Source organism: Pelobates fuscus, chromosome 10, assembly GCF_036172605.1.
Source record: "Pelobates fuscus isolate aPelFus1 chromosome 10, aPelFus1.pri, whole genome shotgun sequence".
NCBI lineage: Eukaryota > Metazoa > Chordata > Amphibia > Anura > Pelobatidae > Pelobates > Pelobates fuscus.
This window is the reverse complement of record NC_086326.1, coordinates 93,579,947-93,823,739: the sequence shown is the minus strand read 5'-3', so window position 1 is coordinate 93,823,739 and position 243,793 is coordinate 93,579,947. Positions and strand designations below refer to the sequence as shown.

At 42.3% G+C, this 243,793-nt stretch overlaps 3 protein-coding genes across 6 annotated transcripts; 2 read left to right on the top strand and 1 right to left on the bottom strand.

Moving 5' to 3' along the window:
• Positions 1-2,156: 2,156 nt before the first annotated feature.
• On the top strand, positions 2,157-98,924 carry LOC134575012 (L-threonine ammonia-lyase-like). Of its 4 annotated transcripts, none has more exons than XM_063434144.1 (12): positions 2,157-2,403; positions 4,834-4,860; positions 30,004-30,349; positions 38,139-38,255; positions 43,192-43,433; positions 45,826-45,991; positions 50,804-50,900; positions 55,954-56,029; positions 59,795-59,920; positions 61,294-61,461; positions 62,156-62,213; positions 98,397-98,924. In XM_063434144.1, the coding sequence occupies exons 1-12, from the start codon at positions 2,303-2,305 to the stop codon at positions 98,502-98,504; spliced, it is 1,632 nt and encodes a 543-aa protein (XP_063290214.1). In that variant the 5' UTR covers positions 2,157-2,302; the 3' UTR covers positions 98,505-98,924. The 4 variants fall into 4 exon arrangements, with proteins under 4 accessions (XP_063290214.1, XP_063290216.1, XP_063290213.1 ...); XM_063434143.1 differs by having other exon boundaries at positions 2,310-2,568; XM_063434146.1 differs by lacking the exon at positions 4,834-4,860.
• A 6,940-nt stretch (positions 98,925-105,864) lies between these two features.
• On the bottom strand, positions 105,865-141,951 carry TMEM254 (transmembrane protein 254). Its single transcript, XM_063434150.1, has 4 exons — positions 141,827-141,951; positions 118,734-118,837; positions 117,910-117,969; positions 105,865-106,589 (listed from the first exon to the last, which is right to left on the bottom strand). Exons 1-4 carry the CDS (start codon positions 141,911-141,913, stop codon positions 106,463-106,465), a joined length of 378 nt encoding a protein of 125 aa, XP_063290220.1. The 5' UTR covers positions 141,914-141,951; the 3' UTR covers positions 105,865-106,462.
• Positions 141,952-197,335: 55,384 nt separating this feature from the next.
• Positions 197,336-229,583, top strand: BMS1 (BMS1 ribosome biogenesis factor). The gene is made up of 23 exons (XM_063434107.1): positions 197,336-197,416; positions 201,337-201,546; positions 201,906-202,096; positions 202,385-202,464; positions 205,232-205,420; positions 205,588-205,730; positions 209,372-209,493; positions 210,166-210,362; positions 210,808-210,947; positions 211,063-211,838; positions 211,963-212,061; positions 212,360-212,514; positions 213,240-213,321; positions 213,968-214,047; positions 218,264-218,440; positions 219,499-219,687; positions 221,904-222,084; positions 225,144-225,202; positions 225,836-225,958; positions 226,060-226,207; positions 226,369-226,544; positions 227,718-227,879; positions 228,946-229,583. The coding sequence occupies exons 2-23, from the start codon at positions 201,374-201,376 to the stop codon at positions 229,171-229,173; spliced, it is 3,870 nt and encodes a 1,289-aa protein (XP_063290177.1). The 5' UTR covers positions 197,336-197,416; positions 201,337-201,373; the 3' UTR covers positions 229,174-229,583.
• The last annotated feature ends 14,210 nt before the right edge of the window (positions 229,584-243,793 follow it).

Here is a 243,793-nt window from a genome sequence, read left to right as displayed (position 1 = left end):
GTTTGGACCATGTCAGACTATTAGGTTATAATTATGATATCCAGTGGTGCATTCTGCAGGGGGAGCAGGCAGGGGACAAATCCTTTCTAGTCTTTTTTTTTTTTTAATTCTTTATTTTTGCACAAGACAGGAACAGCAAGAATATAGCAAAATTTGGCTTACGCAGAAGCCCTCTTTGAAAAGAAACTTACAATAACGTAGTGAACATAAGCATATGTATATAAGCCTCTCTTTGGTTTCCTTATTCCTTGCCACCTATCTAGGTTTTTTCTCTTTTTTTTCATAATTCTACATTTTTGTACAAGATAGGAAGAGCAAGAGTATATCAATATGTGGCTTACGCAGAAGCCCTCTTTGGACAGAAAACTACAATGATGTAGCGAACCCAAGCACATGTACATAAGCCTCACTTTGGTTTCCTTATTCCTTGCCACCTATCTAGGTTTTTCTTTTTTGCTCATAATTCTACATTTTTGTACAAGATAGGAAGTGCAAAAGTATAGCAATATATGGCTTACGCAGAAGCCCTCTTTGGAAAGAAAACTACAATGATGTAGCGAACCTAAGCACATGTACATAAGCCTCACTTTGGTTTCCTTATTCCTTGCCACCTGTCTAGGGTTTTATGTTTATTCAAGGCTACGTAGCTGAATGAGGAGCTCTAACTTTACGTCCGCGAGGTTCACCGTTCGGCATCCTCGTTTCTCCATTCGTTGAAACGTGCCCGGGAGACAACAAAAAGAAAAAACAAAAACAACAACAAATAAATAAAAGAGAGTAAAAGAGCACAAAATAAAAATAATGAATGAGACCCAAAAACAGAAGTTTACCCCTTTATACTAAGGGGGATATGTCCATACAGGCCAGATCGTGGCCTAAAATAGGACTAGACTAGAAGAAAAGAGTCAAGACTAGAAAGAGAAGATATGGGGAGAATGAGAAGAAGAGAAATAGTAGGTGGAGGTAGGAAAAGAAAAGCCTTTCTAGTCTTTTATAGAAGTGGGGCACAAAGTCACATGTTTGAAGGTCTTTCTTTCAATTCAGGATCCTATTCACTGCCAAATGTTATCTGATTGTCATAGAAGTGGCATGAAAAGCTAGATTGCCTATGAAGCGACATAGGCGGCCACCTACGGTTTGGAATTAGAGAGACCCGATGAATCATTGTCTGGACATGGATGAGAGGGGGGCCTTCCCTGAACCTCCCTGCTTGGCCATGTGACCAGTAGGGTATAGGCAGAGCATATTGAATCCAGTCAAAGATCAGTGCAGGCAGCATCAGTCATAAGCAGGAGATCAAGTCCAAAACCAATAAGCCAAGGAATCCAGTACTTATCAGATTTCTGGAACAAGTAGCTTTGTTGCTATCTGAGTAAACCTTTGTTGTACAATGTTACCTTGGTTATGTGCATCTCAAGCTGTTTATTCTGTAATTAATTGATTTACAATTCCAACCTGTGGTTACTCCCATATCCTTATAGATAGTTATAGACAGTTAAAGATTCTGTGGCATCTGCTTGTATATGAAAAGCTGTATTTTTTTATTTTTATTTATTTTTTACAAGAGTTGGCTATTGGAAACATGGTCTTTGCATCTATCTATCTATCTATATCTATCTATCATCGTCATCATCATAGTATTTAGTAATGTATGGCAATATGAACAAAAACAATATGTTCTTTTGACACAGAGAATGCTTTTTGAAATGCATGTGATGAGATCATGCAAGATGAACACAGTTTGTCAGAAAGTACTCACTGCATGATCGAGGCACAGGACTACACATGAGCTAAATCCACTTTTGCTCGACGTAGGATGACAACAGGTCAGATCTAATTAGCTTTTTAAAGACGTGTTAATATAGTGTATGATTGTATGTTAGTTTCCTTTTGCCAGACTTTCATCCGGAGTAGGAACAACTACAGGTATTTTCCATGTTATATTGTTGCATTTAAATCATTATATATCATTAGAGAGCTTGAAATGCCCTTACTATAAACTGGGGCAGTGTGCTGTAAAGAGGAGATGACCATAAGCTGCTAAAGAGTTTAGCCAAACTCTCCATCTTCAGAGTACATTGTAATCCGAAGAGTGAGTTAAATTGGCAGGGACAGGATGGCATGTGGTGTAATCTCTATATATAGCAGGAGCCAGCATTCAAAGTCATCCTGTTTTTGATTCCCAAGTGTGTTTTGTTGTCTGGAATTCTCGACTGGAAGATTTCCCCCCACAAGGGGTGTGTGACCTCTACTTTGAGACTGTGAAGATTTGGAAGTAGGATTAAAGTGGAGGGAAAAAAATATGAATTTTGCAGTACAGTTTCTATATTCCAAAGGATTAAGCAAAAAGGATCCCGACCAAGATACTAAACAGGACGACGACTCTGATCCCTTCTGGAACAGGTTGGAAAACAAGTACAAGTAATCCACTGTGTCCCTTGTAGGAGGCATGGACGGTAGCAGAGGCCTCAGTGTTCCCCCTTGTTCTTCCCCACTCCTCCCTCCATTGAAGGCAGTAGTTCGATGCCTGCTTCATCTCACTGTTGTTGTTATAGCTGTCCTTTTTAGGTAATTCCCTGTGTGTCTTAATATGGATTGTGTTTCCTTTTTTAATACATTTTACTCAATGTGTAGTTATTAATTTCCTGATGTAAACATTGTAATTTTAAGTTGCACAACCTTACATGCAGGCTGTTCAAGGTCATTCAAAGCAAATACTAAAAGCCATATCATCTCAACGGCCCTTTATATTCATTAATAAACCTAACTGAACAGAACGTTCTTCCTCTATATCTGTACGTGGCCCCGAGCCCACCAAATGGCATTTATACACCCTAGCATTTAAAAATATCGTCGCTGTCGAAATTGGTCAACTGTCTCTGTCTGTATACTTATTCTAAGCTTTGAAGTCCCATGCTGTAGCCTGGACCGGTTGATCACTTTATAAACTGCACTTTGTTATAAATTATGCTTTTGTAACTCTTTGTGCATGTGGCTCTTAAGACTAGACATTTTGAACTGAGCCCCACTTATTTGTGGACATAATGTCTCTTTCAGAGGGACTGGGTTAGATCATTTTGGCATTCCTGTACTTCATACAGTCTAGCCTTATGAAAATAAGCTTGTTCTTGGACGTAAATGTCCTTCTGTAGCCATGAAGTCTAGAACAAAGTGAACCTGCATAAAGAAATAAAATGCCATTTTTATTACATTTTGTCACATGGCTTTGCAGTTTCATCTACTTTGCCAAACTGCCACTATGAAATTATTTTGTAATTTTACTTAATTTTTTTTTTTTTTTTTTACAAATTTAGCACAGCAAAGCATACCCTTCATTTTAGTTTATTGATAGGGTATGAATATATGACCCCTTAAAATGTTTAATTAGGAAATGAACTAGAAAATCTACTTCCCATAAATAAGATAAATATGGAATAGAATAATTTGTGTATTCTTTCCTTCTCTGTGAAGGATTCCCTTAAGTTACATATTTCACATGCCCAGAGCAAAATTTGCTTTTTACGGGAGTTAATGGTATCCAGCCCCCATTGCTGAATGGTGGCCTCCTCTAATTCAACGTTAAAATTACAGTGACACTTTGCTCACTTTGGTTAGGAGTGTCAGTAATAATAATAATAGCCATTGCATGGTTCCAGGAAAAGCTGGAGGCCTAAGCCCAAAGCAAAATTCATGCCCCATACCCCAAGGTTTCATCTTAAGTAATCCTTTTATTTCCAAAATTCCAGTCCCTCAGTCTGCAATTTAATGTCCATAATCTCTTGGAATTGATTTAATACTTCTAGACAGGTAATTTTCCAAGTTCCTCCCCATATAATCATTTAATCACCTACAGTGAAAGTTACAAATTCCCTCATCCAAATATTATTACATTTCATTCATCCTGTGTGTGACCCATACCCCCCATTTAATGGATATCGTATGTCTCTCCATATCTAGTAATTTACACCCAACTTTCCACCCCTATATCCATTCACTCATAATATACCCCACTCTTCAATTTCCCATACCAACAGTTACATTATTCTCACAAACCTCAACTATTTAAAGTTCCTTGTCATCCCTGTGAAACAACTGATCCCCAACTTATTTGAGACACAGCTAACTGAAGTAAAAGAAAACAACAACAGCAAAAAAAAAAACCAAAAAACAAGAACAAAACAGTTGCATCCACCACTTGTAACAATCTAGGGATAAAGTGTCCCATGTCTGGTGTTTCGGTCTGGACTCCTTCCCCAGCAGTGCCTGTGATGATAATGATATAGCTGTGTATTTAACCTCAAGGTTTAGATTTAGCATTCACTGTAGCATTTCCATCCTAGGATCTTGATGCTATTATCACACATCTTAGAAGTAATCATTTTAACTACCGTACCTTGAAAGGTTGAAGGTCAAGCTGTGATGCTAATCTTTGACTCTGAGATGCTACAAATGAAAGTCACATCATTAAACTATCTCACCTGATTAATGTTTACTTTTTTGAGATGTCTTGGATTGTAGCAGTAGATGGGATCCATATATTATTATTTAGACCCTGAGATATAAATCCCAGGCAGTAATGTTTAGTGTGTTCAGTACCATATTTTATACATGACTTCATGCTTCTTGTGGCCATTGATCACATACTGGAATAACTTGAAATGTCACTTTTACAGAAACAAATTATTTGAAAACTCTTTGCTCCCTCCGGCAGTGAAGGAATTAAGTAAAACAGTACAGTCCAAGTTAGCATTTTTCTGCACTGAGTAATTGTATTATCAGTTTTGGCTCTCGTTATATGGTACAATGCCCATCTTCTGCTCATTTGTGTTCCAGCTGTGTCCAGAAGTTGTTCTCAGACAAGTAGGTTCATTATCTCATATTATCCCTCCTCATCTGGCTGGTCTCTCTAACACGCTCTGGGGGTCTGTGCTTCAAGCTCTTGAACGCTGGGTTTGGAATAAAAGAAAACATATAATTTTTCTGTTTCCATCTGTACTCAGTCAAGGATATTGTGGGACACATTTAAAATAATAGATAGATATATTTAAACTGAAGACTTATTTTGCAACTGAAATAAAACTTTCAATTGTAATTACATAAATTACAAATTGCAATTGTTATTGAAATCGTTTCCTGTTTATGATTTGTTTAAACATTTATACATCTTTTGTATCTGCTGTACAGATCGTATATCTATCTATCTGTCTATCTTTCTGTCTATATAAAATATAGATCTCTGCTGGCCATGCATTCTAAGAAGCCACAGGAAGCAGTTTTTAGTATTACCACGATCACTGGTAAGGATAGCCATCAACAGCACAGTATTAACCAGGTTGGAGCAGATGGCATTAGAGGCCAATCAAGTTACGTAACGTAAAAAGCCAGTTGCACTTCTCAAAGAGAAAGCAATTTTGCAGGCATCTCTACAAAAAAAGAAATATTGTGGAGAAAATGAAAAGTTGAAGAAGCAAGCAAGAGTCTCTGAAAGAGCATCTTGTTAAGGCAGAAATAAAAAAAATGGAGTTAAACAAGTTGGGGTTCCTCGACTGAATGCAATTCTACCACCTCTACCCTTCTGTCCAGCCAGCTTCTGTAAAACCTATCCCTTCAGCATCAACAAAACCTGTCCATTCAGCACTAAAAGCAGTAGGAAAAGAAGAAAAAAAACAAAGGCCAGAAAAAAAGGTGAAAAGAAAACTGTATTTGCTGATGACAATCCAAGAGAAGTGAATGTCTTTTGTTTGGATCTCCAAGTTGCCTGTATCATCTCTTCTAAAAACATCCAGATGCTGACTCTTTATATGTGGAAGAGGTGGATGTAGTAGGACCTACACCATGCACTGTTGTCAGTTGCCTTGTGAAGCATATGCCATTTGACCAGATGCAAAGTTCTATGACAGGCCATGGTCATATGTGGCAGTTCTCCCAAGTGCAAATTATGGAACCTATCGGTGAAGCTGTTCGTGGAGACAGGATCACCTTGCAGGGTTTCCTAGGAGAATCTGATAACGATCTATCCTAAACTCTAAGAAAACATGGGAGAATATCCAACCAGACCTCTTTATTGATGATCAATGTGTGGCAACATAAAAATGAGTAGCATTTAAAGTCTGTGGAAAATGCGTATGCAAGCCCAACTCGTTGGCAAAAGCAATATTAAATAAACAATGTGATTCCAGAGAAGAATTGTAAAATATAGTTTTCAGATGCTTTAAGATGAGAACAAGCTAAAATAAAGACTAACCATTTTGTTAAAATATATATATATATATATATATATATATAAACAATATTAAAATAATTCAGTTTTTTACCCCTCCGGGTGGTATTTCTTTGTGTGTATTTCTCATTCTCACGGCCTCTACCAGAGGCCTGGAAGTATAAGGTTTCTGCATACTATCTTAGATGTTCCTAGAACTGCACTGTTCTGGACAGCGTTCTAAAATGTTCCATCTGGAATCTGCTGAAGCCACAGCCCCGATGCTCCTATCACAACTGGGACTACTACTGCCTTTATTTTCCACATCCTTTCAAGCTCCTCTTTCGGAACTTGGTGTTTGTCCACCTTCTCATGTTCCTTCTTCTTGATGTTATGGTCACTGGGTATTGCCACTTCCATCACCACTGCAGTCTTTCACTCATTGTCTACTACCTCGATGCGGGGTTGGTTCGCCAGTCTTTGCTTGTCTGGCTGGTTCTGGAAGTCGCACAGGATCTTAGCCCTGTCTTTCTCAACTACTCTTTGTTATATCTCCCATCTGGACTTAGACAGGTCCAGCCCATATCCTGTGCAAATTGTGTGAACATTGCCAAGCAGAAGCTAGTTTCAGAAGGATATATATATATATATATATATATATATATATATATATATATATATATTATTTTATTTCTGCCATATATAGAAAGATACAATTTAAGAAATTATAAAATCATAACATATTTATAATGCTATATTGGCTTTAAGTTCATTTTACATTAAGGTAATATCTATTTGAATCTTTAAGTAATGATTCCTTTAAACGGAGGGAAAATGTAGATTTTGTATAGGTAATTAAATACCATATCAAGAAATAAAAATGTTAGAATAACCTAATAACCCACTCAGTAGATAATACAGGGATATAACACAGCAGATGAAGGTGCTTTTTGTATACTTTTTTTTAACCATTATTTTCAGTATTGCTATTTTCTTTATACAAAATATACCATTATTCTCAGTATTGTTACTGAGTCTCTAGGTAGCCAAACACAACACTATCCAATGGGGGAGGCTGGTTCCATCCCTTCCTACTTGTTCTCTTCAAAAAACTAGCTTTACACCAGTCTTCAAGAGCTTGATGCACAGGTCTTTATCAACATCGGTAATGATGGCATGTTCATGGCTTAATTCTTTCTGGCAAGTCATTAACTCCTTTTACTCTTGGAAATTCATTTCATTGTGAACTGCAACTCATCTGAATTTGGGCCATTCGGTTGATAGTTCAAATTCTCAAATTCTAAGCAAAAATGTAGCCATATCACAAACCCGCGTAAAGTATGATCATGTTCATTTTGATGTGTAATTGTCCATTCCATGAGTGATGCCAAAAAAAAAAAAAAAAAAGATGAGAAAAATGGTGATTGATGGCTAAGGGACAGTCACTAAATCTCAATTTTATTCACAGATCAAGTGAGAAGTGACAAACAGAGGGAAATATTGGGGAGGGTTTACCGCTCTTCCTTTATTTCCTTTCTTGGTTACTTAAAATATATACATACTACAGTCAGGTCCATAAATATTGGGACATCGACACAATTCTAATCTTTTTGCCTCTATACACCACCACAATGGATTTGAAATGAAATGAACAAGATGTGCTTTAACTGCAGACTTTCAGCTTTAATTTGAGGGTATTTACATCCAAATCAGGTGAACAGTGTAGGAATTATAACAGTTTGTATATGTGCCTCCCACTTTTCAAGGGACCAAAAGTACTGGGACAGATTAACAGTCATTAATCAAACTTTCACTTTTTAATACATGGTTGCAAATCCTTTGCAGTCAATTACAGCCTGAAGTCTGGAACGCATAGACATCACCAGATGCTGGGTTTCATCCCTGGTGATGCTCTGCCAGGCCTCTGGATGTAAATACCCTCAAATTAAAGCTGAAAGTCTGCAGTTAAAGCACATCTTGTTCATTTCATTTCAAATCCATTGTGGTGGTGTATAGAGGCAAAACGATTAGAATTGTGTCGATGTCCCAATATTTATGGACCTGACTGTATTTATATTATGTATATTGTTTCACTCCTTTTGGTTTGTCTGATTTTTTTTCCCAAATCTTTTTTTATTAAGCAAATTCAGCCAAAGATTCAGCTGTCCCGGATTTCTTTTTGTGGGTGAATTGATTTAGCCAAAATGTATTTTTCTCCCATAAGTCTATCTGCTTGTAGTGTGCTAAATTATGATTGCAGATTATTTGGTTTTGTGTTTTATTTTCTGTGTGTTGCCCTGCATGCCTATATTTAACTATGCTTGCTTCAATCTTTTTTATTATTTTTTTTTATTTATGATATTTTTATTTGTATCAGGAAATTGGGGCTTTAATCTATTTACGCATGTGTATTTGCATTGTTCAATTAAAAGTTAAGGTATTTTAGTAACTGAAACAAAAAAGAAAAATTCATTTAAAAAAAATACACAAGAAATAAATATAGAATGTAAAATGAAGGAGATGGTGGATATAATGAATCCATTTAATGTAAGTAGGGTATAATAACTATAGTTATTCCAACCATTATTTTATTAGCCTCCCTATATTATGTGCAATATACACAAAAATATGTTTCTTTTATATTTCATGGTTCTCTAATTCTAAAATGATATGGGAAGCCCAACATCCACAAGGAAGCCTCCCAGATTTCTATCTTGACCTTGATTTCCAAAAAGGAATGTGTGGATTCTAGTTCTGATGACCTTTCCTTTGTCAGAACTGCAGCTATGTAGTGGTTTGTGCAGCATATGTAGTGGTTTGTGCAACAGGTGTCTGAACTTGAAGTATCTTCTTTAAAAAGAGTTTAGATCATTCAGTTATGTCATTAGGTGGCTAGCCCAACTAAAAGCATTAGCTCTTTAATCAAGTGTCAATTATTATTTCTTTTTTTATGGTGTGAGTATTAGATACATGGTTCATAATTACATAATAATAGCGGCTCAAACTCTAACTGTGATGGATTGACCTGGTTACGTAAATAACTGTCAATGGACTCTGGACCAACTCCTCCAGAAGAGTAATTGTATCACTATGTTTTGCAGCCCCAGCCCTTCCGCATATAGAGGGATCCATCGGGTGACCCATGCTGTTAGGGCCACCCGATGGAGATGGATTGTAAGGGGGCCCGGTCTGCGCTGGGCACTTTAACAGCGCGACCGGGCCCCTGTGATTACATCAGAGCTGGGAGAAAGTGACTACACGTCACTCCTCCCAGCTATCAGAGCCCGCGCGGGAGGAAGGATGAGGAGGGAGTCAGAGTGGGAACTCTGACTCCCATCAGGATGAGCCCCCACTGGACCCCAGGGAAAGTAACAAGGTAGAAAACATTTTCCATATGTCTGTATGTGTGTGTGTCTGTGTCTCTGTATGTGTCTCTCTGTATGTGTGTGTGTGTGTCTGTGTCTCTGTATGTGTGTGTGTCTCTGTATGTGTGTGTGTGTCTGTATGTGTATGTGTGTCTCTGTATGTGTGTGTGTGTGTGTGTGTCTGTGTCTCTGTATGTGTGTGTGTGTGTCTCTGTATGTGTGTGTGTCTGTGTCTCTCTGTATATGTCTGTGTCTGTGTATTTATGTGTGTCTGTGTCTCTCTGTATGTGTGTCTGTGTCTCTCTGTATGTCTGTGTCTCTGTATGTGTGTGTGTCTCTGTATGTGTCTGTGTCTCTGTATGTGTGTCTGTGTCTCTGTATGTATGTGTGTGTCTGTCTCTGTATGTGTGTGTGTGTCTGTCTCTGTATGTGTTTGTGTGTCTGTCTCTGTATGTGTTTGTGTGTCTGTGTCTCTCTGTATGTGTGTGTGTGTCTGTGTGTCTCTGTATGTGTGTCTGTGTCTCTGTGTGTGTGTGTCTGTGTCTCTGTATGTGTGTCTGTGTCTCTGTATTTATGTCTGTGTCTCTGTATTTGTGTCTGTGACTCTCTGTATGTGTGTGTGTCTCTGTATGTGTGTGTGTCTCGGTATGCAGTGGCGGACACACAATCCATGGGGCCCCGTATGTATGTGTTTGTGCCTGTCTGTGTGGGTGTGTCTGTGTCTATGTGTGTGTCTGTATGTGTGTGTGTCTGTATGTATGTGTCTGTCAAGGGGTGTATGTATGTCTGTGTGTCTGTCTGTCTGTGTGTATGTTTGTGTGTGTGTCTGTATGTATGTGTCAGGGGGTATGGGGAGGGCACGGATCAGGGGAGGGAGGGAAGGCCCATGGATCAGTTTCGCACCGGGGCCCCATGGAATGTGTGTACGCCACTGCCTGAGTGCTATTTGGAGGGGAGGTCAGGGAGGTGATAAGGCATCCAGCAACACCCAATACTTGAAGGAGCCCCCTTCTATGGGTGTCTGAGAAGCCATTATTTGAAACCAGGACTTGGTACCAAACAGTCTGGAACGCTGCGTGGAATTGGAGGATGGTTGTAACGGACCGTTTTGCTCACCAGAGGTTAAAAACCGTTTAGGCGATATTCCCCTTTCCAGATACACCGACAGCTACTGTAAGCACCAATCTCCTGAACTGAAAACACATGAACCCTGGAAATATCTGAACAGGAAAACCATACGAAAGGGTTATACTCCTGGCAGTCAGCATACAATCCAATTCCCCCAATAACGAGACAACACTTCGTTTTGAGGGTTAAGCAGAATCTGGCTGTACTGGCACATACAATCTCTTTTATTCCCAATCCACAAACATAGTACAGCCCACATGGTTTTACAGAACAACCAATCAATCTGTACAACACACACAGACACTCCCACACAAAATCCTCCCCTCTGCCTGTGATATGATTACTGAACACAATGGGTAATCTCATTATCACAGGCAGAGGAATACAGTTTTTTACACAATATTCATAACTTTGAAAGTATGCATCACATTCACATAAAATACATTTTCTGAATCAGCATACTCCAAATACAAACATATGTCAAAATCATCCAAATTGGTCCATTGGTTCAAAAGATACATTGAAGTCCTTTGTGACCAAATTAAGCATGGCTTTTCTGCCCAAAACCAGTTCCACAGAGTCTTCTATCCTGGAGATAATTGAGAAGTAATCCAATTATCTCCAAGGACAGAGGCAAAACTCCATTAAACACATGGCAGTAAAAAGCCAGTAAAATACAATAAAATACACAAGGTTACATTTATTACATAAAATACAGACATTCTACCTATCCCCAGATAGCTTAGATCTGAGCGCACATTATTACCGGATGGCGCTCAGATCACATACATACAGTTCAATTGCCATGGAGCCAAAGTCTTTCATACAGTCTTTCAGTATACGGCTGGGCTCCATGGCATAGCTATCTGGGGTAGCATGGCTTTAGCAGTCCGCAGAAAGGCACAAACCAGCCTTTCTGCAGGGAAAAAGAACAGGGGCCATAGTCTAAAGGCAAGAGGCGGGCAAGCAGCCCCCTCCAAGGACACGTGGCGAGGTCGGTTTCGCCACAATGGTCACGACCAAGCCAAACTTCAACCGATTGGGAATTCTCTGTTTTTGGGAAACTGTTGTAAGGCGCCCTGGTGTCTAGTAGTTAAATTATCCTGCCTTTAATTGAATTATGTCCACAATACCAAGGTGCCAGAGTGGAAATGTATTGTTTTGTTGATGACCCCCTGTTGAGAATACCTGTATAAGTGTATGTGTGAGTTGTTGAACAAAGTGTGTTTTACCCTTTATTAAGCCTCTGGTGATGCTTGGGCACTGAGCTATAATCACTCTTGCTGATCTATTCCAGAGGAGAGGGGATAGTTGGCAGAGATACTCAGTCTGAGTATAGAAGTTCTGTCACAGTCACAGGTTCAGCCCTTCAGATATCTCCTTGTGTACTGTTGATACCAAAGATGACCAAAAAAAGCAATATGAAGCACTTTAAAAGTTTTTCACAAAATGGAAATAATATCCTTCTAGCTTTTAAAATGAATGACCGTCAGATTTCTCCTTGGATCAACAGCTATTACACTAAATATCAACTCTTGTATTCTTAATCCTATTTTAATAATAGCATCTGTACATTGTTTAAAAATGTGTACAGGTACTGATCAAATGGTTTCTTTAAGCATATAATCCCCTGACTTTATTGTTATTACTGTGAATAACTATTTTCCCCTGCTGTAAGTGAAATCTCCTCTCATCAAGTGTCTATATATTATTTTTTTTTTGGTCAATCTGTTTTTTATTGAGGTAATTTGCACAAGACAGAGTAAAACATGTAAAAAGCGTATGCATAGTAAAGTGGTTCAGTATATTGCAGTACATAGAGTAATATTCAACTCATTTTTATATATAAGAATACAAGAGAGGAAGTGAGAATAGGGTAGGCAGAGGTGGGCGAGGCAGTATAGTGCTAGATCTGGTAATTAGCTTGAGCTTACAAAGGTAGGCATCACTTTATAGGGATCTCTATCTATTTTTCGGGTCCTTAGCGGCATGCATCAGCACCCTATTACCCTGGGGTGTCGGGGGGGGGGGGGGCAGGGGGAATTGTATTACGGGTGCACGTGGCCATCGTGGGTTGCTAAGGGGGTAGACATTGGTGAGTGATCCTCACTAGTGGAGGTTATGCCTTTAAAAATGCTAAAATAGGAACGGATAAGTAAAAAAGCTAAAGAACAACATGTAACATGGGGAACTGTACAAGCTGTTCAACGTCCTGGATTAACACAGGGCTATCAGGATACTCTTCACCCAATGCCTGGGGTGTTACTGGGTGTGATTGGTACCACGTTGTCAATGTCCCATTGTGGAGATGAGGCGGGGGTGGCTGCTGGAGCTGGTTGGTTGGACAGACCGAGTGCTTGGAAGAAGCCGGGTGCATCTCTGCCCTCTCAGGTGGAGCACAGCACGCGTGGCAGGCCCCATCGGTAGTGAACTGAGGCAGTTCTGCAGTGCCAGTGTTGCTGCACACCCCCCTGAACTTCTGGCGCAGAGTGTCTTCCAGGCTTGCTACCCGGCGTGTGAGCGCTGCATGTTGCTGTGTGAGCTGCTGAGTGATTATGGCAGTATCATGTTGAGTCTGACAAGCCACCACAGCTTCTTCCTCCATTGATTTTACGTGGCTGGTAAGGGTTTGTATATCCTCATGTATCTTTGGACAGTCAGCTTGGAACATTGTACGGAGTTCATTCAGGAGATGTTTCAGGTTACCCTTGGTAGTTGAGGCACTGTCTTTATCTATCTTAGGAGCTCTGTTATCCATCCTAGCAGATGTGGCCCTGGCTTCTGGGATTGGGTCCGGAGTGTCGTACCCCAGATCTTCCGAGGAGCAGGAAGGCGATCTTCGCGGCGGGGCCGCCATCTTGGGTTGCCACCTGATATCGCGGGATCCCTCGCTTCGTCTGTCCGGGACTTGCACGTCTTTTTCCCCATGGAATCCGGAGTCAGTTGGTATTGACCGGGCTCTGGTATGGGCTCTCTGTGCGGCTAAAAATGGGCTTAATGCAGCTGATCTCCCTGAGCTCTCAGGGAGTGTGACTTAGCACGATGGCCGCTAGCTCCCCCCACCAATTCTCTATATTTATGATTGATAACACTGGGAATCAGAAGTTCTGGTGAAGCGAGTTTATTGTAATATGATTGACATCAAAATAATGTTAGTATGTATAATAGAACTAGATATAGATTGGAATAGAAAAGTGTAGATAAACAATACTGCTAGGGCTAAATGTCCCTCCTATAATTTAAGCAACTCTTTTTATGGTGCCATTCCTAGGACTTCAAGGGCTGATCTATTCCAGAGGAGAGGGGATAAAAATGTCAATGTACTGTATAGAACCATACATTTAGATGACATGGTTACAGGAATCCCTGACTGAACTGGTCAATGACACAATCAAACTTAGGGCTTGGATATAGCTCCTAGGGAGCCACCTTTTAGAAACAGGCTTTATTTTTCTCTTTACAGAACCTGAATAGTTTTTAATATTATTTTAATTATTTTATTATTAAATGTTATAGAGCTTTAGCAATTTATATACAGCTGGGAGCATTGTACAATTAATTTAAAAAAAGCTAATTTCTTTGTAGTCTTCCAGAGAATTTGTTGAGAATGCAAGTAGAAAATCTTCATTGTATCAGGAGTAGAGCATCCCCACTGCTGAAATATATGTCAGAAGTAAAGGATAGAAACCTATGAAAGAGATTGTAAGATGTATTACCATTCATTAGAAATGGCTGGGCTTAATGTTATGCACAAAGTGGAACTAGAACTCAAATGCAGGTATATAGTAGGCCCTTGTGAATTACTATCCTGAAAAAGGTTGACAAGCTCCAAAGAAGAATACATTAGTACCGGGGGGTTAGGAATAAAAGAAACAGGAGTTTCCAGGGGAACTTGGATCAGAGTGTCAGACCCATGAAGGGAGCAAGAGAGAGCCAGAGTCAGTCCAAAGCCAAAGGTCATGGTGGGCAGCCAAAGTTGTAGATCTCAGAGAGAGGCCAAATGACAGCCATTGGGACTCCAATATAATGGGAGGTAGGTCAGGAAATGGAGACTGGAGCAGATCAAGGCAGCAAGAAGAGCAGGAACAGAATGCATGTTGCTTGTGAACTACAGAGAGCACTGGGTCAGGAGTGCTCTAGGAATTTATAGGCAGAGACCACCAAGGGACATGTGCCTGGCACAGGACATACCCCCAGGTGTGACACAGGTAGAGCCACCTCAGGTCCATTCGTGGCCATGAAACGTATTGGTGTTCCTCCTGCTCACGCCTAAGGAGCCTTCTTCTTAATGCAACCGTGGAATTTTCCTGGCCATACACCATGAATGATACTGATACCGGAGAAACTGACGGAAGCCAAGCACAGAGAGATGGACACAGGTTTCTTCAGGAAGGAAGAGATTCTTTATTGGATCACCGATCGGGACTCAGAGGGACTAACGTCACCAAAATACAGCAAGTTCTGAGCCCCGGACAATAGTGCAGGCTCCTTATATAGGCATATAACTCCTCCCATATTAAGCTCCACCCGCACATTCTCTTAACCAATCAACACAAATAAGAATTAACTTCCTGTTTGACCGCATGGCTTGTCCAGCACAATGGAGGAGGGGGAATACTACATCCTGTATTCTTGCACATGCTCCGTACACTACTGATCGTATCTTGCCACGTGCAACCAACTGATCGATACGTCAGCATATGCACGTACACATGCCACGTGGTAATCTCGGCCTACTAAATTTATTTTTACCGAGATTCCACCACATTCCCCCCTTTGATGCCTCTTGATATTTTACAATTACTTGAGGCATCACATAACCTTAGTTTTGCTTACACCGCAAGTTACCTTGAACCAGACCAGACTTATCTTATGATGTGAATCTTCAACATTCATCTTCCTGCATTGGTTCTCCCTGATCTAGAGCCTTATACTTATATATCGCCATTATCTGTGCAGCAGCCTTCCTCTCTGCTATATTTTCTATCAGGCTTTGCACAGACCTAACTACTAAGGGTATAAGACACGGCAGGAGTAGACACAACAGTAAAATCAGTAGGACTCCACCTACCACTGCCTTAAGCCCTCCAAACCACTCATACCAGCTACCAAACCAACTACTTGGATTATACCCTTTCCATACCTGAGTAGGCACATGCGCTAGTTTAACCATATGGCTAGTAAGCTCCGCTATTGCTTGCCCTTCGTCATCTATTTGAAGACAGCAATTGCTCAGGTTAAACTTCCCACATACACCTCCCTCTACTGCCAAAAGGTAATCCAAGGCTAATCTATTTTGGTAGACTGCTGTCCTCATCCTAGTATTATGTTTCACTAGGAGATTGAGCGCTTGTGATGTTTCATTAGTGATAATCTCAACCACCGCCTGTAATCTTATAATGCGGTTGAGCATATAAATAGGGGTTCTATAACCAAAGGTACCATCTTCTGCCCACGTGGCTGGTCCATAATAATCTATGATACGCTGGGGAGGCCATTCATTATCTTCCCAGGTGCCTATCTCTATGGGTCCCCTTTTCTTCCTATGATTCACATCATACACTTTAACACCTAAAGTCTCACCTGTTTCAATTGGTAACAAGAAGAAGGATGGTTTGAGCATACCCAACACACATGCCCCTTCCCAGTCCTGTGGCAGCTCCGAATAGGCTTTCTTACCACAGATCCAGTACAAATTTGCTGGGGCTCTCCAGGTAGATGTGATAGATAGATCAAACCACACATCCTTTAAATTGGCGTATCTAGCAAACGGGTTAGATGGTTCTGAGACATTTGAAGCCGACCACCAAGTTGTATTTTTAGTATCATCATCATAAGCTTTTTGCCCTAGACAAGTTAATTCTCCTACAGAAGTATTATACATTATTCCTTTCCTTGCTATGCAAACATAACCTATGATGGAGGTCTTTAATCTCCACTCAGATTTACCTCTAACACTCATATGATAATCAGCTTGTGTAGATATTAATTGGTCAACTGCCTCAGAACCGGACATTACCTCCTTTGCTTCCCAAGGCCATTGGTCTCCCATGTTAGTACCTCCACACACATAGCAGTTGGTAACATTAAGACTACCGGCAATACTTTCGGCTAAATCTATGAACAGGTTCTTAGCATTATGGGGGATCTTATTATCTATACTCATCTCTTCATAAAAGGAATGGTATACTTGATGAGTCTGGGAGGATACCGTATCAGTCTCTATCCCTATAAACAATATTGTCCCAGGGTCTAAACCCGTCCCGTATATCTGAAACCCAAATAAATTGCCATACTTATCTAAGAACTTGTCGGGGTTATTTATAAGTATATGGACTGGGTTGCATTCCATAGACTTACAATATGGGCTAGTCGGCAACTTAGTCACTATCATGTCTTTATCTACTGTCTGTCCCCAAGTCGCCCACCCCACACAAGACCAATATGGGCAAAAGTTATAGTCTTTATTTGGGCATCTAGGACTCACATATTTATTTTTACTACTGGGACAAATATATTTATCATTAGACCCATACGTCCTCTCCCATCTAAGATCCCCACATACATTCCACGGCTTTCTACCACTCGATATCGCTTTACAAGCATCAAATAGTAGGACACCCGAAGAATGTACGGATTCTAACACCGTCTTATTAATTAGGGTCCCCTGAGGATCTCCATTCCTGAGAGTCAACCAAATTGTACGAGGTTGATACTCCGGACTGAAGCACTTAGGTTCTCCTACTCCTAAATGGCACACACTATAGTCTATATTTAAGTATCTACATCTCGATACATCTCCTTTACACTCGTATTGTGAATGCCAGATTAGGGTTTGGGAAATATGGTTACCTGTTCTCGTAGTCTTAATGCATACCTCACAGCTAGGAGTGTCGGTACCTCTACCTTCCTGAATATAAAAACACACACAAATAAACACAATCAAAAGCACATCTTTTGCCGTCATCCTCAGTCTTCGTCCGTGCGAAGGCGCCTCAGCTTCCAGGATGTGAGGGCTGCAGGGAATGGAGTTCTGCTCGTCTTCACAGGTGTCCCTTCGAGACTTTCCTGGCTTATATACTATGTGTTGGTAAGCGGACAGGCTTTATTATGGCCTTCTCACTCACGCACCAAATCCCAAAAATAATAAAATTTGTAATCCACAATAGTTCCTCGTTACTCCGACTGAGTAGTGCGTTTCAACCGGATCTTGCAGGGATTCTCTGGATCTGCTGTAACTTGCCAAGAATCGACTGCTGCTGGTTTAACCCTGGAGTGATGTATCCACGGAGTCACTTCGGCCACTTTAATCGCTGTAGGGGTAGACAAAAGAACAACATAAGAACCTCTCCACTTGGGCCCTAACGGCACATTATTCCACTCTTTAATCCACACTTGATCTCCTGGATGATAACTATGAACAGGGGGATAAATATTCACAGGTAATCTATCTTGTACCCATTTCTGTACCTCCTCCATAGTCTTACCCAACTCTACAACCTGCTGCCGGGTAATTCCTTCTCCCAACTGACTCAAATCCCCCCTTAAGTTACCAAGTACGAGAGGTGGTCGCCCATACATAATTTCAAAAGGAGAGAGGCCCATCCTTCTGGTAGGGGTACTGCGGATTCGCAATAGAGCTATGGGTAAGAGAACGTTCCACTTAAGTTGGGTTTCCTGACACATTTTAGCCAACTGGTTCTTAATAGTTCTATTCATTCTCTCTACCTTACCAGAACTCTGGGGTCTATATGCGGTATGAAGCCTCCACTTTATACCAAGCATATGAGTCAGTTGTTGTAGGCACTGGTGAACAAAAGCTGGACCATTGTCCGATCCTATAGAACAGGGTAGTCCATATCGGGGTATTATTTCTCGTAGCAGGAATCTCACAACTTCTCCTGCTTTCTCTGTACGAGTAGGACATGCTTCTACCCAGCCTGAATAGGTGCACACAATTACCAGCAGGTAACGATGTCCACCCGATTTAGGCATCACTGTAAAGTCTATTTGTAGATCGGACATGGGGAGTCCCCCCATAAACTGGACTCCTGGTGGCTTTACTGGTCCTTGTCTTGCATTATTTCTAGCACACGTTACACATCTACGTACAATGGCCTGAGTCAAGTTGGACAATCTTGGTATGTAGAAATGTTTTCTGAGAGATTCTTCTGTACTGTCTCTCCCAGAATGTGTCCCGTTATGATAGTTCTGGACAATTTCTACTGCTAGTGATGCTGGTATGACTATTCTTCCATCTTCTAGCTGATACCACTTGTTCTCCAAATACTTTCCCGGTTCAGTCTTTAACCACTCCTCTTCTTGAGCTGTATAAACTGGAGTCCATTGAGACAGTGGGGTTGGTATTAGAGCAGCTATATGCCCCACATACTCCTGTCTTCCTGATTCAGCAGCACGCTTAGCTGCACTATCTGCCATCCGATTTCCCTTGGTTACATCACCATCTCCTCTCAGATGCGCTCGACAATGTATAATACCGACTTCTTTCGGCTCCCACACTGCTTCTAATAGTTGTAGGATTTCAGCTGCGTACTTGATTTCTTTGCCTTCTGAATTCAGTAGTCCTCTTTCTTTATACAAAGCTCCGTGGGCATGAGTGGTTAAAAACGCATACTTGGAGTCCGTATAGATGTTCACTCTTAAACCTTCAGCCAATTGTAACGCTCGTGTCAGTGCTATCAATTCTGCCTTTTGTGCTGATGTTCCTTTCGCCAGTGGCCGAGCTTCTATCACCTTGTCTATTGTTGTTACTGCATATCCTGCATAGCGGATCCCTTCTTTCACATAACTACTGCCGTCGGTGTAATATTGAACATCGGGGTTCTGGATGGGAAAATCACGAAGATCTGGTCTACTTGAAAATACTTCATCCATTACTTCCAAACAATCATGTTGACTTTCAGTAGGTTGTGGCAAAAGGGTAGCTGGATTTAAGGTGTTTACAGTCTCTAAATGCACTCTTGGGTTTTCACACAACATTGCTTGATACTTGGTCATACGGCTATTACTAAACCAATGATTTCCTTTGTAATCCAACAACGTCTGTACTGCATGTGGGACTCGTACATAAAGTTCTTGACCCAGAGTGAGTTTATCGGCTTCAGCTACTAGCAGGGCGGCTGCAGCTACGGCTCTTAGACAAGGTGGAAGTCCGCTGGCCACTGCATCCAATTGCTTAGACATGTATGCAACAGGTCTTTGCCATGATCCCAAGTACTGTGTCAATACTCCCACAGCCATTCTTCTTTGCTCATGTACATACAGGTAGAATGGTCGTGTGTGATCAGGTAGACCTAATGCTGGGGCACTCATCAAAGCCTTCTTCACATCTTCAAATGCCGTTTGCTGTTCTTGGGTCCATAAGAAGGGGTCGTGCTCTGTACCTTTGATAGCTGCGTACAGAGGTTTTGCCAGTATCGCGTAGCTGGGAATCCATATCCTACAGAAGCCTGCTGCCCCCAAGAATTCTCGCACTTGTCTTCTATTCTTGGGTATTGGTATTTGGCAGACAGCTTCTTTTCTCTCTGGCCCCATAATTCTTTGACCTTCAGAGATATGGAATCCCAGATATTTGACAGTTGGCAAACACAACTGAGCCTTCTTTCTAGACACCTTGTATCCTGCCTTCCAGAGAATGTGCAGTAGATCGTGCGTTGCTTGCTGACATTTTTCTTTTGTAACTGCTGCTATCAACAAGTCATCTACATACTGTAACAATACACACTCTCCTGGGATAGACTCGAAATCCAGTAGATCTTGACTTAGAGCTGAACCAAATAGGGTAGGTGAATTTTTAAACCCTTGGGGCAGTCTTGTCCAGGTCATTTGGCGTTTTGAGCCCGTTACAGCGTTCTCCCATTGGAAAGCGAAAATACATTGACTTTCTGCGGCAATTCGGAGGCAAAAGAAGGCATCTTTGAGATCTAAGACTGTGAAGTAAGTAGCCCCGCCCGGAATTAAAGCAAGCAGGTTATATGGATTGGGCACGACTGGATGTATACTAACAACCGCATCATTGACTGCTCTCAAGTCCTGCACAGGTCGATACTCATCTGTACCGGGCTTTTGAACAGGCAGCAATGGGGTGTTCCAGGGGGAAGTACAGAATTTTAGGATACCATACCGTATGAACTTATCCAGATAAGATTGGATGTTCTTCTTAGCCTTCTGCGGGATGTGGTATTGTCTTAGGCTTACTGGATAAACCCCAAGTTTTAGTTCGATTTTAATAGGTGGAATATTGCGGGCCAGTCCTGGTGGGTTGTTCTCTGCCCAAACTCCTGGTATGTTGAATAATGTCTCATCACTCCTAGGGTTTTGGCTAGTCAACACTGTATAAAGTCGCCACTCTTCTTCCTTTGGTACGGATAAAGTCATAATACCTGAAGGTCCATTAAACTTTAGAGATGTTGTTCCATTTGGTAGGAACGTAATCTGCGCTTGTAATTTTGATAGCATATCACGTCCCAGCAATTGGACTGGACATTCAGGCATATAAAGGAATTGGTGTTTTACTACGTGGCCTCCCAATGTACAGAGTCGACTTTTAAGAACCGGTTTTTCAGCACTTCTTCCAGTTGCTCCTATCACAGTAATAGTCCTTCCAGATGGAGGAGCAACTAGATTAGTCACCACTGAATGTTCAGCACCAGTGTCGATCATGAACGCACTCCTTTTTCCCCCTATTGATACATCGACCATAGGCTCCGCTCGACCAAGGGGGATGGAGCCCGGTCGGTATCCATAGTCCTCCATGACCGTGTCAGCCAATCCTACAAAGTCCCTACCTTCTCTATCGCGGGACCTTTGCGCTGCTGGAATATACCTGTCTTCCCTAACACTTCCTCTGTTCCCATTACTCCCTCTATAACCATTACTCCCTCCGGGGCCTCCTCTACCTCTCGCTCTGCCTCTAAAGTTTCCGTAGCCTGCCCTGGGTTGGTCTTTCTCGTACTGCTCTCTTTGCGGACATTCGTTCCTCCAATGCCCTTCTTCCTTGCAATACGCGCATTGATTCCTACTCAAGGGCTCCCTATTCCATCTACTATCGCCTCTATCTGGGCCCCGTCTATCTACGCCTGCGATCGCTACCGCTAGCATATCAGCCTTTTTACGCATCTTGCGCTCTTCCTCTTTCTTACTTTCTGTATCCCTATTCATATAAACCTTATTCGCTACCTCCATTAGTTGGGTGATGGACATACCTGCAAACCCTTCTAACTTTTGTAGCTTGCGCTTAATATCTCCGTAAGCTTGGCTGACAAAGGCGGAGTTCACCATTCGGGAATTATCTGCGTCTTCCGGATTAAAGGGGGTATACAAGCGGTATGCCTCCAATAATCGGTCATAAAAGACACTGGGCGCTTCATCGCTTTTCTGAATCACCTCAACTGTCTTCGACATGTTAATAGCTTTCTTTCCTCCGGCTTTCATGCCAGCAATTATAGCGTCTCTATAGGCTCTGAGTTGAGCCATATCAGCACCATTTACATTCCAATCGGGATCGGTGTTGGGATAATGTGTTGCGGCCCATGCTGATGGATTGGCTTGGTTTAAAGTACGGGCTTTATCCTCTAGTGCTTTAATGGCCGCTTGATTAATCCTTGTCCTTTCCTCATTGTTAAATAAAGTCATTAATAACTGCTGGCAATCAGCCCATGTCGGATTATGCGTCTGTACTATTGAGGTGAACAGATCAGTCATAGCTTGTGGTTTCTCAGTATACGAGGAATTATGGGTCTTCCAGTTTAAAAGATCGGTTGTGGTGAATGGGACATATACGAAGACTGGGTCAGCATGTGCCATTTGACCTGCGGCATCGATATAGGCTGACCCGGGATTCAGGCGAAGAGGCATCTGATAGTGCTTTAATTGTTGGGTACCAGTCAACTGTTGGGTCTGGATGGGGCTACGTAAAGGGGCGTCAGTCATGGGTTCCGGTCGGGGAGAGATAGGGTGTGGGGATGTAGGCAGTTGGTTTTGGGAAAAGGTTGTAAATAAAACACTTCGAGTCGAGCTAGATGAAGCTTGACCGGAAGTCTGAAGTGGCGCCAAATCAGGATATTCGTTTCTAATGGGGGTTGGTTCTGATTCCGGAAGGGGAGATTTAGTACGAGGGGGGGTGGATCCTGTACTGGAGGAGGAAGCGGAAGTGGATGAGGGTAATGAGGGGAGGGTTGCAGGACTTCCTGCGTTTGCGTCACTTCCTCTTAACGGAAAGTAAGGGGGCGGCAAAGGGATCTCGGACTCAGGGGGCGTGTCCAAAATGGGCCTAACACCAGTCCTAGTGGACGAACAAGTCCTAGCTACCATGAGGCGACATTGCTCCTCGTGGCATGTCCGGAGCCATTTTGGCGAGTCATTTACGGCCTGTCTCCAACAATCAATATAAGGAAACTGGCCGTAAAGTTCAGGCCTACCTGATACAGCCACGTGTAAGCGCTGTACCAAAGTTGGATCCAAACTGCCACGTGGCGGCCATGCCGCAACCAAAGTAGGCCACTCCCTAGTGCACAAAGTAACCAAACGTACAGGAGACATCTTAACCCCAAAATCACAAGTTTTGAATCCCTTTTTAAAATTCTTCACCATACAACCTAAGGGATCCGGAATCGTTGACTGCGACGCACCCATACTTAACAATGGAACGTCGTCGACAACGAATACTATACACGCGTACTATTCAACAGTCACACCCGTTTCCTCTAGCAACAGCACCACGTGGTACAGTTACCAAGTGAAACGTACACAATAACAATAAACACTCAGGGAATTCCCGTACACACACAGCTGTTACACCAGTCACTATATAATCAATATTATGCCCTTTGGCGTAACTATACAGTCACCCACGCTATAATTCTCTATATACGAATTACCCGTCTATAACACACCCCAGTAACATCGTCTTTTACAAATAGCGGTTACAGTACGGTTAGCATAGGTCAAAGCACAAGTTAAGGTCACAATACAATTATTAGTGGTTATGGTGTTAAAACATGCAATTGACGACAATGATTAGTACTTATATACAGTGTCAGTAAATATACAGGGTTATGGTACCGTGCACTATAATACAGCAACACACTATTAACACTCTCGCTAGACGGCTGAGCTCGCGCTATCTAACAAGATATACACTTTACTAAAACAATCGTTAACACATTTACAATTCCCAACTAAACTATTGGCCAGTACCTTGATGGACTACCTAAAACTATATACACCCGTTTTGGTTAGCCACACTGCCCAATCACCACATATAGCGAGCTAGAGAACCGAATTTACACAGGCGCCTCTTAGTCGCACTATCAAAAGTCTAGTGGGTTCCAAATTTACACGCCTTCCCACTTAGCCCAGATAGGTTGAGAGCTAGCGAACCGAATTTACACAGGCGCCGCTTAGTCTCCCGGTCCCTCCGACCTAGCGAACGTAATATACACCCTAGAACGCTAGTCTAGACAAGACACCGGTGTCCGGCTAGGGCTATTTACACCAGGACCCCGCCTGACTAACAAAATCAAACGGTCTGACTAAAGAGCGTTCGATCGAGCGGTGCGCCTTCGCTCCTTCCCTCCGACAGAGGGGGCAGATACACAGATTCAAAACCCCTTTGGGCCTACCGCACAATCGGTATACCCCTAGTGGGTCCTGCCGTCTAAAACAGCAGTTGTCTTACCTCCTCGTTCCTGAACCTGAGTTCACACTCATCGACGGGGACACCCCAGCACTTCTCACGTAGAGGCCGATGATCTCCTGGACAACAGACCAGTGGCGCCGAGACGAAGGGAGGTCCACGCAGAAGTTCAGGGGTGCAGCCGTAGAGAACGTGGGCAAAGATAGACCGTCTCACGCCTCTGCCTCTCAGCTACCGTTGAACGATGAGTTTCCCGGCCAATGCACCAAATGATACCGGAGAAACTGACGGAAGCCAAGCACAGAGAGATGGACACAGGTTTCTTCAGGAAGGAAGAGATTCTTTATTGGATCACCGATCGGGACTCAGAGGGACTAACGTCACCAAAATACAGCAAGTTCTGAGCCCCGGACAATAGTGCAGGCTCCTTATATAGGCATATAACTCCTCCCATATTAAGCTCCACCCGCACATTCTCTTAACCAATCAACACAAATAAGAATTAACTTCCTGTTTGACCGCATGGCTTGTCCAGCACAATGGAGGAGGGGGAATACTACATCCTGTATTCTTGCACATGCTCCGTACACTACTGATCGTATCTTGCCACGTGCAACCAACTGATCGATACGTCAGCATATGCACGTACACATGCCACGTGGTAATCTCGGCCTACTAAATTTATTTTTACCGAGATTCCACCACAATACAGCTATCGGGCCAGACGGCACCACCCCCAAGCGAAACTGATGACGCCATAAAACACAAGGAACCCGAGATGTAGGAGAGGGTAGGCCCTGGTGGCTGTGACACTTATAGGAAGTTTGCCTGCAAACAGTTTAACATCACAAGCAGTCAAATCACATGACAAGATCAGGGTCAAAACAACAGATTCATCCAACATAGTCATCCATGAAATATGGAAACCAGCAATGAAGACATGTTAAGTATCCAAACTAATATAATAAACAGACAAAATAAAACTAGGTTAAACATAATTAGGACCTGAATAAAACTTGGTTTGAGAAAAACAATAGTGGGAGTTTAGCAGGTTATTTACTAAACTTTGAATTTTTTGAATGGCAAAACTGAGGCAAAAATATGAAATTTTGACTATGGTTGAGGTGTGGGATTTTTCCAGATTAGCTATTTGTGCTCCAGTTTTGCCATTTGGATTTAAAGTGTTGGCACATTTAGGGCATTAAATATACTGATAGGTTCTTTTTTGTAGGTAATATATAACTAGCATACCGCATGTACCTGTGTCTAATTGAGACTAGGTGGTGCTGGGACATCACTCGGAATACATAGAAAAAGGCGTAAGACAGCCAGCGCATTAGTAAGGAACAGTTCTGGCTTGGGAAAACAGTCAACTTGCAGACATCTAAAGGTTTGTGACAGATTATTTTTAGAATGACTACACGCTGCATAGCACTACTAGACATTAAGGAATTAGGTATAAAAGCTGCCAAGCATTGTGTGACCCTATCAAAGGTTAAATATAAAGTTTTATGTCACAAAAAATTCCTTTATATTTAGTAAATTCATTTACCGTATATACTCGAGTATAAGCCGACCCGAATATAAGCCGAGGCCCCTAATTTTACCCCAAAAAACTGGGAAAACTTATTGACTCGAGTATAAGACTAGGGTGGGAAATGCAGCAGCTACTGGTAAATTTCTAAATAAAATTAGATCCTAAAAAAATTATATTAACTGAATATTTATTTACAGTGTGTGTATATAATTAATGCAGTGTGTGTGTGTGAGTGCTGTGTGTGTGTATGCAGTGTGTGTGTATGCAGTGTGTGTGTATGCAGTGTGTGTATGAGTGCAGTGTGTATGAGTGCAGTGTGTATATAATGAATGGAGTGCAGTGTGTGTGTATGAGTGCAGTGTGTGTATAATGAATGCAGTGCAGTGTGTATGTATGAGTGCAGTGTGTGTGCATGAGTGCAGTGTGTGTGCATGAGTGCAGTGTGTGTGCATGAGTGCAGTGTGTGTGTATGAGTGCAGTGTGTGTGTATGAGTGCAGTGTGTGTGTGTGTATGAGTGCAGTGTGTGTGTGTGTATGAGTGCAGTGTGTGTGTGTGTATGAGTGCAGTGTGTGTGTGTGTATGAGTGCAGTGTGTGTGTATGAGTGCAGTGTGTGTGTGTATGAGTGCAGTGTGTGTGTGTATGAGTGCAGTGTGTGTGTGTATGAGTGCAGTGTGTGTGTGTGTATGAGTGCAGTGTGTGTGTGTATGAGTGCAGTGTGTGTATAATGAATGCAGTGCAGTGTGTGTATAATGAGTGCAGTGCAGTGTGTGTATAATGAGTGCAGTGCAGTGTGTATATGAGTGCAGTGTGTATGTATGAGTGCAGTGTGTATGCAGTGTGTGTATAATGAATGCAGTGCAGTGTGTGTATATGAGTGCAGTGTGTATATAATGAATGCAGTGCAGTGTGTGTATGAGTGCAGTGTGTGTGTATGAGTGCAGTGTGTATGCAGTGTGTGTATAATGAATGCAGTGCAGTGTGTGTATATGAGTGCAGTGTGTGTGAGTGCAGTGTGTATGAATGCAGTGTGTTTATAATGAATGCAGTGCAGTGTGTGTATGTGCAGTGTGTGTGTATGAGTGCAGAGCATTGGTGGGGGGTGGGCATTTTATTAATTATTATTTAATTATTTTAATATTTTTTTAAATGTTATTTTTTTTAGGTAACTATTTTTTTTTTTTTTTATTATTATTTGTATTATTATTTTTATGTTATTATTTTAATTATTTTTTGTTTTATTATTAATATTTGTATTTTTTCGTCCCCCCTCCCTGCTTGTTAGCTGGCCAGGGAGGGGGGCTCTCACTCCCTGGTGGTCCAGTGGATGGGCTGTAGGAGGGGGCTGTCAGGAAGCTGTTACTTACCTTCACAGCAGCTCCTGTCAGCTCCCTTCTCTCTTCTCCGGTGCGTGCAGCTCCCAGGTCAGCTCCCTCTGCAACTCTCGCGGCCGCGCGGAGCGTTGCCACGGTAACCCGTGGCAACGCTCTGACCCCGCGGCTCTCGCGAGAGTTGCAGAGGGAGCTGACCTGGGAGCTGCACGCACCGGAGAAGAGAGAAGGGAGCTGACAGGAGCTGCTGTGAAGGTAAGTAACAGCTTCCTGACAGCCCCCGGTCCATGTCTGTATTATGGCAATGTAAATTGCCATAATACAGACAACTGACTCGAGTATAAGACGAGTTAGTGTTTTTCAGCACAAAAAATGTGCTGAAAAACTTGTCTTATACTCGAGTATATACGGTATTTCTTGTTTTAAGGCTTACACTACAAACAGTTTAGGGTAATCCATAAATACAAATAATAAGATACAGCAATACTAACAAAGGTAATACACAAAAGAGTACTGCGAAGTTTTTTTTTTTTTAATTCTTAATTTTTTCGTGCAAGAGTTAATATTACAAGCTTTCATGCTTTGCCACAACAGCAGTAGCATGTACCAGATTAACCCCTTAAGGACACATGACATGTGTGACATGTCATGATTCCCTTTTATTCCAGAAGTTTGGTCCTTAACGGGTTAAAACAAGATTTTACAATTGTGGCACAGGATATAGTTGCACATTTTTTGTTTTTTAAGCTAGTCAAGAAGAAATAAACGTTAGGGAAAGGTAGGAGTAGATAAACATGTTAAGACATCGCTTTATAGATTTGAGTCGAGGACAAATGAATCAGTGCTTAGTGTGTTGAGACACAGTAAGAAGGAAACAGAACAGGTCTGATATATTACCAATAGTTAATACACAGGATAGGAGCAGTAATTAAACTAATGGCGTGCTTAAACGACATCGCTTACATGTTAATGCTACTGCACGTTTACCTGCTTAATGTGTGCTTTTCATAATGGTCATGTTAAAACTTAAACAGAAAATGCAAGAAAAACAAAACATAACATTTGTGCATCTGACCACTCTGCACCGCCAGGGCCACTTCTAGGAATCAGCAGTGTCTTAGTCCTGATAGTAGACCCCCTCAATTTATCACGGCAAGCAGGGTTGTGATGTTCGCGGTCCGTGCCGGCTGCTATCCCGCTCCGTTTCGAGGCTGGGTTGAGTCTGACGCTGATCGGGAAAGAAGTCGGCAAAATAGCTGTGTCGGGTGAGCCCCTGTTTCTCCGTTGTGCTGGAGCGTTTTGCGGGCTGATAGGAGCTATGTCGCTGATCGGTTGTCTGCCTGTTGTTCGGCTTCTTCATTGCCGGTCGTAGTATGGTGTTTCGCCCGATAAGTGCAGGATGCAGCAGTAAGTATGGGAGGTCGGTCCTCCGATGTGTCAGGGTTTCTCGCTGTCTTGCCTTGGCGTGTGGCAGGCTCCTCTGCTGTGCGTGAGCTCGCTTGTTACAGCCCTGAGATGAGCACTGTGCTGGGCTTCCCTGTCGGGTGGTAGTCGGTGGAAGCTGTGGGTTTTGCTTGTGCCCAGTTGCTTTGCCAGGGATTGTGGGCGTCCGGGCACTGCATCTTCTCATGTTTGTGTTGATGCACGTGGCGTCCGCCATTTTAGGTAGGGTGCCCAGGCCTCGGATCAGGCTGTAGAAGCTGCTGGGCTCAGGTTGCCTTTCTGCCCTCGCGGTCACAGGGTGGGGGCCGGGATCACCCCCGCCGGCCCAAAGGGGGGAGGACAGGACCAGGACCTCGCCTGTTCGGTCCTCCGGCCGGGCACTGTCGGGCAGGATAGCGGGGCAGCGGCCGTCCGCCCCGCTCACCGCCGAAGAAAGCTCCATCTGGAGCGTTAATTTCTCCCCCAGGGGACTGGAACTCGGAGAGTCAGCCTCTCCCTGGACCCAGTCAGCCCAGCACACGGAGGGTCGGTGCTGTCGGCTCGTCATCTCCTCTTAAATCGTAATTTGAAGGCTTAGATCGGTAGAAGATGCAGGAGCTGAAGGGACTTGCAACCGTCCAGCTCGGCGGTCCGGCCCCGCCCCCCGAGTAGTGCGAAGTTAATAACATTTTTGATCCCTTTTATTTATTTTTTTGTGTCCCTTCAGCTTGGTGCCCTCTGTGACTTTATTTTTTGCTCCTAAGATAGTACAAACCCAACTAGAGATCTAGGTGATAGAGAAATGCAGAAAGGTGGTAAAAGAGGAAGTAGAGAAGAGATGGTATTAAAGGACCACTATTGGCACCCAGACCACTTCAGATCAATGAAGTTGTCTGGGTGCCAGGTCCATCTAGTGTTTACCCTGCAGCAGTTTACACTAGGGTTAATCCAGCCTCTAGTGGCTCTAGTGGCTATCTCATTGACAGGCGCTAGAGGTGCTTCCGCGCTTCTCACTGTGAAAATCACAGTGAGAAGACACTGGACGTCCATAGGAAAGCATTGAGGAATGCTTTCCTATGGACTGTTTAAATGTGTGCGCAGCTCTTGCCGCGCATGCGCATTCGGCGCTGACGTCGGCAGAGGGAGGAGAGTTCCCCAGCGCCCCGGCGCTGGAGAAAGGTAAGTGTTTAACCCCTTCAGCCCCCTTCAGTCCAGCGGGAGTGGGACCCTGAGGATGGGGGGGACCTAAAGACCCTATAATACCAGGAAAACAAGTTTATTTTCCTGACACTATAGTGGTCCTTTAAAGTTGTGAAATGGAGATGGACTGTCTTATTCACATGACCTATATGTTTGTGTTTCCAGTGTTGGGAAAAATACAATAAAAAGAAAAGATTCCTCTACTACAAGCAACGCCCAAGGTCCAAGGAATGGCCCTGTAACCTGTGAACAGAATGGACCACGGCCATTGACAATCCACCCTGAAAGGCTGAAAGACTTTGTGGAGGAAGAATATCTAAATGGAGATTTGACAACATGGGAAATGAAAGTAGTAGAACCTCCAGAGGAACAACTAAAAGAATCTGCTGAACCAGTTGCTCCAAAAACTCGTAAGCCCAGTGTGAAACCAAAAAATGAGTTCCTGCGATTTGAGGATATCAGTGCGGCTGCCTTCAAAACTCAGAATGGTGTCCAGAAAACACCCTGCATGGTAAGTTGAGATGCAGTTATCATGTAGGGTATAAATGTACTCCTAATTGTTCCTCTTGTGCTCTAGAGACCATGCAAGTCAAGGCAGAATCATGCTAAAGTAGAGGGTACAGTAACCTTTGCTGGCACAGTACCCCCTCAAAAAAAGGAAGAAAGAAAAGCAAATCATACCTGTTATCCAACGCCGAGGCAAATTTTCTCTGTAGCCCAGTCCTCATTCCGTAACATTACTCCCCCTTGTTGCTGGGGAGGAATGTCAGGGAGACAGGGCTGATGGAGGTCTTCGGGTGGCACTGTGGTACTGTGGGTGGACAAGTCACCATTGCTCATGCGTCGCCTATATGCTTTGTGTGCTGAGGGCGGATGCCTTTTATACAAAAACATTGTCAGCTGGAAACTCTAATTTTTATAGAAATGCTGCACATTCAGAATCCAAGGACTATGCCCATTTCAAATCATTGAAAGTGCCATGGTGCTTGGAAGAACCCTTTAAGTATATTTTCCTCTCTGATATGTTGTTTAATGTCCACCAGCTATACACCTGGTCAGTTGACTGAGTTTTGATTTGTGCTAGTCTCCTTCATTCACTGAACATTCTTACAAGATAAACAGCATCATAGAACTAATGGGGACAACAGCTTTCTTTCATTAACCATAAAGATAATATTTACCATTGTAAAGGTTAATTCAAATTCTGGTTTTGAAGTGCAGGCCGGATTTGAAGCATCTGGTTTTGGATTTTAACAAGTCAGGTCCAGATTTCAGATGTCCAGCAACTTCAGTCATATACCGGCTTATTTGGAGCTTTCTCTGCAAAATCCAGATATTGTTAAATAGCGTCAACATTGTCGGGATTTTGCACCCCTCCCATGGTTTAGTGAATAACCCTGTCTGTATGTATTCATTTGGATCACCATCAGAACAAATATTATTACCCAGTGAGATATAGGAATTGCAATCTTGTATATAAAATATAATTTAAAAAATACCTAAAATATAGGACCTGAATATACATGTTTAGTCCTGCTCTGATTGTTATGAAAGGTCCCTTTGATGTTATTTTAGGTAAATATGTATTTTCTATATCTATATAATATGTTAGAAATGTGTTAATCTTTTTAATACAATGAAACATAGAGATGTAAAAGACCATTGGAAAAGTACAGAATATGTATTTGATTGTATACAATATATATTAATATATTAATGCCACATGTAGACATATTAATCTGTTCCATCTCATTACAAGCCAAGCAATCAGAGCGCTCTTGCTAAATGGCATGTCCACCCCCCAGAGTTTAATTATTTAAAGCTCCCACCCACCATCTACGAATAAGGGCATGGGGGGTTCTATGGCATACTTATCCCGTGTAATGGGATCTTTGTAGCAACTGGGCAGTAACAGCAAATTGGGCACAAACAGGTTTTAAATCTCCTGTATAGTAATATGGGTCTTATTGACACAATAGGGTTTTTATTTTATTTTTTTAACTATTTAATGTGGTGGCTGGCTAGCAAGTATTGGTGAGCTGCCACATAATTAACCTCCACACCGCCAATGGTTATTTAACCATTTTTTAAGTGCTGCCAGAGGACAAATAGTTTGGGTGTTTTGTTTTTTAAGTATTTAGATTTCAACCATCTAACGGCGTTTCAGTCCAGGTGAAATTCATCCCAAATTCAAACCCATTCACAGCCTAAATAGCAAAATCTGTTGAACAGTGTGAACAGTGTCCAGATTTGCATTCCAAATGTCAGTTTATGCAGCTGAATGGTTTTACCCCATTCTGTAAGGGGCCATTTGGACTTTATTGAATAACCACGATAATAACTGCATGTTTTTCATGTCTGCCTCCACTGATACCAATCACTCATACAGTTAATGTTTATCACTTTTGGAAACTGAACAATAAAAACAGGTTGTCCAACAAATTGCTATATAAAACCCAAAAGACACTATAATACATTCTATCAACACATGCACATTTTACCTGCAATAGTCTGGGCAATTTCCACTTAGTTATTGCATTTATAATTTATGTGTTTTCTATTATTATTATTATTATTGCCATTTATATAGCGCCAACAGATTCCGTAGCGCTTTACAATATTATGAGAGGGGGGATTTAACTATAAATAGGATAATAACAAGAAAACTTACAGGAACGATAGATTGAAGAAGACCCTGCTCAAACGAGCTTACAGTCTATACAGGGCTGGCGCGTCCATAAGGCGGCACAGGTGGCCGCCTTAGGGCGCACCGGCTCCAGGGGCGCAAGATTTCAGTAACCAGCAGGAGGGAAGCTCTCCCTCCTGCCAGGCCACCTTCTGGACACCTTCTGACATCATATTCCGGCTCCCGCGGCATCAGTAGACAGTTCGCGAGGGAGCAGAGCAGGGAGTTCCCTGGCCGCGTCTGATCACATCACTGCCGCACGCCGCCCAGCAGTCCCACTGGACCCCAGGGAATGATTCATCATCCACACTAGCTCTCCAGGTAGGGAGGCTGGGTGGAAAATGTTTATTTATTAAAATAGTTAGTGAGTGTATGTGTGAGTGTGTGCCTGTGTGTGAGTGTATGTGTGTCTGTGTGTGAGTGTATGTGTGTCTGTGTGTGAGTGTATGTGTGTCTGTGTGTGAGTGTATGTGTGTCTGTGTGTGAGTGTATGTGTGTCTGTGAGTGAGTGTATGTGTGCCTGTGAGTGAGTGTATGTGTGTCTGTGAGTGAGTGTATGTGTGTCTGTGAGTGAGTGTATGTGTGTCTGTGTGTGAGTGAGTGTCTGTGAGTGAGTGTATGTGTGTCTGAGTGACTGTGAGTGACTGTCTGTGTGTCTGTGTGTGAGTGTGTGTGTCTGTGAGTGATTGTATGAGTGTGTGTGTCTGTGAGTGATTGTATGAGTGTTGCATGTGAGTGTATGAGTGTCAGTGTATGTGTGTGTCTGACAGTGTGTGTTTGTGAGTGTCTGTCAAATCAGTGAGTATCTTTTTCATTGAGTCTGTGTGTGACTATCAGTGTGTCTGTCAATGAGTGTCAATCAGTGTGTGTGTGTCAATGAATGAGTGTGTGTCAGATCAGTGTGTCTGTGTGTTTGTCATTGAGTGTGTGTGACTGTCAGTGTGTATACACCACTGATTGTAGTGTGGCGGAGCGCAGTACAGGAGCTTCTGTTTCCTGTACCCGGCCAGACTGACCAGAGGTGCTCACTGAGAGAGCACTCCCTGTCAGTCCGGCCAGGTACAGAACATTGATATCCTCCACTCGGCAACGCTACAAGAGAGGTAGGAGGCACACCAGGAAGGGGAGTGCGACCACTAAGGGGGTGCACCAAGGGACAGGGAGGGGAGGGGAGAGAAACACCAAGGGACAGGGAAAAGAGGGGATAGGTTAGAAGAACACTAAGGGACAGGGAAGGGAGGGGACCACTAATGGACGGGGAGAGGGGCTGGTTAAGAGGCACATAGGTGAAGATGTTATTTTGGGGTGGGGGGAAATACATCTTCGCCTATGTACCCAAAAATCCTTGCACCGGCCCTGAGTCTATATTGAAATCTAAATGCTTATAGATAGATTTCAATGCTTAACCCCTTAAGGACCAAACATCTGGAATAAAAGGGAATCATGACATGTCACACATGACATGTGTCCTTAAGGGGTTAAACTTACTAAGATAGAGAATAAACAGAGGTTTTTTTTATAGAGAATATATTAAGAGTTTGTAGGCTTTAATTAGTCTTTCTCTGGTAACACGGATGAGGCGAGTGTACTTTTTAGGCAGATAGTGACAGTCAGTAATTTTACCATTTAGCATTGAAACCAGGTGGTACTTTCCTTAAAGCGGCACTGTCATGCCGAATTCCGTTTTTTTTTTAACCCCCCTCCCGCCTCAACTACATCCAATCGACCCCCTAGTCATCCCCAAATGCCCCTATGCCCCCCACATTACCTATTTTTTATTCTTTATTTTCTGCCCCGATCTATATTCAGGGCGCCGCCATCTTTGTGTGGGTAGGTGAAGTCCCTGTGGGACACGTCATCTACCCACACTACACAGACTGTGAGATTCCCGCACATGCCCAGTGAAACATCTGGACATGCGAACGGGAATTTCACCTATTCATTCATTCATCAGACAGACGAATGAATGAATAGAAAAAATCAGACGAACAAACTAACACTGTGTATCAGTGTTCGTTTGTTCGGTTTATTACAAGGAGGGAGCTACCGGCGTGCAGCTCCCTCCTTGTAATATGTAAAGACAGAAGCGGCAGGGAGCAGCGCTCCCCACCACTTCATAAGCCCCCCAGGTCCCCCCTCACTCTATGGGGGGTCAATATGACCCCCATAATAGCACAAGGGAGATTCAAATCTCCCCAATGCCCCTACTCGCTATATCGCGAGTAGGGGCATGTCCACTAAACAGTGAGCAGCCTGTGGCTGCTCACTGTAAAAAAAAAAAAAAAAAAAAAGGGTAATAAGGGGGGGACGGGGGACCTACTGTCCTCCCCCGCCGGCCCCCACCCCTGGACGGCGGGTGGGGGCCATAATGGGAATGAGGGGGGACCTACTGTCCTCCTCTCAGGCCCCCACCCCTGGGCGGCGGGTGGGGGCCATAATAGTAATAAGGGGGGGGGACCTACTGTCCTCCACCCCCCGGCCCCCACCCCTGGGCGGCGGGTGGGGGCCATAATAGTAATAAGGGGGGGGGGGGAACCTACTGTCCTCCACCCCCCGGCCCCCACCCCTGGGCGGCGGGTGGGGGCCATAATAGTAATAGGGGGGGGACCTACTGTCCCCCGGCCAACCACCCCTGGGCGGCGGGTGGGGGCCATAATAGTAATAAGGGGGGGGGACGGGACCTACTGTCCTCCCCCCCCGGCCCCCACCCCTGGGCGGCGGGTGGGGGCCATAACAGTAACAAGGGGGGGGGACCTACTGTCCTCCCCCCCGGCCCCCACCCCTGGGCGGCGGGTGGGGGCCATAATAGTAATAAGGGGGGGGGGATCTACTGTCCTCCCCCCCCCCCCTGGCCCCCTGGGTGGCGGGTGGGGGCCATAACGATAATGGGGGGGGACCTACTGTCCTCCCCCCGCCCCCACCCCTGGGCGGCGGCACTAAGTAAATTCCCCCCCCCCCATCAAGGTGACTAGGGGTGCCCAAGCCCCTAGTCACCCACCCCCCACCCAAATAAAAAATGCCCCTACCTACCCCCCTCACCCTAAAAAATAGTGAGGGGGGAATAAAATTGCTAACCTGTAAAGTAAAATTAAACTTACCATTCGACGTCTTCTTTTTTCTAAAATCTTAATTTTTCAGCCCCAAAAAAGGCCGAATAAAAAACCATCATAGCCGTCGAACTAAAAATAAAATTTTACAAGCGTGGGAAAGAACTTTCCCACGCTTGTAAAATGACAAAGAGCACTCTGATTGGCTTAAACCCACCAATCAGAGTGTTCTTAGGCTAATTGCAGGGCGGGGCAAGGCTTTATAAGCCTTGCCCCGCCCTGCGGAGCTCAGTCTGCGCGGAGCCCTCCATGGGTGAAGATGGATTATTTTTTTGTGCGCTCGGGTTTTTTCTTTTTCGTCGGGTTTTTTTTTTTGCGCTCGGGTTTTTTATTTTATTTTTAGTTCGACGGCTATGATGTTTTTTTATTTGGCCTTTTTTGGGGCTGAAAAATGAAGATTTTAGAAAAAAGAAGACGTCGAATGGTAAGTTTAATTTTACTTTACAGGTTAGCAATTTTATTCCCTCCTCACTATTTTTTAGGGTGAGGGGGGTAGGTAGGGGCATTTTTTATTTGGGTGGGGGGTGGGTGACTAGGGGCTTGGGCACCCCTAGTCACCTTGATGGGGGGGGGGGATTTACTTAGTGCCCCCACCCGCCGCCCAGGGGTGGGGGACGGGGGGGGGGGCAGTAGGTCCCCCCCCCCCTTATTACTATGATGGCCCCCACCCGCCGCCCAGGGGTGGGGGCCGGGGGGGGGGGGCAGTAGGTCCCCCCCCCCCTTATTACTATGATGGCCCCCACCCGCCGCCCAGGGGTGGGGGCCGGGGGGGGGAGGACAGTAGGTCCCCCCCCCTATTACTATTATGGCCCCCACCCGCCGGCCAGGGGTGGGGGCCGGGGGGGGAGGACAGTAGGTCCCCCCTCCCCCTACTACTATTATGGCCCCCACCCGCCGCCCAGGGGTGGGGGCCTGGGGGGGGGGAGGACAGTAGGTCCCCCCCCCCTATTACTATTATGGCCCCCACCCGCCGGCCAGGGGTGGGGGCCGGGGGGGAGGACAGTAGGTCCCCCCCCCTACTACTATTATGGCCCCCACCCGCCGCCCAGGGGTGGGGGCCGGGGGGGGGAGGACAGTAGGTCCCCCCCCCTCTTATTACCATTATGGCCCCCACCCGCCGGCCAGGGGTGGGGGCCGGGGGGGAGGACAGTAGGTCCCCCCCCCTACTACTATTATGGCCCCCACCCGCCGCCCAGGGGTGGGGGCCGGGGGGGAGGACAGTAGGTCCCCCCCCCTACTACTATTATGGCCCCCACCCGCCGCCCAGGGGTGGGGGCCGGGGGGGAGGACAGTAGGTCCCCCCCCCCTTTATTAACATTATGGCCCCCACCCGCCGCCCAGGGGTGGGGGCCGGGGGGGGAGGACAGTAGGTCCCCCCCTCATTATCTTTATGGCCCCCACCCACCGCTCAGGGGTGGGGGCCGGGGGGGGGGGACAATAGGTCTCCCTCCCTTATTTTACTTAACGGCCCCCACCCGTCATTTAGGGGTGGGGGCAATATTTTTTATTTTTTTTCTACAGTGAGCAGCCACAGGCTGCTCACTGCTTACTAGACATGCCCCTACTCGCGGTATAGCGAGTAGGGGCATATTATTTACTAATACCAAGTCATTTTTACTTGGTGTTAGTAAATTTGGCTGAAAGACCAATTTAGGTCTTTCAGCCTTTTAGTAGATAGCTCCCTGATACCGTGGGAATTAGGGAGTTATCTACTAAGCGGCTGCAAGATGCAGCCACAGCAATGAATAGGATCGGAGTTTCATTCATTTGAATGAAATTCCGATCCGAACAAAGTACCGAATTGCATCCTAACACCAATGGAGAAACTCTTCTCATTCTGTTAGGATGCAATTCGGCAGTTTTGCCGGCGTTCTGTCTAAGTGACAGGACTTTCGGCAATACTGACAGGAAGCATTGTGGGAACAGGGAGGAAAGCTAGGGATCATGGGAAAATTGCTCTGACCAGCGGAAATGAAGCACACTTTGCTCCTCCGCTGGTCAGAGCTGGTCAAGCGGAGGAATCCTCCATAAGACAGAGTCCCTACTTTGTCTTTTGATTTTAAAGAAAACTAAAGAAGACAGGAAGAAAAGAATAACAGATCCCGAGAGAGGGGGAGAAGAGGAAGAGATTGAGGAAAGGTAAGTTCGGCATGACAGTGCCGCTTTAATGTTTATCATTTCTTGTTATTCTTTGTGGGAGACATTCAGCAGCCACTAATAATCTGTTGTTAACAGTTAAGTTTTGTTGCATCGAACAGACATTAACTGCGAATGTAAGCCACTGCCATTTTAGCAATTAGCAACTTGTTGGTAATTAATTGGGACAAGTATGTAAACCGTCCCGTGTGTTTTTGCTAAGAAGCAAAATGTGATGCATTACAGCAGTTTAATTGAAAACTTAAAGACAACATTGGATTAAGAAAACCAGGTGACCTCACATTTTGTCTTTATTGATGTGCTTTTGTATATTTTATCCCGGCAGCGTTGATTTTGTCTTTTTTTTTTAGTATTCAAGAATTTCAAAGCAGTATGGTGTGGATATTTACCTAAAGAAAGAATTTCTGCAGTACACGGGGTCTGTGAAGGAGAGGGGTGTGCTATATCTACTCACATCACTTAATCAGGTATATAACTCTTAATATTGCATTGTGGAAAACCAGTACACCTGGGGTTTTAAATAAATGTCACTTTTTAAGTACTTTTATTCACCATACAGTTATGTTACATAAACGTTTCAGTCTCTCCAGACTTTCGTCAGGATCCTGATAAAAGGATTCAGGGTTATAAGTTATATAGCCAACAAAGACAACTCAGTCTTTTGTCCTTCCTACTATGTTAAAATTATAACCATTTAGCCTTTTATCACAATCTATTGTTTGATACTTATTAACATGTTAACGGCTGCCAGTTACATTCATAAATCTCCGATGCTTTTTTTATTACTTTGTCAAAAATGGCCTAGATTTTACTTTAATCTGTCAAACTCAAGAGATCTCTCAGAAGAAGATTTATCGACAAAAAAATGACAGTTTTTCCTATGTCACATTTAAAAGCCTAGTTGTTTGCAAAAAAAGGAATGTGTAGGAATACTGTAGGGCAGGGCTTCCCAAACTTTTATGGCCCGAGACCCACTTTTCAAAATGGTAATTTTTCGAGACCCACTTGCTTTTTTTAATGCATATTTGAAAAAGTGAACACCAAGACAATCCGCTTTAGAGGCATACAATTGGCACACCATAGCAATCCGCTTTAGATGTACACCATGGCAATTGCTTTTAGAGGCATAAATCTGGCACACCATGGCAAACAGCTTAAGAGGCATACAATTGGCACACTATAGCAATCCGCTTTAGAGGCATACAGTTGGCATACCATGGCAATCAGCTTTAGAGGCTTACAATTGGCACACCATGGCAATCAGCTTTACAGGCATACAATTGGAACATTATGGCAGCTTTAGATGCATAAAATTGGTACATTATGGCAATCAGTTTTACATGTATAAACTTGGCACATCATGGCAACTTTAGGTGCATAAAATTGGCACACCCGTGCAATCCGTTTTAGAGGCTTACAAATGGAACACTATGGCAACCAGGTTTAGAGGCATACAATTGGAACATCAGGGCAGCTTTAAATACATAAACTTGGCACACCATGGCAATCAGCTTTAGATGCATAAACTTGGCACACCATGGCAATCAGCTTTAGATGCATAAACTTGGCACACCATGGCAATCAGCTTTAGATGCATACACTTGGCATATCATGGCAATCACTTTTAGATGCACAAACTTGGCACATCATGGCAATCCGCTTCAGAGGCATACAATTGGCAAACAGTCAGATGCATTAAATTGGCACTCCATGGCAATCAGCTTTAAAAGCATACAATTGGCACACCATGGCAATCAGCTTTAGATGCATAAAATTGGCATATCATGGCAGTTTTAGAGGCATAATTTGGCATATCATGGCAGTTTTAGATGCATAATGTTGATATATCATGGCAGTTTTAGAGGCAGAAACGTTGCATATCATGGCAACCAGTTTTAGAGGCATACAACTGCTTACTCACAGACTCAGTCAGAATCAGACGTTGTGTCCTGCTCATCCAGGCCCCTCACATTGATTATCCCAGTGGTGGAACTAATGTAGAGAGAGCCCTGGTGCAAGTATGCTTTCTGGGGCCCCCTCTAGTGCAATTGTGGCCAAAAGGTAGATCTCCACCTGTCGGAGAACTTCAACAATGCTATGCCTGCTGGGAATCTACCATTTGTCCATCGTTGCAGGGTTATATTTGTGAGCAGTGTTTGAGCATTTAAATGTAAGCATGTTTGTGTATTAAAGGACCACTATAGTGCCAGGAAAACAAACTCGTTTTCCTGGCACTAAAGTGCCCCGAGGGTGCCCCCACCCTCAGGGTCCCATTCCCGCCAGGCTGAAGGGAGAGAAAGGGGGTTAAAAACTCACCTTTCTCCAGCGCCGGGCTCCCTTGGCGCTGGGGACTCTCCTCCTTTAGCCGTCATCGGCTGAATGCGCATGCGCGGCAAGAGCCGTGCGCGCATATAGCCAGTCCATAGGAAAGCATTTTCAATGCTTTCCTATGGACGCTGGTGTCTTCTCACTGTGAAAATCACAGTAAGAAGCGCTGAAGCGCCTCTAGCAGCTGTCAATGAGTCAGCCACTAGAGGCTGGATTAACCCATTTGTAAACATAGCAATTTATCTGAAACTGCTATGTTTACAGCAGGCAGGGTTAATCCTAGATGGACCTGGCACCCAGACCACTTAATTAAGCTGAAGTGGTCCTTTAAGTATGTGTGTGCATGTATGGGAGTGTTTGTATGTACTGTTGCCATTGGAATGTAGTGGTGTACTTGTTTGTAATGTTTGCGTCTGAACGCAGGGGTGTTTGAATGTAGTGCTGGACTTTAAATGTAGGTGTGCTTTTTGTGTGTAGTGTCGGTGTTTGAATGAAGGGGTGTTCGTATATCATTTTGGTGTTTTAATACATGGGTGTGTTTGTATGTAATGTTTGCGTTTGATTGCAGTGCGTGTGTAGTGGATGCAGTGTGTGTATATTGTGTATATAAAATATACATATACACAATGTGTGTTTGGATGTAAGCATGTTTTTTGCATAGAGTATGTGTGCAGTGTATACACATACAGAGACACACAAATACACACATACAGAGACACACACATACACATACTGACACAGCGATACACACACAATGACACTTATTTTCCTACACACAGATACACATACACTCATGTAAACAGATACACACTGACACACAAATACACACACACTGACACAAAAGGAGACTCCTACACATACACGCAGAGACAGGTGAGGGTGACCGTGTGGTAGGGAGTGTGTGTGCAGGTAACAGTGTAGGGGGGCAGGGTGAAAAAGGGTTACAGTGGGCGGCGGGCAGGGGGAGAAAGTGTTACAGTGGGTGGGCAGGGGAGAGAAAGGGCTATAGTGTAGGGGGCAGGGGGAGAAAGGGCTACAGTGTAGGGGGCAGGGGGAGAAAGGGCTACAGTGTAGGGGCAGGGGGAGAAAGGGCTACAGTGTAGGGGCAGGGGGAGAAAGGGCTACAGTGGGGGCAGAGGGGGCTACAGTGGGGGGGCAGGGGGAGAGAGGGCTACAGTGGGGGGCAGGGGGAGAGAGGGCTACAGGGCGGGGCAGGGGGAGAGAGTGCTACAGGGCGGGGCAGGGGGAGAGAGGGCTACAGTGGGGGGGGTGGGGGGAGAGAAGGCTACAGTGGGGGGGGGGCAGGAAGAAAATGGGTTACAGTGGGGGAGCAGGGAGAGCAGGCGTTACAGTGTGGGGGGGCAGGGGTTACAGTGGGGAGAGGGGGGCAGGGAGTGAAGGGGTTACAGGGTGGGGAAGGGGCAGGGAGTGAAGGGGTTACAGGGTGGGGAGGGGAAGGGGCAGGGAGTGAAGGGGTTACAGGGTGGGGAGGGGGCAGGGAGTGAAGGGGTTACAGGGTGGGGAGGGGGGCAGTGAGTGAAGGGGTTACAGGGTGGGGAGGGGGCAGGGAGTGAAGGGGTTACAGGGTGGGGAGGGGGCAGAGAGTGAAGGGGTTACAGGGTGGGGAGGGGGCAGGGAGTGAAGGGGTTACAGTTGGGGGGCAGGGAGTGAAGGGGTTACAGGGTGGGGAGGGGGCAGGGAGTGAAGGGGTTACAGGGTGGGGAGGGGAAGGGGCAGGGAGTGAAGGGGTTACAGGGTGGGGAGGGGGGCAGTGAGTGAAGGGGTTACAGTTGGGGGGGCAGGGAGTGAAGGGGTTACAGGGTGGGGAGGGGGGCAGGGAGTGAAGGGGTTACAGTTGGGGGGGGCAGGGAGTGAAGGGGTTACAGGGTGGGGAGGGGGGCAGGGAGTGAAGGGGTTACAGGGTGGGGAGGGGGCAGTGAGTGAAGGGGCAGGGAGTGAAGGGGTTACAGGGTGGGGAGGGGGGCAGTGAGTGAAGGGGTTACAGTTGGGGGGGGCAGGGAGTGAAGGGGTTACAGGGTGGGGAGGGGGCAGTGAGTGAAGGGGCAGGGAGTGAAGGGGTTACAGGGTGGGGAGGGGGCAGGGAGTGAAGGGGTTACAGGGTGGGGAGGGGAAGGGGAAGGGGCAGGGAGTGAAGGGGTTACAGTTTGGGGGGGGGTAGGGAGAAAATTATTTACATTAGGGGTCAGGATTTGGGGGCTGTGTCCTACCTTAATTTAATTCCCTGGTGGTCCAGTGTCTCCCTGGTGGTCCAGTGGGGTAACTCTCCGGTCTGCAGCTCCGCCGGGTGCAGAGCTGCAGACAGTGTAATAAAAATCTCGCGTGTTGCCATGGTAACGCTCTGGGAGCTTGCGAGACTTCTATCACACAGTCTGCAGCTCTGCACCCGGCGGAGCTGCAGACCGGAGCTGCTGGGCAGATTGATTGGAGGGAGCCCGGCGGCATACAGGGCAGGCCGCCGGGCTCCCTCCTGGTGTCAGTCTGCCTGACTGCCGGCGGCCCTGGATGTGTGGGTCAGCGCGACCCACTGGGAATCGCCCTGCGACCCACCAGTGGGTCGCGACCCACACTTTGGGAACTGCTGCTGTAGGGGGAATACTTCCTGCAGGGGGCTCCAGAAAGGGGAGTCATCAAATGGAAGAAAAATAAATATCCAGGAACACCTGAGGTTTCTTCTAAAAGGCAGTCTTTTTTATTTGAAACAAGGAAGTGGGGACAATGTTTCGGCTCCTCTCTGAGCCTTTATCAAGCCTCAAGGCTCAGAGAGGAGCCGAAACGTTGTCTCCACTTCCTTGTTTCAAATAAAAAAAGACTGCCTTTTAGAAGAATCCTCAGGTGTGCCTGAATATTTATTTTTCTTCCATTTGAATTTAAAAGCCTAGTGATTTGATAAACCACAGTCAACCTTTCTGCACATGAGTATAACAAACACCACAAGTATACTTTTTTTTCTAGAAAAGAGTACTATGATCTTATACAATTATGCTTTGTATAGTTAAGGGGTTTATCTTTCCACCATGATATTGGCCAGTGACTTGTCCACATCTTTTCCCTCAGGAACAACAGCGAAAAGGAGTAATCGTGGCTTCTGACAGTAATTTTGCCATGGCTGCGGCATTCCATGCCTCTGAGTTACAGATTCCTGTGTTTGTCATCATGTCAGCAGGAACATCACCAAGCCGGGTCAGAATGTGCCGTGATTATGGTGCCATGGTTATATTATTTGGCCCAACAGCAAGAGATGCACAGAGTCATGCCAGGCAACTTGCGCAAGAGAATGGTTACCTCTATGTAGAGGAGTATGTATGGCAATTATCATCATTTGTCATATCTAATTACATATTTTTTTTAGGTTCCATGTGTTCTCTGACTCACCTTACTAGATGATTTGAAAACTGAATTGCAAATTATAAGCTAAAATAGCCAAGCTCTAACTACAGCGGAGAGGGAAAATTATTCCAGATCAGCACGTCTGGGCTGCTACGTGTCAACGGTGCCAGGGTTGCAACTAGACTTGTCCACATCTTGTCCACAGTCCAGGAGACTCCTACCACCATGACCAATTCTAAAAGCAGAATTGGTTGTGTTGGTTGGAGTAACCCTTTAAGGATAGCAAATTAGTGAGCAATTAATAAACAACCGAAACATCAAAATTAAGAAAAGCCATTTTCCGACTCCCTATTTTGCTATCCCTAGGAAAATGAGTGGATTCAAAACAATTTGTTTCAGTTCATAACGAAGACGTTTGTTTTAATTTTAGTTTCAGTTGATTTGGAAGTTCAGATACTTACAAATTGTTGAATTTAGCTCATTTCCAGTGAAATTCTAAATGAATTGCACATGTCTAAAGGAATGACCCACACAGCATCTTGTCTTTACAATGATTCACTACCTAGTGATTCAACAGTTCATTGTCATAACGGGAAGGGAGGGGTGTAAAATCCATGCACCAGCTGTGACAACTAAGTTTTATGTTATGATCAGTTGGAGATATATCAAGGATACGAGATGCTTTGTAACTGACTTATTATTTTGTTTAGATTTTTCAAGGTTGATATACTCCCTAATGATATATTGCTTTGCTCGATCATGTCCCACATCAAGAGTTATATATCATTCATCATAATTTAGGTGGATGTGAGTTTGATCTCGAACTGTCACAGTTCCTCTGGATCGAGTATTGCCTGGGGTACAAATACAATTATTTATGTGGCGCCAAAATATTCCACAGCGCTGTACAATAAGTAGACAAGACAAACATTTAACTCTAACAAAACATGTTTTACATACGGAAACAGTAGGTAAAGAGGTCCGTGCCCAAACGAGCTTACAGTTTAAATTCCTCTTTATGGGGATGGATAGTCTCTAAAAAGAAGGCAGATGACATTGATTACTGCCTTAGCCGCATCTGAGTTCAAAAATAAACTCTGCTGATGTTACTAAATACAGTTTATAAGCAGTCTGACCCATAATCATTTGTAATTCATGTAAGAATTTACAGATGTCCATCCAAATGGATACCACCTGAAACCCATCGTGTAAGGTGCATATATTTTTATATGCAAACATTGATCAAACATGATGATTGATGTAATGAACCATGGTAGTGAAATTTTATTGTAGACTTCTACAGATATGACTTTCGTAAAAATGTATGTTTGTTCAAAAGAATTCCCAAAAATAGCACAAGCCTTTGAAGAGATATGTGGATGAATCTTCCATGTCTGGAAGAAATTTAATATCTCAGAATATTACAGTGGATGTGTTTTTTTTTCTGGCCAGAGTCAAGGCTTTAGCAATAGATTAAAGCCAGCAATAGTGTGATGTTTTTAGTGCATGTTTTTAATTATTGTGGCTGTCTCAATGCGTTTGATATTTTCTTTGAAGCTAACATGATTATTCACTAAAGTGTGATTTGTCAGAAATTCTAAGTGATTGTCGAAGTTTATTTATTTATTTATTTTTGCAGCAAAAATAGAGGCTGTGGGGGGATTTAGGTTGGAGGCATCACACCACCTGCCCTTATGGACTAGCATTTATGGTTTTCTGGGCAGATTTGGGCATATTCAGAGCGAAGTAGGGGAGAAACTGACAAGGAGGGGAGATTGCAGTAGGTACAGTCTGGGTTAGTTAGAGGCAGGTATACACTTCGAAGAAATGATAGGGACACATACACACTGTGGAGGGGGTTTGTGCAGGCACAAACACATACATGAATTCTCAGATACTACACAAACTTTCGCACCTGAATGTTTTCACATCCAAATAGGATCCTGCATTTACATACAATGACACTACATACAAAATCATTGGCAGTTATTTATTAAAGTGTTGCTTGTCCGATATTTAAAGTAAATCAAAATAAATAAATAGATCACATAAATCTGATTCTCTTGCGCACATTTTATGTTCTTTACAAGTTTGTGTGTCTATCCCATTGGTTCACAACTTCACACCACAAGCAGGGACTCAAATAGTGGGCACAGCATTAGCTAGTAACTCGTTACTTAATTATGAAGTTAGCTTGCTGATACCATTGTAAAATAAACACAACTTCTTCCCATTATATACTATCTTCCCGCTGCCTGTCCTACGCTTACTTGTCTCTGTTTTTTCACCATATCTCCATATTTGTTTATTTTTATGCTTAACGTTACCTTTAACCTTTGACCATATATTCTCTTTCTCCAGGGAAGACAGTGCTGGATATCTTGCTGGCCTTGGCACGGTTGGCCTGGAGATTTACGAGCAGGTTCCTAATTTGGACGCAGTGATATTCCCAGCTGGTGGCCAGTGTGGCTTACTGGCTGGATCAGCAACTGCTCTCAAGCACCTGAACCCCAAAATTTCAGTCATCGTAAGATTTTCTTTGTTTGTTTGTTTTTTTTACTTGTTATCACTGTGCACAATGATACAAACTACTCAAAAAGGCATTTAGGGGCGGGGCCTGACTGCCATGGCGGAGAGTCGCATCTTGCTTGAGCTCCTCTCCTACTCTGGCAATACAAGCCGTTAATAGTAAGTTTAAGCTGAAAATATCAGTAACCCACCAACTTATCTGCACCCTGACCTGCTTGCAGCACGCAGCGGAGGTTGAAAACGGGACAGAGGCACACCGGCAGAAAAAAGCTAACGCATGTGGCCCAGAGCGCGACGGACGGGAGTGGCGGCCGATCTCCCAGACCGGAGCGGTTCAACAGCCCTGATCATGAAAGCGCCCCGCAATCCCCCCCCCCCTGGACCGGAGGGGGTTATCCCAGTCCACCCGTGGGAGACTCACCTGCTATACTGGACACGAAGAGCGAGACCACAGGGCCCGTGGGGAAACCAAGTATGGCGGACACCACGTCGCACCAAGACTCTGCTAACGAACAAAGCGACATAACAGCCAAACTCGACAGAATCTTTACTAAATTCTGGCAAGACCTGGAGAGAAGGAGGCATCAAACCACCTCTGAGCACTCGAAAGCACACTCTCCTGTACAGCGGGCCGTGCGCCCGCAGTAGACTCCCGTGGCCTTGGCAGCGGTCCCAAAATGGTGGCGAAACAAGCCTTCACATCGCCAGCGACAACAAGCACACAGACGAAACACAACCCGAACCAAGGTCGGGTCTCCAAACGCACCTAAGGACCGCATGCGGCTAGCAGCGGGAAAAGACACGGAGCGGCTGACCCGGAAAGCACCAACCTTACCCACTGAGAGATACAACTGGCCCGCGCTAAGCCCTGAGGCGTTGCACCGTCCGCAGTTGCACTGGGACTGGGCTCCCTCCGGGGCTCACCCAGCCGAGAGGCTACAGACGACACACCAACGTGACACCATTGATTTGACTTTGCGGGACTCTGTATTGACCCCAACATCAACGATCTGGAGTATCCAGTTCCAGAGGCTAGGCAGATCTGGCATCGGCTGATTCCAGAGTCCAATGGGTCATGGGGACGGATCCTGAACCTCCACACCATTACTGGGACTGGGTTTGTTACACGCAGACACCCCTCATAAGCACACGGACTTGCCTGGCTTATTTTGTTTAATTTCATTTTACATATGCACCCTTTGATCCCTCACAGCTAGCTAATCACTCACACAGGCTAGGACTCACGTTCCAAGCAAAAAACTAAATATTTACAACAAACTAGCACTGTATTCAGATGTTCACATATACCCTCCACATACCAGTTAACTGTTCTACCTGGCGTGATCGTAGAGTCTCCCGTCATCGTTACCTTACCTAGCATGCTTTCAAACACTTAAGCCGCTGAATCCAGCTTGCTAAACCATCTTGTTTATGTATTACAAAAATGTGCAATGTTGTCTCATGACATTTTCAACTATGCTGCGTCATAGACCGTTGAATATCCCTCATAAAATGTACAATTTAAAATGTACAATCTCACAAAGCACACAAAAAATAAAGAATTAAAAAAAAAAAAAAAAGGCGTTTTAAATTAACTTGTGTCTCTTATACTTTAATTGACTTGGCATAAGGTGATACAACAAGATTTGTTTTCTTAAATTTTCTTGAGTGTTGAAAGGAAATATATTTAAATGAGAACAAAGTGCTAAAAAAAAGATACTATAGCATAAGAGATATCAAAATTCTAAACTAAATAATTTAATGGAAACATTGAATAATTACAGGGTTATTCACTCAAGTGTGAATTGTCAAAAAAATCTGAGTGAATTTAAATTTAAGACAAAAATAGCTAAACTGAAAACAAAATGGATTAGGATTATTTTTCAGTTATTTGGCCTAATTTTGGAAATATACATAACTTCCTGGCAGTGCACAATTTAGTGAATATCCCTGCATCAGTGAAAATAAAGGGAATTATCATTTTGCACAGACTCACCATGTCTGCTGCAGTAACGTAATTTAACTCTGCTCACATGTCTCACATGTGCTCTGCAGCACGGTCAACAATAGAATCCTGCAAGGGCAGCTTCAACAACAGTGCAAAAATATTTGAAGCTACTCCAACTTTAATTAACAATGGGACTATTTCAAAGAATAAATAATTTTAAAAATATATATTCTACAGAACGAAATTAGTCCCAGTCTCGTATGCCAGATGACTATAGCAAAGTTGAGGCCTTATCAGAAGTGAAGTATTATTGGTACATCCCTGTATTCTAGTCACCCATGAATTGTGATTAGCTTAATATTAACTAAACCATCCTACATTATTATATGACAGCCTTTGGAAATTCGACTTGGCATTCCCATTATGATAGCGAAACAACTGCACCTCCCTCCTTGTATCACTATAAGTGTAATGATGTGTTGCTGGAGGCTAGTCCTTGTGATGAACAAAGTATTTGGGGTATTCTTGTCCCCCTGTGTGCTGAAAGCTTAATTGCTTGGGCATATGAGTCAAGAGCGTTTTTGTAAGGCGCTGTTGGCAGCACTCAAATGATTTGATTCCACCATGGAAGAAGAAGCAGCCAGATAAACTGATATTTACCTATTTAGTGGGTAGAGGACAATACCTTAACCAGAAAAATAATGGTAGTGGAGGAGAAGGAATCCACAAGAATCTAGATTCCAAACTAGGTACCATGTTCCCATTACAACTGGTGGCAGAATTGGGATAACCCTCTCCTTGGTTATCCAAACCACCAGTGGGACCTTGATTCAGCAGTAAATGACCAACCTGTCATGATACACGAGGATCCTCAGCAAGATACATGGCAATAATCCTACCAAAGGCAAAGTAAAGAGTGATAGATAGGTGTATTACTGGACCTTACAGTGGTTGGGCTTAACTCTAGGCAAAAAAAAAGTCTGGAAAACACAAAGTCAGGAACAAGCCAGGTTTGGTACCCTATACAGAAACAGGATATATTGTAGTGAAGCATAGCTGGGTCTGATACATAGGATGATACTGGATAAAGCAGGGTCGATAACAAATACTAAGATCAGGAACAGTAATAACACGCTTACGGGCTCTGAAACTACAAAAGGGCACTTCACCATGGAATAGCAAGTGTATACATAGGCCTATTCCCTTGCATCAATTTAGTGTCACTGATGCATGCTTCAGACAGGACACCAACCAATTAAAATATTAAAATATTAATAGATGGAAATTGCTTAACTCTGGGCTCAGCAATGAAGCTGTACCTTGTATAAAGCTTATCTTCTGACAACTAAAGCAAGCTATACTGAGGGATCTATTTGAATCACGCGAAGGTACAGTTTAGTACTCCTGTAACAATTATCAAGCTAAACCTCAGGGGGCTCCATAGCATTCAGGTTAATACCTTATGGACTATCTAATATATGTTTTTTCTGCTGATACTCTAGTTCAAGCATGTCAAACTGTCTGTGAGTATATGTGTGTGTCTGTCAGTGAGTATGTGTGTGTGTCTGTCAGTGAGTATATGTGTGTCTATGTCAGTGTGTCAGCAAGTATGTGTGTGTCTGTGTGTCAGTGTGTCTGTATGTGTGTCTGTCTGTCTGTCAGTGTGTGTCTGTCAGTGAGTATGTGTGTGTCTGTCAGTGAGTATGTTTGTGTCTGTGTCAGTGTGTGTGTGTGTGTCTGTCAGTGAGTATATGTGTGTGTCTGTCAGTGAGTATGTGTGTGTCTGTGTCAGTGTGTCAGTGAGTATGTGTGTCTGTCAGTGAGTGTGTGTGTGTCTGTCAGCAAATATGCGTCTGTCAGCGAGTATGTGTGTCTGTATGTGTGTGTGTCAGTGTGTCTGTTTGTGTGTCTGTCTGTCAGTGAGTGTGTGTCTGTCTGTGTGTCTATCTGTGTATGTGTGTGTCTGTCTGTTTGTGAGTATGTGTGTGTGTGTGTCTGTCAGTGAGTGTGTGTGTGTGTCTGTGTGTCTCTGTCTGTCTGTGAGTATGTGTGTGTGTCTGTGACTGTCTGTCAGTGTGTGTGTCTGTCTGTCAGTGTGTGTGTGTCTGTCTGTCTGTCAGTGTGTGTGTGTGTGTGTCTGGCAGTGAGTATGTGTGTGTGTGTGTGTGTGTTTGTCTGTCAGTGAGTATGTGTGTGTGTCTGTCTGTCAGTGAGTATGTGTGTGTGTGTGTGTGTGTGTGTGCGGCCCACGTAAACTTAAAACTTTGTTTATGTGGCCCGTGCCACACTTTCAGTTTGACATGCTTGCTCTAGCTTAACCAGTTACTTCTGTCACTATCCTCAATTGTACATTTTCTTTGCTAAATTTTGCATTTTTTCTAAGTAGTAACTACGAGATACATTTGTTGCTAACCTTTACCATTAGTTTGGCTGATTGACAACACAAGTAAACTAGAATCTTGTACATATATATATTTCTCTCTTTTTTTTCTTTTCTTTTTCCCATAGGGTCTATCAATTTATGTACAATTCGTACGATAGTACCTCTTTCTCACTGTGTGATACTTATAGATATATCTTTATTTTAAATATAATAATAAAAAAAAAGTTTTAGATTTCATTCTTTATTTTCATTGGTATATATCTGTAGGCAATGTTCTAAATTTAACCAAATAACATTCATATTTTCTAACACACCATTTTGTAGACAAAACAAGCATAATATTCACATAATACACAGCATCTATGTAAGATATTAAACCATTTTTTCTTGGTGTACAGTATTTCATTACTACAATTTTCTTGTAATTCTATATAATAATTCAACACAGCTGATTCTTGTGTTATGTACTTTCCCCCCAGGGAGTTGAATGTGAGAAGTTTCCTGTCGTGCAACAATCCTTAAAAACTGGACACTGTTTGACAGAACATGACTACGTCACCCACCCCTTGTATGGAGGTAAGTAGTCAAATATACCAACTTATTTCTATAGGGTTACATTTCCTATAAGTACTTCAAAGGGTCTGTCTAAGTACTATAACAATGTTGTATCATTGCAAAGGTTATGGTACAAAGAGTGTTGTGGTCCCTGTCTTACTGCCCAGAGTGGCTAGGTAAAACTACAGCAATAATAAAAAAAAAAAGCTATAAGACTGCTCCCTAGATTAATGATGTCAAAGGAAGAGGTTAACTCTGTTTCTTTTGCCATCCAAGATCCATCTAACTTGCATATTCCAAGACACTGTGACTTGGGGTTAAACTACATATTCCATACATAATGAGAACCTCTTGCTTGTTAAGTCTCCTTCCTTGGCCAATAGAGGTTTATTTCCTTTTTTTTTTTTTATGTTTTAATTTAAACATAGTGTTCCTTTTATCATTTTAACTTTTTTTGCATTCTATATAAAATCAATAAAAAGAGGGATCGCTTATTGGCTATTGTGTCCTTAAGTGTATGTGTGTATGTGTGTTCATCTGTAACAGACCTTCCAGGTCACTTGACCTCTTTGTGTGACACATCATTTTCACACAATTTCACACAATCTTCCTGATCACTCAATAGTCATCCTGTGTAGGACTGTTGTAAAGTGCAGCATTAATCACGCTCAGCAAATACACAGCCCTCATTGGCTGCTCTCCTGGGCAGCTTGTCAACAAAGTGTGCATGCGCACCAGGATGACATGCCCCCTTTATGGTCTGGTACATCTCCCTTGATTCTGATTACATCATGGGTATGCCCATCATTTCCTCCTGATTTCAGACAAAACAACTTTCCAGGTCTGCTCTATAAATGTACACACGTGTGCATTAAATGTGCACTGTTTAATCATGGTGTACATGCAGATCTGCATTTCACATAATATAAATTTATCCTGCTTTCTGGAGAAACAAGATTGGATAGTGGCAACGGGGTGTAAAATCCATCCCAGAACATACTGCCTAAAGATAAAAACAGAAACACTAGTTTATTAAATTTTGTGTTTTGTATTTGTACGTTGTAATACTTTTAGGACAAGTGGTGTAGCAAAATTTTGTTTTATTGTTTGCTCTTTAGAAAAACCTTTTTTTAAACATCTATGTCTTTTCTTAAAAAATAAATGCAATGTAGCTTTAAATAAAAGTAACAGCCATCTTTTTGGCTGCAGGGATGTTTTTAAAATATACAGAAACAATGCATTCTTTCATGGTTACATTGAATGTTTCTTATATAGTACAAATGCATTTTAATATTTCTTCAGGGAAAACAACCCTTATATGGTTCCAAAATGCAGAGGTCAAATTGGTCACATATGAGTATTTTTATCTGCAGTTTCTGATTACATAATCCTAAACTCACAAGGCAAAATTAAAGGCTAACATATTTATGTAGTGGAAGGACGTTAGGTCATTATTTAGAATGATTTATAGATGCTGTCATGCTAAGAAAAAACATTGATAATGTTATGCAAAAGACCCTCCAGTATTTCAATGTATACTTACATAAAACTGCAAATTTATGAATATACTAAAGTAACACTCTAAGGGTAAAAGATATAAAACAAAAAAAAGTAAAAAAAAACTCGCACCATTAAACATACCTGCAATCCAGCGCCAGGACATAGAGATGTCCCGAACGGTTCGCTGGCGAATAGTTCCTGGCGAACATAGCTTGCTCGCGTTCGCCACGGATGGCGAACATATGCGATGTTCGGTCTGCCCCTATTCGTCATCATTGAGTAAACTTTGACCCTGTACCTTACAGTCAGCAGACACATTCCAGCCAATCAGCAGCAGACCCTCCCACCTCCTAGACAGCATACAATTTAGATTAATTCTGAAGCTGCATTCTTTTTTTTTTTGTATTAATTGTTTTTTTTTTTTAGACAGAAGTGTGTTATATTTGAGCATGCTAGGCTGAACGTGCGTATATCATGGCTAGTTGCAATGAGGGTATGAGTATATAGCAGTACATTGTTGTGAAAGATGGCTGTCATGTTTAGGGTGTAGCTTGCACGCTATCAACTGTGTATTTATATCAGCAGCTCCACCACTAGTTATAAATCAAGTGTGAGTCGCCCCATGAGATGAGACTAGTGAATAACATAATACATGAACGGTTAAGGTAAAGGCATGTAAGGAACTACGACAATAAACTCTTTAGGAGGTAAAATAATGACATGTTTAAACGCTTGCTACTTTACGATTAGTTAATGTGCAGAGAGCAGTTCATGTGATCAAAGGCATGGTGTGGAGGATCGGCTATAGTGGGACATGCTTAGCAGGCTGCTGTTTACTGCTTGTGCTCATCCGATCCCTTCTGGGCACCAGGTGCAGACCCTGTGAGTCCCTGATACCTGGAACAACAAAGGCAAGTCTCTGGCTGAGTGCCGGGTTCGCGGCTTGAGGTGGTGGAAGCTTGTTTTGTCGGGTGGTCGGATCTGTCCCGGTGGTGCCTTACGTCCGGTGCGGGATTGTGGTGGCTTAAGGTGGAGGCGAGTGCTTGACGTGGGGAAGGCTCTGCATTTCTGTTTGTGCCTCCGGTCCCGTCTTCGACGCCGTTTGCGTTGGTGGATTTTAATGGGGACTGTTTCGCATAGCTGTGGTGGAGCTTGTTGGGGCTGTGGTGGAGCTTGTTGGGGCTTCCTGCTTGTTATTTGCTTCCAAAATTGATTAAAGAGTCTGTCCAGCTTAGACTCAATATCCTGCCATGCTTTGCTGGTACCAGGAGGACACGCGTCTGCCGCCATATTGGGAGAGTCGCAGATGAGTATGTCAGCCTGGGCGGCTGTGCTCTGTGCGTCCATTAGCTCCAGACAGCCTCTCAGGGGTGGACCGGGATAACCCCCACCGGTCCGAGGGGGGGGAGGGGTAACGGAGCTCCTGCCGGGAAGTAGCTGCTCCTAGGCATCCCAGGATCGGGAGATCGGCCGCCTCTCCCGCCCGGTGAGCACCAGGCCACACTTGCCACGCGGAGGTAAGTAAGACTCTGTCGAGTTGCTGACCGCTAATAAGCATTTCGGGTCGGTCAAGTAGGAGCAACATTGCTGGGTCATCCCCTTCTGGGGTGAAATTCGCTTGTTGATAGCTGCTTAAAGTGAGATATTGAGGGAGCTCACACGAAGTGCGTCTTTCCTCCATGATAGCTAGGCCCCGCCCCCCGGAAGCTGCATTCTTAGTGAGAGGAGGGACAGTGTAGCTGCTGCTGATTTAATAGGGTAATCGATAGCTGGGCTAGTGTATTCAGTGTCCACTACAGTCCTGAAGGACTAATCTGATCTCTGCTGTAAGGACAGCACCCCAAAAAGCCCTTTTTAGGGCTAGAACATCAGTCTGCTTTTTTTTTTTTCCTGTGTAATCTAATTGCAGTTGCCTGCCTGCCAGCGTGTGTGTCAGGCTCACAGCGTATACTGTGCCCACTTGCCCAGTGCCACCACTCATATCTGGTGTCACAATAGCTTGCATTTAAAAAAACAAAACTTTTTTCACTGTAATATAATAGCAGTCAGTTTCCTTCACATGTGTGCGTTTCAGGGCCTGCCAGGGCACAGTGTCACACCAGTGCAACTCATATCTGGTGTAACAGTAGTGTACATTAAAAAAAAAACGAGAAATTTGACTGTGAAATAATAGCAGTCAGTTTCCTTCACACGTGTGCGTTTCAGGGCCTGCCAAGGCACAGTGTCACACCAGTGCAACTCATATCTGGTGTAACAGTAGTGTACATTTAAAAAAAAAAATACAGGGGGCTTGTTGTCACCTTTTGGGGACCCTTGGTGTTGTACGTGGCTGGGTGGAGGAAGAGACCTTCAATGACATCAGTGAGGACAAGGAACGGGACATGGCTAGCTTGGTATCCAACCTTGTGCAAATGGGGAGTTTGCGGTTGTGCAAATGGACTGTTTGCGGTTGTTTGCGGTGCGTTAAAAGGGGAGTTTGGTCTGTCACTGTGAAGCGGGCGTAACCCTTACACTACCTGATCGATACAACATCATACTTGATGTTTTAAAGCACGTTATTCCAAACAATTTAGGAATGTTAGGTGATTTATGCCCTTTATGGATTAAAACCAGACTCTGCATCAACTATGTAATTTTCTATGGGAGTTTTGCCATGGATCCCCCTCCGGCATGCCACAGTCCAGGTGTTAGTCCCCTTGAAACAACTTTTCCATCACTATTGTGGCCAGAAAGAGTCCCTGTGGGTTTTAAAATTCGCTTGCCTATTGAAGTCTATGGCGGTTCGCCATTTCGCCCGTTCGCGAACATTTGCAGAAGTTCGTGTTCGCCGTTCACGAACGGAAAATTTTATGTTCGCGACATCTCTACCAGGACACTCTCCACTTGACAATTGCTCCATCTACTCTGTTGTTATCATACTTGATGATCTTGGTCCAAACTAATACTTCTCTTTGAGAAGCATAGATGACCTAATACAGATGTGTTGTAATCGCCACACTCCACTAACTAGGAAGCATTGACTGAATCCAATGCTTCTCTGTAAGACTGACAGCAGCGAGAGGCATTTCCTCATTGAAGATTGTCATTCCAAATAACTGCTGTGCATGTAACTGAGAAGGCCTTTGAAATGACAGTGTTTAATAATGAAGTGCCTTTAGCGGCCAGCAACAAGACAGCCACTAGATGTGTGGTTTAGCCTAGGCAAAAAGTACATATTGCTGTTTCTCAGGAATGGCAATGTTTTACATAGCCAGACTACAGGGACAGTGTCTATGCCCAAAATGGCATGACTAAGTAGTTTTAGTACTTAGAGTATAATTTTAATTAAACACTGCACACACATAAAGCACTATAGCTATATTTAACCCCTTAAGGACAAGACTTCCGGAATAAAAGGGAATCATGACGGAATATGTCCGTCATGTGTCTTTAAGGGGTTAAGAAACTAACAAAAAAATGTATGTGTCAGTTCTTATTTCATTAGGTCTGGAAAAAATGCAAAGTGAAAAATGTTTCCAATAGTTAGTTTGGAAAGTAAATATATGCAATGTATGTTTTTAATCTATTTTTCCAGAACTGGGTGGGCCTTCATTTGGTGCCAATACATTGAAGTTAGCAAAGAAACATGTAGATCAGGTGATCTCAGTAAGGTGGGTACATTGATATTTATTTTTGTGCTTTTCATACCTAAGCGCATGTATGTAATTAAAGGGTTACTCCAAACAAATACCATGTTTTGATGACAGCAGTCCTCCCTATCCTAGTCCTGGTCAAAGATTAAAAAAAACACTTTACTTTTTATAGATTTACTTTCAGTACAGAGATGAGTTCTCCCCACGGCCTAATCTTCCTGAGTTGACACCAACCCTTCTTGCTGCTGGCTAATGATGCTGCCGGAGAAGTAGATACACGTCCAGCAGCATTATATGTGCAGCGGTTTAATACAGACTACAGGCACCATGACCGCTTCAAATCACTGAAGTGGTAATGGTGCTTGGAGTAACCCTTTAAAGGACACAATGACTGCTTGGTACTTATGATTATGTGCAATGTGTTAGATTTGGTCTGTCCACATATATTGACCCCAATCGTTAGGTATACAATAAAGAGATTTTTGTAGTTCGATTTGAGGCTGCAGTTACTACTTTTTTTTTATATATATATATAAATGCTTTATTTTTGCTGTGCATTGCGTAACAAGCAAAATTATATAGGCACTTCTCATAATACAGGAACAACATCAATAGGTATAATAAGACTTTTAATGAGATGCGGAGTATACTGGACACTTCTTTTTTGTTTGTTGTGGAAAAGAAAAACGTCCAGAACACAGTTCCAGTGTAAGTAAGACATTACGAGAAACATGCATGCTAAATCAGAGAATTATGAATAAAATGCTAGGCATATAGATATGTAAACCACTGGGTAACGACAACAAGCAGATGCAGGTTAGTTGTAAAGTGTAGCCACGGGTGATATATCCAAGCCGTAGGCAAGAGATGTAGAGCAGACAGCCAATTCCTACCAAGCGCGAGTCCCAACCCCCGTCACTGCCAGTCACCTCAATGGATTCCTTCCACCGTGCCCAAGCACCCAGGCTGCACAAGAATCTCCTCAACAGGTTGGTATCTTGACCCGCAGATAGGGCTCGTGCCCGCCAACTGCAGATCCCTCCAAGGCCAGATGATTGTGTTGAGAGCTCACATGTTTTCTGACTCGGTATTGGGGCATGTTGTAGCATGTGGTAGCCAGTGTGAGGAGGTACAGGCCATTGCTGCCCTCTTGTGCCATCTCCTCCACAGCACCCATCCAGGAAGACTTGGGAGAGACCCATTCATGCTGCATCGGCCTTTGCGGCGGACCTCTAAGGGCTTGACTTGGTTCACATGAGTAGAGGTGAGTCCCCTTCCATAAAGCTTGGCCCAGAAAGCTGTACAGATGTGGTTGAAGTTCAAGAGGAGTGGGTCCTTGAGTAAGTGCGGCTGCGGGAAGGCGCTTCCGGCTGTGGGCCCCAGCAACCCATCCGTTAAGCTGTAAACTGGATTCCTTGTCAGCAGAACCCCTGCCAATACACCAGTGGAGACCGGCATATCCCCCACAAGTACAGGGGGGGGGGAACAGGCCCTTAGGCCAGTATATGCCAGATCAAGGCCGAGGAGCGTCCGCCTTCCCTTCCTCGCACGTGGCTGTAAGCCGCTGGACAATCAAGCACAGGCTGTAAGGACCAGCTGCAGTCAGACAGGTGACAGATAGTCTCTATGTGTCACGCCCCATATTGATGTTTATTCAAAGTATTTGTAATCTTCAATAAAATGTTAAAGGAACTGCAGCCTGCTCTTGTGGTTATGGTGCCAGGAATGCCCTGGTGACCTATCAGAGTAAGTAGTTCAACTGTTTGACAATTTGCCTGAGGTTACAGCCTTTGTGTAGAGAGAAGATCCTACCAAGAGCTTCCATTAGCTCCACTATGCTCAACTCTGCTGGGCCGACTCATTAGTGCAAGAAGTACACGGCTTAGCTCATGATATCTAACAGAAGCTCCTGATTACAAGTTTCAGGCTCTCTGTCAGAAGTAGTGGTAGCAGGGAGTGGTGCCCAGGAAACCCCATGTAAGAAGGCAAACCTTTCTAAAACAGTTTGACTACTTACAATACAGTGGCGCCCGGGCACTCTTGGCACCATAACCACTACAATGTGCTGTGGTAATTATGGAGCTTGGAGTGTTCCTTTAATAACATCCAAAATTACCACATAACATTATATATCTTAGATATCTATCTACCTAATATATATCTTAGATATAAGACACTCCAAATACTTGTCTACTATTAAACTAACAGATTTAAAGCACATGATGACTAGTCTCTTGCTGAAGTTTTTATCACTTTTTTTAAAGCGAGAGCATTGTGTTTTTTATACACACAGCTATGCTTTGTTGCTGTTAACTTTTTAGGCCTGATATGTACACTGTTGTGTAAAATAAAATTCTAAGTTTAATTCAGCTACATGCACAGAGTACAGCCATACACACTATGTATAGATCAGTACAGAATAACATGAAATGTTAAATACTAGTCGTGGAATTTTAAGATTCATGGCTACTTGGCTCTTAAAACATGTATTCATCCCTGGTCATTTACAGTCCATCAGGATTATTTATTTCATTGACATATATTTTACAAAGACTCCAAATCAAGATCTGTTTATGGTCTAATGGGTCAGTTACTGTCATAAGGAATAAGAATTTTAAATATCCTGATGAGGGATCATTTGATTTGTAAATGAGCTAGCAAAGCTCTTCCATTTAAACATAGAAACATAGAATGTGATGGCAGATAAGAACCATTCGGCCCATCTAATCTGCCCAATATTTTCTTTCCTCAGATGTTGAGGTTAGTAGGGTATAAAATATATTATACTCTGCCCTTGGGTTTTTACGTCCAAGATGCATTATCTTGCACTTATCCACATTAAATGTCAGTTGCCACACCTCTCATCATTTTTCTAGTTTACCTAAATCATTTGCCATTTGGCTTATCCCTCCTGGAACATCAACCCTGTTACATATCTTAGTAGCATCAGCAAAAAGACATACCTTACCATCAAGACCTTCTGCAATATCACTAATAAAAATATTAAAGAGAATCGGTCCAAGTACAGATCCCTGAGGTACCCCACTGGTAACTAGACCTTGCTTCGAATATACTCCGTTGACAACAACCCTCTGTTGCCTGTCACTCAGCCACTGCGTAACCCATTCAACAATATTGGAATCCAAATTTAGATTGTAATTTATTGATGAGCCTTCTATGTGGAACAGTGTCAAAAGCCTTACTGAAATCTGAAACTGCACCACCCTAATCTCTTATTTTAGTTACCCAATAAAAAAAAACAATAAGATTAGTTTGGCATGATCCCCATGAAGTAAACCCATGTGTTTTTAGATGTTCAACAATCCTATCCTTTAACATGGTTTCCATCACTTTCCCCACTACTGAAGTAAGGCTTACTGGCCTATAGTTGCCCGACTCCTCCCTACTACCTTCCTTGTGAATGGGCACAACATTTGCTAATTTCCAATCTTCTGGGACTACTCCTGTTAACAATGATTGATTAAATAAATCTGTTAATGGTTTTGCTAGTACACCACTAAGCTCTTTTAATAACTTTGGGTGCATTCCATCAGGACCCATCGACTTATTTGTCTTTACTTTTGACAGTAAAAATAGAACCTCTTCCTCTGTAAACTCACATGTAACAAATGACTCATGTATCCTTTTTCCTAACTGAGGCCCCTTTTTTAAATTTTCATCTGTAAATACTGAACAAAAATATTTATTGCCTGCTCACATTGTTATAGAAAGTAGACATGCATCTGTTGCGTCTATGTGACAAATTGAATGATTTTTGTCCAGGGAAGAGGATGTTTTACTGGCCATGCTAAGGCTGCTGGAGTATGAACGAGCGACTGCTGATGCAGAAGGCGCAATGGGACTGGCTGCAATAATTGCAGATGCAATACCAGATCTAAAAGGGAAGAGGTAAGAGTTTCCTATTGATTGCATCCAAACTTTTTGTTCTCTTTATGCTATCATTGGAAATCACATTTACAGTTTCTACAGCTCTACGGCAGATATTTTTCCTATAATATTTTTCGTACCCCTTAAATATTTGTTAGATCACAAAAGTTGTAATATATAATATGCAGAAATTTGCATGACAAGTAATTCCAGCATGATAAATCAGTTGCGGGTTCCATCACACCCTCAACTGGTATTTTGAGTTTTCTTAGCAATGAAATACAAGCTAGCGCAACTCTTTAGCTTTAGAACGTTGAATTACATTGTGAACATATAGATTAAACAAAAGAGCCATATGCAGGCAGCATGTTTGAAAGGTCCTCTGCCTACAGATCACAAGGATATTTAAAAACATGTTGCTTACAGCATGGGATTTATCTGTGACGTGGAAACACTGCTTGTACTTATTGCCAGGATCTGGACAGAAATTCAAACCACTAACAGGGCTATTTACTAAAGTTAAAATTAAAAGGGTATTTCACATTTAAGGCCAGAGTAGTCAAACTGAAAGCATTACTGACTTTTTCAGTTCGGCTATTTTGACCTTAAATTTGAAATTCACTTTGAATTCTCAATTTAGTGAATAACCCTGTATAAATCAGGCACTGAAGATGGATAATAACTAGATAGGATGTATCACTAATCATTAGAGAGGTCAGGCTTCATGCAACAGGTATCAATAAGGTGATATAGCTTTAAAAAATAGTCGGGAAAGGCCGAAGTCATGGACTCCATAGGTACAAGTCGAGGATACCAGAATTCAGACTTAGTGTTTTACTAGCCAGGTAACATAAAACAAGGGACACACTAGAACAGTGGTTTCCAAACCAGTCCACAAGGCACGTCCACCAGTCCAGGATTTAGGGATTACCCATTTGTGTCAAGATTTTTCTTTTTTTCTTTCTAAAAAACACCTTAGACACAACTGCGTAATGCCAAAACCCTTGACTGGCAGGCATGCCTTGAGGACTGGTTTGTAAACCACTGCACTAGAGGGCCATTAATATAAAGCAATGCTTTAATGGCCAAATGGTCTTTTATTGCAATTAAGCTTGTACACAATTGTCATTTGGTTGTGTTGAATTACTTGTTTGCACTTGCAACAAACAGATCATTGGCATTTGGTGCAGCCATTTTCCATCACCCACATGTGGCAATAAAGAGATACTATATATGTAACAGGGCTCCATATCCATATCAAATCCATATCAGATTTGCTCTACTGTGTCTAGTAGCTTCTGTACAGCTATATTACTTCACATTGGGTATTATCTACCATAGTCTGCGATGATAATGCAGAGTGTTTAACTGTGCTATCTCATCCTGTCTCTTAGAGTGGCTATTGTTGTGTGCAGTGGGAATCTGCCTTTGCCTTTACTGCGTCACTGCCTGGATCGTGCGCTGGTATTGGATCACAGAGTCTGCAAATTCTCTGTGGTGCTGACAGACTTTCCTGGGGAAATCTCAAAACTCCTGGAGACCATTGGACGAGAAGAAGCCAGGTATTTACACATTTTAATTTACATGAGAAACCTGCTGACAATAGGATGCTTGTAGCTTTATAGGTTCCTTTTGTTTTCCCTTTTAGTGTATATGTATGCACACATATATATACAGCTATGTACCAACAAGATGGTGGTGAGGCCAAACATGATAAAACTACCCACAGTGCAAATAGAAAATATTTTGTTATGCATCACTTATATATCTCAAGTTAGTTTTTGAAGGGTTCTTCTTGGGCACATAAACTTGAGAAATAATGTTTCCACAACAATCCCAGAGTTCCCAGCTTGACATGCAAATAAGCACAGACAGGCATTGTGCTTCAAACGTCATACTGCATACATATGCACACGTAAATGCATTTGTGTGTGAATGTGTGTCATGGTTTAGTATTTCAGTACTGTATCAGTCTGGACCATAGATCTTGTTAATCCAAAGATTTTAGCAGGCTATTTGAAGTTATGAATAGTCGGTGCATGATGGGGTCATATTAAAAAAACCGAGAAAATAGGTACTCAGGCTGCAGCTATCAATATAGCACCTTTGGTTCTCAGCCCTTAACCCTTCCTAAGTGCTATCTAGTTCGGTAATTTATATAAATACCCAAACCATACTTGAAAACCGGTAAAAAGCTAAATGTATATTACTTGGTAGACTAAATATTGTTTTACTTATAGCATTTTCTTATTTCAGGGTTCTGGACATGCAGAAAGAAAACATTTTTCTGAACACGCATCTGTTCACGTTAGAGGTAGGTGATTGAACTGCACGCACAAAGAAAAGGAACAGTCAATGTATTGTAACATTGTTTTCCCTTTGTATTAATTAGAATGCAGTATTCTTTGGATTGTTAGCTCTTGTTTCCAAAATGGAATTTGACCAGAAAAAAGTTTTTGTTTTTTCCAGCATGTAATGTTTAGAAAAGGTTTTTATCCTACAAACAGAAGCAAAAAAGGACAATGAAAATATCCGCATGGGGGGACACAAGGAAAATGTCAAACAGAAACACTTTTACTACTTACAGCTGGGTGGCGTGCTGTAGTGATTATAGTGTTTGGTGTGTTCCTTTAACCCCTTAAGGACACATGACATGTGTGACATGTCATGATTCCCTTTTATTCCAGAAGTTTGGTCCTTAAGGGGTTAAAGAATTGGAGAATTATGGTTTCTCACTGCTACTTCACAGACTGTCTTTCTTTGGAAATGGGGTCCAAGCTACGGCATCCTCTCAGTAAACCAAGTCCCATTATGAAATGGCAGTAAATAACATTCTGCAATCGGAGCATACATCTGTGACAAGCATTCATTTAGGCCCCTGCTTGTATATAATCAGTAAACTATCTCATACCTTGACTTTTAGCCATTCGATATAATCACATAATTGCCAGGACACCTGTTAAAAAAGCACATTACAGGCAGGTAAAAAAAAAAATATTTGTTTTGTTTAATTGACTATTTGTTTTAAAGAAGTTTAAGTTAAAATAGTTGTAGCCTGAATGTGCCATAATAGATATGCTACATTTATGAGCCTTGTTAGGCTGCCCTCTTGTGATTGCACGGAAACCTGAGTCTCTTAGTACATAGGTTATGTTATTCATTGATGTTGAGCATGAGCGTGATCCGTCAAAGCTTTTTAGATTTTACACAAAACACAGAAATAACAAGAATAGTAACTATAATCGACTCCAGTTGCGTTATTGATACGTTGCGGAGCAGTGCCACTCATAAGCCTCCCTGCCGAGCCTGACTTTTGGGTGCGTCTCTAATAAAGGATGGGGACATCTCCACCCCCCTCCCCCCCCTCCATCCAGAGAGCAGTTCCCCGCATCCCTCCCCCAAACATTCCCCAGGGGGCCCTCCTTTATAGGCTATGAGCCGTGAACCTGACCGATTGCGCCCCGAGCGAGCCCGAGGGGACAAGCGGCAGCAAGCCTCCTACAGTTCCATCCATATACTCTCTGTGACTTTATTTTTCTGAGGGATATATGTAGCGGTATCGGGACTAGCTCTGTAGGCCTAAGGGGTCTATGTTGCCGTCTGTGATGGTGGAGTCTCCGATTTTAGGGCGGTATCAGTCTGTTACTAAGCTCTATGCGCGTGATTAAATCTGCAGTCGGAGTCATCATTGAATAAGCACTGTCTTAGCCCAGTCATCTGTCTATGATTCCCTATGGCCTGTTCTTGGTAAGTATCATAGGTACCATCTCGCCTGTGTGTCTAGTAGGCTGAGCATTCCCTGGTCCCTTTGCCCTCTTGGTTCGTGAGTGTCCTTGTTAAGACAGGTCCGCCCCTCGGTGTCAGACAGTGGCGCGGCACTTTGCCTCTTGCTCCGTGATGCCGGTGGGATGGGGCCCCTCCCCATACACAGCTGTTATGAATTATATGTGTCCATTGGTGTAAGATGCTTGGGGAATGGGGGAGGACAAAGCTCCCCTGGCCAATCCAGAGGGCCGATGAGAGGGCTAAAAAAAAAACGACTCATGATGGTGAAGATTTAAAGAAAGATAAGAAAGCAAAATAGACTGTAAAGGGTTTGGTTATTTTATCCATATAGCTTTTTTTTTTTTTTTTTTTTTAATTCTTTATTTTTGTTGCGCAGAGGTGAACAAACAGTTATGTCATGCCACAGCAGCAGTTGACATAAGCAACTTAATACATGGTTGACATATGGTGTGGTTTTCAGATAAAACTTGCACATATTTTTAAAAGTGTAGCGTGAAACAAGGGGAAACATCGCACAGTTATATATTATGTAATTAGCAGAGTAACTTAGTGTCAGTCGCTGCTGTTTAGTACGCTCTGAACTCAATATAATAACAAATCCTTAGCTAAGTAGGCTGTTAGAGGGACTCATTACTGTATATCTATCTAAGTTTGCAAAAGTCGGTTATCAACGTTGTGGTGCCTGTGAAGCAAAATGTTAGGTTAACAGTGGTACTCATTTTCTTGTTTGTGATTTCTTGTTATCGTGCAGGCGTTAACAACCAGCTCATGTTGCCATGACAGTAGCTTCCGGCACATTATCATCCTACAGTTCTTACCATGGTAGGTAGAGGACCTGCACACTTTTACAGTAAGGAGCGTAGTAATCGCTTAGTCAGCATGAGTAAAGAAAAATAAGAATTAAATAAAAAATAGTAAATAACAAATAGTAACACTACTTAATAACAGCAGAGACTGAACCAAACATGTGTTAATAGAGGGCGCACACAGGACTAGTAGTGCTCCATTCGTGGTCTGAAACATAACTCGTTAAGATGTGCATCACCGTCTGACCTCTGCCAGGTAAATCTTCCTGGGTATTGATAAACAAAAGCTAATGTGTATGCCTTACCTCAACAGCATGTACCCGCCACAGAGCGGTAAATCAACATTGGCACAACAGTGAAGTATAATGTATATTTTGGATGTAGCGAAGGGAAAACAGTTTGTGTAAGCTAAGAAAGTAGCGGTATAGGTCTAGGATCAGTGTATGATTGTCTAGGTGAAGGATGATACTGGTGACTCGTGCAGGACAAATCTTATATCAGGCGGTTGTTAAGATTAGCAGTTGGGGGGGAGGAGGGGGTGAGCGAGCCAACTGCGCTCCTATAGTAGTTAGTTGCCGGGATTGTAATTATGGACACGTCAATGTGCTGTTTTTGTAAACCATTAGCAGATTATCTACTATGTGTCCCGATGTCGTGTGCGGTCTGGTTGTCTAGCTAGGTTAGCTAGCTCTGCTTAGGTACCTGGTCTAGGTGTGGAATCAGTCGCGGCATGATATAATTCGGGAGTATGCGAGTTTAAGCATTAACCATAATGGACATATGGTGTAAAACAAGTGGAGCTGAGGTGGTTTCGGTAATAGTAAATGGGGAGTGGATATATCTCGGCATCCGATTCCCCTTTTGCGTTCGTTATTTATGTCCTGGTGTGTGTCCCCCTCTCGCCCGCTATGGAGATAGCGTGGATTACGCTATCTAAAAAACTGGGATGTGCCTATCTATTGGTGGAGAGTCTTCGGGCCACCCTGGTAGTCAAGCAACCCTGTTCCGGACAAGCGCTGTGGTGTAAACTGTTGCCTGGCGGCTTGTTTGGCCTATATGTTAGCATGTAGTGTAAGGCAGAAATGGACGTCCTAGGGTGTGTCAATGCCTACTTGGATGGATATTAGAGTGTTGGGAGGCAAGTGTGGCGTTACCAATGTGTGATGCAGCATCTAATAAGGTAAGTGTAGGGAGAAAATCAAAACATATAAACAGACTTTTGAGTCCCGATATAAATGTGCAAAAGCACTATGACCTGAACAGGGAAGGTGGATCGCTCGTCGGCGGGATAGTCAAGGGTGTGGGGGGCCCACCGGTGGCCGCTTGGACTGAAGTCCTCCATGTCCGCATCAGGCTCTGTAACAGTTTGTGGTAAGGATATGTGGGCCTCGGTGTCAGGGTTTATGTCCCAATCAAGAGGACCCCATATGCTGGAGTGGATCTCCGGTGTGTCAAGCTGTGGTTGCGGTGTGCTCCAGATTAGTCGACGTCAGGGAGCAGTTGAGAAGTGTCCGTGGATTTGGGGTCCTCCGGTCGTCGAGTACGCTGCATCGCGGTTGGGTGAGTAAGGACCACAGCCAGGGGCATTTTGTGCGGTCCGTGAAACAAATATCCAGGAAACAACAGTTGGGTAATAGTCCAGCGGCATGTTGAGCCGTTCCCCGGGAGTTTCGAGTCTCTACGGGCGGATCATGGTGTCGTGAAGGTAAGTGGAAGTGCTTGTAGCCCCCATTTATGTGGTGATCGAGGCGTATGCGTCTGGCGTATTATTTCTAGGCACAAACGTGGCAACTCGTGTCGGGTCCCAGCTTCGAGTTGGGGAAGTATGGTCTTGGGATCTCTCTTGGGTGTGAGGGTCCTGTGGTAGGCCCATGATTCGCAGGAGATTTGCTGCGTCCTGGGTGTCGTGGATCTGGTGTGTTTTTCCTCCATGTTGTACGAGGAGTGTTTGGGAGGGTCACCAGCGGTAGGGTATATTGTGTCGCTGGAGTAAGGATGTGAGGTGCCGGAGCGACCTGCACCAGGCCAGGGTGCCTCCGGACAGGTCAGCGTAAAAGGTCAAGTGCATGTTCTCAAACTGCAGTGGGGTTCTATCGCGGAGGGCAGCTAGGATCACCGATTTGTCCTTCCCATTCCTGAAGGTGATTATGGTGTCCCTTGTGGCTGCGGCTGGGGCCCTGGGAGGTTTGGGGACCCGGAAAAAGTCCATGGGTGTGATGGACTTAGCCTGGCCGGGGGGTAGTATGGCCGTCAGCATTCGTTTTAGTGTCTGCGGCAGCTCCGTCTCCGGCATCTCTTCTGGGATCCCTCTGACCTTTAAATTATGTCTCCGTCTGGAGTCCTCTTGGGCAGCAAAGCGCCGTTCATATAGTAGGTTCTGCCGTTGCAGATCCTGCACAGCCGTCTGTAGTGAGGATATATGCTGTTGGTTATCTTGGGAGGAGACCTCCAGTGTCGATATGCGGCCTGTTAGGCCCTGCAGCTCACCTCTCAGAGCGGTGACGTCCGTGAGGATGTTTTTCTGCAGGTCTGCTAGTAATGTTTTCAATACCCCGGTGGTTACCAGGTCGGCATCTGTGTCAGCCCTTGGTTTGGTAGAATTCACCTTTTGCTTAGGGGCTGGAGCTGGTGGGTAATCATCCTCTGCATCCCCAGAGCAGTCATCCGAATAGAAGTCAGAACAGCCTCCGTGGAGAGCCGCCATGTTGGATTCGCCCGTACTGCGTGCTTGCCGCCACATGTCTCCAATTGTCAGCCCCGGAGCTGGTTTGTCCGTCGTCGGTTTTTTATTCTTCCAACCCATGATGCTAGGTGTATTCCCAAGTTTGTATTGTTGTCTTTGGGGGTGATATTTGTTGTATTTAGGTTTGATTTTTCGTTTTTCGCTTGGAGCTTGAGGATTGTGCGTCTGCTTGTCTCGGCAGTCAGACCCCGCCTACCCCATATATCTTTTAACCGCTTAGTGACTAGACCGTTTTTCAATTTTCTTACCGTTAAGGCCCAGGGCTCTTTTTACATTTCTGCGGTGTTTGTGTTTAGCTGTAATTTTCCTCTTACTCATTTACTGTACCCACACATATTATATACCGTTTTTCTTGCCATTAAATGTTCTTTCTAAAGTTTCCATTATTTTCATCATATCATATAATTTACTATAAAAAAAGATTATAAAATATGATGAAAACATTTAAAAAAAAACACACTTTTTCTAACTTTGACCCCCAAAATCTATTACGCATCCACAACCGCCAAAAAACACCCATGCTATATAGTTTCTAAATTGTGTCCTGAGTTTAGACATACCCAATGTTAACATGTTCTTTGTTTTGCAAGTTATAGGGTAATAAGTAGAAGTGGCACTGCTATTTCCAAACCATTTTTGTTTTTCAAAATTAGCTCAAGTTACATTGTAACACTGATATCTGTCAGGAATCCCTGCATAACCCTTCACATGTATATATTTTTTAAAAGAAGACAACCTAAGGTATTAAACATGGGGCATTTTGACTCTTTTCATGCAACCATTTTACCACCAATCTATGCCAAAGTAAAAAGAAAAAAAAATGTTGATTTTTTTGACACACGTAGCAATTTAAGAATACATGTACTGAGAACTTTAAGGGTTACTGACAAAGAACACTCCAATATGTGTTCAGCAACATCTCCTGAGTACAGTGATATCCCCCATGTATAGGTGTGTTAGGTCCTCTGGGGGCTAAAATAATTTTTTTGGAGGGTGGACCTTCCAGTTTTCCAACATGGAATTTTCACATCTGGTCATTATGCACCCATGTCCTATTTGGGACATTTTTGAAGCCGACCAATGTAATTTACCCCCATCAAACCATATATTTGTGAAAAGTAGACACCCTAGGGTATTTCAAATGGTGGTATTTTAACACTTTCCATGCACTAATTCTACCACTAGTCTTTGTCAAACGTTTGAGTAGTCCCAATTTATTTTCTTGCCATGAAAAAAAGTAGACCCCCTCGAGGTATTGTATATGGAGTGCTTTGATGCAACCATTTTAGCCCCCAAAAAATTGAGAAAGTGTGTGGTGGGAATTTTTCAATTTTCATTTTTACACACACATTGCTTTTTGACTGTGATTTAGGAGAGCCTGTTGTCGTTTATTGCAAGAATACACTCCAGGTTGTTTTCTGCATGGCCTCTTGAGTACACGCATGCCCCATGCATGGGTTGAACTTGATCATAAAAATAGTCTGGCGCAGTAAAAATAAAAAAACAAACTCAGGAAAAGTAAATGTAACCAAAAAAAAGTGAACGTCAAATTAAAAAAAAAGGGGAAAAAAAGGCCCAGGCCCTTGCCTTCCGTATAATTAGGTAGGGGTGCAGCAGCTGATCTGCCAGCTCAATCCCACCCATATGCCAGGTATAGGCCTTGATGCACACTGGCTTCCTTGTGTCAGTACAGAGACCTCCACGGTCCTCTCAGTGTGGATGGTGGTAAGAAGGTACACATCCTTATTTTCTCTGTATTTAACTGCCAACAGCTCCTCTTGGCGCAGAGCTGAGGTCTCCCCCCTTTGTAGCCGGGTTCGTGCAAGTTGTCCTGGGAAACCTGCGCAGTTCTTTTTGGTTGTACCGCAAGCTACTGTATCAAAACAATACAGTAGCTTAAACAAAGGGACACTTGTATAAAAATTGTCTGTATATAAGTGGTACCCTTTGTTCATCAGAGGGAATATCAGGTCCCAAACAATCTCGCCACTTGTTCCCATATGTTCTGGGCAACCTGGAGGGTCCAGGTGGCTATCCTTTCCCTCGTACATCTTGAAGGCCTGAGTATACCCAGTCTCACTCTCACAGAGCTTATACACCTTTACACCATACCTGGAGTGCTTGGAAGGAATATACTGCTTGAATCCCAGGCTTCCCTTATACTTCATCAGGGATTCATCAATGCACATTTTCCTTCCAGGTGTATAAGCCTCTGCAAACATGGCAGCGAAGTGGGTAACCAGGGGGTGAATTTTATACAGCCTGTCAAACTGGGGATGCTCCCTAGGTGAGCACAGGCTGTCACTGAAGTGCATGAAATGTAGAATCATTACATACCTCTTCCTCGACATACACTGGGAGTAAATGGGGGTAGAGCAGATGGGGCTACTGCTCCAGTAGGAGCGGGTGGAGGGCTTTTTTATGATGCCCATCAGCATAATCAATGCCCTGAATTATTTTACATTCTGGCACATCGATAGGGGCCCATTTCTGCTTTGCCAAATAAGAGTCAGGCTTTGCAGCATGGGACTGATGGGCATACAAATTGGTTTGGGTGACAACGTTCCCCAATACAGCATCGCCCAGAAACACCTCCATAAAATCTTGGGGGCTAAATCCTGCGACATCCACATTAATGCCAAGATTTGCGGTGAAGGGTGGGATATCTGGCCTCTGGCGATGAGGCGCTACCCACTCCTCAGCAGCACTGCCAGCTGGAGTAGCACGTCTCTTTCTGGCAAGGGGACTAGCAGCCACAGATACAACATCACTAGATACATCACTAGCAGCAGACACTGTATCTAGTGATGTATCTTAGCACCTGGCTAAAATCGGGGTCGGAGTCAGACATAGACGCGTCAGACTGTAATGCAAGGATAGCATACGCCTCCTCAGCACTACACAACCTCTGTGACATGATCACAATCACTTTATTTAGTAATCTGTCACACAAAAAACACAAAAAAAATTAACACCTAAAAAAATGCACAGACAGTAAAATAAGTGCAAGAACCAGCGATCTATACAGTGATCACTGGCAGGATAGGGGTTAATAGCTCTGAAAAGAGCTTTTGGGTGTCACAAAAAAAAAAAATCGCAAAAAAATGAACCCTTAAAAAAATGCACAGACAGCAAAAAAAGTGCTGCTGTACAAGAGCAAGTGTATAGTGGTCACTGGCAAGATAGGGGTTAATGGCTCTGAAAAGAGCCTTTGGGTCTCACAATTTTACAAATCCCTACCTAAAACTACCTAAATCTCTCTACCTAAAACACAGATCTCTCTCTCTCACTAAAACACAAGTGCAGAGAGGGAGGGAGATCCATACTGATCAGAGTCAATATTTACTAATATTGACCTGATCAGACAAAAGGGGATCATAGTTAGAATAAAATTGTTATAGGGGCAAGCTCTGATTGGATTACCCTAGCCTGCCTCTATGATGAGGCAGGCTAGGGACACCCCCAGAAGCCCCACGGTGCACTGCCTTTAGAAAGGCAGCTCCATATTGGGAGCCACATGGCAGGGGGGAGGGGTTAATAGATTTTAGTTGATTTTTATTAATTAATTAATTAATTTTTATTTATTTTATTGATTATTCACCGAGTGCCTCGACCCCTCGAGGCACTCAGCCCAGGCAGAGCATCGGAAGCCTGCCCGATGGCTTCTGATGCTCTGCCTCACTGCCGTGCGCCACGTGGAGCAACCCGGAAGTGATCGGCTGCACGGGAGCAATCACCCAGCAGGCCGGCAGTGAGGGAGGGTATTGCAGGAAGCCTCGACATCGAGGCATTGCTGCAATATCCTTAGAGCATCTGGAAGCAATCACGATTGCTTGCAGCGCTCCAATATTCACCGGACGTATCAGGTAAGTCCGAGATCGTTGATGACCGTTTTTTGTCGGACGTACCTGATACATCAGCGGTCACAAAGTGGTTAAAGCAATGGGCATTTTTATACTTTTATTGAAAATATAAATGACTTTTTGTAAAAAATTGCTTGTGAGCTATAAATACTGTATATATAGGAGTGCAGTATTGAGAAAACTGTATATATAGGGGTGCACAAGGCCGTCTTTAACGCTGGGCAAAAGGAGCAGCTGCCCCAGGCCCGCCGACCATCGTGGTGCATGTGGCCCACATGGAACTACCACCGCGGGCCTAAGAGCATGTGCCACCCGATGGAAATGAGTCTGCAGGGGCCCGGATCAGTGCTGCTGCGCTTTAACAGCGTGACTGGGACCCCTGTGATGCACTTCCTAGCTAACACAGAGAGTGCCGTGTGGGGGGAGTAAGAAAGGGAGGGGGAGCGTGGACTGGTTGAGAGCCCGACTCCCAACAGCCTCAACCAGCAACTGGACCCCAGGGCAGTCACCCGCCTGCAACCAAAAGGTAGGAAACAGGAGGATGACTAAAAATTTATATTTTCCATGTGTGTCTGTTTCTGTGTGTCTGTATGTGTGTGTATATCTGTCTGTATGTGTATATGCATGTGTCTGTTTATCTGTGTGTGCATCTGTCTGTATGTGTGTATCTGTCTGTATGTGTATATGCATGTGTTTGTGTATCTGTGTGTATCTGTCTACATGTGTACCTGTGTGTATATCTGTCTGTATGTATATCTGTGTGTCTGTATGTGTCTCTGTCTGTATGTGTATCTGTGTGTATCTGTATGTATGTGTCTGTGTGTGTATCTCTCTGTATGTGTATATGCATGTGTGTCTGTGTATATGTGTGTGTATCTGTCTATATGTGTATCTGTGTGTCTCAGACATTTCTGTCTGTCTGTATGTGTGTCTGTATGTGTATCTCTTGGTGTGTGTGTGTGTGTGTGTGTGTGTATCTGCATATGTGTCAGTGTGTGCCCCTGTGTATCTGTGTGTATCTATATGTGTGTCGGTGTGTGTGTATGTGCATCTGTATGTGTTACTGTGTATCTTTGTATAGCATGTGTGTCCGTGTATGTAACTGTATGTGTGTTATTGTGTGTATCTGCATATATGTCAGGGTACGTTTGTCTGTTTATCTGTATATGTGTTAGTGTGTATCTGCATGTTTGTCAGTGAGTGTATCTGTGTGTCTTTATGTGGGCCAGTGTGTATCTGTGTATGCACCTGTGTGTCTGGGTATATGTCTTTGTATGTCTGTGTATTTGGATGGCTGTACCTGTGTATGTCTAAGCCTGTGTATGTGTGTATCTGTATTTGTGTCAGTGTTTGCATCGGTATGTGTGTCAGTGTGTTTTTCTCCAGGTGAAAAATAAGTGTGGCTAAGTCTATGATCTATGTGTGTTTTTTGTGTGTTTTCTTTATGTGTGTATTTGGGTGGAAGGCGTGTTTGCATGATAGAAGGTGGAAGGGATGGGACCAGGGGGCCCAAGAAAATGCTTGCCCAGGGTCCAATCAACATTAAAAACGGCCCTGTGGGTGCATTGAGCAAACTGCCCTTGGGGCAGCATGGAGGGTAAATCCAGCCCTGCAGACAGTGCATGTGCTTCCTAGTGAGATATTGGGCATTGTTTTACTCAAAACAAAATCCCTTAGATCCCGCTAATTATGGTTTGTGACTCTTTCTAAGGGATTGGAGGAGTTAAAATCCTTATTTATTTTGATAATGTGAACCATTTGTGAATTACAACAGAAAATTCCATCTCTGGAGGGAAAACAAGAAAAAAAGCTAAAGTTTTGAAGGCTTGTTGCCAGGAATGTACATAGCCCTTGTTATTTGGCAGCAGTAGATAATGCGTAGAAACACATGTGGCGAGAGGGAATATAAATCCTAAAATATTGAATGCTGTGTTGTTTTGTGTCTCATACCTCACGGCATCCTGGAACTCATAGCTTGAGTAAGCCTAGATATCTAGAGATCCACATTAAAATTGGGTCTGTCATTTAGAAATGCAAGATTGCCCAGATTTTATTTATGTAAGATTTAATCTGTAAACTATTTATTGTTGACCGAAAATCATCAGCAAATATGTACATGAAATATTATTCTCACTTGAACTATTAATCAGTTGTGGAGTGTCTTTTATTATGGTGTGGGTTGTGATTTTATTTCCTACATACCTCCCAACTTGGAGGAAGGGAATAGGGGCGGGGGTGTGCCAGCTTAAATAGAAGTGCCAGTGACTCTACATGCATTACTGGTGATGTCCAAACTGAGCAAACTCACCTAAAATGTCAGCCAAAGTAGGGGCATGGCGTGAACACCTTGTGTGTCTCTTAACTATTTCACTCTCTTGCTGTCTCTTAAATTGAACTTGTTATGAGTAATTGTAGATTTGCTAACGTAGTGTACCTATAATCTTAATTTTAGTAATGACAGGAGGCGAATATTTTGCATAACTCTCTTTATTGTAAAATCCAGCAGCACAGATCATAACAGAAACAACCAATCAGAAAAAAGTATCCAACTTTATGAAAGGCCCTGCCAGTCTGATCACTTCCTCTTTCTTTGCAGTGAACAATATGCACAGTCTAGAACAAAACCAAGTCCTGAAGAATAAAGGAACAGCAAACAACACCCAGAAAACAAAAATAGATGACCGGCAACATAACGTAAACATATATATATATATATATATATATATAAAACCAATACTAACAACATATATATATATATATACATATATATATATGTGTGTGAAAAGTGAGAGAAATAAAGACCCAGGGTGAGAAGCAAAGGAGGGTGGGAAAATATTCGCCTCATAATATTCGCCACAGGGTGGGAAAATATTCGCCCTCGCGGACATTTCATAATGTCCGCGAGGGAGGCACCCGCTGAAAAGGACTGCGACGCAGCCCGCCACGAACCGAGTGGGCACCAAAACAGGATTCTACCCCGGCCATGGACAACAATAAATTAATCCATCTATCCAAAGTTGTGGTCGTGACAGGCTTGTGTGGTTTAACATAGGAAATAAGAAGTTGCCCTGATGGTGTAGACCGTAGTGAAGAAGCAACTGCTACATACTTTAACAGCGCATCTACAACGCATAACCGAGAAAAAGCCTGAAAAAATGGATAAAAAATAAAAAACGAAGTTAGAATCTGATTTAGTACGCCATGAAATAGAGAATGTGACCCCTTCCGGAGAGAAGGGAAAACCATCTATGTCAAACGCCCGAACGTCCAACACCCAACAGAACAAGATGAGACATAATAAAAGAGTCAGTTTAGATGATAGTTCTCGCAGGGACAAACTCGCATTGTCCGGCCAGTCTCGCAGGAAACATAGAACCAAATCCACGTCCCAGAGGCGAGAAAATTTGGGTGCCGGAGGTCTTGACAATTTAATGCCTATCAGAAGCCGACATACCAGAGGGTTTTGTCCCACCGGAATGCCGTGGATAGGAACGTGCGCCACCGATATAGCCCGAGCTTACCACATTAATAGATCGGTAAGACAAACTTATGGAAAATAGATGAGACAGGTAGCTCAGAATGAGTGGGATAGGTGTTGTAAAGGGATCTGAATCCCTCTCCAAACACCAACTACTCCAACCATCCCAGGTGGAGATATAGCTTCTCCTCATGCCAGAAGCCCAGGTGTCCGACCAGGATCCCCAGAAATCATCCAAGCCACTAGGTCCATCCTTTCCTCTACTATTAGAGGATGGGGATCCCCATTGGGCCCCGTGAGGAGAGCAGGAAAAGAGGGGAGCAGAAGTAGATGGTCGTATGAGAGTTCCAGAAGATCTGGCAACCACGGCTGACTGCTATAGAGGAGAGATGAGTAGTAGGGACACTCTGTGTAGCTTTGAGTAGTTGAGTACTCTTGCCAGCATGGAGAAAGGTGGGAAGGCAGAGGATCCCTGAATTGACCAAGGCTGGCGTCCACTGCCTCGCATTCCAGATCCGGGAGCCAACTGAAGTACCTCTGGAGTTGGCGGTTTTACCCTGGAGGCAAACAGATCCACCTTTAGCGGCCCTCTGAGGGACATTAGATCTCTAAATATCAAGCCGTCTAGTCACCAATCGCTGGTGTCCCGCCAGTGGCGAGAGAACCAATCCGGTGTGAGGTTCGAAGTCCCTTGCAGATATTCCACCTAAAGGGTGATGTTGCGGGAGAGGCAAAATTTGTAGATGTCCTTCGTCGCCTCTGTCAGGTCCTGGGAATGGGCTCCCCCGAGGTGGTTTATGTATTGCACTTCCGAAATATTATCCATGCGCAGTAGAATGCAGCAATCAGAAAGGCCCTTGGCGAGAATGCGGATAGCGTATGACTCTGCTATCAATTCTAGACAATTTATGTGTAATCCTGTTTTCCTCGTCTAACCAGGGGCCCCCCGTGAAGTGTTCTGAGCAGTGGGCTTCCTAGTCCCAAAGACTGGCGTCCGATTTTACCACGAAGTCCAAAGAGAGACCAAATATCGCCTTGCCATTCCAGGCATCCATGTGTTGTAACCACCAGCGAAGTTCTGACTGCACCTCCTCTGACAGGGGTATCCGATGGTCATATGACCTGATCGCAGGTAAGTGGCCTTTAACGGTTGCATGGCTAGGTAGTGTAGCGGGCCTGGAAAGATTGCTTGAATCGAGGAGGAGAGGGGGCCCACTATGCAGGTGAGGAGACATAGAGGAACAAAGTCTTTGCATAACACCTTGCTCAATTCCTTCCGTATCGAGGAAATCTTCGAGGTTGGCAAGCGTAGAACACAGTTCACCGAGTCTATCTCAAACCAGAGGAACTGCACAGTTTGTGATTAAATGAGTGCTGACTTTTGTCTGTTCACCACAAAGCCCAAGGACTCCAGAAATTGAACACTGCGTCGCAGAAGATCAGCAAATCGTCCAGGTAGATAAGGCAACGGATGCTTTGTGCTCTGAAATGGGGCATTACCGGCTTCAGCAGCTTCGTGAAGCACCACGGAGCTGAGTCCGAACGGCAGACACATGAACTGGCAAACCCGTCGCCTCCAAACGAACCATAGGAAACGTCTGCTCTCCCGTGCAATGGGAACCGAGAGATACGCTTCTTTGAGATTGAGTCATGTGAACCAGTCGTTTGCCAGTAGGAGGTCTCAAAGCATGTGAACTCCCTCCATCTTTAAGTGTCGGTATACCACGTAGACATTGAGTTGGCACAGGTTGATGACGGGTCGATAGTCTCCCGTCTTCTTTTGGACCAGGAAGATGTTGCTGAAGAACCTAGTCCAGAGCAAATTTGACAGCGTCCTTGACACGTGTATCGGAATTCGATGGTGCATTCCTGAAAGCACTCTAAGACCCATGTGTCCATGGTGATGGCCTCCTAGTTCTGAAAAAAGAAGGACAACCTGCCTGCAGTAACATTGGTAAAAGGAGCAGACAATGCAAGGCTCACCTGTCGAGAAGCAACCACGGCCTCGTCCTTGTCATCTAGCGCCTCTTGCCCTGTCCGAGCCTCTGGGGTATGAGGGTCTTGATGAGGAAGTTGGGAAGAATGAGAAAGTTTGCGGATAGGACCTGCGGCCTGTAGACCAGAAGCCTCTTTTGGCTCGGCCCAGTTGGCAACCAGCCCTCCCAAAAACACCCCTCGTGGGTGGGGAGCGGCATACTTGCTTGCACGAAGTTTGAGCCTTGCTCAAGGTGGTAAATAAGCCCACATGTTTCTTCAGCTATAAAGTGCTCTCCGAAGATGAGCCCATTTGCCAGAGGTCCAAGTATTTTAGAGCCAAGGTCTAGTAATTTGGAGTCGGTTCTCAGTAGAGCCGACTTGCGCTTCTCAACATGTATATGGCGCTGTGAGCCCACTCGTGCATGTCGTTAGGATCTGAGTGCCTTGCGTGAGTATGACATTTTCGCCAGTGGACCGAGTAGGTCCAGTAATTTATCCTGTGCCGACTTCAGGCCCTTCTTTATGCCCTTCCGTGGGTCTTGGCCTGATCTAGACATGAACACCACTACCGTGGTATCGAACTCGGGTGTGAGTGCGATTTTGTCAGACAGGAGCAGGTGAGGGCATTCTGCTCTGCTTGGCCCACACTTCTCTCTCCAATGGTTTTGCGAAGCCAAAAGTGCACAAACTGTCCTAGATGGTCGAGGAGGGACCACTCCGATGATCTTGGGGGTCTGATAGTACGTGGATCAAGCAAGGGTTCCCCTAGGTCATCCAAGAAGACTCCCTCTTCCATGCGCTTGGGCGGTTGGGAGTCCTGCTTTTGTAAGTTGTCCCCTAGCACCGTTTCCTTCACATAAAGTGAATCTGCCTGAGGCAAGTCCTGACAGTTGTCCTTTTCAGATGCGGATTTCTCCACCTGCCATTCATCCACCACCGCCAACAAAGGAAATGGGTAGGAATCCTCGTCCATGGAGTGGGTCAGGGGAGGAGATTAGAGCATTTGACCGGAGGTTTGCCCTTAATTCTGGTCGCTGGGGAAGTTGCCCCTTTCCAGTGGCATTTAGGACCCGCCAGTTCCCTGTCTGCTGACCCATCGTCTGTGGACTGGGGCAGCACCTTCATGAGGGCTCTTTCCACTGAGGCCGCCACCGCGGCATTGATCAATGCCTGGAGGTCTTGTGTTAGTGGGGGGGTGTCACTCATATTGATGGAGCAATCCTGTTGAAGAACAGTGACGGTTAGTGGGTTTGAGCCACTTGCAAGAAATACACCCCACGTGGTGCCATGCTCCTGGTACAACTTGGGCTCACCCAGAAATGGTTAACGCTGGGTGCCAGTATGAGAGCCTCACCCTCTAGTATACGGAAGGGGTTTTCCCTTGCGTGAAATGGGAGATGTGGAAACCTCATATACATATAAGATAATACTCTCGGTGCGGGAGGTGGTACCACTGAGGGTTTATCCTCCTTAGAGTTGCCAGGTGACGTGTATGACAAAAAGGGGGGTTCACCCCAGTTGTACGTCAGAGTTGTACCTCCATGGTCAACAAATCACCTTTCAGTAGACGGCGTTTGTGAATTGGGCTATATAGGTACCATGATAAGGGGGCTCACCCCTGCTGAGCAGAACCCAGCCCATATATAACTGGGTGCTCACCACAGGTGGTGTGCCATGTACAACAGAGGACACCCACAATTGGTAACTGTTATATAAATAATCTGGCATTTTAACATAGGTTTGTATCCTCAGTAACTGGAATCACAAAGCATTGCATCAGTGTAAGCAGTATTGACTGATACCTGCAGCAGTTACCTGTTAAGTGAGAAGGAACACTTCAGGGTTTCCTGTGTGTGAGGTGTGACAGGTAGGTAGTACAGCGTCCAGATCGCAGTAAAACTCGAAAAAAAAGATGGCCACCGTGATCCAAATGGTCGCCTCATGCAGGCGCAGCCTACAGCTGCAAGCCCGCCGTGGACTGTGAAACCAAGCGCCGGGGGAACTCAACACCCTCCAGAACCCCCCAGATATCGGGTGACCGCAAGCAAAGTAAGGGCGCGATCGCAGCACTCGCGGGCTGCGTCGTGCCACAGAGCTAGCTGGAAAATTAGGCAAACACACAACTCTGAGGTAGGAGACAGTACACAGAAGGGGGAACAAAAGGAAAAGTATAAAATCGGTCTCAAGAGGGGTAAATAGGTAGAAGTGAGGATGGGGAATAAAGCACAATAAGAATATACCACAATCCTAATGAATCTCAAACATATATAAGATACTAAAAGACATGTAACAAGTATAGAGACTCACTAGGTAAAAGTACTCTGACCTGTGCAGACTGGAACAGCAAAGAAAGAGGAAGTGATCAGACTGGCAGCAGGACCTTTTATAGAGTTGGATACTTTTTTCTGATTTGTTGTTTCTGTTCATGATCTGTGCTGCTGGATTTTACAGTAAAGAGAGTTATGCAAAATATAAAGCCTCCTGTCATGTGGTAAAATTTTACTTACCAATCGCTCCCTTATACATTGAATACACCATACACCCCGTTCCAAATTATTGTGCAAATGATATTTTTCTCATTTACCTAAATAATTGATGTAAAAAAAAACAGTCAGCATAATTCTCATGTTATCAACTATTAAGAGTACAATTCAAATGTTATTGAACAAACCTCCTAATGATAACAGTATTTTTTTTAAAACATAAAAAACTTACAATGCACTGTTCCAAATTATTACGCACAGTAAGTTTCAAAACACTTTATAGGTTGTAAAAGAACTGAAAATTGTCATTTGTTGTGTTTGCAGCATATTTACTGAAATCAAAAGCTATTTCAATCAATCTTATAACAACATTTTAACTTTTTAAACCAAAGTTTTTTTTTTTGCCCTGTTGCATCCCCAAGCAGGGCAAATCTTATCAGTGACGTCAGCACGCTAGCTTTGTTGCCTGTGTGCCAGCAACGTAACGGAGTGATGTCAAGTCACTCCATTCCTATACTCCCTTGCAATTGCCGAGTTTTGCAGAGTTTCCCTACCAATCTCAGAACATGTGCTGTGATTGCTATGGGAGGAGAGCAGAGGGCATTGACTGACAGCTGGGGGAAAAACTATTTGTAATAGGGTTTTCTCCTAATGTATACATTTGATAGCACAATACATAGATACAGTCTTATGGTCAATTGTTTGGTGTGTGACAAGTCCGCCTTTAATGCAAATGACTTCTGTATCTCTTCAGCCCCCACTTTCCTCTTGTATGTTTCTTGATCCTCTTATCTTTTTTTGTTCCCTCACATACATACACAGTGACATGCACACATACATAGACATGCTATCATATATGCTTTCACAAATAAATATGGACACACAAGAACAGTAATGTACACAGATTCACAATTACACACCATCACAACATACATATTCATCAATTATACACACATAGTCATTTACACATACATATACCTAGACACACAGTCGCATACATATACAGATACACACTGTCACATACAGTCACACGCACACAGTCACACACATACACTATGTCACATACAGTCACATATTATTATTATTGTTATTTATATAGAGCCAACTTATTCTGCAGTGCTTTACAATATTCTGAAAGAGGGGAAATTTTACAATAAACGAGACAAATACAAAATGATACAGGAAAAATAGGTAGATGAGGTCCCTGCTCTACCGAGCTTACAGTCTAGATGGCCTATAAACACCAACAATGTCCCTTCCTCCAGCTAAAGAGAATTTCATATCGGAGCTCCTCTGCAATATCCCCAATGAAAAAATGTTATAATTTAATGCATGCAAGTTTTCATTGGAGTATATCTTCCAAACTGTGATTTTATATATTTACTTTAGTTTATAATCATAAGCATATAGTCACACAGTCACACACAGAGACACTCACAGTCACACACAGTCAAAATCACACTCAGTTACAGGCAGACAGTCATCAAATATCCTTGTTACCTCTGTGGGCAGTGTGAGGGGAGAGGGGAGGAGGGCAAAAGCAAGGGCTCATTTCTGCTTCTCCCTTCGGTATGAGGCAGTTAAAGGGACTCTCCAGGCAACCAGACCACTTCTGCCCAATGGAGTGGTCTTGGTGCCAACTCCCACTACCCTTAACTCTGCAAGTGTAATTATTGCAGTTTTCATAAACTGCAATAATTACCTTGCAGGGTTAACTCCTCCTCTAGTGGATGTCTACTAGACAGCCACAAGAGGGCACTTCCTGCTTCATAGCACAGGTTTTCTGTGCTAGAGCGTCGCTGGACGTCCTCACGCTGTGTGAGGACCTCCAGTGTCGCTCAATTCCCCATAGGAAAGCAGTGAAAAGCATTTTCAATGCGTTCTTATGGAGAGCTCTAATGCGCATGCGCGGCATTGCCACGCATGCGCATTAGGTCTCCTCAGCTGGCGGGCGGGATCAGTCTCCCCTGCCGGCTGACGTAATGAAGAGGAGGAGTGGCGGCGACCCAAAACCACCGCCGAGGGACATCGGCGGGGGACTCAGATAAGTGACTGAAGGGGTTTTCACCCCTTCAGTAACCGGGGATGGGTGGTGGGAGGGAGAGGGGACTTGCCGGATTGTTTTCCTGGCACTGGAGAGTCCCTTTAACAGGCAGTGGGTGCTGGAGGTATAACACTCCTCCCCCACTGCCTCTGCCGGTGAGGCAGCTCCCTCATTGCTCGTCCTGAGCAGAAGATAATGAAATCATCCACCTGAGTCATGGGCGACCATACTACAAAGAGGGTCGGATGGGTGTGCTGTGTGCAGCCCTGACTGTCTGTCACCCAGGACAAATCACCAGTGGCCCCTAATTAGTGCTGCTTTCTATTACTAATATATGTAAAGTGGACCTTTAGTTTTTCCAAATTTCTAAATATGATAGATCATTTTATTAAAATACTTTTGCTTATTCTTTTAATTTTTTTAAACAGCTTCTTGCTTCTTTTTAAACAGCAGTCTTGCTTTGTTTGTTTGCTGGAACTTCAAAGCTAAATATGTTTTTGCACAGATCTTTAATGTATTAAAAAAATTTGTCCGCTTTAGCATGGAGTCGTTATCCCATCTAATGGTGTTTCCACTTTCTCAATATATTTGTTCTGTTTCTGTGCATATAGATTAATATGTCTGTGAGAGTAACACTGCTATTGAAAAATCAGTACAATACAGTGACGTTTACAATGAATTTCATTAAAAGCCTGTTGACACCCAAGTTGTTTGTGAACTGCATTTCTCAAAAGATGGATAAGCATAATGGAAAATGTACTTCGCAATCATTTAAAATGCCAGAATTAGTTAACTCTGCTATAGAACTCATGTCCACTGTCAAAACTCATGTCTGTCGAGGTAAATATTCTCTTCTCTATGATTTCTATATTCAAAATATTCTGTTTTTGTGTATAGATCATCCCCTTGCTGCATCACTGCTCAATTATCTGGTTCTTATGAAACTCAATCACTTTTTTTTAGCAGTCCTAGCCACACCTCCCCTGTCTGTAACACACACAAACTCCATGAAAAAAAAGTTTCATTTTACAGCACAGTGTGTTTACTTTAGAAGTTATTGTTGCCTGCTCTGTTAACCTTAAGCAAAGACAAGGGACTGCAATATGAGCTAGAAGGCAATTTCAGAGCAGGAGACATGAAATTCTAAATTATACACACTATGCAATAAGTAAAGTTACAACATGTGAGCTGTATTTTAGGACATACACTGCTCAAAAAAATAAAGGGAACACGTAAACAACACAATGTAACTCCAAGTCAATCACACTTCTGTGAAATCAAACTGTCCACTTAGGAAGCAACACTGAGTGACAATCAATTTCACATGCTGTTGTGCAAATGGGATAGACAACAGGTGGAAATTATAGGCAATTAGCAAGACACCCCCAATAAATGAGTGGTTCTGCAGGAGGTGACCACAGACCACTTCTCAGTTCCTATGCTTCCTGGCTGATGTTTTGGTCACTTTTGAATGCTGGCGGTGCTTTTACTCTAGTGGTAGCATGCAGTGGCGTCGCTATGGGGGGGGCCAGAGGGGGCCATGGCCCCCCCTACATCATGCTGTGCCCCCCCTTGGGCCCCCCCAAATGCCAGCAACCTGCTGGCCATGTTCTTCAATTATAATCCCTCGGGCTGTAACAGTCTGTGAAAGCCCGCGGGAATGCAGGGCAGTCTGGCCAGAGAGGAAATGGAGCGCTGGGTGCTGTCTGTGCAGAGATGCTGGGGCCGGAGACAGCACTGACAGGCTACCCGTCACAGGCCCCGCCCCCAAACCAAGCCCCGCCTCCCGCACATAAGCCCCACCCCCGCCGTAAAGCAGCAGGCCTTGCTGCTGCAGAAGATGGCTGTCTGACCCCCAGCAACAGCCTCCAGTGACAGGTAGGCTTGATGTGTGTGTGTGTATGGACATAGCAGTGTGTGTGTGTGTGTGTGTGGACATAGAAGTCTGTGTGTGTGTGTGTGTGTGTGTCTGTATGGACATAGCAGTCTGTGTGTGTGTGTGTGTGTGTGTGTGTGTATGGACTCAGCAGTGTGTGTGTGTGTGTGTCTGTGTGTGTATGGACATAGCAGTCTGTCTGTGTGTGTGTATGGACCCAGCAGTCTGTGTGTGTATGGACTCAGCAGTGTGTGTGTGTGTGTGTGTATGGACTCAGCAGTCTCTGTGTGTGTGTGTGTGTGTGTGTGTATGGACTCGGCAGTCTGTGTGTGTGTGTGTATGGACTCAGCAGTCTCTGTGTGTGTGTGTGTGTGTGTGTATGGACTCGGCAGTCTGTGTGTGTGTGTGTATGGACCCAGCAGTCTGTGTGTGTATGGACTCAGCAGTGTGTGTGTGTGTCTGTGTGTGTATGGACATAGCAGTCTGTGTGTGTGTATGGACCCAGCAGTCTGTGTGTGTGTGTATGGACTCAGCAGTCTGTGTGTGTGTGTGTATGGACTCAGCAGTCTCTGTGTGTGTGTGTGTGTGTGTGTGTATGTATGGACATAGCAGTCTGTGTGTGTGTGTGTGTGTCTGTGTGTGTGGACCCAGCAGTCTGTGTGTGTGTGTGTGTGTGTGTGTATGGACCCAGCAGTCTGTGTGTGTGTGTGTGTGTGTATGGACTCAGCAGTCTGTGTGTGTGTGTGTGTGTGTCTGTGCGTGTATGGATTCAGCAGTCTGTGTGTGTGTGTGTGTGTGTATGGACTCAGCAGTCTGTGTGTGTGTGTGTGTGTGTGTGTATGGACTCAGCAGTCTCTGTGTGTGTGTGTGTGTGTGTGGACATAGCAGTCTGTCTGTGTGTGTATGGACTCAGCAGTCTGTGTGTGTGTGTGTGTGTGTGTGTGGACTCAGCAGTATGTGTGTGTGTGTGTGTGTGTGTGTATGGATTCAGCAGTCTGTGTGTGTGTGTGTATGGACATGGCAGTCTGTCTGTGTGTGTATGGACTCAGCAGTCTGTGTGTGTGTATGGACTCAGCAGTCTGTGTGTGTATAGATTCAGCAGTCTATGTGTGTGTGTGTGTGTGTGTGTGTGTGTGGACATAGCAGTCTGTGTGTGTGTGTGTGTGTATGGATTCAGCAGTCTGTGTGTGTGTGTGTGTGTGTGTGTGTGTGTGGATTCAGCAGTCTGTGTGTGTGTGTGTGTGTATGTATGGACTTAGCAGTCTGTGTGTGTGTATGGACTCAGCAGTCTGTGTGTGTGTGTCCTTTACTGAGAGGGTAGTGGATGCATGGAATAGCCTTCCAGCTGAAGTGGTAGAGGTTAACACTGTAAAGGAGTTTAAGCATGCGTGGGATAGGCATAAGGCTATCCTAACTATAAGATAAGGCCAGGGACTAATGAAAGTATTTAGAAAACTGGGCAGACTAGATGGGCCGAATGGTTCTTATCTGCCGTCACATTCTATGTTTCTATGTTTCTATGTTTCTATGTGTGTGTATGGGCTCAGCAGTCTGTGTGTGTGTGTATGGACTCAGCAGTCTCTGTGAGTGTGTGTGTGTGTGTGTGTGTATGGACTCAGCATTCTGTGTGTGTGTGTGTGTGTGTGTGTGTGGACTCAGCAGTCTGTGTGTGTGTGTGTGTGTGTGTGTGTGTGTGTGGACTCAGCAGTATGTCTGTGTGTGTATGGACTCAGCAGTCTGTGTGTGTGTGTGTGTGTGTGTGTATGGACTCAGCAGTCTCTGTGTGTATGGATTCAGCAGTCTGTGTGTGTGTGTGTGTGTGTGTGTGTGTGTATGGACATGGCAGTCTGTCTGTGTGGGTATGGACTCAGCAGTCTGTGTGTGTGTGTGTGTGTATGGATTCAGCAGTCTGTGTGTGTCTGTGTGTGTATGGACTCAGCAGTCGGTGTGTGTGTGTATGGACTCAGCAGTCTGTGTGTGTGTATGGACTCAGCAGTCTGTGTGTGTGTGTGTGTGTATGGACTCAGCAGTCTGTGTGTGTGTGTGTGTGTGTGTGTGTGTGTATGGACTCAGCAGTCTCTGTGAGTGTGTGTGTGTGTGTGTGTGTATGGACTCAGCAGTCTCTGTGTGTGTGTATGGACTCAGCAGTCTCTGTGTGTGTGTATGGACTCAGCAGTCTCTGTGAGTGTGTGTGTGTGTGTGTGTATGGACTCAGCAGTCTGTGTGTGTGTGTGTGTGTGTGTGTGTGTGTATGGACTCAGCAGTCTGTGTGTGTGTGTGTGTGTATGGACTCAGCAGTCTGTGTGTGTGTGTGTGTGTATGGACTCAGCAGTCTGTGTGTGTGTGTGGACTCAGCAGTCTGTCTGTGTGTGTATGGATTCAGCAGTCTGTGTGTGTGTGTGTGTGTGTGTGTGGACTCAGCAGTCTGTGTGTGTGTGTGTGTGTGTGGACTCAGCAGTCTGTCTGTGTGTGTATGGATTCAGCAGTCTGTGTGTGTGTGTGTGTGTGTATGGACATGGCAGTCTGTCTGTGTGGGTATGGACTCAGCAGTCTGTGTGTGTGTGTGTGTGTGTGTGTGTATGGACTTAGCAGTCTGTGTGTGTATGGATTCAGCAGTCTATGTGTGTGTGTGTGTGTGTGTGTGGACATAGCAGTCTGTGTGTGTGTGTGTGTGTGTGTGTGTGTATGGATTCAGCAGTCTGTGTGTGTCTGTGTGTGTATGGACTCAGCAGTCGGTGTGTGTGTGTATGGACTCAGCAGTCTGTGTGTGTGTATGGATTCAGCAGTCTGTGTGTGTCTGTGTGTGTATGGACTCAGCAGTCGGTGTGTGTGTGTATGGACTCAGCAGTCTGTGTGTGTGTATGGACTCAGCAGTCTGTGTGTGTGTGTGTGTATGGACTCAGCAGTCTGTGTGTGTGTGTGTGTGTGTATGGACTCAGCAGTCTGTGTGTGTGTGTGTGTGTGTGTGTATGGACTCAGCAGTCTGTGTGTGTGTATGGACTCAGCAGTCTGTGTGTGTGTATGGACTCAGCAGTCTCTGTGTGTGTGTGTATGGACTCAGCAGTCTCTGTGAGTGTGTGTGTGTGTGTGTATGGACTCAGCAGTCTGTGTGTGTGTATGGACTCAGCAGTCTCTGTGTGTGTGTATGGACTCAGCAGTCTCTGTGAGTGTGTGTGTGTGTGTGTGTGTGTGTGTGTATGGACTCAGCAGTCTGTGCGTGTGTATGGACTCAGCAGTCTCTGTGTGTGTGTATGGACTCAGCAGTATGTCTGTCTGTGTGTGTATGGACCCAGCAGTATGTGTGTGTGTGTCTGTGTGTGTATGGACTCAGCAGTCTGTGTGTGTGTCTGTGTGTGTATGGATTCAGCAGTCTGTGTGTGTGTGTGTATGGATTCAGCAGTCTGTGTGTGTATGGACTCAGCAGTCTGTGTGTGTATGGACTCAGCAGTCTGTGTGTGTGTGTGTGTCTGTGTGTGTATGGATTCAACACTCTGTGTGTGTGTGTGTATGGACGTAGCAGTCTGTCTGTGTGTGTATGGACTCAGCAGTCTGTGTGTGTGTGTGTGTGTATGGACTCAGCAGTCTGCGTGTGTGTCTATGTGTGTGTATGGACTCAGCAGTCTGTGTGTATGGACATAGCAGTCTGTGTTTGTGTGTGTGTGTGTGTGTGTGTGTGTGTGTGTGTATGTGTATGGACATAGCAGTCTCTGTGTGTGTGTGTGTGTGTGTGTGTGTGTGTGTGTGCATGTGTGTATGGACTCAGCAGTCTGTGTGTGTGTGTGTGTATGGACTCAGCAGTCTGTGAGTGTGTGTATGGACTCAGCAGTCTGTGAGTGTGTGTATGGATTCAGCAGTCTGTGAGTGTGTGTATGGACTCAGCAGTCTGTGTGTGTGTATGGATTCAGCAGTCTGTGAGTGTGTGTATGGACTCAGCAGTCTGTGTATGTGTGTAAGGACTCAGCAGTGTGTGTATGGATTCAGCAGTCTGTGTGTGTGTGTGTGTGTGTGTGTGGACTCAGCAGTGTGTGTGTGTGTGTGTGTATGGACTCAGCAATTTGTGTTTGTGTGTGTATGGACTCAGCAGTCTGTGTGTGTGTATGGATTCAGCAGTCTGTGTGTGTGTGTGTGTGTGTGTATTCAGCAGTCTGTGTGTGTATGGACTCAGCAGTCTGTGTGTGTGTCTATGTGTGTGTATGGACTCAGCAGTCTATCAATAATTACATTTCCTGTGAGTTGTTGTGTAGGAAGGGCCCCAGTGCATTGCTTTGCCTGGGTGCCCTTAACGCTGTTAAAATGGTACTGCTTGTGTGTGTCAGTAAGCTTCTATTTAGTGAGCATGTGTGTGTCAGTGAGCTTGTCTTTAGTGAGCTGGTGTGTGTGTCCCTGAACTTATTTGTAGTGAGCCTTCTGTTTATACAAGTGAGTTTGTCTGTAGTAAGCTTGTGTGTGAGTCAGAGAGTTTTGTCTGTCAGCAAGCCTATTTGCGCATGTCAGTGAGCTTGTGTGCTTACTGTACTATACATATATATATATATATATATATATATATTTATATATATATATATATGTATATTGACTTGTAGGAATGGCATAAATTTTTTTCCAGGGCTGCTTTGGATTCCCAGGGATTCCCAGTTTGGCTCTGCCAGCGAGTGCACTTTACCGCTGAATCATCTGTGTGAGCTGCCGCACACTTTAGCCCTGTTACACGTGTCTGGGAGCTGCTGTTGACAGGTACTAGTAATCTAGAGATTGGAACATGGGGTATATGCTCAGCTATGTGTATATAATATCCCGGGATAGTCAGTGCTTCCTGTATAGTGCTGCTCTCTGTATAATACAGGCCTGTGCCTGTATAATATCCTGGGACAGTCAGTGCTCCTTGTATAGTGCTGCTCTCTGTCTTGGGATATTATACACAAACAGACCTGTATTATACAGAGAGCAGCACTATACAGGGAGCACTGACTGTCCCAATTTATTATACACACAACCCTGTATTATACAGAGAACAATGACTGTCCAGGGATATTATACCCATACAGTAATTGATAGCTGTGCTGCAAAATGTCCTTGGAAATTTTTTTCAAATGTTGGCAACTATGGCACTGTATCAATGATAATGTTTTTTGGGTTTTTTTAATAATCCCTGGTGGAAAATAATGAATCCTCTACCAGGGATTATAAAAAAAAAAAAAAAACACATTGTGTCGGGGGCAGGGCTTAACATGCGGCAGGGGCGGGGACAAACTGCGGCGAGGGCGGGGTTAAATGTGCCCCCCTACTTTTGTCCCTGGCCCTCCATGTGCCCCTAAAAATGAATCCTAGAGACACCACTGGTAGCATGAGACGGAGTCTACAACCCACACAAGTTGCTCAAGTAGTGCAGCTCATCCAGGATAGCACATCAATGAGAGCTGTGGCAAGAAGTTTTGCTGTGTCTGTCAGCATAGTGTCCAGAGGAGACAGGCCAGGAGACAGGCCAGTAGATCAGGAGACGTGGAGGAGGCCGTAGGAGGGCAACAACCCAGCAGCAGGACCGCTACCTCCACCTTTGTGCAAGGAGGAACAGGAGGAGCACTGCCAGAGCCCTGCAAAATGACATCTAGCAGGTCAAAAATGTGCATGTGTCTGCTCAAACGGTCATAAACAGACTCCATGAGGGTGGTGTTAGGGCCCGACGTCCACAGGTGGGGCTTACAGCCCAACACTGTGCAGGACGTTTGGCATTTGCCAGAGAACACCAAGATCGGCAAATTCGCCACTGGCGCCCTGTGCTCTTCACAGATGAAAGCAGGCTCACACTAAGCACATGTGACAGACGTGACAGAGTCTGGAGACGCCGTGGAGAACGTTCTGCTGCCTGCAACATCCTCCATCATGACAGGTTTGGCAGTGGGTCAGTAATGGTGTGGGGTGGCATTTCTTTGGGGGGCCGCACAGCGAGCGCCAGAGGTAGCCTGACTGCCATTAGGTACCGAGATGAGATCCTCAGCCCCCTTGTGAGACCATATGCTGGTGCGGTTGGCCCTGGGTTCCTCCTAATGCAAGACAAAGCTAGACCTCATGTGGCTGGAGTGTGTCAAAGACAAAGGCATTGATGCTATGGACTGGCCTGCCCGTTGCCCAGACCTGAATCCAATTGAGCACATCTGGGACATCATGTCTCGCTCCATCCACCAACGTCACGTTGCACCACAGACTGTCCAGGAGTTGGTAGATGCTTTAGTCCAGGTCTGGGAGAAGATCCCTCAGGAGACCATCCGCCACCTCATCAGGAGCATGCACAGGCGTTCTAGGGAGGTCATACAGGCACGTGGAGGCCACACACACTACTGAGCCTCATTTTTACTTGTTTTAAGGACATTACATCAAAGTTGGATCAGCCTGTAGTGTGTTTTCCACTTTAATTTTCAGTGTGACTCCAAATCCAGACGTCCATGGGTTAAAAAATTTGATTTGATCATTTTTTAATTTGTGTGTGATTTTGTTGTCAGCACATTCAACTATGTAAAGGACAAAGTATTTCAGAAGAATAGTTAATTCATTCAGATCTAGGATATGTTATTTTTGTGTTCCCTTTATTTTTTTGAGCAGTGTATTTATCTAGGGTTGCCTAAACAATATTAAATCCTACATGGCAGATAATTAAGCAGTGAGACTGCAAAGACATGATTTATACACCAAAACCACTTCATTAAGCTAAATTTGTTTTAGTGCTTAGATTGGCCCTTTAAACTAAATGTCTAAAAAATAAACTCACATATTAGAAAAAAAAACATACAGTAAAATATTGTGGTTTTTATTAATACATTTAATAATCCAATATTAAAAAGTAATTCAGTGCAAGGGTGGCCAATCATCTAGAAAGTGGGACACACCCGTGTCTCAAACACTTGATTTAGCTCAAAGAAAATGTAAGTTGACTTATGATGTGTGGATCTATGGTGAGAAATAGCAGAGGTTAACCATGAATAAATTACAGAACCTATAATTTTATACTGTTTATGTAATCCGATTTATATTTAATCATAGTCGTTATAATGTGGCATAATCTGTTTAATAGTTGTGCCAAATTCTTTGCTATGCTGTGTTTATGGCTATTTTATGAGTCCCCTATGGGACTGAATTTACAAGTCATATATTCTTTATCCTCTGCAATACATTTTGATCCGGAGACACTTTACTGAATGGAAAACAATTTCAGAATGATTGTATAATACTTGTTAGCAATGCAAAGGCATTGTTCCCTTATCTCCTGCTGGCTGTTTGGTCTGGCTTGCTTCTACATGAAAAAGACATATGACCTAAGGAAAACGAGGAGATAGGCCACGCTCCCACCGGACAGGGGTGTACAGTTTACGGCGGGGGGACTCGACTTGGCCAGCTGGTACCAGAGCCGTCTATAATATTAATTGGACCCTGGGCAAATAATTTTCTTGGGCCCCCTGTACTCTGCCCCCTTTCCCCCCACCAGCCCCCACTCCCTGGCAGGCAATCACACATTTCACCATGACACAGTGGGGGAACTAAAGTAGAGAGGTACAAGACATACTTACACAAACATGTACACTGACATACTGATACGTACACACAAACATACTGACATACATATAATCACTGACAGATATATTGACACACACATACTAACACACACAGACAGACATAAGGACACAAACAGACATACGGACACACACATATACTGACAGACATGCTGACACACACAGTAACAGACATACTGACACATACTGACAGACATATTGACACACACAGAAACATCCACTGACTGCGTTAGTGATGGACATACACACAAACTGACAGACATACTGACACACACTGACAAATACTAACACACACACACACACTGACAGACATACTGACACACGCACACACTGACAAATACTAACACACACACACACACACTGACAGACATACTGACACACACACACACACTGACAAATACTAACATACACACACACACTGAAATACTAACACATACACACACACTGAAATACTAACACACACACACACACTGACAAATACTAACACACACACACACACACACACACACACACTGACAAATACTAACACACACACACACACACACACACACACTGACAAATACTAACATACACACTGAAATACTAACACACACACACACACTGACAAATACTAACACACACACACACTGACAGACATACTGACACACACACACACACACACACTGACAAATACTAACATACACACACACACAGTGACAAATACTAACACACACACACTGAAATACTAACACACACACACACACACACACACACACTGACAAATACTAACATACACACACACACTGAAATACTAACACACACACACACACACTGACAGACATACACACACACACTGACAGACATACTGACACACATTCACATGCACAAAATAAACTTTTAACCTACCTTCTGTTTCCAACCTTGAAGGGTGCCTTCCATGGTGTCCAGAGTGGTGGCTGAGGCTGTTGTGAGTTAGGGGCTGGCTTTCCCAGCCCAGCCCCCCTCCTCACTGCCTCCTTGATCTCTCCTGCGCGGCTCTATGTTTTCACTGGGAGGAAGTGACGCGCGGCCGTCACTTCCTCCCAGTGCTGCCGAAAAGCATGGGGCAGGTCGCGCTGTTAAAGGGACACAGTGTGCGACCGGACTCCTGCTTACAAAGCCCCACCGGGTGGCCGTCAGTGCACGGGCCACCCGGTGAGCCTTCTTAGTGTACTGGGGGAAAAAAAGAAAATAGTAGAGGGCAGCAGGGCCCACGGGGCAGCTGCTTTGGGCCCCCCTGAGTAACTGGGCCTGGGGCAGCTGCCCCGTTTGCCCCGCGTTAAAGACGGCCCTGGCTGGTACGACCGGGCCGACTCCTGCCTTGCCTACACCTTTACCTTACTCGGTTACACAGTTGAATTTGTTACTTCCCGCTGCACTGCGCTCTCGCCTGGGGGGCCCACAGTGGCGGAGGGGTGAAAATTTCCCTATACCCGCTGAACGGCGACTGCGACTCCCGCAACCATCCACCACGTGCCCCGTACCTCCCACACCCCTCCCCCACCCAACAGCTACCGCCATTTCCGGTATGACGCATGCGTGTCATCACCAAGCCGAAACCCGGAAGTCATCTCACCAGGAAATCATCTACTCATCAATGAAGATATATAAACTGACTTTTTGAACATCACACCACACTTCTGAAGAAGCCTATTAGGCGAAACGCGTTAAGTGGGACTATATTTTATATCTATATTTTATATTTCATTGTTTAGTTTGTTTATATTAAAGTATACTTTTAAGTTACTTTTTAGACTTAAAATCTTCATTTCCTGGTATCCTGTATATCCTTGGTGGGGATCATACCACCTAAGCTGTTTACACTAGAGCAGGTTACATGCTCTGGAAAGTGTAAGTACAATACTATTTATTATCTATTATCACCATATTGCTGATATCTTTTCTTTTATACCAACTACGCATATGGCACCTTGAAAACATCTGCGGCAACTACTACTAATCCAAAGACGGGGATTGTACCGTCCAAGCGCTTCACAGTAGAGCTCTGTCATAGCTCATTTCCATGTGAGTGGACTGTACATAGTTACTAACTATCTATTTCTAAGATAAAATTTGCTGTATTGCGCTATTATCTTTTTATCTTAATTTCTTTTTGAGGTCACGATTAATTGGAATATCCAAGAACATATGTATGTATTTTTTGTATATTTTACATTTGAATTAATAGGCGCGGTATACGCCCTCTCTTTTTCTGCTATTCACTCACAAGGTTGGGGAATCCTTGTTCTGTATACTGCTGCCTGATCACTATAGTGAGCGCCTATTACCTTTCCTTTTTTATAGATAAGACTCTACATGAACATAGACCAGTGGATTGCTGGAGGGCAACACACCCAATGGACCGAGATTACACTTTCTACTCGACTCCCAACAAGACGTATTCCAGACTGGACTATTTTTTCATGCCACATTATTATCTGATGACAATCCGACGAACTGTTATAGGCACGGCGACCTGGTCTGACCACGCCCCTGTTTTGATGACATTGACGTCCCCACTATTTAGACCCACATGCCATAACTGGAGGCTCAACGACTCCCTCCTTAATGACACAGTCGTGACGACAGAGTCCAAGCATAGACTTGAGCAATATTTCGCTGACAACGACACACCTGATGTGACGCCCTTCTGCCTGTGGGAGGCCCACAAAGTGTGATGAATGGACACTTTATCGCGACGGGAGCAGCCATCAAATGCGCAAAAGCCGCCAGACTCAAACCCAAACGGACCCACCTCCCAGATGATGGGGCAAAACTGACAGTACTCCGTAGAGAACTCTCTTCCATCCTCAACGCCAACTACCACAGGGCATACTTACGCACCAAGGCATTCTTCTACACTAATGCTAACAAATGTGGTGCCCTCCTTGCCCTCATGATAGCCAAAAAGAGAGCATCAGCGTACATCCCCAAAATTAGAGACAAACAAGGAAAGGTTCAAAGCATGCCACGAGACATGGCGGACGCCATACGACTTACTATGCGGATCTATACGCAATAGAAACACACCGGACTGACAGGGAACTAGCAGACAAGAAAACTCGGATAGCACGGTATCTAGAACCACGCAGGAGGCACAGGCGGAACTAGGCGAACCGATCACAACACACGAAATAGCATGGGCCCTCAAAACGGCTAAACCAGGCAAGAGCCCAGGACCGGATGGTCAAACCATACAGTACTACAAGACCTACTCAGAGCTCCTTATCCCACGCCTCCTGGCGGCTCTTAACGCGATCCGCGACGGGACACATATCCCGACACAAACCCTAGAGGCGAACATCGCCTTAATCCCCAAAGATGGGAAAGACCCTGAACTATGCGCCAATTACCGGCCAATTTCTCTACTCAACTGTGACCTGAAACTCTTCACTAAGATACTCTCGCAGAGACTAAAGTCCTTCCTCCCTGACTTGATACACGGGGATCAAGTGGGATTCACCCCATACAGAGAGGCGAGGGACAACACGATCAGGGCACTAACCCTAATCCATACCCCAATGTCCAAAAATGAAGGCCTTCTCCTGCTCTCTACAGACGCGGAGAAGGCCTTCTATAGGTTTTCCTGGGATTTCATGTTCCAGGTGCTGGAGGGGCTTGGGATGGGACCATTTATGATGGCCTGGATCAGAGCGCTATACTCAAGCCCAACAGCGCGAGTCTGCGTAAACGGAGCCTTCACTGAACCCTTCCCGATAAAGAACGGGACCCGACAGGGCTGCCCCCTCTCACCCCTCCTCTTTGTACTAGTACTGGAACCGTTCATGAACTCAGAAACAACCCGCTTATCCCGGGACTAGAGATAGGGACGCGAAAACATTCGGTAGCAGCAAACGCAGACGATTTATTGTTCTTCGTAACCGAACCAGATATCGCGATGCCAGCAATACTGCAGGAATTTGACGCATATGGAGAGCTTTTGAATTTCAAAATCAACTTCTCTAAGTCCACGATACTTAACATATCAATACCGGCACGCGCGGTGGTGACACTGAAAAAGGATCTCCCGTTCCAATGGTCAGACACCTCTATACGGTATCTGGGGGCGACGATCACGAAAGATCTCACCCAGATGTACGAGGCCAACTTTCAACCGCTGCTGCAAACAATCCAGAAGGACCTCAAGGACTGGGGGCAGGTGCGACTCTCGTGGTTCGGTAGGGTAGGAGTTCTTAAAATTAATATATTGCCTGTTCCAGGCCATCCCCTGCGCCATCCCGGAGGCCTTCTTCACCTCCCTCAGAACCATGGCCCTCCGGTTTGCCTGGCAGAATCTGAAAGCGAGAATAAAACACGATGTACTCACTCTCCTGAAAGAAAAAGGAGGGCTCGCCCTCCCAGACTTTAGGGGTTACTATAGAGCCACACATATCCAGCGAATAGCAGAGCGGACCAAATCGGGGGTTGCTAAACCCTGGAAGGACATAGAGGCAGCACAGGTGGGTAGACCCATCTCCGTCCTCCCCTGGCTAGACCACCAGCAAGGCATACAATTGGCGGCCCCACACCCTCTTATCAAAGCGACCATGCAGGTGTGGTACAAGTTAGCCACACCACTGTCACTCACCACCACACCATCCCCACTGCTTCCAGTAACCCACAACGACACCTTCCCCCCAGGGAAGGAACCGAAGTCGCTAGCCCGTCTATTGGGACGGGAGATCCCACGAATATACCACGCTACCACCAACGGCAAACTCAGGACCTTGGAAGACATGACAGGGAGCACCAACAACCCATTCATGCTACAGTTCAGATACAGACAATTACAAATGTTCACACACACAATCCTTCAATTACATAACACCTCCAGACCACTGACCCCATTCGAAGACATCTGTATGGATCCAAATCCCCTAGTCAAGGGATTCTCTACGCTCTATGGCATGCTCATGCGGATGAGGAGACAACCACCCCCAAGCTTCATGGGGAAATGGGAGGTAGCGTTAGGCACAACATTCACACCTGCCCAATGGGACCAGATATGCACCCTCAGACTACACTGCGCACCGTCTAGCGGGACGCAGGAAACTGCCTACAAAATACTAGCAGTATGGTACCGCACCCCGCAACAAACCCACAGGTATGACCCCATGTCTGATGACGTATGCTGGAGATGCACGAACCAAACAGGCACCTATCTCCACATATGGTGGGACTGCCCACTCATTCAACCATACTGGGAGGCCATATATAGGATCATCAAGAGATTCACTGACACCCCACCGCCAAAAGACCCTGCCACATTCCTTATTCACCACACCACGACAAAGGTATCAGCATACAAGAAATCCCTCACAATTAGGATACTTAACGTGGCTAAAAGCCTCATCCCCATCTACTGGAAAAAACAATCCGCCCCATCACTGGGGACCTGGTACTAACGCATGGAGGAACTCAGAGTACTGGAGGAGCTCTCCCTATTGGCAGAAGGGAAAACACAGACATACCAGACGATTTGGACGCACTGGATAGTAACTACCGCATGCCCTGACTTCCAGGACTTGCTACACTGACCGTGACGGCACAGACTGGACTATTGACAGACTGGAAGGGAAAAAAATAAAATAAAATAAAATAAATAAATAAAATAATAATAAAATAAAAAAAGACACCCACTCTCCCCTCTCCCTCTCCCCCCTCTCCTCCCCCCCCCCCCCCCCTTCCTCTTCCCCCCCAGGTGGGCCAGGGCGCGGCAGCGCACAAAGGCAAAAGATGAGATTAGATGATAAGACGCCACAGACAGGCAGGCTCGTGCACAAGATGCGAGACACATAACACCCATGAAGACAGATAATGGGAAAAGGGGGGGAAACCAATCGCACCGACAACAATTGGGAAAAGGCCACCAGATGGGAAACCCTGGGGTCACAAACTAGAGTGCCACATACACTGGGTAACAGGACACTAATAGGGGACCACTGGGCATAGAGCGGTTCACGCAGCAATCACCGCAAACAGACCCTGAGAGGGTGGACACACCATCACTACCCCCCATCCCCCACGATAACCGACACCTACCCTTAGAAGACAGAACACCACCAGAGACTACCGGGACGACACACGGGACTGGGCATTGTGCCCTCTGGGGGACCCAGAATTATGCCTGTCTTGTCACATACACATCAGGACCCGTGGGTTTGCTATAGATGAACCATGTTTGCTTACGGGTGACCGTGATGAGACAACAAGTTTCGTACATGATTAGACATGCGTGCCCACAATGTTTGATACCCCCGGCTACCCTGACAAGTACTACTGTTAAGAAATGGGACCTGTGAATCCAGTGCATCACGGTATACAATGAAACACTGTGACCTGTGCATCACCAATAGCTGCATGTATATAAACATATTGGTTTTTGCATACCTTTATTCGCTTTAAAAATGACTGATGGGACCTGCGAGTCCACACCGTGGTTTCTTTCTTTTAATGGTATTTTGGACTAGAAAATTCTCAATAAAAAGATATTTACAAAAAAGAAAAAGACAGATGATATTTATTTTAGATTTATGGATTTTCTACGTGTATGTGTTCCACTTTAACTAAACAAAACAAACAAATTAAAATTAAAACAAAACAAACAAACAAAACTTGGTGAAGAAAATATAGAAATGCAAAAAACTGTAAGTACATTTCTATATTTTCTTCACTGACTAGAAGTACCTACTACGCTATATTGTGTCTCCTGCTCTTTTACATGCACTGAGCACCATCTGGATCAGAAGACACTCACAAGGCAATGCAACCCTCTTTCTTCATCAAGGGTATAGAATCGCCCGCCCTGTTGGAGATGGCTATGCGCAGCAGGTGGGGCATCTCCTACCCCTGTCTGTTATGGATATTCAATTGTTTGGGGAGCGACAATGACCCTAGCTGGATCAAGGGCGCTCAATCCATCAAGAGTCTGTAACGTCTCTTTCTCATTCTACCCAAGTCGTATTTTCCTGTTCCCTGCCCTGTGAATGTCACCTGGTTTGCTTGCGGCTAGGCGACCTTAGATACGGCTTCCTGCACCCTTCGCGTGTTGCTGACTCGTGTGACATGGTAGGTGAGCGTTATCGAGGAATCACCATGAGAGGGAGAGCAATTATATAGTAGAAGTCTGAGATCAGAGAGTGACGATTGGGAGAAAAAGAAGAAGAAGAAAGCGAGAGGGGGAAAGAAGCAGAGAGAAAAAATAAATAAAGATAGGGGAGGGAAGAAGGCCAGATCTCCTGCATGTTGTTTTTGCGGGGTATCATACCAGTGAGTGAGGATCTTATAGCTGGTTTCTCTGTAGTTCGCACAGTCTGAACTGAGGTAAGTGTAATGAGCAATTTTGTTCCATTCCTAGGTCATCAATGTCATGTGAAGTGCTTCCTCCCATAGGGATTGGAACTTGAGAGGGGGATGTTTCTCCTCATCCATCAGTAGTTGATAGTGGGTAGATGTACCGCGGAACAAAGGTTCCGCCTTTCTGCAGATATCCTCCAGAGGCATCAGCAGTCCTGATGCCTGAAGAAATTTGAAAAATGCAACTGTGTGTTATTAGCTTAGCCAGATTAGTTGTCTATAATTGTGATCTTGGCAAAAATCACACCATATTTTATTTGTAATTAGTGCAGAAATCCTGGTAATTCTAAATGGTTCGCAAACGTTTCATTCTTGTATTTGACTGCATTATCATTTCATTGACACTCCAATGTATTTTCATTGTCTATGTTTTCAGTTTTTCATGAAGATAGAATTTGTATAAAAAACCCAGTGTCCCTTCATGGTTGATGTAACCTATCTAAAGTAATGAGACTTTTAGCTAATTAGCCTCGTGCTGGCTCTTATTTTGTTTCCTTTCATTCAGGTTACCTGTCTGGTAGAGACCAGAGATAAAACCCACACGACACAACTGAGAAATGCGCTTACAGAAAAGTACTCAACACTCAAATGGGTAGAGCAAGGAAGGAAATAAACCAGGAACAAATCAGTTTGATGGACAACTGAAAGCCTTAACCGCTTCACTGCCACACAAGGCTGCTCATGCAATGTTTTACTTATGAATGTATCTATATGGGAAAGGCTTTGGGAAAAGTAGTTGAACTCTGTTAACAATGGGACTTGTAAATGTAAAAAAAAAGTAACTTTGTAGCAATGGCGGAGTTGTTTGGTTTACAAATATAGAAAAATAGCCACTACCTACTTAAATGTAATAAACGTTTAGTATGCTTTTTAAAGTGTAATTAAAAAAAAAAGTCTCCTCCTTTATTATTTATAGCCAAAATATAATTTAAAGAGATAACTAAGCAATAGTTATTTTAGTAGGGATTCATTACAGGGTTGCATTAAAGTAAGTGCTGCCCTGTAGGGTGAATCTGTTATAAGCATTTATAATCATAGACATAGAGGCACCGCAACGTGATGACAAACAGGAATAAAAAGCTCACTGGGCGCCAAACTAACAGAAACACAAGTTTGTATTACACGGATTTAATTTAACCTGTTATAGGATTAGCTTCCTGAACTTTATTTCTAATTGCATTCAATGACAGCAATGACAATGGGTAGTTCCAACCCCTCAGAGACTAAGAAACACGACTTTTTGTTCCCAAGATACTTTGGAGTGTGGTCTCTGTGGAGAGTCATATATCGGTAAAAAGAAAACTACCTCCCAAGGCAGAGTACAAATATGGAGACATGGAAACAAACCGTACCAAACTCGTCACCTTAAAGAACAGGAAATACTTCAAAATGATAAGAAAAACTGGCCAAAGGTTATTTTCCTTTCTTTTTATACTGTGAGTCATGGTGTGGTGTGAATCACAGACACAACCATAATTACTGGCGTTATTGTGCATGCACAGTATAGATCACATATGTGGTAGATATAACACTGATTTTATGAGCAATATTCCAGTTAGGGTGCCTGATTTAAATGCATGAGAGGTTTTGGTTTTGTTTTCAGCATTCTGGCTTTTTTCCAGTGCCATTTCTTGTGTAGCTCTTAAAGATCAGCGCAGGTATGCCCTTTAATATTTTCCTTTTTTTGTGTGTGTGTGCATATTTATAATGCTATATTTATATTATATGTATGTAGTGTGAAGTTGTTTATGAACAGTCCATTGTTATATATGGAACCTTGCCTCGTTACAGATGTGTTGTGCTCTAGAATTGAGATGTGAGTGAATTATCCATTTAAAGGTTTGCTACCTGGTATACTTACAAATGTAGCTCTTTCTTTCTGTCATTTCAGCCCACATGATAGATCCCTTGTTTATCCAGATAAACAGAAGGATGTGTGGCATTTGATAAGATTATGGAAGACAGGTGCTTGTGTACAAATTGTTTTAATGAGGCACCAAGACTTTGAGAAATTGGTTGCTTCTCCTTAGGCTTTTGTTAAAATTATTTCAGAAGTAGTTTCTTCATGATCTGAAGACCCTGCTAAAAACTATGATAATGAGAAATACTCTACACTCTGCATGGAGACGCTGAATTCAATGCATTTCTATGAGGAGATGCTGATTGGTGCAGTGTGGCATTTTGCCGCGCATGCGCCATAGCCTGCCAATGCTTTCCATGGAGGAGGGTCTGGCCAAGGCGCTGTGGTTAACAAAAAATAAGTTCAAAACTTTGTATTTCCACAGAGAGGGGGAACAGGGAGATAAACATGTATTCCTGACACTAAAGTGTTCCTTTAAGTCTCCTTTGGAGGGTATCTCTGCCAAATCTCCATATTTCATGCCAATTAATGATTTCATTCTATCCATGAGAGTCATTCTTTATTTGCATGAGTCTATTAACCCCTTAAGGACCAAACTTCTGGAATAAAAGGGAATCAGGACATGTCACACATGTCATGTGTCCTTAACCCCTTTTGGTCCTTAAGGGGTTAAAGAAGATATTCTAGCTAGTAGTTTGTTTTTTTCTCAGACACTAAGAAACACAACTTTTTTTCCCCAAGATACTTTGGAGTGTGGCTTCTGTGGAGAGGCATATACCGGAAAAGAAAACTACCTTCCAAGGCAGAGTACAAATATGGAGACATGGAAACAAACCGTACCAAACTCTTGTCATTTAGCTGCAGCAGTGCCAGCTGTATCAAGAACTTAGAAAGTCTGGATCTCAGGAGTTTGCAGATCCAATATCATACATCTCCTATTCAACATCAGATTGACATTTGAATTGCTTTGTCTGATCTTCTCTACCTTCTCGTACATGGTACTGTCTGTAACAGAAAGATAAGCTTATTGGCTTTTGAAGCACTGGCATTCTAAAAACAACCTGTGTTTATTACTTTTTAAAGCAGGGTGCCCAAAAGGTAGATTCCCAGATGTTTTAAAACTACGCTTCCATGATTCTTTGTCATTCGAAAGGCATGCAAAGCATCATGGACGTTATAGTTCTACAACATCTGGGGATCTAACCTTTGGGCAGCCCTGATTTAAAGACATACTATAGGAAACCAGACCATTTAATATGATTCAAGGGGTCTGGGTGCAGTGTCTCTTTTCCCTTAACCCTGCAATGTAAAAAATGTGTATATTGGGTTAACACTGCCTCTAGTGGCTATCTACCAGACAGCCACTAGAGGCGCTTCCTGCAATTTCACCAAGTTTGATTCCGTGAAACGACGCTGGAAGTCCTCACGGTTTGCATGAGGACGTAGAGCTTATTTTAAAATCCATATAGGAAAGCATTGTCAGTTCTTTCCTATGGGAATAGCTTTACTGTCACAGAGCGCTAAACTCGCATGCGCATTAGGTTCCTCTATCTGGCAGAGGAGGAACCTGCCCCACACGCCAGAATCAGGTAAGTGTTTAAAGTTTTTTTTTTTACTTTTTCAGTGTGGGGAACTGGGGGGGTAGGGGCTCCTATAATGGGTTCCTACAATGTTAGGAATTAAGCCTTGTATTCCCAACACTGTAGTGTTCCTTTAAGAGTGATACAGTATGCCAGGCATAGGCAAACTTTGGCACTCCAGATGTATTGGACTACACCTCCCATGATGCTTTGCCAGCATTATCAGTATGAGAGCAGGCTGCCTATCCATGCAGTATGCTGTTTGGAAATTCCTTGGATGATAAAATTAAAAAGAGTTTTTCTTAATCAGTGCAGAAGAAGTGTATCTAATGTCAGGAGCACAGCCACTAGAGGTAAATTCAACCCTTCTATGTAAACATTGCAGTTTCTAAAGAAAAAACTGTAATGTTTGACATTGCAGGGTTAAAACTAAAGGACCACAGCACCCAAACCATTTCATTGAAATAAAGTGGCCTGGGACATTTTAGTGGACTTTTAACCCCTTAAGGACCAAACTTCTGGAATAAAAGGGAATCATGACATGTCACACGTCGTGTCCTTAAGGGGTTAAAGGAACACAAACGTATTCCTGACCCTATAATGTTAAAACCACCATTAAAAGGTAAGAAAATGTACCTTATTTCCAGCACCACGCAGGTCCGCCAGCTCTAGCCCCGACCTCGAAAAGCCTCCTTGCGGACAGCATCAGAATTTAGGATTTCAGCCAAGGAAAAGCATTGGATTGGCTGAAATCGGCATGGAGGCGGGGTGGGGCCAAACAAAAAATGTGGCCAATCAGCACATCTTCATACAGATGCATTGAATCAATGCATCTCTGAGGAAAGTTCAGCGTCTCCATGCAGAGCGAGGTGTGGCCACTGGAGGTGTCCCTAGGGGGCAATGTAAGCAGTGCTTTTTCTCTGAAAAGGCAGTGTTTACATTAAAATGCCAAAGTCACAGATGCCTTATGACTCATGGGCACTGAAATTATGCTTCACTTTTTTTTTTTTTTGTACCGAACAAGGGAATGCCCATCACAATTATTCTCTACTGTCTGAGAAGACCATGGTTCCTATTATTGATGAGATTAGCAGTGGAACCTCCTTGGGACACCCCAGTTCTGGCTCAAGGCCCAGAATCCTCAGGCTCTTAACCTATAGGTTTGGAGATTGAGAGCTTCTCCCTTACATTACTAGGTATATTATAGCCAGTGATTTACACCTTGCAGCAGTTCAATATTATTCGACTTTCGTCAATATAGGTTATAAAGGCATTCAGCCTCTGCACTCTTTGAGTCCATGTTTCAGCTATCACTAGAGTACCGGCTTGTTTTCTGAAAGCTATAATGAGAATCTGACCACCAGTCAACGTTTACTCCCCTAACTAGGACTCTCCTATGGATTTGCAAGCTCTGTTTAGCCATTGGACAACATTTCTGAAAATATTGAAGATGGTCTAATCGTTGGCCTTGACCATAACATTTCTGCTAAAGAACCTTTTACGGTTTCCTTAAGGACATGTTAATAAGCTGTGCTATCCCACATTTCTTGTCTTTGCATCTATATTCAGAGGATTGAGCCTTGAAAGAAGTCCATATATACATTGTACTAGCAAATATTTAGAATTGGAGAAAAACTTTTTTAAAAATAGGTTTCCCCCACCTGACTCAATTCCTCTGCAGGCATTTAATGACTAATAATTGAGAGACAAGGACAGCAGAACAGATCTCCCTCTATACCCATAGCAACCAGAAGACACAGGCACAAAGCCAGTGTGTAGGTGTCATGGAAGTGGTTTGGAAGTGTAACACCACACCACTTATCTGGCCCACTGATATCTTTAATGATATCAGCAGGTCAAGTAAGTGGTGACAATTTCCCTTTAATGTGCCTGCTGCTGAAGCAGAATTTGGTAAAAAGATATTACAATCTGCCTTTTCTTAAATAAATCTTACTTGTTGAGGTTAATGTGGTTATCATTTCACCAGTTGTTTGACATATTAAAACAGAATACTTACACATTGAGCTTAATTTATGGAATGTTGTGGGTTTTTGTTTTCCCTTGATTCGTTTTCTATGCAGCAGAGTGGACATCTCAGTTTGGTTCCCCTTTAGTGCAACCTACCTTCTCGTCCACCATCAGGTATATTGGCTCCTCCAAAATGACTGAATGACTAACATCATGATGTCACTATGTGTTGTGTGTGGAGCTGCTTGTGGGCTTGCATATGTGTGAGGATTTTACTTTTGGGTTACACGTATGTGCAGAGGCTCCTTGAGGGGTTGCGTAAGGGGATATTCTTCTAGTGGGGTTGTGTGTTTGTGAATGGGGCTGTTAGTGGTGTAGTGTGTCTGTGTGGAGGAGAAATGTAGTGTAGGGAGGAATAAGAACTGAAGTGTACAGTGGGGGGATATCAGCAGTAGTGTGTGGTGGCGATAAGCGCTATAATGTATGTGGGGTTAGAGGCTGTAGTGTGTTGGGATAATAAGGACTGTCAGATATGGACTGTAGTGTAGGTGGAACAGGGGCAAGTATAATAAAATATTTTTTTAAAAAACTAACATTTTTACCTCTCACTGTGGTTGCCTTGGGCCAGGGCCAGGGGATAGGTTGTACCCCACCCCAGGTATAGACAGCTACTTCTAGCCAGCACTGGAGAAAGTATCAGTGTTGTTGTGTTAACCCGTAGCAGTTCTCTGATATGGAAGCAGTTCAATCTCTCCCCTCTTCCGATTATCGTGGGCTTGTTGGTGACGAAGATCTTTGATTTCCCCACCGGCCATGGCCCTCTCTTGGCCAGCATTTGGGTAGCCTTGCAGGGGGCCAGTCCAAATCCGAAGGGACTACATTTATTGGGAAAGGCATTCAGGTAAGAATATCCACAAATATTTTAGTGTTCTTTTTATTTGAGGGATATTATACTACAAATATTAGGAGGTTGAGCATTCCCTTAAAGGGACACTTCAAACACCAAAACAACTCTAGCCTAATTATTATTATTTATGTGCCAACAAATTTCACAGCACTGTACAATAGCTGGTACAGAGCTGAGGACCCTCCTCAAACAAGTTTACATTATTTGGTTTTGGTGTACAGATCATGCACCTGCAGTGTCACTGTTCAATTATGTGCCAATTAACAGAGCAGGAGGTAAAAATGTCTAAAGTAAAAAAAACGTTGCCGTAAAATCCGATTGAAAATGAAATCATTGTTGGCTGTGTCAGTCACAGGCAGGGGAGATGTGGCTAGGACTGCATAAACAGAAATACATTTGAGTTAATTCCTAAATGGCAGATAATTGAGCAGTGGGATTGCAGGGGCATGATATATACACCAAAACTGCTTCATTAAGCTACAGTTGTTTTGTACTTGTAGTGTCCCTTTAAGAACAAAGATGTGGATTTCCTCCAGTCAAGTGCAAAACCTGCAACATCGCCAAAGGCTTTAAGTAGATAAAAAACATGTGGTAGGATGTAAAACACAGGATCATTTACAAACCGCAGATCATCTCCTGCAAACAAAGATATTTTTGCTGTGACAGAGCCCACTGGAAAGCTATGAAATAACATTGCAATGCTTGCAGTAGAGGGTCAGTTACCAAGTCAAAAATAATTTGAGGAAAGGGGGCAACTCTTTTGAACACCAAAGGCTACAATGACGTGGTTGTCTCCTTACATTTGAAAACTGCACAAGGACTTCGTATTTAAATCTGATAGGATCTTGCTAGCAGTTACCTGTCCAGCAGTGAATTTAGAGGCCACTACCCATCAGCAAGTTTAACCACTTTAAAATACAAAATAAATAAAAATCCCTGTTTAGTACACATACCCCAAATGAAAACTTGCATGCATTGAATTATGAATTTTTACATTGGAGTTCTATCTAAAATAAGCTTGAAAAACCTGCAGTTCTCTTGCCTGCTGCATTTGCAAGCTCTCCCCTTCTAACCCAGCCCAGAGTTTATGTAGCTGTTCAATCATAGACTCCCCAATGCAGCTCAATGAGAAGTATTTGTCAGTCGGGTGATATTAGCAATTGCTGCCTCTTTAGGTCAGCTGCATTGAGCTAACAAAACCATGAAGTAACAGGATCTGTAGTATGCTTGAAAGCCAAAGGGGGGGTAACCAGGTTAATTTATAAAAGTGTCAATTCCTAATGAAATCTGCACTTTTTGCAAAAAAAATTTAAATTTGTTTAAAAGGACACACTATTCACACAAAGCTTTTTAGTAAGATAAAGTTGTTTAGGGGTCTGGAGTGACCCTTTAAGCATGACAAAACAAGGTTATTTTGCAGCATAACAACATTTACCTTACCAAGCCATGAAAAATGTATTTTGAAATTGCTATTTTGCAAAAAACATATATCCACAATTAAATTTGCATTACATAATGTTTCCAGCTATCGAGCACTCTATGTCCCTGATAAGACAGACCTTGGGATACATACTTAGGAAATAACAGCTCCAAGGGAGAATGTTGCACTCCACTATAAGAACTGAATCCTAACGTCTTCAGTAAAAAGCACAACATATTTTCGAATTTTGAAATTTATTAACCAAATCAGTCTTTGTTACCAATAAATCAACCCACAGTCACTCCTAAACCTTACACACCCATTAAACACATGCCCATTTAATATGAATATTATAGCTCACTATACAGTTCTTTAAAGAGATATAAAATGCTGTCGAGTTCTGCTCAGTTGCTAAATTTGCCGTCTTCCAGTTGTCCTATTCTTATGCTCCTGGGATGAAACAAGCTGGTAACCAGGTGTTCGTTAAATCACAGAGTAGTCAGTACATTACTTTACAGAGAAATAGGCAAACTGCTGTTAATAAACTCCTAGTCAGTACAGTTGATCACTGCCGAAGTTGTAGCCAACACATACGAAGTTTAAAAAGCAAGAGAATTTCAAAAGCGGTCTATCATTTGGTAAAGAGAACTGTGATCATGGACTGTATTTAGTTTACAGGAATTTGATTCAAGTAATTTCACATATAAAAAACAGGTAAAGAAACTGCTATATACTATGATGCAAACCCTTCTTATTTTAAATGAGGTAATTATTCTATAATCCAGAAAAATAAGGTCACTGCGGTTGGCGGGCCTCTTCTTTTCCTACACAATGTTCACTTTCTTCGTTTCTTAGCAGGACTCGGCTTGTATGCGATTAGGAGTGAGAGAGATGCTATTCCAAACAGGAAAGTCTGTATGAGCCATTTCACTTTGGCTCCAGAGTCTGTAATCCCTTTAGAACTGGAAGAAGAAATAAACAGAAAGAAAGTCAGAATGTGTTTGTTGAAGTTCCGAACATGACCATTAACGGTACAGATTATAGGTCATATTCCAGCGGAGGTGAAAGGCCCAGCATGGAAACTAGTGTACTATTCATAGAAATAGGGTTTACAATTATCTTTTAAAGCAGAACATTTGTATACTACACTACACTAGCTTCTGAATTATTTCCAATAATATTCTTATATTTATTCTTGTAAAATTGTATATATTACTACCAAAGAATATGCACATATTTGTCATAGGCCTGTCCCAAAAGCCAATAATTGGTCTACACCGAACATCTGCATTCGTTCTCAAACTAACTGCAATTAGGCAGACTTTTGGCCAAACAATTGACTCACGCAATGGACAAGCATGTTCCTTTTATTCTATTCTAGAAAGCTTTTTTTTTTTTTACTCCAAATTTGACGTAAAGACTGCCTGTGTCCTATGTGCTTAATGTATTCTGAATATATAGCATTTTTAACAGGTTATATAAAAGTCTTATATAAAGATAGGACTCCAAGGACTTTGTAACAGATTTGAAAAAAAAAAAAACTTCGCTTTTATTCAGGCAACTGCCACAGTGGATCAATGTTTCAGTTCTGTGTCAGAACTTTCGTCAGGATCCTGTGCTATCTTAATGTAAGACGGTTATAATTTTGCTTATTAGCACTGGGCTTTACAACCATGTTCTCCTTCTCCAAACTCTTCAATCGCTCGGTCTTTGTGACACTGTCCTCTCTTGGTTTTCCTCCTATCTCTCCCAACGCTCATTCAGTGTCTCCTTTTCTAATGATACCTCCTCCCTTCGTCCTGTCTCTGTTGAAGTCCCCCAAGGCTCTGTCCTTGGTCCCCTTCTATTTTCTCTTTATACTGCCTCTATGGCAAACTTATTACCTAATTTGGATTCCAAAACCACCTGTACTCTGATGACACTCAGATATACCTCTCCTCCCCGGACCTTTCCCCTGCCATCCTGGAACATGTCACTGCTTGCCTTTCTTCCATCTCTGATTGCATGTCCTCCCGCTTTTTGAAACTCAATCTCTCTAAAACTGAACTGCTTGTCTTTCCTTCTTTCCTCCTCCTACTACTGTTCCCCCTTTTTTGCTCTCCCTTCAAGTGAGTGGTACCCACATCAGTCCATCCTTGCAAGCGCGCTGTTTTAGTGTTACCAAATGCTGTAGATTCCACCTTAAAAACATCCGCCCCTTTCTTACACAAGATGCTAGTAAGGAGCTTGTCCATGCTCTAGTAATCTCTCGCATGGATTATTGTAACTCTCTCCTAATAGGTCTTCCCACAGGTCGTATTGCCCCACTACAGTCTGTAATGAATGCTGCAGCTAGACTGATTTTCCTCTCCTGTCACTCCTCTGACACCTCTCCCCTCTGTCAGTCCTTACATTAGCTTCCTGTATCCTATAGGAGTCAATTCCAGGTACTAATCCACACCTATAAAGCACTGACCATTCTAGCCCCTTCTATATTTCTTCACTGATCCGCAGGTATGCCCCTTCTCGGTCTCTCTGCTCTGCCCGTGACCTTGTCCTGTCCGCTGCTGGCACCCATAAGGCCAACTCGCGCTTGCATGACTTCTCGCAGACAGCTCTCATCCAATGGAATAGCCGACCTACCGCCATCAGACTCTCCCCTAGTCTTCAATCCTTTAAGAAGTGCCTTAAAACCCATCTCTTTAGGAAAGCTTATGGCCTCCCAGAGTAACCTCTACCTCACATACTTGTCCCTTGCTCTCTCCTAAAGGGCAACAATCTATCATCTCATCCAGCTCTGCTTCATTCCACCTTGTTTTATTGCTATTTCCTTTCCTGTTGGGTTTTACGCCCCACCTCCTTTAGATTGTAAGCTTGTTTGAGCAGGGCCCTCTTCACCCTATTGTTTTTGTAATTGTCTCATTTATAGTTAAATCTCCCCCTTTGGCTTTATATAAATACCAGTAATAATAATAATACAGATCATTGGTAATGCTTATGCATGTTTTTATGGTTCCCATGTGATGCTTGGATTCTGGTACATTTGCTGACGTATTAAGTCACGCAACATGAGAGTCAACATATGTATGCTAATCTACAACCCACAACAATAAATCCATAGCAAAACATGGAAGCCACACAGAGAGGTAAAGTGCAAGTTAAAGAGTCACTGCAGATTTTTACTTTTAATTCATTTTGACTTGTTTGTTCCCCTATTTTACATATTTATTTAAATTCTCTTAGTTTAAGTAAGTAAAAGTAAGGGCCACTGTTTGTTATGAGAAGTGTGATCTTTGTCAAAGGGCGGAATTTAAGATTTTATTTCAGGTGCTAAGTTAATTTACCAACAATCCAGAGGTCAAAAGAATCCCAGAGAAGGGCTGCGCTAGGATATTTAGATCTAGTGATAGGTGGAAAATAAACAAATACATGGTGGCAATTGGCATGGGAATATGGGGAGTATAATTATTAATATACAGATAGCATAATGAAATTTAAAAAAAAAAGAAAATATTTTTTAAAAATTATAATAAAACGTGACAGTGCTGCTTTAAGAAAACGAATGACATCACTTGGCTATAATAATTTTTAATAATGCTTTACTATGGTAACAATCACTTTACAGGTATTAAACAGACTCCCCTGGCATACAGCCACACTCCCCTTTAATAATTACAGTGACATGGCAATTCAACCCATCAAATAGAGATAATCAAATAGTTGATATTCTGCCAGGCTCAATGTGTACTGCAAGAGTGTATTACATAACTAGGACATCGAAAGCCTTCAGCTTCCATAATACAGATCAACTGTTCCACAGAACACTGTTTTCGTGTGTTTCCATGGATTTCACAACAAACCCACATAATTGTTCTTCCATGGAATCGAAAAACTGAATTAAAATAGTCATCCCCTACGGCAGTACAGGCAGTGATCAGTCTGTTTTAATTCTTAATTCACAAAGCCAAGTTTAACATCAACATAATGGACTATGCTTTACAGAGATCCTTTCTGGTTTTCTTGATTTTAATGGGGGGAAAAAGTAGAGGCAATTAAGAATTAAATCCACTTGGGGAAGTTTAAACTAGAAAATACAAAAGGCAAGGGTATAGTATATTTACTAAACAATGAATGGTCATGATTGGAAAACCAAATTGTTAAATTTAGATTAATACAGCCACACTGACTACAGTTATGCTGAGAGTTCTTGCCAACTTTATTAGCCTGATTTTGTAACTTCGCTTTCAGTTTACTATTATTAGTAGTATCTTATTAGCATTAACATTTTCCGCACTGCTTTATAATTACACAGTGGGCATATTTAATAACGAGAAATTTACAGACGGAATAAAAATGGCAAGACAACGACCACATAGCCACACATGTATAGTCTAACTACTAACTACGTAACGACCACATAACCATACATGTATAGTCTAACTACTAACTACGCAACGACCACATAGCCATACATATACAGGGAGTGCAGAATTATTAGGCAAGTTGTATTTTTGAGGATTAATTTTATTATTGAACAACAACCATGTTCTCAATGAACCCAAAAAACTCATTAATATCAAAGCTGAATATTTTTGGAAGTAGTTTTTAGTTTGTTTTTAGTTTTAGCTATTTTAGGGGGATATCTGTGTGTGCAGATGACTATTACTGTGCATAATTATTAGGCAACTTAACAAAAAACAAATATATACCCATTTCAATTATTTATTTTTACCAGTGAAACCAATATAACATCTCAACATTCACAAATATACATTTCTGACATTCAAAAACATAACGAAAACAAATCAGTGACCAATATAGCCACCTTTCTTTGCAAGGACACTCAAAAGCCTGCCATCCATGGATTCTGTCAGTGTTTTGATCTGTTCACCATCAACATTGCGTGCAGCAGCAACCACAGCCTCCCAGACACTGTTCAGAGAGGTGTACTGTTTTCCCTCCTTGTAAATCTCACATTTGATGATGGACCACAGGTTCTCAATGGGGTTCAGATCAGGTGAACAAGGAGGCCATGTCATTAGATTTTCTTCTTTTATACCCTTTCTTGCCAGCCACGCTGTGGAGTACATGGACGCGTGTGATGGAGCATTGTCCTGCATGAAAATCATGTTTTTCTTGAAGGATGCAGACTTCTTCCTGTACCACTGCTTGAAGAAGGTGTCTTCCAGAAACTGGCAGTAGGACTGGGAGTTGAGCTTGACTCCATCCTCAACCCGAAAAGGCCCCACAAGCTCATCTTTGATGATACCAGCCCAAACCAGTACTCCACCTCCACCTTGCTGGCGTCTGAGTCGGACTGGAGCTCTCTGCCCTTTACCAATCCAGCCACGGGCCCATCCATCTGGCCCATCAAGACTCACTCTCATTTCATCAGTCCATAAAACCTTAGAAAAATCAGTCTTGAGATATTTCTTGGCCCAGTCTTGACGTTTCAGCTTGTGTGTCTTGTTCAGTGGTGGTCGTCTTTCAGCCTTTCTTACCTTGGCCATGTCTCTGAGTATTGCACACCTTGTGCTTTTGGGCACTCCAGTGATGTTGCAGCTCTGAAATATGGCCAAACTTGTGGCAAGTGGCATCTTGGCAGCTGCACACTTTACTTCTCTCAGTTCATGGGCAGTTATTTTGCGCCTTGGTTTTTCCACACGCTTCTTGCGACCCTGTTGACTATTTTGAATGAAACGCTTGATTGTTCGATGATCACGCTTCAGAAGCTTTGCAATTTTAAGAGTGCTGCATCCCTCTGCAAGATATCTCACTATTTTTGACTTTTCTGAGCCTGTCAAGTCCTTCTTTTGACCCATTTTGCCAAAGGAAAGGAAGTTGCCCAATAATTCTGCACACCTGATATAGGGTGTTGATGTCATTAGACCACACCCCTTCTCATTACAGAGATGCACATCACCTAATATGCTTAATTGGTAGTAGGCTTTCGAGCCTATACAGCTTGGAGTAAGACAACATGCATAAAGAGGATGATGTGATCAAAATACTAATTTGCCTAATAATTCTGCACTCCCTGTATAGTCCAACTACTAACTACGTAACGACCACATAGCCATACATGTATAATCTAACTACGTAACGACCACATAGCCATACATGTATAGTCTAACTACTCTACATAAATTCCACTCAACTACTCTACATAAATTCCACTCAAGTGTCATCTCTCATGAAAATTAAATGTGCTGATTACTATGCCATGATATTGTATGCCGCTGAATAGCTTGTATTTGCTGTCGTGGCGCTACAAGCTTGTCTGTAAACGTATGCACAAGAAAAATAAAGAATAAAAAAAAAAAATGGCTAGACAATTGGGGAAGAATTCTCTATAATGAGCTTACAATCTGTGAAGAATGGGTAAAGGAACGAAGACTAAGAGCAGCAGGTCAGAGTATGTAAACCCAAGCACATATTACCGAACCTTAGAATGGTCAGATTTAACGTAGGCAGAAAAGAGTAGTCAGAAGATTGCCAAAAATCTAAATACCAGATATCAGGAGAACGATACAAGAATAGCCGGGTCAGGATACCAGAAATCAGGAGGTTGAAATACAAGCCGGGTCAGGGAACCAGAAAACAGGAACGTCAAAAGCTAAGCCGGGTCAGTACACAGAAACAGAATGTTGCCTAACAGTAAATACGCAAGGAGAATCAAAGAGCACTAAGGGGAACACAAGGAACCACAATAGGGCAAGTAACAAGGCAAAAGGCGCCCCTTTTATAAGGTAGCCTCTTTTGCTTTAAGGCCACACCCCAAAACGTTCTGGGCGGTACTGATGACACACGCGTCAATGGCGTCATGACTAGCGCTCCGCGTCATAAAAAGGGGCTTGACTCCAGCGTTCGGCATGGGACATGCTGAACTCATCGGAAGAGGAGTCTGCCCTTAATTCTGCACAACGTGGGCGCAATGCAATAAGTTAAGAGATCATGACAGTAGGACAGCTTGATGGATAAGATGCCTGTCCTGTGCTGAGTTACGGTAATTAAAGTGGTGTATGGAAGAACTGGATAGTGGAAGAAGATAGGTGTAAGCTGGACCAAGAAAACAAACATGTGGAGGGCAGTTATAATGAGAGAAGAGTCACCAGGAAGATGGTAGGCTTTGCTAAATAGGTGTGTTTTTAGTGACATCCTAAAAGGACTGGAGGCTAGGAGAGCATCTAATAGAATCAGGTAGGGAATTCTAAAGGAATGGTGTGGCCAGTGATAGATCCCACACGCTTGGGGGGCCAATCGATGGCAAAAGTGTTTTTAGGGAACCGGTCAGCACTGCGGCCCTTTAAGAGCGTGACCCCCCGTAATATTGGAAGCAACAGTCCGTCACCTTGTCCCAACTGACACAGAGCAACGCGGGAGGGAGGCAAAGAAGAGGAGTGTCGGAGAACCTCTGCCTTCCAACAGCCTCAGCCAGCCAATTGGACACAGGGAAGTTACCCTTCTGCAGGTAGGAAACAGGAGGGGAGGGTTGCTTAAAATGTGTACAATGTCAGTTCTATTATTGTTACTGAAATAGTCAGGAGACTAGCAACTGAGCTGTATATTAACTCTTCTTTTGCAGGCAATCAAATATATCCTGAAAGCTAAGTGCAAATATTGATTAGTGAAATGCAAAATATTTTAGTGAAATGGGTCATTGTTTTAGTAGCATATTACAACGAAAAAATGCCATGTTATTTGTTAGTAAGATCAAAATCTTTTTCCTCCCAGATAAATTCCACAAATATTTTACAATGAACATTGCAGTCTGTTTCAATCTCTTAATAACAGTGGTAATCACAAACATGTGAGAACATTTTTACCTTGATTATCCATTCCTGACGGTGTGCTCTTCTGCAGCTATTCTATTTAAACAGCTTCTTTTAGCCACTTTGTATGATTTGGGTGCATTTTGATTATTTAAAACTAATACGAATAAGTGTAAAATATACTTCCTTCCTTTCTTATGGGACAAGCAGCATTAAACCTTGAAATTAAACCACTTATATAAACAGTTTATAAAACTCGTTCCATTAATTCCAAACTCTGGAAGTGTGGCTTCAGTATTTAATAAAATAAAATAGTATTTATGTAAAAAAGAGAATACAAATACAAAAAGAAAAGTCCTGCGCTCAGCAACGACCTCAGTACACATCAGCTCCAATACATATAGTAAAAATCAAAGAAAAAAAAAGTTATCTGCGCTCTCTCCTAATCCCTATGTATATTTGAACTAATGGAGGTCATTTAGTTACATGTAAAAAAGAGGATTACAATGAATTATTATATAGTTCCAAAATTTGTTTTTGTCTATATTGAGTTGCATAATGGTTACATTAAACAAAACCTGTGCTTTAAAAAAAATGTGTACATGTTGCATGCATGTCTGTATGTATGTGTTGTCTGTGTGCCTATCTTTATGTCTGTATGTGTGGTCTGTGTACCTATCTTTATGTCTGTATGTGTTGTCTGTGTACCTATCTTTATGTCTGTATGTGTATAGATCTGTATGTGTATCTATCTGTGTGTCTATATCTATGTGTGCCACTAGAGGCGCTTCCTGCAGTTTCAGTAGTTTGACTCCGTAAAACTACGCTGAATGTCCTCACACTTTGCATGAGGTTGTCCAGCGTGTTGAAAATCCCTGTAGGAAAGCATTGAGGCCTAATGCATGCGACGCTCACCACGTATGTGCACTAAGCTCCCCCATTGGTTAACGTCAGTGGAGGCGGTTCTCAAATTCAGTTTTGTATTCCTAACACTATAGGTTTCCTTTAAATAATGGAGTTTAGCAGAGAAAAAGCAAACAAAGATCACAACATCATAGATAAAGGAGTATAATGTAAAATAGTTTTGCAACGCTATATTTCTTTATACCACATAACAGTACAGGTAAAAAAATTTATGAAAATACACATTGTTAGGGATCGACCAATTATCGGTTTTACCGATATTATCGGCAGATATTCAGTATTTTCGGCAATATCGGTATCGGCCAGATACCAATATTGACGATAACACATACCAGGACCACTGAGCCCATTACAAGCCCAGCAGTCCTGGGGGGGGGGGGCGGCAGCAAGCTGTTACTTACCTCCCAGCAGCTCCCTTCCACTTCCTGTGTAAATCTCCTGAGTCCCGCGGCCGTCAGAGCGTTGCCACGGGTTAACATGGCAACGCTCCGCGCGGCACGCAGACCGCTAGATTTACACAGGAAGCGGAAGGGAGCCAATTAACAGCTTGCTGCTGGCCCCCACTGCTCAGTACATGCCACTGGACTACCAGGGAATGCTATAGCCCCCTCCCTGACCAGGTAACAAGTAGGGAGGGGGGACAAAAATAAAACATATAAATATTCAAAATTAAAATAAGAAATGCCCCCTTTCACGCCCATTTTACACAAATGACATCCCTTCACAAACACACTATACAAACACACACACTGCATGCATTATATACACACACACACACACTCTGCATTATATACACACACTATACAAACACACACACACTCTGCATTCATTATATACACACACACACACTATACAAACACACTGCATTCACTTTACGCACACTACACACTACATGCACTATACACACACTACACAAACACACACACTCTGCATTCACTATATATACACACACACTACACAAACACACCCTGCATTCATTACATACACACTACACAAACACACACGGCATCCACTACACACACAGCTCCCCTGTCTAAACACACTGCATCCACTACATGTGGCATGTATATTTTGCGCATTTACCTTTAGAAATAGTTTATTTTTTCAAAATGGTAAATGTACAGAATATCGGCAAGTTATCGGCTATCAGCCTGAAAGTTCACAGATTATCAGTATAGGCTCTAAAAAAACAATATCGGTCGATCCCTACACATTTTACCATTTCTTGTAAATTGAGGCATTTGGGCTGACTCTGCTGACCACCAAATTACACATATACTACTGGATGAAACACTTTTGTTACACAGGTCATCATCTGACACCGCACATCTACAGGCCTACAAATTGGCTTCAGAGCACTGGAATTTAAAACATACAATGGTGGTACTTTCTAGGCCAAAGTTTGAAATCATTCAACTGGTTTCTAAGGGGACTGCCACACTATAGGTTTGCATCCAAATTGCTGTGTATGAATCACCTCCAAAATAACTGCAATTGCTTATTTACATAAAAAGACTGACAGCATCAGTTCCACTAACTTTACTGAACTAAACAACAAAAAATGCAGAAAAAAGTCTGTAAATCACTTAAGGAATCTATGATACCTTCAGCATGAGGAGCACTCCAAGCGTACAGCGTTATTCATTAAGCTGTTAGTGGTCGGGAATTCACCTCGGAATTGCACATTTTAGACAAACAATCAAAATAGATTTAGAGAATTTTTCAGAAAATTTCAGCTATTTCATCCTAAAATGTACTATTCAATGTTTAAGTTGAGGTTAAAAAAAAAAAATAATAAACCTTTGAGTGTCTGAATGCCAGGATTTATATTTTCTTCTGATTTGTTAAAGGATCACTTTAAGCACCATAACCACTACAGCTCGCCGTAGCAGTTATGGTGCCAGGATTGCTCTGGGGCCTCCCCCCCACTCCCACTTTCTTCCCCCCAGGCCTCCCGAGCACCACTTTCTGCCTCCACTACTACAGAGAGCTGGAAGGTCCTGTTTAGGAGGTGCAGTGTTAGCTCACTGGACGAGAGTATCAGTGCCGTAGTGGTTATGGTTCTTGGAGCGTTCCTTTACAGCACATTTACACTAAAAATGCACAGGTTATTGATTTATTGAAAGAAAAAAAAAGTGGCACAAGTTCAATCATTACGATAATGTTTACGAACACAGATATTGTCTCTGCATTAATGGGTGTCAAAGTGCATTCTAAATGGACCTAAGACTTTGTGTGCATATTGCAGACTGTGCATGTAATTATCTGTGTTTAATAAATGTAAGTAGAATTTAAGAAGCTTACACTACTTAAGAATATTCTGAATGCAAATTTGAAAATTGTTCCATATATTTATATAATTACAATATAATGAAGCCGTGACACTTTGTTTTAAACATGGATTTAAATCTAAATAAACCAACTGCCCAGCTGTTGGTAAGTTCTCAAACCATTCTTAAATGGTTTAACTACTTACTATTAGAAGGCACCATTGCACTCCTGGCACAAGAATTACTATGTTGGGCTGTAGTTGTTATGGTGCTTGCAGTGTTCCCGTGAAGAAGGAATAAAATGGCTATACTCTTATTTTTCACCTGCATCAATGGATATTAATGCAGGTGCATCAAAATATCAGGAACAGAGCCTAAATATTCCCCCCTAACTTAATGTTGTTTGGATGCAGCTGTAATAATGTACCCTTTTATTCAGCAATGCTTTAACCCCTTAAGGACACATGACGTGTGACATGTCATGATTCCCTTTTATTCCAGAAGTTTGGTCCTTAAGGGGTTAAAGGGACACTTTAGTCACCAGAACAATTACAGCTTAATGTAGTTGTTCTGGTGTCTATATCATTTACCTGCAGACATTTTCATTTAAATATTGCCTTTTCAGAGAAAAGGCAGTGTTTATATTGCTCCCTAGAGATACCTCCAGTGGTAGTCACTCAGAAAGCCACAAGAAATGCTTCCTGAGTCAGTACTGTGTTGCCTGCAGCATTGACGTTCAGCGTCTCCACGCTCTGCATGGAGACACTGAACTTTCCTCATAGGTATGCATTGATTCAATGCATCTCTATGAAGAGATGCTGATTGGCCAGCGTGGTGTTTGGATCCACCTCCTGCCCCGTCTCCTTGGCTGAGATCATCAGAATTGACAATCTCAGCCAATCCAAGGCCTTCCTATTGGAAAGCTTGGATTGGCTGAGATCGTCAATTCTGATGATCTCAGCCAAGGAGATGAAGCATGGCCAGCCTGGTGCTAGAATAAAGGGGCGGACAGTCACCTAAATAGTGTTTTGAACACTATAGCGTCAGGAATACACGTTTGTATATTTGACCCTATATTGTTCCTTTAATATATACATGTTTGTTTCTGGACAGGGAATGTGGTGAAGAGAAAACAGAGTTGCAAAAACAACAATATCCAAGTTGGAAAAAGAAATGGATTGCAGAATTTTCTATTACAACAATTTGCATTGAGATGTAGTTGTTGCAATGACTGGAATTCTGCCTAAATTAATTTCACCATACTCTATCACATAGTACATGCTCAAATCCAGTGTTCTTATTCTACAGTGGCACGTATCCACATGAAATGTACAAACCTGCAGAGTCGCATGCTATACAGAGCCTCAACAACATGTATCGTCCATGCCCACCAAAACCTGTAACAACAGATTAGTAAAATTAGCAAATACAGATGAATCAGTTCTTATATGTGTAACTAAACAGAGATTTCTGTCTAGACAAACATTTTAGTATAGTATAGTGCGTTAAAAAGATCATTTAATTCTTGATGTCATATTCTTTAAAAATATATGGAAGAATGCATATGCTAGAAAGATTTAAACAACCTCCAATCTTTCCAGAGGATAGCTGGGAAAGCAGATTTATGGGTTTTCCATACTCCTTACATCGCTCCCATAGGTTTCCTAAAAATTAGTGTACATCATTAAGGACTAACCTGCTAGGTGCTTCCTATTCCTGAAACAAATGAATGAGCACTTGCACAGGATAAAAAAAAAAAAAAGCCCCATTCAAAAAAAAAATTTCGGGAATGACGAATCTCAAACAGAAACATGTGTAAGATATTTCTGGTGATGCAGTTTCAAGAGTTGCAATATGTCACCAATGAAGATAAAGAGAATCTCTGTGAACATTGGAATATGTAGTTAAAGTGATCTTTTAGGTACCCAGACTGCAAGGATACCCCTGGTCGGCCAGTGACTGTGCTGCGTGTTAGGAGCAGGCATTACTTGAAATTACTGGCCAATTTGAGAGATCAGAAAATGTATCGCTTATGCTGCTAAGAGTGCAAGTAAGTAAAGATTGGAGTCTGCAAAATCTGATATATATGTAGTGTTATTTTTACTGGGGAAGATTTAATTATCCAAATCTTCTCCCATATATAGTAAGCTCTCTAACTTACCCATGATACAATACAGTGTGGTGATTCTTCACCATGTACTCGGCAAATGAACCAATAGGACCCAACTTATCATAAGGAACGTGTTCAGGGACGAAAACAGTCAACTGAAAGATAGAAGAAATACAAACATATTTAATCAATTATTTAGTCAGATCGTTTGTAAAATAAAGCACCTGCTCAGAATTTCTCTATACTCTGACTGATACAGGATTTTCCTGTGTGACAACTGACATGTGGATTTCATAATCTTTGCTGCAGGGCCTATTGCCACATCCATTATAAAATCCCATTAAAATGATTTACACACAACCATTTTTGCAAAAGTGCAAAAATAGACAAGTGTTCATCAAAAATGCTTTTAGGACCCATTAAAAGTCAAGATTTCTAATATACCTGCTTTAGAAAAGGTGAGTTAGCCAGCAGCTCAGTTATATTTTAATTTCAATAGAGGACAAATAATGAATGAGAAATTTATATATATGCACACTTACATACATATAAAGAGCAGCAGAAGAAGCCTCTTCCTCATACAAATATTACAAAAAGTCCACACACAAAGTCCCCACAAACACACCACTGACAATACACCTATATGTACAAAACCCCACAAATACACACACCACCAAACACATATCATCCACACACAATACCACAAGCAGTCCCATAAACACATACACAGCGAATGTGGAATATATGAATATCCTATATACAAACGCAATACAAAATAAATACATAAATATAAATACATTTTATATATATATATATATATACCAAACAGGTTATGGCGGAGAAAAAATTGTGATTGAAAGCCCCTTCCACCTGATGATAATAGAAAAATCACAAGATCACGAATATAAAGAAAAAGGCACGTAAAAAGATAGTTGTTTTTTTTTGTTTTTGTTTTTTTTAAGTATTGATAGTTTCTCCTTTATCTCTTGTGTTTATCAATGGCTTAAGTGGTAATAGAGATAAATTAAAGGGATCAAATGATCAAAGAAATTAAGAGAGAAGATCCAAGAGATTTATAAGAAAACAAAATACTAGAAGGTATTTAGGATAATTGCCAGTGCTTTGCTTATATATATATATATATATATATATTTTTTTTTTCTTCTTCTTCTTCTCTTCTCTCTCTCTCTCTTCTCCTCTCTCTCTCTCTCTCTCTCTCTCTCTCTCTCGTCTACCCAATCTCGACTACCAAATCTTTTCTTTCCGTCTCAGAGGAAAAGGAGTGCAGAAAAAGAATATACTAGACGAGAGAGAGGGAATGGAGAGAGATAGAAAAAGGGAAGAAAAATTTAGATTTGGTTCCTCCATGTCCGAGACAGCCTCCCCTGCTGTAACCTGAAAAAGGTTTAAAGTGGGCATTAAGACCCACCAAGGAAAGTGTTTTTCGACTCTTTTTAGAGTCTGTGGAAATAGTGGAAATATACTCCAAGTACTAAATATACTTGTAGTTGTTTCATTTATGTATTGTGTTGTTAAATTATTGTATTGGGGGGTGGGGCCGGACCGCCGAGCTGGACGGTCACAAGCATGAACAGCTCCTGCAATTTTCAGAACTTTCAGCCCCTAAAACCACAAATTCCGACTTAAAAGCGGACTGACAGCAAGACCGGCAGCCCAGAGGAGGCACTGGATCTGGGGAGAGGCTGGCTCCTTGAGCTACAGTCCCCCGGAGGAGGAATCATTGATGCCCCAGACGGGGCCTACTCCGGCGGTGAGTGGGGCGGACGGCCGCTGCCCCACTATCCCGCCTAACAGTGCCTGACCTGCAGACCCAGAGCAGAGCGGATCCGGCCCTGTTCCCCCCCCCCCCCCCCCCCTCTGGACCGGGGGGGTGATCCCGGTCCTTGCCCTGGGACACCGACCGCTACAACACAATGGGGGCCCAGAAATGAGACCACCCAGATCGGCGACCTCTGCACCTCGACCAAAATGGCGGACGCCATGTGCGTTAATGGCAGAGGGAAGGACTATTCTTTACCCACGCACAAGCCTGACAGCATTGCAGCACCTCAGCAGGCCAGAAGCAGGCGAAGCGCAGAGGGCACAATGAGCCAGCAAACACCTACCTCTCAGCCGAGCAGAGAACTGGTCTCCAACGTAAAGAGCAGCACAGCCCTGCCGAAAACGCCGCGATACACACCTGACAGCCGGCATGCAGCGGTAGATCGGGAAGCACACAGAGGAAACTGGCGGAGCAGAGACTCACACGGAGGTTTTACCTATGTGGCCCACGGAAATAAACCTGCGGAATCTGGGGATTACACAGGCGAGAACCAGCACCACTGATGAACTGACCTCAACAACCGAACTAGAACGCGGCCGCAAGGGCCTCGAGGTGATCATCTTGCCCCCCACTGCAAAGCTGCAGTTCTGTCCATAAACCTTTTACTCTTGCCAGCCACCTGACAAAGTAGAACTGTGGCCTGATGTGTTACAATATGCAGATGTGATATGTTAGACACCTACCAATGCTGTGCCCTCAGTTTAACTCAACTCAGCCAGTAAGCCTCTGCCAGCCACATCATTTTGCGTTGTTTTCAGTTTAAACTGTTTTAGCTTATTTTGTTTAGTGAAAGTGACCCAATCATTCCTGCAACAGGGCCCGGTCTCCCAGAGGTAATAACAGCTTGTACTTAACTACGTCTTCATTAGCCTATTATTACAGCCTGTAACGATGCAAACCATGTCTCAAAGTGAGGTACAATGCTTGGCTATCTCGACATGGTATAATAAGCATACTAAGCTTGTAGGTAAATGCTCGATAACTTACACTCATCCTTGTAACCATGTACCATGCATTTCAGCTAAACGTCAGCTAGACGCTACGCATACTAAAATACTTATACTTAGCTTGTTTTCTCTTGTTAACCACCATACAAAAAATGTGCATTTATGTTATATGCCACAACTGTTATACTCTGCATATGTTGAAACATGCTACTGCTGTTGGGGCATGGCATGAAAGCCTGTTATACTAACTCATGCACAGAAAAATAAAGAATTAAAAAAAAAAAAAAAAAATTATTGTATTGTTCACGAGAGCTCTCTAGATTAATTTAAAAAAAATAAAAAAAATTTCAATAATAACGTTAAATATACAGGGTTTAAATATCCCTCAAAAAAGACAAGCTTTTCAAGAGTACTTAAAAAAAGGAACATGTTCAAATTGCTATGATCCAAGAGACACACTGGCGTAAACAGGATGAAAAAAGATGGAATAGCAGATCCTTTCCTTTAAAAATTTGTTCCTCTAGGGAGGAGGGAAAAAAGGAAGAAGTAGCAATATAGTAACAAACTAGCGGGATAAACAAGTCTTAAAAAAACGCAAGGACTTTTAATAACTTGATGAAAAGAGAAGGTCTATTTGACATATGGAGACTTAATAATCCTGCAGAGAAAGAATTCACGTTTTATTCCTGGCCTCATAATTCGTACTCGCGAATAGATCTGATTTTTGGAGACTCTAAACTGATAGAAAGAACAGATAAAATAGAGATCAAGCCAGTAATATGGTCAGACCATGATAGTGTATGCCTGGAACTAAATAGTAATAGATCAAAGTGCAGTAAGAATACAACCTGGAGGCTAGATGAATCATTATTATTAAATAAAGATTATAAAGACTATATAGATAAAATGACCATTTGTTATTTTGAAGAAAATAATAATGGACAAGTGGAGAATGATACTCTATGGTGCACATATAAAGCGGTAATAAGGGGACATTGTATAATGCTTAATAAATTAAAGAAAAAAGAAAAAGGCGCAAATGTACAAGAACTTTATATTGAACTATATAATTTAAATAAGAAAAATAATACAAACCCAACCAAGGAAAAGCAGGTAAAAATAGATAACATTAAATCTGAGATACAGGAAAAAACTTATGAAAAAATCAGAATAAATATGCATAAACTTAAAATTAAATATTATCATAAATCTAATAGAGCTGATAAAATAATGACGAACTTGCTGAAAAAAAGAAATACATCCAATAAGGTTGATAAAATAATAACTAATGATTCTATCTCCCTTTTACCAGAACAAATAGGGAAAGCATTCAATGAGTACTATGCCAACTTATATAGTCATCCAGTAACTACTCCTTTAGAAATAATAAAAAAAATATATAAAATCAGCAAAATTGAATAAAATAACAGAAACACAAATAAATAATCTAAACAAAGAAATTACGGAAGGAGAGATTAACATAATAATAGACAGATTAGAAACTCATAAAACGCCAGGTCTGGATGGATTTGGGAACAAATTCTATAAAACAATGAAACACCTATTGACAGACCACCTAAAAATATTTTTAATACTGCAGTCAAAAAGGGCAGATTCCCAGAAGAAATGCTTAAAGCAAACATTCTACCTATACTGAAACCAGGGAAGGATCCAACTAAAGTTCAGAGTTATCACCCAATATCACTAATAAATGTAGATATTAAGATATTTTCTGCGATTATAGCTAGCAGATTAAAAGAAGTTATGAAACAACTAATCCATCCTGATCAAACCGGTTTTATTTCAGACAGAATGTCAAGCAATAATATTAGACGTTTGATAGATGCACTAGATATATCACAACGCAAAGAAAGTCCCATGCTGATCCTGTCTTTAGATGCTGAGAAAGCTTTTGACAGGGTCAGCTGGGACTTTATGAAGTTCACATTAGAAGAAATAGGTATACAAGGTTGGCTGCTTGATGCAATTTTAGCTTCATACAAAGATCCAACGGCAAGAACAATTGGTCCTGGCATATGCTCAGAATGGTTTAAATTGAACAACGGGACCAGACAAGGGTGCCCGTTGTCCCCTTTACTGTTTATACTAACTATAGAGGTTCTAGCTAATAGAATTAGAAATAATGAAAATATTAAGGGATTCCTAGCAAGTCAGAAAGAACTAAAAATATCTCTTTACGCTGATGATACTATTCTATTTTTAAGTAATGCGTCAACATCTATACCAAACGCAATGTTAGAAATTGAAATGTATAGTGAAGTATCAAATTAAAAATTAAATAAAACAAAATCAACTGCTATATATATCAATATGTCGAATCAAGAAATAGATTCATATCAAGAAAAATATAATTTTATTAAAGCTAAAACGTTCCCATATCTAGGAATTAAAATTAGCAGAAAAGTAGAAAACATTATGCAAATAAACTTCATGGATCTCTTAAAAGAAACTAATAAGAATTTGAAAGAATGGAGAAAAAATTTATACTTTGAAATCATATGTTTTGCCAAAATGGATTTATATGTTTAGAATGCTCCCATTAGAAATCCTTGAATGCATGGTTAACAATGATCAACAATGCTTTTTCTAACTTTGTATGGCGAGGGAAAAAACCCAGAATTAAAAACGAAGTATTATCAAGAGGAATAAAGAAGGGAGGCTTAGGTTATCCAAACATAAGGAAATATTATGAAGCAGGGATTATAACGCATGTCATGGCTGGCCAGATAAAACAAAATAAAGAGGAGATATGGTGGTGGTCAGAATTAGAATCTAGCCAATTAAGAGATCCTTTAGACTTATTCGGGAAAATAAAAAAAATGTAATTTATCCAGATCATATATCTTAGGACAGATTATTCCAATATGGCAAAAAATAAGGAAAAAATTGATTTAGTTAACAAAATATTTGATTTTCAAAACCTAGATATAATAGAACTAAATATGAAGAATATTTCCTTAAAATTATGGAAGGAAGAGGGGGCGTTGCCAACCGCCGAGCAACCTGGCAGCTTAGGAATTTGCTCCGGCACCCGGGCTCTCAAAATCCACTAACATCGCCTCCCAGAGCTACTGAAAATACCGACAAACTCAAAATGGCAAGCACTAAAGGGAAGAAGAACATGCAGAAACATGAAAAACTTAACTTTTTCCACCAGAAAAGTGCAAATAATCAAGAAGATGACCGCGAGGTGATCCAAGATGGCGCCGCTACTCAAACGGCGGGAAGCGTCTCACCCGCGGACCCGCTACACAATACCCAGGAATGTCTGACCAAAACACACCTCGATGAGGCAATGAACGCCATGGCAGACAGACTCATCAAAACGTGGCAATCTTCCATAGCTCAACTCCAGAAAGAAATACAGGACGTTGGCAACAGAACCGCGCACCTGGAAAACAAGCTAAGCGAATATGCCACAGCGCACAACGATATGGCTGACCATGTCGCGACGCTGGAGCAAAAAATTGAACAAATGGAAGCGCGGATGGCTGATGCCGAAGACCGCTCGAGACGGAACAATATCAGACTCAGAGGAGTCCCAGAGAATATTCTACCACAAGACCTGCAAGTATACGTACAAAGCCTGCTGCGGGCCTACGCTCCAGATATACCCACTGATATGTTCCTAATAGATAGGGTACACAGAGTACCAAAACCACGCAATCTGCCTGACTCCATCCCGCGAGATGTCTTGCTGAGAGCACACTACTACCACATAAAAGAAGCAGTAATGAAGGCAAGCAGAAACCGCACGACACCGCCTGAGGCCTACGCGAAAATCAAGATACTGGCGGACCTATCTGCTGCAACCCTCAAACGCAGAAGAGACTTCCACCCTGTAACAGAAGAACTACGCCGCGCAGGTATCAGATACCGCTGGGGATACCCTACGAAATTGCTGATAACAAAAAACAACGAGCTCAAAATCATCCACACGCCAGATGACGGCACCCGCCTGCTGCGAGAATGGGGACTCCTCCAAGATCTCCCCGCGACTCAAGCAAGCCCACCCAGGCGACTGACTCCGGAATGGCGCCAGATCTCAACACAAGCTAAATCCCCTTGAGCCTAACGCTGGACTAGGCCGCCACGGCCATAACCAGGGACACGTGAGATTTCTCTATGTTGTAATTTCAGTAGTTAATCGTTACCATAGTTATGATTATTATTTTTTAACGAGGTTAATTGCTTTGATTAGCACTACGTTCACAAACCTAATCAAATTATCTCCCAACACGCGCTAGACGCGGGAGAAGGGGATACCCCCACCTAGCATATTAATAGATATAAGGCGGTCTGGGCCGCCATGTTTGTAACAAGGTTATATAAGACCACATAGCAGAATGCGAAGTATGGTGTCTTTACTCAGATAATACTGTAAATATCTGTTCTACACATGATTGTATTACTTATCCCATTGAATGTTATCGCACATGATGTGTATACTATTAGAGGGGCGGGAGGGACACACATACAATTATATCACGTGTCCGCAAGAACAGATAATCATGACCTGCACGTGGGCCACAAGTGACACATAGAGATGGCACCAGCAAGCGCCATACCTCACTCTTTAGCATCATAGGAGCCACTTACCACAAAGTACCCCAACTACCCAATAAACAAACGTTTCCACACATATTATGTCTATAATACACATCGCTACACATGTCATGCCCGTAACGTGCAGTGGGACAGCACAGAAGGTTCAAGTACACTGAGGGTACTTCACAAATTTCCTGCTGAATGTAATGCAGGTTGCAAAATGCACGCACCATCACTGACTAACGGAAATAATGTGATAAAAGATGTTACTGAATGCAAAACAGATTATTGTATATAAGAGAATGTGGTGACGACACTATATGCCCAATTATTGTTTTACTCATAAGATAACTGCACAATGAGCTAGGCTCACCGGTCGGCACCATGACCGCACACACAATCCCCGTATAACAACTGACCTATGGTTCTGGGAAGAAACGTGAAAAGTAAAATTAAGAGAGCCCACTGGCCACATCACTAAAGACGCTACTTGGGCGTCCATCCCCCATGGCACAACGCCATAGTGCCAGGACCCACGTTTGGGTCTACCTGTATATACTTTGTTCTTACTCCCACTGTTCATCCTGTTTCCCTACCCCCCTTGATCCTATGATTCCCAGGCACAAAACCACCTCAGGAATGTCGATGCACAAATTGCTCAGCAACCACACCGGCTCCACACTACATCACCATATTGAATGTGAAGAACTGATCCTAAACACCCTTTACCATTCTCCCATAACATGAGAATATACTCGCACAACTGTAGGGGACTAAACACCCCCCACAAGAGGCGTATGGTACTAGAGGAAGCCAAACGGAGTCGGGCAGACGTTGTATGTCTACAAGAGACTCATTTCGTTAATTCCAAAGTGCCCACACTAGGCGTACAACACTACCCGCACCAATTTCATGCAACGCACTCTTCCAAATCCAGGGGAGCCTCTATCCTATTGCACTCCTCACTAACGGTTGAAACATTATATGTCATTAGGGACAAACAGGGCAGATTTGTACTACTGCAATGTATTATAAATAACTTGCCATATACCATTATAAGTTTTTATGCCCCTAACGTACATCAACGGAATTTTTTACATAAGGTACTCTCCAAACTCCCACCCGGTCAAACAGCCTCAATCTTATTATGTGGAGACTTGAACCACCCCCTCGATCCACACATGGACACTACGCTACAGTCCACATCCCCTAGACACAAAACGCTCAAGACACAGAGCAAAGCCCTTAACAAACTACTAGGGGAACACGGCCTATACGACTCCTGGAGAACACTCCATTCAAACGAGAAATCATTCTCTTTCTACTCAGCAGTACATAAATCCTACTCAAGGATCGATTTCATTTTCATGACCGGACCACTACTTACTAGGGTGACCCACAGTGAGATTGGGGATATCACATGGTCAGACCATGCCCCGACCACAGTAGAACTGACTGCGGACTATCAACATAGAGGCAGGCCACCATGGCGACTGGATGATTCCCTTTTACAGGACAAAACATTCTCAGACGAAACATCAGAAGCCTTAAAGTCATACTTCCAAATTAACGATACACAAGAAGTGCTTCCAACTACTGTATGGCAAGCCCATAAAGCAGTTATTAGAGGACTTATGATTAGCAGGGCGTCCTATTTAAAAAAGAAAGCACAACAGGAACACCTAACCCTATTACGCACCTTAAGGGACACAACGGCAGCGAACATAGCGAGCCCCTCAGCACATTTAACAAAACTAATACAGGACACCACAACAAGTATTAACAACCTAGCAATCTCTAAAACAGCACGCATATCACACAGGCTAAAACAAAACTTCTACTCACAAGGTAATAAAGCAGGCAAATACCTAGCAACTTCACTGCGTCAGAAACTAGCCAATGCAAAAATCCCATACCTGTTAACACCCAAAGGCTCTAAAATACACAACCCACAAGATATCAATGACACAATGGCAGACTACTACCACACACTATATAACCTCAAAGACGACCCTAATCTACACCAACCTACACCCCAGGAAATACAAAGCTTCCTACAAATGACTGAATTACCAACACTGACGGAACAACAGAAAACTATACTGCAAAACCCCATTACACACGTAGAAATTCAAACAGCCATACACTCACTCCCCCACGGCAAATCACCAGGACCCGACGGGCTTACAAATTCTTACTATAAACGGCTAGCTGCAATCCTCACTCCACACTTAGGAAAAACCTTCAACCATATCCTCACAACAGGACAAATGCCCCAGGACATGCTTATGGCGCATGTCGCTACGCTGCCAAAACCAGGTAAACCCCCCACGAAATGCCAAAACTTAAGACCCATTTCACTTCTCAATACAGACATTAAACTGCTGGCGAAGATCTTCTCCAACAGATTAACAAACATAATCCCGACCTTGATACACGAAGATCAGGTGGGATTTGTCAGTGGCAGGCAAGGGGCAGACGGGACCCGAAAGGTACTAGATCTACTACAGGGGGGACGCGGGGGGCGAACCTAGTGCATCATGTTATCACTGGATGCTGAAAAAGCATTTGACAGACTGCACTGGCCTTTCCTCCGCGCTGTCCTGCTTAAATACGGCTTTCCAGACACCTTCCTGAAATTAGTGGGAGCACTATACTCTAAACCGACAGCAAAAGTCACAAACGGCGGATTTAGCTCGAAACAATTCCACATAACCAATGGATCAAGACAAGGTTGCCCACTGTCACCCCTCCTCTATATCCTGTCCCTGGAGCCACTCACTCAACTCATTAGAGATAACCCCAATATACATGGCATCACAAGACAAGGGAAAGAATATAAACTCACACTCTTTGCAGACGACATACTCCTGACGCTAGAACAACCACATATATCCTTACCTAACTTTCACGACACCCTCTCCCAATACAGCAGATGCTCCTTCTATAAACTAAACATGACTAAAACCCAAGCAATGGGCATCAACATCCCGTCTGATAACCTAAATAGACTACGCTCCTCCTTCAACTACGACTGGCGCAATGACCACCTAAAATTCCTAGGAATCCATATCACGCCAACCTTAACAAACTTATACAAAACTAACTATCAGAAAACACTGAATGAAATAAAAAATGTCCTACTGGGTTGGAAGGGGAAATTCATCTCCTGGTCTGGGAAAATAGCCGCACTTAAAATGATTATTGTACCAAAACTGCAGTACCTGTTTAGAACACTACCTATAAAAGTTCCACCCAAATTCTTACAAGATGCACAACAAACGCTATTAAACTTTATTTGGAACAAACGCAAAGCAAGAGTGGCAAAAAGCACGTTATACCTACCACGCAATAAAGGGGGCATGGGAGTACCAAATTTATCTAACTATTACAGAGCAGCCAACCTAGGCCCCCTACTAACAGCCTGCAACCGACAGAGCCCAACCCAATGGATGGACCTGGAGGCACAACATGCTAACAATATTCCCATGTCGATACTAGCATGGCTACCCCGACGCAACAGGCCCGTAAGGACCGAACTACTACCTACCACAGCTCTCACCCTGTCCATCTGGGACCAATACTGCCGCACAGTGGGCTGGCTAGACAAAATCTCACCAGCAATACCCATGAAGGCATTACACTACCTAATACCAAATTTCAACTACACGGTATGGCACAGACATGGAGTGACACATTTGCACCAATTACTTCAGGAACACACACTCCGAAGCTTCAAAGACTTAGCAACCTCATACCACCTGACCCAAATAGCCTCATTCTCATATATGCAGTTAAGATCATGGTTACTCAAACAAACCTTGACAGGGTCTAATAATGTAAAAGGGCTACAGCTGACGGTAGTAGAGAAAATATGCGCACGTCTCGCAACCCCTAAAAAACTCATTTCGGAACTATACAAAAATATGCAAACCCCTAAAACACATGCCCAACTCTCATTTATTGCAGCATGGGAAAAAGAGTTTAAATACCCTCTTGATGAACAACAATGGAGCGAGATACTCCACGCACATCATTCCCTCTCTAAATGCACCTCACATTTGGAACTATCTAGGAAAATACTATACCGGTGGTATTTAGTACCCACACGCATAAAAGCCACCTACCCACACGCCTCCGACATCTGTTGGAGATGCCAACAACATAAAGGCACAATGCTCCATATTTGGTGGGATTGCCCCTCCTTAACACAATACTGGGACGACATCACAGCCATCATATATGATAGCACCAACACTTCTATACCCCGCAAGCCAGAGACATATCTGCTCCTACTCCTGTCCACACACGTACAGGGTAAGCAAAAATATCTAATCTACCATATACTTATAGCTGCGCTAACAACTATAAGCAGACACTGGAAATCCACCACCCTGCCCACAGCAACAGAATGTATAAAAACTATAGAAACGACCAAGATATATGAGCTTGCAGCCAGGCGCTCCAGCAGCCCCAAAAAAGATTGGTCACAAGCTTGGAATATATGGCAATCATATATGGAGCGTGACGCCATACCCCCCACATGAGACGATCGAAGCAGAAACCTACGGACCGACAGCTGTGCCCTTCCTTGAACCAAATGTACATGCAATATAAAGTCGACTGACATATGTAACTATAAATTAACGTAACTACCACACAATGAAAATGGACACTCCATCCTTAGCAAAATCGCCAACTTAGGAAAACGACAACCTGACAGATGTACTCATTACTAAACAGGAACCTGGGAAAATCCTAAAACCCCACCCCCCCACCCCCTTTCACTTCCCTTCTATCTATCACTTCACCCCCCCAACTCCCCCACACATGGGGTGCTCATGACATAGAGAAACGAAACAATTCAGGACAAAGAGGGGAACCTCGCAAGGTTCGACCTAACACCCCCCCACAACGCTGGGAAAACCTGACATGTCAAACACACCCAACACGACACGCTAATTACGTATCAATATGTTGACCATAATATGTATGTATAAAGCTTATCGCCTTTTAAGCAAATGTATGTATGATACGTTACTAACAATATTCCCCCCATCCCCTTTTCTCTTCTGTACCCCTATAAAACTTCAATAAAAATTGTTGATACATAAAAAATTATGGAAGGAAAAAGGAATAAGCACTTTAAAAGATCTGACCAAAGATGGCAAAATTAAACCTTATAAAATGCTGATAGAGGAGTTTAAGTTCTCTGTTAAAGATGTATATACTTACCTCAGAGTAAAACACTTTTTGGAGAAAGTTGAGATAGTAATAGAGGGTAATATGTATGATATTTTTAAATCAATAATATACCATAATAAAACAAAGCAGTTGTTCTCTAGATGTGCTAGAATGCTAGACCCAATGAATGATTCAGTTTTATCCAGTGCTATTAAAAAATGGAACACTGAATTAAAAATAAATATGAAATCAAATGAATGGTTAGCTACTTTACAAAAAAATCTATAAATATGTCCATTCTTTCATATTGATAGAAACACACTTTAAGCTGGCTTATCAATGGTATATGACGCCAACTAAAATAGCTAAATTTGATACATCTATGGATACAAAGTGTTGGAAATGTAGAGAGGAAAAAGGAAATTATATCCATATGTGGTGGTCATGTAAACAAGTGACTGTTGTATGGCAGTGGGCTCACCACACAGTGTATCATCCATACACTGTGTGGTGTAAAAATATTCCTAAAACCTGAAATACACTATCAATGGCCAAAATCAAACAAAATAAATCAATTTTTAATAACTCATTGTTTAATAGCCTGTAAAATAATAATAGCAAGGAACTGGAAGGGAGATACCGCATTTAACATCAAATTAATAACAATACAGTTGATATATCAAATTAAAATGGAGAAGGATCACTGCAAGTTTTTGAATGATAACTTGAGCCTATGGGCAAATTGGGAAAAAAAATTACTACAAATGTAATATCGAAACCTTTTGAAATAAGAAGTAGAAGCTGGAAGTATGTAGAGCTCTCGTGGGGGGTGGGTTGTTTTATGTTTTTTGTCTAAGTGTTTATGTGTATGAATATGAATTTTTAAATACTTTTTTGTATAAGTGAAATTATGGTAATAAATTTCAATAAAAAGAGAATTGAAAAAAAAAAGAAAAAGAAAGCCCCTTCCACCTTAAGTCTGTGGATAATTAATGTTTAGAATGGAATGAGGCAAAAATGTAATTTTTTGTTAAACTAATTTGCATATGACAAACCCAGAATCCTTTGCGGTAGTAACATCACTGCAAATTTTTGATTTCTGTGGGAAAAGCAAGTCTTATGGCTCGACTGGTGTGCAGATTTTTGTTTAACAATGTATTAACTATCTATATATAATCACCCATGAGGCAAATAAAATTTTCTCTCTCTCTCTCTCTCTCTCTCTCTCATCCAGGATGCACACACAGGTCTTTCAATTTAGTACGATGTGATTTATTGAAGTGAAATTACATACAGCAAAAAAATTCTACGTTTCGACCCTGCTGGGTCTTTTACTAGATTGAGAGATTTTATATATATATATATATATATATATATATATATATATATATATATATATATATATATATATATATATATATATATATATATATTTATTTATTATCTGGTATTCAATTTGCCTATCGGGTGATTGTCATAGTTTAGAGGGGAAAAACACAGTTTGCAGTGCTTGTCTGCAGACAAAATGACACACTAAAAATTATTTAAAAAAAAAAAAAGGTATTTCATAAAGTGCATGTAATAACATGATTTTATGGCAAGACAGGAGGCTTCATATTTGCTTATCTTTCTTTAACTGAAACTCCCAGCAGCAAAGAAACAGTTAACATTAGTGTAAAAAATTCAACCAGAGTGCATAACAGGAATATACAGTGCCATTAGACTTCTCCCAATTCCTCTTTCTTTGCTGCTTGCCTCCCAGGGGAGTCTGTTTAATTTTATGATTTGCTCAGCTTGGTTAAAGCTTTTATATTTATACAAATTCCTTTATGTACCTTAGTTGCTTCATGGTACATATTTTTTGCACTTCTTGCACTGTATTTCCGTGCCCATTGTTATCTATGTAACCTTTTTTTCAGGTTTGTTTAATTTCATTCCTATTGCCATTTGATTGATTTGTCCTGACGTGTTTCTAACGTGCGGGCTGTTTCTATAACGGCACACGGGGTGGTTTACCTCGGTTCCTGTTAATTCCAGACCTTTCTTAAGCCTTTGTTGGACCGCCCTCTCATCTCCCATTCAATACATTGCGGCCGCGGACTCCGTTTCCCAGGGAGCCGCGCTTTTCTTGGGCTTCCCCTCTCACTCGTGTCTTTCCTTGAGCGATTTCTCCGCCTACCTGACATCGCGGCGGCCATTTTACCCGTCCTCTGTCTTCCTGCCTTTTTTCTCTGGCGCTCGAACGGTCAGATCTGTGGGCACTTTCACACATCCTTTTATTGGTGGTCAATTTATTAACCCCTACTACTCCTAAACTTATGTTTACTTTCCTAACAATAACTACTAAGCTTGATGACAGTCTTTCATTCTCCTTTTTTCCTCAGATTATTACTACAGACCAGCCTGCTTATTTTAGAGGGCTTTTGTGGGTGATCCCCACTTTATTGTCTCCATTGATTATAGTGGTTGACCCCCACTCTATACTGTATTTGGTGACTATCCTCACCTAAATTGATTACTGTGGCTTAACACACCATCTCTTGTTAATTATGTGGGTGATCTCCACTGTGTTTTTGTTTGCACTGTGTGGGCTAACCCCACTAACTGTTGCTGTGGGTGTCCCCCACTCCCCTGTCTCACTGAGCTGCCTCTTATTTTACCCTATTATTATCGTTGGTATTGTTTGGGTAAAACCCAATTGTTATGCAGTATAATCCTGCTTCTACTTATTATTAAAGTGCACTGATGCTTTATTTTGAGTTCAGTGCACTTTTACACTTTTAAAAGAATTGAGATTTTATATTCTCGTTTTTCTCACACATATTTTGTGTCATCCCCTCAAATACGTGCTTAAGGACCACTCTAGTGCCAGGAAAACATACGCGTTTTCCTGGCACTATAGTGCCCTGAGGGTGCCCCCACCCTCAGGGACCCCCTCCCGCCCGGCTCTGGAAAGGGGAAAAGGGTAAAATCTTACCTTTTTCCAGCGCTGGTCGGGGAGCTCTCCTCCTCCTCTCCGCCTCGTCGGCTGGATGCGCACGCGCGGCAAGAGCTGCGCGCGCATTCAGCCGGTCGCATAGGATAGCAAAGGCGCATTTAAACGCCGAAACGCGCGTCGAGCTATTTTGAGCCGATGCAATTTATTTTCAGTTTTCCTTTTTTGATTCATTCACTTTTTCCTTTTGGCTGGGTTGTTTATTTTTACTTTTTGTTCGTGTAACTGTTTGCAGAGTGGATGGGGAATACCCCCATTTAGCATTTTGGGTTGATATTTGTATGGGGAGATAGGGAAAGGTTGAGGCTGCCTTGAAGTAGCAGTTTAATTCTTTTCTCACTGTTGTGAGTTTTGACAGCTAGTCCAGGGCATACTTAGGACTTTGGTGTGGCACTTATGTGAGTAAAGGGTTACGGCTCTGTAACATTAGCCGGAATATCCCTTGATATCAGAGCAATACTCTCTCACCTGCACAAATCGTATGCAGGAATACCAGGAAACACTAAGTGAATTTTCCTACATATATATGCTCCATATTCCCTCAGGATAAGTGCACCATTTGGTTCTCTATATAGTGACTCCCTGAGCTACCTCTACCGCTACCAGGCATCTCTCTATACTTCGGTATATTGATCCCCCCTTTTTCCTTCTCTCCTCTTACTATCGTTCCTCCCATCCACTACCTACCCAGGCATTTGTATCCTGGACATACCTGTTGCTCCACGAACTAAAATACGTTAACTATACTCTACTTACCCACCTTTGAGGTTCTAGTACTTATTGGGAAACTGTTTGCTAATTTTTATTATACTTTAATAAAGGCTTAACCAAAAAACCCCTTCCCTCTCCCCCTCCCTCCCCCTTCTCTACATGTGACACTTATAATTGGAGGTATATAACTGAGAACGAGATTGGATTACACCCACTGAGTGGGATCGTTTTCTTTATCTCAGTCCTCATTTTCTCTTTTTGCTTTTAGCATTTACAATGCATTCCTATGGACGCTTGCGTGCTCTCACTGTGATTTTCACAGTGAGAATCACGCAAGCGCCTCTAGCGGCTGTCAATGAGACAGCCACTAGAGGATTAGGGGGAAGGCTTAACCAATTTATAAACATAGCAGTTTCTCTGAAACTGCTATGTTTATAAAAAATTGGGTTAACCCTAGCTGGACCTGGCACCCAGACCACTTCATTAAGCTGAAGTGGTCTGGGTGCCTAGAGTGGTCCTTTAGCTTTTCTCCACTATTGCAGAGTCAATACCCAAGGCTATAGCCGCCTTCCATGCAAAGGCTTCTACCGAACCAAACCCTCCTGCACATATACCCTCTGATTCAGAGGATTCTCATCCTTTAGTTTAGGAAGGAACCCAGTGCAAACGCCCTTGGAAAGGGGATAGCGCTTCTGCAGGCAAGGACAAAGCTCCTGCTAAGTCACTTAAATTGTCCCTACTACTTACTATGCAGGATTACCTGGATCCTCTAGAGGGTTCCACTTCCGTCTTGCTGGTCACGTTTTGAGGATTATGGTGCTACTTACTCTGAGGAGGAGCTTCCGGCGAATATGCTTCAGGACTCCTCCACCTCAGAGTTTGTTAAGGAGACCTTTATTACTAAACCGACTGATACTGGCTCAGGTAATTCGAAGCCCAAGGAGTCTTCAGACATCCTCTTGGATGCTTCTGGTCTCCCACTCTTTGACCCCAGGATAATCCAGCACCCACGATCTGCCGAATGGGTCCCCCCAGACCACATAGCTAATTTATGTAGAATGTGGCTGCGCAAGACCATAGAGAAGGAGATTAGGGCTAAATTGAGGGTTGAGGCCTACTATCCTGGAGAAAGTTGTCTTAACACCTGAATTTGACCCCACGTTGGCCACCTTCTTAACTAAATCTGGAAAGGACCCTCGCAAGCGCATTGAACAAGGGTTGAAAGCAACCAAAGACAAATTACTATCATCCAAATTTTCATTTTAGCAGACAAGGCATTCACTAATGGCGAGTTTGAGACGCATACTGTGCGGAAGTGGACTCAGAGAGCATTATGCCTAGGCAATGCCAATGTGGCAATCTCAACATAAAGGCGCAAAGCTGCACTTTATAAAATTTACGCCAAATTGGCCGACCTAAGTTCAAAACAGTGGGGACAAGAAGCCAACAGATTATTATTTGGAGACAGCTTTATGCGAGACCTCTCTAAGCACGCCTCAGTTTTTATAACGTTAAACCCAGTCCTCACTACGCAGGATCTTTCGCTCCCAAAAATTTTTTTCTGGGAGAGCTGGTCGCTATAGAGGCCAAGCCACCAGCAGAACAGCCTTCACAGGCTACAGGCCTCGCTCCACAGATAATTGGGCTTCAGGACCCACCAGACCCTATCATCGACAGTTCTTTAATCTATTTGAGGATGTGGCTCTGCCTCCTAACGTGGTCGTACTGCTTCAGGTAAAAAAAAACTCTTATTTCAATGTACCAATTGCATGTCGATTAACACATTTTTTTCCAACAGTGGTAACAACTATCTCGAGATCAATGTGTGGCAGAAATGCCTCTGCCACGTTTACTTGGTGGGGCCTGCTTGCCATCCTCCTGCCAAAAGGAATTTAAAATCTTATGTGATTTATGTACTTTTGTACTCCAGAAATAGAGACAGACCATTGGCCCTAACTCCCTGGAACTGTTTTGGGCATAGGACCATGTGCACGGTCGGTCAAAATTATTACTTCCATGGAAATCCCGAACCGATCTGGGCTATTTTTGGATGTGTTGGTCCACCAGATCGGGGCTATCAGGGGATATGACGCTTGTGGGGTTTCCATGTGTTTTGGGGGTACTTTTGGGGTATTGTTAAAATGTGTGTTTTCTGTGCCTGGAGATAATTGAGTTTAGTACAGTTCCTGACTCCATTATCTCACAGGCATAGGGGAGGGATATTGTTTTGTGTGGGAGTGTCCTGGACCTGAGAGTCAATGTAATTACAGTGTGTACTTTGTCACAGTCCCCTCTCAGGTCCAGTGGGGAAAGCCCCTGGAATATGTTATGGAAAACCCCTTGCATGGGGACTTTCAGTTGTGGCTGCCATTAAACAGTTCCTTTTCACCCTCAACATAGAGCCTTGTCTCATGTCTGGAGGGGACAGCTATATTCACTCTGGGGATTGCTATACTCATTATACTCCCTTGGATTATAATCACTAGTTCTTGTAAGAGCTATCCAGCTTTACTCTCTGGATTGGGAGAGGTCTACCCACTGGATGCTGGATCCCTGACTTGGGTCCAGGGTGGGTGGACAGCGAGACTCTAGGCAAGCTGCAGCGGCTAAGGGTCTACAGTGCTGATGGTGTCTAGGGGAGTGCTTGGAAGTACTCGGAAGCAGTGATTGGCGGAGGCACCCAGTCAGGGTGCCAGGCGGTCCGTCACGCAATGGATCCTACAAACGGCTAGGGGATTCAAGACAGATTTTATCACTCTCCCCATGCAATACACTCCACCGAACCAACTATGGATGTCAGTGGTAGACGACCTAGCATAAAACTTAGAATTACACAAACTCAGGGAGAAGGGTGCGATCGAGCGGTCACCTTTCCCCTGTACTTTTCTCAGCAGCATATTCCTTGTACGCAAAAAGACTGGGGACCAATTAACCTAAAGGACCTGGATCAATAGGTCAGATGCAGACATTTCAAGATGGAAGGCATTCATCTTCTCAAGGACCTCCTTTGCGAGGGAGACTGGTTCTCCAGATTCGATCTAAAGGACGCATACCTGTCAGGGACCAGGAACCAGACAGAGACAGAAGTAGATGCAAACACACCTTTATTAATAAATAACAAATAATAAACAAAAGCAAAGTCCAGGAATCAAGCAGGGGTCAGTCACCAGAGCGGGTAGTCAGACAAGCCAGGATCAGGAGCACGGAGAGCAGCGGAGTCAGGAACAAGGCCGGAGTCAGGAACCAGGATCAAACAGGAAACACAGGAACAAGGAGACTTCTGGGAAACAGGAAACCACGCAAGGGCAAGGAGGTTCTGGGCTTAGCTGCTTAAATAGGCAGAACTGATTAGCAGCAGGGTTGATTACTACTCACAGGTGAGTAACCGTGGCAACAAGCAGAAGCAGCTCATAGTAATTGCAGCTGCAAACTCAATCACTGAAACAGACAGGTTTGCTGTTTAAAACAGCAAAGAAACCCTGACAATACCTCACAGTCCCAATCGCCCAAAGCCATCGGGCTTTCCTTCAATTCCTCTGGCAAGAAAAAATTTGGCAGTTCACCTGCCTTCCCTTTGGCCTTTTCTCCGCACCATGGTGTTTCACTAATCTGATGAAACTGGTGATGGCCCTGCTCTGCTCCCAAGGAGTTCGCTCCATGGACGATATCCTTATAACGGCCCAGGACCCACACCTACTACGCCATCACACAAATATGACCTTCTCAGGTAGTTCAGTTTCTGGGATTTCAAATAGATTCTATACAGGCAATTCTCCAACTGCCTTACCCCAAAATAAAAAAAGATTCGGAAGTTGCTATCCGCCCAACAAATCTGCCTACACGATCTAGCACACGTTAAAGGCCTGCTATCTGCATCCATCCGGGCTATATTCCCAGGACCTTTATACTACCAAGCAATGCAACATTTGAAAACTTGCATCGCTCAACTTCCTATGACCAATTAATTTTTGACGGACAAGGTCCGTATAGAACCCCACTGGTGGCTTCGCATTATGGAAGCCTGGAACAGGAGAGCGATCTTCAGATCACAGATTTCATCCTAGAGTCGGATGCCAGTATTTTGGGTTGGAGAGCGACTTTTTCCGAGCTTTCAACCAGAGGCCTCTGGTCCTTTTCGGAACAGGCACTCCATATCGTCTCAAATTTATTGCAGGATCTTTTGCAATCCGCAGTTCTGCGAAAGACGCCTTCAATTGTTCCCTAGTGTTAAGAATGGACAATATTTCGGCTCGGAAGATCGAGATCCAAACTACTTTCCGACCTCACGAAAGACCTTTACCAGTTCTGCCTGGACAAGAATTTTTCCATTCAAGCGTAATATCTCCCAGGACCAGACAATATGGTTGCAGATTGGTTCTCCCATCATTGAAGGGACGCCAGCGATTGGTCATTTGATCCTCTCCTATTCCGTCACATTCATCTCCTACGGGGACCCCTCACATTGGATCTCTTCACGTCCTGTCTGAAACAACGAATGGTTGCCTTTTTCCTGGACCTCCTTTCCTCAGCAGTCGATATGTTCCTACAACCATGGCCGAGGAGGGGACCTTATGCGTTTCCCCCATTCTCAATGATCAAAACAGACCCTTCACCAGGTCAGAACTCAGAGAATCCAGATAGTCATCGTTATGGAGAACCCAGACTTGGTTTCCCACTCTCCTACCTCGAACTATCGATATCCTCAAGAATCCAGTAGGCAAGTGTCACCCACTCGCCTTAGAGGGCCATCTCCTCCTTGTGGCTTGGACTGTTTCAGGGGATCCTGGCATGTCGTGGGACTTTCGAGCACAGCTCGATCACTCTTATGGCATTCATGGGCCCCAGGAACTAGACGGACCTACCTCTCGACATGGCATACTTGGGTCAGCTGGTGTTTAGAAAGGGACACTGATCCCGTTTTAGCACCTTTTACATTAATATTGAACTTCCTATCCTTTCTCTTCGATCAGGGCAAATCCTACAGATTAATCAATGTATTTCGTTCTGCCATTTCTGCGGGTCATGATGCCATTGATATTTCGCCGATAGAGAAACATCTCTCTGTTTGTAGACTTCTACGGGGCATATGTTTGACTAGACCCCCTACTGCCAGATATTCCAATATCTGGGATGTCTCTAGTTTTCTCCTTGTTGGAAACCTGGCCTTCTAACGAGGCCTTCTCCCTGTGCCAACTTTCTGTAAAACTGGCCCTGCTTTTGTGCCTTGTGTCTTTTCGCAGAGTTTCTGACGTTCAGGCCTTTGATTCTCACGCAGTGGTTCTCTCACCAGACGGATTCAGATTTACCATTACCAGACGTACAAAGAGGAATTCCTCATCGGTTTTCTACCCTTACTTCCCGGTCAGACCGTCTCTCTGTGTTGCCAGTTGTACCCGTCAATACATTGACAGCACAACTAATCTACGTCCTCCTTCAGGACCGCTACTCATTTCTTATGTTAGACTACACAAACGGTCTCCACTCCCACGATTGTACGCTGGATCAGATGGTTGCTCACTAAAGCAGGAATTGACCAATCTTTTGGTGCTCATTCGGTTAGAGGTGCGGCCGCATCTTCTGCATTTCGTGCGGACAGGTCACTGTCGGATATTTTATCTTCCACAGACTGGTCAAAAAAATCCACTCTTCTGACCTTTTATTTCAAACCTACGACACACGCTGCTTTTTCTATTATAGAAGAGCGTTAAAATAGCAAATATGAAGCTTCCAGCCTTGACATAAAATTAGGGATTATTCTAGTTTAAGTGACTGAAAAATGTAAATGTTATTAAAGACAGGAGGTGAAAATACTTTCTCCCACTCTTCAAGGTAAGTCTCAGACTCTAATATTTATTTGTTAACTCCAGATTACGAGGCTAATCCTATACCAGTTGTGGTTATATCAAATGCTGTTGCCTTACTGTGTGGACTATAGTTCAGTTGTTAGATTGTTTAATATAACTTAAGCTCAGATTTAAATTCAAGTTATCTTAAAATGTGAGAATTTTAATTTCTCTTACCCAAGAGACCATACTTTCACGGTTCTCTCTCTTTTTCTCCTAGTGTAAAGTTTTCGCAGTGACTCTGCAGTGTCTTGGTACAGCTTGTTTACGTGGTTGACTTCATGAGGATCTACTGTTCGTTGATAGTTTAGTTTACAAGGTTGGCGCTAATACAGTTCGGCGACATCAAGAAAGAGGAATTGGGAGAAGTCTGATGGCACTGTATATTACTGATCAGCACTCTGGTTGAATTTTTTACACTAATGTTAACAGTTTCTTTGCTGCTGGGAATTAAAGTAAAGAAAGATAAGCAAATATTCGCCTCCTGTCTTTAATAAATTTTAGATTATTCAGTCACTTAAACTAGAATAATACCTAATTATATTGCATCATATTATAGTAATAACAAAATGGCATGGAGAATAAACCTAATTTACGATTTATATCCTCAGGTGCAAAATCTCATAAAGCACTCCCGCAAATGCCCTACAAACCAAATATAGTGTATACGTTTTGGCAACTCTGCGGCTGCCTTTCTCACACCCTCACTACAGTGTGCATCCTTATTTGTGTGCATCCTTATTTGTGTATATATCACATTATAGAAACACATATTTTGTGAGAATCAGAACATACTCTCGTTTGAATGAAAATAAGGACACAGTTCTATATTCATGTAAAAATATTTCACCTATTTTTTTTTTTTTTTGTTAACTACACCGCAACCTACGACTTACTAAATAATGTATGTGAATGTGTGTATTTTTAACCCTTTGGAGATCATGATACAGCAGAACATTGCTCTGTCATGTGCTAACAATGGGGTTTCTCATTGACAGAAACAGCAAATACTCTTAACATGGAATCGCCCACAATGCACTATCCCCTCTTACTGCAAAAAAGCCCATAGACAGGGCGATGACTGCCATCCAGATCAGACTGGCTCTGCGGAAATAGGAAGTACCACCCGGCGATGCCATGGCTAACCAAGAATTAAAGTCCAGCTTCTCTTCCTGGCACCACGTGAATGATTAAGAACTAGTCACTGATTGGTTAGCTCATTACCTCTCCTGATTGGCCAGAGGAATTCATCGCCTTTCACCTACCTTACAAATTCCCTCGCTAAGCGCAACGTTCCGTCTGTGTTCGAAATAGAATTGTTTGGCGCTCAATCTCAAATCTAAGTGAATTTCACATTTTGGACCTCAGAGCTGCTCTGAAAATGTAGCAGACATGGAGATTTTTTTTTCTCCCCCTAAATTTTGCAGTTTTACCCCAAAATGTGAAATTTGCTTTACATTCCATTTGAGTTGCTGACAGGTGACAGTCGTCTTGTATGCAGTAACGTCCTAACTTGCACTTGTAACAGTTATCCTGCCTTTTAAAGGCTCTGAATTAGCTTTTTTTTTTTTTTTATGCAAATTGTTTCGTTTCCCCTACTTCCTTCTTATATTTAGCTAGTTCGTTGCTAGTAACAACATTTTAAAAATGTATCTAGCCTGAGCAATTTATATACTGTCTCATAATGTAAATATGGTCAGGATATATATTTTTTTAATGTTCCATGTAGGATTTTGGCAGCGTGACCGGGCCCCTTTAATGTATGCGTCGAGTGCTGGGAGGACGGCCTGGTGGACACATGGAGGGAGGAGGGAGCACCGAAGACAGAGAGCATCGGACTCCTATCAGTGGCAGCTAGCCCATGAATCACCAGTTACCCCCTTGCAACCAGAAGCTATGGTAGCAGGGGGTGATTAATAACATGTACATTTCAGTTTGTGTTGTGTTATGTATGTAAAATCTGTGTATGTGTGTGTGTGCCAGTGTTTGTATGTGCATCTGTGAGTGTCAGTGTTTACCAGTATGTGTGTGTGAATGTGTAGGTTTGTGTATCTGCTTGTGTGCCAGTATGTGTAGGTATGTATGTGTATTTGTCTGTGTCAGTGTTTGTGTGTGTGTATCTGTATGTGTGCCAGTGTATGTATATATAGGTATGTGTGTATGTATAAGTGTGCCAGTGTCTGTATGTGTAGGTATGTGTGTGTGCCAGTGTCTGTATGTGTAGGTATGTGTGTGTGCCGGCATGTGTGTGTCAGTGTGTATGTGCATATATCTGTGTGTGTGTGTGTGTGGGTACATGTGTGTATGTGCTTGTGTAGGTATGTGTTTGTATCTCTGTGTTTGCCAGTGTATGTGTCTGTGCAAGTATATGTTTGTATCTGTTTCAGTGTGTGTATCTGTGTGTTAGTGTGCTTCTGTGTCACCCTTTGCTAGGAGGGGCAGATTAGTTTCTTGCACAGCAGCCCTCTCTGCAGGAGTTCTGCCACTGCCTTGTCTAATTAGCGCCGGTGATGTCACACGTCAGTGCTCAGTGTGTATACTACAGCCCCCTATTCCCCCACCAGAGCACCTATCCCCCATTACATCCCCCTAACCCTCCACTAAAGCCCCCCCCTATACCTCTGCTACTGCCCCTATTCCTCCACTACAGCCTCCTACCCCCCTCCACTACCCTGTGCCCTACACTACAGCCCCCTATCCATCTGCTCCAGCCCAACACTACCAGTGCCCCTCACGACATTTAGTTCTGGATCCACCTTTTTTATGAAAAGGAAGTGTTGACACTGAAAAGCCTGTAGGGACAGGCTATGGACACCAGAACTACTACATTAAGCTGTTATAGTTCTGCAGACTATAGTGTACTTTTAATGTAGTGGTTCTAATGTAAAAAGATCATGTAAAATTGCTGCAGTCTCAGCAATGCCAGCACAACTTTTTCTGAGAAAAGGTTTTCTAAGGCCATCTCTAGTGGCTGTCACTCACACAGCTACTAGAGGGCTTTCCTGGTGCGGCCCTTTAATTTTTTCATAATTAATGTTCAGTATCTTCATGCTCTGCATAAAGATGCAATGTGTCAATGCATCTCTATAAGGAAATGCTAAGTGGTGCCGGGGAGGAGTGTCAGTCTCGGCAAGTGCAGCTCGCTGAAAGTTATAAAGTGCATAAATCTGATTACTTTTATATCTCTGCCGTGGTGGACGCCTGTATGTAAATAATTATAAAAGCACTCTAACATTAGGAATATATGTTTGTTTTCCTAACATTAGAGTGTTCATTTAAAGAGGTATCATGCAGAATTCACATGCTAGATCATTCCCCTGCAATTTCACTGCTCAATTCACTGTCATTTAGGAGTTAAATCACTTTGTTTCTGTTTATGCAGCCCTAGCCACACCCCCTGGCTATGATTGACAGAGCCTGCATGAAAAAAAAAACTGGTTTCATTTTTAAACAGATGTAATTTACCTTAAATAATTGTATCGCAATCTCTAAATTGAACTTTAATCACATACAGGAGGCTCTTGCAGGGTCTAGCAAGCTATTAACATAGCAGGGGATAAGAAAATCTTAATTAAACAGAACTTGCAATAAAGAAAGTCTAAATAGGGCTCTCTTTACAGGAAGTGTTTATGGAAGACTGTGCAAGTCACATGCAGGGAGGTGTGACTAGGGTTAAAAAACAAAGGGATTTAACTCCTAAATGGCAGAGGATTGAGCAGTGAGGCTGCAGGGGCATGTTCTATACACCAAAACTGCTTCATTAAGCTAAAGTTGTTCAGGTGACTAAAATGTCCCTTTAATTACATATGCCTTTATAAATAGTGCTGCTCTCTAGTGTCACTATAACGACTTGATATATTGGAACTGACATTAAATGAGAACTGTCCCCTTACACTATTTTTTAATACAATAATCCTTTCATCAAATTTTCAAAAGATTGGGGATTCTATGTTAAATGAAGCGAGTCAGACGGCGTTGAATTTGACAGGTAGTTGGTCTGATGTCACTGCACCGTGCAGGAAGTTAAGCAGGGAAGACCAGAGAGACTATATAGAGGTTTCCCAACAATGTCCCACTCAAGGTGCATGTATATAGCTGAAGGATCCTATCTTATACTATACTTCTTTTAACAAACAGTAGATTTTCATTTCAAAACTTGATGAAAGGATCATTATATTAAAAGATAATGTTGACGTGACAACCCTTTAAGAGGAATCTTTTCAAAATGTCCCCAGCTGCATTGTCTTTTATCTGTAAATCGAACAGGAATGTCCTTATTTTGCACAGATGACACAATAAGACTTGTCATGTCATATTATTTGATTCTTTAATACAGCAGATATAAAAAATTACTCACATGATGTTGGGAGTAGTGGATCAAATTTTACAGTTTGAGCGCATGTTCAACCACTCTTACATTGGCAGAATTATAGATTATTTCGGACCACACACCTTTAGTTCAGCAACGCTCAACACATGGGCACTGTAGTTATTGCAGCCGCCCAATAGTGATGGGAGTGAGCGCAGGACTTTTCTTGCTGCATTTGTATCCATTTTTTGTATTACTCAGCTTTGTTACAATGCAGCCGCCCATCCCATGTGTTCCCTATTAAGGGTTAATAATGTATAGGGGTGTATATAAAAATACCCCTTTCTGTCTCATTAGAGATTTTTGCCAGAGGCTCAAGGAAGCAAGGTGAATGGTTAGAGTTAGGACCCACCTAGGGGGGTCTGCCTTGATGTTGGCAGGTGGGCTCATCCTCTCATGGCCATTGGAGGTAACTAAAAGACCTCCATTTGTTTAAAAATACATAGGGATAAAGGAGAGAGCGCAGGTAACTTGTTTTTCTTTGGTTTTTACTATATATTGGGGCTGATGTGTACTGTAGTCATTGCAGCCGCCCAGTAGTGATGGGAGTGAGCGCAGGACTTTTCTCTCTACATGGGCAGCCCTGATGCCCTTATTGGCCACACTGCCAGTCATCTTGGTGTGTATAGTACTGTAATGACTTACCTTTGTTACAGTTGGGCACATTACCAGTGATGCAAGTTCTTTTTAACTTTTATACCAAAAAACATAACACATCAGGGAAATTAGTTTTTTTTTTCAGAATATTATAAGTGTAAAGCTATCTGAAGCAATAATGGGAGAATAGAACAAACATATTTAAATATGTTCAGCAAGAGATTGTACATGTGGCTAAAGACCAGGAAGCACTTCCATTTAGCTTTGCTTTGGTATTGTTTTATTCTTGATTCTAGTCCAGACTTGTTTCCTTTAAGGTAATGAACCTGTAATTAAAACAAGTAACAATCATTAGCATAAACATAGGTAGGGAAATATGCCTCTACCTGTCCAAATGCCATTGTTTCTTTAGTAGTTATTGACGCTTAGTAGCTCAGACAGTTCTGCTCGCGATCTGGGTTTTGACTGAGAGGGTTTGGAATTATATGGAGCCCTGATGTGTCTTGTGAGGCACTATGATCATTCCTGGGTGGATGCCATGACCTTGGGGCGTAGTAGTTAATCAACAATGTTGGCTTATTCACTTAGATCCAATGCATTAATTCTGGATTAACAAAATTCTGTGAAAATCCAAGAGTTTTTCTCACATTTGCAAACTGAATATATTCTAAAGGCAGGTCAGGGGGACATTTGAGGAATCTCACTGAATGTGCACAATAACACCAATCCACAGTATTTGTCTGTTGGCCACACAAGCAGCCAGCAATCAAACAGTTAAAGAAATAAACATGAAAACTTACTACAAATGGAGTACTCCAGACCTCTTCTTTACCAGGAATAATTAGGGTCCTTCCTACATGTCACAAATTGCAGTGAATGCTCATGGGCTGTTTTTACTTATTTATTTAGTAGTTTTTCTAATAATCCATATTCTGCTTATTCATTGAAATTACAATACCACTTTTTGAAGTCTCAATGAGGAATAATTCATTTCTGTGTCAAATTGTACCAAACAGGACATGCAGTCAGGGAAATAATACAAGCTGTTTTGTACTGTGACAATTCTGTTACAAGAAAATATGAGGTGAACAATGATCATCATTCTTGTATTTCCCTCCATCTCTTGAGTGCTGTATTATGGGCGTCATGCGTTCTGGAGCTGAAAAGTATGCTGGGCCTAAATTTATAATTTAAACAAACTGACCTCTACTCACTAGACATATCAGCTGTATTTTCTACACATGGGTTTATAAACTGGAAATGTCATATATATATAATTCATCTTCACAAGCAGGATGAGTAACAGAGAGATGTTTATGGAAAGTTAGGGGTACAAGGGGCCACCGCTCATTTTATGGGTGATGGGGTACAAGGAATCCATCCTATGGATAATGGGGCCTCTGATGGTCTGTGTCCAATCTTGGAGAATAGATAGACCACCCCATGTGCAAAGGGCCTAGTGCATATTTTTGCTTGTTAACCATGGCACAAATCAGCTATGGATTAGAATATAAAGTGCCTACTCTACCTTTGGAACATTAGGTTTTATGGATGGTGTTTACCATCTGATAATTTTCAGTGACAATACAAAGTGAATTTCAAAATGGAGGCAAATGTAGCCATGTTGGAAGCAGAGCTGACTCAGAGAATTTTTTCCAGTTCAGTTATTTTGCCCTTAAAGTTGAAATTTACTTAGAATTCTCACTTTAGTGAATAACAGTTTAAGAGTACTGCATCCAGCATTTCAGGCAAAATGGCAAAAAAGGAAATTGGTAGCTGAATGTGTTTCACACCTGAAGGCAGATCCTCGGCATCTCCTTCATGAACCCATTTTTTGCTGTATTCTGGTGTACTTTCATTATTTATTTCCAATAAAATTGGAGTATAATTGCATACCGGTTGTGGTTTGTGTTATTTCCTTGATTTTCCCTAGGAACCATGCGCGTTGCACCCCCTACCTGCTATCACATCAAGGTATTTGCACCTCTATTCTTGTCAAATATAAACTCATATGTACCTTATGTTTATTTATATGTTAGTAAATCATCCACAAACATTTACAAAATTTGCATATAATACCATTTATAGACTTTGATACCAATCAGTGTTATCAGTCGGTTTTCAGTGCATTGAAGAAAGATTTATCTCCCTTTGGTCATTTTGTAGTGTCATAATCTATAGTTCAAATGGATATTTTGGCTATTTCTATTGTTTGATGTACACATGCTAATACGTCAAAGGTGTAAAATACTTTTTTATTGTGGAGCATGAGGCATTGAATAGCAACAAAACAAATATTTGCAAGTTACAAAATAATTCACTTCCTGAGCATTTATATCTGTAAGTGTTTCTAGACTGAGTGTCTTTTTAGCTTCCTTCATATGGATCTGGACATTTATTGCAATTCTTCTTGCTCCAAACATTAAAGGTGATAAGTACAACTACACAAGACAATGCTGTGTTTAATTCCTGTCATACCTGTTAGAACAAAATCGATCTCTGAGGCATGAGATCAGCAAAATTAAATGAGTGATAATTGGGGAAAATGTCTGGTTTGGTTAAGTAATGTTGTTTTGCAGATGGTAGATTCAGAATTTGACACATACCAATTGAAGCAATAGATTTGCCCTGTATTGTGTTAACAGACTCTTGACATTTTCATTGGCAATGTTGTTTGTCTGGCAAATATTAATTACATTGGCTTAATTAGTCATAGTATACTTAAAGGAACACTGTAGCTTTAGGAATACAAACATGTATTCCTTCATAACACTATAGTGTCTTGAGACCTATCTAGGTGTCTAGCTGTCTCCTAAGATTCACAGTGTTGGCATAATTTCACAGAAATATTAAGAGTAACTTCTTTACATTGTAATATTTAATCTCTTGCCAAATCAAGCTAGTGGACTTTTTTGTCTTTGTTACAAAAAAAAAAAAAAAAAGATGTCATAAAACATATCATGAAAAGGCAATAGTGGCACTGCAATGTACATTGAGCAGCATATGTATACTCAATTGCCCACCGCTTGTTAATTCTATTCTACGGGGAGGGGACACCAAGACATATGCAGGAATATGGTGTGGTCTTTCTTGCATGCTGAAGGGATCAATGAGGTTGAGGTTCAGTGGGTATGATGACATGAGTGATCTCTTTCTTGTGCCAGAAAGAACACACACACCAGAGAATGGAGAAGTGCCACTGAACTTTAAGGGACACTTTAGTCACCCAGACCACTTCAGCTCAATGAAGTGGTCTGGGTGCCAGGTCCCCCAGGTTTTAACCCTTCAGATGTAAACATAGTTTCAGAGAAACTGCTATGTTTACATTGCAGGGTTAATCTAACCTCTAATGGCTGTCTTCCTGACAGCCGCTAGAGGCGCTTCTGCGAAGCTGGATGCGAAATTTGCATCCAGCGTGCAGAATGTCCATAGGAAAGCATTGAGAAATCCACTCGGGAGTCGACGTCGGAGGGGGAGGAGAGGTCACCAGCGCCGAGGGAGCCCGGCGCTGGATTAAGGTAAGTAGCTGAAGTGGTTTTAACCCCTTCAGCAGCTTTAACCCCTGAAGGCGCCAAGGCAGGGGGGTCACCAGTGCCGAGAGAGCCCGGCGCTGGATTAAGGTAAGTAACTGAAGGAGTTTTAACCTGGAGGGTGGGGGTCCTAAGGATGCTATAGTGTCAGGAAAACAAGTTTTTTTTCCCGACACTATAGTGATCCTTTAAATCATTATAATGAATACTAGTAGGCAACGCTAAAATTAGAAATATACAACATACTGCAAAATAAGCTGATGGAGCGGGAATAAAGGTCAGGGGATAAATCAAGTATACAAGGTGGAAGGATAGGGCATAATATGGAAAGAAGCACAGATAGTAAGTGTAGCCACAAAAAAAGACAGAGGAAAAGGATATGATGCATAAATGAAATAGGATAACTTCTAGAGACACAGAAAGGGTAGTGAAAAGGCACCAAGAGCAGAGTGCACATACAGGTTTAATAAAACTCAATATATAGCAAAAATACACAGCGTTAGTGTTATCACCCCTTAACACACCTTCACCGCGATTACCTCTGTAAAAAACATGATTTACCATATATAAAAACCCAAAATGTTAGTGTGGTGTGTGCATAGAGAGAGGACTTAAATAAAAGAGCTCTACCCTGAGAAAGTCAAGAGGACGAAACCGGTTGGAACACATGGCATTGTGTGACTTTGATTTTATTTCCAGTCTGTTTCCATATATACACCAGGATCCAGTTTTTCTACCGTCAGGAAACCACAAGTGATTACGGATTAAGTGGACCATACGATACACCAGCAGACTATCCATTGGAGGTCTTTTAGACCTGATTACATGCCTTTTCAGACACTTCTGTGGCTTTCCACTTGTGAGTGCAATATATACCTTTTTTGGGGAACATTTATGTAGGGTTTTACACAATGTTGTGCTGTGATTAAAAATGTAACATTTGGAACTACACATGTATCATAACAAATGTGGTTTACGAGCTACCGATACTGAAGTATCCTAAGGTATTAGCCCTTATTTCTATCTCTGTCATTTTACATTTAAATCCTCTATTCACACACCACACCAACTTTTTTTTTTTTATTAAACATATGCAAAATATGACAGACATTGACAGAATGCTCAGTAGCAATGACATTGGCCCGTATATAAAGAATACAAATTTTAAAATACAAGGAAGAAGAAACATTAAGCATTTGCATGAGATATCTTAGATATGAATGTGGTACATTGACTCAGTTACATACAACAATCTTAAGCTTAGAGATGTGCTACAAGTACCTTAACTTCATGTTGTTAAACTTATAGGTTATAATGGTATGTTAATACCAGGCCCGTCGCGACAAGGCAAGTAAACCAAGCAATTGCTTGGGGCCCCGAGCTGGCCTGGGGCCCCAAGACAACGACTGGTTAAAAACATAGCCTATCACTGTACAGACACAGGTGGCGGTGTGTGCATGTGGAAAGCAGGGAGAGCTAGGACACAGCCCGGCAGCCAGCTCCAGCACAGGCGGAGCCTCCATGTCCATCTTGCTTGGGGACCCCCAAATTCCTTCAAACGGCCCTGGTTAATACCTTTACATAGAGGTGTGTCGAGAGTTAATAGGGTGTTTACATCCCTGACAATCTTAATCATGAAACTGAATCGGACATTATAGGAACTGTCCCTGTAGAGAGTTTTTTTCCTACTTTCGCTGATCCTGACGGGGATCAAGTGGATGGCAACTTCTGCTTAACTGAGCTTGTGTTTTTCCAAGCATATAACCAGGGACGTATTACCTAGTACTTTAAATCATACTGTTAGGAAATTAACATAAAGCATTTCAATCGTGTCTGTCAAAGAATAGGACTAAGAACCATGTGTGCACCTGGTGGGGTGGAGGGCAAGAATCAGGGTCTGATCCCATAAAGTTTAGTAGCGTAAGGTCTTGTAGGGGTAGTGTTTTATATTTCTGAGGAATAAATACTCCTCGTTATTTAAGTTGGTTGGTGACTTTCTAGGAATTGGACGGGAATGTACGGGAATATATTATGTATTTGTCCGATAAAGAAGTTAATTCCTCCATCAAGCATATTGACTCAACTTTGCTAATCCATTCTCTCATTGATGGGGCCAAAGCACTTTTCCACTTAATCAGGATGAGCAGGTTGGCCGCAGTTATTAGGTGTTGAATAAGCGTGTGCCAGAATTTCAGCATTGGTGTGGAGTACTGAAGGAAGGGGCATGCCTCTGGTGTATTAGGAAGTGTCACTGTAGTGAATATGTGTACCAATATATGATTATCTTACCCCAGTACTCTCGTATTATTGGGCATGTCCACCATATGTGTCCTTTCATACCCGCAGATGCACCGCATCTCCAGCATGTGTCTGGGGTGGTAAAAAATGAGCAATGTATCTGTGATGGTGTGTAATGCCATCTTGATATGCGTTTATAGAGACTTTCGTGTACTTGGTTATTTAGGGAGGATTTATATATATCGTTGAAAATATAGTTGTCTATGTTTCAGGAGATATTGAGATACCTAAGTCCAGTTTGGTAAAATTTGGGTGTGGTTGCCCGGTCATTGGCTTGTAAAGCCTTGTATAAGATCCATAGACGTTTAATATTTTGTGAGTGACAGTGTGTTTCAAAGTTTGTGTATTCAAAGGTTCTGCATAACCATCCAAATTGAGGTATATGCCAATTGGAAAGATCTTTACATATGGTTAGCAGCAGAGGCAGAAAGCTAATGCCATAGAGGGAGTTACGTTTGCACGGTAGGAGAACCCCTAAATATTTAATCGCCGTATCTGTCCAGGTGAAAGGGAAACCACACCAACTTTTTGTGTTCTTTATATAGCAAAATCTCAAGGGGAATAAAAGGTTGATGGAATAGACAGTATATGTGGAAATGTGGGTATACAGTGAACAAAGGAGGTAAGGATACCACTTGATACGTGAACTCAGCAGGTCAGAAAATGCTCTGATGAAAGAAAGACCATAAGATAAAAGTCTTAAATTCTATTGGTACCACGAAGGGAATAACAAGCAAGTAAAAAATAAGAAAGCAAATGATAAGAAGTGAAATACTAAAGAATAGAGAACAAATACAACCAAAATATTCAAAAGTGTGTGTGAAACAAAGGCAGAAATGGGATATGAAAAACAAAATCACGCAGCAAATAAAGGAGATTATATCCAAACAAATGGATTCTTATCTATCCTTCAATGTGCAATTACAGGAAAGCGTTAGTGTAAATTCTAAACAAGTGATTGTGCAAAAAGTTGCATGGAGAAAGCGACTGCAGAATCATAAAATTATTATCCTGTGTAAAAAAAATTGGTATTGATTGATTGCCCTTGGGTTACAGGAACTAGAGCACACAGCACAGTGAATCCTGCCCTCTAGATAATTCTGGAAATTCACTCTTGAAGGTTCCAGTGGCCAGTAAGTCAAGTGCAAGTTCTGTGATAGCTCCAGGCTATACAATAAAAGAGAGAATTATCTAAGGCCAATGTCTGCCTTCTCCAAGACAACGGATGCAATTAGGCTATTGGTCCAATATCAGAGCTGTCCTGCAATGATGCATATGACATCCCATGATGCAGAGTCTGTAAAATATAGGCTAGAAACCTGTCACATCATTTGGAGCCAGGGCAAATGCTCGGGTAATTGACCACATATATAAAATTTGTTACAACCTTAATGCAAATAGCATTGGGAAATTCAAATAAGAATTTGTATAAATGGGATTGTGAAGGTTTATACAATTTAAAAAATACATTGTTTTAGTTCATACTTTGTTTCATGAATCAATTCAATATCACTTTCTTCCCAACTCTTTTTATTCAATATCGGTTTCCCGTTGAAAAGTAGGGCTAAAGGAATATCTCCTTACTCATAAACTATTTGCTACCAAGATATGTATTGCACTTTCATGAAAAAAAAACTATTCCTTTTATTTGGAATTATCTATAAAACCAAATTAAATATCAATACAAGATGGAACGCAATTTATAATCCTTGTCAGGACATTTTGTGTCATATTCAGATATATGGTTACACTGGACAAATTATAGAAGTAATTTGTAATAGACTTTTTATGCCTCACCATGCCCACCTAATGCCCTACGCCAAGACTTCCTATGTGTGTTTTGTATTGTGTTGTATTGTTTTGTATTCTATGTTGAGTGTTGTATATACTTGTACATTATTATTATTTATAAAACGCCAACAAGTTCTGTACAATGGGTGGACTAACAGACAAGTATTTGTAACCAGACGAGTTGGACGCACAGGAACAGAGGGGTTGAGGGCCCTGCTCAATGAGCTTACATGCTAGAGGGACTGGGCTAAAGTGACACAAAAATATTAGCAATGATATTTCCTCTTTCTATATTCAATGTATATTTGTTTTAATTAATATAAATGAAAATGTATGAAAGTTATCTGTATGGTTTTTATATACTTTGAAAAAAAAGTAAAAGAAATATATATAAAAAAAATAATATGTATAAATAAATATAATTAAGAGATTTCAATGTATATATTTTCCAGCAATTTGCCTAGCACAATATTTGGATGAAATGTAATTCTATATACAGTGTCACCATATAATTTTGTCATAATATATGCACTATACTGTGTAACTATCAGAATGTGGAGTTTTTGCATAGCTCAGTTACAAAATGTTAGGTATGAGTTGTACTTTTTTTTTGTTTAAAAAAAAAAAAGACGTTTTTATGTTTTTTATTTACATTGTATGTCAGACTGTCCTTGCACAGCCAGTATGTGCAATGCAAATGTACCTGACCTCCATGATGCTATGAGAACACAAATATATGGCTCAATGGAAGGAATGCCCAAGTATTCATGAGTTCATAAAGCATGTTCCAAAAAGCTGCCCAACCTCATATGTGTCCTGCAGGGCCGCAATCACAGTTGTCTTGAGCCTGGTGGTCATGGGGGGCCCAGACTGCTCAGAGAGACTCTGTGAAAGAGACACAGGCAGGTCAATGACAGACACAGATCAATGTCATATGTTGTCTTCAATAGTTCATAAGTTTACCGTCTGCCTGCACCATTTGACACCTTGAACCATACCGATTTCAGATCAATGTACGTGTTATGGTGTTTAGAGTGTCCCCTTAACTATCTCAGGAAGGGCAGAAGTATTACTGAACTTAAGCTTTGATTTTATGAAAAAGGAACTGTAAAAATAAAGAATAAAATATAAAAAAAGGGGGCGTGGCTTGCCGTGCATGGAGTGAGTCGCACACCACAGGAGCTCCGCCGCCTCGGACCACAAAGCCCCATATCAATGCCACACTACACCACAACGATGGGCAGAACGAAGCGCCAGGGCACCCCGGGACCCTCTGGGTCCAGCCCGCAAAGAAAAACCGCAGGTCCGCTAGATGAATTCCTCTCCTTTTCTGATAACACCAGACCCGCGAGGCACGCGGACAAGATGGCGGCCGCTTCCCCAGGGGCGGAGAGTAACGCAAGCCCGGAGCCAGGGGCGACGGACGGAGACCCTCTTGCGAGGATCACTGCCGAACTGGCAACCATTTCAGCTAACATGCTCTCAAAGTCCGATAAGACTGCCCTAGTAGCGGAGCTGCGGTCGGCGATACGAGAGGAGATACAGGAGGTACGGAGAGACCTCTCAGCACTAGAGGAGAGAGTCACAGAACTAGAAGGGGAGAACCTCAGGGCCATACAACACTCCCAATCGGCAGACCATGCCACAGCGAGGCAAGGCTCTGTGCTGCTTGACCTCCGAAGACAAGTAGAGGACCTGGATAACAGGGGGAGACGCAACAATATTAGAATTCGAGGCCTACCAGAAACTGACCAAGAAAACCTGACCTCAGCCCTCACACAGTTATTTACCCACATCCTGGGTGACAACGCCCCAGAGGACTTTCAAATAGAACGTGCTCACAGGGCCCTGCGTCCCCCCAGGAGAGACGGCCTACCACGAGATGTGATCTGCTGCCTCCTGTCCTTTCAACTCAAGGACGCCATTATGAGAGCGGCGCGCCCTCAGACCATCACCTTCCAAGAGGCCACTATCTCGCTATATCAGGACCTGTCCACCCTCACTCTAGATGCACGAAGGGCTCTGAGGCCTCTCACGCATGTACTCCAAGAAAAACGTATTCCCTATAAGTGGGGCTTTCCCTTCAGCCTCCAGGCCAAGCGAGGGAACACGTGGTGCACACTGAGGTGGCCCAACGACATACCCAGTTTCCTGAGGACAATGGACTTGCCACCGGTTTCCATCCGCAACTGGATCTTGGACCAGCCTCCGGCCCGTCCGGACCATCCTGAAGTACCGGCTCCGCTACGTAACCAAGCACGGAGCGACACACAACCCACGCGTTGGGGGGGCCCTGATGGACCCGAAGAATAGACTGATCCACACAGACCCCGGCTCCGGAGCTTCCCTGCCCTCCTGCACAGACTTAACCTGCTGAGGTTACCCCATGGCTTCGCGATACCAGATAAGTACTCACACTTTCATCCACTGGGGTACTGCCACATTTCCCATCCTGCCTCGGGTAGGGAGGCCTGGGGCCTATAGTTCTGAACACCACGGGTTCTTGGGGTGGGCCTGCACTTCTTACGATCTGACTGTCTCTTGGGTGGGGTACGGGTGTGGGATTCACCGATGCCTCCCGGATCAGCCGTGAAGCGGAACTCACCTTACCGGGGTTCCTGAGATGAGGTACTCTGGCTTGGCTTTCCCCACATGACATGCCGTTGCCCTGGACCCTTCTCGTGGACCGACCTAATGAAGGTCTGCCTCCCCTCCTGCCCCGCTGACCACCTCACCAGTAACTGTCGACCCACATGATAACCCATAAACTGGGGCCGAGTAGACACACACTGAACCAGGGTTGGGTGGTGGGGGCTTGGGAATACTGGGGGTTCTTTGCTTAGGCTGGAATGTCTCATGTTTTGTGAAATGCTGCCTACCCTGTTTATTACGCACCCGCATGCTATCGGTTGACCTTATTGTTTGGGGCTCTTAGCACTCTTAGCAGTTTTGCTGGCCACACCACTGCGACGCTCTAGCCCACGGGCACCAACTGCCCCCCACCCATACGATAAGAAGCTCATATGATTCCTTAGCGGGGGAGGGGGGGGGATTCCCTGAGGTGATCTGGTCTAACCACGGTATTGTGTTGAATATGCTTGTCTCCCAGTTCTGTTACATATCAGTTCACATGCCCCCACGCACCCATAGAGTTTGTTTTCCGTTAAATGCTCTTATGTTATGCTTGTCATGTTGCTGTCGTATTTCCGCTCCCGGGGCTGAGTGGGCCGCCCGTGCTGGTCATGGGACGGCCCGCGCTGCCTCGGGACGAGGGGTTATGGGGGTAGGGGGGCCTGTGCATGGTTACATTTAATGGGAATGTCGAGAGCAATGTATGACTTTACATGATAAGTACTGTTTGTGAAAACCCGAACGATCCTGCCTGTGTGTGAGACGATCCCTGGACTAGCTCGACTGACATACCCTTCGGGTTTCCCCCGGCTGACGGCGCCAGGTCGACCCCCCCCCCCCCGTCCTCCCCTCTTCTACTACCACCCCGGATGGCCCGGGGACGGCTCATGAACCGGGAAACGAACTCATTCACTACACCCGACTCACCACGACATGGCTGGACAGCCCTTGCCGTTGCTACCCCCCTAGAGACATAGCATAGGACATTGTGCCCCCCCCCCGATGCCCGTTGCCCTGACGCTCTGACACACCCGACGGTTTACGGTAGGACGCCCCTGGGGACACACATTAATCCCGCCCGGACTAAATTCCCAGCCCGCCCACACTAGATTACTAACGTGACCCCCAGAAGACTAGCTAAACGTTAACGTGGTCCGAGGGACCGCGGTCCCTGGTATATCCTGACAGACCACACTCGCTAGACTTCCGTGACCCCCTGCGACCGGCCCTCTTGTAAATTAGGTCACCCTAGCTAGACCTAGGGCTACGGTTGCCTATACCCTAGAGCCCCTCCACGGGCTAGCACCCTAACCTCCCTTACCCCCCCCCTCTCCCGACTGCCCCTTCCTGCCCTTTTACATCCCTTTTCCCCCTCCTCCTTGCCCCCGGCGCTCCGCTCCCTCCGAGAGTACGGTGCCACCACTCGGACATGGCGTCGGGCTTCAGACCCTCGCCTTTGCTCCTGCGGACACATAATGTCCGCGGTCTCAACTCCCCTAATAAAAGGCGCCATCTGCTGCACACATTATGGTCACAAAAGGTTTCAGTAGCATTTCTACAAGAAACACACCTAAAAGGAGGTGATGCTCCGCAGATCAAAGACAGGAGATTCCCATTAGGATTCTACGCTAACCACCCTGATGCTAAACGTGCGGGGGTTGCCATCATCTTCTCCCACAACACCCCGTTTCTCAACTCCGCAACACAGGCTGATCCCATGGGCAGATTTTTATTCGTTAAGGGCACGATAGCTGACCACAAATACACGTTCGCTACTATCTACTGCCCCAATAAAGGGCAACACCGATTCTTAGCAAAAACCCTCGTGAAATTGGAGAGGTTCCGGGAGGGAACTTTGATCCTAACCGGTGACCTCAACATCCCCCTGGACCCCCGGATGGACTCTTCCGCGGGCTCTAGCACCATCCCCACGCACTGTATCCGACAAGCTAAACAAGCCCTGTCCAGATCGGGTCTGGTGGACTGCTGGAGGGTGGCGCATCCTGATGATAAAGATTTCACATGCTACTCAGCAGCACATAATAGATATAGCAGAATAGACTATATCTTCCTAGCACAGGAATACCTCCCCTTCCTAATGTCCTCCTCGATAGGGTTACAGCACGACTCTGATCACGCACCAGTCCGAGCCACTATTAAGTCACCGCTTTTCAAACCCAGCGACCGCCACTGGAGGCTAAATGAAACTATACTGACGGACAACGCTATCGCCACACAATTAACCCAAACACTGACCCAATACTTCCAAGACAATGTCAGACCAGACACTGCACCCCTCACGGTCTGGGAGGCGCATAAATGCGTAATACGCGGACACATGATTAAACTGTGCTCCCGGCGGAAAAAAGAGCGCTCAGCCAGAACGCAGGAGCTGCTACGCGAAATAGCCACCTTAGAGACAACACATAAAAGTGACCAGACGGACGAAACCTACCGACGCCTCACAGACACACGTAGGCAGCTTAGAGACCTGTTATCCCAGAACTTACTTCAAACCATACGCAAATCCCACAGACACTTTTATGAGTTTTCTGACAAATGCGGTAGAACACTAGCCCGCACACTGCAGCAGAAACGGAGACAACACCATATCCACCAGATTAAGGGGAAGGATGGGACAATGAGAAGGACACCGACGGATATCTTGCACACGTTTAGGCTTTTCTATGAGGAGCTATATAATTTAGATACCACAACACGACGCTCAGATAGACCCCAACACCTACACAACATAAATGCCTTCCTCACAGAACACGTAGGCCGGACGCTCCCGGAGGAACTAGCCGAGGAGCTGGAACAGCCTCTGACGGGGGATGAACTCGCCGCCGCACTAAAAAGCTCTAAGTCGAATAAAGCACCGGGCCCCGACGGTTTGACGGTCTCATACCTGCGAAAGTTCAAAGATATACTGTTACCACATCTGTTACAGGGTCTCAACTCCCTGCTGGACGGTGGGCGATTCCCGACGGATACCCTCCGCGCCACGGTCACGGTCATACCTAAGGAGGGGAAAGACCCCACTGAATGTGGGAGCTATAGACCGATCTCGCTCCTCAATGCCGATCTTAAGCTCTTCGCAAAAACCATAGCCGTGAGACTCGCCCGCGTCCTCCCCACTCTGGTCCACCCCGACCAGGTGGGGTTCATTCAGGGACGGGAGGCTCGAGACAACACCATCCGAGCCCTACATATGATCCACTCTGCTCGATCGACGAATAGAAGCCTAATCCTGGTCTCCACAGACGCGGAGAAGGCCTTCGACCGGGTAGACTGGCAGTACCTCGAAGCCACCCTCAGTCACATGAGGTTTGGCCCCCACATACGCTCGTGGATCCTCGCCCTGTACACAAACCCGACGGCCCGCATTCGGATTAACGGCGGTCTCTCAGCCCCCTTCGCCATTCGGAACGGAACCAGGCAGGGCTGCCCCCTGTCCCCCCTCCTGTTTGCCCTCACTCTAGAACCCTTCCTAGAGGCGGTCAGAAGGGACGGGGGAATCACCGGGTATAAGCACCACCACTCAGAACATAAAGTTGCCGCCTATGCCGACGACATGCTGTTCTTTCTAGATAACCCCACGGTCTCCTTCCCTAATCTCCTCCGAGCCTTCCGAATCTTTGGTGAGATCTCCAATCTCAAGCTAAACCTCAGCAAATCGGAAGCCTTGCCGATCTCACTCGCCGCCGAGAGAGTCGCGCACTTAAAGTCGCAGTTCCGCTTCTCCTGGTGTGATACGAAACTCAAGTATCTCGGCGTCTGGTTGCCCAGTGACCTAACACTCCTGTTCCGGTTAAACTTCCTTTCCATCCTCTCAGTCCTTCAGGCGGATCTCCGTCGCTGGAAAGGCCTCTACGTCTCTTGGTTCGGCCGAATCAATGCCGTGAAGATGAATATTCTCCCGCGCCTTCTGTACTTGTTTCAAGCCATCCCCATTACGATACCCAGGTCATTCTTCCAAACACTAGACACAGCAATACGGCAGTTTGTCTGGAACGGTAAGGCAAGCAGAATAAGCAGGAAGCTCCTAGAGCGCCCTAAAAGTAAAGGAGGCGCGGGACTCCCATCCCTCCGGGGATACTATCAAGCGGCACACTTACTCAGGGTTGTTGACTGGCACGCACGTCCCACGGCCAAACTGTGGGTCCCCATGGAGCGGACACAGGCGGGAGGAACACTCCCCTCCCGCCTGTGGCTCAGTTCACTCACTCTAACAGTGCTACGAACAGGTAATCCCCTGACCGACGCCACTCTGCGAGTCTGGTGTAAGTTACGGTTCACACACCAACTCACCACCACCGACGGCCCCCTTACACCCATCACACATAACCCACGGGTGGGAGGGGGACTCACGCCTTCAGACCTACGCGCTTTCACAGACACTGGCTGGCTCAGCTTTCGGCAGTTGCTGCGGGGTACCCACCTCAGACCTCTCACTGACATACTGGGGGACAACACACCAACAGGAGTAGATTACTTTCATTACGCCCAAATTCGAGCTTACTACGCGACCTTCCCTAATAAACAATGCCTGACCAGACCGCCCACGCAGTTCGAAACCCTTTGTATAGCACAAACCCATCCGGAAAGGGGGGTCTCGCAGCTATATGCGACTCTGCTCAACAGCGAACATCAGCCCCACCCGAGGTACATCGCGAGGTGGGAATCAGAGACAGGGACCACGCTCACGGAGCAGGAATGGGACAAGATCCTAATACTGACTCACAAATGCTCCATCAGCTCTAAGCTTCAGGAGACTAGCTTTAAAATCCTCACACGCTGGTATAGAACCCCGGACATCATACACCGTATAGACCCAAGTATACCAAACGAATGCTGGAGGTGTGGGGCCCCTGATGGCTCTTTTATTCATATCTGGTGGAGTTGCCCTGATATCACTCCCTTCTGGTCGGAGATCAGGGAGACCATCCGTCTCATAACGGATATTACCGTACCTCTCCAACCCCTCGCTATGCTCCTTCACCACACAGACATGTCCGTCTCCACATACAAAAAATCACTACTCAAACACCTGTTGTCCGCGGCAGCGGCAATAATCCCAACTAGGTGGAAACAGAAGGAGGCGCCTACCCTCTGGCAGTGGCTAGACAAGGTGGGAGAGATACACCATATGGAATCACTCACGGCAGCGCTTTACGGGAGGCTAGAGAAATGCGATCGCACCTGGGCGCCTTGGTTGTGGTACCTTATGATGGATGGAGCGGGAAGCCGGAGACCTCTACCCCCCCCCCCTCTCCCCCCTTCCCCTCCTCCCCTGTCATGCCCCCCTGACCGAACAATGGACAAATAACCAGTCGACTGAGTAAGGACTAACCCTACCTCACAAACGCCCACCCCCACTTGACGTCCCCTGTGTTCATATGTCCCGACCCCCACCGAACTCCATACCTACGGCTACATACTTAACTGGACTTGAGATGACCGGACGCTGACAATGACAATGCTTACACTGCACAGGTCCAATGCCTGAGTTCCGCACGCACAGTTCCAGACGTGCGACTTGCACCCAGACATTACCTAGTACCTGAAAAACGGACCCAGGAGACCGGAACTACCGAGATAATATACCCACACGGGCTACCCTCAGACAGGAGGATAGCAATAACCTGACAAACAAGACGGTTCTCCCTTGCCACCTGACTGAAAATATTAATCTCACTAGTTATATGCAACTGGATAACCGAGCAACCCTCCTGAGGTACTGACCTCCTCATCTCGCTCACGGAACGTCCTCCCCGCTAGCGGGGGAAAGCTCCTAAGTGCCCCCTTTGGTAGAGACGCCCCGAGCTCTCGTCGTCCTGTACAATTGCTGTCACCCATATTTGATAGGAGGTAATCCCTGTTACAAATTTCACCTTATTTAGATGTTACTGTGCATATATAACAAATGACTAGTTGAATCTGTTGTCCCTAAACCGATGTTAACCTCTTCACCCAATTAACCTGTTTTCTATGTCCATTGATATATGTACACTTGTATCACCCTTTTGATGTATGTCAAATATAAAACGAAAATAAAGATTGTCTAAAAAAAAAAAATATATATAAAAAAAAACTACACAGACTATGCTAGTGACCATACAACACTAAACACAAAATGATAGACGATTAGGGGTATGTCTACTAAAACTCTCAAAATAAATAAATAGTAAGAAACACCACCTATGGAGTCCATACCAAAAATAAAATAACAAAAAATATGAAAAATCAAATAATCAAAGAGGAAAAAAAAGAAAATGTATTAATCTTTTTTCTTTAACTCCTTAAGGACCAAACTTCTGGAATAAAATGGAATCATGACATGTCACACATGTCATGTGTCCTTAAGGGGTTAAATATGTTGTTATATATTTGATTTTTTGATCTTTTACTATTGATTTATTTTAAAACTTTAAGCAGACGTACCCCCAACCCTAATTGTATATCTTTGATTTTTATAAGCTTTCCACATGATTCAATACTGTTGGAAGAATTTTCCCATAGACTTTAAGGGTGACTTCTGTAGAAAAATGATTAGGACAGTTATTTTATAACAGTATTGAATCATTTGGAATCTGAATAAATTGGGGCCTTAGTTAAAAAAAAAAAAAAATACAATGTAAAAGTGTAGCGGTTTCAAACAACACGTTAAAAAGATCCTTCAAAAACATATGTAAAATACAGAAATTACTTCCCAAATACTTTCTTGTTTTGTTCAAAATGTACAAAATACAGGGTTTTATTCGAAAAAAAAAATACAGTAGTAGTCACTAAAGTGAGATTTCAAGGTGAATTCAAATTTAAGATCAAAACAGACAAACTGGAAAAAGTGAGCTATGCTATTAGTTCAGCTACTGTTAAATTTGAAATGTGCTTTGAATTCTCATTTTAGTATATAACTCCTATAGGTAGAAAAATCATGTCATTGGGATATTAATGCAAATCCCATTATATTATATACATTTATTCTTCATATGCAAGTGTTATACATTGACTTTTCTCGCCATATTTCTTGCTGTATTTTGGAAAAGTTTCCATTTAATATATAGATTTGAAGGATCTTTTTAATATATAGTTTTTTTGTTTTGTTTTTTAAACTCCACTTTTAGTCTAGTTTTTTGCATTTCTCTTTGGTAGTTATCATCAGAATGTTTAGCTGCATTAAAATATCTCTAAACACCTGTAATCGCTGCTTATAATCCTTTATATTTTTGTGAACATATGTTGTGGTTACCTTTGCAAATGTAGGTTGTATTTTTTGTAATCGTTTTTATTAAAGAACTATTAATGTTCAAATGTTACATGAAGCAAAATCATTAATAAGTCATAAACATTGTGAGAACTGTGTATATATACACACAGACACACACACACACACACACACACTCTCTCTCTCTCTCTCTCTCTCTCTCTCTCTCTCTCTCTCTCTCTCTCTTTCTCTCTTTCTCTCTTCCACTCCCTCTTTCTCTTGTCCTGATTTAATTTAGTGTCTTTATCTAAAATGTGGATATCAGTGGCTCATTTAGCACCCCCACACATGACATTTTGACCAAAATTTTGTAAAATAATAACAATAGTGAGTGTCATCTAATTATGTGGCTAATTTAGAGTTTATTTAGTTTATGTGCTGGATAGATGGGTGAAGTAATAGAATATAATGATATGTCCATATAAATCATATATCTGTGACCTGCCCCTGAAACAATGTACATCTTTCATTACTGGACTATATCCTAGTAAGGGACAATAAGGTGGAACACATAACAAAATTAACATTATCAACAAATCCTCCGTTTTAGATAAATGAAAACAATCAAATCTTTTTACATATGTGACAAAACCAGACCTCTGTGGAAGGAAGTGACGTCACTGAGCTTTGCAAGATGGACAAAAGATGCCTCCTAGTGGCTTTATACAGCAAACAAAAGAAATGTGTATTGTAGCTTAATGCTATAACCCAAGGTATTAGTAGATTGCCATTTGCATGAAACACTAGCTATCTCAAAGCAGTCGATTATACTATCCCTTTAAATAAGTAAGCTAACACCCAATTGGAACGTCTATTCCTGTCTAGAATCTGACAACTGATTGCAAGATATTTACTGTGGTGAAACTTTTTGGATCATACGTTGCTTTAGGGTGTGTGAAAATTATGACAGGCTACAGACAACCTGAGGCAGTGATAAAAATAGATTTATTTACCCTTTAATCAATAAGTATAATTAGGATTTTCTACTTTGCACCTTAAATCCAATGAAACTGGTGGATTTTACATTCCCAAAGGTGGTTAGAAATGTTCACTATACATTTTTGTGATGTCCCATTTTTTGGTCATTTTGCCTATTCATCTTCACACTAAACTGAATTCAACTCCTACTTGTTATTAATGAGAACCGAAAAAAAAATACAATAAATCATACCTTGTCTCTAAATATGCAATTTAATGCGCAGCAGTCACAGTGCAAAGAGATATATATAAAAAAAAATGCTATAACGGAGTTAATGGGTTTATTCACTATAAAAAAAAAAAAAAAAAAGTTGGGAACTATTGATTGGCAAAATTAAGGCCAAAATAAGACTCCACTGAGCAAGCTGGTGGGGAGTCTGCAAAGCTCACAAAAAAGTCACAGTTTAGTAAATAAACATAATTGAGTGTTCTTTTTAGCTACATTATGCCAGATACTAGCATACATTATTATTATTTTAAAAGATCAGCATTAGTTTACACATGCTAAAGATGTATTTGTAACATGTTATCTTACAATAATATTTTAATGTATCACTGATTAAGTAGAAGTCAAAAAAAATATACACATCCAGGGTTATTCACTGAAGTAAAATAAAAGAAAATCAAGGTGAATTCACAGTGGATTTCAAATGTAAGGCCATAATAGCTGAACTAGAAAAATTCTCTAAATCAGATATGCTTTCAGTTTGACTACTCTGGCCTTAAATTTTAAATTAACCCTGAATTCACCTTGAATTGTCAATTTAGTGAATGACCCTGATTGTATAACTATTTTATAAATATCTAAGATGGCTGACAAAAAACTCCAGATTCAAACAATTTTAGATCATTACAAATAAATTGTATATTATATTTTGTTTTTTGCTTTAATGTGATTTTATATATATATATATATATATATATATATATATATATATATATATATATTTGCTTAAAGTGGCACTAATAGTAGAATTAGCATAGAAATATATTTCTGATTTTATTTTTAAACATGAATAGCCTAGTGTAATTTACACTAGTATGCTATATTGATAATATTTTTATGTACTAAAATCCTACCTCTATACTTTATATTTAGAGTTTTTTTATGCAACATGAACTCATTTTTAACAATAAAGAAAAGTGATTCACTATTCTTGTATTGAACAGTTTGTAAACAGCTTAATTATATATCTGTACAATCTTTTGTATCCATTGAGGTGGAAATCTTATTAGGAAGAGAGTACAATAAGATATTTTGTTAGAGATAATATTGTCTGATCTGCAGACGTTTATTAAAATAATTAGGTTTTTTTAACACCTTTGCTTAAAACATTTGCATACAGCAAGTACAGTCACAATAAATTTCACTGAGACTTGGTGCTAGTGGCATATCGAAGTGGACTTTTGTTGAGACAGCACTGAGGAGTAAGCTATGGAGAATCCCATAGACCAGGACTACTTGGAAATCGATCCAGGGACAGCCGGAATGAACGGTAAGCATCGACACTTGTTTAATACATACGAGGCAGAGATCGCTCAGGTGAAATTATCGTAGGTTAGCTGACGATGTGTTTGAGAAAATGAATTATTAGGGGTAATTCTAAATGTCTCTGTAGCTGCAGTACAGCTGGGTCATATTAGAAGTGCACTCAACGTTCTCTTTAACCTTGAATGTGTTCAATATGATGTACATTTAATTATATTGTCTTTTCAACAACTGTTAAAATATTTTTTTTAGTTCATTGAATTCATAGTTCTACTATTAAATAATATATTTTTACTAATGTACATCTGTATCAGAATATAGTACATTTCTTATTGAATCTGAATATAACATGATCTTTAAGTTCTAGTCATTTTGATGTTCTCTGTAGGGATAGATAATGCACTCAGAATATTCTTCACTTGTCAATGTGGTTTATGGTGTTTTGTGGAGAACGATCATGCAATGTATATAGTATGTGCCTACTTTGATATATGTACAACATTTCCAACCAGTGAATAGTCATCAGCAGATAAGTGGTGAGTTGTAAAGTGTTGAGTAAGTTAGTTGAAATCCATCCTATAGTTTTATGTAATCACTTTGAATGGATTTCCAGAACACTTGTATCTGATGATGCAGTCTACAAACTCACCAGTGAATTATAAGAATGTGTAGAATGAAATTGCAATACTATACATTACACATAAAAACCCACCCACTCATTTCTAATGATTATTGCAATCGTAACTCATTTCACCCATCTCACAGTTTACTAAAGAACAAACTGATTTCATATAATTTAGAAAATAGATCACACTAATCCTGCAAATTGTACTGGGTAGGTATGTTGCATTCTATATATATTTTCTACATTTAATTTACAAGTAGGGTTATTTACTAAAGTGGGTATTCAAGGTAAATTCAAAGTAAATTTTAAATTTAAAGCAAGAGTAATTGAAGCATAACTGACTTAGAGAATTTTTCCATTTCAGCTATTTTAGCCTTAACTTTAAAATTCACCTTGATGTAATCTTGTATTCTCACTATAGTGAATAACCCTGTATCTAAATATTATATAGGATTACATGTTACATAGGATATTACAGATAGGTTCTTGTTTTATTGTTTCATAAGGGTTTGTTTTCCGTTGAAGACTAGTAATGCTTTTTTTTTTTTTTTTTACTGTGTATAATATGTGTATTATTTCATAATATTTTGATGTCATAAAATGTGTTTTAGAGCAATTCTAAGCAGTAGTAACACCAAGAGTCAAGGTGTTAGGGTTCTATGTCTGCCTACATTGTTTATTTATTATTATTATTTTTTCATTTTTTTGTGCTTATATTATAGGCATTAGTATACTTTTTATCTATTGATATTAAAAGTTAAGTTTAAACTTGTACAGGTATTATTTGGGACCACCTGCAGGTTTTGGACCCTTGAAGTATTTTGTCTTCTTTGGGTCCTTCCTTTTCTTTTCTTCTTTTTTGTTGTATACACATATGTAAGGGTTATCCCCTATAAGGTTGTCTCTAGCTTTCTTTTCTATTTTTATTGCACCACCATATTTCACACTACCTGACAGTCATACAATGTGGATATTCACGACAAAATAAATGTCAGACAGTCATTTTATCGATAAAATCAAATGAGTTTCTTATCGTTCATATGTTTCTTAGTCTTTTAGCGTTACCGAGAAATACTTAAAGTAACTATATTCTTGTAACTATTTGCCCAATTGATTTAATAGTATGCATTTTCTTTTAAACTGTATAAAGTATTCAATAAGATAAAGAGATAAAACTTTGAATAATTAAAAGGAAATACAATGGGATTGACAGGAAGTCACGTAACATAGACAGAGCTATTCAGTAAGGTGTGAAGAATCAGGATGTCAAACCGAATTTAACATTTTAGGCCAAAATAGGTAATTGGAACCATTCTTCAAGTCAGCTATGTTTGCCTTTTTGGCATAAAATTTAAATCACTTGGAATTTCTGACATGTCAGACTTAAGCATAGAAACCTGAATGTAGTTTGATAAGTTGAAATTATTCCATGAAATAAGCCAAATTTAACATGGGAAAACGTGTTTTTTGATCCCAAGCGGTAAACACCCAAACACTGCACGTTCCAGGACCCTTCAGTGCCCCTATGTATGTTCTCCCAGTTTTCCTCCCTGTCAGCTAATCACTTCTTACCAATGTACAATGAATTGTAGATTGTAGGCAATCTAACAGAATATTCATTTTATCGCACACAGATCCAGATGATACAAATGGAAAAAGAGCTGGAAAGACGAGACGAAACCGCACAGTTTATAGCAAAAAACAATTGGAATTATTAAATAAAGCATTCCTGAAAAACCGGTATCCAGGCATAAAAGAAAGGGAAGAATTGTCTGTACTCATTGGCGTGATGGAGTCCAGAATTCATGTATGTAGTAGACATTGATGAATAACTTTCCTGTATTTTTCCCCCTCCTTGTTTAACTCAGATATCCAAACCAAAACCATAGCCCAATACTGAGTTCACTAAAATGTATACAAATTAAGCAAATTAAAACTGATATATTGAAATAATATTTTTAGATTTGGGCAGGGCCCTCGTCAACTACTCTTCCAGTAAATTTCAATGAAAACTCAGATAGAACTTCAGGAGTGGGGGGTGTTGGGGAGGGAGGTGTGAGACTAGCAACTATTAGCTTGGGGGTTGAGTGAGGGGGTGGGCAGTACAAATAATGCTTTCTACTCACAGATCTCAGTGCGGATGGTCCTACTCATGTTGAGCATGATATATATATATATATATATATATATATTTTTTTTTTGGTTGATTATAAATTCTTTATTTTTGACAAGTTTTTCTTTCTCTTACATAGACATTATTCATATAATATTTATAAGTTTTTGAATTAAATAATGCGTATTTTGATACATATGAATAATTTAAAATTTGACATTATATAATACAGAATGTAAACATATATTATTTCAAATATATTTCTCATACATACATACATGCATACATCCATTCATACATAAGTGGGGGGGGAGGGGAGGAATTAAATCTCTGTAAGATTCATTATCTATATTGAATAGAATAGTTAGAGGTAGTTTAGGTATATTAATCTTCTGGGTTATATTATTGCATAATTATATATTTCTTCCATGGTTCCAAATATTTCTCGTGTTTCTCCAATGTACCATTTACTAAGAAGAAACCGTGTTCCATTTTGTATTGATATAAAATGTTATCACATATAGCTGTCCATTTTAAATGTATGGTTTTCCAATTTAGAGCTATTACTATTTTAGTTGCAAAAAGTATATGTATTACTAAATATTCTTGTGCTTTATTACACTGTGGGAAATCTATATTCCATAAGAACATATATAGAGTAAACTTATTACTATTAAATATTATTCGTAAACAGGACTTAATTTCAGATTACATTTTTTTCTAACTCTTCACACTCCCACCAAATATGTGCTATGGTACCTTTTTCTAGATGGCATCTAGATTTTATCAAGACGCATAGGAGTCAGATACCACCTATAGATTAATTTATACTGCAATCCTATTATAGAAATACAGTGGATTGTACAAGACACTTGAGAAATTCCTTTGAACCAATCTTCCATTGGAAAGACAATATTTAGTTCAGATTCCCATTTACGTATTGGTGCAGGTTTAATTCTTTTCTCAGGTATTGGATAATTAGAATTTAATACAGTTAGAATTTTAGATAGTAATTTTTGTTTTTTTATAATAAGAGAAAACAAACATATCATCTAGCCAATGGTGCGATACGTATTCTTTATCCATCAAAAAAAATTTAGGGAAATATCTCTCTATTCAAAAGTGAGTATCTTTGTTGAAGTAAGTTAAAGGACACAATTTCCCCGTCTATTAAGATATCTGAAATTTTTTGGATTCCTAATGTTTTCCAAGTTAGTAGATTTAAATCCATTATATAATATGAGAGTACTTCAATGGGAGCTTCATACAATAATTTATTTTTTAACGTACATTTCTTCTTTAGTTTAATCAGCGTAGTTATCATATCATTAATTATATGATTTAATATGGACTTAAAGTTTATTGCTGACAAATTTGACCAAACTTTCTTTGAGATATCACGTAAACCCATATCCTTTTTTTCAAAATGGAAACAATCTAAGTCTTTTGTTTTCAAATTCAAACAAAGAGTAAAGTGATTTAACATAGCTACTTCATCTAGATATATATGAGGATTCCACCTCTCCTTCTTTTTTAGTCTTAACTAAGATATCATTTGATATTGTTGGATGCTTTCCCCTCCAAATATAGTCTTTAAACAATATAGCAAATTTGCCCAATAATTTAGAATCAACTCTGAGGGGGATGGTTCTAAACAAGTAGAGAACTTTAGGAAGTACATAGGCGTTTACTATATTTATTCTGCCTAGCCACAATACTTCCAATCCTTTACGGAAGGCGAAGTATGATGGCAAGTTATTCAACAATTCCATATAGTTGAATTCTACCATACTGGGTATATCTATTTTGATCTTAATTCTCAAATTATCTATATATTTTTTTTTCCAGTCATATTGATATTTAGATTTCATCAGCTCTAAGTTAGTATTAGAAACAAACTTTGTTAAAATGAGAGATTTCGGAACATTAATTTTATAGTTTGAAATTTTACCAAATTGATTAATGGAAATAATGAGCGCGTCAATTGATTCTACAAGGTTTGTCATGCACAGGAAGGCATCATCTGCATATAAAGTTCTTTTGCAGTTTCCTACCTGTAGTCCTTGAATTTGTTCATTTTTCCTGATTAAGATGGCTAATGATTCAATGGAAAGTATGGATAATAGGGGTGCCAATGGGCATTCCTGCCTGACATGTTCCATTTGATATAGCAAACCAATTTGATTCAAACATTGGTCCAACTACTTTGGCTGTTGGATTGGTCTTTATGAATAATCTGGGGAATAATCTGTTTAATTCGGTTTGCTATAATTTTTGAGAACATTTTTATATCTAAGTTAATTAAAGATATTGGTCTGTAACTGGAAGTTAATGTGGCATCCTTTCCAGGTTTTAAGATTGGAGATATCGTGGCTTGAAGCATCTCCCTAGGAATTCCATTACTTGAGAAACCCTGAAACATGGTTAATAGAGTTGGTATAATTATTTCCTGAAATTTATTATAACATATTGCCGAGTAGCCATCTGGACCTAGGGCCTTACTAGGTTTAAGTTCTGAGATTACCATTTGAATCTCTGTATATGAAAATGGTGCGTTTAATTTAATCTGTGATTTTAGGGATTTCAAGGTTACACAGGAAGTCTTTAATTTTATTTTTGTTTAATGAGTCCTCAGTTAGATTATAAAGTTTTCCATAATAATTGGCAAAGGTTTCCGCAATATCTTTTGGAGAATATACTGATTTATTATTTACAATTAATTTAGAATTTTTTTTTGGTTTATTATCACATTTCAGTTTATTTGTAAGAACCTTCCCTACGTTGTTATTAGTATGATACCATCTTTGTTTAAAGTGAAGGATGGCCTTATCCACTTGTGATAAAATGTTCCCATTTATTTCTTTTTTCATACTATCTATTATTTTAGTTCTTTCGGAACATATACTGTTCATATTAAGTCTTCAATTTTTTGCTAATTCAACATATAAATCTAAAAGAGGACTTTCTGATTTTTTCTTTTTTTAAGAACCAAGTTTGATACTTAGTCCTCGAACAAAACATTTGAGAGTACACCATAAAATTGATGAGGGAACCATACCATTGTCATTAATTTCCAAAACATTCTTGATTTCAATTTGAAAATATTCCAAATCTGGTTCCGATGATAAAAGATTTTTATTTAACCTCCATCTTGTTCTAGTCTTATAATTGTTATTATTACTAATCTCCAGAAATATTGGAGCATGGTGCGTCCAGATTATAGATCCTATTTACACTTTTTCAATATATTCAAGACCATTCATGGAGGTTAAAAATTATCTATGCGGGAATAGGATTCATGGACCGCAAAAAAAAAAAAGTATATTCACGGTCATTTGGGTGTAATACACGCCAACAATCGTATAAAGAATTAGATATATATTTTTTTTAAATTCAGTATTAATAGCAATATTACCTTACTCATAAAAGTGTGTCCTTTGTCATCTGATATATAGATATTACTTTCCATCAATTATATTTTGTTACCAGTAATGATGTATTTAAATTTTGGTTTATATATAGTTTTTCCCTTCCACAAAAGTGATATTAATAATAAGTGCCCTCTTCTTATAATAATTAATTATTTCTTATCTTAACAATTAGATATACAATTTGTATGTTTTATATTTGTGACTTAACAATTCAAATCTTATTTGTCTTTTATGTTACTAATATTAATGATTCAGTAACCATCATATATTCTTCATACCTTATATATGAATATATACCTTCATTGTGAGAAAGTGTTATTGCAGTTGGAAATGTCCATCTATATCTTATTTGATTAGATCTCAAATTCTGTGTCTGTTCTGAAAATTGTAATCTTGCTGTTCTAGTTGCATAGGAAATATCTTAAAATATTTGAATATCTTTATATTTATCTCCGAATATTTTTTTCTTTATTGGTGCTTGAGCTATTAAATTTTTTGTATAATAGCTAGAAAACCGAACCAATGTATCTCTTGGTAGTTTCTTATCTGTTGTTTTAGAATTAATAAGTCGACTGTATCTGTCGAATGGATGATTTTCTAGTTTTTCGGGGACTATCAAGGACTCAAAAAGCTCTCATAGATATAGTTCGAGTTAGTCAAAGGACATATCTTCATTTATCCCTCAGATTTTTAAATTTTTTTCTTCTTCCTCTGTCTTCCAAATCTATTACGTTATTCTCCAGATATTTAATTCTCTTATTTACTTGTTCATTTTCTGTTAGGAGTGTATTGTAATCAGATTGGATCTTATTAAGAACATTTGCCTGTGTAGATAGAGTTGCTCTAAGCGGAGAAACGTCTTTCTTTAGATCTTAGATCACAGGAATATCTACAACAACAAAAAACCTAAAAAAGTGTAACAAGGTCAGGTGGGTGCTTAAAGGCTATTCAATGTTGCATTTACAGAAATTTGAATGATAGAAGGCCTTAAATTCCTCCAATATGGTTTTCTTGTCTCTTCTTTTTACTCCATATCCAAAACATACAATGGGAGAGAGAAGAATGGACACATAGAGTAGATCTTCTTATTTCCAAAATGAACAATTTATTGAATCTTCTTACAAGATGGTCACAAGAATATCACCATAACCATTGGGTCTTCCTTCAGGGCAGGATCTTCAGAAGGTCAGGAGCAGTGATGTAAACAAATACTTAAAATAAATAAATAAATGAAAAACAAATGAAATAATAATATAATACAGTTCAAGCCCTATGCGTTTCTTCCATATGCATGGACTTCCTCAGGGGCACAATAATCCATCTGTTTTCATCAATATGCATATGGAAGAAACGTGTAGGGCTTAAACTGTATTATATTATTCTTTCATTCGTTATTTATTTATTTTAAGTATTTGTTTACATCACCGTTTTTTTTATTTGTATGCTGCTGCTCCTGACCTTCTGAGGATCCTGTCCTAACGTAGGATCCAGTGGTTATGGTGATATGCCTAATCATTTAACCATCTTGTAAGTAGATTCAATAAGTTGTTCATTTTGGATATAAGAAGATCTACTCTATGTGTCCATTCTTCTCTCTCCTTATGTATGTTTTGGATATGGAGTAAAAAGAAGAGAGAAGAAAACCATATTGGAGGAGTTTAAGGCCTTCTATCATTCAAATTTCTGTGAGTGCAACATTGAATAGCTTTTAAGCACCCACCTGACCTTATTGCACTTTTTTAGTTTTCTCTTGTGTGTATATATTTTAAGAAGATCTAGAGGAATCTTAGCTTTATGTACATTTAAAGAAGCAAAGGGTAATTTTACTATTTTTAAACAAAAAAAGGAGAAAGAGTGGGATTGGAATACCGCTCACATAAAGTTAGCGGAGTCCCACTTTAAAAGTACTTTTAAAAGTAAAAATTACGTACTAGTGGTATAAACCTTTATTAAGCCAGAAAAAAAAATAAAAAAAATAAGTAATATGTGTAAACCAAACCTAAGTGAAACAAAACTGCAAAACCAAGTGATAATACACCTTTAAAGTCTGGGTAGAGTTATCATAGCTAGCCATCTACAATGTTAGGGGCTTTAGGTTACAAATATGGAAATCCTCCAAAATTAGTTCATAAATGGATGGATAACTCCAGAGTACCAATTGATAAATAGTAAGTGGCTGAAATATACAGAGGCTGTATGTAGGTCTTATCTCAAGGGTACAAAGATTGTAGTAAGCTAGGTATATCAGTGGCGGTCAAATTATATTTATAGTGTGTTCATGTCTTACCCCTAGCAAGACAAATAAGTATTGAGCATGTTAAATTGATACCAAAGTACCAAGGTATATCTGTGGGCTGATAGTAGTTAAGCTGTAATAGTAGCAAGTTATTGTCTTAACTCTAGCCAGACAGAGGAAATTTCAGCACAAATTGGTTATAGTGTCTGGAGTTCCCTGGCGCTGTCCCTCCATTAAGTGTTAAACTGAATGTTTAACAGAAAGTAAACAAACAATAACAATGTCAATGCAAGTTACATTTTATTAGTTACAAATTGTTAAAATTAATAATTGATATTAAAAAATATATATATATATTTTGACAGAGACCAACCAATAGAAATGGATAATTTTGTTATATTTATTTAGATCAAAATTAGGTATTGACTTTGTATTATTATTAATAATAATTACTAATGGATTATACCTATTTTGTACCATAGGTTTGGTTCCAAAACAAGAGAGCCAGAAAGAACAAACAAAGAAAAAGTGAAGAAGAAAATGTAGAAAATGAACATACATTAAGATTGCATAGGCCTCAGGACACCAGGACTGTGAGACCTGAGAAGAAATGCAATAAAGTGGCTCATCCCAGTTATGTGGGCCATCCAGTGCCTCCCTATGCTCCAAATATCTACATTTATAATGCAAAGAGTTCTCAAAGTCCACTTACCTCCAGAAATAACACTTACCAGGATATTCAAGCGACACCTGCTGGACAATTAAATGGATACACCAAATACGTACAGCAGTATAATTACCCGATTCAGCATGTGCCCTACAGCTATCTTCCAGTTAATGTCAATAACCAAGGAGGAAGTGAATCTGCATACGTCTCTTCATATGCAAACCCAGGGGAGATCACACAACAAAGGGATGAAAATTACTCCTTGGAGGAGATACTGGATGATGTGCAATCCATTCTTATCGATGACACTGGAAACATAGATCATGTGCCTTACTTTGATGTATAAAGTATGAGCAATCTGGTCTCCCTTTCAAGAGCAAGCACAATGTTAAAGGATCAATATATGGTCAGGAACACAAACATATATTCCTGACCCTATAGTGTTTAACCCACTATTTAGGTGGCTTGCCCCCCTTAGCCCCCCTATAAAAGTTTAAAACTCACCTTATTTCCAGCACTGTGCGGGTCCACCGGCGCTGGCTACGCCCCCTTTGTGACATCAAAATGGACGATTTTTTTGCCAATCTAATGCTTTCGTATAGGAAAAGGCAGTGTTTGCATGAAATAAGCCTGAAAGAAATGATTATACTCACCAGAACAACTACATTAAGCTGTAGTTGTTCTGGTGACTATAGTGTCCCTTTTAAATCTACCTAGCAAGTGGTAGATTTGTACATTTTGCTATAATTTCAAACCATTATTTACTGTGCTGAGCAGTAAATTGTGTCATTGCATATTTTTTTTTCTTACTTCTATTGTACCTTATTTTGTATAGCTTAGATAGCACTTTTTAATTTTTGATCTATTTGGTTGTTTTCGTACAATTTTTCAAATACAATTACTATTTAATTAGGCTTTACATAATAAAACCATTTAATAGCTCAATATTTCGATATGGTAGAATATAAAATCATTAAATAATACTAAAGGCAAAAATATATATGAAATATTATATATATTGCTGTAGAGCCATGACATTTTTGTGTGACAAGACACATGGCTTTCCTGTAATGTATTTTGCTAGGCCTAGATACAGTCATCTGGTTGAGACTTTTTAATATGTCTCATCTTATGCAAACCCAGTGGATAGCACTCAACAAAGGGATGAAGATTACTCCTTGGAGGAGATGCAGGATAATGTGCATTCAATTCTTAGCAAAGACATGGAATATTGCAAAACTGGAAACATGGAAGATGTGCTTTACTTTGTTGTGTAAATGATGAGCCATCTGGGCTCCCGTTTCAAGCGCAAGCACAATGTTAAAGGGAAACTCTAACTAGCAAGTGGTAGATTTGTACCTTTTTCTATGATTTTAAACCATTATTTACTGTGCGGAGCAGTAAATAGTGTCACTGCATGTTTTTATTTCTTACATCTATTGTACCTTGTTTTGTATAGCTTACATAGCACTTTTTAGTTTTATATCTTTCCTCTTATTAATAAATGGTTGTTTTCATACAGTTTTTCGACTATGATTAATTAATTAGCCTTTAAATAATGAAACCATTTAATAGCTCAAACCTGTAGAAATATCTCAATATGCTAGAATAAAAACCATTAACTAATAATATAGATGAAAAGACATATTGAATAATAATTCATTATACACACACACACACACACATATATACTGTATATATATATTGGTAGAGCTGTGACATTATTGTGCGACAAGCAGAGTAAATGGTGGGAACCGCACTCATTCCCAGCGGCCACGGGTGCTACAGAGCAGGACCAGCAATCCCAGCTTGAAAAAGACCTTTACGGTCGAAACGTTGCGTTACATTCTGTTACAATAAAACTGTCTGCGGCATGAATTCAGAGTGCCTGTGAGTCTTTCTTCTCTACCTATTATTGTGCGACAAGACACATGGCTTCCCTATAATGTATTTTGTTAGGCCTATATACAGCCATCTGGTTGAGACTTTTTTTTTTTTTTAATTCTTTATTTTTGTGTGCAAAGTGGTAACAACATTGTGAACGATGCCACAACAGCTATTTGTTCACGGATAACACATGCATTGAAAACAAATGTGGCTATTTTATTCTTGCACTTTTTTATAGTAATATGAATACTGCAAAAAAGGAAAAACATATCTGTGTTGTAATGATTTTAGGCCCTGTGAGGGATCAATACTCGTGTAGCCTAGTGGTTAAATAGTTGGCTCCAAAGGGCTTCCCCCCTTGGGGGGGGGGGGGGGGGGGAGAATGTCAGGGTATCACGCTACAATTTGGCTGTATTGTGCCTTTATGTGTAGTGTGCTCGTGCCTGCGTCTTTGTGCGGGTGTTCAGGGAACCTGCAGTTTAGTTGGGCGTGTACTCTTTTGTGTGGTTGGCTATGTCATAAGCGGTGGCCATCCTCGTGAGAGCGAAGCCCCCTTGTATTGCCCACTAAAGACATAAGAAATAGGCTGTACCCCCTATGACTGAGGTGTATAAGAAACAAATACAAAAGTATAGCTAATAAGTAAGATTATGACAACGTTATATGTTAGTGTCCAGAGAGAGTTAGTAAGTCCGAGTGTTGTAAGTCTCTGACTATACGGACCATTGCTTCTGCGTGGTTGGTGGAACGGGGTGGTGAGGGTAATCCTTCTAGTAGTGGCTGGTCTCCGTCTTTTCAGGTGGGCGATCCGCCAGAAGAGAATCTAGGGGAGTCCCGTGGGACGAATTCTCGGATGCCGGCTGGGTTTAACTGGGACAGGCTTCTGCTGCTTTCTGGCGCCTTTGGCAGTATGCCGATGGTTTGCAGGTGGGTTTCCAACTCCTGTCGGTTCTGTGCCTTGAAGTGGGTCTCGTTATGGGTAAACTGTATGGCCCTGTCACGTTCACAGTAAATGATGTGGAACACAGCTGCAGATTTCTTAGGACTTTGATCTTTTATTAAGACACTTAGATGGAACTGAGACTTCAGTTCCAGAAATACAGGTACTGTTTCTTTAAATAATAAACGGTTTGTTTCATTTAGCAATGACAAGGTTCAGAATTCATTAGAGTCCGTTATTCTTGTTAACAGTTCAAATTATAAGAGATTGTATACATTGGAATTATCAGTAGCAAGACTGGAGCAGCAAAACTTAAATAGTACTTGTTTTGAGGGATGCTGTAGCAGGCTTGCTGGACAACTTGATAGCAGACTTTAGTATGAAGAAATAAGACTATCTGTAGCAAGACAGGTACAGCTGAACTTGAATAATACTTGATTTGAGGAAAGCTGTAGCAGGCTTGCTGAACAACTTGATAGCAGACTTTAGTATGAAGAAATAATACTATCTGTAGCAAGACAGGTACAGCTGAACTTGAATAATACTTGATTTGAGGAAAGCTGTAGCAGGATTGCTGGACAACTTGATAGCAGACTTTAGTAAGTTGAAATAAAGCTTTAACATTGTTAGCTCTTAACTCAGAGACTGTAAGTACTTAACTTCCAGAAGAAGAGGGATTGCGTCCCCAGCTCTCCTCTGAGGCGGTTGCTTCAGGGAATGGTTGCAGAGAGTGCTGACACCTGTCGGTGAAGAGGAGAGATGTTGGGGACTTGAATATTCCTCCAGTCCGGTCCAGTAGCGAGTGGTCGTCTCAGCGAGGTATGTGAGCCGGTGAGTTTGGCGCGGTACGCGTTTCAATAATCCAGCGTCTATCAGCTGGTGCGGTCGCATTAAATAGCAGACCGCGTCAATGGGGGTGTGGCTAAGCTCCATCAACCCGGAAGCATGAGGAGACATTGGGAGGCTTAGGGCCTGACAGGCCCGAGGAGTGCCCCATCTATATTGGATGTCTCTGGTACGGAGGTGGTGTAGAAGGGGCTGCAGTGTTTTCCGCCAGTTGATCGTATTTCTGGTCAGGTCAGGAAACACCGTGAGCGACGACCCTTCAAACTTTAGGGGAGTTTTGCCCCGCAGTGCCGTGAGAAGAGCGGTCTTGTCTGCCAGCGTTTGAAACCGCAAAATGAGATCCGCGGTCGCCGCCCTCGGAGCTCGAGGTGACTTCGGCAGCCGGAACATGCCATCTAGTTTAACCGTTTTCACCTGTTTCGGTGGGAACAGGCCTTCCAGGAGGCGCCTGATATAGTGGGGTAAGTCCGTAGGAGCTACCGAATCCGGTATCCCCCTTACTTTGAGGTTGTAACGTCTCCTCTGATCTTCCATGGCGTCTAGGCGGTCAGCGGTCGCAGTTTGCCCATTGATCAGGTCAGTTAATTTCTGTTCGACATTTTGAAGCCTCTCCCCCTGGGTGCTAGTGCAGGCCTCCAACTGAGTAATTTTTATTGTGGCTCCTTCTATGGCCTTACGGTAGCCAGCCATGTCTGCTGCCAAATCTTTGCGGAGTTCCGCCAACATAGCCTTGAGCTGGTAAGCCGTGACCGGGTCCCCGGTTGGTAGGCTTTTGGTTTTGCCTTCCGAAGGGTGTCTGTATGCGGCCCCCTCTGGGACTTCTGTGGTGAAATCCTCCGATGAGTACGAGGACATGTCATCAGGCAGCGCCATTTTGGACCATGCGGCCTGTTGCGTGGCCCGGAGCATTTCTCCGAAATCCCTCCCGTGCGGGCTTTTGTCGGCTTTCGCCTTTTTAGATTTTCTGCCCATGGCTTTCCTGCTTACACCAGGGTTGATTGTGGGTGATATCTGGCCCGTTTTCCACCATATAATTCAGCTTTGTGGTAGTCAGAGACGGAGCTCCGAAAAATGCGACCTCTCTGCTGCACGGTTAGCTCCGCCCCCCTGGTTGAGACTGGTTGAGACTTTTTAAGGCATTTTAACTCATTAATTATTATTTTATGAAGGTCTTACACATTCTGTGGTGTTGTACATTTGAGAATGTCATGGTTGTAACAAAATACAAAAACACATATAGTGAGATCTCAGTATACAAAATGGTTAAAACTCTAGTGGGGAGCTAATAAACCACAATTCACCAATGAACAGGTTCTAATTCTCCACTGGACACAGGATAAATAACACATAATATGGATTAACTTTCTATGTAGGTATGAAGGTGTGAATAATCACAGTGCCTTACTCATCCAGATGAGATTAAAACCCATTGTATTTAAACAATAATAACACTGACTTACTTTTTATCTTTAAAACTTCCTTTACATCATCACTGTTTAGAACAGGGCATGATAAATATCTTAATTAAAATCAGTTTAAAAGGGTTACTTCTTCCATTGTGACCATTTTGTAACGGTTTGCCCTCTTACCTAGGTCCCTCCTGGCTCTTGATATTTGCAAGCAGATTTATGACACCTGGCTTCTACTGAGTTGCTGATCCTACCAATCATTGATTGGCTGAGAGCATTAGCTGACCGATGTTAAACAATGAATGAGCATCTGTGCATCAAAATTTGTACAGAATTGACATTAGCCAGCCTGGTACTCTTTCTACACCCAATGACGCTGCTAGAGGTGGAGTTACAACCCCGAAGCAGAAGGGTTAATCTCTGTATATGCAGCATTTCGTAATACATACAGACTCCAGGCCCCATGAACATTTCAAATCATGGAAGTGGTCATGGTGCTTGAAGCACTCTATAACTTATGAACAGGCCATAAGGTTGCATATCTCACTGCAGTCTCATATTCACCATGACACTCCCAATTTGGGACTCAGGTCTCGGTTTACTATCTTACATTCCACTCCTGGGTAGATGACCCAGGATCCCCAGAAATGTACAGAGCTAAATAAATAATAAAGCAAAAAAATAAATAAAATGTATGGCTGATCAGCAAGAAATGGCATTACAAGTCTATAGTAAAGGAGGGGCAGCTATTAATAGGTTGAAACCCAGGAACCTGGTCAAAAGTAATCAACAGCTCTGCGGAATCTGTTGGCGCTTTATAAATAGCAGTAATAAATAAATAAACATACAGCGATGTGGAGAAGAGTTCATAGCAATGTGAAAAGTCAATGCAACCAGATATTCAAGGGGGAGGTCATCCAAATGTAGAACCAGGGCCGGCGCGTCCATAAGGCGGCACAGGCGGCCGCCTTAGGGCGCACCGGCTCTGGGGGCGCAAAATTCCAGTGACCGGCAGGAGGGAAGTGCTCCCTCCTGCCTGGTCACCTCCTGGATCCCCGGAGCGGAGCGGCGTGCGGCACAAGTTGATTAGGAGGCAGCGAGGGAGCTCTCGGATCTCTCTGACCGGCTCCCTCGCGCGCCTTTTGCTGATGCCGCGGGAGCCGGAATATGACGTCATATTCCGGCTCCCGCGGCATCAGAAAACAGCCTGCGAGGGAGCCGGTCAGAGAGATCAGAGAGCTCCCTCGCCGCCTCCTAATCAACTTCAGCCGCACGCCTCCCAGCAGCCCCACTGGACCACCAATGAAAGACCCACGCCAGCACTCCAGGTAGGGAGGCTGGGTGGGAAATTTAAATTTTATTTAGATAATTAATTACTGTGTGTATGTGTGTGTGTGTGTGTGCGCGTCTGTCAGTGTGTGTGCGTCTGTCAGTGTGTGTGTGTCTGTCAGTGTGTGTGTGTCTGTCAGTGTGTGTGTGTGTGTGTCTGTCAGTGTGTGTGTGTCTGTCAGTGTGTGTGTGTCTGTCAGTGTGTGTGTGTGTGTGTCTGTCAGTGTGTGTGTGCATGTGAGTATGTGTGTGTTCGAGTATGTGTCTGTGAGTTTGTGTGTGTGTGTGAGTATGTATTTTTCTGTAAGCCTGTCTGTATGTATGTATCTGTATGATGGTATGCCTCTGTATGTATGTATGTGTCTGTATGTCTTGTACGTATGTTTCTGTATGTCTCTGTATGCATGTATGTAACTGGATGTATGTTTGTCTCTGAATGTCTGTATATATGTCTCTGTATGCATGTATGTAACTGTATGCCTTTATGTCTCTGTATGTACGTATGTGTGTGTCTCTGTATGCCTGTATGTCTTTGTATGCATGTTTCTGTATGTATGTATGTGTCTGTATGACGGTATGCCTCTGTATGTATGTATGTGTCTGCATGTCTGTATGTCTCTGTATGTATGTTTCTTTATGTCTGTATGTATGTGCCTGAATGTCTTTCTATGTATGTTTCTGTATGCCTGTCTGTATGTATGTGTCTGTATGACGGTATGCCTCTGTATGCATGTATGTCTTTATATGCCTGCATGTCTCTGTATGCATGTATATCTCTGCTTGTATGTCTCTGACTGTATGTGTCTGTATGTCTCTGTATGATTATTTCTGTCTTTGTATGACAGTGTACCTGTATGACTTTGACTGTGTGACTGAAAAATGATGCCTGTGTGCCTGTGGCTTGGGAGGAAAGACACACAGGTGAAGATGCATTTTTTTTTTTTTTTAATGAGGGTTGGGGGCGCCAAAATGCATCTTCGCCTGTGTAACTAAAAATCCTAGCACCGGCCCTGTGTAGAACAACCAATGATATATGCTCCTGTAAGGTCAATGGAATAAAAGCACATAAAGCGGACCTGGGAGATCAGCATTTCTCCAAAATTGGCAGTAGGTGGAGACAGGTAAAACATGATAGGTGTGGTGACGACGTCAATGTGTTTCACGAAGGAACTTTCTCAAGACAAGATGTGTTAGCGTGTAGCACGGTTCTTTATACCAAGAACAATCTGCAAAACAATTAATCAATCTCATATTTAAAGAAACAGAGAACTTCACAATGAAAAATGTGTTGTTCGTGGAAATCAAGGATTGGAAAATATATAAAATGATATAAAAAAACTGCAAATCACAATTATATTGAAAAGGTAATAACAAAATAAATGAATAACTAACTATATAGCAGCATCAGAAGGAGTAATAATCAGAGCCAAATCAATATATATATATATTAATGTAAAGGTATACATTACTTGTTAACACTGTTGCTAAACTACCAATGGCGAAGCTACCTGTAATGCAGTTACATTATAACACTTTACAAGATATTGTAACACTTTACTATCCAGGTCCTTATTAGTACCTTTGGGATACAGAGTATTCAATAAATAAATCCATTTTGTTTCTGCCTTTAACAATGATAAATAAATATCTTCATAGGATAAATGTAAAGAGATACTCTGTATGTCAGTAATTATTAAATGTGTTTTTGTGTTTTCTAAAGCCTAACTATAGTGGTGTTTAATTTGAGGTTCGCTATTGAATGCTGGTGCTTCTCCCAGTAGCCTTAAAAAGATTGGCATAGGAAGTAGAAAAACTGTCCCCCATTGTCATTCTTCTGACTCCCCCTCCATGGCTAGGGTAGGGGTAGGGTTGGGGTAGGGTTAGGTTAGGGGTAGAGTTAGGGTTGGTTTAGGGTTAAGTTATGGGTAGGGTTAGGGGTTGGGTTAGAGGTTGGGGTTAGGGGTAGGGTTAAGGCCGAAGTGCAGAATTTACAAATTGCTGAAGTCCCGAATATAGGAAATTCCAAATTTCAGAAGTGCCGAACGGAACCGTATTTTTTGCCCATGCACATCCATAAATTTTACTATTGTTGATGACTTAATGGAGGCTGTCAGTGAGAGTTCAGAATTTGAGAAAGCATTCCCCAAGTATGTGCATCACAGAAATCTGAGTATCATGTATCTAGTACAAAATGTGTTCTGTCAAGGTAAAATAAAGTCTAATTTATGGTACTTTTTAAGAACCCAAGAGATAAACTGCAAAACACTACTCTGGCCCACCAAATGTACCCTGGTAAATCACAATTTTTTTAGATGCTTTTGAAGATGCCACACGCAAATCTTATGGCTATCTGCTTGTAGTTTTAAGATCTACAACTCCCGAAGAGTACCGCTTAAGAACTGGTCTCTTCCCACCCTCAGCAAATATTTATAACAAACAGCCCTCTAAAAGTCGATAGTATACCATTAACAGGTCATTCCCTGCCGAGTCTCAGAACCTGTAAGGATGTCTATACGTATAAGTCGCAATTGGTTGATTTTACAAAGTCTAATAAGTGTGTCGCCCTCACAGAAAAAATATATTTTATGCTCCGTGTCTCATGATTTAGTCACTGCTATATGTGAAATAGCTCTTAATACCCTTAAAGGTAAGATACCTTTATCACAACACCAAGTAGAAAAACTAAAAAAGTGGTGAAAAAAATATAAAAGCACTGAGCAACAAAAAAAATTATTTTAGTAAGAAGAAGCAGTTGGTTAAACAGTCTAGACTCTAGAGGATTTATTGGCTCTCTGTTGGGGTTTGCTATACCTCTGCTGACCGGTCTTTTGACTAACCATTAATGGCACACGCTGAGAAAAAGTATGTAGCATCTAAACAAGAGTTGGATCTAATACAGCAAACCACTCAGAGCTCTGAGGCCGCTCGTGAGTCTGTCACTCAGAACCTAGGTAAAGAGATTATGTCCATTCTTCAAAATAGAAGTGTGTCAGATGATGAGAAGATAAAGAGGTACACCACTATATTGCAGAAATACTTTGTACGTGCTAAACAGAGTTAAAGCGAAAAGATGGGATTGACACTTTTCTTACCTCCTGGAGAATTCTCCATAGCAAAACCCCCTGCTGCTGAAGTCTGATGTTTCAGACGCTGTATTTCGTGAAGTCCTTAATAATGTAAATGTCTGCTATAAAAAAAATGCTGAATTGTTGTTGAGTAGAATGTCTCAATCCAAGCACATTACAGCTTGGAATGATAACGGTGAATTTGTTTATAAAAACACTGTTGTACCGGGATCAAATATACGCGATTTGGTACATAGTGTTACCAAGAGTCACAATGTTAAGGTACGTAAATTACCTGCGGGCTGGGATACTTTTCTTCAGGCTATGGCTGACCTGAACATACTGTCTGCAGTTGTGGGCAACACTTCAAATAGAGACTATTTGGAACAATTGAAATTGCAGAGCCTTCCAAGTGAGACTCGGGACTTAACACCCCATTTTCAAAAAAGACAAACTTTACATAATATTTCTTTTAGCACCCCGGGATTAACTACATATCACGGTTATTTGCTTTCTAAAACGCGCTCGCGTATACTGGAGCAGCCTGCTGATTGGTTGAATTTGTGATGTTTATTTATTGTTTTCCTGTCTAAAACATTTGATGATTATAGCTTTTGCCTGTGAATTTTGTATTGGTTTTTATTTTTGTCTAATAAATATTGTTATATGAGTTACTTTGGCATTTATTTATTTCTCAGATTTATATAAACCTGGCCTCTGGGTTTGTTCTTTACTTTCAAAACAGGCCCCTAGATACATCTTTCAAAAACATGTCCAGACTTGTCCCCTTTACTCAGTAATATCCCTCCTCTAAATGAAATTAAAAAATTTGTCCAATAAATATTGTTATATGAGTTACTTTTGCATTTATTTATTTCTCAGATTTATATAAACCTGGCCTCTGGGTTTGTTCTTTACTTTCAAAACAGGCCCCTAGGCCTAGATACATCTTTCAAAAACATGTCCAGACTTGTCCCCTTTATTCAGTAATGTCCCTCCTCTAAATATAATTAAAAATAAATTAATTAATTAAAAATCCAATCATAGAATGTGGTGTGATGGAATTCCAGTAAAATAGAAGTTTAGTAGGCCAAGATTGCCACATGGCATATGTAGGTACATGTGTTTGTAGTATCAGTTAGTTAGTTACACGTAGCTAAGATACTGTCATCAATGTACTGAGCATGTGTAGGAATTGAAATCACACTCCTTTCTCCTTTGTTTCGGATGAGCCATGTGGTCTGACCGGATGAGCAAGTCCAGACTTTGTTCATTGATTGGTTAAGGGTATGTGTGGGTGTAGCTATTTATGGGAGGAGTTATATTGCTATATAAGGAATGTACTCCATGTGTTCGGGGCTCAGATCTGTTTTGGAACGTTGGTCCATCTGAGACCCGATTGGTACGTGAATAAAGGCCTCTTACTTCTTGAAGACCTGTGTCCATCTCTCTGTGTTTGGCTTCTGCACGTTTCCACGGTTACAGTAGTACCTTATACAACCATATGGTGGCACGCTCTATGAACATTGTAAAGGGTCATGTCTATAACACGCCGTGGTTTCATTAAAATGGACGCTAATACGTAATAAAGCGCAAGGGGAGTGGTCATAACGCTCCGTGTGTGGGGATTCAAAAAAATGGGAATTACTACGTCAAAAAGCGCAAGGGGGCATAGTCTATGCTGTAAAGGGTCGTGTCTATAACACTCAGTTAGCATGGTTTCATTAAAATGGACACTAAGACGTAATGAAGCGTAAGGGGCGTGACCTTAAGGCGCTGTGGGAGTCGATTCAAAAAATGGCCGTTACTACGTCAAAAATTACAAAGGGTGGGGCCATAATGCGCAATGGGCATGGCTTAATTAAAAGAGGCGGGGCACCTATGAAAATTTAGTTTGATGACTTGTACCATTTCTTACTACTCAGTGTTTTACCATAGGAAAGCATATGGAGGCTATTGTGCATGCGCAGCAAAACGCTGCACTGTGCCAATCAAAATGTTCCTAGGCAGCAATGTAAACACATTAAAAAATTTCATTAAAATGGGGCAAGCTGTAGTAGACACCAGAACCACTACATTAAGCTGAAGTGATTCTGGTAACTATTGTGTCCCTTTAACGTAATTTCTAGTAAGTTCTTCTACCTTATGATCATAGTGTGGTGGAATCTCGGTAAAAATAAATTTAGTAGGCCGAGATTACCACGTGGCATGTGTACGTGCATATGCTGACGTATCGATCAGTTGGTTGCACGAGGCAAGATACGATCAGTAGTGTACGGAGCATGTGCAAGAATACAGGATATAGTATTCCCCTCCTCCATTGTGCTGGACAAGCCATGCGGTCAAACAGGAAGTTAATTCTTATTTGTGTTGATTGGTTAAGAGAATGTGCGGGTGGAGCTTAATATGGGAGGAGTTATATGCCTATATAGGGAGCCTGCACTATTGTCCGGGACTCAGAACTTGTGGTATTTTGGTGACGCTAGTCCCTCTGAGTCCCGATCGGTGATCCAATAAAGAATCTCTTCCTTCCTGAAGAAACCTGTGTCCATCTCTCTGTGCTTGGCTTCCGTCAGTTTCTCCGGTATCATTTGGTGCATTGGCCGGGAAGCTCATCGTTCAACGGTAGCTGAGAGGCAGAGGCGTGAGACGGTCTATCTTTGCCCACGTTCTCTACGGCTGCACCCCTGAACTTCTGCGTGGACCTCCCTTCGTCTCGGCGCCACTGGGCCGTTGTCCAGGAGATCATCGGCCTCTACGTGAGAAGTGCTGGGGTGTCCCCGTCGATGAGTGTGAACTCAGGTTCAGGAACGAGGAGGTAAGACAACTGCTGTTTTAGACGGCAGGACCCACTAGGGGTATACCGATTGTGCGGTAGGCCCAAAGGGGTTTTGAATCTGTGTATCTGCCCCCTCTTTTGTTAGGGAAGGAGCGAAGGCGCACCGCTCGATCGAACGCTCTTTAGTCAGACCGTTTGATTCTGTTAGTCAGGCGGGGCTCTGGTGTAAATAGCCCTAGCCGGACACCGGTGTCTTGTCTAGACTAGCGTTCTAGGGTGTACATTTTGTTCGCTAGGTCGGAGAGACCGGGAGACTAAGCGGCGTCTGTGTAAATTCGGTTCGCTAGTTCTCATCCTATCTGGGCTAAGTGGGAAGGCGTGTAAATTTGGAACCCACTAGACTTTTGATAGTGCGACTAAGAGGCGTCTGTGTAAATTCGGTCCTCTAGCTCGCTATATATGTGGTGATTGGGCAGTGTGGCTAACCAAAACGTATGTAGATTGTTTTTAGGTAGTCCATTCAAGGTACTGGCCAAATAGTTTAGTTGGGAATTGTAAATGTGTTAAAGATTGTTAGTAAAGTGTATATCTTGTTAGATAGCGCGAGCTCAGCCGTCTAGCGAGAGTGTTAATAGTGTGTTGCTGTATTATAGTGCACGGTACCATAACCCTGTATATTTACTGACACTGTATATAAGTACTAATCATTGTCGTCAATTGCATGTTTTAACACCATAACCACTAATAATTGTATTGTGACCTTAACTTGTGCTTTGACCTATGCTAACCGTACTGTAACCGCTATTTGTAAAAGACGATGTTACTGGGGTGTGTTATAGACGGGTAATTCGTATATAGAGAATTATAGCGTGGGTGACTGTATAGTTACGCCAAAGGGCATAATATTGATTATATAGTGACTGGTGTAACAGCTGTGTGTGTACGGGAATTCCCTGAGTGTTTATTGTTATTGTGTAAGTTTCACTTGGTAACTGTACCACGTGGTGCTGTTGCCAGAGGAAACGGGTGTGACTGTTGAATAGTACGCGTGTATAGTATTCGTTGTCGACGACGTTCCATTGTTAAGTATGGGTGCGTCGCAGTCAACGATTCCGGATCCCTTAGGATGTATGGTAAAGAATTTTAAAAAGGGATTCAAAACTTGTGATTTTGGGGTTAAGATGTCTCCTGTACGTTTGGTTACTTTGTGCACTAGGGAGTGGCCTACTTTGGTTGCGGCATGGCCGCCACGTGGCAGTTTGGATCCAACTCTGGTACAGCGCTTACACGTGGCTGTATCAGGTAGGCCTGAACTTTACGGCCAGTTTCCTTATATTGATTGTTGGAGACAGGCCGTAAATGACTCGCCAAAATGGCTCCAGACATGCCACGAGGAGCAATGTCGCCTCATGGTAGCTAGGACTTGTTCGTCCACTAGGACCGGTGTTAGGCCCATTTTGGACACGCCCCCTGAGTCCGAGATCCCTTTGCCGCCCCCTTACTTTCCGTTAAGAGGAAGTGACGCAAACGCAGGAAGTCCTGCACCCCTCCCCTCATTACCCTCATCCACTTCCGCTTCCTCCTCCAGTACAGGATCCACCCCCCCTCGTACTAAATCTCCCCTTCCGGAACCAGAACCCACCCCCATTAGAAACGAATATCCTGATTTGGCGCCACTTCAGACTTCCGGTCAAGCTTCATCTAGCTCGACTCGAAGTGTTTTATTTACAACCTTTTCCCAAAACCAACCTCCCACATCCCCATACCCTATCTCTCCCCGACCGGAACCCATGACTGACGCCCCTTTACGTAGCCCCATCCAAACCCGACAGTTGACTGGTGCCCAACAATTAAAGCACTATCAGATGCCTCTTCGCCTGAATCCTGGGTCAGCTTATATCGATGCCGCAGGTCAAATGGCACACGCTGACCCAGTCTTCGTATATGTCCCATTTACCACAACCGATCTTTTAAACTGGAAGACCCATAATTCCTCGTATACTGAGAAACCACAAGCCATGACTGATCTGTTCACCTCAATAGTACAGACGCATAATCCGACATGGGCTGATTGCCAGCAGTTATTAATGACTTTATTTAATAATGAGGAAAGGACAAGAATAAATCAAGCAGCCATAAAAGCACTAGAGGATAGAGCCCGTGCTTTGAACCAAGCTAATCCAGCAGCATGGGCCGCAACACATTATCCCAACACTGATCCCGATTGGAACGTAAATGGTGCTGATATGGTTCAACTCAGAGCCTATAGAGACGCTATAATTGCTGGCATGAAAGCAGGAGGAAAGAAAGCCATTAACATGTCGAAGACAGTTGAGGTGATTCAGAAAAGCGATGAAGCGCCCAGTGTCTTTTATGACCGATTATTGGAGGCATACCGCTTGTATACCCCCTTTAATCCGGAAGACGCAGATAATTCCCGAATGGTTAACTCCGCCTTTGTCAGCCAAGCTTACGGAGATATTAAGCGCAAGCTACAAAAGTTAGAAGGGTTTGCAGGTATGTCCATCACCCAACTAATGGAGGTAGCGAATAAGGTCTATATGAATAGGGATACAGAAAGTAAGAAAGAGGAAGAGCGCAAGATGCGTAAAAAGGCTGATATGCTAGCGGTAGCGATCGCAGGCGTAGATAGACGGGGCCCGGATAGAGGCGATAGTAAGTGGAATGAGGAACCTCTAAGTAGAAATCAGTGCGCCTACTGTAAGGAGGAAGGGCATTGGAGAAATGAGTGTCCGCGAAGAGAACAGTCTGAGAGAGACAGACCTAGGTCAGGCTACGGAAACTTTAGAGGCAGAGCGAGAGGTAGAGGAGGCCCCGGAGGGAGTAATGGTTATAGAGGGAGTAATGGGAACAGAGGAAGTGTTAGGGAAGACAGGTATATTCCAGCAGCGCAAAGGTCCCGCGATAGAGAAGGTAGGGACTTTGTAGGATTGGCTGACACGGTCATGGAGGACTATTGATACCGACCGGGCTCCATCCCCCTTGGTCGAGCGGAGCCTATGGTCGATGTATCAATAGGGGGAAAAAGGAGTGCGTTCATGATCGACACTGGTGCTGAACATTCAGTGGTGACTAATCTAGTTGCTCCTCCATCTGGAAGGACTATTACTGTGATAGGAGCAACTGGAAGGAGTGCTGAAAAACCGGTTCTTAAAAGTCGACTCTGTACATTGGGAGGCCACGTAGTAAAACACCAATTCCTTTATATGCCTGAATGTCCAGTCCAATTGCTGGGACGTGATATGCTATCAAAGTTACAAGCGCAGATTACGTTCCTACCAAATGGAACAACATCCTTAAAGTTTAATGGACCTTCAGGTATTATGACTTTATCCATACCAAAGGAAGAAGAGTGGCGACTTTATACAGTGTTGACTAGCCAAAACCCTAGGAGTGATGAGACATTATTCAACATACCAGGAGTTTGGGCAGAAAACAACCCACCAGGACTGGCCCGCAATATTCCACCTATAAAAATTGAACTAAAACTTGGGGTTTATCCAGTGAGCCTAAGACAATACCACATCCCGCAGAAGGCTAAGAAGAACATTCAATCCTATCTGGATAAGTTCATACGGTATGGTATCCTAAAATTCTGTACTTCCCCCTGGAACACCCCATTGCTGCCTGTTCAAAAGCCCGGCACAGATGAGTATCGACCTGTGCAGGACTTAAGAGCAGTCAATGATGCGGTTGTTAGTATACATCCAGTCATACCCAATCCATATAACCTGCTTGCTTTAATTCCGGGCGGGGCTACTTACTTCACAGTCTTAGATCTCAAAGATGCCTTCTTTTGCCTCCGAATTGCCGCAGAAAGTCAATGTATTTTCGCTTTCCAATGGGAGAACGCTGTAACGGGCTCAAAACGCCAGATGACTTGGACAAGACTGCCCCAAGGGTTTAAAAATTCACCTACCCTATTTGGTTCAGCTCTAAGTCAAGATCTACTGGATTTCGAGTCCATCCCAGGAGAGTGTGTATTGTTACAATATGTAGATGACTTGTTGATAGCAGCAGTTACAAAAGAAATCTGTCAGCAAGCAACGCACGATCTACTACACATTCTCTGGAAGGCAGGATACAAGGTGTCCAGAAAGAAGGCTCAGTTGTGTTTGCCGACTGTCAAGTATCTGGGATTCCATATCTCTGAAGGTCAAAGAATTATGGGGCCAGAGAGAAAAGAAGCTGTCTGCCAAATACCAATACCCAGGAATAGAAGACAAGTGCGAGAATTCTTGGGGGCAGCAGGCTTCTGTAGGATATGGATTCCCAGCTATGCGATACTGGCAAAACCTCTGTACGCAGCCATCAAAGGTACAGAGCACGACCCCTTCTTATGGACTCAAGAACAGCAAACGGCATTTGAAGATGTGAAGAAGGCTTTGATGAGTGCCCCAGCATTAGGTCTACCTGATCACACACGACCATTCTACCTGTATGTACATGAGCAAAGAAGAATGGCTGTGGGAGTATTGACACAGTACTTGGGATCATGGCAAAGACCTGTTGCCTACATGTCTAAGCAACTGGATGCAGTGGCCAGCGGACTTCCACCTTGTCTAAGAGCCGTAGCTGCAGCCGCCCTGCTAGTAGCTGAAGCCGATAAACTCACTCTGGGTCAAGAACTTTATGTACGAGTCCCACATGCAGTACAGACGTTGTTGGATTACAAAGGAAATCATTGGTTTAGTAATAGCCGTATGACCAAGTATCAAGCAATGTTGTGTGAAAACCCAAGAGTGCATTTAGAGACTGTAAACACCTTAAATCCAGCTACCCTTTTGCCACAACCTACTGAAAGTCAGCATGATTGTTTGGAAGTAATGGATGAAGTATTTTCAAGTAGACCAGATCTTCGTGATTTTCCCATCCAGAACCCCGATGTTCAATATTACACCGACGGCAGTAGTTATGTGAAAGAAGGGATCCGCTATGCAGGATATGCAGTAACAACAATAGACAAGGTGATAGAAGCTCGGCCACTGGCGAAAGGAACATCAGCACAAAAGGCAGAATTGATAGCACTAACACGAGCGTTACAATTGGCTGAAGGTTTAAGAGTAAATATCTATACGGACTCTAAGTATGCGTTTTTAACCACTCATGCCCACGGAGCTTTGTATAAAGAAAGAGGACTACTGAATTCAGAAGGCAAAGAAATCAAGTACGCAGCTGAAATCCTACAACTATTGGAAGCAGTGTGGGAGCCGAAAGAAGTCGGTATTATACATTGTCGAGCGCATCTGAGAGGAGATGGTGATGTAACCAAAGGAAATCGGATGGCAGATAGTGCAGCTAAGCGTGCTGCTGAATCAGGAAGACAGGAGTATGTGGGGCATATAGCTGCTCTAATACCAACCCCACTGTCTCAATGGACTCCAGTTTATACAACTCAAGAAGAGGAGTGGTTAAAGACTGAACCGGGAAAGTATTTGGAGAACAAGTGGTATCAGCTAGAAGATGGAAGAATAGTTATACCAGCATCACTAGCAGTAGAAATTGTCCAGAACTATCATAACGGGACACATTCTGGGAGAGACAGTACAGAAGAATCTCTCAGGAAACATTTCTACATACCAAGATTGTCCAACTTGACTCAGGCCATTGTACGTAGATGTGTAACGTGTGCTAAAAATAATGCAAGACAAGGACCAGTAAAGCCACCAGGAGTCCAGTTTATGGGGGGACTCCCCATGTCCGATCTACAAATAGACTTTACAGTGATGCCTAAATCGGGTGGACATCGTTACCTGTTGGTAATTGTGTGCACCTATTCAGGCTGGGTAGAAGCATGTCCTACTCGTACAGAGAAAGCAGGAGAAGTTGTGAGATTCCTGCTACGAGAAATAATACCCCGATATGGACTACCCTGTTCTATAGGATCGGACAATGGTCCAGCTTTTGTTCACCAGTGCCTACAACAACTGACTCATATGCTTGGTATAAAGTGGAGGCTTCATACTGCATATAGACCCCAGAGTTCTGGTAAGGTAGAGAGAATGAATAGAACTATTAAGAACCAGTTGGCCAAAATGTGTCAGGAAACCCAACTTAAGTGGAACGTTCTCTTACCTATAGCTCTATTGCGAATCCGCAGTACCCCTACCAGAAGGATGGGCCTCTCTCCTTTTGAAATTATGTATGGGCGACCACCTCCCGTACTTGGTAACTTAAGGGGGGATTTGAGTCAGTTGGGAGAAGGAATTACCCGGCAGCAGGTTGTAGAGTTGGGTAAGACTATGGAGGAGGTACAGAAATGGGTACAAGATAGATTACCTGTGAATATTTATCCCCCTGTTCATAGTTATCATCCAGGAGATCAAGTGTGGATTAAAGAGTGGAATAATGTACCGTTAGGGCCCAAGTGGAGAGGTCCTTATGTTGTTCTTTTGTCTACCCCTACAGCGATTAAAGTGGCCGAAGTGACTCCGTGGATACATCACTCCAGGGTTAAACCAGCAGCAGTCGATTCTTGGCAAGTTACAGCAGATCCAGAGAATCCCTGCAAGATCCGGTTGAAACGCACTACTCAGTCGGAGTAACGAGGAATTATTGTGGATTACAAATTTTATTATTTTTGGGATTTGGTACGTGAGTGAGAAGGCCATAATAAAGCCTGTCCGCTTACCATCACATAGTTTATAAGCCAGGAAAGTCCCGAAGGGACACCTGTGAAGACGAGCAGAACTCCATTCCCTGCAGCCCTCACATCCTGGAAGCTGAGGCGCCTTCGCACGGACGAAGACTGAGGATGACGGCGAAAGATGTGCTTTTGATTGTGTTTATTTATATGTGTTTTTATATTCAGGAAGGTAGAGGTACCGACACTCCTAGCTGTGAGGTATGCATTAAGACTACGAGAACAGGTAATCATATTTCCCAAACCCTAATCTGGCATTCACAATACGAATGTAAAGGAGAGGTATCAAGATGTAGATACCTAAATATAGAATATAGTGTGTGCCATTTAGGAGTAGGAGAACCTAAGTGCTTCAGTCCGGAGTATCAACCTCGTACAATTTGGTTGACTCTTAGGAATGGAGATCCTCAGGGGACCCTAATTAATAAGACGGTGTTAGAATCCGTATATTCTTCGGGTGTTCTGCTATTTGATGCATGTAAGGCGATATCAAGTGGTAGAAAGCCGTGGAATGTATGTGGGGATCTTAGATGGGAGAGGACGTATGGATCTAACGATAAATATATTTGTCCCAGTAGTAAAAATAAATATGTGAGTCCTAGATGCCCAAATAAAGACTATAACTTTTGCCCATATTGGTCTTGTGTGGGGTGGGCGACTTGGGGACAGACAGTAGATAAAGACATGATAGTGACTAAGTTGCCGACTAGCCCTTATTGTAAGTCTATGGAATGCAACCCAGTCCATATACTTATTAATAACCCCGACAAGTTCCTAGATAAGTATGGAAATTTATTTGGGTTTCAGATATACGGGACGGGTTTAGATCCTGGGACATTATTGTTTATAGGAATGGAGACTGATACGGTATCCTCCCAGACTCATCAAGTATACCATTCCTTTTATGAAGAGATGAGTATAGATAATAAGATCCCCCATAACGCTAAGAACCTGTTCATTGACCTAGCTGAAAGTATTGCCGGTAGTCTTAATGTTACCAACTGCTATGTGTGTGGAGGTACTAACATGGGAGACCAATGGCCTTGGGAAGCAAAGGAGGTAATGTCCGGTTCTGAGGCAGTTGACCAACTAATATCTGCACAAGCCGATTATCATTTGAGTGTTAGAGGTAAATCTGAGTGGAGATTAAAGACCTCCATCATAGGTTATGTTTGCATAGCAAGGAAAGGAATAATGTATAATACTTCTGTAGGAGAATTAACTTGTCTAGGGCAAAAAGCTTATGATGATGATACTAAAAATACAACTTGGTGGTCGGCTTCAAATGTCTCAGAACCATCTAACCCGTTTGCTAGATATGCCAGTTTAAAGGATGTGTGGTTTTATCTATCTATCACATCTACCTGGAGAGCCCCAGCAAATTTGTACTGGATCTGTGGTAAGAAAGCCTATTCGGAGCTGCCACAGGACTGGGAAGGGGCATGTGTGTTGGGTATGCTCAAACCATCCTTCTTCTTGTTACCCATTGAAACAGGTGAGACTTTAGGTGTTAAAGTGTATGATGTGAATCATAGGAAGAAAAGGGGACCCTTAGAGATAGGTACCTGGGAAGATAATGAATGGCCTCCCCAGCGTATCATAGATTATTATGGGCCAGCCACGTGGGCAGAAGATGGTACCTTTGGTTATAGAACCCCTATTTATATGCTCAACCGCATTATAAGGTTACAGGCGGTGGTTGAGATTATCACTAATGAAACATCACAAGCGCTCAATCTCCTAGTGAAACATAATACCAGGATGAGGACAGCAGTATACCAGAATAGATTAGCCTTGGATTACCTTTTGGCAGTAGAGGGAGGTGTATGTGGGAAGTTTAACCTAAGCAATTGCTGTCTTCAAATAGATGACGAAGGGCAAGCAATAGCTGAGCTTACTAGCCATATGGTTAAACTAGCGCATGTGCCTACTCAGGTATGGAAAGGGTACAATCCAAGTAGTTGGTTTGGTAGCTGGTATGAGTGGTTTGGAGGGCTTAAGGCAGTGGTAGGTGGAGTCTTACTGATTTTACTGTTGTGTCTACTCCTACCGTGTCTTATACCCTTAGTAGTTAGGTCTGTGCAAAGCCTGATAGCAAATATAGCAGAGAGGAAGGCTGCTGCACAGATAATGGCGATATATAAGTACAGGGCTCTAGATCAGGGAGAACCAATGCAGGAAGATGAATGTTGAAGATTCACATCATAAGATAAGTCTGGTCTGGTTCAAGGTAACTTGCGGTGTAAGCAAAACTAAGGTTATGTGATGCCTCAAGTAATTGTAAAATATCAAGAGGCATCAAAGGGGGGAATGTGGTGGAATCTCGGTAAAAATAAATTTAGTAGGCCGAGATTACCACGTGGCATGTGTACGTGCATATGCTGACGTATCGATCAGTTGGTTGCACGAGGCAAGATACGATCAGTAGTGTACTGAGCATGTGCAAGAATACAGGATATAGTATTCCCCTCCTCCATTGTGCTGGACAAGCCATGCGGTCAAACAGGAAGTTAATTCTTATTTGTGTTGATTGGTTAAGAGAATGTGCGGGTGGAGCTTAATATGGGAGGACTTATATGCCTATATAGGGAGCCTGCACTATTGTCCGGGACTCAGAACTTGTGGTATTTTGGTGACGCTAGTCCCTCTGAGTCCCGATCGGTGATCCAATAAAGAATCTCTTCCTTCCTGAAGAAACCTGTGTCCATCTCTCTGTGCTTGGCTTCCGTCAGTTTCTCCGGTATCATTAGTATTCACATTTATATTAAGTAATAAAATGTGATGATTTCATTCTCCCTATATTTTGTATTTTGCGCATTGTTGAAAAATATATTGGTATATTTATTCTATTACAACCCCCTTCTCAGAGGTAGCCGCATATTATTATTGAGCTTTTATGCTCAATATGGTAATGGTAATAAAGCCAGGTATGTTCTGATATAATGTAATTTTGACATTGTGCTTTTTTTTTTATAGGTTATCCAATAAACAGGTATGATTGTGGGGATTTGCAAACTTCACTCTAAATTTCCAACACACACTTAAAATTGAGAGAAATCTAAATGAGTAAATAAAAAAAAAAGCTGTGCTTGGAAATAAAATACCCAACACTGCAATTCATGCTCTGCTACTTAGCATTCTATTTCTTAATTCTCCTTACTTCCAAGGCTACTGAAAGAACACAATGCCTTGAATTCACATTCAAACGCCCTTGATAAAGGCAGCCAGTTGGTGCCTAAACGTTTTTTTTTTTTTCTGCATTCTGTTTCTGTCCTATTAGGCTTGTGGAATTTCTGGTAAAACTTTATTGTTGATTATTCTACTTTTTGTCTGTTTATTATCACTTATTGTTGTAATATATGTGTTTGAACCAAGTGTTGGTCTATTAAACCAAGACAGATACTTTCTAATGGTTTCTGGTGTGCATTCTCTTTCGAATCTATTATTGAATTCACATTTAGACATCTCCTGCTTGTTACACCATACAAGCAGACAGCTATCCCCACGTGGCTTTGTAATCACGTGGGTTATCTGTAACACTACAAACATTCCCCCTCTCTTTTTTTTTTTTTTTAAAACAAACTCACTAACGTTCCGCTTACGTTCTGTTCCCTGACGGAACCTTATAGTGTCGGACACTTCTGGCGGAATTGGTGCCCATGTGGATGAGCTGAGCCTTGATAAGTGTGGATCAGAAGCAGGTACAGGGATGGCGTTATTTTTGGTCTTTTAATGTTAGTTGAGGATGGTTAATGATATCATGGTATCGTGTAAGAGTTGCATACTAGCACGTTTAGTGTATAATAATGGGTTGTACTCTGCATAGTACACTGTGTTATCCTTACATCTCCAGGGCTGTTATAATGCACGCTCTGCTAAAGTATGAGTGTGGGGCTTTATAATATAACGTTTGTTTGGGGACTTTATACTAAGGAGCAGCCAACAATCTCTTATAAATAAATTAGTCTCCACAATCACATTTATTTTTTATTATAAAGGTTTGATCCCAATGAAGTGCTCAGCATTGACATAGCTGCTTTAAATTCACTCAAATCGAGCATTCGGTAACTAAACCCAAAATATCCGAGGCAGCCATGATTAAAGCAGTAGTGTTTATTTTAAGACATTTTGCACAACCCAATGGTTATCTAAAAGTAAGCTATGGATTTCATTTTGTGTTTGTGATTTTATATGGGACGTGTGAAGGCATTGTGGTGTTCCCATACATTTACAAATCCTAAATAATTTTCTCTCTGTGACTAGAGTGCCACTAGACAGATGGAATATCTAATTTCTGCTATCTATACAGAGGGAAAACGTATTTATATAATTAAGTGTTCTTGCATAGCAAGACCACTTAATGTTATCTCACATATATATTATTATTAAGTGTTCTTGCATAGCAAGACCACTTAATGTTATCTCACATATATATTATTATTATTATTCTTATTATTCTTATTATAGCCAAATTTGCCACCCTAACTCCTCCCACAGTTTTTACACTACATAGACAAAAATATACCAAAACGTGCAGATTGTTCCCGATCGGATTGCTATTACTTTGTGGAACGTTTCGCCGAATGGTTCACGGAATATCGTCGTTCTTGTGGCGAAATTTGTCCCATAGGAATGAATGGCAAAGCTAGAGTGGGAGCTGGCAAAAGCTGAAAAATCAGGACATGATTTCTAAACTGCCACCACTCCCTCATTTTCAGGCCCACCTACACAAATCTTATATCAAAACGTTCAGCTATCCCTGCTGCCACTAGAAATGTCCACGGCTAAGCCATAGTCCTGATAGTTTTCACAATATGACCATTTGTTTGCAACTCACGCCTTCCATTGACATTCATTGAAACTCTACTCTGCAAAGCTCACATTTGAAGGGCATTTTCTAAACTGCGACTGTGCCTTCATTGTTAATATCTCAGAGACATACTATACATCAAAATGTAGGTCTGGGTCTTGTGATTCTCACAATATAAAGCTCTTCACTGTAGGATTTATAGTTTTAGAAATATGACCGTTTGAAGATGGCAACCGCAAAAATACTCTGACCTGTGCCAGGCTGCAGCAGCAAGTGATGTCATAGACAAAGCATTTTACACCTGCTCATTTTTTTATAACTGTATGTTTTAATGTAACTGTGAAGCACTTTGGGCAACAACATTGATATTAAATGTGCTATATAAATAAATAATAACAGTTACTCCGCCCACTCCAGTTGTAGACTACTGGTGGAGGCAAGAACACTTCCCACAATTTCCCCAGAAATTGTAGCTTTTCTAGTTATTATTATTCTTATTATAGCCAAATTTGCCACCCTAACTCCTCCCACAGTTTTTACACTACATAGACAAAAATTTACCAAAACGTGCAGATTGTTCCCGATCGCGTTGCTATTACTTTGTGGAACGTTTCGCTGAATGGTTCTCGGAATATCGTCATTCTTGTGGCGAAATTTGTCCCATAGGAATGAATGGCAAAGCTAGAGTGGGAGCTGGCAAAAGCTGAAAAATCAGGACATGATTTCTAAACTGCCACTACTCCCTCATTTTCAAGCCCACCTACACAAATCTTATATCAAAACGTTCAGCTATCCCTGCTGCCACTAAAAATGTCCACGGCTAAGCCATAGTCCTGATTGTTTTCGCAATATGACCATTTGTTTGCAACTCACGCAGTCCATTGACATTCATTGAAACGCCACTCTGCAAAGCTCACATTTGAAGGGCAATTTCTAAACTGCGACTGTGCCTTCCTTGTTAATATCTCAGAGACATACTATACATCAAAATGTAGGTCTGGGTCTTGTGATTCTCACAATATAAAGCTCTTCACTGTAGGATTTATAGTTTTTAAAATACGACCGTTTGAAGATGGCAACCGCAAAAATACTCTGACCTGTGCAAGGCTGCAGCAGCAAGTGATGTCATAGACAGGGCCATTTGCACCTGCTAATGTTTTTATAACTGTATGTTTTAATGTAACTGTGCAACAACGTTGTAATTAAATGTGCTATATAAATAAATAATAACAGTTACTCCGCCCACTCCAGTTGTATACTACTGGTGGAGGCAAGAACACTTCACAATTTCCCCAGAAATTGTAGCTTTTCTAGTAATTAGATTTTTATTTTATTTTTATCAGATTTTACTGGATTTGTGAATTGCCAGATAGTTGACTTGTAACATTAGGGAGCTACAGTTTATCGTGTTTTAACCCTGCTCAGCAGCCTGCCAAAGTGTTTATGGTTAACCTGCCTACAGCCACTAGTGGTGAATTCGCTGATATAGTGGTGTAAAACTTGAATATTTCAATAAGATGGTCGAAATCATCAGATTGGTGCAGTGTTTTACTGCGCGTGCACACTAGCCCCCCCCCCCCCCCCAATGCTTTCCTATGGGAGAGCATTGGATTGGTTGAGATCATCAATCTCTATCATCTCAGCCAAAGAGGTGGAACAGCGTGTCAGGCACCAGTACTGCAAGGAAGAATCGGTAAGTAAACTCGCCTTTTTAACTCTGGTGACAGGGGTCCGGTCACCTAATCGGCAACTAGTGCACTATAGCATTAGGAATACGCAGTTCTCCTTTAATTCATTGGTAGTTCCTGATCTGTTTTTATCAATATCTGTTTTGTCCCTACTTGGACAACATTAGTTGACTGAAAGTGTCAACTGCGTAATAAATTGTGCTTTAATACTGGATAGCACTTTTCCCTTTTTTACAAGACACTTTTTTTGTATGATGTGAAAAAAGGATGCAGCTTGGCATAGGAAAAGGCAGATGGTAGAGGAGTGCTCTAAAAATGTTATATATTTGCTGCAGAATGGTTAGAGAAGAGAAGTTCGATTAGGGCTGTTGACTGCAAATTCATTTATTTAGTGACAACTATCTTGATCCTTGTTCAGCTGTAAAGAACCTAACTGGTCTGAAGCATCTTAGCACCGGAAGTGATAAGGTTGGACAATACTGTCTGCAATTGCCTACCAAAAGGAAAATATCTCCATGTGAAAGAGGTTAAATGAGATTATTTTCAGAGGGGTAGGGTAGACTTTGTTTTTCAGTAGACAGGTCATGTTTGCCCAAATTACCTAGGTCCCAAAAGTGTCTGCGCTGCATTTGGCTTCTTCTTCTGGCGAAGCAGTATGTTAACTCTGAGCTAAGCGTGGCCTGAGACCGAGCTTTATACACTGGCTGGGAGTGCTCAGGGGTGCTATCTGGATTCTCCAGATAGCAATAAGTTGTCAAACCTTTTTTAAATTGTTTTCAAACTACTCTGGGAGGGTACCGCTGGGCTGTGGAATAGAGGGGTAAAAGTTACATGATTGGGCTTTTAAATGAAAAACACCTGTGATACTTTGCAGTAGGTTTGGCTCTCAATTTATAGAAATTGTCACAATAGCATGTCATCAGACCCATTCTGTTGGAAGATTGTGATTGGCTGGTAGTATTTCTAGGTCCATACTAATGCTTCTCTTTTTCCTCATTACGTTTGCTACATAGGTTCTCGTATATTGTGGGATGTGGATCCTCTGCACCAATAACGTCATTATTCTAAATTAAAGAAAAAAGCAATACCATGTTCTAATGCAAACCGTATGATTTTTTTTCAGTGCATCCACAGAGGCAGACACCAACTACTAATCAACCATGGAGGATATGAAAGAAAAAAAGAAACATCGGAAGAAAAACAGTGGACCCAAAGCAAACAAAAAGCGTAGTCGGCAAGAGGGTGAAGGAATTACAGAAGAAGATGCCAGGAAAAGGAACCCTAAAGCCTTTGCAGTGCAGTCTGCTGTACGCATGGCAAAGAATTTCCATAGGTAATACATTACACCCATCCTGTAGTTATTTTTTATTTTATCAATATTCTGTTCTTAAATTGCAGAATCCATGGACATCTTTGCTTCTAAAACACACATTTATATGTTTCATGTCCTGCATTTTCACTCCTCTAATTTGTGTTCGAACTACATGTTTTCTCTGTCTATTTATTGCCTGTGATCTGGGCTAGATATATCCTCTGCTTTGTTAACGACCTGAATCTACTTGTAACACAGCTATTGTTCTTGTTTTATGACACACACATCTTGTTGAATTAATTTTTTTCCAGTAATATTTTATAGAATTATTAAAGACCATGAATATGATTTTTATAGCCAATGGATTGTTTTCTTCCTAGGACGCAGGATTTGAAGACCAAGAAACATCACATACCAGTGGTAGATCGCACACCTCTTGAACCTCCACCTGTGGTTGTGGTGGTTGTCGGGCCTCCAAAAGTTGGGAAGAGCACCTTAATCCGTTGCCTCATTAAAAATTTTACCAAGCAGAAGCTTACAGAGATCCGAGGACCAGTGACTATTGTGTCAGGTAAGATGGCAACCATCAAAAACTTTTTTTTTTTTAAAACGTGTGTGTGTGTGAACGACTCTTCAGTCTAACAGCAGACAGGCTCTTGAGCGTTTCTCCTGTTCGTTAGGATCATCTTGCACTTTATAGGGCTGTATACATTTTACTTTATATATTGTTTATTGTGGCAGTGGTGAGAAAGGTTTATTGTAGGTTGCTGCTTTTTAAACCAATGCATAGTGCCTTATTTTTATATTTTAAAATCAAAATATGTATTGCTTTCTCTTAAAATTTTGTTAATTTCTGCAGGAAAGAAGCGTCGTCTAACCATCATAGAATGTGGATGTGACATCAACACAATGATAGATCTGGCTAAAGTTGCTGACTTGGTAAGATAGTGTATCTATATAATTACCTTTCTAGGCTTTCTCTTACTTCCATTGTCAAGGTGGTGAGATGTGTACAGAATGATATGACTGGCATGGCAAGGGTGCCATTCTGTTTCACATCAGCTATAGCTAACTAAAACAAACTGCTTTCAGTTGTGTATTTTAATTTGTATTTTATTCGATTTAGAATAACATATACATCTGTTCCATTATATTCGTTTAAGTATACAACGTGTACATATTTATGTCATAATGGGTATATTGTTGGCAACAGGTAAAACAATAGGGATCTCTGGCCATATGTTGGTCATTCTTAGATGTCTTTATGGTAAAAATAGGTGTCTAAGTCCCGTATACCATTGAGTAATAGTGTCCTTTAGAGGGTCTTTGTGCTCTGTCCGACTCTGTGTGTCTCCGCTACTTGTTGGGTCTTGATTTAGCAACCTTGGGAAGTGGAGTCAACCTCTTTACGGTGCTGCTGGACGGTGCGCTGTGCCATTTTTCGATGGTTCTCCCTCGTTGCACTTGATTCATGGTGGGAGGTGATGTCTTTTGCTGCGGCATGCGTATCAAACCGGCTTTTTGTAGGAAGTTCTCCAGGTCATCCTCTGAGGTGAGCTCGTATCTCTCTCCCTCAACTTCTGTGAGGAGGGATCCCTCTATGCCCCAGCGGTACCTGATATTGGCGTCCCTTAGTGTCCTGGCTATAGGTGCTAGTTGTCTTTTCTCCACAAGTACGGAGAATGGTGTGTCTGGGTATATGGCTACCCTGTGGCCTTCGATTAATGTTGTTCCTAGTTCTCTGGACTTAGACATTACGGCAGATCTAACGGAGATATCCCGAGTCAGCACAATAACATCTCTGGGTACCGCGGTGGGCGCAGCAGCAGACTTCCTTACCCTAAACGCCGAGGTGATCAGAGGTAGGTTATGTGCGTCTGTTATTCCCATGGCTGTCAGGAGGGTGTGAGTATAGGGTAGGAGCTGTGCAGTGCCGATCTCTTCTGGGATGCCTCTAAGGCGTAAGTTTCGTCGCCTGTGTCTGACCTCCATTGTGGTGATTGTGCGTCTAATTTGTTTTACCTGTGAGGTAAGGTCTTGTATATCTCGACTTGAGGTCTGGAGTTTTTCCTCCCTGGAGGCTTCCCTTGTTTCCAGGCTACTGATTTTTTGCCGTACCTCCTCCACCTCTGTCTGCACTGTCTGCAGGTCGCACCTCCAGATCTGTCTCCTCTCCGTCAGGAGCCTTTTAATGTCACATTTTGTGGCAGGTGCTTCGTCCTCCTCAGACTCTGTGGTGTAGGATCGAGGAGAGGGCATTGAGTCTTCCTCCTCCTGAGAGGCTTCAGATACCTCGGGTGTTTCGCGGGCCTCAGGCGCCATCTTGGGTCTCTGTGAGGTCGCAGGCCTCTCGAAGGCCAGTCTGATATCTGGCTGCTGGGGCTTGGTCGGACCTTGGTGTCTCTTATTCTTCTTCCCCATTCTCTCTGCTTGGGGGGTGTCTGTCTCTCGGGTTGGTGTGCCGCGATTTTGCCTTCAGTTGTGTATTTTATGTTACTGTTTTTTTTTTTTTTTTTTTAAGAAATATTTATGCCATTCTTTTAATACAAAGTGTTAATTTCACAATATATTTGTCCGGTTATGAGTATTACTTGTGTGCAATTCCCATCTTTGGGTAAATAATCATAATCGTCAAAATGTATGCATTAAAGGGATACTCCAGGCACCCAGACCACTTCTGACCATTGGAGTGGTCTGGATGCCAACTCCCAATTTTCATAAACTGCAATATTTACCATGCAGGGTTAAGTCCTCCTCTAGTGGCTCTCTATCAGACAGCCACTAGAGGGACTTCCGTGTTCTTAGAACACTAAAAGAGTTTTAAGCAACGCGGGACGTCCTTGCGCTGTGTGAGGACCTCCAGCGTCCCAAAAATCCCCATAAGAAAGCATTGAATAATGCTTTCCTATGGGGAGGTCTAATGTGCGTGTGCGGATTAGGTCTCTCCCGCCGGCGGGGGAGGAGAATAGGCGGAGCCTGACCAGCGCGGAGGGACTACGGTGAGTCACTGAAGGGGTTTTAACCCCTTCAGCAACTTGGGGTGGGAGGGAGAGGGGCATTAGAGGGTCCTGCAAAATGAATGTTTTCCTGGCACTGGAGAATTCCTTTAAGTGTCCTTTATGCTGAGATTCCTTAAAATATATTTAGACATACTGCTATAAAAAAAGTTAAAGATTGTAAGCTTGTCTGTGCAGGGTCCTCCTCAACCTATTGTTCCTGTAACTTTTTGTCATTTAAAAATAAAATAAATTATTGTTACATTTCCATCTTTCTAATAATTGTAAAGTGCTGCAGAATAAGTTGGCGCTATATAAATGTCAATAATAATGATAACCTGTGAGATTATAATCTAACACTGTAGTATAAATCACCCCCTTACTTGGAGATCCCCACAGTCTGCATGCTTAATAAATTGGTGGTAGCTAAAATTGAAGGTGACGCAACAAAGGAAAACATATTGGAGCTCTGTTGGTTGTAGTAGTAGTGTGTACGTATGTAGGCACCAGAGGTTTCAGTGAAAGTTGTTCTTTAAAGGTATGTGTAGTGCCAGTGAACAATCTCTCTTAACTCTAGTAATTAGAAAATTGTTCATTATCTCTTGGATTACAGCTGGTGTAGCCGGTGTGCTCTCATCAATGTAAAAATATTCTATATTCTGATTTCACAGTGTGTATATGCTTATGAAACTTTACACTTTCTAACACAGGTCCTGATGCTGATAGATGCAAGTTTTGGTTTTGAGATGGAAACATTTGAGTACTTAAACATCTGTCAGGTGCATGGTTTTCCTAAAATCATGGGTGTTCTTACGCATTTGGACTCTTTCAAGAACAACAAGCAACTGCGCAAGGTCAAGAAAAGGTTAAAGCACAGATTCTGGACAGAGGTCTATCAGGTGAGGAACTCTGCCATTCAGTATTTACCGTACCATACAGTAAGGTACCATACCGGTTAAGTAGCCTTGCCCACGGAGTCAAACTGTTTGCAACACTGTATATAGCAACAAACCGATGTGGTGAAATTGTCAAATTAACTAAAGTAACGTACCTTCTTATTGTGCAGGGAGCCAAGCTTTTTTATTTATCTGGGATGGTGTATTCTGAATACCAGAAACAAGAAATACATAATCTAGGAAGGTTTATTTCTGTCATGAAGTTCCGGCCTCTGATATGGCAAACTTCCCACCCCTACGTTCTGGCAGACAGGTGAGATTATCCTTCCTTCTACTTTGCAGTAGAAAAGTTTAACTATGTTCTTAACTCTTGTGAATCTGTAAAATGTTCTCATTGATGCAATAATGGTTATGACGTAAGTAGTATCATTGCCCCCTTTCTCAGTAGTGGCCCCCTTTCTCAGCAGTAGAGCAAACCAATTAGTAACGGTTTTCCCTCTTACCTGGTCCTGCCAGGCGCCAGCTTTCCTCTATGTCTGGATGTGACTCGCATCCAGCGTCTGCGGAGCCGGCTGCCAATCCTGCCGGCCATTTATTGGCTGAGAGTGTCAGTTGACAGTTTTCAGCCAATATTTGCTATTCTGTGCATAATAATATGTTTAGAATTGACATTAGCCTCTTGGAAGTCTTGTGAATAAATATTTTGAATTTTTTTTTTTTTTTTTTTGATACATATTTGAATCATGTGCTTTAAATAGACGTTGTAACTATTCTCTGCTATTATTTTCTTGTATGACGTTGAATTTTTCTGGAATCAGGTGTGTAGTTTTCTGACCATATAGCATTTATATATTAACAAATTTAATATCCATGTCATATACATTTAGGGATATCTTATGGAATATAATATATGATCCAGTTATTGGTGCTTGGGCAGATATAGATATAGAGAGATAGGGTTGTACATATAAGTGTAATATATAGATACATAAAGCTTTGATTCTGTATAAGAAATGTAAAAAATATACACCTGGAATTTTTTTTTTTTGTAAACACTCAAATCCAGAGCTTATCATTCTGAGCTATGGAAATTATGGAACAAGATTCAGTCTCCAATCTAGCAGGGTTTTATGGGATAGATAATTTATCCCCAAAGAGCAGTTAGTCATCATATACGCCTAATAAACTGATAGCAGTCATGCCACAGCTACTACCAGTTTATACACAGCTGAGTTTACTGTTTATTAAACTGAGATCTGTCTTACTATCGGCTGAGCCATGGACTACAAAGGTGCTGTCCAAGGCTAGTCTCCCTCTCTCTTAGCGTGAGACCTCGTGTGTGGGTGGCATGCCCATGACACACACAACAGGGGACATTGACACTGGCATCCTGGAACCACCTCGGACTGACTTATACTTGCAGTGAGAATGGGTTCATGGCACTCTAAGCACCACGCACTTTACATAATGCAAAGTACTTCTATTGTGTAGACTGACGTTTTAAAAGTAACCTGTCCCTTTCAAAAGCAGAAACGACCTCCCAAAACGCACGCTAGCGGCTTTGGCTAGGGCAGTAATAGGCAGCCTCCGGCACTCTAGATGTTGTGTATTATATCTTCTCCGATATTTTGACAGCATTATGGTTTTGAAAGCATTATGGAAGATGTAGTCCACAACATCTGCGTGCCGAAGGTTGTCTGCCCCTACGCTAGGGAGTATAGGAACAAAGTGACGTCACGTTGTTCAGAAGCCAGTTTGTACGTGTTATGCAGGAGTTCAGAAGAGACCGGGCGGTGTGGGCAGACTGGAAATGGAAGTTACAGAACAGGAAAACCCACTTTTGCAAGGAAAATGCGTTGCAGGAGTTAAGTCGGACAAGTCCTGACAGATGCCATGATATGCCTTCATCTGTCATCAGTTTACTTCAGTATGAAGCTTGCAGGGTAACCTGACCAGTGCTTGTCACTCCATTGTTTGCTTATGTTAGCAGTCATCTGTAGCAGTGAGCGAGTGAGGGATACAAGTGTACCAATGTGGTAGTGAGGGGATGTGACCTGTAATCTGACTGAGTATTTAGCACTACTCTGGATTGCTGTCAGCAGGTGCCTTTAGACTGATCAGCAGGGGTTCCGCAGAACACCAATTGGGGTTCCGCCAAAAGTTTAAACAATAAAATGGCCGCGGGTGGTGAGGGAGTAGTGAGCAGTGATCTCCCGCTCAGCTCCCTTGGGCGCACAGCAGTGATGCTGGAGCCGGAATATGACGTCACTCCGGCATCACTAAGAGGCGCGCGAGGGAGCTGAGCAGGGAGATCACTGCTCCGTCGCATGCCAGCCGCTCAGCAGCCCCACTGGACCCCAGGGACTCCATGCCAACACTCCTAAAGGTAGGGGGGCTGGGTGGAGTAGAATGTAAAAGAAAATTGTTTGTGTGTCTGTCAGAGTATATGTGTGTTAGTGAGTGTATGTGTTTGTCAGTGAGAGTGTATATGTGCTTGTTTGTGTGTCTGTAAAAGAGTGTGTGTGTATCTGTGGGTGCAAGTGTGTGTCAGTGTGTATCTGTTTGTCAGATACATATACATACACAGAGATACACACTGGTGCAAACAAACAGATATACACACCTTGACACACAGATACACACACCTTGACATACATACATACATACATACACACACACCGTGTGTCAGTGTGTGTGTGTGTATCTCTGTCAGATATACACACATTGACACATACAAGCACAGTTATAAACACCTTGACACACACTGGCACATACAAATAACGTCGCAAATGATTTTTGGGGGGGGGAGGAGGGGGTGTCCCCATGATGTTGATACACTATGTCAAAGGGTTTCACTGGAAAAATTAATTGGGAGCCCCTGATCTAGGCCATCTCATTGATAGCTTAGGGAACACTTTATTATCCCCAAAATACTTCAGCAAGCTGGAATAATTTAGAGGTCTGGAGTGTTTGTTTAATATGTCAAATTTCTCTGTATATTTAAAGTATCTTAAAAATACACAACCTGCAAACAAAATTATGTTTCACAATGCACAAATCTAATATAAAAGTAAAAAAATATGTAATTGAGAAATAAGATTTTTTTTTTGTAGTTATTTCGAGATTTTGGCAGATCTAAAACTGTTTTTGTTTTGACATTAGTCTTTCTTGTATGTCTCATTACAGTTGGTGTTTGTGTCTTCCTGTCTTATCTGTATTATTTCCTTTTAATCCCTTTATCCTAGTCTGTCTCCTGCCTCCCCACTTAAACATGACTTTAATTGATTAGCTGTGCACCCCCTGCTGTTTGTCCTGATTGTCTTTGATATCTTTGACTCTTTGTTTTTAGATGAATAGACTTCTCTTTCTTTAATGTAGTGCAAGTGTCACATATTGTTCAGTTTAGGCTAAGAATTTTTTATTTTTTTTACTATTATTATTTTTAGTAACCTTTTATTTTTATTTTCTGTTTAATCATAATATTCTTTGTAGCCACATATTGTGTGTGTGTGTATATATTTTTTCCCTAAGACTTTTGTGGACAGTTGTATGTCAGTTGGATAAGTAAAAATGTTGACGTTTTGTTAACCTTTAAAAGATAATAGTTTTTGCATAGGAATTATTGTTTAGCCTATGCATTTCAGTCATCCAAAAATACAACCCAGCAAACCATTTGATATGGAGTGGGGGTTTTTATTCTGCTTACAAGTAATGCAACATAAAAATGTGTATTTTGCATATCTCAAAAAGCACCACGCATAAAATTAAGAGAAACACAATTTTAAGTAATAACAAGGATTTTGGGAGTGGCTGGAGAAGTGCCTCGGTAAGGGGATGCATGTGTGTGTAACTAAATATCCACTAAAAACGCCTGTAAAGGAATGGAAATCAAGAAGTAGCAGAGGAGGTTTATGCACGTTATTCCACCGGTTTAGATTTATTTTCCCTTCTTAGGATGGAAGACCTGACCAATCCAGAAGATTTAAGACTGAATCCAAAGTGCGACCGGAAAGTTTCGCTGTATGGGTATCTGCGGGGGGCATATCTGAAAAATAAAAGCCAAGTTCATATTCCAGGTTTGTTCTATGTCCAATTTTGTCATTACTCATTTCAATCATTCTTAATGGGATCCCAATAAATTACAAAAGGCATTGACTCATACGGGGGTAGGCAATCTTCGTCACTCCAGATGTTGTTTACTACATTTCCCATAATGCTCTTACAGCCATAATGCTGGCAAAGCATCAGTGGAGATCTAGTCCACAAGAGGGCAAAAGGTTGCCTACACTTGGGCTAGTATTTAATCTTTAAGGTAGTTGTATGTGGAAAAAAACCTTTTTTTTTTTTGTTGTACATAAACGCTTTATTTTTAAGAGGACTTACGGAATTAACAGGACTTAAGTCTGGTTTACTACTTTGCTTGATGTCGTTGATGTAATAAAATCCTGAAAATGAAATGTACACGGTTGTTGTTAGTTTGGAATCTTTAAACTTGTTATAATTTTCTACTCACATGGGATGAATCCGTTCAGTGCATCAAATCTTGTAGAAGTCTGCTCACTAAACTGAGTTATGGTGTGTTGATAACCAAATTGTAGAATGTCTGCTACTCGGAGATTATATTTTTTTTGTCCCGGCAGCCAAAAATTGGAACCACATTGTCCACTCGCCTCTACATACTGTTTACTTAATAAACCAGAGAATGGATCTTTTTTTTTTAAATTTATTTCTAAATGTCCTTTTTGTAGGAGTTGGGGATTTTGCTTTGGATGATGTTAGCTTCCTGCCAGATCCCTGTCCACTTCCCAATCAGCAGAAGAAGCGATCTCTAAATGAAAGAGAGAAGATGATTTATGCTCCACTTTCAGGTGTCGGAGGTGTTGTGTATGATAAAGATGCTGTGTACATAGACCTGAGCGCAAATCATGTCCAGCAAGAGCAACAGGTAAAGAAACAGCACAAATTTAGTGCTGATATAGAAGTTATTTTGTGCAGTAGCTTTTTATAGGTTTACCATTACTGTGTGGGTAGGATAAACTGCACAAGCCTGTCATAGGAGGAAATAGTGAGATGATTCACTGAAATAGAGTAGAGAAGTATTTACTAAACTTAGAATTGTGTAGAATTAATGAAGGTATTGTAAAGTTTAGTCTATTGTGAATCTTTTTCCAGTGAGACAAGCGATTTGTCCATAAATTATTTTTGTTACCCAGATTTAGGATTGTTATCCCCATTAGAATGTTTTTTTTCCTTTTTGTTTGTTAGGGAAGCTTTAATGGAAATGTTCACAAACCGCTTGAGTGACAAGCTTACCCATCACTGCTCAAGTATGTACCATGTCAGAATGACATATAGTTGTAATTTCTGCTGTTTGTTTTATTTTTTTGCAGCGAGCCAAAAAACCTTCCCATGAGCTGGTTCAAAGCCTTATTTCCACCAATGTCACCATTGATTCAAAGATGTCTACTAGCAAAGTATCTCTTTTTACAAACTCCAAACCCTTGGCTGTGGAGGATGTTGAAAATAAAGCGTAAGTCCCTTAATTTGTACTATCATGCTTATTTTAGTGACCTGTAATAGCATATTTATTATTACTGCTTTAATTCTATTAATATTCATTTTGTTTCCATGGATGTCTCCATCAGGTTTGTGATGCCAACAGAAGAAAAAGTATTAGAGAATGGCCGAATTAGGCGAAAAGCAGTCTTTAAAGATGGGGAATCTGGAGAAAATTATGATGATGATGAGGAGGAGGAGGAGGAGGAGGAGGAGGAGGAAGATGGTGATGATGAGGAGGATGGTGATGAGGACGATGGTGAAGAGGAGGAAGAGGGAACAGATAATGATGACAATGAAGAAGATAATGAGGTTTCAGAAGACTCGGAAGAGGACCTAGGAGAAAGTGAAGAAGAAGATACACCTGCAAAACTGCCCCCAGGTCCAAGAGCTTCTAAACGACCTAAAGTAGAGAAACATGTTGTAAAGCCCACTGTGGAGATGCCTGCTTTTGCAGATAGTGATGATGATCTGGAGCATAGTGATGATGAAGAACATGGCAAAGAAGAGGGAAGTGAAGAGGAGGAGGTTGATAGTGAAAGTGAGGAAGATGAGTCAGTTAGTGAAGGAGAGAGGGAAGAGAATACTATACAGAAGAAAAGTAGCACAAAAAAGGCAAGAAAGCTCACTGATAAGAAATCTGCTCAAGCACTGGACAGTGGGAATTGCACCGGAGAGGATGCAATGTCATCTTCTGAAGATGCAGAGCAAATGGACACAGATGACACCGCTTCTGAAGAGGAACAGGCTGATGACAGTGAAGCTGGGGACACCAGTGAAGAAGAAAGTGGTGGTGAGGAAGATTTGCTAAAAGATGAGGATGAGGACTTGGATGAAGGTGGCGACATATCTTCTGATACAGTCGGTGAGTTCTTTGCCCAACACATGTTTCTCTAAAGAGTGCATGTTGTTGTACTTTTAGTAGTATAGACAAAATAATGCCTCTTAATGAGAATAAAAAAATTAGAAAATGTTCAACTATTTTCCAGGTGCTCTTAAGTGGAAGGAAGATCTGAAAAAAAAAGCAGCAGAGGTTTTTCTCCGACAGCAGTCCGCCCCTAATCTCCGCAAACTTGTATATGGCACAGGTATGTGTTTAAGTGTATTCATCTAGGCTTTGTAGATTTGGAATAAGTAAATGTGGACTAGGTTATGGAAAGGACTCTTAAACACCTCTAACTATTTAGTTACATTTTATTGGGGAATGTGGAAATGTGCAAAATCTTTGAAATAAAAATGTCAATTCCATTATGTAACAGATCGTGCTAAAAGTCCAACACATTTTCTTGGTTAGAGCTGCCATGATGGGTACCTGACATAGAAAAGTAAAATAACTCTGTCCATTTGTTTTTAAGTACCATAATAATGGTTTGTTTTTTCTTACAGTGGCTGAAGAGGAAGAAGAAAAGGAACGTGGAGATGATGAGCTGGGAGGTTTATTTCATGTCAATCGTCCTGACAAAGAATCCAGAAGAGCTGCTAATGCACTTGACTGCTCCAAATTCGTGGCTGACAGTACCCAGGACTGGGATCTGGAAGAGGTATCACGGCAAAGAAATGATTGACTGGCAGATTTATTATAACTGCAATGTAAAGAAAAATAGTCCACTTCAATACATTTCCTGTCCTTTTATTCAGGTGCACAGTAGATGAATATAACCCTATCCAATATTACAAGACCCATGTTATTGATGCCTAGTGGAGTCTGTGGAAGCCCAGTACATGACCACCTTCTTTCATTCTGGCTAAAGCCATTAGAATATGTTAAAAGAACACTCCAGTGCCCAATTACAAAAATATAAAATCCCCTTTTAGCAAACATACCCCCAGTGAAACCATGCCTGTATTTAATTTTTTTTTTTTTTTTTTATTGGTGGTATCTGTGGATCTGCTGCCCTTGCAGGCTTTCTTATGTCCAATCACAGACTTTCCAATACAGCTTTATGAAAAGTCTTTGCAAAGCAGGTGCTCTGGGCAATTTATCTGCCTCTTGAGTTTTGCTCTACTTAGCAAAAGTACACGTATGTAACGTGACTGGTTATTTGACAGCCTGAGGGGTGTTAATTTAATGGGGAAAAAAGAGAACACACTGTTCACACTTAAAACAGTTGAGCAAGCTAAAGTGATTTAGTTGTTTGGAGTGTTCACTTAAGTCTGTGCAGTTGTGCAACTTTCATGTCCAAATAAAAATGAAAACAACATATAATCAATCCACAAATATAAAGTGACATTTTCATACAGTTTTGTTTTTATGTGCCTCGCATAGGTCATGGACTGCATCCGAGATTGCTTTGTCACCGGAAAATGGGAAGCAGACAAAGATGCTGAAAAACTGCTACAAGAAGATGGTGAGTGTGTGTTAAAGAGGAATGACCGTTTGTTAAATATTTTGTGATCATTATCAAAACCTTGTTACCGGGTGGTTGGGTACACTTAAAAAAAACAAAAAAAACAACATATCACACAAATAGATGACAGCACCACAAATCTTAAGGAACTGTACACGCACACTGCTTCAATGTGTCTTAACCAGTCCTATAAATGTAGATTTGTTGTTTGACTTATTTGACGCCATAAGTAATTTACACAATGACTTTTTGTCAGAACATGAATACATAGCAATAAAGGAATTGGAGGTCAGTGACTAAAATGGGGATTTGTTAATGAATGATATAAATGAATTTAATGACATAAATGCCTATACTTGGGGGTATTTTTTTTTTCGTTTTCATTCAACTAAGCTGTGATTATGTATTCATTACAATTTATTGTTTTTGTTCGTAAACCCTTTTGTAAGACATGGCTGTCTAAATGTATCTGGTTTACCTTTTTGCTAAAATAATGTTGGTCACTGCTCTAATGAAAAAGCATAGCGAACAGTGAAATATCAACACATTACAAGACGTACAACTGAAAAATTGTGTCTTTGGTTGTTGCCCTGAATAAATCTGAACATTTACAATCATAGCCAATAATCTTCTTACATAATTCCAGAGGAGGTTTATGGAGATTTTGAAGATTTGGAGACAGGGAAGGTGCACAAAGGCAAGCCTGAATCGGAAGAAGAAGACGAGGTATGTGTGAAAGCATTTTGTAACATTCACAAGTATTTTTGTCAACTTTGCATATATTCCTCTAGAGCAGCAAACAACCAAATCCATTCCTGCTGTTTGATAATATGAACAATAAGAATGTCACAGCCTTCAAATATGAGTAACCTAAAGTTTAGAGGACTGACATGCAGGACAGGCTCTTATGCAGTGTGTGTGTGTGTGTGTGGGGGGATCTCCCCCCCCTTCTCTCCCCCTCTCTCTCTCTCCCCCCCCTCTCTCTCTCCCCCCCCCCCTCTCTCTCCCCCCCCCCTCTCTCTCCCCCCCCCTCTCTCTCCCCCCCCCTCTCTCTCCCCCCCCTCTCTCTCCCCCCCTCTCTCTCCCCCCCCTCTCTCTCCCCCCCCCTCTCCCCCCCCCCTCTCCCCCCCCCTCTCCCCCCCCCCCTCTCTCCCCCTCCTCTCTCTTCTCCCCCTCTCTCTCTTCCCCCCCCTCTCTCTCTCTCTCTTCCCCCTCTCTCTCTCTCTTCCCCCCTCTCTCTCTTCCCCCCTCTCTCTCTCTTCCCCCTCTCTCTCTCTTCCCCCCTCTCTCTCTTCCCCCCTCTCTCTCTTCCCCCCTCTCTCTCTTCCCCCCTCTCTCCCCCCCTCTCTCTCTTCCCCCCTCTCTCTCTTCCCCCCTCTCTCTCTTCCCCCCTCTCTCTCTTCCCCCCTCTCTCTCTTCCCCCCTCTCTCTCTTTCCCCCCTCTCTCTCTTCCCCCCCCTCTCTCTCTCTCTTCCCCCTCTCTCTCTCTCTTCCCCCCTCTCTCTCTCTTCCCCCCTCTCTCTCTCTTCCCCCTCTCTCTCTTCCCCCCTCTCTCTTCCCCCCTCTCTCTCTTCCCCCCTCTCTCTCTTCCCCCTCTCTCTCTTCCCCCCTCTCTCTCTTCCCCCCTCTCTCTCTTCCCCCCTCTCTCTCTTCCCCCTCTCTCTCTCTCTTCCCCCCTCTCTCTCTCTTCCCCCCTCTCTCTCTCTTCCCCCTCTCTCTCTCTCTTCCCCCCTCTCTCTCTTCCCCCCTCTCTCTCTCTTCCCCCTCTCTCTCTCTTCCCCCCTCTCTCTCTTCCCCCCTCTCTCTCTTCCCCCCTCTCTCTCTTCCCCCCTCTCTCTCTTCCCCCCTCTCTCTCTTCCCCCCTCTCTCTCTTCCCCCCTCTCTCTCTTCCCCCCTCTCTCTCTTCCCCCCTCTCTCTCTCCCCCCCTCTCTCTCTTCCCCCCCTCTCTCTCTCTCTCTTCCCCCTCTCTCTCTCTCTTCCCCCTCTCTCTCTCTTCCCCCCTCTCTCTCTCTTCCCCCCTCTCTCTCTCTTCCCCCTCTCTCTCTTCCCCCCTCTCTCTCTTCCCCCCTCTCTCTCTTCCCCCCTCTCTCTCTTCCCCCCTCTCTCTCTTCCCCCCTCTCTCTCTTCCCCCCTCTCTCTCTTCCCCCCTCTCTCTCTTCCCCCCTCTCTCTCTTCCCCCCTCTCTCTCTTCCCCCCTCTCTCTCTTCCCCCCTCTCTCTCTTCCCCCCTCTCTCTCTTCCCCCCCGGTCAGATTGTGTGAAAGCTACAGTCAAAAAGAAACTAGCTGACAATGATTTAAGGGACAGTTTAGCTAAGTTTGTATCTCATATTAAGAAAAAAGAGCTTGTACAAAACTGAAAAACAAGGAGAGAACCTCCAGAAACCAAAAAATCAAGACTGTATCAATAATACCATGAAACTATATTAGACAGAGGGGCAAATGCTTACGCCCATGCCCCCCTGTTGGTCAGATTGTATGACAGCTACAGTTAGACTAGCTAACAAGAATTCTAACAATTGATTAGATTGATGAGATTGAGTATTTCTCATTCAAGCCTTTGGGCAATACGGTATCCAAAGTTCTGATCAAGAATAGTTCCTTTTGTAATAGTAGTCGCTTGCGGTCAACACCACGTCGAATGGGAGGGATGTGGTCAATTGCTCTGATTTTCAAAGTCAGTAGTTGATGTTTCAGTACCAGAAAAGCATTTAGCTATAGGTAGTTCTGAACTTTGGTCCTTGTAAGCAATTCTGATACTTGAACAGTGATTTCTGATCCTTTCTCGTAGTGGGAGATCTGTTTTGCCTACTTAGACTAAGCCACAGGGGCATATGAGTTTTTTATAAACCACGTAATCCATGGTGCAAATCAGTTTGTCTAATAGTGAATTTTCTGCCAGTATGTGGATGGGAAAATGTTTTTGATGGGTGTTATTGGGCTAAAAATAACGCAACCTTTTAATACATCTGTAGCAGCCCACATTGTGAAATCATGCTGTTTAGATATGACAATGTATGGGATCTGTTTACACCAGCAACATATGCTATGTTTACACTGCAGGGTTAATCCAGCCTTTCTGCGATATACATGGACTAAATCGCACTTATTTGATGCTGGACGTCCTCACGGAGTCCAGTGTCAAAAAAAGATCCCCGTAGGAAAGCATTGAGTAATGATTTCCTATGGGCAGGTATGAATGCGTGCGCCCCTCTGGCCGCGCCTTCTGCTCCACTTGGAAGCTGATGTCGATGGAGGAGGAAAGGTCACCAGTGCCGTGGGAGCTCGGCGCTGGATTAAGATAAGCAAATAAATGGTTACTTAACCATTTATTTGCCTCGGAACGCGGCCCTAGTCACCTAAATTGTGACTAGGGCTCTAGCGTTCGGAATACAAATATGTATTCCTAACACTATGGTGTTCCTTTAAGGTGTCTATGGTGAAAGTGTCTGCTTGCAGTAGGGTGATTCTACGGTATCTGTTGGTTTGGAGTATAGAGTATGTGCCTCTCTGTTCCATTCTTTGTAAATCTAAACATCAAGAAAGTCAACTGTAGTATGGCTTGCATTCATGGTAAGGCACACTGCGTGTGTATTTGTAGTGTTAATGGCTTTCAACTGTGGATTTCAAAGTTCCCTTCCAAATCATGAAAATGTTGTTGATTAAAACAAAGGAAAAATAAGTTGTTTTCCTTAAAAGGCAACAGTATATGGGATTCCTCAAATATAAACATGGTCCCATTAGCATATGGTGGGGAGGGGGGGATCTTAGCAAGGAATAATAGCAGAGTAGTGTGAGGAATTATTCAAAACTGTGGGCATAGCCTCAATCCCTTCATTGTGGGAAATGATTGAATATAGACTTTTTATGTCACAGGTGAAAAATAGGACAAAGTGTCTGGTAACATAAGCCCTCTGTGAAGAACCAATTGGGGGTGTTTTTAATTCACGTTGGTAGATTCTCAGCTGAGACTATAGATCTCCCCGGTGGTTTTGTACAGTGTTTATGGATCTTGGGTAGAATGTATGTACTAGGAGACCTTGGATTTAATTAGATTTTAGAATTATCTTGATAGAGGTCATGTGTGATGTAGTCAGCATCTAGACCTTGTTGTAAAGTGTTCTGAAAGGTGTGCATCATGTCAGATGTTGGGTCAGAGGGTAGGTTTATTTGGGATAATAGTTCATTCTGGTAATTCTCATAATTGAGAGAAACAATTCCCCCACCTTTGTCTGCTGGTCTAATGACCGTTTTTGGATCTGATGACAAATTCTCGATGATAGATCTTTCTTTCTTTGATATGTTTGTGAAAAAGTTTACTTTGTTGTTCAAGTATGTGGTTGACTCTGCTCTCAGGAATGTCTTGAGAGAAGATTGAGAAAAATAAAGTTGACCCACTACCGAATCAATCTGAACTATTAAAGCACTTTATATTAGCCTTAATATTCATAAAATATTATCTAGTTGCTTAGATGCCCCTTTACTTTGCCTCTGTGCTTCGTCAAATGTAATAACCAAAATATGAAAAATGCATCAACCAGGCATTGAGTTTTTTTAAATAAATATATATAAATATAGATTTTTTTTTTTTTTTTATATTTTTTTTTTAATACATTTGTAGAATTCTATACTTTCTTGCACTTCTCTTTTCTTATGTATTCTTAAACAGTTTGACTAGTTGTTCTGAGTGGGCTTCAGGGCACTCCTGGTGTAATAACCATTACAGGGAACTGTGGTGGTTATGGTGCGTGGAGTGTTCCTTTAAAGCTCAGGCTTATTTATCAAGTGATAATGTATAAAGCTGGTTTTGTTTTAAATTTATTTCAAACAAATTACAGAATTATCTTGCAGACTGTTTTCCTGTTTGGATTTTTTGCAGTTCTCCCTGCCTTGTCTTAACTAGGAATAATTAAAATTTTATCTTTCCATTTTAAAATATTTAGAATGAAGATGAGAATGAAGATAAAGGGGTGGAAGCACCAGCAGACAAAGATGAGAACAAGAAGCGTCTGGATAAGAAGCGAAAGCTAAAAGAAAGATTTGACATGCAGTATGACGGTGGGGATGAGGATGCCACGTACTTTGATGACCTCAAGGGAGAGATGCAGAAGCAGGCAGAGGTCAGCATTAATAGAACACCCAACAGTAAATGATACTTTTCATGAATACACACCCTTTCTGCTATACTTGTACAAATAGTCCTCACTAATAACTGCAAACCTCTTTATGAAATGATTTGTTGCATAAGCATAGTACAGAAAGAACTTCAATGAAAAAGCAAAGAGAGAGTGTCAGGGTGGAGTGACATGTGCCGCGTAACCCCTAAATAACACACCTTACAAACCAAAAAAAGAGAGAGAAATTGAAAGAAACAGGCCTACGGTATATAAAACATAACTTTCAAATATAAATATAGAACATGGCTAATGTATATGGGAGTTTCGGGTACAGTCCTAAAGATATCTATCAGAATCTACATATATTATGGGAAAGTGTATATCAAAGGACTAATCAGTAGATAAGACCCTAGCAGTAGAAGACATAAAGGTGAAAGATGGGCATACACATATATAAAATGTTTTATAATAATAAACCTCATAGAATGTTTGTTTTTCTTTCAATGCTAGGGTCTCCTTTGACTGTACTGAGACATACCAATGCAGAATGCAGGGTTCCATTTGGAATCACAATCAATTGACCTTATTTTGTAAAATAAAGCTTAAAATAGATATTGAGATTTTAGAATGGCCCAATTGGATTTTCTTTCCCATATTCCCCTCCCCCCCACCATTTTGGCTTATATATTCTTATGGTTTTCCTCATTTTGCCCACACTTAGTTTTATTTATAGTGAATTAAAAAAAGAAACCATGGGGTTCCTTATTTTGTGCTGCTGGATTTGCTAGGAAACTTCTGTCTGAATCCAAAATAACCTTACAAAGATGGACAGAGCTTTGTTTTATGTTTTTCCTTTGCAATAAACCAAGAAAAGCTGATGAATGAGGATGCGGTATGACGTGTACAGCATGATATACAATTCTCACCATCTAGACAGAAAATTATATAAAAAATTAAAACCAGTACCTAAATAATTTTATGGAGTTTAGAGGAGGCTAGTCACAGGCATGTTGACAGTTCTGCTTTCAATCTTTGTGTTTTTTATTCAAAACATTTTATAGTTGAACCGTGCAGAATTTGAAGACCAGGAAGATGACATCCGTGTGCAGTATGAGGGATACCGGCCAGGCATGTACCTCCGACTTGAAATCGAAAGTGTTCCCTGCGAGTTTGTGATCAACTTTGACCCCCACTACCCAATGATCCTTGGTGGGCTGGGCAACAGTGAGGGGAACGTTGGATACATCCAGGTCAGAAAAATGAAAGTGGAAATAAGTTTTTAGGAATGTATTTGTATGAATTTGAGTTGAGTGAATAGGTAAAATGGTAATACTGTAGTACGGAGATGAGAAAGCAGGAAGAACCTGCCTTATGGATTCATCCTGCTACTTTAAAACACTGAATATAGTGAAAATTAAAACCTACTGTTCCTTGAATGTAATGATTCCATTGTGGTATATGTGACTGTTTAGCTTTTATGTGATGTTAGTGACTTCTAAGAACTTGTTTTCATTTTTTTTTTAATTAAATGAGAAGAAAATAAAAATATTGACAGTTTGGCATCAAATCTGCAGAAGACTTAAAACCTATATGAAGATGCAGATACCAACTGAATTGTGAGCATCTTTATTTTGCAGTTATAAGTTCTGGATTTCCTACTCTTTCTGATCCTGTCCAAAAAGTTAGATCTGACGTTACTATATTTTGATTTAGTAATGTCATCTAGTTTATTCACTGTATTTTAATCAACTGCTCACAAGGTGCTTAGGGTGGTCTATATTTTGGCAGACATTTTATTTTTTGCAAGGAAGTTGTTGGTCTAGTCAATATAATTCCTCTTTATTTACCTTACCCTATTCAGTATTGTCTGTTTTGTTTAATTAGTGTTTTTTAGCAAATAGACTCTTCCAAGAATAGCAGTATACAAAGATTGAAAACTGATTCCACTGAGGTTTCATTGTTTCTTTTAGTCTTCCATCCTACTAATTAGATAATATAATCAACTTGTTTGTATTTCACACTAGTACTAAATACCATTGTATATACTCTTTTAAAAAGATTTATATTTTAAAATGTCCAAGTACAAAAAGAAAGAGGCAGACTAAAAGTAAGAATTTACTATTCTAGGATTTACCCCCCTGGAGAAAATATACAAAAATAAGACCAAGTAGGACGGAGCAAAACATTTATTAAACTGTACCTTTTATTAGAAATGCTAAAATAGGTGTCTAGTAGTCACTTTATATGTCAAATACCCATTATTGAATATTCTATTGGGAATACTCTGAAAATCTATAAACGAAATAAATGAACATCTTGAAAGAGCTTCTGAAAAATAGTTCTCTTTGTATTGTAAATTTTAAAGTGGGTACTACCAAATTCTAAGAGAATGGAATTTACTGGGATGAAGTAGTGAAGATCAGTTACTTTTACAAAGACATATAGTATGTAGTACCCTCCAATAATTCCACACACCGGTTAACCCTGAAAATACCGTAGAATACAATATTGTGGATTACCTTAAAATCTAGGATAGTACAAAGGTAACTTAAAGGGACACTTTAGTCACCTGAACAACTTTAGCTTAATGAAGCAGTTTTGGTGTATAGAACATGCCCCTGCAGCCTCACTGCTCAATCCTCTGCCATTTAGGAGTTAAATCCCTTTGTTTATGAACCCTAGTCACACCTCCATGCATGTGACTTGCACAGCCTTCCATAAACACTTCCTGTAAAGAGAGCCCTATTTAGGCTTTCTTTATTGCAAGGTCTGTTTAATTAAGATTTTCTTATCCCCTGCTATGTTAATAGCTAGCTAGACCCTGCAAGAGCTTCCTGTATGTGATTAAAGTTCAATTTAGATATTGAGATTCAATTATTTAAGGTAAATTACATCTGTTTGAAAGTGAAACCAGTTTTTTCTTCTTCATGCAGGCTCTGTCAATCATAGCCAGGGGAGGTGTGGCTAGGGCTGCATAAACAGAAACAATGTGATGTAACTCCTAAATGACAGTGAATTGAGCAGTGAAATTGCAGGGGAATGATCTATACAGTAAAACTGCTTTATTTAGCTAAAGTAATTTAGGTGACTATATAGTGTTCCTTTAAGCCTTCATATACAGAGCAGGAACAATGAAGTGTAATAGTGATGATGGTTAGATGAAAAGTTCTTTAATCACTTCAAATAGAAAAAATAACATGCTTAGTAGGAATATAAGAAAATATTATGCACTCACAAGCACAAATGCCCCTTTGAAGTGGCAAAAGAAGCCCATAAAAGCAGTCTCAGTATAACGTCCACTTTTTCGTTTTGATACTTTTAGAAAGATGTCAGTTCCACTTTAACCTAGTAGTAATACTTCTAGTTCCAATTCTTCATACGGTATACCGTGCATATATTCTCTGTTTCATGTATGTCACTATACGTTACTAAGGCATATCTGAACATGGCTGTTTATGGCACACAGATGCGCTTGAAAAAGCATCGCTGGCACAAGAGGATCTTGAAGACAAGAGACCCACTAATCTTCTCACTGGGCTGGAGGCGTTTCCAGACCATCCCGCTTTATCACATTGAAGATCACAATGGGCGACACAGGCTTCTGAAATATACTCCAGAGCATATGCACTGTGGGGCTACAATATGGGGTGAGTCACGAATATCCTTATTTAAAAGGCAAACAATGTCTCATTAGCACTTATTTTATTAGATTTCCTTATGGGGTTAAAGGAAAATTACAAGAACTATAACTAATAGAGTCCACTTTAGTGCTTATAGTACCATTATTGTCCTGTTCCAGCATAATCTGTCAATTTTGTTTTAATGCAGTTTGATACTTACTTGGGACCTGCTGCGTGCCCGAGCTGTATTCAGTTTTTTTCCAGCAGAATAAGGTAGATTCTGTTATGGGCGTCCATTCATTGGCAAAGAGCATCAGCTGGGCTCTCTCAGCTACTGAATTAGTTAAGAGAGTAGCTGCACAAAACAAACTGATTTTTAGCAGATCCAGCTCTGAGAACACGAAATGCAGCGCAGGTGCCAGGTAGGACCCAAGTAGCTGTCAAACCGTGCTGAAATGGTTTGACAGGATACACTTGGGTGGGACTAAAGTACTCCTGACAGCATAACCACTGCATTGTCGTAGTTATGATTTTGCAGTGTTCATTTTACATTAGAAAGTTTAGTTACATGTAAGAAATATTTTCTTTTTTTTTTCTTTCCAAGATATTTTGAATATGTAACAAATTATTAAGTATTAAGAAATTCAGATTTTTAAAGAAATGTTTTTAAATTGTATTTTGTTGGGAAAATGTAACTGTTAAGATTAGGGACAAGCAACCCTAATGTTTTTGTGAATTCTTAATATTATACACATTGGCATAGACATAAAGACATATAAGGTAAGAGGGCTGTTTACATTCAAGTTGAGTCTGCCTCAATCTTGAGAAACAAAAAAACCCTGTGAATTGTAGTGAGCAATTGCTTTGTGGCGATAAAAAAGTTAGTTATACCCTACAATATGTGGTTAATCAAAGTGCTCTGTAAGCACCCAGGCAGTAACGTTTCTGTGCAGTGGTTATGGAGCTAGGAGTTGTTGTGCTGTCTTTTGGGTTTGAGTAACAGTGATAGGATGTGGGTGCTTGGCTGAGCTGCCTCCATTGCTCACAACTGATCTTCTCTGTCAAAAACGTGGACAGATTGTATGTATACTACAGAAGAAATAAGAAAAGCATAATCTGCATTATCCACATGTTTTGTTAAATGTACACTCCCCACTCCACTGCCCCTGATTTTGTTTTTTTAATCACTGTTTAGTAGATATAATTACATGCCTGCTTTTAATTGCAAGCGCTCCCCTTCTTCCTAAGCCCAGACTTTCTGTGGCAACTGCTGTCTCTTGAGTTTAGCGCCACTGAGCTAAACAAACCAGGAAGTAACAGGACCAGTTGCCTGATTGACAGCCGGGAGATGTAACAAGGTTAATTTATAGAAGTGCCAGTTTCTATTGAAATCTGCATTTATTGTAAAATTAAAAAAGAAGGTACACTCTTCACACATAAAGCACTTCGTGAGCTTAAGTGCGTTAGGGGCCTGGACTATTCCTCTAAACCACTCAAATGGATTTATGAAAAAGACAGGGACTGCACCCAAAGATCCCTTAGTCCAGGGGTAGGCAACCATCGTTGCACATAGAAGGCTTATCAATAAACTGCAATCTTTGAGTTTGGATTCCAATATTGTTGAATGGGTAAGGCAGTGGCTGAGTGACAGGCAACAGAGGGTTGTAGTCAATGGAGTATATTCGAAGCTTGGGCTTGTCACCAGTGGGGTACCTCAGGGATCTGTAATTGGACCCATTCTCTTTAATATTTTTATTAGTGATATTGCAGAAGGTCTTGATGGTAAGGTGTTTTTTTTGTGGATGATACTATGATATGTAACAGGGTTGATGTTCCAGGAGCGATAAGCCAAATGGCAAATGATTTAGGTAAACTAGAAAAATGGTCAGAGTTGTGGCAACTGACATGTAATGTGGATAAGTGCAAGATAATGCATCTTGGACGTAAAAACCGAAGGGCAGAGTACAGAATATTTGATAGAGTCCTAACCTCAACATCTGAGGAAAGGGATTTAGGGGTGATTATTTCTGATGACTTAAAGGTAGGCAGACAATGTAATAGAGCAGCAGGAAATGCTAGCAGAATGCTTAGTTGTATAGGGAGAGGCATTAGCAGTAGAAAGAGGGAAGTGCTCATGCCATTGTACAGAACACTGGTGAGACCTCACTTGGAGTATTGTACACAGTACTGGAGACAGTATCTTCAGAAGGATATTAATACCTTAGAGAGAGTTCAAAGAAGGGCTACTAGACTGGTTCATGGATTGCAGGATAAAACTTACCAGGAAAGGTTAAAGGATCTTAACATGTATAGCTTGGAGGAAAGATGAGACAGGGGGGATATGATAGAAACATTTAAATACATAAAGGGAATCAACACAGTAAAGGAGGAGACTATATTTAAAAGAAGAAAAACTACCACAACAAGAGGTCATAGTCTTAAATTAGAGGGACAAAGGTTTAAAAATAATATCAGGAAGTATTACTTTACTGAGAGGGTAGTGGATGCATGGAATAGCCTTCTAGCTGAAGTGGTAGAGGTTAACACAGTAAAGGAGTTTAAGCATGCGTGGGATAGGCATAAGGCTATCCTAACTATAAGATAAGGCCAGGGACTAATGAAAGTATTTAGAAAACTGGGCAGACTAGATGGGCCGAATGGTTCTTATCTGCCGTCACATTCTATGTTTCTATGTTACTCTAGATGTTGTTGCCTACATCTCCCTTGATCCTTTCCTAGCATTATGGCCATAAGAGCATCATAGGAGATGTAGTCCATAACATCTGGAGTGTTGAAGGATGCCTACCCCGCCTTACACTATAAAAAAACTCTAGAGTCTCTGGTGTTTAGAGGGTTCCTTTAAACATTTCGGTTTGAGCAATTGGTGATACTCCATGAGTTTTTGCAAAACCTGCATCAGTGCCCTTCGCACTGTGGAATTCAAACACTGTTACCTTAATGTATAATGAAGAGCTCAATGTAAGTTTAATTTCTGTTCTGCATCGGATCAGTAATTGAGGCCCCCAGAATTGCAACTCATTCATTACTTTCTTGATACAGTTATCAGAATCTTTGGTTTTCTACAGGTCCAATCACTCCACAAGGAACTGGCTGCCTGGCTGTTCAGTCTGTTAGTGGCACTAAGGTGAGTTATGTGCTCCACTATATGGATCAGTAAACTTCGTTGATATGCTCCTAGCTTAATTGAAATTAATATTTTAAGCATTAGGTGAAAAAAGTAATTTCACATTAAATGTCTAATGTAAAATTTAGTCATTTACTGTTTTGATATGTTAATAATGAAATAGTCCATAAATATAGTGTTTATGTATGTATGTATGTGTGACATTCCAGTATTTGATCAGCGAGGTGGTCACAAATCAAACACTCCATATTTTGTTACATAACATGGGCATTCGAAGCTTGTAAACTTGTGTGTGACTAGTGCTAGCCGCTGTGAAAGTAACATACAGCAACTAGCGGTTTGATTTTGATAATTTTCAATCAAGATACTTTGTACATTAATTTAATATATCCAAATCTATATTTTTCTAGATATATTAACATGATGTAGCATATGGATGCAGAGATGTTAATTTTGTAATCTGGGGTCGTGTTTACGGCTAGGATTTCGGAGACTAAAAAAAAAAATAAACAATTTTTTTTTTTGTACAGTAGGCTTTTTAAGTATGACTAAACTGGATAAAACTCTTAAGCTGATAAATCCAAATCTAATGCTATACCAATTATTTTAATCTAATTACGTGTACTCTTTTAGGCAGATTTCCGGATAGCAGCTACAGGAGTTGTTCTAGATCTGGACAAATCTGTGACTGTAGTGAAAAAGTTGAAGTTAATTGGATATCCCTGCAAAATCTACAAGAATACCTCCTTTATCAAGGTACTGCCGGCCTTTGGTTCCCATTTTTATTTTTATGTGCGGCTTGGTAGTATTTTGTTATATCACTGACTTCATCTCCTGCCATTATGTCCTTGTCATAGGGAATGTTTAGCACTGCCTTGGAAGTGGCCAAATTTGAGGGAGCCTCGGTAAGGACTGTCAGTGGGGTTCGGGGCCAGATTAAGAAGGCCTTGCGGACCCCAGAGGGTGCATTCCGAGCCACTTTTGAGGACAAGCTACTGATGAGTGGTGAGTCAAGATGTCCTGAAAAGCAAGAGCTATAACCCTGTTGTTTATGCCTGTATGACATAATTATAATAATTGTGACCATAACATGCTAATTGTAAGTTTATTTTGAACAGTAAACCAAAAACGAGTACACTTTGTATTCTTTTCTTTCTTCTATTCAGACATTGTTTTCCTGAGATCCTGGTTTCCAGTTACGGTACCTACTTTCTATAACCCAGTAACCTCTCTGCTTAAACCTGTTGGCGAAAAAGAGAACTGGACGGGCATGAAGACGCTCGGGCAATTAAAACACGAGCTTTGTATCCGCCAGAAGCCACAGAAGGATTCTCTTTATAAGGTATTGTATTACTGTTGGTAAAAGTTATTAATTTAGATGACAAACACCAATTTTTATTTATATATGAGGATTAAGTGAAATGCTCTTTATTGTGCATTAAGGTGTACTGAACAAGGTCTAGGCACAGGCAGAATAACGCTGCATATTACCAGAATCCGACTGTGATCAAGTCTGAATTCAGCCTGATCCCATTTGGTTCATTTCCTGATTTAGAAATTAAAGTAAAACCTTTCAGTTATGGAACGTGAAAATGCACTTCCTTCTCCACGCGTTTCTCCCAGGGTTTCCGTAGTGCTAGACCATGTAGTCCCATATGTATGCTCTGTGAACTAGTCTCTGAGCTGTCTTAACAAATATTATATATTTCCTCCATTATAATTTAGGCTACTTCCTTGATATATGCTGGTCAGCTCGACTCTGATGTTATTTTTATTTTGATTACTTGGGATAGTTGATGAACGTTTAGCTATTTTACCCACTAAGCACAGTGTAGAGCAAACGCTTGATAGGTTTGATTCTAAGAGTACAATTGATGAATCTTGCCAGCTGTCCTTAGATGTATATGGTAATTTGCAATTTTGTTAGAGCGAAGGTTATGTGCTGCCCCAGAGACTTATTAAATTTGTTACAGATCCAAGTATACAGGGCTTTAAGTGCCACCCTACAGTATAACTGGTGATTACAATGTGTATTTTATGTCTACCTCTGCAGATAACTAGCTGTAATTAGACTAACACTGCCACCTTGTGGCTACATTGTATATGATTAATTTGTGTTCTATTTGATTAATTCACATACGTACAAAGTTAGGAAGTAACCCCTTATTTGAGAAAGCAAAGGAGGATAATTTACGTAATGTTGATGGGATATTTGTTTTTGCAACACAGAATTGTAAATGATCACGATAGTAACACAAGGCTATACTAATTCTTTTCTAGAATGGGGTGGTGGAGGCAGTTAGTTAGCTGTCATGTTGGCTATACGCTAATGTAACTTACAAAATATCAAGATCATATGAGCTCTGTTTTCTGTTTCTAAAACGGTCCCTATTAGTGACTAAAGTTTCTCAGTAGATTGACTTATTATTAATATTGAAGTATTTCCACCTGGCATCAATCAATAATGTCTCTTCATTGGGTTATGACTAATATTTTATTTCCAAATCTGTTCTAGCCCATCGTACGACAAGTAAGACACTTTAACCCAATTCACATCCCCAAATCTCTACAAAAAGCCTTACCGTTTAAAGCCAAGCCAAAATTTATGGAAAAGAAGGGGAAAGTGACCAGAGACCGTGTACGGCCAGCTGTGATACGTGAACCACATGAGCGAAAGGTGAGTACCATCAGCTTGAAACCACGCCATATTAACTTTTTTTTATTTGATATATTACTATATTGTTTCTGTAGACTTAAAGGTTTATTGCGGTTTTGAGCCATAATAATAATAATACAACTAATAATAATAATTTTTTAAAAAGCCATATTCGCTTTCCTAATTAGTCTGCTGGAGAAGTAGTAATGGGATGGAGAGCTAAGAAGAGGTCATCATTCGCCTGTCTGCTACTTAATACACACTATTTGCTACTTCTAGTTACAAAAAATCCCTGCACAAGCAGCACTCATTCAATCCAGGCACACACACCAGCACTTATTAAACAATACACACAGGATGTTTTCTCACCGCTAGGTCACGCAATGTGCTTTACACGCTGAATTATTAAACACTGATCACTTACCACAATTCATACTGTAAAGGGGATAAACAGGTTAACAATGCAATGGAAAAAGAACGGCAATGTTTTCAGCTGTAGGGTTGAAATGGGTGATGGTGGGGGTATATGGCACCCAGGCCACTTTATTGAGATGATGTGGAATGGGTGCCTGGGTCCCTAAGTGGTTGTTAAAAAATGAAGTTAATCTGTCATGATAGTTTCACTTTAAAGGGTCTTCTATAGTACTTTAGAGTAAAGTTGGATCTCTTTCACAGCAGATGATAGCAGTTATAGGCAAAACTACATAGTGAATTGAAGACAAAATACAGATTACACATGCACCTCACTTAACGTTTAAAGGGAAACTATAGTCACCAGAACCACTACAGTGTAATGTAGTGGTTCTGGTGTCTATAGTATATTCCTGCAGGCTCAGCAATGAAGATGATGCCTTTTTATTACATGTGCAATAGCCTCCCAATATTTTCCTTTGGCTGTGATCTTTGTGATTCGGCCAGCTGCAGACAGGCTTGTGCAGCGATGGAGAAAAGGTAAGTTTAACACCTTTTTTATCCTTAAACCAGGGGCCGGGGAACTAGACTGCTACTCCAGCATTAAAGTGTTGCCTTAAAGCGTTAATTCATTTAGGAACATTGTTTTTCATCCATGGTGTTTTTCATTCTGTAGATTTCAGAACTTCTGTCAGCCTTGGGTACCCTGAACAACTACAAGAAAACAAAAGCAAAGACAAAGCACAAGCAGCAACACAAGGAATTCTTGCAGAAGAAGCAGAAGGAAGAAGAGGAGAAATTAAAAAGACAGAAGGAAGCTAGAAAGAAGCTTTTCCGATCAATAGGGCAGAAAGAGAAGAAAAAGCAAAAATCGAGTCTCAAAGGCAGCAATGAACAAGATTGATAAACATACGTTTACAAACACTGCATGCAGACATAACGATGGTTGCCCTCTTACCCCATTGGTCATGTGTACTGTAGTTTCATACTATATGGTGTACAGTCTTGTATATTAATAATCAAATATCTTTTTATAATTTGATATATGGGATATTTGTAAATTCAGAATCCCGAAAGTGGAAGCATTCCTCCATAAATTCAGAGGAGAAAAAGAACTTTTAACGTGAAACGATATGGAATTATTTAGGTTAACAGATTGCATAGTGATGATCATATTTATAGGTTGATTAATTCACAAAAATAAAAGTCTTACTTGAGTGGATATATCTATTTGTTAAACTCTCCAGATATGTATGTACAGCTCTTTCATTAAAAATATAAACAAACGTACTATCCTTAACCACAGAATGTTTTTTTTTTTATATATTGGTTATGTAATTACATACATGATTTATAAAATAATTTATTGGTAGATTCCAAGCACCATAACCAATGCAGCATGCTGTAGTGGGTATACTGTCAGAAGTGCCCTGGCACCCACCATTGTAAGTAAACGGTATTAGAATAATTTGACCTGGGAAGGGCAAACTGGTAATCTGCCTAGTGTCCTGTGGAATATTTATCCTTCTCATCATATAGTGTATTAACCTTTTCCCGACGTCAGGGTATGCAAAGGTGAGCTTTAGCGCGGTTAGGCGGCATAGCACGCACTAATGATTTGGCCCTCCCTCCAGCCCAAATACCATCTGCACCAGTCTGGTTCGGGAGACCTACCCCACAACCCAGGCAGTCCACCTGCAGCCAATCTAGAGAATTTAATTTACAAGCGCTATATTTAACCCTGTAACTTTCCAAAACACCATACAGCATGTACATAGGGGTACTGTTATACTCGTGAGATATTGCTGGACACAAATAGTTTCAGAGCAGTAAACCGTATAATGACACTGATATCCGTGAATGTGCATTTTTTCAGTGAAAAATGCAAAATACAAATATGAACACTAACTTTGGTCTGGCTACTAAAAAAGACTGGACATATCCCATTTTGAATATCGTGGGTTGCAAAAGTGTGCGATGATGGGGTAATTTTCATCCTGGGCTCCAATATGGTCTCAAAGACAACATAGACCCAGCAAACCAATCTGCTAAATTCAAATGTGCAATATTTACAAAAAGGTAGACCTAGGTAGAGAAGAGGAACCTCCTCATCCCCACACTTGGTCGACCCAATAGGAGACCCCTCCCTTCGGTAATGCTTCACGATAAAACTTAACGTTTATTGTAATTTATCAAAATAAAATATATATGTGTAAACACCAACAAAATGAAAAGTGAAAAAAAGTGGGTAAGAAAAAAGTATAAAATAATAATGGGGAGAGCCACAAAAATAACTGTGGGTGTGGACCATAATCTATATTATATATATTTAGTCCTCCCAAAAACACCCCAGATAAAATTCCAGCAAGTAGGCTCAATAGCCAGATAGGGTGAGATATAGAGAGGGGAGCTCAAAAATAGGTATAAAAACCTGGTGCACTTGGTAACAATATTAGAAACAAATTGTATCAAGTGCACATAATTGCTCAGTTGCTCTTAAATCCCTGTGTTGTGGGATCAAGTACACATTGTTGCTCAGTTGCTTCTTTAGTCCCTATGTTGTGGGATGTTAAACTAAATCGTGTTGCCACTAGAAAGCAATAGAGCTAAATGAGCAGACCCAGCTGAATGATCAAGCTGGAGCTTGATCATTCAAATGTGTAAAAACTGAAATGGGCAGTCTCTTTATTTGAACTTGTAACTTTTCAAAACACTATTAAACCTGATCATGGGGGGGGCATCCATTGTACTTGTGGTACATCACAACATACTATGTGTATTTTATTGCAGTAAAAGCTGTCCGTATTATGACATCCACAATTAAAATGCCATGCAGAACTTGGGAAATAACATTTCTTAATTTCTCAACCTTTTTTTTTTTTTTTTTTTTAGGTTTTATTCATATAAAATAATGTTTCATTTTGAAATGTATGATGTGAAATGAAAAACCAATTTCACCGGAACAAAATGATCTGTAAGTGTGGGTGTTAATATGAAAAAGGTAAATTATGGCTGAACAGACATGTAGCTTAAATTCTAGGTTTTGTTTTGCTTTAAAACTTGGACAATTTCTCCATCCTTTAGGGGTTAAAATGGTCTAGTCCTTTGTGTTTATTTTTAATTCTGTTTTCTAATTATGGGCAGAATAAAAAAAAAAAAAAATTACGATTTCATGTTTATCTCACAGTGCAGAGCTGGGAGGTTCTCTGCGAATCACATACTGGCTGTTGACATCACATTTAATCCGAAACTAGGACCAAGGAGGTGATATAATTTCAATATGGCTACCTCCACACTGACTGATCTTAAAGTGGTCATTCTCACTAAACTTTACTATAGCTTGGTTATAGATTCAAATCATATTTATTTGCATGAGTGCAGTTTGCTCACCATTTAGCTTTAGTTTAGATTAGATAAGAGAATAAAGAAACATTTTATTATTACTGTACATGCAAAAGTGCAATTAAGTGACTTCCAAATAATGAAACCATAAAATTTTATACGCATGTTTTTATATATATATAATTTGTTATTTTATTATTTATAAAGCGACAGCAAATTCCATAGAGCTGTACAATGGGCAGAATAATAGACACGTAATTGTAACCAGACAAGTTGGACACAGGAACAGAGGGGGTTGAGGGCCCTGCTCCGTGAGCTTACATGCTAGAGGGAGTGGGGTATAGTGACACAAAGGGTAAACGTGGCTGTAGAAAAGTAGGTTGCTACTGAGGGCTTAGTAGGTTTTTTTCGACAGTTGCAGGAGAGGAATCGGTGTGTGGGGAAGGAAAGCTGTTAACCGTTTAATTGATACGCTTTCATGAAGAGTTTTCAGTGATTTTTTTTTAAGGAATGGAGACTGGATGAAAGTCTAATGGAGAAGGGAGTTCCATAGGAAAGGTGCTGCCCTGGAGAAGTCTTGAAGGTGAGCATCCGAGGTGGGAGTACGGACAGAGGAAAGACGTAGGTCTTCGGGAGAGCACAAGGGCCTTGACGGGACATCCTTGTGTATTAGGAAGCATAGATAGGTTGGAGCAGCATTATGTAGAGACTTGTAAGCAATCACCAGAGTCCTACATTGAGGGACAGGACTGATGTAGGGACTGACAGAGTGGGGGGAGTGTGGGCAGATAGGAAGATGAGCCGCGCCGCCACAATCATAGATTGCAACGGTGCAAGCTGGGAACATGTAAGACCACTGAGAAGGGGATTACAGTAGTCAAGGCGAGCGAGAACAACGGCATGGACCAGCACTTTAGCTGCGTTCGGCGTTAAATAGGGGCAGATGCACGCTATGTTTTTGAGATGGAAGCGGTAGGAGGACATAAGGGGTGAAGGAGAGGTCGGAGTCAAAGAGAACAGCGAGCTTGCGAGGTAGAGGTGATAGTAGCGCCGTTGACTTGGAGGGAGAGAGACACGGGAGCAGCAACACTTGAGGGAGGAAAGACCAGAAGTTCTGTTTTGGACAGGTTGAGTTTAACCCCTTAAGGACCAAACTTCTGGAATAAAAGGGAATCATGACATGTCACACATGTCATGTGTCCTTAAGGGGTTAAGAAAGTGAGTAGCCATCCGGTTGGAAATTTAATTGAGGCAGTCATAGGCACGAGTCCAGATAGGCGGAGAGAGATCAGGAGAGGACAGGTAGATTTGCGTGTCATCCACATAGAAATGATAATGGTGCCAAAGGAGCTGATGAATTTACCAAGGGAGTCAGTATAGATCGAGAACAGTAAGGGACCAAGAACAGAACAGAGGGGAACACTAACAGACAGAGGTTGGGGAGAAGAGGCAGAGCCAGATAAAGAAACACTGAAAGAGCACTGGGAGAGGTAGGAGGAGCACCAAGAGAGAGCGGTATCCCATAGACCAAGATTACTGAGAATGAGAATAAGCTGTTGATGATCAACAGTATCAAAAGCAGCAGAAAGGTCAAGGAGAATTAGGATAGAATAATGACTGTGAGATTTAGCAGTGATAAAACCGTTGGATACTTTGGTCACAGCTGTTTTGACAGAGTGCCAAGCTTGGAATCCAGACTGAAGTGGATCAAGCAGAGAGTTGGATTCAAGGATGTCTGTCAATCTCGCATATACAACTCTCTCAAGGATCTTGGAGGCAAATGGCAGTAGCGAGATAGGACGGTAGTTGGATGAGGAGTTGGGGTCAAGGTTGGGCTTTTTTGAAATCGGGGTTACGGTTGCATGTTTGAAGGGTGAAGAAATGTACCCGAAAAAAGGGAGAGATTGTAAGTTTGAGTGAGAGGGAGAGCCAGAGAAGGAGACATAGTGCAAATAAGAAATGAGTGAATAGGATCGTGGGAACAGGTGGTGGGGCGGGAGGACCAGAGCAGAGCAGCAACCTCTTCTGCTGCAACGCATGCGTATGAGCCTAGAACAGCGAAGGGAGTGAGGTTGGGTGAAGTATTGGCAGGGGAGGGAGATAGATAAGTGATCTCTTTCCTGATTGTTAAAATCTTCTCAGGGAAGTGAGTTGCCAAGTTTCTGGTGGACAAGGTGGTAGGAGGGGGAGCAACAGGGTGAAGAAGAGCATCGAAAGTGTGAAATAGGCATTTGGCTTTGCAGGACAGTGTGCTTATGAGGGCATTGAAGTAGTTTACTTTTGCAGAAAAAAGAGCAAAACTGTAGGAGCGCAGCATAAATTTATAGTGGAGGAAGTAAGACGCAGAGCCAGCAGCGTTCAGCAGTTCTGGAACATTTTTGGAGGTAACGGGTCAGCTTGTTGTGCCAGGGTTGTAATTGGGAGTGGTTACTGTGTTTAAATGTAGAAGGTGCCACGATGTCTAGTTGAGAGGAGAGAGTGGATTTGTAGAGTGAGATTGCAGTTAGGGCAGGCAAGATTTGAGATGGATGAAAGGAGAGTTTGGTGGAGAATTGCTGGAGGCAGGGCCGCCATCAGGGGGTGACAACCATAACAGTTGTCACGGGCCCGGTGGCCCTGGGGGGGCCGGCCGCCCGGGCCCCACCGGGTGGCCCATACACTTAGGGCCACCCGATGAGCCCCCTCCTTCAGGGGCCCGGTCAGCGCTGTGGCCGCTGTATAGCGCGACCGGGCCCCTTTAAAAAGAAAAAAAAAAGCAGCCGCAAGTGCTGCTGGGAGGAAGTGCTCACTTCCTCCCAGCTCACTCCGCGCGGGAGGAACGCGCTGCCCGCCCGCCCAGCCGTGAAGAGGGAGAGCCAGGCAATGAAGAGGGAGCAGCGCCGACTCCCATCATCCCCAGCCACCCTCCTGCAAAGAAAAGGTAAGAGACAGGAGGGTGGCTGGAAAATGAGCTGTGTGTGTGTATGTATGTATGTATGTCTGTGTCTGTCTGTCTGTCTGTATGCATGTATGTGTATGTATGTGTGTCTGTATGTCTGTGTGTATGTATGTCTGTCTGTGTGTCTGTATGCATGTATGTGTATGTATGTCTGTATGCATGTATGTGTATGTATGTCTGTATCTATGTATGTCTGTCTGGATGCATGCATGTCTGTCTGTATGCGTGTATGTCTGTCTGTATGCATGTATGTCTGTGTGTCTGGATGCATGTATGCCTATCTGCATGCATGTATGTCTGTATGTATGTCTGTATGTATGTCTGTGTGTATGTCTGTGTGTATGTCTATGTATGTATATGTCTGTATGTATGTATGTATGCATGCATGTCTGTGTGTATGTCTATGTCTGTGTGTATGTCTATGTCTGTCTGACTGCATGCATGTATGTCTACGTATGTATGTCTGTCTATGTATGTTTGTGTATGTCTGTATGCATACATGTATGCCTGTATGCATGCATGTCTGTATGTATGTATGTCTATGTATGTATATATGTATGTCTGTATGTCATTATATCTGTATGTCAGTATAAATGTATGTCTGCATATTATTATGAACGTAGGTCTGTGTGTATGGATGTCTGTATGCATGTATGTCTGTCAGTATGTCTGTATATATGCATGTATGTCAGTCTGTATGTCTGTATGCCATTATGAATGTAGGTGTGTATGGATGTCAGTGTCTGTATGTATGAATGTGTGTGTGTATGTATGTATGTATGTCGGTGTCTGTATGTATGTTATTATGTGTCTATCTGTCACTATGTATGTCTGTGTGTATGTCTCAGTATGTGTGTGTCAGTATGTATGCGTGTATGTCTGTTTCAGTATGTGTGTCTGTTAGTATGTATCTGTGTCCTTTTGTATCAGTGTGTGCGTTTGTGTCTGTGTGTGGACCCAGTGGGCGGTATTTGGAGGCGGGCCCCAGGGGGCCCAGACCCTGAGCTGAGTTAGGGGCCCCAAAATTTCTGGTGGCGGCCCTGGCTGGAGGTCAAGGCAGTGGAGGTTTCTGTGTGATTGGTGAGTTGAGGGTGGTGAAATTTGGATATGGGGTATGCTGATGTCAAAGTTTAGCAGATATCGGTCAAACAAATGTAATGGAACACTGGAGAGATTGGAGGCAGTACAGAGATTGGTGAAGATGAAAAGTGTTTCCTGCTGTATGAGTTGCTTAAAAGGAGCACTATGTGAGGCCAAAGGAGGAGGTTACAGAGAACAGGTTGGAGGCATCAGGGCAGTCACCTCCTGGATCCCCGGAGCGGAGCGGATGCAGCCGGCATCAGCAAAAGGCGCGCGAGGGAGCCGGTCAGAGAGATCAGAGCTCCCTCGCCGCCTCCTAATTAAGTTCAGCTGCATGCCACGCCGCTCCGCTCCGGGGATCCAGGAGGTGACCAGGCAGGAGGGAGCACTTCCCTACTGCCGGTCACTGGAATTTTGCGCCCCCAGAGCCGGTGCGCCCTAAGGCGGCCGCCTGTGCCGCCTTATGGACGCGCCGGCCCTGCATGCAAGCAAGCTCACTCACTAGCAGGCGCACACACACCTCCCTCGCGAGCAGCTTAATGAGACTGGGGCGGGAATATGACATCATATTCCGGCCCCGTCTCTTTCTAGCGCGCGAGGGAGGGGGAGCAGAGACAGAACAGCCTGCTCCCCCAGCGGCCGCCAGAAGAGCTTCCCCTGCGGCCGCCATTCAAGTTCTCCCTGCGGCCGCAGGTCACCCTAATATCTCCCCGGCCCCAGGTGCCGATGGCCCACTGGGAAATTTCCCGGTATCCCGGTGGGCCAGTCCGGCCCTGTCTGGGGGTATGGGAGAATTGTAGTCCACAGAAACATAAAGAAGCTGGAGTAACGCTATCAGAGGGGGACAGCCAGGTCTCAGTGAGGGCTTGTAGCGTGAGGGAATTATAGATGAAGAGGTTGTGTATGGCTGTTGATTTCATTTTGCTACAGATGGAACGGGTGTTCCTGAGGGAACACTGAATGTTGATAGAGGAGGATAAACTGCAGAGTATTGGGATGAGATTTGAGTGGTTTCTGGTTGTCTCAGTGTGAGCAGATGAGGTGAAGGGCCATGGGTTGGGAGAGACATTACCAGCTGCTAGAAGTAGGAGGAGAGATAGTGACAGAAGGTGTGAATTGTCTTTATATGGGTAGGGTCTAGGATGAGATCAGGTGGGAGCAGGAGAGAGAGAAAAGAGAAATCAGTGCAGGGCATGATTGTGTAGCAGAAAGGGATTGGTGTGGATGTGGTGTTGAGGAAAGTGGGTGTAAGGAGAGATTTTGATACTGAGGGAGAGGAGAGAAAAGAAGAGGAGGAGAAGATAAAGCAATGATCAGAAGAGTAAGTACTTCCAAAAAAGCAGAACATGCTGAAATAAGGAGGATGAGGATTGAGTGTTAGGGGTTAAAGATATACTATAAGTGCCAGGACTACAAAGCTGTATCCTGGCACTATAGCTCCCCCCTCCCTCGCGCCCCTCTGTTTGCATGACTAAAAAGTAAAAAACCCTTTATTTACTTACCTTCAGGGCCGCCATCAGAAATTTTGGGGCCTCAAGGTCTGGGCCCCCGGGTTCCCGCCTCCAAGTCCCGCCCACAGCAATACACACACACACACACACAGACACAAAAGGGCACAGACACACACACAGAAAGATACACAAATACTGAAACAGATATACAGGGAGTGCAGAATTATTAGGCAAGTTGTATTTTTGAGGATTAATTTTATTATTGAACAACAACCATGTTCTCAATGAACCCAAAAAACTCATTAATATCAAAGCTGAATATTTTTGGAAGTAGTTTTTAGTTTGTTTTTAGTTATAGCTATTTTAGGGGGATATCTGTGTGTGCAGGTGACTATGGCTGTGCATAATTATTAGGCAATTTAACAAAAAACAAATATATACCCATTTCAATTATTTATTTTTACCAGTGAAACCAATATAACATCTCAACATTCACAAATATACATTTCTGACATTCAAAAACAAAACAAAAACAAATCAGTGACCAATATAGCCACCTTTCTTTGCAAGGACACTCAAAAGCCTGCCATCCATGGATTCTGTCAGTGTTTTGATCTGTTCACCATCAACATTGCGTGCAGCAGCAACCACAGCCTCCCAGACACTGTTCAGAGAGGTGTACTGTTTTCCCTCCTTGTAAATCTCACATTTGATGATGGACCACAGGTTCTCAATGGGGTTCAGATCAGGTGAACAAGGAGGCCATGTCATTAGATTTTCTTCTTTTATACCCTTTCTTGCCAGCCACGCTGTGGAGTACTTGGACGCGTGTGATGGAGCATTGTCCTGCATGAAAATCATGTTTTTCTTGAAGGATGCAGACTTCTTCCTGTACCACTGCTTGAAGAAGGTGTCTTCCAGAAACTGGGAGTTGAGCTTGACTCCATCCTCAACCCGAAAAGGTCCCACAAGCTCATCTTTGATGATACCAGCCCAAACCAGTACTCCACCTCCACCTTGCTGGCGTCTGAGTCGGACTGGAGCTCTCTGCCCTTTACCAATCCATCCATCTGGCCCATCAAGACTCACTCTCATTTCATCAGTCCATAAAACCTTAGAAAAATCAGTCTTGAGATATTTCTTGGCCCAGTCTTGACGTTTCAGCTTGTGTGTCTTGTTCAGTGGTGGTCGTCTTTCAGCCTTTCTTACCTTGGCCATCTCTCTGAGTATTGCACACCTTGTGCTTTCGGGCACTCCAGTGATGTTACAGCTCTGAAATATGGCCAAACTGGTGGCAAGTGGCATCTTGGCAGCTGCACGCTTGACTTTTCTCCGTTCATGGGCAGTTATTTTGCGCCTTGGTTTCTCCACACGCTTCTTGCGACCCTGTTGACTATTTTGAATGAAACGCTTGATTGTTCGATGATCACGCTTCAGAAGCTTTGCAATTTTAAGAGTGCTGCATCCCTCTGCAAGATATCTCACTATTTTTGACTTTTCTGAGCCTGTCAAGTCCTTCTTTTGACCCATTTTGCCAAAGGAAAGGAAGTTGCCTAATAATTATGCACACCTGATATAGGGTGTTGATGTCATTAGACCACACCCCTTCTCATTACAGAGATGCACATCACCTAATATGCTTAATTGGTAGTAGGCTTTCGAGCCTATACAGCTTGGAGTAAGACAACTTGCATAAAGAGGATGATGTGGTCAAAATACTCATTTGCCTAATAATTCTGCACACAGTGTACACACATACAGGCCTACTGACACACACATACTGAAACAGACACACACACACATATACAGACACATACAGACACACACATGCATAATCAGATACACATACAGACACACACATGCATAATCAGATACACACACACACACACACACACACACATAAATACACACACACTGACATACATACATACTCGCATACTGACACACACACACACACACACACACACACATGCATACATACATACTGTAACGGATCCTACCGTTAATGGACGCTTCCTAGCTTGCGCCGAGGACCACAAGCACCGCACTAGGGACACCACAACCACTGCAGACTCCACAACCGCCGTAGCTTAACTGGAGCCGCGCCGTCTTCCTTCCACCCTGAATAAACCTCCAGCATTCAGGACCATGTGGGAAAGATCTCTCCTCCAGGAGAGGGTATCAGGAACAAGAACAAAGTGATTAAAGGTCCAGAGAATATGCAGAGCATAGCAATCCCCAGTGTGATATAGCAGTTTCCTCCAATAACGAGACAAGGCTACGTTTTGAAGGGTCAAGAAGAACCCCGGGCTGGAACACCCAGCCTGGTTTTTATTACAATTCAGTACAAAAAGAACACACCCAGGGGGAGGCATAAAATCACCAATCATATACATGGTACAACCCACGACCCCTCCCCTCAGATAAACATTTAACATAATTAACACATACAGTATTTTACCCAAGTTCTGGATGTACCCCAAAAACAGGGGGTACACCTTTAAATCAGCACCGTTCAGGGGAACAACATATCCAAATTCCAGCTCATTCGGTTGAGGGGTTCGGGAGTTATGGGACTTTGAAGTTTTGACCGACCGCACAGATTCCCTAGCCAAAAGAGTTCCATAAGTTTTGGCCCTGTGGTCGGTCTACGTTCGCGTAATAAAACCCCACGAAATCCTTGCCATCCACAGCTATCTCGGTGTTCGCTGGAATCCCCATAGACAGTTAAGTATAACTACCGAACGGCCGGTTGTTCGGTAGTTCCGGCACGAAGTTCTGGGCGCATGGAGGTCTCAGCGGTGTTCGCCTGTTTGCGTATCCGGTTTTAGTTCCATGCGTTCACAGGCAAACACCGCTGTTCGTGCGTAAGATGGCCGCGAACACGTGTAAAGTCCCGAAATGGCGGCCACCTATATTTTACACAAAGAATTCGTGCTGAACCATGCGAACGGTTGAAATGATGCTGTGAGGTAAAATACCCCTTAATTACACACCAAGGTGGTCCGGTGTTCGGTAGTTTGGGTCCATTCGTGGGTAATGGCATTTCTCATGCAATATATATTCGTATAAATCCAACTGTGTTCGGTTATATTAACAGTCCAGACATACAGCATAGTTAAAGGGCTAGAGTCAGCATAACACAAATCTTTATGCCCAAATATAGTTTTTAAAGTGCCATATGTCCCGGGGCCATAGTCGTAGGGCAGTAGGTTAGCCATAACTTTTCTACAACGCCCAGTGGCAAATGGCAGTTTGTCACACATACTGACAAACATACATACATACATACATACATACATAATGGCATACATACATACATACTGATATACATACATACCAGGGGCGGGCTGGGAAGGGGGGCAGGGAGGAAATTGCCCCCCAGGCCGCTCTAAACCCAGGGCCGTCCGCATCCAGCAAAAATTTGAAAAATCAGAATCCCCTGCCTCTGGCTGAGGACTCACATTTTTCAACTTACCTCTCTCCCTGCAGTCAGTGGAGTTGGCTGGCCTCTCCTGATGATGTCAGGAGTAGGGGGCATGACTTTCACTGCTCTTCTTCCAGGACCGCTGGGGAGTCTGGGAGAAGAGCAAAGGAAGTCACGCCCCCTCCTCCTTACATCATCAGGAGAGGCCGGCCGACTTCACTGACTGCTGGCTGCTGTATGCTGGTTGCTGCTCCTGCTCCTGCCCACCCCTCCCTGGCCTATGGTAAGACTCAGGGAGCGTGGAAATACACTTTAGTTTTTTTTTATTCCCCTCCTCAGCCCCTGTCCCCCCTCATCAGCCTTGTCCCCTCAGTCATTCCCTGTCATCCTTCCTCAGCCCTGTCCTCTTAGTCAGGCTATGTCCCCTCCTCAGCTCCTGTCCCCTTCCTCAGCCCCTGTCACTCTTCCTCAGTCCTGTCCCCTTAGTAAGCCCCTGTCCCCCCTCCTCAGCCCTGTCCCCTTAGTCAGCCCCTGTCCCCCCTCCTCAGCCCTATGCCCTTAGTCAGCCCCTGTCCCCTACCTTAGCCCCTGTCCCCTTATTCAGCCCCTGTCCCCCCTCCTCAGCCCTGTCCCCCCTCCTCAGCCCTGTCCCCCCTCCTCAGCCCCTGTCCCCCATCCTCAGCCCCTGTCCCCGTAGTCAGCACCTGTCCTCCATCCTCAGCCCCTGTCCCCTCCTCAGCCCTTGTCTCCTTGCTCAGACTCTGTCCCATTACCTTTCTTCAGCCCCTGCCCCCTTCCTCAGCCCCTGCCCCCTTCCTCAGCCCCTGTCCCCTTCCTCAGCTCCTGTCCCCCTTCCTCAGCACCTGTCCTCTTTTGCCCAGCCCCTGTCCCTTTCCTCAGCCCTGTCCCTTTCCTCAGCCCATATACCCTTATTTAGCCCCTATCCCCTTCCTCAGCCCCTATGCCCCTTCCGCAGCCCCTGCCCACCCCTCTCAGTCCCTATCCCATCCTTTCCCTGCTCCTTTCCCCCTCTCAGCTCCTGCCCCCTTCCTCAGCCCCATGCCCCCCACTACAGCCCCATAACATCCTCACCACAGCTCCTCTCCCCCAATTGCAACCCATATCACCCAAACCACAGCCCCTTTCCCAAATTGTAGCCATCAACCTACTTCAGCCTCTATCCCCCCCCTACATTTCGTAAACCCCCAATTACAGCTTATACCCTCCACTACAGCCCCTGTCCCCTCACTACAGCCCTGTCTCTTTACTCAGCCCCTGTCTACTAGTTTTAAAAGTGTAAAGTTTGGGTGTATGTGTGTGTATGAGTATGTCTGTGTGTGTCAGTATGTCTGTTTGTGTGTGTCAGTATGTCTGTGTGTGTGCGCGCCAGTATGTCTGTGTGTGTGTGAGCCAGTATGCCTGTAACAGTGTGTCTTTCTGTGTGTGGTCTGTGTGCCTGTCAGTGAGTGTGTGTTTTTTAGTGTTTGCCAAATCAGCAAGTGTGTGTGTGCCTGTCACTGAGTGTCTGTTTAGGTGACTGGTGTTTTTACTCTCCTCTTGGTGCAATGGGCCACTTGACTGGATTTGCCCCCCCAGGCCTAAGGCTGCCAGCCCTCCCCTGATACATACAGACATACATACATACATACTGACACACACACACACACACACACACACACACACACACATACAGATTGATATATACATACACACATACATATATACATACAGGCATACACACACACACACACACACACACACACATACATATATACATACATGGATAGATATATACACACATACATACTGACAGACATACATACATAGATACACACATACATACTGACATACATACATAGATACACATATACATACTGATAGATACATATATACATACACACATATTGACATACACACACATACAAACATACATACATACATACTGACATATATATATATACATACACACATACACACATACATACATATATATATATACACACACATACTTACTGACAGACATACATACATGCAAACACATACATACATCATACATTCTGATATACATACACACATAAACCTAATTTTTCAGCCACCCTCCTATTCCTTACCTTTAAGTTGTAGGAGGGTGGCTGGGGATGATGGGAGTAGATGCCTCTGCTCTCCTCTGCTCTCCTATGCTCTCCTCTGCTCGGCTGTCTCTCCCCCCGTGCGGAGTAAGCTGGGAGGAAGTGAAATTTTTTTTAAAGGGGCGGGTTGCGCTATTACAGCGCTGACCGGCCCCTGAAGAAATAGGGCCCATTGGGTGGCCCTAAATGCTTGGGCCACCTGATGGGCCCCGGTGCTGATGCACCTGCGGCAGTTTTGCCGCTCCATCATGGTTGTCACCCCCTGATGGCGGCCCTGCTTACCTTATCCCAGTGATGATGTCCCTTGGCACTGGGTCACGGCTCCACCTCCTCCGTCGTCCCGCAACGAGTGGGTGCTAATGCGCATGCGCAGTTAATGCCGTGCGCGAGTTAGACCTCCTCATTGGAAAGCATTCAATTGATGCTTTCCTATGGGGAAAAATCTGATGCTGGATGTCCGTTTGGATGCAGGAAGCGCCTACAGTGGCTGTCTGGTACACAGCCACTGGAGGCAGACTTAGTGCTGCAATGTACACATTGCAGTTTCTCTGGAACCGCAAAGTTTTACATTGCAACACAAAGTGCAATATGGACATTGCACCCAGACCACTTCAATGAGCTGCGGGTGAGAGTCCTAAATACCAATAAGGGGGGCACCTATTGTCCTCCCCCCTGGCCCCCACCCCTGAGCGGTGGGTGGGCAGTGGCGTCACTAGGGGGGGGCCAGAGGGGGCCATGAACCCCCCTACATCATGCTGTGCCCCTCCTTGGGCCCCCCCCAAATGCCAGCAACCTGCTGGCCATGTGTTTAAATTCTATTCCCTCGGGCTGTAACAGTAAGCTACAGCCGAGGGAATGCAGGAGAGAGGAGCTGGAGCGGTGCTGGGGGCTGTCTGTGGCCAGAGGGAGCACTGACAGGCTCCCTGGCACAGGCCCCGCCCCCAAATGAAGCCCCGCCTCCCGAAAATAAGCCCCGCCCCCGCCGTTAAGCAGCAGCCCATGCTGCTGCTGCTGCAAAGGACAGAAGATGGCTACCTGACCCCCAGAAACAGGTAGGCTTGATGTGCTCAGGTGTGTGTGTGTGTGTGTCTCTGCTAGTGAGAAAGCTTGTGTGTGTGTATGGACTCAGCAGTCTGTGTGTGTGTGTGTGTGTGTGG

Coding starts and splice junctions, on each gene's coding strand:
- LOC134575012 (XM_063434143.1), top strand. CDS start 2,450: ATGGACGGTAGCAGAGGCCTCAGTGTTCCCCCTTGTTCTTCCCCACTC. Junction 45,992..50,803: donor ACCCCAAAATTTCAGTCATC/GTAAGATTTTCT, acceptor CTTTCCCCCCAG/GGAGTTGAATGTGAGAAGTT. Junction 62,214..98,396: donor CGCATCTGTTCACGTTAGAG/GTAGGTGATTGA, acceptor CCTTTCATTCAG/GTTACCTGTCTGGTAGAGAC.
- TMEM254 (XM_063434150.1), bottom strand. CDS start 141,913: ATGGCATCGCCGGGTGGTACTTCCTATTTCCGCAGAGCCAGTCTGATC. Junction 118,838..141,826: donor TGTCTATGGGCTTTTTTGCA/GTAAGAGGGGAT, acceptor TCTATCTTTCAG/TTGACTGTTTTCGTCCCTGA. Junction 117,970..118,733: donor CACACTGTATTGTATCATGG/GTAAGTTAGAGA, acceptor CTGTTGTTACAG/GTTTTGGTGGGCATGGACGA.
- BMS1 (XM_063434107.1), top strand. CDS start 201,374: ATGGAGGATATGAAAGAAAAAAAGAAACATCGGAAGAAAAACAGTGGA. Junction 209,494..210,165: donor AAGCCAAGTTCATATTCCAG/GTTTGTTCTATG, acceptor TCCTTTTTGTAG/GAGTTGGGGATTTTGCTTTG. Junction 225,959..226,059: donor AGAATACCTCCTTTATCAAG/GTACTGCCGGCC, acceptor TCCTTGTCATAG/GGAATGTTTAGCACTGCCTT.